Raw genomic sequence first — 212,928 nt, forward strand, 5'->3', positions numbered from 1 at the left:
CTCACTGAAACCATCCACCGGAACAAGAAACGGAATTCTCTTAGCAAGAAGGTGCACATATGAAGGTGGCCCAGATCAAGGTAGCCATCATCACTAGCCATCAAGGCTAGTGACCCTGGTGGACCTTGCGGATGGATCAAGTATGATCCAACTAGAGTCAGCCCTTGAGGCTAATTTCTAACGTCGCTGGTGGTAGCCATTTTTGATTTATGGCTCTCAAAAATGTTGTCCGCATTTTGTGAGAGGCATGGGGGCTAACTTTGTTTTTTAACCTTCATAGATTGCAAACAAACTGAGAAACGAACCTCCCCTCTCCGAGGTAACGGTATTTCTCGGAGTGACCCAACTATTTTAACGGTTGAAAAAAGTATAAAATTAAGATTGCGATTTCTCAAAAAGTACAAAAGATTTAAAAGAAAATCTGAATGACAGCAATAAAGGACTAAACGTGGTGACCTGTATAATATTTGAATGGAGTCTCTAGCTTAAAGTATGAAAGAGTAGTGAGTGAGAGGTCAAAGTGGCCATGGTTTGAACAGTCCTCCCATAGACTTACATTGTAAAAGGGCAAATTTTGGTAGGATCACATTTAGATGATTTTCAAAACTTTCACCTCGTAGGATTTCTTGGGACTTTTTTTCTGTCATCCAGAACATATTGAGGAGACAAAATCCACTGATTTTGCTTGTGTTGCAATTAGTGAGACGTTGACCCAAAATTTGGTGTAAAACGCCTGGACTAAAACAGTGAGGGAGTCATAAATCCTTCTTCTTCTAATGGCTTTCCAGCAGACTGGATGCCTTGCAGCACATTGCTGCCTCTCACAGAATATTATTTATCTAGGCCTATTTTACAATTAGGAAATAATTTAGGCTATTACAATAATTAGGTCTACTTTTGATTTTGATTATTAGGCCTACTTTGATCAATTTCAGGCAAATTATGGAAAATTCTGCAATATTCCATGTTTTACAGTTGATTCCATTTTTATTACCAAATAATTCCATGATTCCGTCCGGGTTTTTTTCTTTCTTTCCTGCATTTCGGATATCAAACGGCCCTAAACAAGCTGTGGCATGCATTTGTACAGCAAAGAACAGAAGATAAGGTCAGGGAAGAGGACACAGAGGAACCATGTTTTGCACATTGTAGCTCGGAAAACAAAAAAGATGTCATGCTCCCTCAAGCTAGTGCAGCTCAATGAGTCAGGCAAGGAGCTCCACTTCAATACTGCGTCCAAATGAATGGCAGTGATACTTAGCAACATGCTAAAGCATGGGTGATGCTAAGGCATGGCTCATGCTAAGGCATGGCTGATGCTAACGCATGGGTGGTCAGCTCTGTTATAATTCGGTCAGTGAGCCAAGCGATGTGTGAGTGCTCTGTGACCCACTGCACATAAAGAAGCTGCTGGCTATACAGGGTTCAGGAAGCTGATGAATATGAAATGGTGATCTAGGTCAATTCATATGCTACAATAGCCCAATATTCGGCCTGAGTAAAACCTTGGGGGCCTGGACTCTTTGTGAAGTGCCACTACTTACACAATTATAATTTCGCCAACACACTACTGATGTCTCTACGAACCAGTACTCCTTTAAGATAACCTTACAGTTTCATTTATTTACATGCAAGATCCCCTTAAAATGATTTCAACCAGCTTTGTATTATTACAAAATCAGTAGCATATCAGAAAACTGTAAGCAGTTTTGCAGGCATTCATTTAGTTTGACAGTTATTGAGAGTTGATTTGAATTAAGTAGTGGGCCAGTGATGTCATTTGTGCATGACATCACTGGTCCACTACTTGATTTTGTAATGATATAAAGCTGGTTGAAAATCACCAGAGTATGCCTTTAAAGACCCCTTAATGTTTGACTGCCTACTTTAACTTCAGGGACATGCTATATGTCCCTATATGTATATATATATATATATATACATACATACATACATACACACGCACACACACACACACACACACACACACACACACACACACACACACAGACACACACACACACACACACACACACACACACACAATATACACACACACACACACACACACACACACACACACACGAACACACACACACACAATATAAAAGCAAGCTGCATCTGAATATTTATGTAGCCTCTGATTATAGGCCTAATATTGCTATTCTGTAGCAACTTTTATTGACTGTGCCCACATGGTTGACTGCGCGCATGCGTCACCCCTGCCAAAGTAAGATAGATAACTCGTGCAACATCTGCACCGCTGTGCTCGTGCACAGTCAGAGAGGGGCTGTCTTATCTGATTGAAATGAATGAACCATGGGCTCCGACCGCTCGGACAGGACGCAGTTGCGCGTGTGTGGAGTTGAACCAGCAAATGCATTGCTGCCTGGCCTCTGCCCCAGTGTGAGGTATGGTGACGATGATGTCACCATGTATTTCAGGACGCGGTGAAGGCGTTAATGTGGCATCAGCTGGCAGGCAGGGACACCGCACAATGACAGCGCTCATGGTTTGTTCATTAGGCCCGGCCACACTCCACAGCATCTTATAATAGCATTATGCTATTGTATAGCATGCTATTATTAGCTATTAGCATATCAATTATTATTCTTTTATAACGTTATCTACACTTTGGTCACACAGTGTTGCAAGTGAGAGGCTGAATCAATGTCGTTTGACATGAATGTGAAAATGTAGGATCAAGGATGCACACTCTATAGGCCCTTTTCACACCAGCCGTTTTTGAGGCGGTAAAACAGCAAGTCAAGCATGCATGTGTAACCAATAACATTAAGGCCCTGGCACTGGAACGAACGCCTACATGGAATGGAACCATCATTAATTGCAGTGGTTAATACACCTGCTTTACATCCTGGTTTAGGCTACCACCTCAGAATGGCTGCTGTGAAATGGGTCTATAGGCTACCATGTCATCTGAGAGACTGAGCGGTAGTTCGCAGGCAGGCAGCCCAGGCAGGGAGGATGCTGTTCGGCTGCACCCTCCTCTCCTCCCCCCTGCACGGTGCGTGTGCTGAAGCGGACCCCCCGACACACACACCGGGCTAATGCAAGCTGAAACGCGGTTAGGATGTGGACGTCTTACCGCATCAGTCCGTGCTGCAGGCAGAGGGCTCTCCATGTTGGGCAGAGGCAGTGCTACAGCTCCAATGACGACATGTCCCACAGCCATCCTCCTCCTCCCTCACATCCTTGGTGGATTGCCGCAACCACAACCCTAACCCGATACCTATCTCTCTCTCTCTCTCTCTCTCTCGCTCTCTCTCTCTCTCTCTCTCTCTCTCTCTCCCTCTCTCTCCCTCTCTCTCTCTCTCTCCTAGGCTCTCCCCTCTCTCTCTCCCTCGACGAATAGCGAGCCAAAAGCACGCCCCCTTCCGGGCAAGGCATACCAAGGGATTTCATCCGCCATTCTTTTCCCCCAGCTAGACTAATTGTTAGGTTAGATATTTCGTTATAAATAAATGCTCATAAGATAATAAAATATAATAATAATAATAATAATAATAATAATAATAATAATAATAATAATAATAATACATTAATAATACATTATTTTACAATTCTGCAAAATATCTATGGAAAAAATAATGGCAGATGAAATCTCCGGCTGCCCAACCAAGCCAGAGGTAACATGGGGGCTCGAACCTGCGACCCCCATGCATGACGTGTTGGTCCTAGTTACTTCAGGAGATCAGTCTCTTGCCGGTGGGGGGGGGGGGGGTGTTTTGAAGAGCTTGTTGCCAGGGTGGGAGGGGTCGGGCATAATCTTATGAGACCGCTTCAGTGTTCTGGCTGCATGCAGGGCCTGAAGGGATGGCAGGTTGCATCCGATCACCTTCTCAACACAGCGGATGATGATATGTTCACATTATCTAATCTGGCTCCCCTTCAAAAAGTTTGGACACCCCTGCTCTAGAATCAGTTCTCAGTCTCTATCCGTTTTACTCAATTAGATTAGCTCTGCAATTGTCTGGGAGCCAAGACTAAACAAGGTGTGTGTGTGTGTGTGTGTGTGTGTGTGTGTGTGTGTGTGTGTGTGTGTGTGTGTGTGTGTGTGTGCGTGCGTGCGCGTGCGTGGGTGTGTGTGTGGACATAGAATGTAGGTCATGATGGGTGAAAGGATTTGAGGCAGAAAAGGCCAAGTAGACCAGGCCTCAGTATTTTGGCTGAGTGTCAGTCACACTGGGCCTTTCAACACATTCTAACAGTCTTGGCAGTCTGAAAAGTCCAAAAAGCTTCCCTTCCCCTGGGCCCATACATGCAACTTTCTATCACTTGAATGGAACGAATGGAACTTTGCTGTAAGCCAGGATCATTGTAAACGCTCCTCCAAGTTTCACACCCTCACAAAATGCTAATCTCTCAGCCCAGGCCCTAGACCAGTGATACACAACTTGCAGCCCGGGGGCCAGATGTGGCCCGCCATAGGGTGCAGAGTGGCCCCCCAAACATTTTCAAATTCACAATGAAAAATAACATTAAATAAAGTTTGACTGAGCTCCAGCTAAATTGTCAAATATCACCGCCTGCTTGCCGCCCGTCACTTAACCTAATAATGGTCCTGTGTGCACAAAAATCCATGCAGTCCAAAATTCACACTTTTTGCTGTTTTCAGCAAAAAATTGTGAATTTTGGACTTCCAGCCATTTTTGCAAAAAACAAACAAACATTGATTACCTGATGTTAAGCATTCATCCTGCAGCTAAGACTTCAAATTTGTAGTTGTTACTGTGTTTGACTATTTCCCACCATTTCCCCATGTTTGGCATAGGGATCAATTTCATGCAATTTGGGTCCCTATGCCAACATGGTGGAAAATATGAACACTGTAAAACAAACAAACAAAAAACCTCCAGGATGAATGCACTTTGTTTTGCTGTTGTATGGCTTTTTACAATCTGGGAACCCATTGGTAAAACATAAATAAATAACGAAATAAATAAATAATGTTTTTTCGATTGTAAATCGAAAGTCTGTTTTGAAAGATTTTGTTAAATCTGACACTGCACAAAAACTAAAAATGGATCAAAATCAATGTGCCTGCCAATCTTTGACATAGCCTATCCTAGGCTGTGTTTGTTTGATTGATTCATTGATTGATTGATTGATTGATTGATTGAGGGCTAGAGTTAATTGCTTGACATCATAAGAAGATACATTAGTCCTCTGACTGCATGTTGTTTTACATCAAGCGATGCCTTTGACAATCCCCTACCATGTGTTTGCTTTGAGTAACCACAAGATGGCAGCATTGCTTCTTGCGAAAAGCTGCAGGCATGCCTCGAAGAATATCCTACTATAGTATATATAATAAAATTGCCTGAAGGTGGACGGTCGGTCAGTCAGTCAGTCAGTCAGTCGGTCTGTTGGTCGGTCGTGTCACTATTTGCGTCACGTTTTGTGTCACGAAAGTGTGTCCCGATCGATGTCACTTTGACAGTTCCTGGGGTTAAGTGAGCGTAGTTAAATCCTTGTCCAGCGGAGGGCAGTAATACGCCTAGGGGTAGCGTCCACACCGCCGGGACTCTAACAAGAAGAAGAACAGGAACAGGAACTGGCTCGCTGGATAAGTCCTCTTTGTTATTGTGATTTGGATATTGGAGTCCTGCAGTATGTTCACTGGCCATTGTCACTGCTGGATGATTGCACAGATATGGAGTTGCGTGGATATTTATTTGGCTCGGCTGATGCATAAAGGTGGGTTACAGTCTTCTCAATACGTTAACGGAATGTTACCAACATCCAGCTGTGATAGCAGCTCCTAGCTACTGTAGCTAGCTAACACTACAATCTGAACCAACCGTCAACATCAAACGTTAGCCAAGGGCTCATATGACATTAGCCTCATCGCGAGACTCTTCAGTCATTCTTCCTTCGCGTTGAGGCTATCTGGGTGGAAGCAGCATGGTGGACTTTTAGCTCTCTCATTGGTGCCGACTGCCGACCACTGAGCTATATAGCTAAATACCAGAGCCGTGTAAGAAGAGTTGCGACATCTCCATTCACTCCAATGGACCTTTTTTTTTTTTACTCTCAAGAGTTCCAGGAAGTAAGGTGCTGGATTAAGCAGCACTGTCGAGTTGCGGCAAAATGAACAGTTTGTGTTGTCCTTTGAAAGGCCTTTTTTTTCTTGAATCAAATTATACATTATCAGCTTTATTTTACCATGCAAAAGTAGCCGAGACGAGACCCATTCCTGGCTGTTCATTGGCTAATGAGTCTTGCATTTTGGTCGTCTGCTGACGCCACTCTCTCTCTAGAGAGGACACTGGTGCCGACCATTTCAGTCGGTGCCGGATGGAAATCCCATTCCGCTCCCTGCAAGCTCTGCATTGGCTCCGACCCCCTCTGACTGCGGCTGCGACGATATTTGGATTTCCTTTCCACACCCCCGTGTTGAATCTGTATGCCTCTGTTGCTGTACGTGTCGAATCTGCTGAGCTCAAATGCCTGCGCTGCTGCCTTTGAAACAATAACAACAGCAGTTGTTACACGCTGAAAACGATTGATGTGGATTATGCAATGAAGCAGCCTGCATGGTACGTTCGTTCGGTGGATGGCTGTAAAGAGCCTTTTTCCCCTCTAGTCCACAATAGAAAGCGTCCCGGGCTGGGAGAGTCTGGCAAGCGAGACTAGCCCCGTTATGACTCTTTCCGTGTAGACTATGCTACCCTACAAGAGTCCCGTATGCATACATAGACTTGCCTGCGACTCTCGCTCTCAAACTGTCTAAATCAGTGATACGCACGTATTTACAAGGGTCACAGAAACATTTCAAAGCCACATACTTGAGCAGAAGGCTTCATTGCTTCTCGACGGAGGTGTGCTGGTGATATTATTTTTCCGGGTTAGAGCTCCCAGCTGTCACAGCGCTCAACAGCGCCACTCTGGTCAAAAGCTCAGTAAAAAATAATGTCACCACCAGCACCAAATTCCGATAAAAAGAGGCATTTATGAGCAGAACCCTTCTGCTCAAGTATGTGGCTTTGAAATGTTTCTGTAAATAGTAATACGTGCGTATCGCTGATTTAGACAGCTTGGGAGCGAGAGTCGCAGGCAAGTCTATGTATGTATACGCGACTCTTGTAGGGTAGCATAGTCTACACGGAAAGAGTCATAACGGGGCTATCTCAGGCTGAGATAGCCCCGTTATGACTCTCACCACACGCACCATGTCAGACACTTTATGATGGAATTGGCGACTAACGTTTCTTGGCGCAGGTGACAGAGCATGTAACGTAACGTTATTTGAAGACCTTCAAACAAGCAATAAGCTAGCTCAGTCTAGAAACGGGGACCAGCTGGTTTTATAGTTGCTTAGATGCAGTCCTGCAGTGGGTTGCATTGATTTGCCCTTGTAGCTCCAATCTTCATGTTGAAATTGTCAACACAGCTCTGTGTTCACAGTGTAAATACTCAAGGCAGTCAAACAGGTTTTGTTGTTGTTGTTTTTTACTATAATGTAGGCCTGCACGATATGAGGAAAATCTGCGATGTGCGATAACATTGTTCAATATAGCGATGACGATACGACTTGCGATAAATAAACAAATATTAAAGTATGCATATATTAGCTACACAGTTCCTATGTCTTTCTGCTTTAATAATCCTAACATGATAGGCCCCAAACATAGCCTATGCCCACTGAATAAAGACATGAAATACACACTGACTCTAGCTGAAACTACACACAGCATGTTTGGGCTTTGGCAGAGGGGCGGAGCGCACTGTTGCAAGGGAAAGGTGTATGCTGGATTTACAACACAAGACAAAATGATCAGATGCTGAGTGGGAATGCATGATGCATGTAAATAAAAACCACTTTTGTTATTCATTGCGTTTCAGGCAGTCTTTGCGATGTGTTTATTGCGCATGTTCATATGCAATGACGATGAAAATACGATTAATTGTGCAGCCCTACTATAATGCATGTGTTTATTGGTCAATATAGAAGTCTTCAAAGATGGATTTATGTGCAGAATCATTGATACATGTAGCTACAAATTAATCTATCAAAAGAGTGCCATAGAAAACACTCAAAACATCAGACCAAAACTGTCATAAATCTACAGCAGCAACCATGAGACAGGACTTTCACCATCTAACGTCATCTCTAGCCTCCAGGGTGAGCCACTTCACAGCCAGGGGTTTGAGGCCGGTCTAGGGGGGTTGAAACTGAATGAGTGACAGGTCGTAGCACCAATGAGAGAGCGATTCGAAAAATGGGCTGGGCCTCCCCTGTCGTCTGATCGCAAAGTCGTTACTGTTTGGGGAAGACTGAATCCACCACTGGCCAATCACTGGCCAAATGAACAGTTCACTTCCGACCCCAGCTGGCTGAGGGAAAGCAGCATGCAGTAACGTAGTGTATCCGCCATGGGTCTGGCGTTGAGACTAGGGTGAGGGTGATCACTGGCGTTGGCAACTGGGCATGCCACAAAAATATGAAGTCACAATGTGAAGTATAGGGCCTATATATCATTATCTATGTTTACTCAGGGGAAGAAGAAAAACAAGCCAAAAATCAAAAAATATATTCCCTCAGTGTGCTTTGAATAACTAATTTACTGTTTAAAGATAGGGGGAGGTAAATAGATAAATGGGAAGAATTTTTAGGTCCCCTTTTGGCATTTTTGGACTCGCCTGATTGTATCAATAATCAATATATAGATGGTTAGTCTCTTGTCTGTTAGTTTCTGTTTTGTCATTTTTTGTTTTGTTTTTCTCTTTGTTTTTCTCATGTCCTTTGTGGATGAATTTGTATTGTATTTGTATTTGCCTCTGTCGGGTGTGATGCAACCCCGCCCCCCCTTTCCCGCAGGTGTGTGTGAGTGATGTAGTCCCCTGGGGCCAGTTGCACCAAGTTGTCTTACGACTGGTCTTAAGCTACGCCAGTCGTAACTTTACGACCTAACAGCTACGCCGGTTGCACCAAGAGGGCTTAAGCCTTCTTTTCACTACGCCCAGGCGAAACTCTTACGCCTGGTCAGGAGGAGGCGTACAGACACTTGCCTGCCTGTAACAGAGATCTCCATGTCTATCAGCGGAGACCTGCTGTAATTGAGTCCTTACCGTCCTCATCGTCGTAACGTCGCCTTCGAAGCATGACGTTAGATTATAACGAACTAGTTGTGTGGCTTAGGCTTCCCAAATGTTGAGGGTCGTTTTTTAGAATTTAATACATAGAATTGGGAACGTTACATTAAATTTCATTCAGACTGCCTGGCACTAATCGCTGCCATTTTCCCCCTGGAGCTTCCACAGGAGGAGGGGGGTGGGAGGAGGGAGGGTGTAGTGACGCACATACAGTAGTGGGTGACGCACCGTGACGGCGCGAGGCACATTTTTGGGCCAATCGGGGCACATTCCCCGGCAATTCACATGGACGCGCATTGCTACGACCAGCGTAGTTAAGACCAGATGTAAGCCCTATTGGTGCAACAGGCGTAAATCCACTCTAAAGACTGGTCTTAACTAAGACCGACGTAGGAGTTACGGCCAGGCATAGTTAAGACCACTTGGTGCAACCGGCCCCTGGTGGTTACAGGATATTTGACTTAAGTACAGTATATGCTACAATGTGATATATACCGTAATTTCCGCACTATAAGCCGCGACTTTTTCCCCATTTTTCGGCCCTGCGGCTTATATAACGGTGCGGCTTATCTATGGATTTTTTCAGCAAACGGCCACTCGGGGACCTCCAAAATCTATGGATTTTACAGGTTACACAGCTTCATCTGCACATCATTTGGCGGAAATCAACCGGCATCACGTGATCGCACGGTGAACATGGCGCTCAGCTAGACAGCTGCTACACCAGACCAAACAATATGTTTTAGCGATCTGATCTAAAATGAATAAGGTGACCAGAACCAACTGAATAACTTTAAAGAGTGGGGCGAATGTCTGCTGGAAGAAGCACATGACTGAAAACCAGTAAGCAGAAAGAAAAAGACGAAGCAATCACCGCCATGAATGAGGAAATGACTCACCTGCTGGAGGCTGGACATACACCGGCTTGGGCTAAACTTTTACTCCGTGAAACACTATCGATTAAGTCTGACATCGCTCAGAGGTTTGAGCAGCTTGAAAACAAGTTTGAAAACGTGCAGAAGTCCATCCACTCACTCACTAAAGAAAATAAGGCAACCGTGAACAGAGTTTCTAATGCGGAAAAGCGCATCAGCACACTGGAGGACAAAAACAACACAGTGAGTCCGAAAATGGATAAAATGCAAAAACAAATCGAAACCCTGCACACGCAGGTTGATGACTTAATCAGCAGGAGTAAAAGAAATAACATTCGCCTGATCAATGTAAAAGAGGGAGCTGAGATTGGTGACATGGACGCTTTCCTTGGCAAAATCCTGTGTTACATCCTGGACCTGAAGGAAGGCGAGAAACCACCAGAGGTGGACAGGGCACACCGGGCGCCTCGGCCACGTCCAGACCCCGGCCTGCCACCGAGGGCCATCTTCATCCGCCTACTCCGCTGGCCCGACCGTCAACTCATCCTCCAGGCTGCGGGGAAGAAGCCCCTCACCTGGGAGGGTACGCGCTTTTTCGTCCGGCAGGACCTCTCCGCGTTGGTGCAACAGAAACGCGCAACATACAACAGCATCATCGAAAAGGTTAAAGTCAATGGATATCGCTTTGGCGTACTGTACCCAGCGAGACTCGTCATAACCATTGATGGACAGCGGCGGAACGAGAGCTCAAAGTGAAACTGCCGAATATCTTTTGAGTTGGACTGGTCAATAGTACTGTGAGTAACTAAAATAAAAAAATAAAAAACGGAATTCTCTCTTCTTTAGCACTCTTTCTAACTATAAATCCACTTCTGTTTTAATTTCCTCTCTTGCCCTCTTTTCACCACACCGCGGACACTGTGTGCACTGTAAAAAAAACACAGGTGGTGTTGTGTTATGTTGTTTTGTTGAAATGTTAATAAATGGGAGCTTCCTCAAACAGCCATCTCTTTCCCGACAATCCCCTCTGTGCACGAACCCTTACATATGGTAATTAAACATTAAAACACCTGCGGCTTATAGTCCGGTGCGGCTTATATATGTAACAAACAGTCAATTTTGCTGCTGCGGCTTATACTCAGGTGCGCCTTATAGTGCGGAAATTACGGTAATGTATTTTTATGTTGACTTAAACTTGTGATAGTACATGGTTTAAAGACTCCAAACTTTGATGTCATTGCAGTGCACTATTGCCAGCCTGCCGCAACCACGTAATGACTCTTAACTCTTCCCAAACAGGCAAGCACACATCTCCCATCATGGAGCAGAGAAAATAACCCACAGAACGAGAAGATAACCTGCTCTCCACTCGTCATCAACCCAAGGATTTAACCCTCTTACAGGGAGACTGGAAGGGGGGAGAAAGGGAGAGAGACAGAGGGGGAGACTGGAAGAAGAACCACCCAAAGCGCTACAAGCCAAACTCTTCTTAACAAGAAGAAATGGCTTTCTTAGACAACCCGGCCATTATTTTGGCCCACATCCGCCAGTCTCATGTGACCAGCGACGACACGGGCATGTGTGAGATGGTGCTAATCGACCAAGACGTGGACCTGGAGAGGTGCCAGCCGGCTGTGGTGCCTGGCAGCAGCTGCGGGTCGGTGGGTTCTGGCTCCCTGAGCGACGGGGGCAGCAGCCTGGGGGACAGTCACGGATGCACTGACCTCTCCCAGTCTATGGACATCACCTCAAGCTGGGACTTTGGCATCCGCCGGCGCTCCAACACAGGTAGGCTGGTCCTCAGGTGGGCCAGTCCTCAGGGTCTGGCTGGTCTGCAGGACAAACTTTCTACCAGGCAGACCGCACCCCTTCCCCTATAGAATACCGCAGGGATGACGTATTTTTGTCGGCCAACCCACAAGTCATGCACTTCCTGGTTCCCTCGTCTCAAAGTCAATATGGCTCTTGTATGGGGATTTTGGTTAAATGCCTGAAATAAGGCGTGTGGTTAACGTTTATGAAATGGCAAACAAATCAGGACCGCTTTTATGACTTTTGAAGCGTAAATGCAATTTAAAAAAAAATTGAAAGTTGTCCTCATTTGTGAAGATTTTCTTGCTGAGCACACAGTTTGCTGTTCCATAAACTTGTGTTAACCACAGCCCTTATTCCAGGCATTTAACCAAAATCCCCATACAAAAATCCCATTGACTTTGAGACGAGGGAACACCCAGGTCTTCCGGACTCATTCCTGTGGGACTCTATAGAGAGCCGCAGGAACGAGTCCAGAAATCATCGATGCTATTGCTAACAGTCCTGGTTCTTCACTGTTTTCGCCTATGGGAGTTTTGAATGGGTTTTTGGCGCGATGCTTCTAATAATCTCTCTGGGCAATGCTGGCTTAATCAAACGCGAACCAGTGTTTAGTAATGTCATCTTCACACATGAGGACCACTTTTATGAGTTTTGAAGCTTTTACATGCCGTTAAAAGGGCGGCTAGCTAGCAAACGGCTAAATGAGACTACACTGTTGAGTCGATGGGGATATATGTAAGGGATAATGTATATTGAGGCGGTGATTACGGGGGAAATAATGACCGACAGGTGATGATTGAGCCCGACGCGCAGCGGAGGGCTTAATGATTCACCTGAAGGTCATTATTTCCCAGTAATCACCGCCTCAATATACATTATCCCGCTTAGAACACGGCCTACAACTAAATCATTCAATAATCTGACAAAAATAATTATTCAAATAGATTTTTTAATAGCGTTTTCAACGGCAAAGCGGTTTCATTCGTAATTGGCACACAAGACACCACAGCTGCAACTGGTTGGCCTAATTAGTAGTGTCTGCTGACAAAAAGCTCTTATCAACTGATTAATCCAGGTGTGGCAGAGCAGCGGTCGGTTGTCGAGAAATAATGACCGGTGAATATTGTTGATTGACCAATCAGAATCGAGTATTCGAGAGAGCCGTGTTCTAAGCGTCAATAATGTCACCACTTCAAAGGACGAACACGGAAATTATCTTTCCCTCACCTGGTTCAGCCCGTTCAGTCCGGGGTAATCAGTGCACACATCAACAACAGTCCAGGTTGAGCGCTGACGTGACGTGGAAGCCTATGCGACAGTGTGTAGTTCTGGATTAGCTTAGCTCGAGCTTTTTACTTCTAGGGCATTTACGCTACAAAACTCATGAAAGTGGTCCTCATGTGTGAAGATTATCCGACTGAACTCTGGTTCGCGTTTGATTAAGCTTGCGTTGCCCAGAGACCTTATTTGAAGCATGGCGGCAAAAACCCATTCAAAAATTCCATAGACAGAAACAGTGAAGAACCAGGAAGTCCGGGACTTCCACGTTCTGACTTCAAGAATACGTCATCCTTGCAGCTCTCTATTGGAGGGGGCGGTTAGAAAGCATGTTCTGCTGTTTGTCTGTAGGGGATTGTCTGTTTGTCTGTGGGGGTTTGTCTGTTTGTCTGTGAGGGTTTGTCTGTTTGTCCGTGAGGGTTTGTGTGTCAAATCTGGGTCAGTGGGTTTACCGAGGCACGAGACAAATTGGGTGCTATTGGAGGATGCAGCAACAACGCAACAGGTTGTTGCTGCACAGGTGGAAAGCATGGGGTTAGATAACCCTCGGGCTCGTCTATGTTGTGTGTCAACACTACACTAATGAAGAGCCCTTCATTGGTCTAGCCACAATTACTTTGGAAATCTGTGTCGGGCATTACACTCACCTTATTTCTGCACTTTGAAGTCACAGGTAGGGTCGCATGGGGGAACCTTATTATATCGGAAGCCTAGTTGCTCCAAAAAGTGAGTGGTTATTCTTTTAAAAGACAAAGATTGACGAGAATTGGCTAGTTGTCTAGGAAAACTGAATGGCGGATGAAATCCCATGGAGAGGGAGAGGGGGTGACTTTGGCACTCAGGCAGCCAGACCTGAGCCAGACTACATTAGCCACGTTAGCATCGTTAGCGTAGCATCCCGAATGGAGCCGAGATGGCCCAGGGAACAGTAGACAGAATATCACCTTTTCTTCATGCAAGTCTTGAAACCTTTTCGTTGTGGCTGAGTGTTGCTTTAATATAGACAGTTTAAGACCATTTCTACTACGTTTCTACCAGGGAGCTTCTGGGTGGTACTGTCGACACGCTGAGCGGTTGTTCTCCATGCGTAAGTGCGCAACAGCTACGGCAACGTCACATGGACAAACGTGTTGCTCTTAAAGATGCAGGCGCTGGTAAAAACAATGGAAAACATAATTTTAAGACAAGATTGTAAATAAAGAATTTTCATCTTTCAATAATAAAAGTCGATCTTGGTAATAACAGGGCCTAAAATTCGGCGCGGGATTGCGAAAATTGCACGTAATTTCGGCAATTCCCGCAGATTTGTAATTTATAATGCGGGAGAAGTCCTGCAATTGTTTGCACGCCGATGTCTATATGTTAAGCCGACGGTGCGGAACGAACGTTGCTGAATACGAACGACTGATCGGACACATTAGACGGCGGACTGTTAGCTGAACATTACCTCAGGCAGCGGTGTAGCCTCCCGGCTCGGAATGCAGCGAACCGCTTGTTGTGACCAAACATCCCCGCATTCAAAGCGCTTCATACTCCCAGAGTTTTTATATGGATTGGATTACGCCATCGTAATCCATATAAAAACCTTCAAGTTTTACCTGAAATGAAACGTCCAGGTTTTGTGTCGGTCGGTGGCTCCAAAAACAGCGGCTAACGTTACGGCGGTTAACCTGGAGCTAACGTTAAATTGCGGGCAGGGTAAGTCCCTCTATAAACCATAATATCTGTGTCGTTTCACCTTTTGATTGAGAAACGCTTCCACCTGATTAAAGAAAACGTAATATTTTATGTAAATGAAATTGAAAGCTTTGCTTGTGATTTGTTTGAGGAAATTATCTCATACCCAATAATACCTGTATGTGCACATGTCTTAGCGTAGGATGGCAGTGTGTGGGCCCGGTGTTATTGTTATGTGTGCAAGCCTGATTCAGATTTTGTACGTTTTTCATAATAACATGCTTAGTAACCTGAAGGGTTTACACAAGCCCAGAGTTCAGTCTGAAGGTTAATCAACATAACAAAAATCATCAAATGAGTACCGTAAGCTATATTTCAATGGGAGCAGGGTCACGTGACCTTGAATGAAAATGAGTGTGAAAGTGTTCTAAGCCACATGTGTGGGTAGTTAATTCTGATGGTAAATTACTAAATTGGGTGTTTTGGTGAAGAAGGGGGAGTCCTAAGGTGGGTATGGAGGTAAGGTGGAGTGCTGCTGGTGGGTATGGAGGTAAGGTGGAGTGCTGCTGGTGGGTATGGAGGTAAGGTGGAGTGCTGCTGGTGGGTATGGAGGTAAGGTGGAGTGCTGCTGGTGGGTATGGAGGTAAGGTGGAGTGCTGCTGGTGGGTTTGGTTCTGGGTCAAAACGCTGCAAGTCTTTTTCTATGAGAAGTGACTGAATGTCTCATCAGGACTCCAACAGGACAGGCGTGAGAAAGCCGGGGTGGCCGGTAAGATCCCAACAGCAAGCAAGAAAACCATGTCCTCCAAGTTCACTTCATGTCTCATAATGACACTTTGTCACCTCTTACAATTCACATTTTTATGAAGTATGAATGGGCTCATTTGATGTGGGCCCTTATTGTTGCGTGCATGTTTTGAGTGACCTCTGCCAAGGAGGTGAGTGATGTTTTCCGGACTGTTTGTCTGTTGTTTGTTAGCAGGAAAAACGACCGGTCAGATGTTCATGAAACCTCGTGGAAGGGTGTAGCACGGGGCTACAGGAAGAACACGCTACATTTTGGCGCCGGTTCGGCGAAGGAGGCGGGGCTAGGGAAAAGGGGCCGTTGAGAGGGATAGGAAGGTCGTAGAGAGTCGGGTTTCGAGGCGTGGCTAGGGGCATGTGGTCGTAGAGAGTCGGGTTTGGAGGCGTGGCTAGGGGGAGTGGCTAGGGGCATGTGGGTTCTGTGGTGGGGGCGGGTCAAGGAAGGCTGGGGAAAAGGGGCCATCACAGCTAGGGATAGGATTATCCTAGAGCAGAGGTTCTCAAATGTTTTTCAGCCAAGGACCCCTTACAAGATAGAAAATATACCGGGGACCCCCTCATTCTGATTTGTGATTTTGGTCTAAGCTTAATTGTTTCCGAGGTAACGTGCTTCACTTTTAAATTGATAGGTTTGTTAGATTAGAATGTAATCCATGAACCATTTTAGATTTAAAGCATAAAATCTTTTCATTGAACTATGAAGCTTTTTCCCCCAAAAAATAAAGTTTTTATTTTTATTTTCCTGAAAACTTTTCGCGGACCCCCTTGCAAAGTGCCACGGACCCCTAGGGGTCCCCGGACCCCCATTTCAGAACCACCGTCCTAGAGAATCTGGATTCGAGGGGTGGGTTGGGGGACTGGCTAGCTAGGGGATGTTGGATGGTGGTGGGAGGGGGCGGGGCTAGGGAAAAGGTGCCATAGCTAGGGATAGGAAGGTCATAGAGAGTCAGGGTTTGAGGGGGGAGTGGCTCGGGGGATGTGGGTGTGTCAGGGTTCTGATCCGACTCACAAAATGTGCATATCATAGCAGACTTGAGTATTGCCTTGGCGGGGGTCTGAGCTCTCTGAGTGCATTTCTAGTTGTGTCTTTATTCGGTGGGTCACGTCAGTCTGCTGTGTGTGCATGGCAACAATCTTGACTTGATGGTCACCGGCATGGACATATTATAATATGTCCATGGTCACCGGTGTTTACTTGCCCATCCAGCCCTCTGCTCTTTGAAGTGTACTGCAAATACACTGAAAGTGAATGTGTTTGGACAGCAATGTACAACGGACGGCAATAAAATGGTATTTTGATGGTGTGATTTACTAGCAAATTTATTGTAACCTAATGTTAACCATTTATATTTTCATTAGTCACCATATACAAGTCACTATATCCTTTTGATTGTTAAGAAGCATTGCTATTTGTGGGCTTGATGGAGTGTTGCAGACTTTGTCTTCTTCTTTTCCAGCACAGAGACTTGAAAGGCTCAGGAAGGAACGGCAGAACCAAATCAAATGCAAAAACATTCAGTGGAAGGAGAGGTCATCCTCACAATCAGGTAATGACCAAATTCCAATCATGGAAGTTGGAAACTCTCGTTAGTGTTTTGCATGCACCTGTGTTTACCCTGTCTTTTAGACACAAAATGGCCCCCCTGAGAAGGGTCTATAACTGAGAGGACAGAGGACATAAGCTAGGTTCCAAACTTTTCCCTAGAAACACAATTCTGTGAAAACCGTCAGTTGTAGGGTAAAAGTTTGACCTACCTAGCAACAGTAACTATGTGAGGGCAGGACCTAGGATTGGTTGACACAACAAGCCTAATAGGCCCAAAAAAGGTTTTCGAAGGATTTATATGCAAATTGTTGCACTTATGTGAGTTTAATGGAAACCGTCAGTAGCTGGATACTTCAACAGTTAAGGAACTTGTTAATAAAGCAGTGTTTTGTGCATCATGTTTTGGTCCTCATGCTTCCTGTTCAGTGGACGACCTTGGCTCTCTGTTTGAAAAGCGGGACTTGAGAGAGCGTCCGCGCACAACAGGTACTAAATCCACCCTGTCCCTCCGGCTGGAGCAGTGTCCCCAGCAGCTCAACAACCCCTTCAATGAATACTCCAAATTTGACGGCAAGGTGCGTTATTCCAGACGTTGCTCTAATGGGCCTTTTTCACAGCAGCCATTTTGTGTCTAAAAAGCCGAGTAAACACAGCTGCAACCAAAACATTAATGACGTCCCCCACCACTGGAACACCTAATGGATTGGAAGTTGGAAACCCTCAATGTTTTGGTTGCACCTGTGTTTACTCTGCCTTTTAGACACACAATGGCCGCTGTGAAAAAGGTCCATTGTCGATTAAATTATGTCTGCCTTGGTTTTGACATTATTTGATTTGAAAGCATTTCTACAGTTTATTTTTTTGTGCACATTTTAACTCATTGAGTGCCAGCCACTTTTGGAGAACGGACGCTCCCAGTGCCAGAGTTTCAGAGCGTTTTCAGTGATTTCTCGAGGCCCACAGAATATTGTGTGATATTACTATGTAAACACCGAACACGCACAAAGAACGAGCTGACTCTATTGTATCATCAGCAAAAAAAAGTTTATTGATACCATTTTCCGTTCTTTAGTTATGAGCCGGAGAAGATAGGTTGTTTTGAGCAAAAACATGCGTTTCAAATTAGAAGCTGAGATATTCCGCCTTTTGTGAACTGAAGCATTTCAAGCACATTCACTGACTCTGAAGATAATATTTTCTGATGTAATGACGTGGTGTAGTTGTGTGGTGCCCTGCGTGCCCCACCCCCCTCTCCCCCCCTCAGCTGCAAACTCCTCCCCACACTAACACACAGCCTAACACGCACCCAGTCTATTTTCGGAGTGCTCCGTTTTTGTGCGCCGGCTCCCAGCGCGACACGGAAAAGCTAAACCGGACTGCTGAGAATGGTTTGGCCCTTCGGCATCGGGTGCTGCTTTTCTGGCGGCTAATCGTGTGGAGAAACTATGCAGACAGACAGTCAGAGGCAGAGGGGCTCAGTTGTGGGCGCGGATTGACTGCTGTTCGCAGCCAACGTCAGCTCCAGACAGAGCAATCTATATGGCTCTGGCTGCAGCATGAGCGGTTTCTCTTTCATCACGGGGCTTTTTCCTGCTGTTTTCCGCACCTTTCTCTAATCTGGAGTGCACTGTCGCCACCTAATGAGTCCGTAAAATAGGTTATACACCTTCAATAGCTACAATATTTGTACAGGAGATGCCTGAGGCTTTGATCCACGTCCCACCGTCAAAAAACGCAATTGACGAACATACTCGTCCTTGGCACTCTACGTTAGTATCTGAATTGACGAACATACTCGTCCTTGGCACTCAATGAGTTAATATTGTTTCATCTCTGCACAGGAATCAAAATATATCCTTGAGTCCAGTAACCCCTAGGCTATTGCTGACCATGTTAACATACTCACTGTCTCCCTCATCTCTTGCTTAGGGCCACATTGGTACAACCGCGACCAAAAAGATAGACGTCTACCTCTCCATGCAGATGGCCCAGGAGAAGCTGCATCCAATGACGGTGGTGACCATCGCCAACGCCCGTGTCCATGATCTCATTGGGCTCATTTGTTGGCAGTATACCAGTGAAGGACGAGAACCCAAACTCAAGTGAGTACACACACAATGCACACATTCACATGGATACATCAAGTGCATACACACACAATCAAATGAGTACACACTAGGGGTGTCACGGTACACAAAAGTCACGGTTCGGTACGTACCTCGGTTTTGGGGTCACGGTTCGGTACGAATACGGTACAACGGGGGGGAAAAGCAACAAATCCCAAATTCAGTTTTTTTCCCTTTGTATTTTTCTGAATTCTGCTTTTTATGCTAATTTTACCATCAGAAATAGTGTCTAATAAGTGGGAATGAATAAATGTCCACTATTTAATAAGATCTAGGCAATCCACACAAAATGGTTTTACTCTAGAGCAGTGATTTTCAAAGTGTGGGGTGCGCCTCCCTCTCAGATGTGTATTCCAGTTGTTTGACAGGGCAAAGGCATTTCCCCCCACTTTAAATCTTTATTGTACACAAGTTTGTAAACAGAGCGCATGTGTGGAGTAGCCTAATACTCCCACCAACCCCTCCCCCTGTTGTATTTGTTTTATGTAGCATTTGCTATTGATGTGTTTGATTTAAGCACTAATTTGGAATCCTATCTAAAAGCGGCCACTAGGCGGCAGTATTTCTTTAGTCAACGTCAAAATACCTACATGTTCAGTAGAAGAAGAATAAAACTGCAGAAGAAGAACAACGTTGAGATTGACAGCAAGCCTGTTACTACAGCAATGCTGTAATGACTGAGATCGTTCAGTAAACACCAATCATTTGTTTTATAATTGTTTCCGTTTGTTTATTTATGTTGTAAGAAGTTGTAGTTACTGTTGAAAGATATAATACCCCCACTGTCTTTCCCAGTAAGTATGGGAAAGAACCCTGTCAGCGCCCTTAATGGATGCGAGTTTTGTTTACCATAATGATTACGTTCGGTCATCTAAAGGATTATTGGAACATGACAAGCAGTCATCCCCTCTTCCTCACCGCATCTTGCTTGTCATCCCACGCGATGTAAGTTGCTTGTTTACAAGTTAACAGCTTTGTCAGTGTTATGTAACGTTTAGCCGCTTCTTCTGTGGCATTTAATTCAATTCAATTCAATGGCGTTCAAACAGCGTTAAGGTGCTTCTGGATTTGACGTATTTGTCGTGTCGTTTGACGTACCGTGAAACGACGTACCGTGAACTCACGGGACGAATGCATGTACCGCGACACCCCTAGTACACACACAATGCACACATTCACATGGATACATCATAATCAAATGAGTACACACACAATGCACACATTCCCATGCATACATCAAACTCAAGTAGGAGTAGTGGAGAAAAGTGTTGGGCAGAGATCTTGTGTTGTGGATGTAGTAAGTAAGTAATCTTTATTTGTATAGCACTTTTCAAAACGTTACAAAGTGCTTCACACAACAAGATAAGAGATTATACATACTGAGGAGTATAAAAATAGATACCCCATAATAAAACCAAAAAGGAACAATCAAATAATGCTGATAAAATAAACTCATTAAAACGACAATAAAAACGACAGTAAAACAATGAGAATATGCAGATAGAAAACAAATAAAAACAAAGAGATAGCATAATTAAGAGAAAGCATGCCTGTAAAAGTATGTTTTAAGAAGAGATTTAAAAGAAACTACAGAGTTTGCTAGCCTGATAGCCTCGGGAAGGGTGTATGGAGTGTATAGTGTATGGAGACCTGTGTGCATGTTTTGGGCATTGGGTGCCATTTCTGTTCCTATGCGCTCTCTCGTCCTGCAGCAGCACACATCCCCATCCTCCCCTCCCCCGCCTGCTCTAATCAGCCAAAAAACACTGACCTTCTCCTTATGTATGATACAACGATCACTCATGTCTAGAAGGGTAAAACCGGTGAATACCCTGCCCTGATATACCGGCCGTGGTCCAGACTTAATGTTTAGAAATGGCTTATGTGTCTGTGTTTTGACCCCTTCCCACAGTGAGAATGTGAACGTGTACTGCCTGCACATTGTGTCATCAATCTGTATGTGTTTGTGTTTTGACCCCTTCCCACAGTGAGAATGTGATCGTGTACTGCCTGCACATTGTGTCATCAATCTGTATGTGTTTGTGTATTGACCCCTTCCCACAGTGAGAATGTGATCGCGTACTGCCTGCACATTGTGTCATCAATCTGTATGTGTTTGTGTATTGACCCCTTCCCACAGTGAGAATGTGATCGCGTACTGCCTGCACATTGCGGAGGACGATGGCGAGGTGGACACGGACTTCCCACCGCTGGACTCCAACGAGCCCATCCACAAGTTTGGCTTCAGCACGCTGGCCCTGGTGGAGAAATACTCCTCCCCTGGCCTGGCCTCCAAACAGTCCCTTTTCGTCAGGATGTGAGTGATACCATCTACCCATCTTTGGAGAACATTGCGTTCGAAAACATTGTCTTGAGTTTTATTTGCGTGCTCGCCCAGCAAGAAATGCGAAATGAGCGCGCAAAGTGTGTATTATTTCTACAACAAATACAAATAGGCATTATACAATTTAGAAACATCATACTGCCTACCCGTGTGTGTGCCATCAGTGCAGAGCGGATTTTAAAATACTGTATACGTACCACTAAGGCGTAGTCTTTTACATGGCCGACCCGGGATCGAATCCGACCTGTGGTCCTTTGTCACATGTCATCCCCTCTCTCTCTCCCCACTTTTCCTGTCTATCTACTGTCCTGTCGAATAAAGGCAAAATGCACCAATAAATCATGAAAAGAAAAAGAAAATTGGGACCCATTGCAATCAGTGAAACCCCCCCCCCTCCCCCATTTTTCTTCCATTTTCTCCTGTCCCTGTCATTGCTCCACCAGCCGCTTCTTTTCACCTGACAGCGAGCAGTTTCACCGACATAGCTTGCATGGCCTGCAGCTATACTGTACATACTTGAAGGGAGAAGTAAAGAAAGGAAGTCAACAGCATATCAACCTCAGTCCTTTATTCATACTATTAATCACAATTATGTGATGCCACGTTTCTCAAATGGGTGTACGCTTACCCCTAGGGGCACGTGGGGGTACTACAGGGGGTGCTTGTGTCGAGGCAATCAATCAATAAACAATCAATCAATAATTTTCACTCACACTTGAGAGAAAGGGGAAAATGAAAAATGTTAAGAATAAGTCATGAAAATAAGTGAAACGTTAAAATAAATCTGCTGAGGAGGCACTAATTGCTACTCTTTCACTCCATTTCTGATTTTGTAATGTTATATTCTTCAAAAGGTGGGTTATCATTCATTTATTGCATTATGCTTAATATGCTATATAGTTTTCTCTTGCCGTTTTCTAAGCAAATGTTGTAGTTGGATAAAGGAGTACTTGGATTCAGAACTCGGGGAAAGGGGGTACTGAAGCCAACTAAGTTTGAGAGCCACTGGTGTAATGTATGTAACATTACCTGCAACATAAAATACAATTTCAACTTTCGCCAAAGCTTATTTCCAACATTGTCCTCCCTCCTTCTTTCTTTCTTTCTTTCTTTCTCACTTTTGTCTCTGACAGAAATGCTGCCCATGGCTTCTCTCTGATCCCAGTGGACAGCCTGAAGGTAACGATGAAGGAGATTCTCCAGAAAGCGCTGAAGAAGAGGAAAGGCTCGCAGAAAGGCTCAGGTAAGGCAATGTCTGTGACAACGTGAACTCAGAGGTCACAGGTAGGCTTGCCGCAGTAGTTGGTGTTACCGGTAGATAGACCTTTACATGACTTCAGACAGTCCCTCCAGGAAATTGTGGTTTTGCGATCGCAATAATTAAAGCAAATTCAATCAATCTCCAATAGACGATATCTCCGCAAAAATGGCTAAACAGGTTCCTCAACTTGCAATTTTTGCCAGCAGTTCTACTGCAAAAAACACACACAAAATGTTGCAAATTGCATTGAAATTTTTGAGAAAAGTTGCCATGAGGAGGTAGTTGGGGGAAGGGGGGGGTGTTGCATTTTTTCCCCTCAACTTGCTATTTTTGCCATCAGTGATGTCAGTCTGTCTATGTGAGTAATTGTGATGTCATCAGTGATGTCACTCGAGCAATTGTGATGTCATCAGAGATGTCACTCTGTCTGTGAGCAATTGTGATGTCCTAACCCCCCTGAAATTGCTCAAAGTTGGCCTAATAATCAAAATCCAAACCGTACAATTGATTGTATTCATTGAATAAATGATTTCTTGAATTGTACAATAGGCTCAGACAAATATGGGGCGGCTGTGGCACAGGAGGTGGAGCGCGTCAACCACGAATCGCTTTGGGATCAAAGAGGTTGATCCCCGCTTCCAACATCCCCTTACCCAAGTGTCCTTGGGCAAGATACTGAACCTCATTGTCAGCACCCTGCGTGGTAGCTTGCTGCCATCGATGTGTCAATGTTTGTGTGAATGGGTGAATGTACCTGCTCATTGAAAAGCACTATATAAATGCAAGCCATTTACCGTTTACAAATGTTGTTTTCGATTAGGGTGTTTTGAGAGCGGGACTTGTGTGGGACCCTTACGTCACCTCACAACTTGGTTTTCACTTCTGTCTGAGAGCCAAGTCATAAACAAAAAACAAAACGAAAAACGGATTTCATATGGCCCTATGAATCATTGTTATTCACAAACCTCATACATGAGCATAAACTAGGTTTGGTATATGGATATTGTGATATGAGAGTAGATATAGTCATAGATTTTAATCATTTTAATAGCCATAGTGAGTACCGTAAATTCCGCACTATAAGGCGCACCGGAGTATAAGCCGCACCCGCAAAATTGACTGTTTGTTACATATATAAGCTGCACCGGACTATAAGCTGCGGGTGTTTTAATATATATATTTTTTTTTTTTATTGTGTTTTAATGTTTAATTACCATATGTAAGGGTTCATGCACAGAGGGGATTGTCGGGAAAGAGATGGCTGTTTGAGGAAGCTCCCATTTATTAACATTTCAACAAAACAACATAACACAACACCACCTGTGTTTTTTTTTACAGTGCACACAGTGTCCGTGGTGTGGTGAAAAGAGGGCAAGAGAGGAAATTAAAACAGAAGTGGATTTATAGTTAGAAAGAGTGCTAAAAAAGAGAGATTTTTTTTTTTTTTTTTTTTTTTTGTGGAAAAAATCCATAGATAAGCCGCACCGTTATATAAGCCGCAGGGGCCAAAAAAGCCCAAAAAACGGGGAAAAAGCCGCGGCTTATAGTCCGGAATTTACGGTAATCATATAATTAGACTTTGTGCATTATGCAGTGCAGCGATCACATCAATAGCAGAAAATGAAGCAAAGAGAAAACAATCTCAAATGATAAAGCCTAAAGTGAAAGTCCTTTAAGTGGCATAATGGGGGGTAGGGGATAATGTTGGTGGGATAATGTCCATGTAAATGTCCAGTAAAAGTCGTTAGGTGATATATAATGTTGAGTTGAGTTGAGAATACTTTATTTATCCCCAAGGGGCAATTCAGTTTCTACAGTTCACACTGTTGCAGGTAAACATATTGTATCTCAGTCCTGTCACAGGATACAAAATACATACATACACAGGAAGGGAAATAAGAAAGGAGCTCAGTGTGATCAAACCGAGATAATGCATTTTGGTTCCTCGTGTCCTTCAGCATCCATGTGGGGATAGTATCCGTGGGTTAATGTCCATGGGGGGGGGGGGGGGGGGGTGGGTCCTGGTTTTAAAGGCTACATTACAGTAAAATGATGTCATTTTCTGATCTTACCAGCCTGTTCAAGCTGGTCTATGATTTGCCTCTACCCACTTAGTCATTATATCCATCATTATATATCATGATCCATGATTCCAGCTGTTATAATTCATCCTCTATGTGGTTTTCCAGTTGGGACGCCTCCATCAGTTCTGTTTCCTCTGTGGGTTGCGATTGCCTATCTGAGTCTGTTTCCTCTGCAGTCTTCTCCTCGGTGGGCGGTGCCCCACCCGGCTGCACTTCCTCGGTGGGCGGTGCCCCACCCGGCTGCACTTCCTCGGTGGGCGGTGCCCCACCCGGCTGCAGTGCCCCACCCGGCTGCACTTCCTCGTTGGGCGGTGCCCCACCCGGCTGCAGTGCCCCACCCGGCTGCACTTCCTCGGTGGGCGGTGCCCCACCCGGCTGCACTTCCTCGGTGGGCGGTGCCCCACCCGGCTGCACTTCCTTGGAGGGCGGTCCACCACCCGGCTGCAGTGCCCCACCCGGCTGCACTTCCTCGTTGGGCGGTGCCCCACCCGGCTGCAGTGCCCCACCCGGCTGCACTTCCTCGTTGGGCGGTCCACCACCCGGCTGCAGTGCCCCACCCGGCTGCAGTGCCCCACCCGGCTGCAGTGCCCCACCCGGCTGCACTTCCTCGTTGGGCGGTCCACCACCCGGCTGCAGTGCCCCACCCGGCTGCAGTGCCCCACCCGGCTGCACTTCCTCGTTGGGCGGTCCACCACCCGGCTGCAGTGCCCCACCCGGCTGCACTTCCTCGTTGGGCGGTGCCCCACCCGGCTGCACTTCCTCGGTGGGCGGTGCCCCACCCGGCTGCACTTCCTCGTTGGGCGGTGCCCCACCCAGCTGCACTTCCTCGGTGGGCGGTGCCCCACCCGGCTGCACTTCCTCGGTGGGCGGTGCCCCACCCGGCTGCACTTCCTCGTTGGGCGGTGCCCCACCCAGCTGCACTTCCTCGGTGGGCGGTGCCCCACCCGGCTGCACTTCCTCGGTGGGCGGTGCCCCACCCGGCTGCACTTCCTCGGTGGGCAGTGCCCCACCCGGCTGCACTTCCTCAGTGTTTTGGCTGTTTTTGTCTGTGCCTTTCTCCTGGAACATGGCCGTGTACAGGGTCTTGAGCTGAGACAGCTTGCCCCTCAGTTTCTTGGTGGTGGCCCAGTAGCCATCCTGGTCCATCCAGGCCGACGCTTGGCTCAGCTTGGCCGTGATCTGCTCCTTCTCCTCCGCCGACACCAGCAGCTGGTACTCCTCCTGGGACAGCTTGTCCTGTGTCTCAAAGAGAAGTGCCTCCAGACTGTTGAGAGTCTTCTCCCTCTCCTGTTTATCCAGGTCTCTGTCCGTCAGGGCCTGGAGCTTCTTTTTAGAGGAGGCGATATCTTCCGCGGTGAGGTCGAGGATGTCGTGGATGACGAGCTCCACGGCAACATCTTCAGAAATCTCAGAATCTGAGGAATCGCCTCCAAACATGGTGGAAATTGTGTTTCCCAATTTTGTTAATGTGGATTCCTCTTCCTTCTTCTCCACAGTGGTTTCAAAGACTGACTCAACCTGGCCCAGCAGGAGTATGCCGCTCTCGTCCATGTTGAAGTGGGCCTTGATGCCCTTCGCCTCAGCATCGGAGTGCCTCTGGAAGCTGCTGCCCACGCCAGACAGCTTGACTGTAGCCAGGTTCGGAGAGCCAAACACGCTGAGCTCCTCCTGTCCCAGGAAGCTGAGGTCACCATAGTTTATTTCGAAAGTGAAGTCGTCGACGTGGTGGTTGAAGGTGATGACTTTGCGCTGGGGGTAGGGCGCCATCCTGTGGAAGAGGATGTGCTTGTTGTGCTTCAGGCTTTTCCTCCCCTCCTCCTCTGTCTCGCGGGGGAACTCCACCTCAATGGGGAACACGGCAGCATCTCGCACCAGGAAGGGCTGGACCTTAAAGGCCTTGCTGAGGGCGGCGGCCTGGTACACGGCGCCCATGACTGCTGCCTCATCGGCATTGATGTTCTTCCTCAGCTCCTCTTTGCCCACAGCCTTGAGCAGCACTTCCTGAACCTTGGGGACACGAGTGGAGCCGCCGACTAAGATCACCTGTTCGATGTCACCCAGACTCATCCCTGAGGAGGCGAGGGCGTCGTGCACTGGGCGGGGCACCCGCTCCAACAGATCAGCGCACAGGGCTTCAAATTCGGCCCGGGTCACCTTGGATTTGAAGTCGATGTCATCCATCAGGCCTTCCACCTGGGCCACAAAGTCGACGTTGGCGCTCAGCACCGTCTTGAGCCTCTGAGCCTCTTTGAGCAGCTTGGCCATGGCCTGGTGGTTCAACCTCACGTCCTTCTCGCTCTTCTTCTGCTGGTTGAACAGCTTGGCCAGGTGGTCGCGGAGGCGCAGGTCCATCTGGAAGCCGCCCAGCCCGCGGTCAAAGCCCACACCTCGGATCTGCAGCTGCGGCTGGGTGCCCCGCTCCTTGGTCTTGACGGTCTGGTATGTCACGATGGTCGCCGTGGTGCTGACAGAGCCCATGTCATAAAACATCACGTTCTTGGGCGTGCCATCAATGTCTCTCCTCCTGAAGATGCCGTAGTTCAGAGCCACAGCCGTGTTGTCGTTGATGAGCTGCAGGACCTTCACGCCCCCCATTTGGGCCGCCTGCAGCACGGCCCTGCGCTCTGCCTGGTTGAAGAAGGCTGGGACGGTGATCACCGCGCCTTTCACCGTTTGTTCTGCAAAGTCGTCAGCCAGTCCGCGAGAATAGTTCAGCACCATCCCAAGCAGCTCCTCAGTTGTGTACTGGACCTCTTCAGAGATTTTAAAGTACGGCGTGCCTCTGACTGGGTCCTCCAGAAGCTGGTGCTCGGGGAAGTGCATCTGGTAGAGCGCCACTTGTGGGTTTCCATGCTTCTTGCCCAGGAGGCTTTGCAGGTGCCTGTACACAACCTTGGGGGTCTTCACTGACACTCCTAACGCACCTTCTCCAAAAAGCCGCTCGTTTTCCTTTAGGCATACGGCTATGGGCGTTTTCCTCCTCGACTCCTTATTGAGAGCGATCTCCATTGGCACACCAGGTTTCACTATTGCTACTTTCATCCACTCACTGCCCAAGTCAACTGACATGACGGCTACAGAAGCTGTGTGAGAAGGCAACATCGCCAGAACAAGGCAGAAGAGAGCACTCAAAGCCAGCTTCCTCCTCATGGTGACCTTTCCTTGGCCAGCATAAACAAAACTGTGAAGGGGACAAACTGATGATAACTGTCCGCCCTGATGATATCATTAGTGATGTCATTGGTGATGTCACTGGAACAATTGTGATGTCATCATGATGATGTCATCAGTGATGTCACTATAGCAAATATAGTGACTATAACAATTGTGATGTCATCGGTGATGTCATCAGTGAGTGATGTCATCAGTTATGATATAATAAGTGATGTCATCGGCCGATGACATTTATATCAAATTCGTCACATCACATTATATCCACATTACTGATGATTAGTTATCAAAAATCAAATTTTTTGGTCAAGATGTTGTGATGTTCGATTTTGTTCATATTGCCCAGCCCTAGCATAAACACTAGCCATTTTTAAATAGTTACATTAGTCCCACTTCTGCCACCATGTATAAATTATTTGTTAAACAAGTGCAGATTCGCAATAGCTACGACCAGAGACAGACCCTTTCCGGGTGAGCTGGGCATAGCTGTCAGTAGAGATGGGCCCTTTCCGGGTGAGCTGGGTGTAGCTGACAGTAGAGACAGACCCTTTCCGGGTGAGCTGGGTGTAGCTGACAGTAGAGACAGACTCTCTGTGCAAGCCGGGCATAGCTGTCAGTAGAGACAGCGGGTGTGTCTGTCTGCTGACTGTCTTGTTTGCCCTCAGGGCCCATGTATCGTCTGGAGAGGCAGACAGAGCCTAACGTGGCCGTGGACCTGGACTGTACTCTGGAGAGCCAGAACACCCTGGAGTTCTGCCTGGTCAGAGAGAACAGTAAGTATCATCTCAGCACCACTCCACCAGCACCGACACATATTCTCAATTTATCAGAGATGGGAAGTAACTTAAGTACAAATACTTTGTTACTGTACTTGAGTAGGATTTTCTGGTATCTGTACCTTACTAAGTATTTACTTTTCTGACTTTTTACTTTCACTCCCTACATTTTAACACAGATATTTGTGCTTTTTACTCCTTACATTTTCAAAACAGGCTTCTGGTAGGAAATGCATGTTGCATCATGATAATACTTTGAATTGAATTCAACTTAATTGTAACGTATCAGAGATTAATAGAATAATATCGAATACATGCTATATATTGTTCTGTATCAAATTTTAATTGTGCTCCTAAAATTCTTTATGTGCTCCTAACTTTTTCAACTCAGTAGCACATGTGTTCCTTGGGAAAATGGTAAGCGTCGAGCCCTGGTACCAATACGCACCTATGTGACCTACTACCAGCTTCACTTAATACCCCGAGAGGAGTTGTAGATTTAACAGTTTGAGACAATACTTCTCACCTACAGAGATGGGGACTCATGATTTGGACTCAAGTCACAGTTTGAACTGCTTGAGACTTGACTTGATGCATGAAGAGAAGACTTGAGAGTTGACTTGGGTTCTGGTGACTTGGGACGTGACTCTGACTTGTACTTTGATGACCTGAAAAGGTTTCTAAACTCAAGTCTTGACTTGAGATCTTGTGTTTGGGTGAATGATTATCTCCCCCCCCCCCCCCCCCATCTCTTTTTTCCTCTGTCTCTGTCTCCCTCTCCAGGCTCCAGGGGTGAGGAGAGCTCAGAAGAAGACCCTCCTATTGACATAACCACAGTCCAGGACATGCTGAGCAGCCACCACTACAAGTCCTTCAAGATCAGCATGATTCACAAGCTGCGTTTCACCACAGATGTCCAGCTAGGTCAGTGATCCACAAGCTGCGTTTCACCACAGACGTCCAGCTAGGTTAGTGATTCACAAGCTGTGTTTCACCACAGACGTCCAGCTTAGGTCAGTGATTCACAAGCTGTGTTTCACCACAGACGTCCAGCTTAGGTCAGTGATTCACAAGCTGTGTTTCACCACAGACGTCCAGCTAGGTCAGTGATTCACAAGCTGTGTTTCACCACAGACGTCCAGCTTAGGTTAGTGATTCACAAGCTGTGTTTCACCACAGACGTCCAGCTTAGGTTAGTGATTCACAAGCTGTGTTTCACCACACACGTCCAGCTTAGGTTAGTGATTCACAAGCTGTGTTTCACCACAGACGTCCAGCTTAGGTCAGTGATCCACAAGCAGCGTTTCTTTTCCAGTCATAAATTGATGCACATCCTTCTCTCAGGCATCTCAGGAGAGAAAGTGGAGATCGATCCAGTCACCAATCAGAAAGCCAGCACCAAGTTCTGGATCCGTCAGAAACCCATCTCCATCGACTCGGACCACCTGTGTGCCTGCGACCTCGTGGAGGAGAGGAGCCCCAGTAAGTGCATGCCCTGAGTAGAGCTGTCACTTTTTCCAAAAATAAAGTTCCTACAAACTTTTAATTGCCCCCCAATTTGTTCGAATATATCCGAAGTGAATTGGTTAATTCCTCTCTGGGTCTTTGATAAACAAAATCTATCCAACAGCCCTGACCGTCGTTGTGACTACTTTCTAGTTGAGTTGCTATTTAGACTGTAAACAGTGGAGCACGGACGCGGAAAAGAAAGTGACGGTGGCAGGAGAGGCGCGCTGTACAGGAAGCTGGGAAAAAAGTTAGGGCTGTCCCAGAGTCTATTTTTCCAATAAAAATAGACTCTGGGTTCCCAGATTGAGCCGGAGGTAACACGGGGGATCGAACCTGCGACCCTCGTCTTAATATAGTATGCAGAGAAGGGCTGCACTACCCAGACGCCCTGTAATGTCTATTCCTGTCTCATTACAAACGTCTCTTCCTTGTCTTGCAGGTCATGCAATATTTAAGTTCACCTATCTTAGCAACCATGACTACAAGCCTCTCTACTTTGAATCTGATGCTGCTACCGTCAATGAAATTGTGCTTAAGGTAAGTTCTTGCTGTGCCCTGTACCTCACACAGGCTAAGCACTTCACAAGTACTTCATACACGACCTACACTCCAAGTAAAGGCTACTGAGCAACACACTTTCCTATTGACTTGTGCTAAGAGTTGATGATAGAGACACTGCGTAATGCGTCATCATTCAGAAACCACGCCCAAAACGGGGGGAAACAGAAACCCCCCCTTCCAATCCTGGCGTTCTCCTATGTCGCGTGCATGGTTGCGTGTTGCACAAAAAGATCGTATATACGGAAGATGAAGACTCCAACTTACTTCCTTGACAGCTAGATCCACATTTTTCTTCTTGCCAATTCTCAATGGCTTCCTTGTTTTGCTCAGGAGTACAAAAAAACTTTAACTGGCGATTCTTTACATTTGTTGTCTGCGCAGCCCACCACACAACAGCTTTTAGCTATGTTTCATTCAAGGAAAATTACGCTGGTCAATGGGAGTGAACAGAGCGATTTCCCCCGTGATGTGATGGGCGTGGCCTATTTCATGCAGTATCTCTATATTAATATGGAGCCCAATTAATTGCGCTAAATAGATGGGTGAAGTATTCTATTAAAATGTAAATGAACCATTACCAGTATTATTTGTTATTGTGAGACCGATGATGGGGAGGAAGCTGCTATAGTGTTCTCTGAGAATCTGGTAAGCTTAAAGGAACACTCCGCCGATTTAAATAAAATCGGCTGAAACATGACAAAAAAAGGAGAGAAAATAAGCTGGGTTGTATGTGTGTTATGCCACTGCCAGCTGTGTGGTGGATAGTCAAACATAACTGCTCATTCAAACTGACAAATCACAAAACTCCAAACCATAGGATAACTGGGTCATGAAGAAATAGCAGTCCACTTCGTGTTATGCAAAACTTCCCTGGGCACGGACCATTCTCGAGACCACCTTTTCAACGACCCAGGGCCGGTTCACTGGTGTTCTCTCTGATCAGACAAACCGGACTTCAAGGCCAAGTGTGCTTGGAACCTGATATGAAAGTGACCTTCCTGACATTTTCTCCATTTCCAATTTTCAGGTCAACTATATTCTGGAGTCGCGGGCCAGCACCTCGCGGGCCGATTACTTCGCCCAGAAGCAACGCAAACTGAGCCGGCGGACCAGCTTCAGCTTCCAGAAGGAGAAGAAGAGCGGCCAGTAGAGAGACTCAAAGACCCCGTTTACACCTGGCATTAAAATGTGTTTTGGCTGATCCGATTGCAGTCAGATAGTGCTTGACAGGTACAGGTACACATTGAGGACGGATTGTGATCTGATCGGCCAAACCACCTCCGGACGGGGTCAGGGACGCATTGTAACCACATTGAACACAAGTGTAAATGCAAATGTGTTCTCAATCTACATACAACAGTCGCCGCTGTTTTTCTGCTGTTCTACGATGCCTGATCCCATCGCAATCGGATCTCAATGTGGACAGTGGATACACATTAATACCAGGTGTAAATGTAATCCGGTTAATGTGGTCAAGCGCTATCCCATTGCAATCTGATTACCCAAAACACATTTTAATGCCAGGTGTAAATGGCCTCTAAGCCGTTCAGCCACTGTTCATTTGCACAGAGGGACAGGCACACACAGACGAGGCCTGACGGTCTCTTCCAGAGACACTGGTCCCACCGGAGCGATCGCACCAAACTAAATGGGAAGGAGAGACAGAGACTGACACAGGAAGTCAGAGACAGAGCAATGGGAGAAAGTGGGAGAGGAAGACGCTTCCTGATGTCAGTTGAGCAAGGCAGTACTCGCCTCGCAAACTCCTACAAGCTAAGACATTCTCTCCAGTCTTCTCTTTTTCAGAATGTGAAGACGTGTCACAAGACAGACTCAATGTTCCTTTTTCTAAAAGAGACAACAGAAATGTGTGATTGACTGAGGGTTTGGGCTGTAATGTCACTCTTAAATGTCCACTGCCTCTGAATTGAAGTTCCTTTTTCTGTAGGATGGATATGTATAGCTCCAACAACTTGATCATATGTGACAACAAGAGACAAATAAATCAGATCTGCGTACTGAATCCTTGTTTCTTTTTGTCCTTGAAAGCCCCTTCAGTCAGTGTTTCTACCTGTTAAACCTTTATTTTTCAAATGTCCTATGAGCGCCTGCTATAGACGGTTTCAACTTGACAACATAAACATTCTAAATGTGTGTGTGTGTGTGTGTGTGTGTGAGAGAGAGAGAGACTCGGAGAGATTTTGAGTTTGGATTTGAAGGAGCTTTTTGATATGAGTGTTCCATAGTACAGCACCTCTGTAGCGTATTGAAAATTGCTGGGTTAGAGTCAGCACAGAATTCAGATAAAAAGAGGCATTTATGAGCAGCATTGAGCTTTCAAACCCCGCATCGAGCGGGGGTTGGGTGGATAAGGGACTCTGGAGGGGAGATGATAACGTCATATACCGGCAAGAGTGACGGAGGGGCTAGGGGGGAACGGGCACTGCACTAGTTTAACAAATTATTTAAACTTAATTTACAACTTTACAATGATTGATATGACTGTTGATTCTTCAAACTCTCACTGATCTCATCATCCCTACTGCTCTCATCTGAACAGTCATGAAGTGTGAGCTCCTGCACTTCCCACTCAGCCATGAGCGAGGGGTGCGCGGGCAGATTGTTCTTTACACATGAAGATCCAAAGAGTCGTCATCAGGGAGAGAGAAGGTCTGCCCGGGATGTGCATCGCTCAGCAGGTGAATGCTGCTTCATGACAGAAGTCTGTGAGATAGAGGACAGGACGGGAAAGAGAGTGCGTCCCTCCCTGTTTGTTAATGTGTGGAATTACGCATGGTTCTTTATCTTTATTCTATTTGAGCAGGGACAGTACACAATAAACATATTGCACCAGAGATAGCTAAGAGCTCATTTGCATCTGTAGTCCCTGCGGCCTATGGTCCTCTCAATCATCTATGCTGAGAGTGCACCTGGAGCCAGAGCTTCCATGTGGCACAAACTGAAGAGGTGCCACTTCATGACAACTCATTGGATCTTCATGTGGAAAGGACAAACTATAGCCTATTGCAGTGGTAGCCAACACGGTGCCCGCGGGCACCTGGTCGCCCACGGGGTGGCGCTGTGGCGCCCGCAGGCCACGTTGATTTTTTTTTTTTTTTTACACAAACAAGACAAAACAGACAAACAGGCTCAGACACAGGGGAAAGAAAGGAAAAAACAAAACAAAAAAATATAATCAGAAAAATGTATTTTTTATTTGCTTTTCTCCTACCTTCTCACAATAACACACGAATGTAGAAAATAATTGGTTGAACAATGCATACGTTTTAAAAACGTTTATTGTCTGTGTATAATTAATTATTGATTAACTACTTAGATCCACCTGGGCTAGAGTCAAAGTTTAGTTTTACGTTACGTCACTACGTCATTCACTCTGCGACAGTGCGACTGCCAGCTGCCAATGATTATATCAGTCGGCTAAGCTAAATGATGGAAAGCAAGAACAATGGAAGAAAAGCGAAAGAAAAAACATTACCAATTTCAAGAGGAGTGGGAGGAAGAGTTCTTCTTCACAACAGTGAAAGAAAAGAGTGTATGTCTCGATTAAATGCATAATACTCATTATTTAAAGGTAAATCGAGCAAATTTCAACAGGTAGCCCCCCACATGACTCTCTACCCTTCAGGTAGCCCTCAACCTCAAAAAGGTTGGTGACCCCTGATCTAATGGGTGTAATTGTTGTTTGGTTGGACTGGCCTCAGACGGTTATACACTATGATAAATGAGAAAATATCATGGCATGCATAAACTGCTGTGCTGCCATCAGAGGTAGGCTATATGTTCTCTTATTAAAATAGTATTATTATTATTATTATTAAAATTTGTTTTGACAGTTTTGCACAACTTCTTTACATGTCTGTCCAACTTAAGATGGGAATCTAAAATAACACCTAAAAATGTAAACTTGTCTACTTCATCTATCTCTTTCTCATCAGCATTATGGCTTCTCTCCAGTGTGAATGTGTTCATGTCTTGTTAGGTGTCAAAGAGAACGGACGTTGAGGCTTCCCCGAACACAACTCGTCTGTGAATGCGTTGATGTATGAATAGGTCACTTGAGAGACTGAAGCTGCCCTCACATTGGTCACAGGAATATGGCTTCACTCCACTGTGAAAGCATTGATGATGTCTTGTTAGGCTAGCTAACACACTGAAGCTGCTTCCACATTGGTCACAGAAGAATGGCTTCTCTCCAGTGTGAATGCGTTGATGTGTTGTTAGGACATCTAACCGACTGAAGCTGCTTCCACATTGGTCACAGGAGTATGGCTTCTCTCCAGTGTGAATGCGTTGATGTGTTGTTAGGTTAGCTAACACACTGAAGCTGCTTCCACATTGGTCACAGAAGAATGGCTTCTCTCCAGTGTGAATGCGTTGATGTGTTGTTAGGACATCTAACCGACTGAAGCTGCTTCCACATTGGTCACAGGAGTATGGCTTCTCTCCAGTGTGAATGCGTTGATGTGTTGTTAGGTTATCTAACACACTGAAGCTGCTTCCACATTGGTCACAGAAGAATGGCTTCTCTCCAGTGTGAATGCGTTGATGTGTTGTTAGGTTATCTAACCGACTGAAGCTGCTTCCACATTGGTCACAGGAGTATGGCTTCTCTCCAGTGTGAATGCGTTGATGTGTTGTTAGGTTACCTAACCGACTGAAGCTGCTTCCACATTGGTCACAGGAGAATGGCTTCTCTCCAGTGTGAATGCGTTGATGTCTTGTTAGAGTAGTTAACAGACTGAAGCTGCTTCCACATTGGTCACAGGAAAATGGCTTCTCTCCATTGTGAATGCGTTGATGTCTTTTTAGGTCACCTGACCCACTGAAAGATTTCCCACACTGCAGACAGCGGTGGCGTTTTGGTCTGTTGGTGTTTCTCTGTTTCATAGAGAAAGATATAAAGGATATGAAGTCATTATTATCTCTGACAAAGTATTTTATGATATGAAAGCATGCAAACAGACAAACATATATCTTGTTGTATGTACTGTGTAACATATCAGATTATCACATCATACAATAAATGACATCATATTTTCTTTCATCCAGATCTGGACAACAGCAGCAGCTTTGCATTGTAATATCTCATCATAAATGTATGAATAACCAAGCCAACAGGCTAATGTTACCACAATTAAGGAGGCAGAGAGAATAATTAGCGATCATGCCAACGTACAGTACAGCATCCTATAAATAAACGAGCTAACGGGTTAATTTATTTTCTTTTTATTAAGTTTCACAAAAAACATTCAAACATTTCATAGTCAGTTGTGCACATTTCGTTCAAACCCCCACCCTCCCACCCCTACACTTCTACACAACTACACCACAACAAAACACACTAAAGGAAAGAAGGAAGAAAGGAATACACACGCACACACACACACACACACACACACACACACACACACAAGCACAAGCACACACAAGCACACACACACAACACACACACACACACACACAAACACACACACACACACACACACACACACACACAAATAGAACAGGTTAATTTTACAGACAGATTCAAATTTTCTCACCTCTTCTAAAGAATTCATCTTTCTCTCTTGCTTTCCTTCTCCAGCAGATCTCTTCCTGCCAATCAGCTCTGACATAATCAAACAGAGACCGTTGGTAAAACAGGGAACACAATGGTAATAATACTGTTATAATAATATTAATAATAATACTGTAATAATATTTAATAATAATGATGATGATGATAAAACACTATTTGTAAAGCACGTTTCACACAAAGTAAAATAAATAAAAAAGCTGAGAATTCCAACAACAGTGCTGTGAAATCAATGTAGTGGAGTTGAAAGTACAATATTCCCCTCTGAAATGTAGTGGAGTGTTGGTAGAAATTAATTTGTGTCATTCATGTCCAGGTTAACGTTTGGCCCAGTTCAGCTGCAGATCACGAGTCAGGGAGTGTGTTGAAATCATTGACTGTGAAATAGACTATAGGCCCACAGCCTGTTCAACTATAGACATTGATCACAGAACACTGAGTGTGTTTTGAAGTGTGACTTCTACATTATAGATGATCTCAGACGGTGACTGGCATCGACTACACTACAGCATGTCCAGCAAGAACACGACGAGACAATGTACACTATGTTACTTTATTTACTGTCCTCTTCTCTTTCCGTTACAACTAGGCCTCTATTGTTATGTGTGGTTCTACAGAAAGAAACCCAGAAATAAAATACAAGATTTAAATTGGTGTTATCATACAGATGCAAATGACTTGGCATAGCAACATAAATTAACTCTTTATTACAAAGGTTATTGCAATTTATATGACTTACATTTACTGGAGCTGCCCGCACAGAGACTCTGAAAGTAGAAGTGACGAAGCAAATGGAACAAGTACACCGCTTCTTCTTTTTCTTCTTCTTCCTCTTTTAGGTTTTATGGCGGTTGGCAACTTGTGTTGCATTACACTCCCACCTAGTGTTTCACATTTCACATTTCAGCTTCACATTTCACTACTATAATATGTGTCCTATTCACCCAACTGTCCAGACTGTGACCCAAAGTGTCTACGCTGGTGAGAAAGCTTCAATATAATATAATATATCCAATGTTGCACCATGCCATATTGTTTATATAAAGTTTGTCACAAACAAACAAAAACACATGGTGACAGTGAAAAAATAGTGGAATATTAGTGCACATGTATTCGTACTCCTTGTTATTTTATACATACACAGTTACCAGGACACAGGAAATAATCTCTCTGGATGTTAACATTGTTGAGTTTAGTTGTGAAAATCTGTGGCCCTGTCCAATTCTCAAGGGAACGAGCTATATAGGTGGCATTTCTAGGTAGGAAGTTGTAATTAGGCTGTCTGAAACCAGTTTGATACATAAGTTCACTGAATTTGCAACCTTTCTAGGTACCTGGTTTTGCCCAATTTTCGAGGAACCATACAATGGTACCGTTGGTGGGTTAGGATATCCCATAATACAATTGCGACCCTTCCAATCGACGAAGAAGAACAAAGATCTCCCCCCAAACATTATTTATTATTGATTTATTATGTATTTGTTTATTTGACAGGGACAATACATAAGCCAGGGTTTCCCAACCTTTTTTGGCTTGTGACCCGATTTTGACGCCACAAAACGCTAGACATTCAAATTGCGGTACACCATCAATAATATCATCAGTGACATCTCACATGTAACAGTATGCTTCTTTTTCCCCTCACAAATCTGACTTTCATCTGAGAATTATGTCTCTCAGAATTCTGACTTTTTCAGAATTCTGACTTTATCCTAAGAATCTTGATTTAAAGTTATAATCTCAAACATTTTCATCTAAAACATTTTAAATAATTAAAGTCACTATCTGTCTGATAGTGAGCCCATTGACACTGTTTCACCTGCAATTACCACTCATGGCCATACTGTAGGTGTCACCCAAGAGAACAAAACTGAAGTCTTAGAGATGATCACTTTCACTTTAAACTCAGAACAAACAAAAAATCTAAAAAACACAAGTGACCCTAATCATCTTGGCTAGTTTTAAATTGTGTGTGGTGTATTTTTTCTTCTTCTTTTAGACATTTCAGGTGACCTTATTTGAATTCCAGGCGACACCACTTAGGGTCGCGACCCTAAGGTTGGGAACCACTGATCATAAGCATTGCTACATTTTAAAATGTGCAACCGATGCAACAGTGTATATAGGACTTCTACTGTATATAGATGCAGTGTATATAGGACTTCTACTGTATATAGATGCAGTGTATATAGGACTTCTACTGTATATAGATGCAGTGTATATAGGACTTCTACTGTATATAGATGCAGTGTATATAGGACTTCTACTGTATATAGATGCAGTGTATATAGGACTTATACTGTATATAGATGCAGTGTATATATAGGACTTCTAGCCATACTGTAGCTAATTTGCTGTCCTTGTCCCTGGTTAGGCTTTTGGAAGCTTGAATGCACATAGCTATATAAAAACACATAGGACTAAAACTAACTCAAACTAAACTCATATGCAGAGAAACAAAACAACCATTACAACAGTAACTGAGACAACAATGAGTGAAGATGACATTTGAGGGCAACACAAGGGAAATAAAGTATGTACAGTAGCTATACAAGCCTGTGAACAGTCAGTGTTTATTTATTTATTTATTTATTTCATTATTTTGTATTTTGTATTTTTTTTTGCACATATTAAAACATACAGAAATACTGAAAGTTACCAAGATAAAAAAAAAGGGGCAAAGTAGAGGCAAGAGACCCGCAAGGGCCTATACGAGGCCTCTACTTGTGAATAAGTATAACATCATAAGTAGAAACAAAATCAGCAAGTATGAAATCAAATTAAAATTTAACGAGAAAATAAACTAAAGTGACAGTATGTACAGTAGCTATACAAGCCTGTGAACAGTCAGTGTTCGCAGACAGTATGTACAGTAGAGCCCGATCGATATATCGGCCCACCGATATTATCGGCTGATATTGGCCGATAACCAATGTATCGGTATCGGCCGATATGTTTGCCGATATACCAATATTTTTTTTATTTTGTATTTTTTAAGTCATAGACAACATGTTGTGTATATTTGATCTTTTTTCTTAATTCAAGTTTTATTTTATATTTGTTATATTTGTGTTTTTGTATTTCTAATTATTTCTAATTATTAAATCCCCAGTTAAGTTTACTATTTCATTGCATTGATGTCAATTTGGACAATAAAGTTTATTGATAAGCTGTAAAATATCCTGCCTACATTATCTTAAGTCATGTCAAGTCATATCTTTGTCAAGTGTTTGATATTTGAGGGATCATTGCAAAAACATTGTGTAATATAATGTGTATATTTAATATAAGAATATCGGCCGATATATAGATATAGATATAGATTGGTGAAAGTTTGTCCAGAATGATATCATTTTGCTACCTTTTCTTCTCCCCTGCTGCACAGGTAGGATGATGCACATAAATATAGCCTACATTATGTAAAGTCATTGCATAAATGTGTTTTTATTGTAAAACTAAAATGTGAAGTAGAGCCAATTTATTGGAGCAGACATCACAGTAGGACATGACAGTAGAACCGCGTTACACTGTCACTCATCTAAATCACGTTAAATCTACAAGTAAATCTACAAGGGATATATATAGCCCCAATATGACATATATGTTTCACATAGGGTGGTGTTTTCATTTCGATGTTTTTTTTGGTCCGCTAAATTAACGCCAGGTAGGAAGATATCATTAGGCCGGTATTTAAGGCCGAAACGCCCATTCTCGCCCATTCTGGGACTGCGCCACGCCCAGTTCGCCTAAAGCGCATTTGGGGGCCTAAAGCCATGTTGATATCTTCCAGAGGCAGGCGCAAGGCACTTTTTTTGCGTGTAAGGCCAGTTTTTACGCCGAAGGCCTGTGGGAGAATAGGGCCCCTCGTCTGTGAACAGTCAGTGTTCACAGGCTTGTTTCAGTTTCAGCCATTGTTTTGCACGTGTGTTAAAAGCCTTCATCTCTGTCAGTTGTCTGATGTCAGATGGTAATGTATTCCACAGCTGTGTACCTCTTACTGAGAAAGATGACTGACCAAATGCTCTTCTGTGTTTTGCTGCTCTACAATTTTGTTGCACCTCTAGTTCTGATATCACTATCTTGTTTGTTTAGCAGTTGACAGAATATATCTGGGGGAAGGTTGTTTACACACTTAAAAATCAGTTTTATCAATGAAAAGTCTACAAAACTGTCAAAACTTAGTAGCTTATGTTTCTGTAGAATTATGCAATGGTGCCATCTGACTGATTTCTTATCAGTGCCTGTTTATACAGTATACAAATATCTAATATTGCCAGCTTCATTACCATCTGCATGGAAGTGCCGACCAGTGCATCACCCACTCCCCCTTTGCCTCAGCAAATCAATAATCACCATCACCTACCATCACCCTACTACAGTACAATAATTGCTGCTTCGGTCAAAAGCACAGGACACTGTTACTAATCGTACCGCACGGGAGCGCTGTTTTCAGCATTTCTCACCCGATCCAAAGAACTGACTACTCTGCCTCTGGTTGGCTGAGAAAAGGCTGGTGGTGACGCGAGGTTACTGCTTGGCTGTCATAGTTCTATGTGCTGTTGTCATTGGTGCAAGGAGGCGTTTTCAGGCCAAAATGGTGGCAGCGCTGTTGTCTAAAACATAGCAGTCTTTCTTGCCTTCTAGTCTTTGGTGGGAGTGGTGTGTGCGTGTGTGTGTGCGTGTGCGTGTGTGTGTGCGTGTGCTTGTGCTTGTGCGTGTGCTTGCGTGCCTGCGTGTACGTGCGTGTGCGCGTTTAGAGGCAGAGAACTCGGTGGCTCTGGGTGTTTTAAATAACATCTCGTTATTTGATCGTCATTGTTCGGCTGTATGCAGCAGACCAGCCGGTAAGGAGCCGGTGAGCGGTGTGTCTGGAGGGAGAGACGGCCTGGAGCAGAGACAGGTGAAGCCTGGAGCCGTTTTCCGCATTGTTGGAGAGAGACGGGCTGTGTGTGTCTGTCGCAGCCAGGTGAGACACTGTCAACCCGCTTCAATGAAAACATATGTAATGGCTGATCATGTATGTGCATGCTTGGGAAGTGTGTGTGTGTGTGTGTGTGTGTGTGTGTGTGTGTGTGTGTGTGTGTGTGTGTGTGTGTGTGTGTGTGTGTGTGTGTGTGTGTGTGTGTGTGTGTGTGTGTGTGTGTGTGTGTGTGTGTGTGTGTGTGTGTGTGTGTGTGTGTGTGTGTGTGTGTGTGTGTGTGTGTGTGTGTGTGTGTGTGTGTGTGTGTGTGTGACTGTCTGTGGTTTAGTGCTGGAGACAGACAGGACAGAAGAGACAGCAGCTCTGTCATGCATGCTGCCTGCTGCTGTGTTCGCTGACAGCCATTGATAGACTACAGATGAATGGGGGCTCCCATTCATTTCTAAGGATTCAACGTTACGTAACGTTAACGTTCCCTAAATTGTTGGTTTGGCCCACCAAATTTTATGAAATGTTGGCTCTCCGAAATCCGAGAATATGTTTTGTATTTGTCCAGAATTGACTAAACTGTTAACCATCATGATCAGGGTTCTCACAGTGGGGACCTTGAGGGGGTTTGAGGGGGGTCCCCAGAAAAAAGGGAATAATTCCATCCTTTCTGCTAACTATTGTAGCCTACCTGTAGGTAGATAGAGATAACATAGTCTACCTGTAGGTAGAGCTATCTCTAATAATTATTAGAATAATTAGTAATTCCATCATAACAGAGATTTAAAGAGACAGTACAACGTCTCATGGAAAGAATATATGAATGAACAGCTTTTCGTCAGGGCGGGCACAGCTGATTCAGTGGGCGGGCCCACTACTATATATATATATATATATATATATATATATATATATATATATGAACAGCAAGAGGTTTACAAGTGGATTCTAGTAAGACAACATATAGAGCAGAAGCCTCTCGTCCTAACACCTACATCCAGCAGCGAGTGGAGTTTATGGGTTGGGAGGGAAAATCTCCAGGCGACACCGTATGCCAGCATGGAGGGCACCCATATATTCTCATAGCATGATAACAAGAAGACAAGCTAGCTATCAGCCATGTTATTGATGCGCCACTTGTCCTCTTCTCCCTACTTATACTCCCACCACTTACTCTGGAGATGATGCGCCGCTTGTACTCTTCTTCCTACTTATACTCCAAGCACTTCCAGCCAGGAACACTTCTTCGTGGTATTTTATCGCAGTTGGCATCCTTTATGTTGGATTACCGCAAGCCAGGAACACTGATGATATCACAATTGCTCGAGTGACATCACTGATGACATCACAATTGCCCAAGTAGCATCACTGATGACAGAGCCGAATCAGTTTGCTCGATGGTTTTGGATGTGGGAAGAAGTTTGAGGTAAGGGATCGGCAAAAGATCCAACGTCAGAACTTGAAATATCAATGATGGTGAACGGGGGGTGCTGGTGATGAGGTGGCCTGTTCGACACCCACCTGTGCCTGGTTGGGGTCATTCTACAGAATTGATTTGCGGATTCCCCGGGGAGATGGGGAAGAAGAAGAGTTCAAAGAGCATAAAGATGCCGGAGACGTTGGCATGGAGCAACTACGTGCACCAGACGAAGGAGGTGGTTTCCCCACGAAGTAGAGAGCTGATGGATAAGAAGGCAGACAAGTCTGCAGGAGGAAGGGAGTGCATTTCAAATCTAGTTATTGATCGAGACAAAGATAATGGAATTAAGGTGGTTGAGCACGACTGCTCTGTGAGTGGATCAGACATACTGTAGGCCAGTTATACTCAACTGGCGGCCCGCGGGCCACATGCGGCCCGTGGGCGCCCCCTGTGTGGCCCGCGATGGAATTGCAAAAAAAAAAAAAAAATGTTTTACAGTGCACCTGAATGCAACATGCAAGATACCCGCTGAATAAGTGTCCAAATGTTCATGTCATTCTGGCCAATACTCCACTTCTGTTATAACATTTCAGTCTGGAATATGGAATATCTTTCAATAATCTATGATTTAGCTGCTAAATTGTCAAACACCGCCGTCTGCTCGCTACCCAGGCACTTATGTATGTACTTAACCTAACTAACTATCCGGTGTGCACAACATTTGCCCCGGGCAAAGCAAGTTGAGTATCCCTGCTGTAGGCAGTTGGGGAGGTATGGACGATGAAGAGAATAAGGAGGAAGAGAGGGGACAGAATGATGGCAACCGAGGCAATCAAGGGAGGAATAGTCTTAAAAGACTTACGGGTGAGATTGGTGATAGCTCTTTCTGAGAGTGAAGAAGATGGGCAAGGCCAGGAGGAGGGAACTGATATGTTTTTTGTAGTGATAAGGTTTATTGAAAAGGATCAAGAAAGCACGAAGATAATTAGCTCGTTTGTGCTAATGTAACTGAATGTGAGTCCCGAGTGGTAGCGAGTAGGTTGGTTAAACTCACTCCCCAGTATAAAGGCACGTTAATCAGCTCCGCTGGGGGGATTCTCTATCCTAGCTAATCGGATGCCCCCCTCCCACCTCAAGAGGAGCGTCATCTTACAATCAAGGGAGCTAGCTCTCTTGGTGCAGTGGTTGGCGTGTCCATCCCGAAAGCCGAAGGTTTGCCTTTCCATCAAGGCAAAGGGCGGCTACTTTAAAGAATCTAAAATTTTAATAATACACTTTTTTTGCTCACTGCATAATTCCATTTGTGTTTTGATGTCTTTACTGTTATTTTAAAATGTGTAAAATAGTAAAAAAATAAACATGCTTTGTCAGGCATTGTATATTTAGGAAATGTCTGTTGAACATTTGGATGAAAGAAAAGAAACAGTGATATCTGTCTCAAGAGGGCCAAAAATGAAACTATACTGTTTCTTTGCAGCCAGACACCCGAGAGCAGGTTGGTTGTGGGCCAAAGCTGGAAAAAGGGAAACAAGATTCTGCTTTTTAAAATCTGCACTTCTGTGCAACATCTGATATGGTCCAGTGTTACCCTGGATCAGCAGGACACTTCTGTGCAACATCTGATATGGTCCAGTGTTAGCCTGGATCAGCAGGAGGACAACATCTGATATGGTCCAGTGTTAGCCTGGATCAGCAGGACACCATCTGATATGGTCCAGTGTTAGCCTGGATCAGCAGGACAACATCTGATATGGTCCAGTGTTAGCCTGGATCAGCAGGACAACATCTGATATGGTCCAGTGTTAGCCTGGATCAGCAGGACAACATCTGATATGGTCCAGTGTTAGCCTGGATCAGCAGGACAAGTGGAGGCGCCCAGAGGACGAAGTTGTATGAGGGGATAATTTGATCGGCAAACAACTTCACAGGTCAGCCAGCATGTCGAGAATTGCTGCGCTATCAATTTCAAAATACTGGTGCCATGCCATGATTTGAAACCATATGAGGCAATAGTTTAATGTGAACTATTCCAAGGCCACTGGTTGGCTTTGGCCCACAGTCATGTGTGGAAATGCTGGAAAGAGACAAGATGGTTTGGTTCCTCTCCAACATTGTTCCTCCGCCCCCCCCCCTGGGCCTGACTGTGTCTGGGCTGGTTCTTGCTGACTGGCAGTCCACTGTGAAACTGAGAACTTTACTTTAGAGCCCGACCGATATATTGGTCAGCCGATATTGGCCGATCACCGATATACCAGTATCGGCCGATATGTTTGCAGATATTTTTTCATTTTATTTTTTAAAGTTATAGACAGCATGTTGTGAATATTTGACACAGCCGACACGCCCCTCCGCAAGGCTCCTGTGTGGACGGTTTTCGCCTGGCCGTGCACGCCCCGAATTTTATAACTACGCGGACCCGGCTGGGCGGACAAAGTGGAGTTTTTCAAGACTCGCGCTCACTTCCCACGAGCAGAAACCCGCACAGATTATAAAAGCTCCGCGCGTTTTCTCGTCAGGATTCCGTGTCTCTCATTTCCGTGCGGCCGAATCAAACCTCAAGCATATTCCAGCTTCAGGCGTGAATTATGCCAGACATATGGACTGTCAACACAGACATGAGAGACATGGAATCCTGATGAGAAAACGTGAGCTTTTATAACCTTGTCCGCGCGCATAGTTAGAATAACTCTCCTGCCACAGACGGGAGTCCCCTTTTATGTCAAGACGGAGGGCATCAGAACACAGCCAGAGAGTAACCAGTTTCATCGTTTACATCACAGTTTTCTTTTGATCGTTTATGAAAAGGTTTAAACTACCCCTCTGCAACCGATTGAAATTTCAATCACTTTGGGCCTGATTGAGGTGTTTATATGGAGCATTTTGGCAATTGGTTTGGGCTTTTAAACCAATTTCAATCTGTAATATGCTCCATGTTATTGTGCCTACTGTTTCTAACCCTGCCACTGTTAGGGTTCAGTTCCCACTGGGGTCACTCTTACTATAAATATAAGCCCTCAGGCTACTGGGCATATTATAAATATATATATATATATATATATATATATATATATATATATATATATATATATATATATATATATATATATATGCCCTCAGGCTACTGTAAGACACTCCAAAGTGTGCCACAAATGGCATTAAATGTACTCTTGCTTCTCTTCATACTGTGTCTATCTCCCTTCCTTTTCTCATACTGAGCGACTAGCCTAGGCTTGAAAGAATGCCAGGTATTCAGGGAATATGTTGGAATTCTCCCTCTGACTTCAACATCATCAGGGAGTGTAGCTACATTCCTACATGTTCCAGATCTGTTCCTCTGACTTCAACATCATCAGGGAGTGAAGCTACATTCCTACATGTTCCAGATCTGTTCCACTGACTTCAACATCATCAGGGAGTGAAGCTACATTCCTACATGTTCCAGATCTGTTCCTCTGACTTCAACATCATCAGGGAGTGAAGCTACATTCCTACATGCTCCAGATCTGTTCCACTGACTTCAACACAATCAGGGAGTGTAGCTACATTCCTACATGTTCCAGATCTGTTCCTCTGACTTCAACATCATCAGGGAGTGAAGCTACATTCCTACATGTTCCAGATCTGTTCCTCTGACTTCAACATCATCAGGGAGTGAAGCTACATGCTCCAGATCTGTTCCACTGACTTCAACACAATCAGGGAGTGTAGCTACATTCCTACATGTTCCAGATCTGTTCCTCTGACTTCAACATCATCAGGGAGTGAAGCTACATTCCTACATGTTCCAGATCTGTTCCACTGACTTCAACATCATCAGGGAGTGAAGCTACATTCCTACATGTTCCAGATCTGTTCCTCTGACTTCAACATCATCAGGGAGTGAAGCTACATTCCTACATGCTCCAGATCTGTTCCACTGACTTCAACACAATCAGGGAGTGTAGCTACATTCCTACATGTTCCAGATCTGTTCCTCTGACTTCAACATCATCAGGGAGTGAAGCTACATTCCTACATGTTCCAGATCTGTTCCTCTGACTTCAACATCATCAGGGAGTGAAGCTACATGCTCCAGATCTGTTCCACTGACTTCAACACAATCAGGGAGTGTAGCTACATTCCTACATGTTCCAGATCTGTTCCTCTGACTTCAACATCATCAGGGAGTGAAGCTACATTCCTACATGTTCCAGATCTGTTCCTCTGACTTCAACATCATTAGGGAGTGAAGCTACATTCCTACATGTTCCAGGTCTGTGTGGCAAGGCTTTTTTTGCCAAAAGGTTTGTCCACTGTATTTGATCATTCTGGCCTTTTGATTGCAGTATGTTTCGTTAGAGGCAGTAGTTTGCCCTAAAGCAAGACACATGAGCTTTACAAGCATGTTTTTGTCTTTCTGAAATCACCTGATATATTTAGGGGTTAGTTAAGCCTTGTTGAGACATAATGGTGATAAAAGAAACCACCGGAGGCCTGGATAATGCTGCATTAGTCATGTGGATTTCCCACTGTGTCTCCCTGAGTGAGGCTATGGCCTCAGCTCTCTGTCATAGAGAGAGAGAGAGAGAGAGAGAGAGACCTCGCACGCCCTTATGACATCACCGATGATGTCACAACTGATTTTATGACATCACTGATGACATCACAACCTCTTATGACATCACTGATGTTGTCACAATGCCTCTGACAACAATTTAGGCCATCACTGATGACATCATCATCACTGGGACTGTGTGTTGTGTGTGTGTGTGTGTGTGTGTGTGTGTGTGTGTGTGTGTGTGTGTGTGTGTGTGTGTGTGTGTGTGTGTGTGTGTTAGTTACACATGCAGTCATACACATGGCCGTAACTAGCTATGAGGACGGGGAGGTCCGGACCTCCCCTAATATTTCAGCCTGCAAAAAAAAAAAAATTTTTTTTTTTTTTTTTTTTTTTTTGCAGGCCAGGCCACTCACTGAACAGCAGGCCAGGCGCCGCCTACTGGTTTACTAGTGGTTTTATTACTTTATTCAGGTTTAAAGTGGGTGCATCTCATTGTAATCATGCATGATGCCAATTGCCAAGCTCCCGAAGTCAGGTATGCAGGTGGCTATATGCATGGTTTCAGTTTCATGACCCAATAAGTAACAAAAAGAGGTGGTGTAAAGTTAAAAACAACATAATATATTTTATTTTATTTTTCAATCGTTCCTATCAGGAATAAATAAATGTCCCTCTGTATGTTTTTTTTATTATCGATGATGACTTTGTGTGTTGTGTACGGCTTGGGTTGTGTACCTGTGTTTGTAGGTGTCATTTTGATATGAATTTGGCTAAAACAGTTTGTGTTTGTTAGTTACAATTATGTTGACAGGAGAGCTGAGCAGGTGGTGACATGAAAGAGAATATACTGAATAATGACATCACAACAGTATAATCCTAATGTTGATTTAAAATGATATATTACTCTAAATATGGCTAAAAAAAGGGGGGGGGGGGAACTCAAATTTTTTTCGGCGGCGCCCGTCAGGACCTCCCCTATTTCGGAACCCTGGTTACGGCCCTGGTCATACATAGTAGATTCCTCTCCTCTCTCAGTGCAGCGCTCAGTGTGTGTGTGTGTGTGTGTGTGAGAGAGTGAATTTATGACATCACTGATCTCCTTTCCTCCTCTCTCTCCCTCTCCTCAGTCTCTCTTCCTCTCCTCTCTCTCCCTCACCCTCAGTCTCTCTCGTGACTTTTGCGTGTGTGAGTGAATTTATGACATCACTGATGATGTCATCAGTGGGATTTATGACATCACTGATGAATTTATGACATCACTGATGATGTCATCAGTGGGACAGACAGAGCCCTAGCTCCCATTTATATACTGATGATATATATAGATAGATGAAATGATTTAGGTTACTACAATAATTAGGTCTACTTTTGATTTTGATAATTAGGCCTACTTTTATAAATTTCAGCCAGATTATGGAAAATTCTGCAATATTCCATGTTTTACAGTTGCTTCCATTTTTATGACCAAATTCCATGATTTTTTGAGTTTTGCGGGAATCATTGCCCCGCCCCCTACACTTTATAAGTCATGTGTCGTCCTATGGAAGTGTAAATGATATGACTGACAGCAAAAGCCACAGTGTAGATTTAGAACATGATGTTGCCTATTTAACTTAATGTCAGAGGAATGTCCACTTGTGGAAGCCAAGTTGAGGACAGAAAGCAGAGGTGTGTGTGTGTGTGTGTGTGTGTGTGTGTGTGTGTGTGTGTGTGTGTGTGTGTGTGTGCGTGCGTGCGTGCGCATGTGTGTCAGTGTGCGTGCATGCGTGCGTGTGTGTCGGCTGCAGTGACAGTGTGCTGTCTTGTGATTTTGTTCACATGAAAGATCTGCTTGTTCTTGAAACTGTCATGAGCAGCCCAGGGTCGACTGGAGATACAGTAGCCTGTTGAAAGTTAGTTTTGAAATTAGGTCGGGATTTCTGGCTGATTAATAGTGATTTTCTTTCAGTCCTTGGTGGTTTGAAGTGGGTCCTGTGTTGCAGTCCGTGTGTGTGTGTGTACTGTGTAGGTGCGCTCGTTATAGTTCACGCACGAAAAAGCCATGTGTAGTAGACGAGCATGTGGTAAAAATAAAAAAAAATGCAATTCTCTAGCGGACCACCAGGCGGAGCCCCCGCAGACCAGTTTGAGAACCAATCGTTTAGCAGAATTCGGAAACGTTTTGCTGAGAATACCTACTCCATACAGATACTGTAAGTGACGTGTTCTGACTTTCACTGTGTCCCTCTCCTCTGTCACAGGTGTAGTTAGTTGGAGCGACTGCCACTGCGGACCTCAGCTCCATCTCTCCCTTCACATGTGACCAGTGGACATCAGACCAGCCTCCTCTATCCAGCCCTGACCTACCCCCCCCCCCCCCAAACAGAGACCCTGCCCTGGGCCATCGCTTCTCCCCTGCCCACCTTCTGAAACAGGGACCCTGCCCTGGGCCATCGCTTCTCCCCTGCCCACCTTCTGAAACACGGACCCTGCCCTGGGCCATCGCTTCTTCCCTGCCCACCTTCTGAAACACGGACCCTGCCCTGGGCCATCGCTTCTCCCCTGCCCACCTTCTGAAACACGGACCCTGCCCTGGGCCATCGCTTCTCCCCTGCCCACCTTCTGAAACACGGACCCTGCCCTGGGCCATCGCTTCTCCCCTGCCCACCTTCTGAAACACGGACCCTGCCCTGGGCCATCGCTTCTCCCCTGCCCACCTTCTGAAACACGGACCCTGCCCTGGTCCATCGCTTCTCCCCTGCCCACGTTCTGAGGATTTTTATGCCCACCCATCTGACGGAGGACTCTCACTCAGGGACATACTGGGATTCTCCACTAAATAATGAGCGAGTTCTGGCTGTGCTTCAACTGCTGTATCGCAGAGCAGCCTCAGCCGGTAGGTGACCTCCCCTCTTCACCTTTCACATTTCAATGCATTCACATTTCTAGGGCCATATGAAATCCATTTGATTTATTTGTATATATATATATATATATATATATATATATATATATATATACTGTGTGTATATATATATATACTGTGTATATATATATATATATATATATATATATATATACTGTATATATATATATATATACTGTATATATATATATACTGTATGACGACTTTGCCATCTCATACAGCATCTTCGACATGTATAAACCAAGTTGTGAGGTGAGGTAAGGGTCCCAACACAAGACCGACCCCCCTCTCAAAACACCCCAATCTAAAACAGAATAATTTCTGTAGGCCTGTTTTACAATTATGAAATCATTTAGGTCACTACAATAATTAATTCTACTTTTGATTTTGATAATTAGGCCAACTTTTATCAATTTCAGGCAAATTATGTCAACTTGCATAGAGATTGTGACATCATCAGTGATGTCATGAATCACAGTCAAACACACACATCCAGAAGCACACACCATTTGTATAACAGATTACACAGCTGATGCAGCTCTCGGTGGCCTCGCATGTATGTATGTATGGCTTTTGAGTGTTGATGTGTGTGAAAAGTGTGCGCATAAAAGAGACAGATGCACACACACACACACACATCCCCATTGTGTGCTGTGATGTCACCTTGCAGAAAAAGGCGGCTCCACCTTGTCATGTTGTACTACAGAACAGTTCTATGCTATGCTAGAAATGACATCACTGATGATGTCACACTGTTTATGACATCATCAGTGTCACATATATATAAACATGTTATTGAGTTTGGCCATCCTGTATGTGCTCTGACGTGTCAGTCTATTTGAGTCCAGTACAGACCAGCAGACAGGCCACTTTGAAAACCATGCCACCCAAAAGCAGCGACAAGCAGCATTCTGAAGACCTACTCCAGGACTTCAGCAGAAACCATGGCACCCAAAGAAACCAGAAACCATGGCACCCAAAGAAACCAGAAACCATGGCACCCAAAGAAACCAGAAACCATGGCGTCCAAAGAAACCAGAAACCATGGCACGCAAAGACAGCAACAAGCAGCAGGCTGAGGACCTTCTACTCCAGGGCTTCAGTCGAAACCTCTCACCAAAGTCCAACGCTCTCTTCTACGCCAATGCCCTCTTCGTTTCTGTCATTCCCATCTGGCTGTTCTGGAGGATTTGGCGTATGGACCTGGCCCAGTCTGCGGTTCTGTATGCTGTGATGACTCTGGTCAGCACCTACCTCGTAGCCTTCGCCTACAAGAACGTCAAGTTCGTCCTGAAACACAAAGTGGCTCAGAAATGTGAGGGCGCCATTTCCAAGGAGGTATCCAGGAAGCTGTCTAAGAGTGATAACCGCAAGATGTCCTGCAAGACGGATGAGAGAATCCTGTGGAACACGAATGTCGTCGCTGATTATGAAGCCACCACCTTCTCCATCTTCTACAACAACACTCTCTTTCTGGTCCTGGTCATCGTCATCGCCTTCTTCCTGCTGAAGAACTTCAACCCCACTGTCAAATACATTTTGTCCATCAGCGCCTCCTCAGGACTCCTTGCTCTGCTGTCCACCAGCTCCAAGTAAACAATGACAGGAGGAAAAGGGGAGAAGCAGCAGAGATCAAGGGTTTTGTGTCAGCAAAGGGAGCTCTCTCTCTCTCTCCTTGATATGTAATGGATTCATGATCAGCCGGATTCAGTTGGACCCAGCACTTCATGGCTCTTTTTTGTAATGAGAATTCTCCTCAAAAGGCCCAGGTGCTGCAGTGCGAGTGAAATGTTTGTTACTGTTGGAGTCTGCACTTTTCATGCTGTTTAAAAAAATGTAACGTATAAATGTATGCAACGCCTGGATGAATGTAATAACAGCATCATAGTGGCCTTGTCTAACCCTATGAGGAGCTGTTGATACACATCCAGGCTGAGGGAGCACTGGCTGAAGAGCCTGTTTGTATCGGTCTAGTTGTACGTACATTTGTCTTGTGTCTCTTTTTATGTGTTTTTTCTATGGACCTGAGTCCATCAATAAAGTTGATTGAATTGAATTGATATCAATATATATATACGGTATATATACGTATAATTGATTGGATTTATATAGCGCCTTTCTAGACACTCAAAGCGAGGGGGAGGGAACTCATCCACCACCGATGTGTAGCACCCACCTGGGTGATGCACGGCAGCCAGTTTGCACCAGAACGCTCACCATCAGCAACATCAGCTCTCACGGTGGAGAGTTGAGGACTGAATGTGCCAATTAAGTAAGGAGGGATGATTGTGGCCATGATTGAAGGAATTTTTGCCAGGGCACCGGGGTCACACCCCTACTCTTATGAAGAGTGCCGATGGGATCTTTAATGACCACAAAGAGTCAGGACCTCGGTTTAACGTCTCATCCGAAGGACGGTGCTCACTCACAGGACAGAGTCCCTGTCTCTGCCCTGGGGGATTGGGGAGAGTATTCATCAGATCAGATTATTCATCAGACCATTAGAACCACCTCCTACTGGTCCTCCAACACCACTTCCAGCACCAGTCTCCCATCCAAGGAGTATCCTAGGCCAGTCCTGCTTAGCTTCCAAAGGAAGCCAGTAATGTAATGCAGGAGCCCCTGGTGCTGACATATATATATCTGGAGCTACGCGAAGGACAGAGAGAGAGACAGACGCTCCTGTCATTATAGTGTAGATACTATCATATGAGAATAAGGTTGCGAAATGAGATTGATGTACATAAATGTAGATCAAAGAATTAAAAATAATAATACAATTCCGTTCCTCTTTCCCTTTGCAGAAGCGACGGAGGCGCATTGACAGGAGTATGATTGGCGAACCGACCAACTTTGTCCACACAGCTCACGTGGGATCGGGGGACCTCTTCAGTGGCATGAATTCGGTAAGCAACAGAATATGGCTGTGTTACTTGCATTTGCGTGTATATCCCTCGTTTGTGTGTGTATCCCTTTAACACCGCGGTCTTAAAGGGATACACACACAAATGCTGCATCAGGTATCAATGGGTTAAAAAGTAGCAAAGTCTTAAAAGCCTTTTGATGAAGTATTACATTTTGTAGCTATTGTGCTGCTTGTGATAATGGGCATATGATATCATCTCATATCGATTGCAGACCCCTGAATTGAATCGAAATTGTGTGGTGGCAGACTTTGTGATATCAGCAAATATCGTATCGTTGTCCAAAGAATCGATACAGTAGTAGCATATCCTTGGCTGACAATGTTTAGAATGAAAATGTACCCAGCAGTACTTATAGCACTGGACTGGAGTCTCTTTTTTTCCAGTTGACTCAACTGTTCATTGATCCCCTCAATATGTGTATGTACCTATATTCCTTTTACTGTATGTTTCCATTATTCTTTCTCTTTAACTCATCAAAATTCTTTTATAGCTGATATTTCAGAGAAATCTCCAAACAGTGTAGCAGCTGTGGAGCTGGTAGGGGATTCAGTGTCTTGCTCAAGGACACGTTAGCTAGAGTTAGTTAAGCTGCTTTCACACATGTCTGGAATTCAGGAGTTATCTAGAGGCCAGCCGTATCGCTGTCTATGTGTGAACAGATTTTAGAGGCTCATGCGCGCTCCCGCGAGCCTCCTCCTAGACGGAGGGAAGTGTACCCCCAGCCGTACTCGCAGGGGCGGATTGTCCCCCCCCCCCCCCCCCCTCCCTCCAGAGCTGAAGTAGTCAGCTCAGTGAGTGCATGAGGACAGAGACATCGTGACAGATTATTATTATATAAATAGTCGATGTGAATGAGCGAGCAAAAAACACATCATGCCATTTGGTTTCCAAATGAAGCTCAAACCTGCTCCGTGTGCGACAGCCAACATGTTACTGGGGGTTGAAAGGCTCATGGCTCTGATCTGATTTCATGTCTGCTTCGCACAGCACACACATTTAATAAGCATTTTTGGACGCGAGGGTCGTCCCGCTTCCCAGTATTGGACATCGCTAGGTAGGGTATCTGGATCTGGTTGCGTCCATGTCTTTGATTTAACGTTTACACAGCGTTTGTGAAGATTCAATGGCAGAACCGCAAATTCCAAGTAGCGTCAAGTCAGGCAGTATAAAACGAAAACTTCCGGGTATAACCTTCGCAATAATGGCAATTACCGTAAATTCCGGACTATAAGCCGCGGCTTTTTTCCCGTTTTTTGGCCTTTTTTGGCCCCTGCGGCTTATATAACGTTGCGGCTTATCTATGGATTTTTTCAAAAAAAAAAAAAAAAATCTCTCTTTTTTAGCACTCTTTCTAACTATAAATCCACTTCTGTTTTAATTTCCTCTCTTGCCCTCTTTTAACAACATAACATAACATAACACAACACAGGTAAGCAGAAAGAAAAAGACGAAGCAATCACCGCCATGAATGAGGAAATGACTCACCTGCTGGAGGCTGGAGATACACGGCTTGGGCTAAACTTTTACTCCGTGAAACACTATCGATTAAGTCCGACATCGCTCAGAGGTTTGAGCAGCTTGAAAACAAGTTTGAAAACGTGCAGAAGTCCATCCACTCAATCACTAAAGCAAATAAGGCAACCGTGAACAGAGTTTCTAATGCGGAAAAGCGCATCAGCGCACTGGAGGACAAAAACAACACAGTGAGTCCGAAAGTGGATAAAATGCAAAAACAAATCGAAACCCTGCACACGCAGGTTGATGACTTAATCAGCAGGAGTAAAAGAAATAACATTCGCCTGATCAATGTAAAAGAGGGAGCTGAGATTGGTGACATGGACGCTTTCGTGGCAAAATCCTGTGTTACATCCTGGACCTGAAGGAAGGCGAGAAACCACCAGAGGTGGACAGGGCACACCGGGCGCCTCGGCCACGTCCAGACCCCGGCCTGCCACCGAGGGCCATCTTCATCTGCCTACTCCGCTGGCCCGACCGTCAACTCATCCTCCAGGCTGCGGGGAAGAAGCCCCTCACCTGGGAGGGTACGCGCTTTTTCGTCCGGCAGGACCTCTCCGCGTTGGTGCAACAGAAACACGCAACATACAACAGCATCATCGAAAAGGTTAAAGTCAATGGATATCGCTTTGGCGTACTGTACCCAGCGAGACTCGTCATAACCATTGATGGACAGCGGCGGAACAAGAGCTCAAAGTGAAACTGCCGAATATCTTTTGAGTTGGACTGGTCAATAGTACTGTGAGTAACTAAAATAAAAAACGGAATTCTCTCTTCTTTAGCACTCTTTCTAACTATAAATCCACTTCTGTTTTAATTTCCTCTCTTGCCCTCTTTTCACCACACCGCGGACACTGTGTGCACTGTAAAAAAAAACAAAAAATACCATTAAAACACCCGCGGCTTATAGTCCGGTGCGGCTTATATAAGAAAAAAATAGTCAACTTTGAAGGTGCGGCTTATACAGTCCGGAATTTACGGTAAATAAAGTAAATGCACGTGTAATGTTTTTTGTGTGTGTTTCGAAAGATACAGAACGGAGATAAACTGGAAGAATATCTGCTCCCTTCGAAAAGTCAATTTTAACCCGTAGTGAGTCGACATTCTGATTTTTTGTTACTAAGTAATACAACATTTATTTTATTTTGAAGGTAAAAACGTCTAGCTTCCTGTATTCTGTATAATTCTAGTAGGTTTGATGCATTTTAGGACTGAACATAGCAAAGACCTGTTTTGTTTGTAGTGCTTGCGACTCGAGGAAATCGATGCATCTGGGCATGAGTTGTAGGGTTGTTTAATTAATTACTAACGTTATGCGCAAACGATTATATGCCGTGAACGTTAGGCAGTTATCGCCCATTATGTATTTTTAGTTTTCACAACTCCCCATTGTGTGGTCATGCTCAAATTCCCCCACCCCGCCCCCTCCCCCGCCCCCTCTCTACTTTACAAACTCTGCGGAGGTGCTACTCATGTGAGAATGCAACATGCCTCATGTGTGAAAGGGTACACTTCACGTATCATCCGGGGCAGGCTCAGTGGGGAGCAACGCTCACCTGATCCGGAGTTCATGTGTGAAAATAGCTTTAGAGTGCAGGTTTGAACCCCAGGTCCACCGGTTGCAAGATGGTCCCCATACTACTTCACCCTGCTGTCTTTCCCCATCAGGTGAACTCCATTCAAAACCAAATGCAGTCGAAGGGAGGGTACCGGGGCGAGCCCATGCCAGTGAATGTCCAGCTGCAGTTGGTGGAAACGCAAGCAGGATAACTGACAGGCTGCATGGTAAGAAACTCACTGTTACCAAGCAGGATAACTGACACACTGCATGGTAAGAAACTAATTATGTTACCATGCAGGGTAACTGACACACAGCATGGCAAGAAACTCACTCTGTTACCAAGCAGGATAACTGACACAAAGCATGGTAAGAAACTCATTATGTTACCAAGCAGGATAACTGACACAAAGCATGGTAAGAAACTCATTATGTTACCAAGCAGGATAACTGACACAAAGCATGGTAAGAAACTCATTATGTTACCAAGCAGGATAACTGACACAAAGCATGGTAAGAAACTCATTATGTTACCAAGAAGGATAACTGACACACTGCATGGCAAGAAACTCACTCTGTTACCAAGCAGGATAACTGACACACAGCATGGTAAGAAACTCACTGTTACCAAGCAGGATAACTGACACACAGCATGGTAAGAAACTCATTATGTTACCAAGCAGGATAACTGACACACTGCATGGTAAGAAACGAATTATGTTACCAAGCAGGATAACTGACACACAGCATAGTAAGAAACTCACTGTTACCAAGCAGGATACCTGACACACAGCATGGTAAGAAACTCACTGTTACCAAGCAGGATATCTGACACACAGCATGGTAAGAAACTCATTATGTTACCAAGCAGGATAACTGACACACAGCATGGCAAGAAACTCACTCTGTTACCAAGCAGGATAACTGACACACAGCATGGCAAGAAACTCACTCTGTTACCAAGCAGGTAACTGACACACAGCATGGTAAGAAACTCATTATGTTACCAAGCAGGATAACTGACACACTGCATGGTAAGACACACTCAGTTCCCTTCCGCCCCAAAAAGGCACCCCAACCAACCAGAGGAGGTGCTAGTGCAGTGACCAGGACACATACCCTTAATCCGTTTTCACACCCGCAGACGCAGCCAATCGTGCCTGTATGGACGCCCGATCAGGCCGGAGGTAACACGGGGGCGCGAACCTGCGACCCTCATGTTGCTAGGCAGAGAATCTACCACTACACTACCCGGACGCCCAGTAATTGAAATGCTTTCTTGCAGAATGGTTTTGCATTAAGTGGAAGTGACTGTATTGTCTTCTCTTTAAGGTTCCTCTACCAATGTGAATGTTTCTCCATCCTGGTTGTCATGACACCTGCCTTCAGTGACCGCTCCCCATCCTCGCCCAAATATACTGGACTGAGGTCACAACTCTTTACAGCCCAACCCTCCTCTGATGGACTGAGGTCACAACTCTTTACAGCCCAACCCTCCTCTGATGGACTGCTCCCCCCCCAGCATGTCCTATCTGTACCACCATCACACAGAAGCTAACTGACCATGCACTGTAGCAGCTTTTAACAGTTTCAGTGTCCTCCACCTTCAAACCTCCAGCCAGATGCTAGCATGCTCCTCATACCTGCAAAGGTGACTCTGCTGTGATTGGTTCCGCTGATAATACTCCAAATGTAATTGTTTTGTGTTGTTTCCATTAAGAGCGTCGTTGTCATTGTTGTTGTTGTTGTTGTCTGGCTGGGTGGCCAAAATAACAGGTTACTGCATCTTTGTGAAAACTGGCTTGCTATCATCCTCTGTTGCCAAAATATCTCTAGCTAATGTGGAATAATGCTGTGAAGGACTTGTTGTTTTCTTATTGCAGTAAATGCTACTCCACAAGGAAATATGATTGCTACATTGTTGTTTACATTATTTCCGTACCCATTCCCTGTCCTTCATTATAGCTGTATTTGGACACAATGATGCCATTTGAGTCAACTATGTTGTTGATAAAAAAAAGAGTTGAAGATAGTAAAATTTAACATGACTACGTTTAATTTTACATCCTCATGTCTTCATCTTTATGTCACACAAAAACCATGATTACACATTATGCTTAAGTTATCACGTTTGCTGCACGTGTCATGTTGACACATTTGTATCTTACATTAGCAGTTTAAAGCCCAAGTAACATCACTGGAGAAATGCTATGCTATCTCATTCTCAACCAGTTCATTATCAGCTTTGCCAGCATTAAACCAGCTTAACCACCTGATCCAAACGGTATGGTATCTCAACCAGGTCATTATCAGCTTTGCCAGCATTAGACCAGCTTAACCACCTGATCCAAACGCTATGGTATCTCAACCAGGTCATTATCAGCTTTGCCAGCATTAGACCAGCTTAACCACCTGAACCAAACGGTATGGTATCTCAACCAGGTCATTATCAGCTTTGCCAGCATTAGGCCAGCTTAACCACCTGATCCAAACGGTATGGTATCTCAACCAGTTCATTATCAGCTTTGCCAGCATTAAACCAGCTTAACCACCTGATCCAAACGGTATGGTATCTCAACCAGGTCATTATCAGCTTTGCCAGCATTAGACCAGCTTAACCACCTGAACCAAAGCTGGGCCAGGTGGTTTCAGAGACCATTGGTGATACTGGAACTATTCTGTGTCAAGTTAGGCCCACAGAATTTGAATAGATAGAACGGTTCTTTCACTGTTTCTCATGGAAATTTGGCTAGTACAGCATAGAATGGTGATTTTTAAGTGTTGAGTTGTCTGGACTGTAAAGTCACACTGCTTGAAAGCTGCAGATCAAAACTCACCTGAAAGCTAACATAGCTTTATCAAAACTCACCTGAAAGCTAACATAGCTTTATCAAAACTCACCTGAAAGCTAACATAGCTTTATCAACAGGGTTTCCACAGGTCCTTGAAATCCTTAGTTTAAGGTTTGTGAATTTGAGGGGATAAATCAAGGCCTTGAACGTTTTTGAAAGTCGACATAGACATGGGTCATTGAAAGTGCTTGAATTGATATACTTTGTGCAAGAATAGAAATTGAAGTCCTTTTGATATTTTTGTTTTAGTTAACGTGCACAGCACAGTCAAGACGTGTTGAAACATTCAAGCCTCTCTGTCTTTTTAATACAGTAGTTGTCTGTGAGCTTCTGTAAAGCTGCAAGTTCTCATTACAAAAAAGTGGGTCCTTGAATTTGAGGGATTTGGGCCAGGAAAGTCATTGAATTGATGTTTTAGAAGGTGTGGGAACCCTGCGTCAAAGACTACTCTTCTAGTCAACAGCATGTTAGCAATCCATGGCAGCAAGGAGACAGAGAAGCTGATAGGCTCATGCTGTACACCTCTCCGCTTAGTGACTAGCTGTAAGTTGCTAGTCCAACATTTTACATCAAAATGTCTGCCGCTCCGACAGCCCAGGAATGTTGATTTGAATGGGAATGACCGTTGTATGCACTCAGGTTCTGTGGTTTGGCCATAGGTTGCATCCGAATTCCAAGTTAGTTGTATCAGTTTGTCATGGATTCTTAGTGATTACATTTGCATATTTCTGAAGGGGAGGGAAAAACTTTTTAGAGTAAATGTCATTTGTCTTTGAATAAGCGAAGGCTATCAGAATAAGCATATGGCAGCACAATTTCCCTTCAACATAACACAGTGACTTAAATGTTTTGCCCCCAAGACATTTTGCTCAGGTTCAAAGACATATTATCAATCATTTTATGTACATTGTATGGTGTTGCACTGTTTTCTGACATGTTACCCGGAATGAAAGAAGACTCTAAAGTTACAGTTCTCTCTATGGGTAAGCGAGAAAACATTTCAAGTTTGAAGAAGCTGTAAAGGTATTTTCTGGCTTACTGTATGTTGTTTTGGGGCGCCGATTGTAGTGGCACAATCGGCATTGAAATGTAAAAAATGTTTTGTTTGAATTTAAGTCACTTTTTACCAGATTTACAGCAATAGAGACAGTCCGCATGTCTGGGAACGCCCACAAAATGTTAAACGGCTGGCGCGCGAGTGGGGTAAAACCGCCGATATATCTCATGGGCTGACTCACCAAAAGACGGTGCTGCGGCTCTAAACTACATGTTTGGGGGTTCTAGAGCAGAACACAAGACGTCTGCTCAGATGTGTGTTTACTGCGGTGGTTAAATCCCCGATCGTGTCTGCCTGGGCTGGGCTATCATCAGCTAAATTCTAACTTTGCTGAATGGATAGAACAGGGGATTTACCCCACCCTGACCCCGCCCCCAGCCAGGCTGAACCAGCTAACCAACGTCTATTGTGGGCGTTCCTAGAGCCTGTATGGGCGTTCCCAGACATGCGGACTGTCTCTTTGTGAACTTTGTCATATTTACTTTTCTTTTAAAGAAATATATTCAATATAAATATACATCTTAAATGCAAATGTTAAATCTTACATCTAAATCTTGAATCTAAATGCTAAATGTGTGCTTGGTGAAACTAAATATTTAGCCTGCGACAAGCAGACGTGCTATATTAGCTAAATATTTAGTTTAACCATGCACACATTTATATATTTTTTTTCATATTTTGCAGCCCACTAGAAGGCGTTGCCTGATGCTGCGTCTCTAGCCCCACATAGAAAATCACATATAGTGGATTTAATATATTTTCTACAAGAAAAGTAAATATGACACAGTTCGCAAATATTGCTGTAAATCTGGTAAAAAGTGAGTTTAAAACTGAACACCACTTTTTTAAATGGTTGGAGCTAAATGTGGCGAAATGTTGCCGTTAATTTCAGTGTGCGCCGCATTACAACCCGCGCCCCCTGCTGTCCTGTATTATGTTTTACAACAGTACTGTGGGGAGAAGCGTTCGTGTTCAATATGACCATGTATTTTATAAACAAATGAGATTATCATTATCAGTGTTTGCAATTGATGTATCTTGATAACTCCTTGAATGACAAATTTGACGTGGTGTTTTCTGACATGGAATACTAAGAATTGTTGGTATTTATTTTAATTGAAATCACTGGTTACAAAAATGATAGTAGATGTACTGGTCTATTGTCTTTTCTCTCAAGTGCTTTATGTGTGTGTGTATATACTGTATTCTTTGTGTGCCACAAAATGAAGTTATTCTAATTTATTGTTTCCAATTTTTGTTACTTTCTGTACCATAGGATATGTGGATTAGAATTTTCCTCAAAAATGTCTCATCTTTATGATAAATAATGTTTATATGTCATGCAGAATTCCAAAAGCTGATAGTGATCTTTTTTTTTTTTTTCCCACTGGATGACAATGTCATAACAATGTTTTGGGACAGCTGAAAAGCACAAGACAGAGAGGTGGAAAAGGAGTTTTGGGGAATAGATTCTAAGAAATGGGTTTCAACATAAGGAAAGTCTAGATATTCATTTAGCCTACAGATATTTTACATATCTTTTTTATTTTATTTTATGCATCAGCATTCAGCTCAGCTCTTAGATTACCAAACATCTTCAGTTGGAAAAAAAAATCATGTTGAATAACCGTTTGGTTTTGCAGTGATTTCAATAACATATATTTTGGTCCCAGAATAAAGTGTTGGCATTTGTATGTTCCTGCAATCCACGGATATGTAGAATATCACATTTCTGAACCAAAAATATGTTGCATTTCACGTGGAGGATTACAAAATTAGAAAATACATTGCCTACATTGACAATATATAACATCACAGTGAATAGGCCTACATTGACAATATATAACATCATTGAATATGATAGTGTGAGAAAAGACTATGTGAAAGAATAGTGTATTCTCTGTGGAATGAGCATAGCCAAGCCATGCTGTACAAGCCAGCACTCCCTGAGAGGAGACATCATTTACATTTGTCATTAGGCTGTTGCTAGGCAACACCATCATCAATGACACAGGTTTGATGCCTTCCCTGAGTAATGGCTAATGTCCTCATGGACAGACACTTTCATTGTGTTTGTTTCATATTACAAGAAGAGAGATGTGAATACCATGGCACAAATCAATATGAAGAGGTGAAATCAGAGAGCCGTAGCTGAAAGAGCTCAGATGAACTCGACTCACAATGTGACTTCAATGAGAAACACCTTTTGTGATTCTCCATATAACCATGTTGGAATATAATGTAGCCTACACTTGCAGTTTCCCATATCAACGTTCTTCATTATTTTCAGAATGCGTACACCATGGACTGACCAAAGCCAGTCCGCATAAATGTCAATAAATCTGCCCTTATGGTCACGAAGCTGAAAGTTGAATGGAATATGGAATTTCTATTTATGTAGCAGCTTGCAGCTGTTGATTGGAGTTTTTATTCTGTCCATTGCCCCAACAGCTATTTTAAAGACTGGTGCCGCAGCAAGGTGGGCGAATCCTCCTAGTTTTCGACAGGAGAGACATGAATAATTCTGCTTTAAATGCTTTTTATTTTGTGTGCTACTCTCCGCTCCACCGTTGTTCACAATAGACCGTTTTCCCAGCAACCGTTTTGAGGTGGTAAAGCAGGAAGTAAAGTAGGTGTAAACAATACCATTAATGATGGTTCCATTCCATTAAGGTGTTCTAGTGCCAGGGCCCTCATTAATGTTATTGGTTACACCCGCTTTACCACCTCAAAACGGTTGCTCTGAAAGGGGCTATAGAGCAGGGCATGTCAAATCTCTGAAATGAAAAGTGTGCAAGTAGCCTATACAAAATTTGAATCACCTAATAATTATAAGGAAAGATTGTGGATATTCTATTACATTATTGGTCAAGTTATTAGGGTACATTATTGGGTTTATGGACGCCATTTTGTTTCGAGAAGGCAGGGTAAACACAGGTGCAAGCAAAACAGTAATGAGGGTTTCCAACTTCCAATCATAGAAGTTGGAAACCCTCATTAGTGTTTTGTTTGCACCTGTTTACCCTGCCTTTTTGACACAAAATGGCCCCCGTGAAAAGGGTCTATTACATTTCGATCAAGTAGGCTATATGCAAAACTAGCAGCGTACACGTTCATAGAGGAGTGTCCAGATTTGGCGATTTCAGCTTGCAGCTTTTTCACGAGCAATGTCATTTTCCTGACTCTGGTATAAGGAAAAGCCTATAGTGAATGATTAAAACAAGATGTCTCAAGATAAGAAGTTATACTTGTGGTTTCAGCCATTAAACCGGGTAGAAACAGCACATAATCATTTGTAGCAGCAGTTGAAACAGAATTTTGATAGAATATTGGCAAAAAAGTGTCCGTGTTTGGCGCTGGTGATGCTAGATTAAGAAATAGAATCTGAGGAAATTGATTATATTATTTACAGGGCACTCCTCTTATAGTGATCACCTTTGGACAAATTGATCACTATAAGCAGATGATCATTATAACCTATTTTTTTCTTTTTCTTGATTTCTCATGCAGATTACCATCTAATTGACATTTGTATATGCATGTATTACATGAATACACATACATATAAAGGAATGTTATTGACTTTAAAAATCCATACAGTAAATTAAGCCTTCAGCCGTTTCAAACATAGTGGTCTTGCATAGACCCAGACGCCGTCATCTCTCCACAGAGATGCAGTGATCTCCCCATATACAGACAGACATGCACAGAGTATCGCTGCTGTATCTCATTGGCTCATTTTTGGCAGTTTGTAAGTTAAAAAAAATCCAATTACTGTAGTAAAAAAAAAAATCCATTGTTCTCAGGTGGGACAAGGCCGAAAATGATCACTGTAAGCAGAGTATTGATCACTATTTAAGCAAATTATTTAAACAGCACGTGTATAGGAATGATTCAGGACCAAGATTTTTGATCAATATAAGCAGTTGACCACTATAACCGTGACCACTATAACTTTCACTATCACTTTTGATCATTGTATTTTATTTTAAAGTCTATTAATTTGACTAAAAAAATAAACAAGAAACAATCAAAAAATACATGTAAAAACCTGACAAGGCAAGCCAAATTCCAGCCAATAAACCTGTAATTTCTCTTTATTTTTTACATCCAGAAGTACAAATGGCAAATAGTTGCATGACCACATACAGGAAACAGCGGAAATTAGCAAAAATGACACAGGAATATCACAATAAAAGCCTCTGTCTGCTTTCAAAGTCAGGAAGTGTTTTTTTTCTTATGTTAATTCACTCGTTTCCTTTTGCCATGTCAGTAACCAATCAGGTTCAAGAACAGAGGTGGAGTCTGAATACTGATGTTTAGTTGAATGTTCCTACACACACACACACACACATTTAGCTTAAATAATACTAACTTATAATTAGAAATTTATAAATGTATTTTCTATTTTATAAACTATATACTGATGCGAAATGGGGGGCACTATATCATGTAAACACAAACATATAGCGAGCTAGTGGACACGTTAACACAAGGTTTACATTAGTTTGTTAATTTCTTTTTTAAGACAGAATTTTTTTCCATTGTTTAGTTCCTCTTTATGTGATTGGCAAAAACAAACATAAAAACAACACCACCACAATAATGTCTTCCTCTACGCTCCAAAAACAACACGACAGCTAACACGCTAACAGTTAACAGCTAACACCACTAATTTTTCTTTTTTCTCCATTTTCCTGCGTCATCTGTTTACTCACTCCCCCTCCCTCTCTTCTGATTGGCTCTCTGCCCTCTCTCCTGATTGGCCATTAGCCGGCAACACGGTAGTTGGCGTGCACCTCGGGTGTGATGTCACAGACGCGGCTCAGCAGCTGTGACATCACGGCCGTGCGGTTGCCGCGGTAACTGTCCTGCAGGCGGCCCAACCGCTCGACCGTGTCGCGGTCCACCTCCACCGCGCTGTTACCATGGGAACCCAGAGCCTGGGATGGGACAGGAAGTGAAGGACAAGAGAGAAACAGAAAGAGGGGAGAACACGTTAGCTCTAATGTGGGTAATAACAGTCAAGTCACTATATATATCTCCAGTACAAGTTGAGTCTCAAGCAGGGATTCCGCTAGACTTCCTGACGGCCAATGCGGCAGTAACATTCCAGAATTCCGGCCATATACAATATCTATTGGCCACACACGGAAAAAAAAAAAATCTCAAGTGTTATAAAATAATTGTTTCCTAAATAAACATTCTGAATCCATTTATTTCTCTATAGTCTATAGTTGATCTTGTGTTGTCATTAAGAGGCTAACTTTACTGCAAGAATATTTAATTGGTCAGCATTCAACAGGCCTACATGTCATTCTCGGTAAGGACGCTTTCGTTATTGAAACACAGACAACATGCACGCTCCTATCTATCTGAATTTGCAGACACTTATTATGAGCCACTATCTCCTAATAAAAAATGCTATTCTCTAGCGGACCACCAGGCGGAGCCCCGTGGACCAATGACCACAGTTTGGGAACCAATGGAGTAGAAGAAGACTGTGCTTTAGCGCTAATGTGGCTAATGAGTGCAGTGTTTAAGAAGCTCATGTGGCTAACGAGTGCAGTGTTAAAGGAGCTAATGTGGCTAATGCGTGCCGTCTTAAAAGAGTAGAAGAAGAGTGTGTTTACCGCAGCTTCTTTGGTCTTGAACTCCTTCTCTCTCTGCAGACGATACTGCTCTATCTCTGCCTGAGCCTCTTCTTTAGCCTGACGGAGACGACGGTTCTTACCTGAGAGACACAGAGAGAGAGGGAGAGAGAGAGAGAGGGGGAGAGAGACAGAGACACAGATGGAGAGGGAGAGAGACACAGAGGGAGAGAGAGAGAGAGAGACAGAGAGACACAGAGAGAGAGGGAGAGAGAGAGAGAGAGAGAGAGAGACAGAGAGACACAGAGGGAGAGGGAGAGAGACACAGAGGGAGAGAGACATTAGCCACTTTCACACAGAGATTGCGCAATATTGCCATTCAGACGGCCCGCAACGCCGGCAGCCTTGCCACAGAAATTGTTTTCACACAGAGACAAGCAGCCCCACCATATTTCCGCCCCGGGGTGTGTTTTCAGGTTACATCCCGGATTGAAATGAGGCGAGGGGAGGCATTTCCACCCAGGTCCTCCTAGTAGCCTAAATGAATATTTTCATAGGTTAGTGTAGCCTAGGCTACTGTATGATGAACGAATTCATTCAACAACCAAACATCGCCGATGTATGCCAGCAGCTCTCAACGTGCAGCTGGTCGTTAAGAACATCAAAGGATAAAAGACAAGTCTGATGAGAGCTCACCTTAATATGCCCACAATGCAGAAAGTGTTGGCCACATGCAGCGTGGTAACAAGGCTTTCAATATTCATACGATCGACTTTATGGATCACAGAGGCACCATCATGTATTAGGGACAAGGGGAAAAAAGTCTGTTCTCCAAAGCTGGACGTGACGGCCCGGGCCCGATGTCTCCCAAACACTTGAGCCCTGAATCATCACTAAACCATTTTAGTTTACTTCCTTTTCTTGTTTTAACAAGATCTAAACCACTAACATTATCTTTTTTATGGTTATGATCCCATTACTGCCATTCATTATTTACTGTTGTGGTTATTGTTGTTATAATTGTTATACTGTTTAGATATTATCATTCCTGATCATTATTACTATCAATTGCTCTTATTGTTCCTGTTTGATGGGTCATGTTGTTCTTGTATTTTTCTCCTTGCAATGTAAATGCTTTAGCAATACATACATATGTCATGCTAATAAAGCTCATGGAATTGAATTGACAGAGAGAGAGATATACAGAGAGAGAAATAGAGACAGACAGCCAGACAGAGACAGATTGAACCATTTACTATTTGGAGACAGCACGTTTGCAACACCTCCTGGTCAAATGCTGTAAATACAGGAACAAAACAATTAAAGATTTAACCATTGGAAGTTCCTGTCATGGATTTGCCACATTCTTGGGCCTGCTCTTGTGGTGGTGATGACCCACTGGCAGATGCAGACATAGATGCTGTGTTTTTTGGGATGTACAAAGCCACTGGGCTAGATAGGAGAGCTAACATTACTTCAACTTGGGATGAGTCGAACATTCTATTATTATTTGTGTGGCATCTTCTCTACCATATCCCATGATGCTTAGCGACTGACTCATTGGCAAAAAAACGAGCATATTCACATGCCGGAGCCGATGCTCAAAATCCTAAACTGCAGTACACCCTCCCAACCACTGAGCACCGAACCGATACATCCGGCGCTGTGGAGCACCTAAATATTTGTCACTGGCATGTGAATAAGGGCTCGGTATTGGAAATTACGCACTATTTTGGAATGCCATGGCACCCACATCTTGGATAACAACATTGTCTCGGGGGTGGGTACAGTTGTATTGTGATTGATAACGTGTATATCGCGTGCAGCCATTTAGCCGAGCCTGCAGTGGATATAGGGGCAGCGCATCCCAGACGAAAAAGGAAGAATGACTGATGAGTCTCGCGTTGAGGCTAGGCAAATGGTGTGGACGTTAACAAATCAGAAAAGAACGGGAGCTTCGGTTGGATTCTAGAAGAACTGTGCCTAAAAGCAAGGCATTAATCATTTAACTGATTTTTCAATGGACAGCCCAGTCTCATTCGGCTCTTTTAGGCATATTAGGCTTTTTCATTTGCTATTTAAGTCATATTTCCATCACTGATGGAAAATGACTTAAATCATCAGACACAGACCAACAGAAGGCTGTGTTTGGTCGTGCGGACCTAGCAGCAAGTCACCAAGTCTGCCCCATGAGCCAGGAGAGACCATTTACAGTAGCCTACAGTACGTTGCTCCCGCGAGGTGGGGATGCAGAATTCGGCTAACACTGGGCCTCCCTCTCTCCCCCTCCTCCCCGGCCTCCGGTACTCACGTTTGCGGGCCTCGGCCACCTTCTCCGCCGCTCTCTTCTCGGCCTGCAACAGCTGCTGGATGCCCTGAGACTGAGACGCCATGTTGGAGCCAAAGCTCTTCTCTGACGGTGGACACTTAACAGAGACAGAGCAGAGGGAAGTGAAGGTCAGCTGAGCTGAGCTGTGTCGTGTTTATCATCAGGCGCGTGACGGACGTGTCACGTGACGCTGCAGCCCGGTCACATGACTGCGTCGCGGAGGGGGCGGGGTCTATGGGAGGGGTTTCAAAAACTGCAAAAACTAAATAAAAAAAAATAATTACATTTAGATTTAGAGTATATATATATATAACCTACATTGTATTTGACATTTGACTTTTGTTTAATAAAGATGTCCACCCTTACTAGCCTATAAGAATGAGAAGTGTGTGTGTGTGTGTGTGTGTGTGTGTGTGTGTGTGTGTGTGTGTGTGTGTGTGTGTGTGTGTGTGTGTGTGTGTGTGAGAGAGAGAGAGAGAGAGAGAGAGAGAGAGAGAGAGAGAGAGAGAGAGAGAAAGAGAGAGAGAGAAAGACAAGAGAGAGAGAGAGAGAGAGAGAGAGCGAGCAGGTCAGGGTGGGGTAAATCCCCCCATTCTCCCCATTCAGCATAGTTTGTTTACAGGGTAAGGCCGTGTGACAGAGCTCCGCTCAGATGTTATTGCTGTGAATGATAAGATAAGCTATATGATATGATATTGTAGCAACCCGGTCTAATATAGCGTACTGTATTTACACAGAAGTATGGTGATATTGACCATTATGCAATATTTCTTTGGATATGTTATTTGGGAACATACCAAGCTGTTGTATTGCTAAAAGCTGGCTGTTCTTCTCCTCTCCTCTTCTCCCCCTTCACTTCCGCTCTCGACAGGAAGTACCCTCCCTATCTGTCCTCGCCATGGGTCCTCTCGGTTAGTGACATTTTTTTCCAGGATGGCGAAGGCATGAACCGCCCTTCTCTGCCTCTGATTGGCCTAGCGTCAAACGTTGTTCATCCAATCACATTCGCTTGGCTAACTCCACTACTGACAGTGCACATGTAGGGTGCGTTCGGAAACAAATACCACTCCGAGCGCCCAGAGCGCACTCTGGCACAAACTGGACCATTCGTAAATTGGGAGCGCTGTTGGAATACAGCGTTCGGTTATTCAGAGTGCTACACTCTTGGAGTGGCAGAGCGCACTCTCGGCACTCGGTCTGAGGAGATGAGATGGCGCGTCAGAGGCTCTGACTTGGCTCTGACTCAGAGCGCCAAGAGATGATGAACTGCTAGGTAAACTAGAACGACCGCACCGCGGATTTATGTTTATTCTTGAGTCCAAATCGCCATTTGAGGCAAATTGGAAGAAATTCTGTGAAGGCGCTTCTGAGATGTGTTACAGAGCTTGGAAATTGGATGTGTGAGGTCACAGTGACCTTGAACTTTGACCTTTAACCATCAAAATCTAATCAGTTCATCCTTGAGTCCAAGTCGATGTTTGAGGCAAATTTGATGAAACTCCGTCAAGGCGTTCCTGAGATATTGCGTTAACAGTCAAGCTTGAAAATGGCATTCGAGAGGTCACAGTGGCGTTGACCTTTGACCTTTGACCACCAAAATCTAATCAGTTTATGCTTGAGTCCAAGTCGATGTTTGATGAAGTTCCGACGGCATTTGTGAGATATTGCGTTAACAAGCTTGAAAATGTTGTTCGAGAGGTCACAGTGACCTTGGCCTTTGACCTTTGACCACCAAAATCTAATCAGTTCATCCTTGAGTCCAAGTCGATGTTTGAGGCAAATTTTATGAAATTCCGTCAAGGCATTCGTGAGATATTGCGTTAACAAGCTTGAAAATGGCGTTCGAGAGGTGACATTGACCTTGATTTTTGACCTTTGACCACCAAAATCTAATCAGATCATCCTTGAGTCTAAGTCGATGTTTGAGGCAAATTTGATGAAATTCCATCAAGGCGTTCCTCAGATATCTCGTTAACGAACATCGGACGGACGGAAGGACATACGGACGGACGGACGGACAACCCGGATCCATAATGCCTCCGGCCTGGCTATCGCCGGCGGAGGCATAAAAAACACGGACCTGGCTCAGATATGTATGCACTTCATAGAGAAAATATCTCAACTGTTATAGACTAATATGACCCCTGCCCTGCAAACAACTTGGGATGTGTGCCAAAATCTCTATCCGGGATGAAAAACCCGAAAATGGCCAAAATGCTCCCCCCCCCCCCCCCCTCCCTTGCTATACTAGGATGAACTGACGATGACTGACGTCATGACTGACGTCATACTGGACAGGATGAACTGAGGACAACAGACGCCATGACTGACGTCACGCTTGGGCTTGACTGACATTACATTACATTACATTACGTCATTTGGCAGACGCTTTTATCCAAAGCGACTTACAATAACACATTTTTGTCAGCACTAGAGCAATCAACTATGGAGCACAGTCTATGACAACAACAAATTCTGAAGGAACAGTGGTACGAGTTTAGTTTAGGATTTATTATTATTATTATTTTTTTTTAATAGAAAGAGAGAAAGAAGTTAGATCAAGAAGGGCCCAGATGGAGCCTGAAAAGGTGAGTCTTTAGTCTTTTTCGAAAGATCGGCAGTGATTCAGCAGTCCTGACCGAAGGTGGAAGCTCGTTCCACCATTGGGGTGCCAGGGACGAGAAGACCGGGATGAGTGACTTTTGAGCCCCCGTAGCGAAGGAGGGGCGAGGCGACGTGCACTGGTGGAGGAGCAAAGGGAGCGCTGAGAGGTTTGGAACCTGACCATAGATTGCAGGTACAGGGGTGCTGACTGGTGTACTGCCCTGTAGGCCAGTACCAGGGTCTTGAATTTGATGCAACCTGAGATGGGAAGCCAGTGGAGGTCCCGGAAGAGGGGAGTGACATGAGAGAATTTGGGTTGGTTGAATACCAGACGGGCTGCAACGTTCTGAATGAGCTGAATCGGTCGGATCTTGGTGGCAGGTAGGCCGGCCAGGAGCACGTTGCAGTAGTCCAGGCGAGAGATGATAAGTGACTGGACCAGGAGTTGAGTCGCTTGACTCACTGACTGACGTCACGAGCTGATCAGGTAATGCGGATATGGTGGCCTCTCTGTTTGAAATTTGATATGGAAACCTCACTTCAATCATGAGAGACCGGTCGGTAAGGTTTTTAACAAGAGACTTTATGCATGGCAAGTACTTTGGCATGATAAGGTGGCGCTCCTCTTTAGGTGAGAGGGCGGCATCTATATGGGCTAGGATAGAATGTCTGTGACATCATCAGTGATGCAATTACACGAGTGTAACCAAAAACCACAATTGCTCAAGTGACATCACTGATGATGTCAAAATGCCTATATGACATCATCAGTGCCTATGACATTGTTCTTATGACATCATTAGTGCCTATGACATCACCGGTGATTTCATAAGATGATGTTGCTCTTATGACATCACTATGACATCATCAGTGGGACAAAAATTTAAACAGAGACAGAGATTGACCACTTGCCCCATAGAGGATGTTCTGCACCACATGTTGCACATAATTAACCAAAATAAACAACTGCAACAATACTAACATTTTCGCTGCATCAAAGCAGCCGAGTGCATTCAGAGTGCAGTCAGCCAATCAGAGGCAGAGATGGGCGGATCATGCCTTCGCCATCCTGGGGAAAGAATATCGCTCCCCATTAGCGGCCGTTAGCTCGTTAGCTCGTGAGCCGGGACACGGGCAGAAGAGAAGCAGCAAAGCACGGGAAAACGACAAGAAGAGTGAGAGAGAGAGGGGGAGAGAAGAGAGAGACAACAGAGAGACTGTGACGTAAGCAAATAAACAAGTGTTTTGTGTGTCTGAACAGTGTAAAAACAACAAGACTCCCCTAACGCTAATGTAAAGGAAAAAACAAGCTAGCAAGCTAATGGCTTCCTCGCCTCTTTTCCTGAAGAAGAAAAGAGGAGAAAATGTGAGTAAAGAGAGAGACGCTGGGATTCCATCAGCTTGCTAGCTTGTTTTTGTTACACTAATTTGAATAGAAAGTGACGGCTAGCCTGTTAGCTTAATCTTTACATTTGTTTAAACGGAAACTCAAGCTAGCCTGCTAGCTAGCCTGCTAGCTTGAGTTTGACATTAGCGTCAGTTCTAATGGAAAAGAGGTGGCTGTACCATTGGGCTGGTTTGGAAGGTTTTGGATGAGATTGTGAAGGTTTTAAAGATGTCTTGTGTGATTTTTTTTAAAGTATTTCTGGGAGAGGTTCTTGAAAGTTTGGATGGCTCTTGGTATGTTATGGAGTTTTTTTGTGGTTTTGGTTTAACGGTTGGGTGGATTGGAGTGTTTTGGAGGTTGTTTTGATGAGTTTTGACAATGATTTGAGTACGTTTTGAGTGGTTTTGGTTACTTCAAAGGAGTTTTTGGAGGTTGTTTGGAGATGTTTTGGGGGCTTTTGAATAGGGCTAGGTATCGGTTCAAATTTCATGACTCGATTCGATTCCGAATCGATTAATCACGATTCGATTCAATATCAATTCGGTTAGTGATACTAAAACATGTTTTTTGAGCTGTAACCTGAATTACATGACTGTCAGTCCAGTTATGTAAGACATCAATACTGGTGTTAATATTGACATTTGACAGCAAATTAATATGAAATATCAGTACTTAATGGCTGAAATTGTTGAAAATGGCAAGGACCAACCCCCCTCCCAGAATGTTGACAGTATTGCATCTTTCAAAAATATGCTGTGGACAGAAATAGCTTCAAAATGAGTGTTTAGTTACTCTTTAAAGGATAATTAATTTTTTTTTACACCCCGGACCTTATTTCCAGCTTAAAATATGATGTTTTACTCACCAAGAGAACATTGGTTTCATTCTGATCGCCATAGAAGATATTCAGGTCCGAGTAGAGTCCGAACTGGTGAAAACGGGGCATGCGTAGTACACACTGTAAATAACATATTTTCTGCAACGTAGCGGTTCATATCCTCATATCTCACCCATAAATTAACGTGAATCCGTCTAGTCTCCTCCGGGCTGCCTCGGGCAGCCTCGGTTTCCTCATCCGGGGTCTGTGAATCCAACAGAGGCATTCCTCCTCTGTTCTTGGCCGTGCAGCGCTTGTTCGTCCCTGGCCTGTTGTTCCTCTCTCTCTCCTCGTCTGCTCTTCAATTTTGATGAGCTCTTCATCCGTTGTTGTAAACAAGTTTAAAGTAGCGGGAAAATGGCCCCGGTGCACGGTGATTCCTGGTAGACAATAGCCAGGTAGACAAAGGAGTCAGCAGGAAACTCACGAGACTTCAGTGGGACTTGGGGCGAGGGTTGGATTCACAGACCCGCCACATGGCTGGTCGCAAAATAGTCATCATGTAAAATTAAAATTTTATGTTTTGGTGCAGCCGGCTAACATGAGTGCTTCGTGAGGCTGTCTCTAGTTTTCCAGCTTTGCGGGGTCCTTCGGGCTAACACTGTTTAACAGGGATCACGCGCCGTGAGAACAAACAAACACAGCCAGGCATCATCCAGATCAGGAATACCACGGTCAAACAGACAGTGCGGTGGATGCCCCGCAGTTTGGTAATGCCCCTTCTAAAATTAACTCTCCACACTTTTTGAACTGGCCACAATGCCCCCTTAAAATAAAGTTGCGGGATCTCCTCGTTAATTACATGCGACGCAGTAAACAAACTCACGTTTCCCTCGTCACCAGTCATGCTGGACATCAGTACAAGTGTGAGATCCCTCTCATTCCCGCAAATATGTAACGTGGCCTACGCAAATACAGTGTTGTGTAGTGGAAGCGATCATCTTGCCCTATAATGATCAGAACGGGTGTTGTTCAAACTGAGCATTTATTTCTTCAACATGCTGCAGCAGAAAGGGAGCGGCTTTAGCTCAGGAGGTAGAGCGGGTCGGCCAATGACGCAAGGGTTGGCGGTTCGATCCCCGCTCCCTCCCAGCTGCTGTCGTTGTGTCCTTAGGCAAGACACCTAACCCTCCTTGCTCCCGATGGTGTGTAGGCACCCTGCGTGGCAGCCTGCCGCCATCGGTGTATGAATGGGTGAATGTAGACTACCTACTGATTGTAAAGCGCTTTGGATAAAAGTGCTATATAAATGCAGGCCATTTAGATAAACAGCTGACTTTTCAGTCCATCTTGCAAGACACTATTTTCATAGTTAAGCTACTGTACTTCCCTGCATACGGCAGATACTTCCTTCTTGGAGTTTCAAAATAAAGCACCTCTGCTTCTAACATTAAATAATTCAGGCATCTCAAGTAAAACATAACGAAATTACTATTACCACATTTCTCAACACACACACACACACACACACACACAGATTGCATTTGTGAATTTTTCTTGGTAGGGGGTGGGTGGGTGCACAATGAAAGAAATTATGCTTAGGGCACCCAAATGGCCAGCAGCGGCGCTGCTGACAACGTTGAAGAAGGCCGTTTGGCTGAAACATCCGTTGCTGCTGTCTGTCCCATATGACTCGTTAAACTTTTGAAAGGACATTTTGGTGTGCTGGCCTGTTCTCTCTTTTTTTTAGATCTCTTTTTGGAAACAATGATGCCTCTTGTCTGAAAGGGTCACTCCGGGGAATGTCCAGACCTGATTCAACAGGCATAGTCCAGGACCAGGATTCATGTCTGAAAGTGGCTTTTGTCTCTCTCTCTCCACAGCAGACCATGCAATCCTTCCCCGCTTGCCCTCGCCGTTAGTGTGTGTGTGTGTGTGTGTGTGTTCAGGATGGGATTCGGCCGGGATTTGCGGAATTCCCACGAGGGACTGTTGAAGCTGCAAGATTGGGAATTAAAGGTAAACATTACATCCCCGGGAAAATTTCTACAATCTATTTCTTTTTGAACAATTTAAAAATGTATATACAGTTGCAATCAAAATGATTCAACCCCCACTGGAAATTAGGCTTATTGGCAAAATTTACAAACTTTCAGCTGTTTGCAAAAATATAGGGCTGGTCATTCCACCTGCAGTACTATGTCACAATGTCAGATAGCTGGTTTAAATCAATTGACAACTCGATGATTGTGTGACGTGGGTACATTATTGCTAGACTTCAGTGCTGCATTTGATGTGATCTATTTAATTTCCAAACTCAGTTATGGTTTTAGCTCAGCTCTCCCTTGGTTCAGGAGCTATCTATCATCTGGGTCACAGTGGGTATATTTAAAAGGTTCTTTATTGAACAGTCGGGGGCTGGACTGTGGGGTCCCTCAGGGGAGTTGCCTGGGTCCACTACTATTTTCCATATTTACAAAAGATGAATGACAGGTCAGCTTGACCATGTACGCTGATGATTCTACACTTTACTACGCAGCTACCACATGCTCACAGCTTAATCGGGTCCTGTTCAGTGAACTTAACAACATATATGACTGGATCAAAATAAAGAAACTTTTACTAAACATATCAAATCAAATCCCCCCCCAAGTCTATAAATCCCCCCTATCTGAAGAACATAAGGGCCCCCCCTTATGTTCTTCAGATATTCCCCCCCAGTTTGCAAAGTGAATTTTAGGCCCTGGTTTAAGTCTTGAAACAAAATCAACAAAATTCACCTTTTAATATTCGTTTAGGATCTCTGGGTATGGTCAAGAATTTGAATGGGAGATTTTCCAGGAAACCAGGAACAAACCATAAATACTTAAGTGAATATTTTAAGGAGACCTTAAGGAAAAGACTTAAGGGTGTTTTATGCAACCAATTTTATTTTATGGAAACCTAATCTTAACTTAGGTGCTTTGTGCAACCGGCCCCAGGTGAAAACAACACAGCTGACCAGCGTGGGTGTCTTATTTGTTTGTATCTATATATGTCTATGAGGATTGGTGACCGGGTGTTAAATAACTTACTTGAAGTGTTTTCTGTGCTGGTGTCACCCCCTAGCTGCTGGAAACTGTGAAGCGCTTCATGACTCTGCGGGTGAAGAGTGATAAGGAGTACTCCGCTCTGCTCCTCAACCTGAGCCAGCAAAGTGAGAAGCAAGAGGCCGCCGACTACCTCAGCACTGTCAGCAAGGTACCTACCGCTAACTGCTAGCATGCGAACTACCTCAGGACTGTCCGCAAGCTACCTATCGCTAACGGTTAGCATGCTAACTACCTCAGCACTGTCAGCGAGGTACCTGCCGCTAACGGCTAGCATGCTAACTACCTCAGCACTGTCAGCAAGGTACCTGCCGCTAACGGCTAGCATGCTAACTACCTTAGCACTTTTAGCAAAGTACCTACCTATGTCTGCATAACTAATTTAGGAGAATCATCAACATAGACTGAGAATCACTGGGCTAGCCTGTTCTGCGAGCAGTATAAATAGGTAAAGTCTGAATTTTTTGTATTCTGTTCCCTTTTTATGCTGATGATCTGTGATTGATCTCTGTAGTCCTCCCTCCCCCCCCCCCTCTCTCTCTCTAGTCGTGGGCCCAGGTGGTGCGTCAGACAGAGGAACTGGGGCGCGTGATGCGCGGCCACGCCGATGACCTGAACTCCGGCCCACTGCACCGCCTCGCCACGCTCATCCGAGACAAGCAGCAAGTGAAGAAGACCTACCAGAGTCTGCACCAACAGCTGGAGAGAGACAACCACAAGGTGAGCTACCACAGTCTGCACCAACAGCTGGAGAGAGACAACGAGCGATGTTGTATTGTTGTACTTTGTGTGTGTCTTGTGTCTTGTAAACCCATGAGGGTTGGGCAGGACAATGGCATTTTGTTTATATATATATTTTTTTATCGTAAATTAAGGTGTTTTTTTATTCCCCTGCTGCCCCGGTCGCTTCTCTACTCTCTGCCGATCTGGGGAGAGCCGTAGACTAGCACCATGCTTCCTCCGACACATGCACAGTTGCCAGCCGCTTCTTTTCACCTGACAGCGGGGAGCTTCACCGGCAGGATGTAGCACATGGGAGGATCATGCTATTCCCAGCAGTTCCCTTCTGCCGCGACCAGGCGCCCCGACCGACCAGAGGAGGCGCTAGTGCAGCAACCAGGACACATACCGCCAATCCGGCTTTCTACCCGCAGACACATCCAATCGTGCTTGTATGGACGCCCGACCAAGCCCGAGGTAACACGGGGGCGCGAACCTGCGACCCTCATGTTGGTAGGCAGGGAATCTACCGCTACACTACCCGGACATTCAGGTGGTATTTTTGAGATTTTTTCCCAACTACAATAATTCATGTTGTCTTTTTCGTTAGTTGTATTTTCCGTTCTATGTTGCTAGGTAACCAGGAGCGACCTGGAGAAGCTTAAGACGACGTATCGCCAGCTGAGCCGAGACGCAATCAATGCCAAAGACAAATACAGGGAAGCTGTGTCCAAAGGTGAGCACAGTAACATTTCTATTCTGTTTTATCCATGTTTTTATGCCTCTGCCGGCGATAGCCAGGCCGGAGGCATTACGGATTTGGGTTGTCCATCCGTCCGTCCGTCCAGTGTTCGTTAACGTGATATCTGAGGAACCCTTTGACGGAATTTCATCAAATTTGCCTCAAACGTCGACTTGGACTCAAGGATGAACTGAGTACATTTTGGTGGTTAACACATTGAGTGCCACAGCGCTTCAGTAAAATTGTCTGGAGCCTGTGCCAGATTCACTTCCATTCAGTTGAAAACAGCTATAGAATTTTTTCTATTATGGCTATATCAACGGGGCTGGACTTTAATGAAACATTGAACACTCCTGCTTCTTCCAAAGAAGAAATTTTGTTTCTAGACAGTTCCATTATGAAATGACAGCCTCTCAAAAAAGTGCACTTTCAAGGGTTTTCTGTCGTTTTTTTTTACTTTCCAAGATATAGTCCCTTTTATGAATACCTTTTGCACTCTAATTTCGAGCACATTCACTGACTCTGGCTGGTGTTTTCTGATGTGGTGGCGTGTGGTGTGGTTTCTGTGCAGCCTGTGTGCCACACACCCCTCTCCCCCCCCCCCCCCCCCCTCTCCACCTCTGAGCTGCGGGCTCCTCCCCACACGCACAGAGTTTGTTTTATCGACTCCGTTTTTGCCCCGGACAGATCCCAGCGCCCATCAAGGAAATGATGCGCGCTGGCAAACGCGACTGAACGAAAAGGCTTGGCCGTTCGGCTTCGGATGCTGGCTTTCTAGGAAATCGTGTGGAGATAGATAGAAGCATAAGAGCTCAGTTGTGAGCGCGGATGCAGCCGAGCCCACTCTCCGCTGTAGAGACAGAGCAATATATACGGCTCTGGCAGAAAGCATGCATCGGTTTCCACTTTCATCACGGCTTTCTCCGCTGTCTCCTGTACAAAGTAAAGGATCTGAGGTGGGTGGAGCAGCTCCTGTGACGATGTTTAAGGTGGCGCCGTGTGATCCCTTGAAGGGATTCATGCTCACTGGCTAGGTACGACCTTAAACAGCAGAATTATGGAATAATATGAATTATGATTTTAGGACGTCCACAGACGTCCTTGGCACTCCTCGTTACTTTTTTTTAGGACGTCCACAGACGTCCTTGGCACTCAATGTGTTAAAGGTCAAAGTTCAAGGTCACTGTGACCTCTCACGAACCCCATTTCCAAGCTCTTTAACGCAATATCTCAGGAACGCCAGTGCGCATTTCTCTCACATTTGGTAGTAAAAATAGCACAGTGCAAATTTTAAATCACAATTAGGGGCACGTGTGCGAGTACTAGTGTTGTGCCGATTGGCAATTGGATTGTATATTGCCAATTGAATCGCTGAATGACGATTGATTTTCCCTAGCCGATGTCATAGGCATCCTTAATATGTCCGTCCTCTGTGTTCCTGTCAAATCTTCTCAAATATGTTGCCTCTTATTGGCATTTCATCACCATCAAACTGTATTATCTAGCTAACGATCTTGCGACCCCAGGCCGTGAGGCGGAGCGTGCCCGTGAGCGTTACGACAAAGCCACGGCCAAACTGCACAACCTGCACAACGCCTACGTGCTAGCGGTGCGCGGCGCGCAGCTGCAGCAGGAGGAGCACCGCAGACGTGCTGCGCCACAGCTGCTCGACGCCCTCCAGAGGATGCAGGAGGACATGACACACGCACTGTGAGTAATGCTGAAGTCAAATGTTGAAAAATGTCTTCATGATTATGTTTTTCTGTCATCTTTGGTACGTTTTCCTGGATTTTTTAGTAATGACGTAGACGCACGTTTTTTAGAGTAGGGTACCATTTTTGGGGAAAACACTTTATTTGGATAGTCTGCCTACAGAGAGTCTACAGAGTCTACATTCAACAATTCAACTGTTTAACAGATGTTCAACAGATTATCTAGAGTATATGTGACAATTCATGAACATATTACACTCAAACACAATCTGTTGAATGTCATCCAATAAGCTGTTAAAACAATATCTACAATAGGGATGTTCCTAGTGACTAATTTCCCTGTCAGTTAAACAGAATTTTTAATTTAGACTAGTTGACTAGTCTCTAAGTAAGAAAAAATTGAGGACGGGGGACACGGTGGCTCAGTGGTAGAGCTGTCGCCTCACAGCTAGAAGGTCCTGGGTTCGCTGTGAGCGCTGAAGGAGCGTTTGCCCGTCCGCATGTCCTCGAGTGCCCACCGCCCGGGTGGGGTCTAGAGGTGTCAAAAATAATCGATTATAAGATGCATCGCGATGCGGACCTGCACGATTCTGCATCGATTCACAAATGTCAAAAATCGATTATTTAAAAATAAATAAATAATAATAATAATTATATAATCAAATCAAATATAATGGAAGTACATGCAGTTTATTTTAATTATGGATCATAATACAATGCAATTCTAAATGCACTTTTATTTTAAAAGTAGCCACACAGTGAGAAAAAAGAAAGTGAGAAAAAAATTCATGTTCATGTCAAAAAAAAAAAAAAAAAATTGACGGTGGGACGTAGATCCAAGCCCCCTACGTCTCCTATAAAAATATGGGAGCCACCGAACGTGTACAACCCATTCCACCGACCCACTAAGTGGCCACAGTGCTCTCCAGACTAGAGAAACCCGAGCAAAAACAGCAGAAAAAAGCGTGAGGAAAACGCGGCGAAAACGCTTTCGCTTTCGCGCTGGAGCTGGCGCACAACGTGGGCGATTCCTAAAATACACTCTGGGTGCAACACACGCAGCAGAAAGCTCAAAAGCCCAGAATCGCAGGCAGCTTCATCCCAGCTCACATCCCAGCTCGCACCCGAAACCCCAGAAACGCCATCTAGGCGGCAGAGACTCGCCTGGCATACACTCTGCCTGCAGAGCCCCAGAGACACACCCACGGAGGGGAGGAGTTTGCAGGAGAGGGGGGGGGGGGGTGCTGTTATATTGGACTAAACTATTACGGTAGTTTAGTCTCTCTCTTTCTCTCTCTCTCTCTCTCTCTCTCTCTCTCTCTCTCTCTCTCTTTCTCTCTCTCTGTGTGTAGTCTGTTTTTGTTTGTGTGTTTTTCTCCGAAAAATACAAAAATATTTGCCTTGAATGAATTTGAAAAATATTGTTTTCTGCAATTTGTCTGCTTGTTTGTTGGATTTGCAGTCATTCGGCAAATTTCCCCCCCACATTTTTACTCAATTCTTCTCATGTATTCTTTTTTGTATTATCATGTACTTCCAAGAATTTTCTTATACTTTTGACACATTTTTCCAATTGTCGAAAAGTTAAACCTTTCCCCCATATTTTCCCTCCAGAAAAAGCATCCTGGAGGAATACAGTGAAATCACCAGTTTGCTGACCGAGGAAATCGTTAAAGTTCACCAGGAAATCGCCGTGGCAATCCAACAGATTGACCCCCTGGCCGAGTACCAGCACTTCATTGAGGTTTATCGGTGAGAAATAAATTAAATTAAATTAAAACAATATTTCTATCAATATTCCCCAAAACATCTGACAAAGTTATTAAACGTAAAACGTTGCTAGATTGTACATATACTATGCATTTGTTTTTTATGCCTCCGCCGGCGATAGCCAGGCCGGAGGCATTATGGATTCGAGTTGTCTGTACATCCGTCCGATGTTCGTTAACGCGATATCTGAGGAACGCCGGACGGAATTTCATCAAATTTGCCTCAAATGTCGACTTGGACTCAAGGATAAACGGATTAGATATAATAATGATAATACTGTAATAACAGTATAGGGGGTAGGGGGTACGGTGGTGCAGTGGTAAGCGCTGTCGCCTCACAGCTCGAAGGTCCTGGGTTCGATTCTCACCTGGGACGCTGTGAACACTGAAGGAATGTGTGCCCGTCCGCATGTCCTCGAGTGCCCACCGCCCGGGTGGGGTCGTCAAAAGGGCCTTTCTGTGTGGAGTTTGCATGTTCTCCCCGTGCCTCCCTTTCCTTCATATAGGAACCCCCTTCACCAAAACATGCAATATCCTGGTTGCTAATGTGGTTCCTCCTCTGGGGCCGGTTGCACCAACTGGTCTTACACTGGTCTTAAGCTAAGTTGGTCGTAACTTTACGACCTAACAGCTACGCCGGTTGCACCAAGACGACTTAAGCCTTATTTTCACTAAGACCAGGCGTAACTCCTACGCCTCGTCAGGAGGAGGCGTAGAGCCTGCCTGTAACAGAGATCTCCGCGGAGACCTTTTTGACCGTCATCGTCGTAACACCGCCAGTTCGCCGTCTTTGAAAGCACGACGTTAGATTATAACTAACTAGTTAACCTAACCCGCCTTCCAAAATGTTGCCGTTAGTTTTTTAGAAGTTAATACATAGAATTGGGAACGTTACATTCAATTTCATTCAGACTGACTCTGTCTGCTCAATAGCTGCCATTTTTCCCCCGGAGCGAGGGAGGATGGGAGGAGGGAGGGTGTTTTACAGTAGTGACTGAGAGAGCGTAGTGGCACAGTGCTCCAAGCAGGTCGCGAGGCACATTTTTTGCAACATCATCCAATCGGGGCATTCCCTGGCATTCACATGGACGCGCATTGCTACGACCAGCATAGTTAAGACCAGACATAAGCCGTGTTGGTGCAACAGGCGTAAGTCCATGGTCTTAACTAAGACCGACGTAGGAGTTACGACCAGGCATAGTTAAGACCAGTTGGTGCAACCGGCCCCTGGTCGTTAAGGGCGCCTGTTCAGAGGGAGGGGAACTAGGGATGCACCGATCGATCGGCACGTGACCGGAAATGGCCGATTTTCACGTGATCGGCCTCGATCGGTGATCTGTTCCGGTCACTCTAAATAGCCGATTCTGTGAGCCGATTTTCACATGACGTGCGCGCACCCCAAAGCACCGAGACAGGCACCCAGCCACCACACCATACACGCCAGCATACCTTCCTCGTTGTGGATTTTTTTCACCGTCAGTGAAGTAGACAAAGCTCGCAGTTTGTCACACATGCAAGTCGAAAATAAGCCGTGGAGACAGAGGTGCGGCCGTGTCCGCTCGGCTGGAGTCCAGTCAGAGCGGCTCGCTTCACCTCACTGGCCCCCCTCTCTCTGCTCTCTCTCCCCGGGAAGCGGGGCTCCAGCAACCCGCCACCGCGCACAGCCGGCTTGGCGAGTGTGTCCAGTATAACCATTCCCCGACCTGCTTTTCCATTCCACATCAGCGCTGCTGCCTGCAGCCTGTCAAGTCATGTTGTAACGTGACGTGGATACAGGAGAGACTATTTGTTTCGTATTGCAAATAGAACGACATGAGAACGACGGACATAATAATAAAAATGCATCGGACTCACAAGTGTGCAACGTTTTCTGTGCGTGACGATATTTTTTCGGATGGCAGATAAAAATACGCATACCAAACTTCGGACTGTGTGTAAACTCCGCCTGATATTCAGACTGAAGATCGTTACTGTAACTCATAAACTCATTTCCCCTCTACTCAAGAGGACTGGTCTGGAGCCAGTCTATAAACTCCTTGTCCATGGATCATTTTGATGTTCTGTTGCACCTGTTTTCTTTTGGAAAAGTAAATGCATGATAGCTGTGGGATATAGGCTATTGGATTTAATTTAATATTTGTATTCATTGTATTTGCACAAAAAAGCTCTGTCCAGTAGCCTAACCTGGAACACTTTTATTTTGAGATGTGTTTGAGTGAGAAGGTCCTACTTCATGCAAATGATAAGAATTGTTTATTTGTTTATTTGGATCCCCATTAGATGTAAGAATTGTTCTATGAATCTTAATTTTTAAACAAAGTTACAAAAACGTTTGTGTAAGCTGTCAATTGTTGTTTTTAGAAAAAAAAATCGGAATCGGCAAAAATCGGTATCGGCAAGTCAGACTATTCAAAAATCGGAAATCGGAATCGGCCAAGAAAATGGCAATCGGTGCATCCCTAAGGGGAACCGGTTGGAATAGCGTGAACCTCCCACGTGCTATGTCCTACCGGTGAAGCTTGCTCTGTCAGGTGAAAAGAAGCGGCTGGCTAACTGCCCATGTCTCGGAGGAAGCATGGAGCCAGTTTCGGCTCTCCCCAGATCGGCAGAGGGTGGAGTAGCAACCAGGATAAATAAAAGTAAATTAGCACTAAGGGGGATAAAAATGGGATAAAAAATCGGTGGGGGGAAAAAAAAAAAAAGATAATACTGTAATAACAATTATTATTATCATCATTATTATTATTATGTATTTCTCAGTTATGTATATTGTATTTCCTCTTTAATCTTCGTATCTCTGCGGCCATTATCTTTGGCTTGGTTACCATGGTGATGGTTCTGCGGCGGTCATCTTGTCTCCTCAGCTCCCCGGAGACTCCAGAGCCCAGCGTGGAGTTTGACGCCTCGCTATTGGACGAGACGGAGAACGTGCCGGCCAATGAGATTCTTTGGAACAATCTGACAGCTGACAGCCTGCAGGCCATGTGAGTAGAAACACAGTAGAAATACAATAGAAACTAGTTTACTTGGAGTAGAGTGCCATTAAAGCCAGTAGAAACCAAGCTGGGTGATAAAAGGATAAGGATATCTATTGCTTGCATGGTGTAGTTGCAGCTCCACACGGCGAGAGACAGCCTTAAGCCCCCCCACACACGAGCTGTACCATTCTTTCCTATGGGGAGAGCGGTGCTGCCCAACTATGCATCTCTGACAAATCTCTGACAAGATACCGTACTGGTCTGAATATTAGACATGGTGTTTCCTGGAATTACGGCTGAAACGGCCGCAGCTGCGAGGCATTTCTCTCTCTCTTTGCATCAGCGTTAAAACAGCGACGTGTGTGTGCGCACGCACTCGCAGCACTTTAGCGTTTAGCCGTTTACCGATAAAGATTTTTAGTTTGTTTGCTTTCTTCCTCTCTCTTTCTCTCTCTCTCTCCGCTTGCTCCTCTCTGATCACTCTAATCCGCTGACTTGCGGGGTGAAGAAAGGGCAGACGAGGGCGTGCTGAGTTCAGCTCCGGCAAAATGTAGCAAAATGTTTGTTTAAAACCAGAAACGGGGGTGCATTGAACACCCCGTTGTGCTATGCAAGCGTTGCACCTGTCTGTTGGATCCACTGAAGCACTTTGCAAGTAAACGCCAGATGTGAAAACCATGGGAACATACATAGATAGACGGACATGAGGAGGGCCAAGTCACCTGTGACCCCTGTTTCCATCAATGGGGTCGGTGTGGACATTGTGGAGGACTACAAGTACCTGGGAGTATACATCTTAATGTTAACAATAAACTGGACTGGACAAAGAACGCTGAAGGAAGGACAAAGCCGTCTCTACTTTCTGAGAAGACTGAGCCCCTTCAACATCTGCCGGACAATGCTGAGGATGTTGTATGAGTCTGTGGTGGCCAGTGCCTTCCTGTTTGCTGTCGTGTGCTGGGGCAGCAGGCCGAGGGCAGCGGACGCCAACCTGGGCTGGGCTCTCTGACAGCAGTGTCAGAAAGAACACCAGACACTCGGAGTCAGTCAGTTAGGTAGCCTTGGGCCCAATCCCAATTCCCCCCTTGGCCCTACCACTTATGTCCGTAACCCTCAGTTTTGCGCATTCACGTGGAGGGCTAGTGTGTCCCGATTCGTTTTTGCATCAGAGCTAGGTTGAAGTGGGAGGGGTTAGTAGCCCCAGACCCACACTCCAAACCAAGGGATGAGAAGGAAATCGCTATTAATCCGCCAGAAATTAGCCAAAAGTTACAAACAAATGTTTATATCCGAGTTTAATGTCGATACAAAGGACTCTGGATGCTCTGGATGCGTGGAATTTGTTTGTGGCAACATTTCAGATTTATTTATTTTCATCGCAGTTGGCGCTGCACTAGTTTCCTGGTTGTGGAAGAGGAGACAGCAATCTTTGCAAATATCGAGTTTTGAAATGGGTGTTTCAATATTCCGACCCAGTGATCTTTTGTATCGACATTAAAAGAAGACATTCATTTATTTTGGTAAGTTTTGGTTAGGTATTTTGCAGACAGACAATAGTACAACAATAGAAAAAATATATACATGTCTCAAGTAGTACAAAAAAATGGGAGAGCAAAGCATCATGTGAGAGCAATATGATTAACTAACTAATTCCTAGTCATGGATGCCAAACAGTACAACAGTCCACAGTAGGCTACAGTGCAGCAACATCATTAACAGCAACAGTCAGTCAATGCACAACAGGCTAGACAGACTGCAGTACTGCTGTATTGATATGTTTTAGTTAACTTATTTCTGATAGTAGAACTTAAATCTGGAGCTGGTTTTCCCTCACTCCTGTAATTTTTTTTATGAATGAGCTGAGATTCCTGTCTTCCAAGGTTAACCTTTTAAACAGATGTTGATTCGGGGCTGATACTACCTCCACTGACGGAACGAAAGGTGGAACAAAATGAGACACCATTCCGTCCTTGTGACTCTTAACACTTTGAGTGCCACGGCCCTTGGGCAAAAGGTGCTGTACTGTGCCACATAGGCCGCAATGCATTTTAAAACAGTCATATAATTTCTTTAATAATTACTATGTAAACACTGAACACGCACAAATAACGATGAGACTCTCTTCTATCACCTGCAAAAAAAAGTTTATTGATCCCATTTTCCGTTCTTTAGTTATGAGCCGGAGAAGATAGCTTGATTAGACCAAAAACAGCCCTTTTTTTCTACGAGCTGAGATAATGACCCTTTTGTGAAAGGAAGCATTTCAAGCACATCATTGACTCATTGCTAATAATATTTTCTGATGTAATGCTGCAGCCGCCTGGGTCTGTTGTATGCTGTAGTGTCCTGCGTGCCCCACCTCCCCCCCCTCCTCCTCCCCCCCCCGTTGTGGGAGGAGTATCTCTCTGCTCTGCTCGGCTCTGTGTGAGTGGGTTTGCTCTGCGTGTGCTCAGCAGTGAAAAGTCCGCTAGTCCAGCTTTTTTACACCCGCGTGTATGTCACCATGCTTCCAGTTGAGAACTCCACGGCTGATCATGCGAATGGACTGTTGCAGCGGACACGAGGTGCTCAATTGTGACAGCAGATTGGCTGCTGCAGGGGCACAGCTACGTTATGCTTCAATGAAGCAGCTGCATACGGACGGATGCGATGCGATTTCCTCTTCCCAAACGACTTCTTCTGTGTGTTTTACTCTATGGTTTTACTCCACTTTCTCTCATCTGGAGTGCGCTGTCGCCACCTAAGGGTTCTGTAAAATAGGTTAGACACATTCAATAGCTATCATATTGTAAGAGGCGATGTAAGAGGCATAGATCGACACCCCCCCGTCAAAAAAACAATTTCGAGTTACTGACGCCATTTGGCGTCGCTGGCAGCCTACGGTAAATTTCTAATGACGCCATATGGCGTCGCTGGCACTCAATGTGTTAAACAGGAGGCGAGGCATAATGATGCCGCAACGACCGCGGCTTTCACAGGCTGTGTAAAAGAGGCTTAAGCGAGGTTTATCCGTGATTCCGTGAGATACTCTATGTGGGTCTGGGTCTTGGTTGGGACTGAAGTTCTGCACAGAATATCTGCTAATGTCAATGCCCCCCTCCTGCAGGCTGTCGTCCACGACGGAGGAGCTGAGCCTGACACAGCAGAGCCTCCACACCAAAGAGACTCTGGTGGAGGAGCTAGAGGAGAAGATCCAGGAGACCGGAGGAGCCACAAAGAGCGAGTGAGAGACAGAGGGAGGGGTATGGGGAGAGAGAGAGAGAGGGAGGGGGTGGAGAGAGAGGGAGGGAGGGGCAAGAGAGGGGAGGAGGGAGGAGAGAGGGATGGGGAGAGAGACGGAGGTGGAAAGAGAGAGGGACAGAGGGAGTGGTGAAGAGAGAGAGGGAGGGGCAAGAGGAGGGAGGAGAGAGAGATGGAGGGGGGGGGAGTAAAGACTGAGTAAAGAGTACCATAATCAGTCCCTCCAGGAAATTGCAATTTTGCCTTCGCAATAATTTCTGCAAATTCACAGTGACAGCCGCACCAGATCGTCTGCATAGAGCAGGAATTTGACTTCCTTGTCTTGTAGACTGAGTCCGGGGGCTGCACCGCTAATTCATTAATGCTGCAACCCTGCCGGACTCCTCTTCTTTGGGTCAAGAACTCCTTTTTTCGCCCATTTTTATCAGGCATATCCTGTCTCTCTCTGTCTCTCTCTCAGCTGTGTTCTCCTCCTCAGTCAGAAGCTGTCTTTATTAGAGTTGCGTCACGTGGTCCAGTCGCTGCGCGGCTCTGAGTCACGCCTGGCCTCCCAGAAGGCTTTGCTGGATGCCAAGATGGCCGACATGCGGGAGCCTCCGCCGCCGGCACTGCAGTATGAGGACGACACCCGCTCTGTGGGCTCCACGGTAATTAAGGGAGTTTACACCACATGCCTACATTCACCCATTCACACCGGCTCGTTTATTGAATTTTAGCCAGGCACTTTTTGGGTTCTGCCTCACTGCCCCCCTCTAGTGAAGAAACTATGGGAGCAGGACAATGGGTGCTTCTTCCTTAAGTGGCCGATATGCTGACCTAAATAAGGAAGGTAGCTGCTTATATGCAAATGAGCCAGGCGTGGCAGTAGCCAGTGGCGGCAAATATAAAAGTCTTCTGTCTTACACTATGCGAGGATTACATCCAGTAGCGACAGCCCCAAAAAGGGCCTCGCTAAAATTCAATAAACTAGAGGTTACTTATAAATCGTTTCACATGAAATCTGTGGAGTGGTTGAAATGAAACGAGTTTTAATTACTTCAACCAATAGTCTATGTAAACATCCCTCTTCAACTGTATATGTTTATATATGTGTATAGATACACATATTTTTGTGTGTGTGTGTGTGTGTGTGTGTGTTTAGGACAAGGCGAAGGAGAGAAGCTCTCGGTTTGACACGCTGCGCCACTCGCTCGCCGGAATGATTCGATCGCCCAAAGCCATGCTGGGCTCCTCCACTTCGGTGAGACAAAGAGAGAGAGAGAAACTGTTCATTCATAAATCATAACTCATCAGCAAAGAGGGAGTAACTTCACTATATAACAACACTATATAATGTATATATATAGTACAGGAAACAAATATTTTATTTTCCTCCATATCAGGTTTTAATCCATAAAAACTAAAACAAATCCAATAAAAACAAACATTTGACACCATGCCACCAACAGTATAATTTCTTAAAAGCAATCACTGTTACCCTGTTTATTGTGTATCTTTGTAGCAGTTAGTTTATTTAATTTGTTAATAGTAAAATAATATTTTTTTACCTAAAAAAAGTCTTACACTGTTTCTCCTCTGTATCTGTAGCAGTTTTTTGACGTGATCCCGACGTCAGAGCGCCCCCTCTCGGAGCAGGAGTGGTACCACGGAGCCATTCCCCGCACCGAGGCACAGGAGTTGCTACGGCAACAGGGTGACTTCCTGGTGCGGGAAAGCCATGGCAAGCCGGGCGAGTACGTGCTGTCCGTGTTCTCTGATGCCCAGCGGAGGCATTTTATCATTCAATACGCTGATGTAAGTTTTATTTTTATTTTATTTTTTTGGATTTATACTATTTAAAAAGTAATTACTGGTAAAGTAAGTTACTGGTATACTTTCATTTATTACTTAACAATATTTTCATGTTAATTGTTTTACTGTTTTATTTAAAAATCTTAAAGGCCCTATGTGTAAGAATCGGGAAGAAATTAATGTGCATACTGTAGTTTTTTTTATTACAATGAGTGAATGCTCCGTAACGCAACTTAAAGAATTTGACCAGCCGCGTCTCTCTGCATCGCTCCTATGCTATTTACCAGGCACAGTGTACATTAATCAACATGTCAGTTTGCACATCCATGTAAATGCACCAGAGTTAGTTACCCTAATTTTCATCTGTAGTCCCTGGGCATGATGGTAAAATAACTAGTGGTCAAGTGTCATCCACACTAAAAGCCAAAAACAGCAAGCATAGCAGTAGGACATACATACATTAGCTAATACAATACAACAGTGCAAGACAACACAAAACAATAGAGACAGGCACACAGGAAAGCCCAACAGTACCACAGTACAGTGCAGTACAATACAAAATAAGACCTTACAGGACAGTACATAAATACAATGCAAGTCACATTTAAAGCAGCTCCGAGCAAGTTTGACTGTTTTCAGTTGGGTTGATTTGGGCGCCCCTCTGGACAAAAGCGGTTATGTTCACTGTCGTAAAGCTCTCGAGTGTTATTAGTCATCGGACTGATAGTCTATTGTTGTTCTCTCTCTCTGTCTCTCTCTACTTCCTGTAGCCACAGACGACCACTTCCTCTTGCCTATTCTGCCCCCCCCCCCCCACCCTTTCTTGTTATTTTCTCCTTGTGAATTATCTCTATTTTCCTGATTTTACTCTATTGTCATTCTCTCTCTCTGTCTCTCTCTCTCTCTCTCCATCTGGTAGAGTCAGTACCGGTTTGAGGGGACAGGTTTCTCCACCATCCCTCAGCTCATCGAGCATCACTTCTCCTCCAAGCAGGTCATCACCAAGAAGTCTGGAGTTGTGCTACTCATCCCCGTCGTCAAGGTATCTTTGTTTTTTACTTTTTTTGTTATTCCTTTTCATTTGGCACTATTAATGACGTGTGTGTATATATATATATATCTATATACGGTATATATATATATATATATATACAGTATATATATATACAGTGTATATATATATATATACAGTGTGTATATATATATATATATATATATATATATATATATATATATATATATATATATACTATATAATTATGCGAACAGAATCTGGAAAAAATAGTCTCTCCTACTTTGGTCCCTGGTCGTGGAACGACCTGCAGTCCCGTTTAAAACTGGTCTCTTCTATTCCTCTGTCCAGTTTTAAACATGCTCTATCTGAAGTTCTTACTGCAAGCTGCTCCTGCAGTAATGTCTAGTTTTACTTTGCCCTTTTTGACCTGTAAATTTAGTTTTTAGGCCATATGTTTTTACGTTCTTGATCCTGTGTTATTTATTACCCTTGGATGTGGTATTTTATGATGTACTTGGTTGTCCTTGCTTTTTTGAAATGTTTCAGCTCTATAGCCCTGTTTTTATGTTTCCTTTATATGTACTGTAATTTATGTTGATTGTAACCTGGCTTGTAATTGCTGCCTTCTTGGCCAGATCACATTCGCAAAAGAGATCTTGTATCTTAAATGTCTTATCTGGTTAAATAAAATAAAATAAATATATATATACAGTATATATATATACAGTATATATATATATATATATATATATATACACAGAACTTTGGAAGTCGGTTATATCGCGTTGCGGCCTTTTCAAAAACCGCGAAATGGCTTTTGTGCATGTGTGCTTTGGTTTGGTGAAGTTTGGACAACATTTGAAGGGGGAATCGCAAAAAAACTATTTTGGACAAAATTCTAAATGGCGGGAAATCTAGTCAGACGGAAATGGCCGTGGCCTATATCAGTAGATATTTTGTCCAAAACCGTTTTTTTTGCGATCTCTCCTTCAAATTTTGCACAAAAGTCATTTTGCGGTTTTTGAAAAGACCACACCGTTGCGATATAATCGACTTCCAAAGTTCTGTGGGTGGGACCTATTTCACAAAAATCGCCATAACTCCAGAATGCATCATCCGATGCTAAGCATCCTTGGTACAGGTGTGCAAGGATGTAGTCTGAGCTGATTAAAAAACAATTGTCATTTCGCCTATAGGGAGCGCTATAGCAACATTAAGTACCTGTAGCTCACAAACCATAAGAGTGACTGTTCCCTAATTGGGTCCATAGGTTCATAGAGTACTCTTCTACTCTGGCCTAAAAAAATACACCGATTGACATGACGGTGGCGCTATAACAGCCATCTTTACGTTACAATCCCCCCAAAAATCCCCCAGGTTTCCTTGGCTCACCCCACTTTTATTCATTGCTGTGATCTAAAAAATTACACCTATTGACCTGATGCTGGCACTATAACAGCCCTCTTTACATTTTGGTCCATAACTTTTGAACTGTAGCATCTACAATCAGAATTCTTGAGGCACTTGTGCCAAGGTAAGGTCTGTTCTTCAGAAAAGCTGCAGTCAGTTCAAATGACATGTTTTGTCAACCTCCATCTGGGAGACTATAAGGTAAAGATGTAAGCAAACTCACAATAAAGCTCAAAATTCTGAAAATCCGGACCGCTTGCTTTTTTTAAAAACAGGATGTACTTCTTACTTACTTTTACTTTCAATACTTTTAAGTACATTTAATACAAGAAAATTACTTTTGATACTTAAGTACAGAAAATATCAGCTACCGTACTTTAAGATTTTTAATCAAGTAATATTTTATATATATATATATTATATGATATACATGACTAATAACATTTGATGTATTTGATATATCTTTTAAAAATCATAATAAAAATAATAATGGCAGTGTTATCTCCCATTTTCAGGATAAGAAATGGATTTTGAACCATGAAGATGTTGTGTTGGGAGAACTACTGGGCAAGGTGAACTCACTTCCTGTTTCCAGTTACTCTCAAACAGCAAACTGCAGGACATACTCTTTTTCGTTATTTCATTTTTCTGTCTCTTTTTCGCTACGTTCTGTCTGGATTTTTTGTCTTCTTCCTTGATTCAGACTTGTTTATAGCAAATTATGTGTTGGGAGAATGTAAAGCGTTAAAGTGTTAAATTGTTTTTCACCATTGCACCCTCCCTCTCATTTTTTGTCATTTTGTCAATTGTCATTTTTCAAATTCTGCTTTTTGTAGCTTTTCTGGTGTTTGTTTTTAATCTAGTCGCTCAATTTTCATCCCCCCCCCCCCCCCCTCTCTCTCTCCAGCATTTACTCTATTGTTGTTTTTCTCAGTTTTTGTCGTCCCCCCACCTTGTTTGAGCCTGATATCAGACTGAGGGGCACTTTACACGAGGACGGTTTCCTATGGAAACGGGGAATTATTGTATCGTTAGTGCCTCCCGTTAAGACGGCGACGGCAAATTCGCGCTTAGGAAACGACACATTTTAAAACCACCCTCCAGAGTGAAATTCTTGGTGACACACCCCGCTGAGCGCTCCATGTAATCACTTTGGAACGGCACATTTCAGAAACTCTGACGTGCCTGCACAGGCGACACACGCGATGCTGTGCACGAGTTGGCAACCAAATACAACGTCAGTATGAATGAAGTTTGGCAACACTCAGAATTAAGCTACACTGCGGCCAACTTCAGTTACATGTTCATAGCGTTACTGCTGCGAGGAGCCGATGGCTGTACCCGGTCGGCATTTAACGTTAGTTACAAAAGCAGTCGACAGTGTTTTCTCACTGCCAGTAGCAGTAGGGTGACAGATCACAGTCAGCGCTCCCGGTCCTCGCTGCTCGTTAAAGATTTCCAATAGGCGTTATTCTGATAAACTGGTCACATATATGTTACATTCTCACCCGACAAATATTAAAACTAACAGTTTGGGGGTTTTTTTTAGCTTGAAAAAAGCTTTTTGGCAAGTCTAAATGACTGCGGAAAGTGTACTCTACTTCCGCGTTTAAAGCGAAATTACGTCATGCAGTAAGCGTCCTTGTATGGGCAAAGAATAAGGTGATCACACTGCCACCTAGCGACCTGGCATGTACATTACGGCGTTTTAAAAATTCAACAGCGCTCATGTAAACAGGGAGAAGGTGTGAAGGAAAAGGTGTGAAGGAAACGCTATTGTGTCGTTTCTTTCAGAAACTGTCCTCGTGTAAAGGGCCCCTGAATTGTCAACTCGTTACACTCATTTCCATCTTCTAGGCTGAGATTGCCAGAGAAAAAACTAACTAAACTAAACTTTACCACTATTCCTTCAGAAGTTGATAGCTGTCATAGACTGTGTTGCATAGTTGATTGCTCTATTGCTGACAAAAATGTGTTATTGTAAGTCGCTGTGGATAAAAGCATCTCCCAAATGACGTAATGTAATATGATATGATAGAGAGAGACAGAGAGAAAGGGAGAAAGGGGGAGGGAATGTGGGGTAGGAGAGAGCAGGGAAAGGGAGGAGGTGGAGAGGGAACAGGGCAATGTGGGGGAGGAGAGCAGGGAAAGGGAGGAGTTGGGGAGAGCAGGGGGATGTGGGAGAGGAGAGAGCAGGGAAAGGGAGGAGGTGGGGAGGGAACAGGGAATGTGGGGGAGGAGAGAGCAGGGAAAGAGTGGAGGTGGAGAGGGAGCAGGGGGAGAGGAGAGAGAGCAGAACAGGTAGAATATACTGTGACTGGGTGATATACTCATGAATAGTCACACGGGACAGTAAAAACAGGGAACAGGGGAATGTATGTGGGGGAGGAGAGAGCAGGGAAAGGGAGGAGGTGGGAAGGGTGACGGGGGATGTGGGGGAGGAGGTGGGGAACAGGGAATGTGAGGGAGCAGAGCAGGGAAAGGGAGGAAATGTGTTTTTCCCCCATTTCCAACCATGCGTCTCGGTCTGGTTGTTTTATCATTTCCCCCCTGATTCTCTCTTTTATTAAAAAAATAAAACAAATTCCAACCGTCTTTTATCAAATGTTTTTTTGTTTTTTAAATTTCCAACCATGTTTCTGTCTGGTTGCCAGGGAAACTTCGGCGAGGTTTTTAAAGGAACGCTGCAGCGAGACAAAGCGCCGGTCGCTGTCAAAACCTGTAAGGAGGATTTACCTCCCGAACTCAAGATCCGCTTCCTGTCTGAGGCCAGGTAGGAGCGTCCAAATCCCACAAGATTTGGAGGTAGAGGGCTTTGTGTGCAGAAGCGTCAGGCCCATTGTAACTGAGGGGGCAATTGCCCCCTCAGATTTTTGAGAGGTAAAAAAAAAAATGGTAGTTGAAACATAGTTTCAAGTTGACGTTTATTTATGTTTGTAGAAGGTTTAGCATAATAAATCTAGGAAATGATGAAGAATAAAGATTTTTTTTAAATCAAATAATAAAATAAATGTTGAATTGGTCTGACAGGAAAGGAATAAATGCAGAAAGGATGATTAAAAATCGGGGGGGGGGCATTTCAAAATGTAAAGAAATATGTATTAAAAGAGTTGAAAGTCAAATGCTGCTCTCTGATTGGTTGCTGGTGTCTTCCTCTCTGATTGGCTGCAGGATCCTTAAGCAGTATGACCATCCCAACATCGTGAAGCTGATTGGTGTTTGTACGCAGCGCCAGCCAATATACATCGTAATGGAGCTGGTGCCAGGTGGGCATTCACTTACTGTACTTACTTAAAGTGTAACTTACCCCCAAAAACACTTTTTTTCAGCTTTTAACCAATATATATGACTTTGGGGGTGGTGTGTGTCTGTGTGAAGAATTCTGGTCAAAATTGTAAAATTGTACCATTTGTATCATTTTCAGCAGCATAAGTTCCCTCTATGGGTTGAACACTGCTTTTTTTTGTGCCCTCAAATGAATGGGATATTTGGTACATCCTGACGTCACGGTGGGTTTAGCACGCGCCCCACTCATGTGAAAAATTGTTTTTTTCCCCATTGATTATTACTGTAGTTCACGCGGCGCGAGCCCTTTAAGAGCAATGCATCTATGGGTAATAAATACTGTGGCTAATGTTAGCCGCTAGTTAGTTATGTTACATGGCAGTAAAACGCCACTAAATTACCAAATTGATAGAACTTTTAACCATTTCGAGTAACACTGTTTCCATACGGATCACCAGCGTTAGTTTGTTGTTTATAACGTGGCTATATTCATAACGTTTTATATCTCGGATGCGTTATTTTGAATCCCACATAGGTTACGCCAAACCCCACATAGGTTACGCCTCGAATCCCACATAGGTTACGCCTCAAATCCCACATAGGTTACGCTAAAACCACCACCGCAAAGCGTGTGGGTTTCAGGACGAAACAGTCTCGAGCCACTATCGTCATCTTTAGAGCACAATATTCCTGGAATGCAAGTTTAACTAAACAGTTACATGTCCTCTGCATTCTACATAAAATTAAGATATTACGGGTTGTTTTATTTTGTATGTTACAAACTTATTGGCCAAGATATGTTACTTTATGGGGGAGGAATTCTGCCAGGTAAGGAGGGGAGTGTGGGCGGCCATATTGCCTGCGGGGTTTTCGGATCGAGTGGAGAGCCGTTTTTCAGGAAATCTGGGGGGGTAAGTCCCGCTTTAAGTCCTTTTCATTATATATATATATATATCTATATATATATAGATATATCTATATATCTAGACTTTTTTGTCCATTTATTTTTCTCCCATTTTGTTTTGTTTAATGCTAAGTGTTTTGTAAACTTTATATTTGACACACACGTACTGATGAGCAATGTTTTCATGTTATGTTCATGCGAGGCAAATACACCGTGTGTATTTCATACTGTATCCAAACATATGCGTTTAATATCTATTAAATCCTATCCTTAACACCCCCCCCCCCCCCCCAGGTTGGAAACCCCCGATCTATGCTATCATCTATGCCCTAGTTCCTCATTGCGCGGCTCACGAGACACTGGCGGCTCTCGAAGCTTTAGTTGGCGGCTCTAAGAAATTGCAAAAAAAAAAAAAATTAGATTTCACCCCCGCTGCTCTCCCCAAAATTTCAATAAACCTTTATGGCATATTATTACAATACAACAATACTGGTGTTGACAGTAATAGAAGGTGCCAAATCATTCAAAACAATAAACATTTTGCTGTTAGGAGTATTGTGCCAGCGTGCAGCGCTGTTCCAAAACGTGTCAACGTGTGTCGTTGCCTGGGAAACGCACATCCCATAATACAACTGTTCGCATCGCATCCCATAATAGTATGATGATACTTGGGATGCCATTGCGAACATAGATGTGAACAGGTTAGCTAAAACTTCAGCGTCGCCAGTGACGGCCCCCACCGTTGCGGTCGGGGTACGTTTCGAAATCCCTCCAGACCTGAAAGATTTTCTAGGGGAAACTGGTGTGTGTGTGTGTGTGTGTGTGTGTGTGTGTGTGTGTGTGTGTGTGTGTGTGTGTGTGTGTGTGTGTGTGTGTGTGTGTGTGTGTGTGTGTGTGGGAGAACATGCAAACTCCACACAGACAGAAAGGCCCTTACGACGAGATACCCCACCTGGGCAGTAGGCACTGAAGATATGGGGGGGAACACAACCACAGCGCCCACAGTGTCCCAGGCGAGAATCGAACTCAGGACCTTCTGACTGCGAGGCGACAGCTCTACCACTGAGCCACCGTGCTCCCTAAAAGTGGCTCTCTTATTGACTTTGTCCTGCCAGTGCGGCTCTCATCGAAGAAATAGTGAGGATCACTGATCTATGCCAATGCTGACCAATTTGGGGCCCGCGGGCCAAACTTGGCCCACGGCCAAGTTGCTCTGTTTGTTTTGGCCCACCACGGATTTGGGGAAAAAAAAAAAAAAAAAATCCTCCCCGATTTTTTATCCAGAATGCAACTCGGGCAAGTTATCAGATATCTGCACTGATTGCAAAGGGTGGACGAGCTTTTTCATGTGGTGACTTTGTGAAACAGTGTCTGAATGTGGCTGCGGTGGCCGTGTTCACTCCTGAGATTGCATCCCTGCAAATTGTCATGGCAAATTGTTTCCAAAAGATGGACAATAAAGCTGATTTTCAAAGTACCTTGAGGATTTTTCAAGTTGTGAATTAAGTCAAATTTCTCTCTTGATTACAAAGGTGGAACATACTGTTTTTAACTGGGTGTTTACTGATTAAATGTTTAAGCTCCCCACAAATGCAGATGTTTTTTTAAATATATATAACCAATTGCAAATTATTACAATTTCCAAACAGATAAAAAGTAGATTATTATATTGAAATGTTATTTTAGATTTAGAATGTTAATTTTCTATAAAACGCTGCATTTTAATGTAATTCCGCAACGTTTATTTTTGGCCCTCGGCCCTCCACCCAGATTGAGTTTTGGCCCTTCATGTGAAAGAATTTGGGCACCCCTGATCTATGCTGATGATGTAATTGTCTCTCTGCCTCCAGGTGGAGACTTCCTGTCTTTCCTGAGGAAAAGGAAGGACGAGTTGAAGATTAAGCAGCTCGTCCGATTCGCTGTTGATGCTGCCGCAGGCATGACGTATCTGGAGAGCAGGAACTGCATCCATAGGTAACTAAAATCACTTTAGTAACTTTATAGTTTAATTGCTTAAAGTTAGTTTTAACTTAGCTTTACATGTTAAATCGGAATACATTATATTTTGTTACTTTTTAGTTACTCTCTCTCCCCCTCTCTCTCTCCCCACCCCCTTTCTCAATCTCCCCGTCACTCCCCTTCCCCTCTCTCGCCATCCCCCTCTCTCTCTCCCTCCCCTTTCTCCCTCCCCTCTCTCTCCCTCCCCTTTCTCCCTCCCCTCTCTCTCCCTCCCCTTTCTCCCTCCCCTCTCTCTCCCTCCCCTTTCTCTCACCCTCTCTGCCTCCCCTCCATCTCTCCCTCCCCCTCGCCTTCTCCCACCCCCTCTGTCTTCTCCCTCCCCTCCCCCACTCTCTCACAGGGACCTAGCAGCCAGGAACTGTCTGGTGGGAGAGGGGAGTGTGTTGAAGATCAGTGACTTTGGGATGAGTAGACAGGAGGACGACGGAGTTTACTCCTCTTCTGGTCTGAAACAGATTCCCATCAAGTGGACGGCTCCCGAGGCGCTCAACTACGGTGAGAAAAACAACACCAAACACTGTTCTGACTGCCTGGAGAGCTCAACCACGGTGAGAAAACCCCCAAACACTGTTCTGACAAACACTATGACAAAAGCCATAGTAATTTAGACTCAGGTGTGCAACCACAGGTTAAGAACTTCCTTTTTTTTTAATTGAAAAATTTGAAATTGAAATTATTATGGCTTATCAGATAGGAAAAGCAAATATGTTGTTTATCGTATCGGCTGACCCTTTAATTTCTTCCTCCATAAAATGAACTGTGTTGCCGGTGGGCATGTTATGTAATCGCAATCGGTGTACTGTATGCCCCACCACCATATAACACAGACTACCGCGACAAGCCTAGTGTGTTACTTATCTTGGTAAAAACACTGGACCAATCTTTTTAGGGGGATCTCATTGCAAAAACTCAAAGAGTGCAAACAAACTAAAGTCTCTGTACTGTAAAACTAGGAAGTTCGACACCAAAATTAAAAAGTTGCTTGTGTCTGCGTTCATAGTGTCATTTCGATTATGCCTATTCAGGCTGGTTTAGTGGTCTGTCAGCCAAGCTAAAGCACAAGTAAGGCCGTGTGTCCATCTAGCGTCTTTTTCCGACCGTTAAACGATGGAAGTACGCTGGGAAGCGCTGATCCCAGCGCACAATATACAAGGAAGCAGTCTGAAACTAACGTTAGTTCAGTGCGGTAGTAGCTTGATAGCTGACAGCTAGCAAGCTAACAACACAGGTAGGCTACGTTATTAAAAGCAGTAAGCACAACACTCACCAGAAATATTAAGTGTTTAGCCAATCTGCTCCCACAATTGAGCCTTTCTGTCTCTGTTGCGATAGTTTCTCCATATGATTAGTTGCCAGAAAAGGAGCACCCGACACCAGCGTCTTTCTTTCAGCTGGAAGCGCTGGAAGTCGAGCGCACAAAACGCTGGAGCGCTCTGACAATAGACGCTGTGCGCAGCGCACTTTCTCTAGACGTCCGTGTGCGCCCGCATACGCTCTCCCCCCATTGGAAACAGCCCATTGGAAACACAGGCCCTAAGGCCGTGTGTCCATCTAGCGTCTTTTTCCGACCGTTAAACGCTGGAGGTACGCTGGGAAGCGCTGATCTCAGCGCAAAATATTACAAAGAAGCAGTCTGAAACTAACGTTACTTCAGTGCGGTTGCTAGCTTGATAGCTGACAGCTAACATTAGCTAACAACACACATACAGTGATTTAGCTCAACAGTCACCAGAAATATTAAGTGTCTAGCCAATCTGCTCCCACAATTGAACCTTTCTGTCTCTGTTGCGATAGTTTTTCCATATGATTAGTTGCCAGAAAAGGAGCACCCGACACATTACATTACATTACATTACATTACGTCATTTAGCAGACGCTTTTATCCAAAGCGACTTACAATAACACACTTTTTGTCAGCAATAGAGCAATCAACTATGGAGCACAGTCTATGACAACTACAAATCCTGAAGGAACAGTGGTACGAGTTTAGTTTAGTTTAGTTTTTTTTTTTTAGTTTTTTTTGTCTTTCTGAAAAGCGCTGTGAAAATAGACGCTGGATGCAGCGCACTTTCTCTAGACGTCTGTGTGCGGCCGCATACGCTCGCTCCTCATTGGAAACAACTGAAAAAAGACGCTGGAGCTGATGAAAAGATGCTAGATGGACACAGGCCCTTACAGGTAATGCAAAATAACATCATCCATTACATGCTGAATGCTCCCTCCACAACTTATGTCGGGGAACTTGAATTCAGAGCAGTCAACATGTTTCCTGTAGAGCAACGCGTTAAACAGCTCAAGTTAAGTCATATGTTCAGGATCATAAACGGGACCGCCCCAGCTTACCTGAGCAGCCAACTTAGGATGGTGCACTCCCAGAGTCCCAGCATGAGCATAATACGAGAGCCAGTGCACACTCTTATACAGTGGCTAGAGTGAGTAGCACTGCCGCTCTGAGCTCTTTTTATTATACAAATAGTCTTCCTCTGACTATCAAGGTAGCACCATCCCTAAATGTTTTTACTCATCAGTCTTTTTTGGAATGTTTGGAATGTTTATATGTATTGTTTTCCTTGTTTCCTTTGTTGTTTTGTCCACCAACGAGGACCACGTTGGAAACAAGTGTTTAAGTACGCTTTTACATGTTATCCTCTGGGATGTACTTTTGTCTGTACTTTTACGCAATAAAATCAATCGATCAATCAATCACAGTGTGTTGTAATTGGTCTGGGGTGTCATTGCCACCTGCAGGTCGTTATGTAATTGGTCTGGGGTGTGATTGGCCCCTGCAGGGCGTTATGTAATTCTCTGGCATGTGATTGGCTCCTGCAGGTTGTTATGTGATTGGCACCTGCAGGTCATTATGTAATTGGTCTGGCATATGATCGGCTCCTGCAGGTCGTTATGTAATTGTTCTGGCATGTGATTGGCTCCTGCAGGTCATTATGTAATTGGTCTGGCGTGTGATTGGCCCCTGCAGGTTGGTATGTAATTGGTCTGGCATGTGATTGGCTTGTGGAGCTCGTTATGTAATTGGTCCTGCATGTGCTTGGCTCCTGCAGGTCGTTACAGCTCGGAGAGTGACGTGTGGAGCTACGGCATTCTGCTGTGGGAAACCTTCAGCCTGGGGGTGTGTCCTTACCCCGGCATGACCAATCAGCAGGCCCGAGAGCAAGTCGAGAAAGGTAAACAACCAATCAGCAGACCCGAGAGCATGTCGAAAGGTAAACAACCAATCAGCAGACCCGAGAGCAAGTCGAAAATGGCAAAGAAACAATCAGAAGCCCCAAAAGCAAGTGGACAAAGGTCAATAAAACAGAGGAGGGGGCAGGACTTCAGTTGAGGTTAGGGCTGTTTTGACAATATTGCTGCGGACCGGGTGGAGAGGGGGAATATTGGATATTAAACGCATAGCACATAGTTCACGTTTGGATACAGTGCACAGGGCGTACATAAAAAAAGAAATATATATATATATATATAGCCGAGGAAAGCCCTGTGCACAGCAGTGCCGGTCTCCTGGGAGCCGGCCGGTGCAGAACCACTAGAACAAAAATAAGTACCGTAAATTCCGGACTATAAGCCGCACCTTTTTTCCCGTTTTTTGGCCTTTTTTGGCCCCTGCGGCTTATATAACGGTGCGGCTTATCTATGGATTTAAAAAAAAAAAAAAAAAAAATCTCTCTTTTTTAGCACTCTTTCTAACTATAAATCCACTTCTGTTTTAATTTCCTCTCTTGCCCTCTTTTCACCACACTGTATGACACTGTGTGCACTGTAAAAAAGAAACACAGGTGGTGTTGTGTTATGTTGTTTTGTTGAAATGTTAATAAATGGGAGCTTCCTCAAACAGCCATCTCTTTCCCGACAATCCCCTCTGTGCATGAACCCTTACATATGGTAATTAAACATTAAAACACAATAAATAAATAAAAATGCCATTAAAACACCCGCGGCTTATAGTCCGGTGCGGCTTATATATGTAAAAAAACAGTCAACTTTGCAGGTGCGGCTTATACACCGGTGCGGCTTATAGTCCGGAATTTACGGTAGTTCTCCAGCGCACACCAGGATAGTAAATACATAGACACTTTATTTAGTTACATTAAAAACAAGAAACAAAGCGAACGTGTTTCACATTGTGCTTCATCAGGTTCGCTATGGGAAACTGATGAGGCACAATGTGAAATGCGTTGTCCCTCATTTTGTCCCTCTCTAACTCCATTCTTTTCTCTGTGACACCCACCCCCTCCACACACACACACACAGGTTACAGGATGACGTGTCCACAGCGCTGTCCAGATGAGGTGCACCGGGTGATGCAGCGCTGCTGGCATTACAACCCCGAAGAGAGGCCCAAGTTCGCTGACCTGCAGCGTGACCTCGCCGCCATCAAGAAGAAATAACAGCTGATCAAAGGAAAAGACGCAAAAATAAAAGCGGTGCGACAATGGTGAATAAGTGACGGTCAAAAAGGATTTGGTTTTCTTTGATATTTGGTATTTTTTTGGCATGAGGTGGCCATGGCTAGTGGGTGGTTAAGATGGTAAGAGGATAGCATGGACTTACCGTGCATATTTAGCATCTGTAAACATGTTACAATATGCGTAAAACTAGTTAAAAACATCCAGCAACTTGCTAAACAAACTAAAAAAAAAATACTAAAGATGCAGTTTTTCGAAGGTCAAGGCAGTTTTTCCTTATTTTTAAGAGCCGCTAGTTGCTAATAGTGCAATTTTATAAGGTCATAGCGACTATCTCCTTGTTTTGACATTTTTGCCGTGGCGTGGCTAAATGGGTGGTAATGATGCACAAAGGTTAGCGTTTTTATTTTCTTCTTTTTTTGCATCTTAAAACATGTTAATGTATGTGAAAAGCTTGTGAAATTGTGTTAAAAATGTCCCAAAAATATGCTCAAGCTGCAGATTCTGAAGGCCAAGAAGAGTTTTTCTTAATTTTCCTGTATTGTTTTTCGCAGGTAGTCAGCATGGCTAGTGGGTGGTTATGACACGAAAAGGTTAGTATGGACTTATCGTGCGTTGTTGCCAACTGAAAACATCGAAACGTCCATTAAACTAGTCACATGCGAAACTTGCTAAAATATGCTAAAAAGATTAATGCAATTTTTGAAGGGCAAGTTGTCTTTTCCATCTAATCCCTGCTTATTTTCAACAGGAAATGGGCATGGCAATGATACTAACAGGTTATAGCATGGATTTTCAATATTAAGATGCTAAAATCATACTAAAAAGAAAACATTTAGTGAACAGATGAATATTTTTTCAGGCCTTTCAGTCCTATTTTCCTTGGTTTTGACAGGAAGTGAGCGTGGTTAGCGATGGATTTAGCATTCCTCATCTGAAATCATGCTATAATAACATGATAGAAAGTGTGACACAGGAAGTTGGTAATTTTTTTAAATTTATTTTCAACATTAGGTAGGTGTGGTTTGTGGGTAGTAACAATGCTGAGAGTTTAACATTATTCTTTATTCATGATTTTCTACAGGAATCCGGCGTGGCTAGCAATTGCTAACAGCTATTGCTGTAGTGTACTTCTAGTTTACTACATGCTAAATTACTGTTAAAACATGCTTAAAAATGCAGAAACATGCTAAGTAGAAACAAAGGCATGCTAAAAACAAACACTAAAGGATTTGTCCTTTATTCTCATTGTTCTTAAACAGGAAATAGGCATTGCTAACGTGCTGTAGTGATGTTGAATGGTTACCATTGTAGCATCTTTAATGGGATGCTAAAAGAATCGAGCGCGACTAGCAAATGCTAACAACTATTGTGTAGTAGTGTATTTAAGTACATGCTAAATTCCTGCTAAAACATACTTAAAATATAGAAACATGCTAAAACAAGAAGCAAAAACATGCTAAAAACACAAAAAAGGATTTGGACTTTGTTTTAATTGTTTTTAAACAGGAAGTGGGCATGGCTAACATGCTGTAGTGATGTTGAATGGTTAGCATCAATGAGATATAAAAAACATGCTTAAAATACCAAGAACTGTGATAAAAACAAGGTAATGCAGCTACCAGGCAAAACCACCTTGACCACAATGCACCTGGGTTATTTAATGCCGCCAGATTTATTTTCCTCATTATTTTGTCACTTTATTTTATTAAACATTTTAACAAAAAATAACTGACAAATGTTTCCACTGTCGAGGACCAGTCAGTTGTGGCAGATTAAAACATTACACTAATAAATAAATATTTTGTTTGTTTGTTTTGTTGTATTTTAAAAAATTTGTTTTGTTTATTTTATTTTTTGTTTTAGCTATTTAGGTAGCATGTTTTTCAGGTGAAGTTATTTTAATTTTTGCGCCGACAAATTTGCGATCTTTGTGCCTTTATTGGAAAAAAGATTTAAATTGATTTTTTTCTTAACTTTTATTTTTATTTATTTTTTAAGCACCTGTCAATCATTACAGACCAAGTAGTTTATTTTTTTATGTTTTCTTTCCAGGATGTGTGTGTGTGTTTGTGTGTGTTTTTGTTTGTGTGTGTTTGTGTGTATGTGTCAAACTTTTTTAATATTATGTGTAATTCTTTCTGATGGATCCTCTTTTAAAAAATATGTATTACATATGTAATACATAAATATCTCGAAAGAATTTTAAAAAAGTGGCTAAATTATTTTAGAATCTCCTGTGAATGTATGGTCTAAGTAAAAACAACCGTTAAACTTTAAACTCAGTTACGTGATTTCACAGCAACAAATAAAAAAATGTCAGCACCAGATAGATCGATAATTATGGACGAAATACATATTTACAATAAAAAATACACCCTTTTATTTAGAAAAAATAAAATGAAAACACTAAATGATAATAGTCAAAATGATTGACACCACTTCCTGAATTCCAAGAGGAGGGCGGAGGTTACATTGTCTTCTCAGAATTCCTCCGCGCCGCCTCCTGCCTGTAACTGTAAATAATTGTAAGATGTTATAATTGTGTGTTATTATAATTGTTCGTACTGTTATTTTGTTTATTTTGCCCCTGAACAATAATCGTTTGTTTATGCTTATATATATATATATATATATATATATATATATATATATATATATATATACATACACTGTACACACACACAAACACACTATATACAGTATATATATATATATAGAGAGAGAGAGCCTATTTCATAAAAATAAAACCATGTGTATGAATGTTTTTGGTGTGTGCATTTTTAATACATTTTTAATAAAAATGTTTGAAATTTTGATGTTTTTTGTTATATAGAATAGATTTTGTTCTAAACACACACACACACACACATATGTACACATACATACATTCCTACTCAAGTATGGAAAAAGGAAGAGTATTGAAAAATATTTGTTTCCAGAATGTCTATTGTGACTTTTTCGAAATTTTAAATTCAGAATTTAGAAAAAGATTAATTGATAGCCTAGTAGTACAAGCGAGTGTTTTATCATGGCATCAGAATGTAACATACATGTTAAGAGTTGGATTTTAAAACCATTTAGTTAATCGGTCTCACTCCCGGGGCGTCAAAATAGCTGATTTTCCATGCCCCCTCTGCGTGATTATTGCCACGCGAAAGGTATGCAGCAGAAGGACTGTCTGTGGTCTTGAATGTAATAACATTCTGAGGTGAGAGTGGCGGACTGAGGTTTGAATCCCGACCAAAACCATTACCCTAAACCCAACCAAGTTGCTTTTGTTGCCTAAACCTAACCGTGTCACACCTAACATTACCATTCTGTTCAATGAGATGAACATTAATTTGATTATTTAATGTGATACATTAACCTGATACATATCGATATTGAGAAAAAATAGTTATAACTAGTATACTAAATTTCCTAACGAAAATTGTATTGTGCTTGCTTGCGACGCCCCGCCCAGCCCCCTTGCAATGCCCCTGCCCATGCAGCCCCAATGTGTAGCTAGGATGTCTCTAGGGTGTTTTTGCAGGGGATTATATTTTATGGACACCTTAACTCTGACTAAGGGAAATCTTAACCTAAGGTGCTTTGTGGAACTGGAACTGGGCCCAGGTCTTTTGATCACACGGTTGTGAGTTTGACTCCCTGATGACCTGTGAGCATTTTGAAATTTGATGAAAAGTAAACCAACACGACATCACAGACAGGGTGTGTGACATCATCTGTCAGTGGCTAAACAGCTGATTGATTGGTTGACCACTGATTGGGGCCATGGCCAGAACATTCTCTCCATAGAGGGCAGTGCAGCAGCGGGTCTCTAGCCCATGTGACTTAGTGTTGGCAATGACAAAAACTTTCACATGCAAAGGTTTAGGCATGGAGTGATTGGTTAGTTTTAGGAATGCAGAGTGATGATTGGTTGGGTTTAGGCATGATGAGAGATGATTGGTTAGGTTTAGGCATGAGGAGTGATGATTGGTTAGGTTAATATCAGGGTAAGAAAAAGTCCACAATGGAAATAAGCCATTGATTGATTGATTGACTTTATTCATGGATATAGAGACAATAAAAGATAAAAAGGGATAGCATGTAAAAGTGTAAACACTTATTTCCAACATGGTCCCTGATGTTTTATTGTGTTCTCAACATGGCAGAAAACTAATTTTCACTCACCCCACCATGCCAGTGCAAGGATCAGGACTCACCCCACTGGCTTCCCACCTGCAGACACGGCCAATTATGTTCATCCATAGGAACGTCTGACCAAGCCGGAGGTAACACGAGGGCTCAAACCTGTGACCCTTTGTAGGCAAGGAATCAACCAAATATTTTGATGCTTCATTAACATAATGAAAACTGTACTGAAACCAGAACAAAGACACAAAACGCCACGTGTACACTTTATTCCACAACATTTTAATCTTTCACCGTCACATCAGAGATGAACAAACTTCCCTCCCACATTACTAAGCAACCAATCAGGAAGAACAGGAAATGGCTCAAAAACCTCAACAAACTAATAAAAAGCTTGAAGTCAACTTTTAATAGAGTGCCAAAGTCGCACCCTCTTCCGATTTAGGCATACAAACCAAGGGATTTCAGCCGCCATTCTTTTTTTCCATAGACGTTTCGTAACAAGGGCAACTTCGGCCCAGGACCACATGCCTCATTTAGCAACCAGGCGGCCTCATGCAACTCAAGACCATTCGAGGAAACTACATCTTTCAACAGGCCAAGTTTGGCAGGTTTAAAGATGTTTTCGATATCTTCAATCTCTGGCAGATGTTCAGCTGTGTAACACTGCGGATGACATAATCACTGATGACATCATTACTGATGACATCCATTATACATTCCTGACTGAATGAATGAATGAATGACTCACCCCAAAAAGCCTTCTCTTGACTTGACCACTCACTGTGCACGTGATAAAAATAGTTTTACTTCGTCAAACCAAGTGATTCAGCTATATTTAGAATCAGGAGAGACCATAGAACAATTAACTCTGACCAAAACTTAAAGAAAAACATTTATTAAGTTAGTTAATAACAGAGTTAAATGTTTGATGGTCTCTCCTGATTCTAAATATAGCTGAATCACTTGGTTTGACCAGTAAAACTATTTTTATAAAGCATTTTATGAAACATCTATGGAAAACTAAATGGCGGATGACTTCCCTTGGTTTGTATGCCGAACACTAAAGAGGGCGTGCCTTTGGCTCTCTTATTTCCTTCATTTTCTCCACCAAACCTGATTGGCACCTCCCTCCTTCGTCTTATTTAGCCCCGCCCCTGGCAGCACAACCAGCAGCACAGCCAATATGAGGGTGGGGGGCAGCAGTTGCTATAGCGATGGAAGCGTGGCTCGGCCAGGCCGCCATGCGACCAGCTGTCTCCGTCCGGAGGGAGAGCGGCGATGCTGGAGTCTTTCCCCAGGCGCAGCTTGTCGTCCTGGGCTCGGCCGCCGACCGGCTCTCCCCTCTCTCTGCAGCTCTCTCTGGCTCTGGCTCTGGAGCTCCAGGAGGAGGAGGGGGGCTCCAGCTGGGACTTCACCCCCAAGAAGAGAGCCAGGTCCAGGTCCAGGCAGGAGGCACCGCCGCGAGGCCGCGGCGTGTTCTGGCGGCACTGGGGGCATGGGATCCACACCTGGGTCATATAGAAACATTATGAGGAAACGGGGAAACAATCGTGAATTCGCAATAGCTGCGACCACACGTGGATTTCATGAAATGCAGGATGGTAGCGGCAGCTGACTCTGCCTTCCTGCATTTCAAAATGTGTCCCCCTTTTAACCAATTGGTCTGAACACAAAAACACACCTTCGCACACACACACACTTGACCTCCATGCCAAATTTCAGCCTCCTAGGGCGAAAACATGGCCGCTAAAGGGTGGTGATCTTTTTGTGGACCATTGATTAGACAACACCAGAGTGACCTATGCGGTAACAACACTTTACAATACTGTAACACAAAAACTGGGTAGTTACTGAGGAACGAGTCGGGAACGAACCATTACAATAACTAATGCTAAATCAATACTCAGCTATATCTAATCAATAGGGTCACCTGCTCATTGATGACGGTGTCCAGTCTGTTGAGACATGCCTGACAGAAGGCGTGTCCACAGTTCAGTCGCCGTGGTAACCGTTCACCCAGATTGTACCAACCAAAACACACGATGCACGACAAGTCCCGCCTCCTGCTGGTGATGTCACCGGGCAGCTGAGGAAGAGGGAGCTGCTGATTGGTTGCCTCCTCTTTTTCTCCGTCTTCTCCTGCATCTTTTTCTTTCCTGTCGTCTGGCATCTTGCTTGGCAGGGAAATGGGGTGACGGGGGTGGGGGGGGGGGGGGGGGGGGTGGGGTTGGATTCCGCCAATAGGAGAAGAGAATGGGAAAATAGGATTCGAAATCAAGAAATTTTCCAGTTTATTATTTTAGTACAATTTAATTTCTTTTACTTATTAATTAGGGGTTCAAGCCAAACCCCTAATTGGGGGCTTGATCTTCCCTATTATACTTATTCCTTTTCTTCTTCCGTAAAACTGTATACACATCAGAAACCCTAAGGCCCACAGTAACCAAACTTGCACATAGGTTGGAAATGTCACCCACTACTCAGAAACAAAAAATTACACAAATCTACCAATCTTTGGCGATATAACAGCCCATTTCACGTTTTGAAAAAATGTAGTCCCACGGAGGAGAGAGAGCAGAGATCCAGGCTAACCCCTAGGGAGATCTGGGGGTTAGCCTGGATCTCTGCTCTTGCCCAGCCCTACAGAGAACCCTTCAAGCAGAATGTGAATGGACGTGGTGCTCGCAATGGTGCTCACATGCACCTGGCACTTGGCCCAATGACAAATATGACAGATATTCAAGCCCCTTCGGGGGCAATACCAGGCTCGAACCCCTGGTATTGCCGTTTGCGGCTATATTTAGGGGTTCAAGGGTTCAATAGGGTTCTGTAAACCCTATTGTATTTGCTTTGTTTATTATGTCTTACAATTCTTCCGTAAAAGCGTGTATACATCAGAAACCCTAAGGCCCACAGAAACCAAACTTTGCACATAGGCTAGAAAACTCGCCCACTACTCAGAAACAAAAGATTATACCAATCTACCAAATTCCTGCGATACAACCAACAACCCATTTCCTGTTTTTCAAACCATCCATACCACTGGGCATCTGTTGCTGACTTTGCTCATATGCACCTGGAGGTCAGTAGTCGACCTGGGCGAATCCATCTCATGTAAAAGAGTGTAATCACCTGTAGGTCAGCAGTTGACCTGGACGAATCCATCTGGTGTAAATAGGTGTAGTCACCTGTAGGTCAGCAGTTGACCTGGGTGAATCGATCTCTTCTAAACAAGTGTAGTCACCTGTAGGTCAGCAGTTGACCTGGGCAAATGTCATGCATGTCATCAGTGATGTGAAAAGAAAAAAAATTGCAAGGGGAACGAAAGATTGAAAAGTAATAGCGAGGCCCTCTCTTAGGCTTCGCTTATTGCATATGTATCCTTCCCGCGCGAGCGTACTGAAGACTCTCATTGGTGCCTACTATGGCCACACCCCCTCCCGCAGCCCCGCACTCTCAATATAAGGCGCCGGCTGCCAGCATTCGTCTCTTAACAGTTTACTTTACGTGCTGTGGAGCAGTGAGCCTCAAGCTAAGAGAGGGCCTCGCTGATTTAATAAAACCAGAGATTACTTTTAAATCTTTGGTTTTATTTCAATTCAGCTTCAGCCCTCTCTTAAACTTCGCTTATTGGATAAAGGCGAAGCCTGATTGGTCTGCGCTCGCTGTGACACATTATCACATGGCCCACACCAGCACAATTAACCAGGGGTATTACGCATAAGAGGCTATGTATAGGGCCACATTCCCTTAGATGGGCAGTGGTCGCCCAAAGGTTAGAGAAGCGAGCTTGTGACCGGAAGGTCGTTGGTTCAATCCCCAGGACCGGCAGGATAAACCTTGGGGGAGGTGAAAAGGCAGCGCTTGCCCCTCCCCCCTCCCTCATTACCACCACTGAGGTGCCCTTGAGCAAGGCCTCCAACCCCAACTGCTCCAGTGGAGCTGGTCAGCGGCCAGCAGATCAGACTGTGGTTGTACTGGTCAGCTTCCAGGTATAAATGTGTGTGTGAATGCGAACAGGGCACGCAAACATTTTCTCCTCTGGCAAAACGTTCAGCTGTATGACGTGTTTTACATCACAACGCGTCACAACGGAACTGTGGAAGCTCTGCTCGAGACGCGTAATCTGCTCCGAAGGCTGTCGATTCGGCTTCCAGGGTGGCTGTTATTGTTTCTCTTTTTTTTTTAAGTATGCGCAAATCCACATGGAGAATGAATGGAGAGCCTTAATGAGCCTTATTGACCTGCAGCTGGTGGGGCGCAGTTTCTGCAAATGGAGGATATTCCTCCATGGAAAACATATAGCGAAGGTAAACACTCCCCATCTGCTTATTATATTAACGACATTATAATGATACAAACAAAGTGGGTTGATAATCGGTAAAGCCATCCTTTAACAAATGTTTCTTCTTTTCTTTCATTTGTTTCAATTTTTCTCATGTAATTTAATTATGAATGCTTCACTGTAAGCAACTGCAATTTTGTATACACATTTTATTTTATTATATATTTAATGAATAAGTAGCCTGTTAAGTGTTTTTTTAATTAACTAAATCGTTCCGCTCTGATTGGTTGAAATTGAATAGGAAATTAAACTCCCTCATTTTAAGAATATCAATAATAACACATGATGCATATTGTATAGGAATTCACATGAAACTCGACACTCGACTCACTTGTTTTTTGCTGTCGTTTTCACATCTTCTCGTCCATCTGTCTCCTTTATCCTCTTTCTCTCTTCTACTTCTCTTTTCTCGTCTCCCTTTCCTTTTCTTGTTGTTTATTCTCTCCTTTTGTTTTCCTTGTTGTCTTCTTCTCTTCTTGTTTCCTCTCCTCTTTTGTCTTCATAGCATACTTTATTCAAGTGTTTTTGCCATCTTTTCTGGATCGCTCTTCTTTCTTGTCTTTTCTTGTCATTTATCTAATTTCAGGCACAGAGAAGACAGAGAAATTCAGAAAGAGAGAGAAACATAAACATGCTTTCGTTTGTTCAATTGCTCTCTCTCTCTCTCTCTCTCTCTCTCTCTCTCTCTCTCTCTCTCTCACTTGCTCTCTCTCTCCTAACCTCATCAATAATTCAACCTTGCTTGACCAAGAAAGAAAAGAAAGAGACACAGACAAAGAGACATGTATATAGCCTATGTATAGGCCTATGTATGTATATATAATATATGTGGATCAATTATATATTCTATTCATTATTATATTAATAATAGCATAATATTGATCACAAACCTGTCAAAATATATCAAAATCATGATATACGTGAACAAATAAAATAAAAAAATAAAATAAAAAGAAAGAAAGAAAATCTTGCTAAATAAAGTAAGAACATGTAACAAAAACAATCTGTAACAATAACTAAATCTAGTACATAGATCTAGTATATTTAAAATAATACATACTTTTATTATGAAATATTACATTCTATAATTAAATTAAATATTAATGTGAATGAATGTGCCATACATTTAAAAACAATTACAATAATAGAATATTAGCTAATTAAAATAATACAACACCCAAAATAAAAATAAAATACCCCACATAAATACAAAATAATAAGAATAAAATATAGAAAAATAAAAATACATATGAATGCAATGTGATCTGATTGGCCAATAGGAAGCCTCAGAGTGAAACTGGAACCCTGCTCAGGTTTCTATTGGCCACCGGCCGACAGCCTATCCGATTACAGCTGAGTTGAGAGAACAGTATGTTGCCTAGCAACAAGAGAGAGAGACACACTGAGAGAGAGACACAGAGAGAGAGAGATGCAGAGAGACAGAGAGACACACTGACAGAGGGAGAGAGAGAGATAGGAAGACAATGAGAAGAAAAAGTCAAATTGGACCATAAGGAAAGCAAAGAACCTTCATGAAAAAGTACTGAATCACTACTGAATCACTACTCATCACTACGATACAAACTCTACAGAAAACCTACTGTTCCACTACTTGATTGCTATATTGAGATGGGTAGTGATTTATGTAGTGATTTATGTATTAATGAGTAGAGAATTGGGACCTTTCACTACTGATCACTATACTGATAATTACTACAATGACTATTTAAATCACTGCATGATTACTACTGAATTACTTCTGTCACATTTGGCTTTTGGGAAATTACTATATAAACACTACTCATCCCTTCACATGTATTATTTAATTACTACACAATGCGTACACATTTGCTACTGTATGCCTTTACAATCCCTATTACATCCTTCTGTATGTGTAGTGTTTTATTACTACTGATCACTATAGAATTTTTTCTTTAAATTTCTACACAAACCATTTTGAATCATATTGAAAACTAACACATTTGCTACTGTGCCTATTCAGTATCGTGCTATATTATTGTGCATATAAATGACTAGGCATCGATGCCTATAGGCTCGGCTGCTGCGTGGCCTCGCCTGCCCTATTGGCAGGCAGGTGTGTGTGTGTGTGTGTGTGTGTGTTGCTCACTAAATGTTATTGCATCAGCAATGCCTCCTTGTGTGTGTGTGTGTGTGTGTGTGTGTGTGTGTGTGCCCCATTATATCACTGATGACATCATCAGTGTGTGTGTGTGTGTGTGTGTGTGTGTGTGTGTGTGTGACCCCCTATGACATCACTGATCAGTCTTCTCGTTGTGTGTGTGACATCACTGAATTCAGTCTTGTCACAATGCCTCCACACAAGCTTGAGTTAAAATGCATTTATTACATTGAATATTGTCCTTTTATACTTACTGTTTGTTTCAAGAATTTTGTCCGGGCCACAGCTATGCCGTTTTACGTGCGATCGGGCTGAAACTATCTGGAAGCGTGACAGAGCCAGACTTTTTAATTAGGGCAGATGAATTGCCATAAGGCTATAGTTCAGTGATGATGTCACTGATGACATCACTGATGATGTTATCAGTGATGATGTCATCAGGCTGAGGCTCACGAACAACAAAAAAGAGCTATAGGCTACTATAGGAATATTATTTAATATCTAAACATGAGACTGGTAGGCCTATGTGTGAGTATATGCAGGAAACAGTAAAACAAGTAATGATTGATTGTCATTGCATTTCTGAGCTCTTTTCCAGTCTTATCTGTCCCCGCCACTCGAGCTAAAGGGCCAGCCCGATAGCCCGAGTGGGAGTGAAGCCGTGCATTTCTGAGCTCTTCGCAAGACCTTAACCACTCGAGCTAAATAAAAGGGCCAGCCCGATAGCCCGAGTGGGAGTGAAGCCGTGCATTTCTGAGCTCTTACATTATTACCAACAGGAAAGACAGATCCTCAAGAACAGCAATGATCACATCTTTGGAGTTAAAATAATTGTTGCAATTGAACTCGGGGAATGTGGAGTATTAGGGCTATCATTTTGAGAGGAAACTGGAAGAATATTGCTTAGTGTCTTTACTGTCTTTAAAGCAGCCTTTAAGCAGCCTTTAGAAGTCGGTTCCGATCCACACTCCATTTCAGAAGGTGGCAGTAATGCACCAAGAGCTGTTTGCCAACCGCCATAAAACACTAAAAGAAGAAGAAGAAGCTGTTTCTGTTTGGATTTCCGGGTCGTGCCGCTGTGGGACGTTTCTGGTTCGTTTGTAAGTTTAAATCAAACATACCCTAATATAATTATATTTTCCTGTAAATAAACATCATGTTTCTCCATACGACTGTAAACATGTTTCTGTTGATTCCGGTGAGGTCCGCGTGGCGCGTGGCGCAGTTTGACGCAGTTGTTGGTGCTCTTTGAGGAGGAAAACACGTGAAAAACTGTTCAGCTAAAGCTAAGCTAACGTTAGCTAAACAGCTAGCTTCTCTCCCTTCTCTTTTCCAGTCTTCTCTACCTTTAATCCACTCCCTCCGTCCCTCCCTGTGGCTGCTCTCTCTCGTTCTCATCATCATTCTTTGCTCATTGGCAGTGTTCATAACACGATAACGTTACTGTATACAGAAATGATAGTTTCTCAACGTGAGGTCCGGGGACCACCAGGGGTCCTTGAAGGGGTTCCAGGTGGTCTCCAGCAAACTGACTGCTGAACTTCACCATTATTTAATTTACAAGAAGTTAACTGGATGGAAGGCAGCCAGAGTGCAGAGTGGGGGAAAACAAGCCTCTCGCTGTTGACTTCAATGTAAAATGGCATTACCAAAAGAATAGGCTATAGAAAAATAACAGAATCAATCTTGTTTATTAATGACACAGACACCATGACATGACAATATTACAACTCGGCCGGCAACAGAATGCGCAAGATACATCGGAAATAATTATTTTAGTTTGACCAATCTAAAATCAAGTGGTTCGCTCTGCTGCTGAACTTGCTGCCAACCACTGTGTGAATCACCGGCAAAATATTTAAATATACTTGGAATGTGTGCTTCTTATTGAAGTATGTGTATGCCGAATTAGAGACAGGCTTACAAGTATCCATAAAACGTCTGCATGTTTCTATAAAAAGTCTCAACTTGTATGTTTAAACCGTAAGTTGCAGACTTCAAACGTGGCCCTGGCCGACAGACAGGTCGATCTAAGCAAAAACTGAAGCTTTGTGGACGGCAGGACTAAAAATATGACAAAACTAGATGGTAATCACCCTATGAGCTTCAAAACTATATTTAGTAGAGTGCTAGACAAGAATAAATGTTCGAAAGTGTGAGAATATCACCACAACATAGTATACGTTTTGGTATAGTTTGTTTCCGCTGAGCTCCATTGGAAAAAGGGCGAGTTTTAACAAACTGCTGTATTTAGTGTTTTTACCAGTTTTAATTACCGAGAGCGAGTGTTAGCCGAGAAGGAAGCCCCGACTATAATTCCGCTCTGTCTGTAGAAGCCTTGTGAACTATGAAAACTGATGGAATCCAAACTTAGAACCAGCTGCTCACCTGTAAACAGTCTTTGGCAGTGGTTTTTAGCGTGTTCTCCTCTCAGGCTTCTCATGGCTAGGGAACTCGAAAAAACAACTATTTTTTATATTTTTCATAAGATGGTGGTTGTTGTAGAATAGAATAATTACTGTTTAGGTGATAGTTTCTCTCTACCTACAATAGGGACAGTCATGGATTTCTGGACTCAATCAAATCTGTCAATAACATATTCTCAGATTTGGGTCTGAGAAATCACATCAAATGGTCTGTGGCTCTAATGTGGAGAATCACTGCTATTATTGAATTAGAATTATTGGAGCATTAATGTGTAAGCATCACTTTAATGTTGCAGCTGGAAAAGCTGGGGTTGAGTTCCACTTTCTATCCTGCTGGGTAGGGTCAGTGAGTACTTGTACTTGTTTTACATGCACACAATAATCAGATAACTGTGAATAATAAGGTAACTGGAAATAACCTGATTTCCGCGTTTACATGCACTTTAGTAAATAGCAGGAACTCACCTCAAAGTGTATTATGAGTGGACATTGACTGCAATGAATAAACCTGCGGATTCAGCAGAAAGCTAGGTGTGTTTATATATATGAATATAATTAATGAATAGTATGAATATATTCCTGCTATTCATTCCAAGTGTAATCTTTGGCAAGTAGTATCATGGTGTCTAACACATTGTGGTTGTGTTTTGTATTTACTATAGAGTAAAATATAGCCACTGGGACGCAGCTGCATCACCACAGCACTCACCGAGAAAAGACAGAAGAAGAAGAAAACCAGAGGAAACAAGATGTCTGACGACGACGACGACATGCGGGCGCCGGCAGTGAAGAAGAGCCGTGTGTACTATGGAAGCCTGGAAGAGAAGGAGCGCGAGCGGCTCGCCAGACGGGATACCGGAAGTGATGCGGTGAAGGCCGGGATCAAAGCGGGCAACATCAACATCTCTGCTGGTCCGTCATGTATTGTTTTTCTCTTTCTCTGTTTCGCTGGTAAAGCTACACAGGCTTTTATTTTGAAGGTTATTACCAGAAGTACTCAGGGATGTGATTTTTCTGGATTAATCAGGAAATCCTGCTCTTATTATTATTATTATCATTATTGTTGTTGTTATTATTGTTATTATTATTATTATATTTACATTTTGCACACACGCCACATCGTGTCGTGCTGTGTCGTGCTTTCCTGCCTTTTTGGCCCATGCCAGTCACATGCCTCAGTACTACTGGCTATTCTAGGGCTTGCACGATGCTTATCTCCCGATTCCATACTATCACGATTGGGTGCCGATTCTTAAAGGGATAGTTGTGATATTTTGTTGTGGGGTTGTATCAGGTACTTGCCGACAGTCCACTGACTACATGTAGTAGAATGCAGCCAGCGCTGTCCCAGTTTGGCGAAATGGAGACTGGCCGCATCAGGCAAGTAATGCTGTCGGCTGAGTGCTGAGTGTCAACAGGGTCAGGAGCAAAAACGTAAAGAACCACAGAAAAAAATTATTTCATCAGTGATACGGGTGTTTCGCTGATGTGACGAAAGTGACGTTGAGGTCTTAAAATACAGTAGATTAGTAGTGAAAAAGTCTTAAAAGGTATTGAATTTAACTTGAGGATTCTTACATACACCTGCTCCCTCTGTCTCTCTCTCTGTCTCTCTCTGTCTCTCTCTCTGTCTCTCAGGTGAGTATATGGAGATGGAAGAGCGAGTGAGTGAGCGACAGCACGATGCTCTACAGGAGTTTGAGCGTCGACGCAAAGCCAGACAGATCACTGTCTCTACTGACGACTCAGAGGTCAAGGCGGGGCTCCGCGCCCTGGGAGAGCCAATCATAGTGTTCGGAGAGGGGCCTGCTGACAGACGAGAGAGGTGATTGGACAAGAGGTTTCCTTACTTTTGTCTGTTTCTTTTTATTATCATTTGTCTGTCTTCAATCATTTTTGTCTTTTTTCATGTATTTTTGTCTTCTCTTTGCCTATTTCATTTTTTGACCACCAAGAGATTTTTTCCCGAGATTTTTTGTGTTTTACAGGTCATTTTATTTGATCTAGTATCTTTTGTTTAGTGTATATGGTGTATATATATTGTTTAAATAAATATTAAATATTCGTTCGGTGGTCACTCTTGAGGGAAGTGAAATAGAAGTTGTAAACTCTTCTCTTTTAAAATTGTCCTAAGGTTGAGGAGTATTCTCTCTGTCGTCGGTCCAGACGCACTGAAGAAGTCGCGGAAAGATGACGAAAAGGCGAAGCGATCTCAAGAAGAGGTGAAGATGAAAAACGAACACGAAAAATAATATAAAAATAGGTTTCAGCCCCTTTGGGGCTTGAACCCCTAAATAACAAATTTAAAACATTTGCCTTATGCTCCTTTTTTCTGTGGTCTCTCTTCTCTTTTCCTATTCGTTGTTATTTTATTTAAAAAAAATCGGACCAATCCAGTGCCAGCAGACGTGGTACCATGAAGGCCCGGTCTCTCTGAAGGAAGCTCGCCTCTGGTTGGCCAAATACTCCTTGCCCAGGTGAGAAACCTTTTTTTCGTCTTTCCTTTTCAAGTCAAAAAGACACGGCCAAAAATGTACATTTAAATCTTTTGGCTGAGCAAATTTGACTTTGAATGGATATAGAAATTTCATATTTTTAACTATTTAAATCCATTAAAATAAGTGCTGAAATCATATTCAAGCAATCAATCAATCAACTTTTATTAGCGGACACATAGTCCATAGAAAGAAAAGACAAACACTTATAACAATTCAAAAGATAGCACTCAGGAGCACAGTAAGAAAAAAACTATAAAAGGCCCTTATACCAACATTTCCACATATTTGACTGGTATCTCTCAGTACTAAAACCCAGGTTGGTCAGCAGCACGATAATGGCATTTTGAGAAACATTCAAACGAAAAATAAACTTGTACATCAAATGTCTCAAGAGCACCTGAAAAGTGTGGACTCCTGCCTTACACTAGCACACTCGTCCACCTGAGTTTTTCCAGCAATATCCTCATACAGTCATAAGCAACCTGAAGTTTGTGAAAGGTTGCTTTTTTATTCACCCACAAGGGGGCAGTATAAATAGGGGTGCAGTATGCCCTAAAAAGAGTCATCTTTACATCATCAGAACACAAGTGGAATTTCCTTACCAACATGTTCGCCTTTGCCTGTACATATAACATACGCTCTCTATACATGGCATCATCATCATCAGACATTTGATCTCTAATGAAATGATCCAGATATTTTGTTTTGTCACAAACAGATAGAGCATGCTCTGACAAATAAAAAGCAGGAAAAGTGAGATCCCTATCCCCCTTTGTTCTATAAATCATAACACTCTTTTTAGCATTGTATTTGACATAAAATGTAACCCCATAGACAGAACAAATTTTCAGTAGCTGTTGAAACCCAGCAGTACTGGGGGGGATTTACATAAGATGGCATACATAAGATGGTTTACCAAGGTATTACCAATTATACCACATGTCCTACAGCATCTTAGATCATCTATATACAGATTGAAGAGAGCTGGAGAGAGTAACCCCTCCTGCTGAACCCCATTGCCAACATCAAAGGGGGTGGAGACTCTATTGCCCCATTTCACCTGCATACTCTGGTTGGCATACCAGTATGCCAGGATACAAATTATGCTGCCAGGCACACCCCTTTGAGTCAATTTCAAGAACAGCTTTTGATGATTGACTATCAAAAGCCGTGGAGGCATCAATAAAAAACAATTAAAACAGAAGAGTTCTGCCTTCTATATGTTTCAACAACTTATTTCAAGGCATAGATACATAAATCAGTACGGTGCTTAGCCTTGAAGCCTTGATATTCACTGCCACTTCTGGACTAACTCCTGCTGTGATTGGTCGGTCAGGGCGATGAGGCGTCTAGAGGCTGCACGCGCTCAACGCGATGTTGCCGATTCAACCAGGACAGTCCGGACACAGGAGCTGCACAAGAACCTGAGGGTGAGGACCAACATTATACATACATTACAACATTCTAAGTTATTAATAATATAATAACTTATAATAATAATAATAATAATAATCGGGATGTATACCAAAGCTGGAGTGCTACTGTATCCCTTGATTTTTTCAGAAAAAAAAAGATTTTCCAGTAATAGCCAATTCCATTAAAACTGGGAAACGGGAATGTGACGGTTGAATGACGTCACACCTGACCCGAGTTGTCGACGTTCCATTTAAACAGTCTGGAAACCAGCCAAAGTTAGCTCTAGCCAGGCTAGCCATTGTTAGCAATAGAGAGCCAAAGTGGAACGTCACTTCCTGCTTCAGCACTGTACCAGAGATGTTCATCCGCCATTTATTTTCCCATACACATTTCGTAAAATGCTTATAAAAATAGTTTTACTTGTTCAAAGCAAATGGTTCATATATAGTTAGAAACGGGATAGATCGCATAACATTTTAACTCAGACCAAAATGTAAAAAAATATTATATATACATTTTATATTAACACATTGACTGCCAGCCGTTTTTTTTTGCTGTAGGTAGCTTCTGCCAAGCCGTTTTTTGAGGATTCTGGCTCATTTTACAAGAGCCGAGGATTCGTTTCAGCTTGGACTTTGTGAACATACAATATCTCAAAAGTACTAATAGAATGTGTACTTTCTCTGTCTAAAAGAGTTAGTTTGTAGAGTTAGTAGTTATGTAAGCATTAGCAGTTGAATACAGCATGGTTTTAGCGTCAGAAAAAATATTCAGAGATAAACGGCTTTTTGTGAAATTGGATAGAACAGTCACTTTAACCATTCATTTTTGGCTCTCTCTCTCTCTCTCTCCCTCCCCCTCTCGCTCTCTCTCTCTCTCTCCCTCCCTCTCGCTCTCCCTCCCTCTCGCTCTCCCTCCCTCTCTCTCTCTCTCTCTCTCTCTCTCTCTCTCCCTCCCTCTCGCTCTCCCTCCCTCTCTCTCTCTCTCCCTCCCTCTCGGGAGGGAGACGCACTAGGTTTAATCCTAGTGAGAGGGGGAGAGGGAGAGAGAGAGAGAGAGAGAGAGAGGGAGGGAGGGAGAGAGAGAGAGCGAGAGAGAGAGAGAGGGAGAGAGCGAGAGGGAGGGTTGCTTCAACTCCTCCCTCCGTGGGCGTTTTTCTTGGCTGCAGCGCCGTGTAACAAGCACTTTCCTACCTGTGCAAATTCACTTTCTCATACTCTCGACCTCTCAAATAAATTTCTGAATAGAAATTAAATTACCGGTACTCTAAATTAGAGCGAAAAAGAAACAAAAAAGAATGGGTTGAAAATCCCATTCTAAAAGCCTTTTATGGCTGTTTCCAATTTGGTGCTATTTTGCAAGGCAAAATGCCCTGCTGCTTGTCACCAGCCTCACTGCCCCGCTGCCGCTGTGCCTGGCTGTGCCTGTCTGCGTGGCCGCTCCCCGAGGAAGCCCGGCTGGACTCGCCCGCCTCCCGGAGCCCTGGCCGAGAGCTCCGATGAAGCCCCTGCGACTCTGGTCATATTTACGCTGCGTGCCTCAAAGTGTGCTCCATCCGCAATCCACGATGCAAGTTTGCAATCCGCACCGCCAGCAATCAACGCGAAAACGAAAGCGCCTCCGCCAATCCATTTTCATGAGAATGGAAATGGATCACACTGCTTTTTGCTTGCCTTCCTACTTCCTTGTCGCCACTTAGTGGGTCGGTGGAATGGGTTGTACACGTTGTACACGTCCAATACTTATATAAGATATGTAAAAGGGTTAGATGCACAACCCCCCGTTAAAAAAAAAAAATCGATGCCAAAAACGTGTTTACACGTTGTTGGCAGTCAACAGCTGGATTCTGAAAACGTGTTTACACGTTGTTGGCAGTGAATGTGTTAATCAAAATTTGATCTGAATTGTTCTTCATTGGTAGAACCTCAACAACTTTTGCAGCCAGATCGGCGACGACCGGCCAATCAGCTACTGCCATTTCAGCCCCGACTCCAAGATGCTGGCTACCGCTTCCTGGTGAGCTGGCTCGGCCCCCTTTTGCATCAGCATAAACAATTAGAAACCAGTGTCTTAGCATTAGCTTTGTAATGTACTAAAAGCAATGCAGAGTAAAGGTTCTTGCACACAGAGTCCGAATTGTTCGCTGCGTTTTTTTAATCCGTCATCCGAAAAAAACACGTCACGCACAGATACCTTGCACACTGAGTCCGATGCGTTAATTATCCAATATTCGTTGCGAAGATTCGCAACGAAAAGAAAACTACCGCGATCCTATTGATCCACAACTGGCAGTGTGTCTGTGTGGCTCTCTGTCTCTCTCCTCCCCCCCCCCTTCCCCATACACACACACACACACACACACACACACACACACACACACACACACACACACACCGCGTCCCGCATTCCAAGCTGGTCTGCAATCACCCGGCACATTCTGTCTTTTAATTCCGAATCTCTGTATTCCTGCTTTGCCATAAAATGCTTTGTGCTGGGAGACGAACTGAATTAACTTCTCAGATGCCATTTTTCATTGTGAATAGCAACACTACGGCAGCTCTGGGTGGTCAAACACCTGTCAAAACGATTTCATGGATGCGGAAAAACGCAGAAAATCGAACCTCGTCCGAAAACTTAAATGACGGACGTAATTGTCGGACTCGGTGTGTCAATGATGATTGACACAAATGAGGTCGTATTTTTATTTTTTTCGTGCGTCAATTTCGGACGAAAAAACGGACTCTATGTGCAAGGACCTTTAGCGTTAGGATAAAATGGATAGGAAGTACTTTTTTTACAGTGTTGTGGGCGAGAGACATTGTCTTGTCATAGAGAGAGACAAATACTTTTTATAGTGTAAACATTGTAGGGTGAGACATTGACTTAGAATGCAGAGAGAGAGAGAAAAAGTATTGTGTTGAAATTACTTTAAAAAGTTTGCATCAAGAGACTAATATAGTTCGTATTAGCATTGCAGCATAATGCTAGTTAGCATTGGAATACAAACATGGGAAACACTATTGATATTGATGATGATCTTTTTTTATGCTAAGTTTAGAATGGGGGGGATTCGGAGTGCTCTGAAATAAAAATCTGTAACCCTCCTGTGACCATAATATATTCTTCCAAAGAAAAATATATTTTGGTCACTAGATGGAACGTGTGGTCTACTACGTTGTCTATGTTGGCCCCCCCCGAAGTCATTGGAAAAAATTGATTGGCCCTCGCCAACAAATGTTATAGCCTACTATTTTCACTGGCAAAACAGTGTCGATAACAATGTTGTCATTGTCAATAAAATCATAGGCAGCGCGTCACGCATTTGACAAAATTAAATTAGGCAAAGCACACAAACGGCTCAACTTGGACTATGAGATGAAATATAAAATTAGGATCAATGCATTATTAATGCTAACATGCAAACTGTTGCAGGAGCGGTCTGTGCAAGCTGTGGTCTGTCCCAGACTGCAGCCTGATTCGCACGTTAAGAGGTGAGTGGAGCCTCTTCATTCTTTACCTTCAAGCTGATTGTTTATTTTAAATTGTCTTTTGTCAGCTTCCTTTTGTGCTTAAATGTATTAATATTGTTTTTTTTCCCCCTGTTAGCTGCAAAAGATATATATTTGTATTGGAGACATTTATATGTGAGGGGCTGATACCCTAGGCTTGCCCGCTGCGCAGACTTGCTGCACACAGCTCGGCTGCTACATGGACTCGCCTCATCTGCTCTATCGGCATGAGCAGCGCACAATCACCTGCCCCATTGGCATGCCACAATTGCCAACTTCGCACTATATATGCCCCAACTTCGCACTATACTGTATATGCCCACAAGCAGAACCAAAAGACATGAACTCTCTTTTCTTCCTCGCGCCCTTAAACTGTTTTATAAATTATTTTATCTTATTTCGCTTATTTAAATTGCCCTTCAGGCTTTATGTTGCTAAATTCATAGATATTATCTATGATGATTAATCACTGTAAAGTTTTGACACATTTCAGGATCACTGTTTAAAAACTGTTTTTATACTGTTGTACCCTGCCTAGTCAAATTTTAATAAATTAAACTATAAAACTATCATCCGATGACATCACTGTCACTGATGATGTCACAATGCTTATGACCACACTGATGATGTCACAATGCTTACATTGGTATTTCGACCCACATGTAGGCGGAGGTCATTTTTCAGTTTTTTACAGATTATGAAAGTGCAGATTGTAAACTTTCAAATGATGGTGTGTGCGCTTATTTGAATGGTCACACTCCTAAAAGCCACATTCAGAGATAACGGCCCTCAAAGTTGGAGAAGCTTTTCACACCTAGGCAGCCAGGTAAGGGGGGGCTGGACAACAACAGCTACATTTTATGTGGAATGGATAGTTCAGAACCTAAACTTGTGTATTAATGGAAAAAACAAAAAACATGTTTTCAAAAAGGAAGCTATTTTATCATTTTCTGGGAATTACAATTTGCCTACCCTTCCTCTGGGGTGTGTCACAATAAAGTGCCTATGACATCATCAGTGATGTCATAAGATGAATTTGATCAATAATGATGTCACTGATGATGTCATAGACATTGTGACATCATTAGTGGGACAAAAATGGAAACTGAGTCTACTTGCTCCCTTTTATGTAAAAGGAAGGATATTTTTTTAAATCATCCTTTTAATGTAACTAGGCATCTCGCCCGCCCTGCAGCTCGCCGAGCTGGCCCTGCAGCTCGCATACGCAGCTTGGCCGCTGCGCGCCCTTGCCCACAGCTCGGCTGCTACGTGGCCTCTTTATTAAGTCCCCCCCTCTCCCCTGCTCTCTGATTGCCTGACAGGTCACAGCACGCACGTTGGATCGGTGGTTTTTCGGCCAGCGGCCGGCGTTTCTCTCGACCAATCAGACGTCAGTCTAGCTTCCTGCGCTGCAGACGGGTCTGTCAAGCTGTGGAACCTGGTGAGGTGAGTAGAGACGCAAAAGGAAGGAAAGAAACAGGAAGGAATTAAGATGAGGAGAAATGGAGGGATGGAAAGAAAAGAAATGAGGAGAGAAGATGAGGACAGGCAGAGGAGGAGGGAAGATGAGGAGGGAAGAGGAGGAGGGAAGATGAGGAGGGAAGGGAATAAGCAGACAAGGAAGAAAGGAGGGAAGGAAAAAAGAAAGGGAAGGAAGATGTACCACATTCAAAACAACTCAGAAGTTTCAATTCGGAGACTTCCAAAATTGGATGGTCAGCTAACTTTCGTCATCTCTGAGCTACTGGTGCTTGACAGCTAGCGAACACAGTCTATCTAGCTCAGTGGTAGCCGAGCCGGAGCCGATGCTCAAAATTGTAAACTGCAGTACATCCTCGCAACCACTGAGCACCGACCCAATACATCCGGCGCTGTTGAGCAGTTGAACCCGAAATGAAACAGCCAAAGAAGTCTGTGTTTAAGCTTAAACTTTGGCACTGGCATGTGAATAAGGGCTTGGTATTGGAAACTACGTACTATTTGGGAATACCATGGCACCCAAATCTTGGATAACAATAATTGTCTCGGAGGTGGGTACAGTTTTATTGTGATTGATAACATGTATGTCGCGTGCAGCCATTTAGCCGATCTTGCAGTGGATCTTGCAGTGGATCTTGCAGTGGATATAGGGGCTAACGTTACGTAGCTCTCCTAGCTAACGTCGTTAGCTGCCTGCTATAGTCAATACACTGCTGATACGTAACGTTGCATACCCAAATGCCAGCTGATCTGAAGGCAGAAATCTCTCTGATTGGGTTCTTAGCAGTGAAAAATCATCTTTATGTCTGTCTCAGTGGCCTCCGTGTCCGCTCAAAACAGCAGTGAGTTAGCTCACCTCTTCTCTCCTTCTCTACGTCACGCGAGTGCTCTGGTCGCTCCACCCAGTTTCACAACAGCTCCAGACAGGAGCGCTTGTTTTATGTTCAGGTGGGAGGAGCACAATTGAAGACACATTTATTAATAATAATAATTAATATTGTCCAAACTGCACAAAAACAGTGCTCTGCACTCAGTCCACCCAAGCTAAACGCACTCCGCAAGTTTGAAGTCCATCAGACCAATGGTTCTCGAGATACCCGAAGGACAGACGGACAGAGAGAGAGACACTGCTGTCATTATAGTGTACATACAGTATATGCAAGATGAAATGAAGAAAAACAAGTTGATTTCTTCCTCTGGTCTTTCTGCTATGTGACTGGTGTGTGACTTCCTTTTTGGTTTCCATAGCGACGAGCCTGTAGCGGACATAGAGGGACACAGTCAGCGTGTGTCTCGCGTTGCCTGGCATCCTTCTGGAAGGTTCCTGGGCACCAGCTGGTAACACATCATTTCTATTTTCTTTATAATTAATATTCATGTTGTGACTAGGGATGCAGCGGTTTCCTTTTCGAAGGTATACCACGGTTTTAAAAACTCCCAGTATCAAAACCCCTAAGCCTTGCTGTCATACCTTCCCCACGGTATCAGCTGTTTCCCGAGAGAAAGTGGCCAGGTTGCTTACAGAGTGCAGCTTACACAAGGCACACCAAAGGGCAAGCCAAAATCTCAAGGCACACCTGTATTCATATCCATGTAAAATAGTCTGTAAATGCTTTTTATCTACTTAACAAATGTATTTACTTAACAAAATAATTAAATAATTGATTTGAAACTTTGTAAAATTACACCAAAGCAGCAACAATTAATTTGTTTAATCAATTGATTGATTTAATCAATCCAAAATTGTTTACGCGGAATATCAGAGCAATTTACATTGTTATTCCTGTCCGTCTCTGACCTATTCTCCCTACCTTTCCATCCACTTATTACTCTGCCATCTCTGTTGTCTGACCAACTGACAATAGGCTGCTAGTTGACACTCTTCATTGAATGCAGTTCTTATCATCATGCTTCATTATTTGTTTTCATGGGGGTGGTTTGGGGTAGGGATGTTAACGATCAACTGTTAGTCGATTAACCGCCGTTAAGAATGTAACCGATTAAAATTAATTCACTGTTTTGACCGACAACATTGTTACTTTGTCTCACTTCAATCTCCAGAGCTCACACTGTGTTAACTTTTATACCAGTCCAGCAGAGGGCGTACCTCACCCAGCTGGCGCATGCAACATAAGGAGTGGTCATGTGAGAAGGGTGTCATGTGAGGATTGGAAGTAGGAAATAGGCTAGATTGAGGAAACAAACAGATGGAAAAATTAACATGCTCGCGCTAGCAAGAGCAAAACGCAGTCCAGTGTGGCAGCATTACACACTAAAAGACGAAAATGCTGAATGTAAAAATATTGTGACGCCGTTCTCAAATACAACTCCACAGTACCTCCTCAATGATGGTTGCTGTGCAAGGCGAAAGTGGAACATCGTCCTCCCAGCAAACTATTGCATCTGTTTTAGCCAAGTGATGTGTGTGCGTATTAAATAACACAGAAGCTTTGCTTTATGGTGGAAAAGGAGATGCTGCCATTAAGCGTGGTGAGCGGCTGAAGTTCATTGAACCAGGTTATCACGTCCCCTCGAAACGCACAATAACTACCCGTGTCGAGAAGCGGTACAAGAAACACAAGGACGGGCTTAAGGAGCAGCTACTTTCAGCTGACAAGGTGGCTATAACAGCTGACTGTTGCGGTGCCATTTGGACTGTATGAAGGTATTATTAACCTCTAGATTGTTATTTATTTTGGGGGGATTTGTTTTCTTTTCAGCTATGATAACTCGTGGCGTCTTTGGGACCTTGAGGCTCAGGAGGAGATCCTGCACCAGGAAGGTCACAGCAAGGGCGTGCACGACCTGCACTTCCACCCTGACGGCTCATTGGCTGCCACCGGGTATGTCACACTGCAGCACTTTAGCTAGTAGTACACACTTTGTAGTAGTAGTAGTAGTACGAACATAAAATCTGACAGTTTTATTGGGGGAAAAACGTAAAAGTGGGAGAAATGTTATTTTTTACTATCCTAAGTTGCAGGATACGCTCTTTGTAGTTTCTAAATTAGTACGCCGTACTGTTTTTAGTAGTTTAAATTAGGGATGGTCCGATTCGATACTCGGTATCGGTATCTGAGCCGATCCAGTCAAAATCACTGGATCGATATCTGAGGGGGGGGAAGAGGTAGAATCTGATCTGATCCATTAGCCTAAACTATCATGTAAAATGCACGCCGCCTTCTCGCGGGGAACAGAGATACGAACGCATCAACGCGAGCAGCACAGCAGCAGCAACTTTTTCTGGATCATTTCTGGACTTCCCTGATCTAAAGTTATTGATCATTTGGATACATGAAACTGTTTTGAAATGATAAATCTCTAAACTCTTAATGAAACACACCGACACTAAATGAACTGGTCAATTACTACTACTACTACTACCACTACGTACCACTACTACTACTACTGCTACTACTACTAGCTTTAACCCCGTCAGATCACCAGCTCTCACCCAAACTTGGCGCACTTGTGCACATATCAACTAAATGTGCTCTATTTGGTTTCTATATCTCACATTTAACCCCCAGGTCACTTGATCTCAAACAAACTTTGTGCACATATCAACTCTGACTAAATGTGCACTATTTTGTGTCTATATCTCAAATTTAACCCCGAGGTCACCGGATCCCAACCAAACCCGATGCACTTTTACACATACCAACTCTGATTAAATGTGCACTATTTGGTGTCTATATCTCACATTTAACCCCCAAGTCACCGGATCTCAAACCAAACTTGGTGCACATATCAACTCTGACTAAATGTGCACTATTCTGTGTCAATATCTCACATGTAATCGCCATGTCACCAGATCTCAACCAAACTTGGTGCACATATCAACTCTGACTAAATGTGCACTATTTGGTGTCTATATCTCACATATCCCTCAGGTCACCAGATGCTTGGACGCCGTTTGCGGCTATATTTATTATTGTTGTTGTTGTTGTTTTTGTTGTTATTATTGTTATTATTATTATTGTTATTATTATCCAATTAACTCATCCACTCCTGTGTTTGCTCCCTCCATTTCTCCTGTCTGGACCAATCAGAGGGCTGGACTCGTTTGGCAGGGTGTGGGACCTGCGGACCGGCCGCTGTGTCATGTTCCTGGAGGGACACCTGAAGGAGATCTACAGCCTGGATTTCTCTCCTAACGGGTACCCTAACGAGCACCCGGCCTTACGAGCAATGCTTTTTGCCAGCTCATTGGTTAGCCAGTAAAATGAGTTTGAGCTAACTAGATGTTTCGTTTTCTCTCATTACTCTCATGTCTTTCTGCCTCGTCGTTGTTTCCTCTTCCTGTGGAATGACATCGCTTCCTGTCTGTGTGTCTCCTCAGCTTCCTGCTGGCGACAGGAAGTGGTGATCACACCTGTAAGGTGTGGGACCTGCGGTACAGGAAGTGCCTGTACACAGTCCCCGCCCACCAGAACCTGCTGTCCGCTGTGAGGTTCCAACGTAAGATAAGCCCCACCCACTCTTTCTCTTGTCTGTTGTTTCCTTTCCTAAGCTCCACCCACCTTACTTACACCTTACTCTGCCTCCCTCTCTCTCCCCTGTCTCCCTCCCTCTCTCTGTCTCTCTCCCTCTCTCTGTCTCTCTCCCTGCATTCTTCTCTCTGTCTCTCTCCCTCTCTCTGTCTCTCTCCCTCTGTCTGTCTCTCTCCCTGCATTCTTCTCTGTCTCTCTCCCTCTCTCTCTCTCCCTGCCCCTCTCTCTGTAGCGACAGATGGTCACTTCCTGTTGACGGGGGCGTACGACAGCACAGCGAAGGTGTGGAGTCAGCCCGGCTTTACGCCGCTCAAGACGCTTGCTGGACATGAGGGGAAGGTAAACGCGCTCTGATTGGTCTGTTTGATAAGGACACCTTATTTGGGGATGAAGAATGCTGTCACACTGTCGATGTCATGACAACTGACGTGGACATGAAGTAAACTGTAGGAATTTTTACGACGGTTATCATTAAGTGTCAGTTGGTTGTTAATGACACTTTCAGAGTTGTGTTCTCTATAATAGGGCCATATGAATTCCACAATGAAGAAAAAAACTGAATCATGGAATTTGGTTGTAAAAATTGAATCAACTGTAAAACATGGAATATTGCAGTTTTTCCATAATTTGGCTGAAATTGATCAAATTAATTATCAAAATCAGAAGTAGATTAATTATTTTAGTACCCTAAATGGTTTTAGAATTGTAAAATAGGCTCCCAATCTCCCAACCTTCCCAACCTTTTCCAACTCATGAACCACTTGAAAATCTCAAAAATGTTGGCGGCCCACATCCAACCGTAAACTGTACGGAGGCCAAATAATGCATTCTCACATAACTTTTATTTTTATTTAACTGTTTTCTTTTTCAATTCTTCTTGAAACAAAACAAGAACAAGACAAACGAACAAGCTCAGACACAGGAAAGGAAAGAAAACCATACATGTAACATCAACACTCAATATTACAACTTTGTAATGTGGTGCTACCAGCTGCATAGGGTGCTTACGGTATATGCTTCTAAGAGATGTTGTGTATGGGGTCCCATGCAAGAGGTGAATGAGGAACCAGCCGGGCAAGTCACCCGCTGACCCTAACCTCATCGAGATAGGCTAGAAACGGGTCCCAAATAGTTAGAAATGTTTTAAGTGAGTTCCTTAGGGACCTGAGTCTCTCCATCCTTATAACTAGCCTGGGTAAACCCAGCCCCCAGTGACCTGCTCTCAGGCTTACCCTGCTTACAGTCACAAGAGAGCAGGTCACGTGGCGGCTGGGTTCACCCAGGCTACCTTATAACAGAGATCATATCTGTCAACCACAATTGGAAAGAGGATGAAGAGGGGGATTTCCATTCCTTCAGAATGAGTTTTTGGCAACAGTTGTCCCCAGTGTCAGAGACTGCTGTACAGCTGTAGGGAAGTCCAGAGAGATCTCCAAGCAGCCGAAGATGGCGAGTTTTGCCTTTGGCTGAAGGGTTATTTTGTAGGCCTTAGAGTACACAACCTCCCTCTTCTCGTAGCTGTTGTAACCATATACAGAAGATGAAAACTAACCTGCACCCCAGTCCCATCCACCAGTTTGTGCAGACTCTGGTCTGAAAAATGGCACCAAATCTGGGGTGCTTTGGCCTCACTATAACCGGTAGGAGGTGGAGACATCTTCACTATATCTAGTGTCTTCACTCTTTGAAAATGAGCCTGCTACAGCCTCTGAAAGAGTTCAACTGGGGGGGACATACAACTGAGGGGGCAAAGCCCCCACTAGCCCCCCGTGGCGCCGGGTCTGTCTGTTACTTGTTGGCTCTCTAAATGGATAATCTGTATACTCATCGACATATGTATATGCATCAGTATAAATCATATGTATAGGTTACAATATTCAGATATTTACTTTCAATATGTATTGGCATAGTTATATCAACTCATCATTTATTCAATTTTGTTATATTTATTTAAAAATTAAATCCTTCACCTATTTTACTTGATTTAAGTAGATGATATTTGTATATTCCTTTCTTTCATCCCTTTTTGTTCATTATTTATTTATTTTTTACTAGTCTTGTATTTGACGTAAAACCCTGTTAAATGTTGCTTCCTATCTTTCACGTCAAGACAATAAATAATTGTTCACTATTTTTTAAAGGGTTCTCAACATATTTTTAAATTGTTTTAAAATATAAAATATTGTTATTTTATAGAAGTAGATAATTTAATATATATTTAAATTGGTATATTATTTTTAATTGGTTTTCGTTTAATTAAAATAAATTTTATCCAAATTTTTAAATACATATTTTTTGTGTCTTTTCTCTCAGGTGATGGGTGTTGATGTTTCACCCGACGGAAAGCTGATCGCCACGTGTTCCTATGACCGAACCTTCAAACTCTGGCTGTCCGAATGACCAAGAAAAATAAACGGAAGAAAATTCCACTTTTTTCAACTGGAACTAAAATGGGGGGGAAACAACAACCTAGACTTTCATTTACAGTCAAAAACAAAGTTTCATAATGTTCTAAAATGTATAGGTGTTCAATTTGATTCAATTATGTTTTTGTAATCCCGTTTTTTGTAATAAAATGTATCTTCTTGTTGAAACCTGACTTTGGCGTGTGTGTGTGTGTGTGTGTGTGTGTGTGTGTGTGTCGGCCTTTGGGGGATCAAAGAACGTATAATTTATCAAGTGTCATTGCCCAAGGTGGGCTCTGTTCGTGACACTTCTCAGGAACAAACATCTAGGATAAACACAAGGCATAGACTTACTTCCATTGTGGTCCTTGGTCTCAGACATCTCTGATCATGTGAAGGCAGCTTCATAGTTTTTTCTTTGTATTAGTCTATTTGTATTTAATTATATTAAAATGTGTTCACCGTTTTAACAATGACATTTTTATTTAAAAACATTTATTTACAGGGGTGCCTTGAGAGCAAGCTCTCATTTGCAAGGACGCCCTGTTAAAGTGCATAGATATTTACAAAAAAAGCTACAAAATGATAGTATAAGTAACAAGATAAGATGATAAAAAAAGGCATTAAGAAAAACAAGAGCAATGTAATGTAACTTCAAGAAGTACTCTGAACGACTCTATAGAGACCAGCCACTCCACCTTTACCGAGTCCTGGAGCCTGTTGATATCAATTGCTATAGAGAAAATTTAAGTAAAAGTTCTTAAATTCCATTCTACAACATAAATATTCAATTTCTTCCATAATCCATAAATATTTATTTTAATATACAGTAGGCTATTATTGATGGAAGCCCGTTCCTGGCCATGACTTACGTCATCATTATGACTGACCTAGTGTCTCACACAGGGTGTGTGTGTGGAAACAGGCTCCATAAAGAGCTCATTATGACTAAACAACACGAGCTGAGCAGGCCAGGCCAGGCCCCCACCCCTAGAGACGCATCGGTTTCTGTCAAACCGGTTCAGACAGAAGGGAGAGGGATTGGTTGAGCAGGTTCACTTTTTATTTCGAGAGAATAAAGAGAGGGAGATAAGAGAGGTTGAGCAAGGTTCACTTTTTATTTAGAGAGAGAAGTTTGGATGAGCTTTACTGTAATTGAGAGAAAGTGCAGTAGAGTATGAAGCTGGAGTTAAAGGAGGGCGATGAGGAAAAAATGGGATGGAAAGAGGAAAAATGCATTGATATAAGAAAATGTCTAAAAGATTAGGATAATAATAAAATAAATAATAATGATTGGATTTATATAGCGCCTTTCCAAGTGCTCAAAGCGCTTCACAGAATCATTATTCGTTCACACCATTCGTACCGGTGGTTCGAAAGCGTGGCAGCCACACATCGGCGCTCAACGGCCCCTCCGACCACCATCATTCATGTCTTCATACGAGGCAAGGCGGGTTAAGTGTCTTGCCCAAGGACACAATGACAGCAGCTGGGAGGGAGCGGGGATCGAACCGCCAACCCTTGCGTCATTGGCCGACCCGCTCTACCTCCTGAGCTAAAGCCATCCCAGGATGAAAAAAATAATGTGCTAAATGCACAAAATAGATTAGACAAAAAGAATAGAAAAATTATCAAATAAAACAAGAAACAAAACAGAAAAAATATTAAATAAAATAATGAGTTACAAAATGGAAATTTAAGAGAGCACTGATCAATCTCAGGTCTGCAACCACACGTCTCCTCCAGGACAGTTTTACATCCACAATACCACCTCGAGGGCAAGGCAAGGACTACAAATCATGACGGATTACAAACCCAAAAGGGCTGTTGACTGTTGATGATTTTGTCTTTGCCAATGAGTTGAACTGTTTTTACTGTAGCTTTGATTCTGTTGACTACTCAACACAGCAGGCTCACATAGCCTATTAACACCAATAAATCTCAGGGTCCAGATGGAATTGGCCACAAGGTCCTACGATCATGTGCTGTCTGCCTTGCTTTTCCTTCAAAAGGTGTTTCAGCGCCCCCTGGAGACAGGGGTTATCCCAGGCCAGTGGGAATGCTCTTTAATAGTACCTGTGCCTAAGAAGAGCAGGCCCAAAGAGAGGAATGACTTGCAGCCAGTTGCCTAAATTCTGTACCTATGAAATGTCTTGGAAAAATGGTCTTAAAACATTTCCTCAATGAAGTCTCAACATCTATAGACCCCTATCCGTTCGCATACCAGCCAGAGCGGGGGGTTGATGACGCACTGCTGACAATGACCGACAGCATATGAACACCTAGAACAACCTCACAGTTTTGTGAAAATGGTGTTCATTGATTTTAGCAGTGCGTTTAATACCATCCAACCCCCCACCTGCTGGTAAGCAAACTGTTGGATTATGGTAAAGTTAATCAACACAGGGCCCCCCAGGGCTGTGTTCTGTCTTCCATACTGTACATATTATACACCGAGTGTCGAGCTTCAGGCTCCACTCATACATTTCTTAAGTATGCAGATGACGCAGCCCTGGTGGGGTTCCTTAAATCTGATGATGCATCCCTGAGCATTATTTATTATTATTATTATTATACCACACACAAACAATGCAAACAGTACTACAATACAATACAATAAAGCACAAAAGAACAAACACCATAAGAAAAGGGAAAAAATGGGGGGGGGGGGGGCAGAGACTGCAGAGCAAACCACATCCCTGAGCAGTTTTGAGGATGAGGTAGAGAACTTCATTAAATGGTGCTCTGACAACTTCCTTCAGGTCAATGTGACCACACACAAAAAAGAAAAAAGTCCCCAACTCAGTCGCCAAGGCAAAGGAAGGATGCTGCAAAGGAAAACCAGAACCACCCAGTTTAGCAAGTCCTTTGTTCCATCTGCAATTAGACTGCTAAATGAGCGAAACAGAAACTAAACGTAAGTTCTGACAGCTCTTTGTTCTTTTCTGTTCTTTTTTACATGCAATAGTTGGGGCTATGGCACCCTGAGTGTGATGTGTGACAGAGGCATACGACCACATAGGCTATAGCCCATATGTACTTGAGACTTATGTGAAATTATACTGCTATTAGCAGGCCCGCCGCACCCCATTACGCAGACTGCGTAGGGCATCATGTGACTGAGTGCACCAAAAAAAAAAAAAAAATTTTTTTTGGTGCCCTCAGTCAGGCCACTCACTGAACAGCAGGCCAGGCGCCGCCTACTGGTTTACTAGTGGTTTTATTACTTTATTCAGGGTTAAAGTGGGTGCATCTCATTGTAAAATTGGACTCGGCCCAAATTGGGCTTCAAACGGCCCAAATTGGGCTTCAAGCGGCCCAAATCTGGCTTCAACAGGCCCAAATCTGGCTTCAACTGGCCCAAATCTGGCTTCAACTGGCCCAAATCGGGCTTCAGACGGTCCAAATCTGGCTTCAAACAGCCAAAATCTGGCTTCAAACGGCCCAAATTGGGCTTCAAACAGCCCAAATTTTTCGCCGCCGCCCTTCGGACGCCAGCACGCACGTCGGCCTGTATCGGCCTGGCCTGCTTGGTATCTAATGCCCGGCCTGAATTATGATCCCAGTCCGCCCCTGCTTGCATCTACAGTTTAACAATCACTTGTTTGCTGACATGTACAGTAATTCTAACAATTGTTTGTTGTTTCCCACATGTAATGAAATGTGAGATACACTAGTATCGTTCATAATTAATGATTTTGCAGTCTTTCGTTTGACAGTTATTGAAAGTTTTAACGGGGGGGGGGGGCGGGGGGGGGGGGGGCACCACAAAACAATTACGCTTAGGGCACCCAAATGGCCAGCAGCAGCCCTGGCTATTAGACTGCTAAAGGACAGCACAAAAAACGTAAGTTCTGTGATGTGTGACAAGAGGCATACCACCATGTAGCATAGGCCTATTGTAGGCTACTTGAGACTCTTATGTGTCTTTATATGTTTTATGTGTTTGAATGTTTTTGCACCTTGATCACCTGAATGTCCCTATATGGGACAATAAAGTTGAACTTGAACTTTAGAGAGGATGAATGGGGAGAGAGAATGGTCGAGCGACTGTCCAGAGAGAGAGAGAATGGTCGAGCGAGAGAGAATGAATGGGGGGAGAGAGAGAAACCGGTCAGACAGGTTTATTGGGGCGAGGCGGTCGAGCGAGCTTCAGAACCAAAAGAGAGAGAGAGTGCGCAGGGAAGGAAGACATTTCTGCTCAAAAGGAGAAAAGTAAAGAAGTTTGCTTGAGTTTCCTATCTGTCCATCAGAGAGAGAGAGAGACACAGAGAGAGAGAGAGATAGAGAGAGAGAGAGAGTGGGAAAGTGATCAAAGAGGAGAAGCTTGTGGAAAACGTAAAAGGACATTTGTGACACAAACAGGCTCGTTTGTTTCTTCCATTAATTATTTCATCAGAAGAGCCCAGAAAACGTTACGTGGACGGATGCACTTTACGTGGACGGAAGAGAACGACACAAAGAAGTAAAAAAGGTAAAATAATTAAATATATATTTATAGCCTATGTATAAATACATGTATAATGGACGCGAGGAGGTGTCTGGCTTCATCGCAGAAGGGGCCAGCCACTCGTTGACGCTCCAACCTGATACCTCGGTTCTTGGCCGCTGGATGGATATAGGCTAGAATAGGCCTACATGTTGGCTATAGGCATACAATGCATAATATCATGTAGGCTATGTATATATCATGTCCTCCTTCATTTATATTCAGTTTTATATTCATTTAATGTATATTCCTTAGTAGTTTATCTAATTGCCTTATATGTGCTCCTGTCATTTGCTAAGTCCCGCCTACTGTTCAATCTGTTTAGCAGTTTCTAGCACTTTCTGGATAAAGTGTTGCCTGTGTTACTAGTGCAATACCCGTGTCCGTTCCCTCCCTCCCTTTCTCCACATTCCCCTCTCCCCAATGGGTAGCCTACATCTACCCAGATGAAGATTCTGCCCCCCCCCCCCCTCCCCCCCATGGGTACCATTGAGATATATGTATAGCCTATATGAGATATATATATGTCGATGATGGGTAGGCTACATCTACCGGTTCCCTTTCCCTCCATTTATACATCATGCTCTCCCACTCTTCATCGCCCCCCCCCCCCATTGGTGCAGTTACGCAGTGCCCGTTCCCCTCCCCCTTGACATCACTGATGATGTCACAATGAAAATGTCAAATATTGCTCTAGCTCCCAACCCCCTGGCACCTTTATGCCAGTATGTCATATAATAAGCATATGAGCCGCTGCGTGGCAGAAAATAAGCTATTTACAGGACGTGAATGCGCCAATACACATGCCTCTATTGATCTGTTCCATGCCGTTGCTCAGTGCATTTATAGCTTTATAGCCTACTGGATCGTTTAAAAAATAATTCTATACTGGGTGAGTTGTAAATGATAAATAAAACTGGAAATAAGGTCCAGGTTGTAAAAACGGAATTCTCCTTTAATTTCCTACCCTGCACTACGTCAGCTGTGAGATCTGAGTTGCACATGTGTGTTGTCGTTTGCCCGAGCTGCAGATGTGAGTCATGGTTTACAGCACAGACCTCCATTTAGCTATTAGCTCACTACCACAGATGAATGTGTATCTTCAATTGGAAAGACACGTGTCGTTTTACACTTGAATAGCATTGCAGTTGGTGCGGACACATTAGCCGGCTACAGCTTTTATGTTGCCATGGCCATTTTACATGAATCACTAATGTTAGCGTGTTGGCTTGCTAAGTGATTGCAAACAAACCCATTAGAAAACAAGTTGATAAAGTAATTATAACAAAATGGATAAAGCGATGATAGATGCTAGCTAGCTAGCAGCTAGCATGACAGACTCGGATAGACCTGGCAGCGACAGACTCAGATCGCCCAGTGACTCCAATCAAGTAGTGAGTGTTCACAAAATGTACAGCTACTTGATTGCCATCCAGAGGGGTCTGTCTGATTATCACAGCACAGCACAGCCACCCTCCTAGTATCCTACTTTGTATCCTTGCATGAAATTACATTCCAAAATATACTCCAAAAATAATAATATTCTGTCTCTGTCGCTCTCTCAGCAGAAGTCCCACCTCGTCAGCACATGATTGATTGACGGCTGCCATCGAGCCCCCTCCCCCTTTCATTTCTCCTGTCTCTACACGCACGGCAGAACATCGACCAACCACAGCCCAGCAGCCATGTCTTCCACTAACGGCATCAGCGTCTCATTGGACAACCCCTACAGTCATGTGACCATCCCCCGTGCTAAACTCCGCCCCTCTGACGATGCCACTGTGATAGCCAATCCGTTGGCGTTTAACAACAACAGCCCATATGATGTCACGGGAGGGGGCGGGGCTAACAGTGAGCAGCCAGGCTCCGCCCCACCACCGTATATGGTCAAGGAGGATGGGCGGGAGGAGGGGGGCGGGCGGTGCCCTGCTTGGTGCTACCGCTGCCGCAGGAAGTGATGATGCCATCAGGAGGAAGTGATGATGTCATCGCTGCTGAAGGAAGTGATGTCATCAGGAGGAAGTGATGATGTCATCACTACCGCTGCCGAAGGAAGAGATGATGTCATCAGGAGGAAGTGATGATGTCATTGCTACCGCTGCCACAGGAAGTGATGATGTCATCACTACTGTGGATTCTCCAGTCTTTTTGTATTTTTGCTTTTGTTTTTTCTTTGCTTGAGGAGCGAAGGCCCATTTTCCTTAAGGAGGATAGGAAACAAGGAGACAAAGAAGGCAGACATGAAAGGATGTAAGGAAACAAGGCAGGGAACAAAGCAAGAAAACTGCCTCGGGGGTTGATCAGGTTCTTTCACTTTTTCTCTCCTTTACTTCTTTCCTTGGAAGGACAGAGAAAACTTTTCCATAGACGTAGGAAAGGAAACAAGAAGACAAGGAAGTTAAGGAAGGAAACAAGGGATAAAGCCAGGAAAATAAGTGCAGATCTCTTTCCTTGGAAGTCCTGAGCTTGACACATTGTAACCATTATGCTACATACATTTGTTGATATGCGGTTGCTATGGCAACGGCATGGAATGATGGGAATTTCATTTTTAAACATAAGACTTTTGTTTTTGTTCTCTAATTCATATTTTAACACTTAATAATTAGGTGAGGTTTTATAATTTTATTATATATATTTTTTCATCTTAACATGCCAATTTTCCCAGGTAAAGTGTTGGGGAAACTTTTTCCATGACGTTGCCTGCCTGATCGTAAAAATTTCAATATGGAGTTTATGTACAAAATATATATATATATATATATATATATATATATATATATATATAAAATGGAAAAAGTCCAGTTTGTTAGAACAAAAAACAACAACCTGTAGAACAATTTATGGAAATGTATAAACAAAAATATGTTTTAATATATATATATATATACGTTTTAATATATATGAAGGCTGTTTTTACATTTTGATATGATTTGTCCATGACCATTTGATTTCCTCATGACCAAATGAAGTGAGTTGGGAATGACAATAAAGATGGCTCATTATCATAATCTGGCTGGAATGGTAAATATTAATTTGTTGTCCTTTTTAGGTCTTCCTTTCTTTCTTTATTTTCCTTATTCATGCAGTGTTGGTTGCCTGGGAACTTTGACTCCACCCACTCGAAAAAAGCGTTTTCTTCAGCGATTCACCATTCAGCGCCATGGGGGACTAACTAATCAGCATCAATAAACAGCTCAACAGCCAATTGTCAAGCGGTTGTCAAGACTGCGCAGAGGAGTAACGTTAAAGGAGATTTCTGTTTTTTTACAACCTGGACCTTATTTCCTAACCTTGCAAGGCAGCTGGAACATAAAAAGACAGTTAGTTACAACACAGGGTATTTATGGGAGAAATAGACTGCGCACACTGTAATATTGTTGAAAACACTGAACACGTATTAATGCACTGTGATAAATATAATGAAGAAAGGGTAAGTTTGCAACAAAGGGTGAGAGAGGCTGGGCGAGGATGGGATTTGAAAGGGATATTGGGAACAAAAGCAGATAAGGTGTGGATTGTACAGAGAGGGGTGATTGAATTCTTAACAGGTACAGGGTTGTTTAATAGAATTTCGTTTATTGTTTGTTTGTTTGTTTGTTTTTTCCTTTCTTTTATTTAATTTATTTCATAGACTGATGTAGGGAAAATTTGATCCTGTATTGCATACTCCGGTACAGTAGGTGGCGGTATGCTCCTTATAATTAGATTGCAATCTGCCAAAAAACGCAAAGAAGAAGAAGACAACCCGGAAGTGTTCCCTCCTGTTTACAGTCTATGGTCAGGAGCAGCAGCAAAGGGCAGCAGGCGTGGAGAAAAACCAACAGGAAAAACCGGGGAAACAGCGGGAAATCACGCGGTAAGAAAAACTTCACGAGTTCTGAATGACAGGCCGAAGTCTGACGAAGAGTTTCACGTCGGAAAATCCCGTCTTTGCCCATTAAATTGAACTGTTTTTATGGTTAGCGGGTTAGCTTAGCTTCCTGTTCCTGCTCTCTCTCGCACTTTCTCTCTCTCCATTCATTGTCGCTCTGCATAGAACGACACGGGAGGGATAGCCTCGACGCGAGACTGCCTCAGCGTTGCCAGGTGTACGATCATTATCACCTTTGTTAGTAGCCATGTCTGTCTGTTTATACATGTCTTCTCACAACGTCTTTGCAGCCAATCAGGCATTTATGTCCTCTTAGCTAATGTCCTCTAGGACAAAGTAATTTTAGTTCCGTGGTAGGAGTGCTGGAATTTCCTACTCAAGTATTATTATTATTATTTTTGCTGTTCCTTTACCTCATTGGAAGTACTTACTCGTGTAAAATGTACTTTAAAAGTAAAAAGCACCCAATTTATAATGGAAAGTTGAATGTTGTTGTGATTTTAAAAACAATCATCTCAATCAAAATGGCCTAAGTGGCAGGCGGTGGTTAGTCACGATTTTCGGGCTGTCTGTGACCTTATCAGTGATGTCATAAATCAGGAATTGTGATGTCATCAGTGATGTTACTTGAGCAATTGTGATGTCATCAGTGATCTCACTCCCGCTGCTCGCGTACGATGATGATTCCCTCCAAAAACGATAATTTTGACCCTCAGATACAATAATTCAACATTTCTCACCTGGCAACACTGCTCGGCCTTCATTCTGAGTCTTGACGTTGCTGCCCCTGAGGCAACTACAACAGGCTCGGCTACCTCAACATTTCCTCCAACCCATACGTCCAATGATGTCGTTTTTGTCCGACCGTCCAATACGACCATAATACATTTGCTAGACTTTAGCGCGACTCAGTGACAGAGAAACGGTACCACAGTGACTTTCCTCCCAAAAGGGAGCTGACAAAGAGAATCAAAGCAGCCACTGAAGTGACTATTGTATTGCGAGGCTATTAGATAGCCTATTATGTTTCCTTTCTGGTTTGGGAGGAATGAGTTGTAAGTGTGGGGAGCTATTATGTTTTGTTTCTTTTGGTTTACAGCTGTGAGCCACTGCCTTGGTTATCTTTACTTGTCACCCCATCTTGCTGTCGGCCGGTAGTCTATTTCGGCCAGCATATAGATTGTGTGGATCACACAATCTATATGCTGGCCGAAATAGACTACCGGCACTTCTGCACTGAGTCATTCTGGTTGTGCGCTACCATGAGCTGGCATGATGGCAGCTGTCTGCATAGTACACATCTAAGTGTCAACCAACCTGCGCTGCTGTGCTTAGAGCTGTTTGAATGACACAATTAAATAAATACATAAAGAGTTCTATTTCAATAAGTTGCTTCATGGAATCATGGTATGTGTGCCTTAACAGCACACATAGCACACACTCCTGGTGAGGGCAATTTTCAGACATTCAAAACTTTATTGCCAAAACCCACCTCAGACAGAGGTTCAGTTTGGTTGCACAGCACACATCATGGCTGATCAATATATTTAATTAGCCATTCACAGCCACACACATAGAAGAAGACTGACAGCCCTACACCACAGTAAGTTGGTGGTTATGGTTGTGGTGTTTTGAAATTTCTGGGCTTATCCTGCTTTAATTGTATTAGTTTGTTAGCAGAAGTCTGATGAATGAAATAAGAAAATACTGTTTAGAATTATTCCTGTTTCACATTCAATCAGCATCTCTGCACAGATGACATGATCAGTTAATGTTTATTAATTCATACAGCAAGGTCTGAATATCACTGACAGGCTTTTATGTGTCTGTTGAATATACTCTATTCCCATTTTGAAAACCTCTGTAATACCTAATCAAATAAACAATTTTTAATACTTTTTAAGAGGCTTAATTTTCCCTAAATTGATTTATCAACTTGCAATACGTTTCAGATACCGATCAGCCCAGCCGGCTGTGACTGACTCCAGTCCTGGCTTTCTATTCTTTCTTTTGATGTTTGTCTCCAACTTCTCCATACGTCTTCGTTTGTCTCTATCTTTAATATGAACACATGTTTGCTTGTGTTGCTCCTGTTAACTTCCTGCAGACCAGACGAGAGGAACCAAAGAGTGTATAGAGCAGAAGATGCTGCGCAGGAAGCCAACTCGTCTGGAGTTAAAGATGGATGACACAGAGGAGTTCGACAGTGTCAAGAAAGAGCTGGAGGCCAGTAATTAGTCATTATTAGTTAACTTAATAATTTAACTTAGTTATTAGTTATAGGCAGAGTTGGGTCAGATTATGTTACATATTAAATGTTTTGTAATGTGTAATCTAATCTGATTACTTTTGGATTATTTCAAAATCAAACATTGAAAAGATTGCACCTTATACAGAAAAAAGACGTAGTCAGGAAAATTAGTTCCACAAATAAATAAAAAATTATCTGTAAAGAAAGATGGGGGGGGGGGGGGGGGGGAAGAGTGGGAGAGCATGATGTGGGAAGGGGAGGGACATAGAGAAAAGTTAAAAACACGCACATCCAGGTCGAGGAAGGGGAGGGACATAGAGAAAAGTTAAAAACAGCACATCCAGGTCGAGGAAGGGGAGGGACATGACATGCACTGAGATGTTTAATAGTTTTGTGTGTCTCTCTTCAGACCAGGAAGCGGCAGCGGGAGGAGGCAGAGTCTACCGTTGCGGTGGTGGGCGCGGCTTCCTCCATCAGCATCATCGGGGGCGGACCCTCGGCTTCTTCCACCACGGCGTTGAGGGCGGAGCTTATCAACGAACGAGTTGGATACAAGCCGCATCCCAAACCAGCCACACTGCCCACCTCATTTGGGAATCTGCAGTTCTGATCTGAAAAGATTAAAAATGTAAATATTTTTTCTTTTATATATATATGTGTGTATATATATATATATATATATATATATATATATATATGTGTGTGTGTGTGTTTATCTTTCAAATGTTTTGCTGATTTGAGTTTATTATTTGTACTTTTGTAAAAAAAAAAAAAAATGTATTTGCTATCTGCAGTTAAAATATAAAACATGTTCAGATATAAATGTTAAGATGTTTCACTTGTAATGAAAGTAAACAAGCAAAAAACAGTAGAAAACAAGTTGTGGCTATTGTTTTGGTAACAAACTCAACAAACAATTGAGTTATGTATTAAGAATGTAAATATGGACTTATCTTGGACTGTTTGTATGAATGTGCATTGTTTTCATGTAAAATTACTTTATTTTATGTTGGTTTATAATAAAAAAAATGTTTTAACATATTTTGCTTAACTTTTTGGCCAGCGCAAGCGGGCCCTTTATCTGGCTTTGTCGTGCCGAACCTGTCACGGATTTACAAGCCAATTTACTAGGACACGGGGGGGCCCTGCTGTCACAGGAGACCACCAGGCAGCAGAGCAGAGCCGTGAAAGTGAAAGCAAGGAGGTGCGCTGCTGCCCAGAGATGATGCTTAATGTTTACAGAGTGTAATTTGAGTAGTATTTGTTAAGCTAGTTGCTGGGGTTTTGGCTTTCAGAGCTGTTTGTGTCCAAGCAACCAGTAAGTTGTTCAATATTTGTTATTCTTTGCCTTGGAGTGATGTTTCAATTGTGTTCTGCCATGCGGTGGACTCGTCCACCATGTGCCTCCTCGTCGATGCTAAATTGCAGTGCCCGTTCGCGTTTACTAGGGTTTAATATTTCCCCCGAAAATGAGGCATGACGGGAAACGGGAAATGAAGTCCTCTTTCCCGGGAAATGTATTGGTTTTTTTTTTGCATCAAGGAGAAATATACCTAGGCTATTAGTTCCCAACCTGACCGAATGTATTATTTGGTGGCATTCATATTTATTAATTAAGGCAAAACAGCGCAATTTAACGAACATAATATGCCGTTAGGGTTTATATTTTCACCAATCACCTGGATTGGCAAAACTGACCCGTGATATACGTGATATTGATTTCAACCGTATCGCCCAGCCCCAGACAGTATACCTTGTTTGTTCTGCTCTCTCCTGTCCCCCACCTTCCTCTCCCTTCTCTCGCTCCCCCTCTTTCTCCCCCATTCTCTGCCCCCTACCTCTGTCTCTCTCTATAAGATTGTTAAATCATGTTTATTATTAGGGGTCCAAGCACAAAGTGCGTGGAATCCTATTGTAATTGTTCCGTTTATTAGGGGTCCACGCACAATGTGTGTATTGTAATTTTTCAGATTATTTTTATTCTTCGTCTTCGATAAAACAGTATGCACGTCAGAAACCATACGGCAAAGAGTAACCAGACAGGTTGGAAATGTGACCCACTACTAGAGGAGAGAGAGGGGAGGCAGGGGGGAGGAGAGGAACTGCGGTCCTCCTTGTGGGCTGCCTCTCCCATCACCGCTGCCACTTCCTCCGGCACTGGTCCGTTGCATTATTCTGTTCTTCGTAGGGACTCACTATACTCGCACGCTGACGATTACGGAAGAGCAGAATGGCCGCTCTACCCGGCCTTATATTGAGGCTGCGGTGGGTGTGGCCATATAGGCGCCATTGAAAAAGTGTCAAGGACGCGTGCGCTGGGATTGACATCCAATAGCCCAAGAGAGGGCGGAGCTGATTTTGAAATAAACCTGCCTCTTTTTGTGCATAAGTGGGGTAAAAACCTAAGAGACCTGTTGGTTAATGCTGACTTTGCACGCCAAAAGCCCACGCAACCTCAACAGAGGCTACGTAGTCCGCTGCCCACTGGCAACTACCGCCGTGGCAGCTGCGCACAGTGTAACAATACTTCCTTGCCTTCCTCACTCGAACAAAAAGTTTCCCATCAAACGTGTCATTACTTGTGCCTCCACGTTGTCCCTGTGGTCTGGTATGTCGGTAAAACCACCAGAAAATTAAAACCGCGTATATGTGAACATAAGAGTTCCATACGCAGGAATGACCGGGACTATCTTGTAGCTGTGCATTTCAACGATGCCAAACAGGACATTTCAGCTTTACATTTCTGTGGCATTGAACAAGCCAGCCTACCACCTAGAGGGGTAGGCTCTTTTTCACTTTTAAAAGACGAGAAGCTTTTTGGATTTACACCTTACAGGTTGTTTTCAATTATGACGCCAGGGTGCAGTGCGACCCGATTGGTCCACGTATGTAGGTCTACCAGCCTATTTAACTGGGTCCCTCCTCTTATCCTGTAAGAAGGATCTGATGGTCGTTGGACCAAAACATTTTGTTTAATAAACTTTTAATTGTAAGTGGAGGCAGCTCACTGTTGACATTTTGAAATACTTAAATTTCAACGACTTCAGAATTTCTGTGGTCAGCGACAGTGAGAGAATGGAGAGAGAGCGATTTGGCATAATATTTTTCCCCCTTCATGAGAACAATGGCATCTGCTTTCATAGAAAATCCATAAATTCTCTTTCTTTAATATCTCAACAACAAAAATCACATTGCTATTGAGGTTAACATTCATGGACAAGCGACATAATGAATGGAGAGAGATAGCCCACATTTATAGGTGAGTGACATTGGAAAAGAATGGAGAGAATAAATCCAAAGGCGAGTGAGTGACCTTGAACCTTGACCTTAAACAAGAACAGGAGTATGTACCAGCGGAGTTTCTCTGGAAAAGATCTTCTCGCCGTTGTGGTGGATTTGGATTTGACTGGATCCGACGCCGATTGGCTGAAGGAGATGTCTGTCAAGGCAAGTAGTCCCGCCCACTGAAATCACTGGACGGCAGAAAGTCAAGATTGATACGTACTACAGAGTCAAACAGGACCCTAACCCTAAGGAGGGAGGGGGTTCCCTGAAATTATTAATTAATTAAAATAAAATGTATTTTCAAATTCCACCATATGTTTCATAATTATCAAGAGTTTTAATTGTCCATGATATAACATTGAATGGGCGAGTGTGGGATGAAAAAAAGTTGGGTGTGAGACATTGGGATAAAATGGAGAGAGAAGAGGGGCCGAGAGACATACGTTTTTTGTCTTTTTCGCTTCTCCTTTTTCCTCGCCCTCAGCCAATCAGAGACTGCCTCACTGGATTTCTCTGACAGAACATTTCTAATTCTTGGACTTTCACTTTGCAGAAAAACTCCCCCAAAAAACTTGCCTTATACCTCCTTTCTCCATTTTGTCTCCTCCCTCCATCTCTCCAAATCTCTTTTCATCTTTTATTTGGCCTAAAGTTTCACCCCAAACATTTTTTCTGCTTCTTTCCCATCCAGAAAAACATTCAAAATAACTCCCCATCGTCTGTCTGTCGCCTCCTTTCATCTCATAAGTTTATCCTTGATCCTCCTCGCCTCCACCCCTCCGATTCGCTGGACTTTGTCTTTCTCCTTTTATAGAGCGCCAAAGTAACACCCTCTTCCAAGTTAGGCATACGAACCAAGAGACTACCGGTACATCCGCCATTTCTTTTCCCAGGCATTTTGTAAAGTAGTTTTACTTGGTCAAACCAAATGATTCAGCTACATAGAACATTTCACTCGGACCAAAATGGAAAAGAAATTGCAGATTAAAAAAAAAAGATCTTTAAAAATTTTGAGTGAAATGTTATATGGTGTCTCCTGATTCTAAATATAGCTAAATCGATGGTTTGACAACGTAAAACACTTTTTATATGCATTTTACGAAACGTCTATGGAAAAATAAATGGTGGATGAAATCCCTTGGTTCGTATGCCTAAACTGCAAGAGGGTGTGAGTTTGGCTCTCCATTCTCCTTTTCCATTCTGCTTTTTTGGCGAAGGTATGTGTCAAAAATAAGTTTAATCTCCTCTCAGCCAATCAGAGGCGTCCGAGCGCCTCGCCCACTCTGATTGGCTGGCCCGGTCGCAGGTCGAAGGTGAAGTTGCTTGGCGCCTCAAACAGCAGCACGATGGTCGAGCCCAGGTTAAACTCTCCAAGCTCCTCCCCTTTCTGCAAAGACACACCTCCTTCCGCTCCTTTGGCCCCACCCACTTCCTGGACCATAACCCCGCCTCCTGCTTGGTTGCCGTCTGTAACGTAGCTGCGGTCATTATAGGAGCCTTTGTTGTAGTGAGGAGCGTTGGTGTGGAGATCCTGACGAGACGAGAGAACAGATGAAAATGGGGAAATTATATTACAAAATAAAAACTCTAATTTAAGAGTCAACTACAGTAAGTAAGCTGAAAAGCAACAACCACCATTGTGCAAACATAACAGCTAACACTAGGTAAGGTACATTAATTAAGGTTACGAACCCTTAATTAACGGTTAACTAATGAGTCGTGAATCATGTACTAAGGGTGTTCATGTTAACTAAGGTGCCGTGGGTGGGTTGAGGCATGAAGGATACAACAAGCTTACAAGCTGTTAATTAAGGGTTTTCTACAAAATTTTCTACAACATTCTATTCTTTACAAAATAAGATTACAAAAAACTACCAAATAAAACTACAAATTAATATTAGATTACCTGGTCAAAGTAAAGGCGGATGGAGCCGACGTTGGTGGCACCCACGGCCGTCAAGGAGAAGAAGCCGTGCTGCCATTGGCCGGTGAGAGCCACGCGCTCATTAAGACAGAAGAGCTCCTTCACCCAGCGAGCCACGCCCGGGCTAACAGACATTAACGACCCTGAAGGGGAGGCGGCGGGGGGGCAAACATTTAAAAAATGGTGTTTGCTTATTTTGATGGGAACACAAACAAAATAGTAATCCTATCCTATCCTAATGTTTACGTTGTCAAGTTAAAACAGTCTATAAAGTGGAACCCAAACAAGAAGTGAGGTGACTGACCGGGGAAGTGGCGTCTGTGCTCCACCCTCCAGTCTGTAGGCGAGTGGAAGCGGTGATAATCTCCAGGAGCCAAATACACCACACAGTGGAATAGGTCATGTGATGACGAGGAGAGGAGGTGCTCTCTGAATGAAGACCGTGATGAGGCTGAGAGAGAGTCAGAGAGAGAAAGACAGAGAGGGAGGGGGGAGAGACAGAGAAATTGAGAGAGACCGAGAGAGAGAACAATAATTGTACAATAATTAGAAATAGAGGGAGAAGAAAAAAGCAAGCAATGATCAAAATCACTGCTTTCAACGGTCCTGGGCGAGTAGAATTGCAGTGTGAGGGAGAAGCTCCGTGGTTTGGGGGCAGTGCAGTCACGCATGAAAAGTAGCCTACAGAATAGGCTTGTCAATGTCTGAACTGACACATTAATACTGGTAATGGTGTTGATATGATAGGGTACTCGAAATTGATCAAACACATTAGGTTTAGGCTATTACAAAAAAAAGAATTGGGCTTCATGACGGGCTCGGCCTCAGAATTCTCATACCCCTTATATTTTAGGCCCGTGCTGTACTCGGGCTGTACTCTGCGATTGGCTCCGACCATTTCAGTCAGAGCGAAGGGAAATCCCTTTCCGCTCCCTGCGTGTCGCTCTCAAATGCCTCCGCCGCTGGGAAACAACAACGACGCTAGCTAGCAAGCTAGCAACCTACACGCTGAACATGGCAAGTTTTGACGAATATTTGTATTGTGCATTGTGTGCAATGAAGCAGGCCTGCTTGGTACTTTCGGTGGATGGTTGTAAAGAGAACAGAGCCTTTTTTCCCTGCGAGACCACAGTGAGACTAAAGCTGTGTTCACACCGAGATATTTATTTTTCTCTCCGTCGCTCGATTCAACCCTTTGGAATCGCTCTGTCGCCGTGTTTAAATCGCTCATCAACAGGCACAATAATTGACGGACATCTGGGGGCTATAACGTTACATAATGTTGTGATGTTTGTCCACTACGAGCCACCGTAGTTGTTTACAAGCTAAGCCTATCAGCGCGCTCCTAACGCGAGCTCTATACCGGTAGTACAGACTTCACTTCATGTCAGCTGTCAGCCTGTCAATCAGCTGTCAATGCGGTTTGTTGCCACACAATAAACCAGCGGTTTGTTCCAAGCCAGTGTGATCCTTGACTCACTCTCACACGGCAGCCAATCAGCGTTGAACAGCGAGCGACTGATGCCAGCGAAATTTCGCTCGAGTTGGGATATTTCATCTCGGGCGACGAGCGAATTTTCGCCCTATCGCTCTGTCTCTGTCGCTCGGACGCCCAGCGATTTTTCTCCCGGGCGAATATACGCTCAATCGCTCGTTTGCATTGACTTTGTATGTAAACTCGATGCCAGCGAAAAACTTTAATAGGTCGGTGTGAACGCACCTTAAGAGGAGCCAGAGAGTCTGGCAAGCGAGACTACTCACTAATTGATTCACTGACTCACAGTTGGCTTGTGGACCCAGGAAGTTCTCCAGGCTGTAGGTGACTCCCTTCACCTGCTCCACCTCACTGTTCAGCACTTTGCCACAGTGAAGGATCCTCCCATCAGCTGGGCTGATCTACACACAAAGACAGAACAAATACTGATTGCACGGGGAAAGAGAAACCTTTAAGACCACCGCGCCCCCTATGGCCCCTTTCCCCCTAATAATAATAATAATAATAATAATAATAATAATAATAATAATAATAATGGCAATAACGAAGCAAAAAGAACAATTGCAAAAATCACAAAAAAACAGCAAAAAAGAAAGAAGTGCAAAAAATTAGCAAAAGAACAAAACCGGGGAAAAGATGTCCAAAGATGTCCAGCCTCCCCTCCCTTCCGTGAGAGGAGTCTGGCTGCACGGAACTGCCGCTAAGCGCCGCCCATCGCAACTCCTGAATGGTGACCAGCACCGCCAGACTCCTCTCACGGAAGGGAGGGGGAGGCTGGCCAGCGAGCGTAAGCTGCTTCAGACCAAACGTGATTTCACAGACAATACATACAAAGCCAAAACACACGACCGGACGCAATTTCTCCCCGGGTGGTGTGAAGGATGCGATATTTGAAAATGTTCAACTTGAGAGCATGTGTGCATGTGTGTCTGTGCGTGCGTGTGTGTGTGTGTAGAAGGCAGGAGGAGATGCAGAGTGTGTGTGTGCACGTGCGTGCGTGTGTGTGTGTGTGTGTGTACGTACCAGGCAGGACTCGGTGCAGACTGGTCTGGCTGCAGGCTTCAGTTTCCTCCTGAAAAACTCTCCCAGGTTCCTGTAGTGATGCAGATCCTCCACCGCTGCTTCCTATTGGACCAGAGAGAGAAAGAAAGAAATAATAATAATAATACATACAACACAATAAAAAACCAGAAAGGTGCAATCAGTAGAGTGCAGATCAAATATCTGCCAGACTCTGTGACTCCTAATCAAAAGCTAACCTAAAGCTAAAGCCAACTGTGAAGGGCAGCGCTATCTGAACCACTATCTGATGGGGCTTACAATATCACATTTTGTCAACAGTAGAGAAATCACTATGCAACACAATCTATGACAGCTAAGACTTCATGAAGGAATAGAGTAGCACTTGTACAAAGTAGTTTGAGAAGGAATACGTAACATTCGTTGGATTTCTCTTCTCCCTAAAGGCAAATTTATACTGACTGCGGAGTGTCACGCGTGTCCGCGGTGTTCACGGCAAGACCGTTCTCTCCGCAGAGGCACATCTTTTTATGGTAAATACGGTAGCAGTGCAGTGTCTGCAGAGAGCGGAGAATCCCCCTCCAGGCTCCCGTTGTGTTTTTAGCAGGAATGCAAATGTCACATCAGTTCTTGTTCTTGTGTGATCCTGACTTATATCGGCGAATAATCAATCCTAGTGCAATTGCAGGCTATTTTCAGTTTGTTTTCAGCAAGTTTGTTGTCTTCTTGTTTTTGTACTTTGCATTAAATTTTTTCCATCTAAAATCAAGTTTTTATTGACGTAGTAAATTGTAGGCTATTCAGACTTTCTTCCCAAAAACACTGAGCCAAGGCAGCTTGTTTAAGATGGGAGGAATTATTTTCCCACCGCCATCCCCACTCTTTCCTTTCACCTTCTTTTTTGGCTGCCACAAATTTGTCCCGACGTTTCTTCCACTTTTGTTTACAGATGTCAGGATCTGTTGACAAAACTCTACCAATTTCCCTCCACGAATTATTAGTCATCTGTAGGTCTTTGTAGTCTCGGGTGGATGAATCATACACATTTCTGTATTTCTGTACTTCTTCTGCCAGGCGATGCTCAAACCCGTTCATTTTGCACTGATTTCGCCGGTCACTTGGTCAGTTTGTGGAGGCTTCTTCCCTATACAAACCATAGCAAACATTAGCCGATCATAGCCTCGGAATTGACTGCACGAGCTCGCAGCGGGCTCCGCGGAGTTACATTTTTTGAGAGGAGCGCGGAGCTCCGTGCAGTCCCTCCACAGAGCCTGTGCGGAGCGCCGCACAGAGCCTCCGCTCCGCGAACACCGGACACTCCGCAGTTAGTATAAATTAGCTTTAAGATGAGGGAGAAAGATGCTAGTTCAAGACGGGCCCAGGTGGAGCCTGGACTCTCATCAATTACGATGCATCTCTCTCTATTTTATAGGGTTAATGTTCTTGTACACTGTCCCTGTATTAAAAATAAAGAAAATTCAAATTCAAAATTGGCCTACAAATCAAACAGATCCACAGAGCGAGCCGTCTCTCTCGAACCACCCCCCACCCCTTCCCCACGCACACACACACACCTGCATGTTGACGTTGAAGGTCCAGATGTAGAGCGAGTAGACAGGCTTCCTGAGCCAAGAGGGCAGGTCCACTCTGTTCAATCGACCCCACACTCTAGACACCAGACGAGTTGGGAAGGAACGATAGAGAGACACCTGAGGGACAGAGAGACAATACATCTATTCTGTACCAAACTCATAATATGAATACAAATAAGGTTAATGTTCTGCCTTTCCTATAATAAATACATGCATAAATAAATGAGTAGAGCCATTAGGCATTACTAGTTTAATAATTTCATTTATTTGTTCCGACCAATACACAAGAGCAACAACTTGGCCGGAAAGGAGCAGCAACAAGATAACTTATTATACCTACCCCAACTTGAACAAATGATAGATGGTCTGCCCATTTCCATAAACAATAATTTCAATAACAAGCTACAACATGGAACATGACAACAATGAATTGAAATGAAATGAATACCATTATTATGCTTGTCAGGCTTCCTCGAATTGGCGTGCAGATGACCAGATCGGCTCGCAGATCGGCATGCAAATACAACTGGACATGTAGGCTCTACGGGGCGGCGCTAGCGCTGGCCCAAAAATGTTTGTGTAAGCTGTCAATTATTGTTCTTAGAAACAAAATCGGCCAAAATCGGTATCGGCAAGTCAGACTATTCAAAAATCGGAAATCGGGACCAGCCACGAAAATCAGTGCATCCCTACTCACACCCACTAGGTGGATCCCATTTTTTTTTACATTTTAAGGTAAAATGCAACAATCTGGTGCACCTTGAGAGCAAAATGAAGAGGCTAGATCTATGAAGAACTACACACCCCATGAATATCCTCTTTTACTATGCTGTGGCTTTACAATGATGACAAAATTATTGTCAATGTATCCCTATGCAGTGCACGCACGCACGCACGCACACGCAGTGACTGAGGTGAAGAGGAGGGGGGAGGGAAAGAAAAAGTAATAGGAAGGAGAAAAGAGAAGGATCTGCTCACTTGTTGGCGGAGGCATATTATGCCTCCGCCAACAAGTGAGCAGTCGACATCCATGTCTGCTCAGACTTTGATGTTTGAGCAAAATGTGAAGAAATTATGTCAAGGCGTTACTGAGATATTGCGTTAACGGACTTGAAAATGGCGTTCGTGAGGTCACAGTGACCTTGACCTTTGGCCACCAAAATGTAAGCAGTTCATCCTTGAGTCAAAGTGGAGGTTTGAGCCAAGTGTGTCGAAAATCCGCCAAGGCGTTCCTGACATATCGCGTTAACGAACACGGGACGGACGGACAACCCAAAACCATAATACCTCCGGCTCGGCTATCGCCGGCGGAGGTATAAAAAACAAAAGGAGGGAGGCGAAAAGAGCTCACTTTCAAAAAGGAGAAAAAGAAAAGATTAAAAAGGGGCGTGGCTCCTCCTACCTGGGTTGGGCCGGCCAGACGTGGCTCCACCTCCTCGTGCTCCTCGGCCAATCGGCGGCTCCGCCTGTAGCCCAGGTAGCCTGTGGCTCCGCCCCCTGTCAGCAAGAGGAGGAGGGGCTTCCTCTGCCACAGGAGCAGGAAGAGGCGTGGCCCTGAGGAGAGACAGAGAGGTCATTGGTTAAAAAGAAGAATGGGGCGGGGTTTCACCTGAGGAGGAGAGAGATCACTGGTTAGACAGAGGGATGCACCATATGGATTTTTTTCAGCCGATACGGATAATGACTTGCTTTTCATGCCTGACACCGATAAGATAACCGATAATTAAAAATAATAATAATTGAGCTAGAGTTTATGCACACGTAGGGTGATATGAAATCAGTTTTATTTCCCCCCAAATTTTGTTTCATTTATCTTTTCAAACCCCCCCCCCCCTAGCCTGGGTAAACCCATCCCCCACGTGACCTGCTCTCAGACCTGTTCTCAGTCACTATGGTCTGGATTCCCACCATTGTTAAACGATTTCCTGCGGTTGTTGCCCCCCCCCCGATAGACCGCTCCATTACGCAACCATCATCCAACCAGTTTAGTGCACAGAGCACATGCGCAGTGCAGCAGATGGCGTCATCGCTCTGCGACCTTTGTTGTTAGCAAGCGAGCTAACACTTTTCATTTCAGTACTGCTAGCACGCAAATGGTTACAACCAGCTACAAGAAGAGAGAACATCGCGTGACGGTGGTCAGGGAATGAAAGAGGAACAGGATGGCCTGCCATATACACGGACCCAAACCTCGATCCCTGCTGCAGATGGCCGCAGATCTGGAGAGATATTTGTGGCTGTGAAGAACAGTCATCATCTATACAGCTGCTGCCAACCTGATGAGGAAACAGGCGTGCTTGTTATGCTGGACACTGAATGCCAGACTGCAGACTTCATCCTCCAGTGCTGTTCGCCTCAGGACTTGAAGGGCTAACGTTGTACCATGGACTGTATACATTCTGTGCTAATAATGCTAGCATGCTAACATCCTTTTCACACACACACACTGAATATACCGAAATGCTAGATTTGATCATGGACTTAACGCTAATGTTAATCAAAAACGGCCGCAGTCATAACGGTAAGGTGTGTTTGACCTAATTGAAATATTAACGTTAATGCCCTCACATTTCAGCGTGGTTACAGATAAACCTATTTAACGCTAGCTAGCTACAGTAGATTTTTGGAGGCGTTAATGTGAATGTCATGACGTAGTGAGCGTAGTATTATACTGTATATTATACATAATCCAGATGTAACCTAGCTATAGCTAGACGTTAAGAGGTTAGCGTGAATGCGACTGAGACCTGACATTACTGGCTTGATATCATATTCCAGATGCAACCTAGCTAGATAAGCTCCACACTGCTGTATGAGTAGCTACAATCAAATGTATCAAGCCTTGATATCATATTCCAGATCCAACCTAGCTAGCTAGATGTTAAGAGGTAGGAATATACCGAAATGCTAGACTTGATCGTGGACTTAATGTTAATCAAAAACGGCCACACTCATAACGTTAAGGTGTGTTTGACCTAGCTAGAAATATTAACGTTAATGCCCTCACATTTCAGCGTGGTTACAGATAAACCTATTTAACGCTAGCTAGCTACATTACTGGCTTGATATCATATTCCAGATGCAACCTAGCTAGATAAGCTCCACACGGCTGTATGAGTAGCTACAATCAAATGAATCAAGCCGATATCATATTCCAGATCCAACCTAGCTAGCTAGATGTTAAGAGGTAGGAATATACCGAAATGCTAGACTTGATCGTGGACTTAATGTTAATCAAATGTGTGTTCACAATTACAACAAATCTGTATGGTTTATCTGTTGGCATTAAACCGTGGTATTTCCTTGGGTGATATTCCATATTTGTCATTAAACCTAGCTGTTCACATAAATTTGCAATGATGATCGACCACGTGAGATATCACAAGTAGCCTACTTTTATTAAAAAATAAAATGCAAAGAGAGGTTTCCTTCTCTAACTATTGGTGCGTTCACAAAATATTTACACGAGATTTTTTTTATAAATAATAATCAATAACGTGGATAATGATGACATCTGCAGCTGCTGGACGAGAGACAGAAGAAACTACGAACGAAGATTGGAGCAGAGGACATGACTACAGAGAAACTTAACCGACCAGCACTCTGCTTCAATCAATGAATGCTTATAAATAAACCATACACATGAGAATTACCGTTAACGTTACAGCATTTAATAACATAAATATGGTGATATCTGGTGGTCTGAAATTACTCTCTATCTACAGTAGGGTAACTGGCTCCTATTGTGTCTTATTATTGTAACGTTTGAATCAGCGTTTCATAACTATAATAGCCTAATTTTACTGTAGCCTGGATGACGTCAGCTAATGCTACCCAGCCTTCCAGCGTTTATCTTCCATAATGCATTAAATCATAATCACAATGCGAAGACATTAGCTGATCACCACAGAGCTGCACAGACAAGTTTATCAGATAATTTCGCCGTAAAATGTGTCCAGGTGATCAGCTCTGAAGCCCCGGCTTGTATGGTCCGCTAAAATCCGATTTCGATATAGGTGTTATTTTGATCAATATTGTATAGCTGGCTAGACAGAGGAGTTTATCTGGAATCAGTGTGACAAGATCCCTGCTGCTAGCTTGTCTGCCTTTCTGTGTCAGAGTATCTAGCTACATTATCTGCATTACATGCTACACCATGCAAATATATTTCGATATAATTCAAACAATTAGCCCACTGTACTACTGGACTGTGTATTGCTGTGAATAAGTTAGATTTGATTGTGTAAAGTGTTACATGTTATATTTTTAACTGAGCTTTGCAGAATTACCTCAACACAATTGTGTTGTGTATCAGCTTTAAATATCCAATATATACAGCATTAAACAAACGACCAGCAGCATTCAAATGTGCAAAAACGTTATATTTATTGAAATGTGGTGATCTCATGTCACATTACATAATGTTATGCCCAAATGGTCTACTGCCCAGAAGCGTCACTTTACATGTTTGGTAGGGAATTATTTTAATTATGTTAAACCAGCGTTTATCTTCCATAATGCATTAAATCATAATCACAATGCTATGAAGACATTAGCTGATCACCACAGAGCAGCACAGACAAGTTTATCAGATAATTTCGCCATAAAATGTGTCCAGGTGATCAGCTCTGAAGCCCTGGCTTGTATGGTCCGCTAAAATCCGATTTCGATAACGCTAGGTGTTATTTTGATCAACAGACCTCAACCTCAACAGCTGTTTTCACTTGAATTTCCTCACGTAGTTGCATAGCCATATAGCTAGCCAGCTAGTAGCTAGCTCGGGAGCTATGCTTTAGAGAGGCCAAATGCTAACGGCTAGGTAGTGCTAAGCCGCTGCAGCTGTTACACGTCATTGACAAAGACGCACTCTCTGATTGGCCGATCACGGCAGGACTGATGTTGGCAGTCACGCCGTCACTCATTGGCTGCGGGGTGGCTGCGGGTCTGCGCGAGTCTTTCAATCGCCGCAGAAATCGATTTGAATGGCCCGTTCGCTAGACGATAGTGACTGGGAACTGAGAGAGCAGGTCACGTGGTGGCTGGGTTTACCTAGGCTACCCCCCCCCCCCCCGAATTTTAATTGTCATTTAGGGGTTAGGATCGAACCTGCCCATGACCTTCCCCAGATCATAAGCCTCCTGTCGCTGTCTGTTGCTCGTTTTACTAACAAGACGCTGTCATCTTGAAAAATTGTAGTTGCAGTTGTAGTTTTATGTCACCTGAGCTCCGCCCTTTCTCAAGCTTTGCTAATTGGATAAGATATCCCCACATGAGCAATGCTGAAGACTTTTCTTGGGAGATGAGTCAACTTGAGTCAAGTGTTGAGTATCTCTTTAAAGCTTTTCATTGTCAAAAACACACCTACATGTATGTATGTAAATGTATGCAATTTACACCATATATTTCAATAGCCTATTTATTGTGCATGCAAATAATAAACATAAATGATATGAACTGTAAATCTGGCACTTAATGTTGATGAAGCTCGGGCGTAGTTGCCTTGACAGACAACTCCTTCAGCCAATCAGCGTCGGATCCAATCAAACCCAAATCCACTCGGGAGAATGGCAAAAACATGTTTTCCGCCGAGAAACTCTGCGGTTGCGGCGATACTCCTGTACTTGTTTAATTGTTGTTATTGAGTCTATTTCTGCAATAACTGCACTTTATGGCTGTTTAAACTATACAAACGCTGACATTGCTCCTCGAGACGATCAGGCAAGGAGGCGGCCATTACTGTTTTGTTAGTGCAGTGCTAGTGGCGTTCCTGATTGGCCAACTTGCGCTGTCAATCACAGCGGAGTCGCTGATTGGCTCTTCCGCTCTGCAGCTTCTGCTAAACCCCCCCACTGGCGTTGGGGCCAGACCGTCACGGAGAACCAAATGAAATGTGAGTTCACGTGACGGGCTGGTTTACCAGGCTACTATTTTTCCTGATGTTTTAGGTTTTTTCCGTGATATCGGTATCGAACTCATAATTTATTTTGGTATCGTGACAACACTAATTGTGGCCAGTTTCATCTCTCTCTGTTTCTAACAAGTGAGAAAACAGATGGAAGAGGAAAAACTCACCACTGGAGAAGCAGCGCCATTGGACACCACACAGAGGAACACTGTGGAAAACATATGACATTGAAATGAACAATTATATGTTCAAATATAAAGAAATACAAATAATGTATACAAACATATCTCCACAAATCTCTATCTCTATTCAACAATTCTCCACACTCCATAGGCCCAGCGTGGTGTGCAGGCACTTTTGTAAACTTTGGCAGGGAGAGGCCTAGGCACGAGAGATGGGCGGGCTGGGTTTGGTGATGTCACTGACCAAGAGTTTTGCCATAGAAAAGAGGGAAATTTGAGTCTACGCCTGGCCTTTTTGGATTGTATGGAACTACATAGGTAGCCTATGTGAGAGATGAGGAATTACTCAGATTATTAGAGTAAATGTCAGGCCTTTGACCTGGATTCATCAAGAACACTGCTAATTTCCAACATATTATTGATTTTCAGCAGAAAAAGGTGGAAAAAGTGTTGGGTTACCTCTAAAGAAAAGGGAGATGTTATGGGTGGTAGTATAGCACCACCCAGCGGATGTTAGGTGTAAACAACATTACGTGAGTCACGTCGCTCCCAGCATGCTTTGCACTGTTGTAATCTTCCGGGCTGTCTTGCAGTTGCAACTGACAACTAAAGCTACACGTTCATGGTTCAACTAGATGTCTGGTCTCATCTCTTTATATCACTACACCACGAACCCAAACAAGCTCCGTCTCGCGCTGCCTTCCTGGAGTACGTCCTAAGTTATAATGACGCCCTGCTCCAGTCCACCGCGCTGTTTCTTTGTCAGAAAGACCTTCTGAACACAACGTGTGAACGGATTTATACGCTGAAACTACACATGTGAAGGGCAGCGACGTAAACACGTGCAGAAACGTCAAGTATTTCACGTTGTCATTACTCACACCTGCGTCGAAAACATCCCTGTAGCATTTCAGGGAGTTAGATTTCACATAATGCGTCAAAAAAAGACTATACCTGCGTTTAGTCCGTGCCGTAATACCGCTACACACCGTCCGCAAGGCCGCCGCCATCTTGTTTGCGTCAGTGACGTCGAACGGGTGCGGCGGGTGCAGTGCCCCGCTTGATGACGGTGGGTCTGTCTGACTACGCGAGACTACAGCGAAATGGACCGTTTGTTGAAAGGGTCAGACGTTTAAAGAATCAAATTGTATATTATCAGCTTTATTTTATGCATTCAAACGTTACGTAGCGCGCACCAAAAACAAAATCCAATATTGTGCATCCCTATTCTAGGATAATGACGATGGAGAATGGCTGATGAGAGAAGGAAAGAGGATTTTTTTCACGTTGCACTGTAAATCCCAGGATGCTGAAAAACTAAAAGTGAAATATAGCCTAAATTAACTGTTTGTAGCTAATCTTGCATTACGTTTTAGAAATATTAACGTAACGACTGACTGACACGTCAGACAAAAGATCAGCCATCCAAGTCTGTTGTTGCTGCTACGTTGTTTTGATATGTATAATGAGCCCTTAATAATCAGCCCCATCACGCTCTCGCCCCCATTCTTTAGCCTACATGAGCTTATTTATTCAAACGAGTTCAGTGTAGGCTATTCACAACAGTTGGGAGGATTAGCCTACTTTTAAAATGTATTCAGGATACCATACACCAACTTAAACTGTAAATTATACAGTTACCCCGTTATAATTAAGATTTAGATCATATCTCTCCAGTTTATTGGCATGACGTAGCCTACGTGCACGTTACCATGATACAAACATTATGCTAAATGATCTCTCCGCAATTTGTCGACAAACTATGAAATAATTTATGCATCGTACACTCTGAGAAATTGTATGTGGTTGTCACTCACCAGAAATTGTCACCCATAAAACACACAGGACATCAGCACAAGTCAGCGACTACCTGCATCTAATCTGTCATCTTCAGACTGGAGCAAAGGGGCTGTGTGAGCTGCCAATCAGCGACAGCCCCATCACAGCACTTCTCAATCGATGTTCTCAATCACCAATCTTCTCCCCATGCTGACCAATCCAGACAGGACTCTGTAGGATGTCTATGGCGGTCGATGTTAGGAACAGTCAAAGAGCAACTACCAGGACAACATAGTTCACACACTGAACTGCAATTTCCCAAATGGCGACGATTAATTTAGAGTTAGCCAAATTTAAACTACAATTACAATAAGACAATAAAATAAACGGTGCCAGGCCAGCCGTAACACTTTTGTAGATTTTGCTCCAAAGAGGAGGGTGTTATGCATTTATTTGGCTCTTGCCCACTTGCATCTATTTGGAAACAGGGGCGCCATTCTCTTTGTCCCCTCTCACAATGGAGTTCATGATGACCAGAAGACATTGAATGATTTTGGGAGCATATTTTGCCGCTTTATTTCTAAAGACTTTAAATGGAGGGTGTAATACTTTATTAGGTTCTGTTCTTTTATGTAGCCTGACTTTATACGTTTTATCTTGTAGGCTATACGCCTTATGATACCTGCAATTGTTACCTTTTTGCTTGACAACTGGACTGTTCTCTCCATTTACATTTTTACATCTTCATAAAATAACACCTGAAAACCTCCATAATAATTACATAAACAAATCTACTACTATTAATATTAAGAATGCTAATAATCTGAGTAATAGTGACAAGGTTAATGCTGATGGTGATTATTATTAAGAGAATAAAAAAAAATCCAGACATGTTTTATTGATAAAAAAAAAAATAGATTTATCTCAATACAGAAATATAAATATCAAAATTAATATAGACTATTCAAATACTTTAACTAAATACAAAGTTCTACAAATGCTACAGAGTGCTATAACACAGACTGCGGGGGTGGGTAGTAATATCACCTATGTCTATAATTTCCTTAGATAGGCCTACTTTAACTAAAAAGAAAAAAATCTAATTTAAACAGTGAATGAAACTTATTTTTTAAATATTTTAGTTTAAATCTTTTAGAACACACAAACATGACAAATGAACAGGCTCAGACACAGGGAAAAAAAAAGAAATCATACATACATACATCATTGACATTCAACATTACAACGTGGTGCTACCAGTCGCATAATGTGCTTGTCACACAGTGACAGAAGGGAAGATCTTGTGTAATGTATGCTTAGAGTAGCCTGTGAAGACGGTGAGCAACTTTAAATGGGATCAGCTGGTGTCTGCTTATCTAAGCAGCAGAGTTGTACCACAGACAGACTCCTTCCCCATATAATGTCAGGCAAATCAATACCAAGTTCCCCCTGCCACACTTCTCTAATCCTCTCAGTAGAGGCTGTGTTGCAGTTGTCAAACAGACATACAAATCTAGAGATAAGATGCTTGGAGTGAGTAGGGCTCAGCAAAACATCGAAAAAAGCATGTTCATCTGGGGGCGCTTCAAAGGTACGAATCTTAGATCGAACATAATCTCTGACTTGGAGGTATCTGAACCAGTGTGTGCCGGGCAACTCAAACTTCCTCTTCAGTAGATCAAAGGATGCAAAATTACCATTTATCTATAGGTCTCTGATGGAAGTCAGCCCCTTCTCACTCCAGGCATGGTAGCTTTTGTCTGACCGTGGAGATAAAAAAAGAGTGATTGAAACAATTTGGTGTGTGGACAGAAACATCTGGTAGACTCAAAACGCTCATAACTTGGTTTAGAATTATTTTTCATGATACAACTTAAATTTTCTAAGGTCCCAGGTTTCTCTAACTTCGAAAATAGCATGGCTGGCAGGGAAGAGTTGGCAATAGAGCCAGCCTAAATTTTCAGCCACAGGGGGTTAAGTTATCTGGAGTCCCCTGCCACCAGTACATCAGAGCCCTAACATTGGCAGCCCAGTAGTAGTGCCTAAAAACTGGTAAGGCCAGCCCTCCCTCAGACTTGGGTGTTTGCAAGTGAAAGTATTACAGCTGCTTCTTCTACCAGAACTTTACACCATTAGATTACTCTTGCTAACATCGCACACCGCTTCGACTGTAACTCATATTTAATTTATGCCTATTTAACTCGGACTGTAAATTCATTGCCTATTTAATGCCTATTTAACTCGGACTGTAAATTCATATTTTATGCCTACTGAACACTCCTCCGCTCATGTATATATTGTATGTAGGCCTATTGGACTGCACTTGCAATATTGTGATTGTTTTTATTTCTTTATCTCTGAATATTGACATGGACTGCATTTAGACCATGACATGACTGCTACGTGACATGCGGTCATCATGACATGACCGCTACGCTGCATGACACAAAGGCAAATTCCTCGTATGTAATTTTGCATATTCTGCTTCCGACTCTGAATTGCCAAACCCAAATCTGTGCAGTGACTCAAACATATAAGGCCACTCTGCGCCACTGGTCTTAGTGTGATCTGTGTAAGTGTATATGGTGTTGAGGAGACGCCTGACATTGGAGAAAGATAATCTATTTGGGATGAACCCTGTCTGGTCAGGATGAATGATGAGCATTTTCAATCTCCAATAGCTGCATCCCCCTTTATTTCTTGGCAGCCGATTCATATGAGATTATATCCCTCTCTCAAGAGGGATATCATCTCTCAAACCAGACCGTCTCTTCTACATAAGGTGACTATTTGGACCGTAAATGTTAAGTAGGGTTAGCGGGAACAAATTAATGATGCCAGAGAATAAAATATATCTGTCAAAAGGGTCTGCATTCATGGAGGTGAGTAGTAATAGCCACGCCTCTGGCATGGGAGCAGCGCTTGAAAAACGGAGAAATCCAGCTGCAGTGCTGCACCTCAGTTTGTCGTGTTGGGTTGCTTTTATGTGGGTTTCTTGCAGGAGAATCACACCTGAGGATAGAGATGTAAGGTGTCTAAAGACCTTCTCCCTCTTCACAACCTGGCCAAGCCCTTTGACATTCCATGATACTATAGTGACATCTCTCCCCCCAGCTGAATTTTACCCCGAGACCCAGGCATACATAAACAAGAAGAAGGTTGTCATAAGTAAGCACAGATACAAACAGCAAGGTGAAGCAACTGGTAGCATTGTAACAATAAATGAAAAAACAAAAAAACAAAAACAAGGCTAGGTCAGGACCTAGCATATGGCCAGCGCGATAAAGTGTTCACGAGCATCGGCACTCAAATTGAACTGGACAAAGCCAGATATAGGGCCCGCTTGCACTGGCCAAAAACAGATCTGACTGAGCTAAACACAAAAACAACATAGTCCCCCCCACCCCCCTCCGTGTCCAGTGGAACCAATACAACTTATTTTTAATCTAGAGAAAAACTATTTTGAACAAATTAAATATATTTATAAAAATCCTGTAATTCTTAAAAGTTTTTTTAAAGTGACGGTGGAAAACAAAACTTCTTTTTGTATTATAAAAACAAAAACAAAGTCCTTCTTCCCCAGTTGGTTATTGTTTTTAATATCAGTGGGGGGAACTTACAAAATATTTGTTCATAAAACAAATAATGTTTAAGAAACACTAAGGGTGCGTTCGTAAATCTACTCTGACACCACACTGAAATGAGAGCGCGGATCTATGGTACATTACAACGGCGCTCCCAATTTACATGTCCAAGGTGCGCTCTGGTGCTCAGAGTGGCTATTTCCAATACCCTAAATCCGCACCCTAAATTCCACATAAAAAAGGAGGGGGCACTCGGCGGTCAAAGGTCACATGGTTACATGATCTTATTCCCCCAAATTTTGTAAAATATACTTTTTCTGATTAAAACAAACTATAAATCAGAGGTCAGAGGTCAAAAGGTCACATTGCTTTCAGAGCACTTTAATTACAAAACAAACGGAACTGCACTTCCCCAACGCATTTATTATACACGCCCCATCTCTTTGATAAACAAAAATCAACCCGGAAAAAAAAAGAAGTAAAAACTAAATCCCAGCCCTGCACTCGTTAACGGCAGTACCGCGGCACAGCAATGCTAGTTTGCGCACTAGCATCATAGCAGGTATTTATAAGACTTTAAATAGCTACGTAGGTGGCTAAGCTAACATCTTTTCACAGCTTAACAGGAATGAACAGAAATACAACTATAGACACCACAGGATGTGAGCTAGCAGCGACACATGAAGTGACATCATCGCTGACGTCATCCATCATGCTCAGAGTCAGAGTGTGTGTGGGTGGGGGCGACAGGAAGTGATGATTAGTGACATCGCCGTATTGAAAAGGTCCAGTGAGACTCTACGGCCCGATCAGACCTGATGAGCTGTAAGCTGTTCTCTTTGTGGCTGGGAAATTTGAAAGAAAAAAAACTATGTGAGGTGAGCAGGGCGTCCAAGAGATGGCGTCCCATTAGAAGTGTGAGGCCGGGGCCGATTTCAGCCCCCGAAAAAACATAGCATAACGTTTACTTAAACGGAAACGCTGTTGCGGTGAACACCCTGGGGTGCGTTAGTATGGATCCCACTGGCCTTGGGGGCAGAACACGCCCTTCGCCCGCCTACGCAGCATTCAAGCGCCGGGATTGGCCTGGAGCGAGACAATATGCCCCAGTCACATTTTTGACAGCTCAGGTTCACATAGTTGCAAATCTCCCACACACTCTGCACCCATGCGTCATAGTGATTTCATTAACCAACTGAATTAATCTTGATAGCTGACATTGAAATAAATTATCGTCACGTATGGATATAAAAGAGGATGCTGTAACTTTGCTCAATACCATTGCAAAGTATCTACAAGTCTAATTGTAATTGTTATCGAGTTCTTTTTATTGATTTCATATCTGCCTTTAACACTATGCAAATGCATACCCTTCTGCAGCGACTACTCGACCTAGGGGTTAACAGTGGCATTATTCACTGGATCAGAGACTTCCTCTCTGACCGCCCCAAAGAGTCTTTGTTAATGGTATTGTGTCAGATGAGATTGTGTTGAACACAGGAGCACCACAGGGTAAACTTTTTCCACCTCCTCTTTTCTCTGTGTACACAAATGAGTTTAATATTGCTCATGTACATCTTCATTTTCATTTATTTAAGTACGCAGTGTAACAGACTACCGATGGCAAAGAGACGCATCTATAAGAAGTCCTTTGTCCCAGATGCTGTCAAGGCAATAAATAATTGCACAGGTTGTAGTCCTATGTATGATTTGTAAATTTGACCTATATTGTAAGGTGTATTTTTATGCATGGGCATGTTTTTTTTTTAAACGTGGATGAATGTGTGTTGATTGTATTGTAAATGTGTAGTGTGTCATATTTTTATCACATTGTATTGTTTCATGTTTTTATTGTTTTTTATGCTTTTAAGACATGTCTTATGGTGGAACCAAAGAAAAATGTCCACTTGTGGATAATAAAGTTTTCGTATCCGTACATTCCTTAATGTAACATGCTAACGTAGCTTCATTGGATGAATATCGCTCGACTTTAGCCAAACTGAAGCCAATGTCCATAAGGCAAACCTTGTGAGTTCCTAAACCATGCAACCAATATTACCACACTAACGTTGACGCAAGTTATAAATACATTGTAGTAGAAACTTAATTGTTTCTCTGTCTCCTTGATGGGATTTGTGCAATGATCCCCACACACCCCTGTAATCAAACATGAGTGGAATTAATGCCTGGGCATTTACACTGGCATCTGATATTACTCTTCTTGGGGTTGCAGGTAAACCTCATTTATTTTTTCTCATGGGGCTTTTGTTTGAGTCTTTCAATCAAGACAGATTTATTGAAGAGAAAGATCATATATTTTAGACCATATTAGGCTATTTAAAAAAATATATATTTAGGAATTTAATGTTAAAACCTCAATAATGCTGGTTACCTGTTTCCATTTTTCTCACGGAGCTTGAGCCTTGCACTCAAGTCAAATTGTCTGAGGATAAACATAATGTTTTTAGACAATAACGCGGAACAGGCTAGCGCTGGAGCTTGAATGCTGTATAGCGCATGTTCTGCCCCGTAGGGCGTGTACTGCCCCCACGGCCAATGGGATCAATAATAATGCCCCTGGGGTGTGTTCAATCCAGTGGGCAAGGCACGAGGTTTTCCCATGAGGACCAGGAAGTAACCCTGAAAGCTGTAATTCCTCAAATGGCAACTTGAGGCAGGGCTCAGAAGTCCCATCATTCACACCCAATGTTAAAATGCCCCACTTTGTAACAGTGATTAAGCATCTTTACAGCCTGGGCCTTAACACGGTTTTGGTCTATATAGCTAATTTCACCTTTTCATAACAACTGTATGGGGGTATTTCTTTTATATAACTCACCTGTTTGGAGTAAAATAGACGATAGAAAAGGGGGTGATTGACAGGTCGCCTGTCCAGTGATCGTGCAGCTTGCCGATCACAGACAATAGCCTGAACGTCATGTTTCCTTCAAACGGCGTGAAACAGGCTGTGAGGTAAGTTGTCTCTCGTTTGGTGGGCATAAACCCCGCCATTTAAAGAGGCAGTGAGCACAGTGGATCCAACAGATAGGTGCAACACTTGTGTCACACAACAGTGTGTTCAAAGCATCGCCGTTTTCATTTTAAACAAATGGTTTGATACATTTTGTTGGGGCTGAACTCGGCCTGCGTTGTCTGACACACCCACCAAACGTACCTCAACACCCGTTCCACACCATTTGGACGAAACATGATGCTCAGCCCGGAAACATAGCAAAATGGTGCACACAGTTTCAGATTGATTGGTGGGAGGGACTGTTTGGGATTGGGCCTAAGCGTTTGAATGGAGGAAGAAGGAAACAGGATGTGACATCACTAGCAATATGATGACCTCATTCTTTCTCTTTTCTTCTTTTTGCATCTTTCAAACCTTATTTTTCTTTAAAGACCCTCCAAAGTCAAGTTTTAAGATGTATATAAAATATACTCTACTTTGAATAATAATTTGTGCCTGATGGTTTTTCCACAAAAAAGTTAAATTATCTAATGACTTGCCCTCCTTCTGCATCGTTAATAATCCCAAAGCAACCAATCAGCGTCATCTAAACATAACTAGCCAATCACAGCAAAGAAACAAGGGCTTTAACTGCTGAATGCTGGACAGGGATTGGCTCCAGTATTTGTGATGTCATGAATCACGCTGGTTGAGAATGGCCTTTTAAGTCAGCTCAGAGGAACTTTACTTTCAGCAGCCTTCTAGTGTCGAACTCTGCACAGACATCGTTCTGCACAGAGAAGCTAAAAATTTTTACTTTAGGAGGTCTTTAAAGAAGAAGAAAAAAGTTCCAATTTAAAATCAGAATTCTTGTTAAAAAAATAGTTGAACTGGAGGAGGGGGGGCAGGAAGTGGAGAGAGACAGGAAGTGATGTCACAGCTGGTCGAGGCCATGGCGTGACAGGAAGTCTTCGAGCGCGCTCAGTCGCTCCACCAGCATCACATCCAGGTCGTTGTCGTCGTCGCGGCAACGCCTCCGAGCAGCCACACGCTTACGAGGTGCCACGGAGACAGGAAGTCCTGTCCCTTTTTTTAAACAAAGAAAATAGGATCAATTGATTAATTTTTATTTATTCATCTAGTTTTGTTTCTTCAATGTCCTTTCTCTATTTTTTTTATTTCCTTTCTTTTTCTGTTTTCCTCTCTCCACATTTGACATTATTATTCTAACTTATCCAATTATTCTCTTTAATTTCCCCCCAAAAGATTCTTCTAGTTTTCCACCTTTTGCTTCCGTGTGCTCCCTCCCTCCCTATGTTCTGTCATCAGCAACACACCTTTAACTTAATTGATTTTGATTGGTCTCAGTTTGCCATAAGCTCTATGGAGCGCTGTATCAATATAACAGAATGCAGAGAGCCGGGAAGGAACAAAGCTCAAGAGAATCAATTGAGTAGTGCCTAACCCAAAGGCAGAGATGGGAAGTAACTAAGTACAAATACTTACTTAATTTACTGTAGGATTTTCAGGTATCTGTATTTATTTTTTTATTTTTTACTTTTACTCCCTAAATTCTAACACAAATATCTGTACTTTCTACTCCTTACATTTTCAAAACAGGCAAATTACTTCAGTTTTAATGCATGACAGACAAAAACCTTGTAACGTTTGTCTCTCTCGTACGCTACTACTGCTCCCTATTCTCGCAATAGCCAGATATGTACGTCTGGAACACAACTCGTAATCTTCAATGTAAGTCAGTTTTTATATGGGGTCCGCACCTCCAACCAAACTTATTTTTTCAGCACTTCTCTTTGACGAAGCCATAACTGTTGCTATATGCTCGGCCAGACTACGTTACGGTTGTGGTTTGTCAACAATATGGCGCCGTCCGGGGTTATCGAATGAGGTCTATACTGATGGTTGTAAACCCAAAACAAAGGCACAAGGAGACACAGCATGGCCTATTGTAGGCATCAAATGTGATCAGAAACACAATCGAGGAACCCCCTTCACAAAAACATGCAATATCCTGGTTGCTAATGTGGTTCCTCCTCTGGTCGTTAAGGGCGCCTGGTCAGAGGGAGGGGAACTGGTTGGAATAGCGTGATCCTCCCACGTGCTATGTCCTACCGGTGAAGCTTCCTCTGTCAGGTGAAAAGAAGTGGCTGGGTGACTGCCCATGTCTCGGAGGAAGCATGGAGCCAGTCTCGGCTCTCCCCAGATCGGCAGAGGATGGAGTAGCAACCAGGATTGAGAAATCAAGTGAGCACTAATGGGGGATAAAATGGGATAAAAAAATCGGGAAAAAAAATCGAAAAAAAAAAGAAAAGAAACACAATCGAGGGACAGCCCACAATGGGGAACGCGTTGTTCATCCAATCAGGTGCAGCAAGGCACAAACATTGAGCCCTCCCCACAAGCGTACGATTTTGTGGAAGTGGGGCAGTCGGGCGTGAAACCACGTCCTGGTGAAGCCGTACCATAACAGAAACCAAACCTGTGTTTCCCAGCATGCCTTGCTGTGTGTTGCTGGTGGGTGTGGCCTGTGCTTGGCTCCGCCTCCTCTTCCTGGGCAGAGTGAAATCCTGAAAGAGCAGCAGACGTCTCCTCCTCTGCTGACCGAGCAGCAGCTCCCCGCGTTCAAAGATCGTCTCTAAACTCCTGACACCACACAACAACAACAACACAACAACCGCACAACAACAACCACACAGCGGAGGAGAGAGAGAAAATGTTGGAACGTTTGAAGAAAAGGAGACAGAGGAAAAACAAGAGACAGTAAAAGAAAACCGAGTAAGTTGTTTTTAAGGTGGAATTTGTAGTTTGAAAAGTGGGATTTGTAGTTGAAAAGTGAGATTGTGTCATTTTTCAGGAGAATTTGTAGTTTTTCTAACTGGAATTTGTAATTTTTGTAACTACCTGATTGAAGTTGGAGAATTGTGGATTTTAAAATTGATACATACATTTGATTTATTTGGAGTTTGTGGTTTTTTTTTGTGTTGTTTTCTTGTGGTGTTCTACCTGTTTGCAGTAGGAGATTTGTAGTTCTTGTTTGTGTAAATTTCCTCCAGACTGAACTCTTTCTTCTTCAACCTGACGAGAGAGAGAGAGATTATTTTTACCCCCTGTAAAAAAAATATATATATTTTTTTTTATCTGTGTTTGAAACAGGGATTTCGCCTCATAATATATGTAAAATATGATAGAAAGTCATCTTTGCAAAATATATGCTTTTCCTGCATGTCTCCTCTCAGGAGAGATGTCACAGGCAGAGGAGACCTCTGTCTCCTCCTCTCACTGGCCGATCAAAGGAGTGTATGTCGGTGGTTTGATCCCCGCCTCCTCCAGTCTGCATGTTGAAGTGTCCTTGGGCAAGATACTGTGGTAGCTTGCCGCCATTGTTGTATGAATGTCTGGGTGAATGGGTGAATGTACCGTAAATTCCGGACTATAAGACGCACCGGTCTATAAGCCGCGGGACCAAAATTGACTATTTTTTTCTTCTATAAGCCGCACCGGTCTATAAGCCGCGGGTGTTTTGATGTTTAATTACCATATGAAAGGGTTCGTGCACAGAGAGGAATGTCGGGAAAGAGTTGGCTGTTTGGGGAAGCTCCCATTTATTAACATTTCAACAAAACAAAACAAAAGTCAGGTCACTAATCCCCAGACAAAATCACACAACAATAGGCTATATGTGCAGCAAACGGCTGTAACCAGAGAAGTCAAGTCACTAACCCTCGTCTTCCTCTTCTTCCTGCGTACTGAAACCACCAAAGTCCTCATCTTCAGTGTCGGAAACGAACAGGTTCAGGGTGGCTTCGCCACCACTCTCCTCTCTCCTTCATTGTCACTCAAAACCAACGAACTCCTCTTCGTCACTGTCGGCATCGAACAGCCTCTGAAGCCTCTGACGGCCCTCAGCGCCAGCTGTGGCGGCGTCATCCTCTTCATCCCGCAGCAGTCCAGCGTTTTGGAACCCGTTGGTGATTGTGGATGTTTTCACACTCCTATAATATTCCGCTTCTACTGCTCGTCTTGTTGTGAATATTCCTTGATCTTCCTTTGTGTGAATTCGCCGAAGTTTGTGATTTTCTCCTGGTAGTCGGGGGAGGGAGTTGGCCGAGTGGCCGTTTGCTTACCGTAATTACCATATGTAAGTGGTCACGCACAGAGGGGATTGTCGGGAAAGAGATGGCTGTTTGAGGAAGCTCCCATTTACCGTATTACCGTAACATTTCAACAAAACAACATAACACAACACCACCGTTGTTTATTTTTACAGTGCACACAGTGTCCGCGGTGTGGTGAAAAGAGGGCAAGAGAGGAAATTAAAACAGAAGTGGATTTATAGTTAGAAAGAGTGCTAAAGAAGAGAGAATTCCGTTTTTTATTTTTTTATTTTAGTTACTCACAGTACTATTGACCAGTCCAACTCAAAAGATATTCGGCAGTTTCACTTTGAGCTCTTGTTCCGCCGCTGTCCATCAATGGTTATGACGAGTCTCGCTGGGTACAGTACGCCAAAGCGATATCCATTGACTCGATGATGCTGTTGTATGTTGCGCGTTTCTGTTGCACCAACGCGGAGAGGTCCTGCCGGACGAAAAAGCGCGTACCCTCCCAGGTGAGGGGCTTCTTCCCCGCAGCCTGGAGGATGAGTTGACGGTCGGGCCAGCGGAGTAGGCAGATGAAGATGGCCCTCGGTGGCAGGCCGGGGTCTGGACGTGGCCGAGGCGCCCGGTGTGCCCTGTCCACCTCTGGTGGTTTCTCGCCTTCCTTCAGGTCCAGGATGTAACACAGGATTTTGCCACGAAAGCGTCCATGTCACCCATCTCAGCTCCCTCTTTTACATTGATCAGGCGAATGTTATTTCTTTTACTCCTGCTGATTAAGTCATCAACCTGCGTGTGCAGGGTTTCGATTTTGCATTTTATCCATTTTCGGACTCACTGTGTTGTTTTTGTCCTCCAGTGCGCGGATGCGCTTTTCCGCATTATAAACTCTGTTCACGGTTGCCTTAGTTTCTTTAGTGAGTGAGTGGATGGACTTCTGCACGTTTTCAAACTTGTTTTCAAGCTGCTCAAAACCTCTGAGCGATGTCGGACTTAATCGATAGTGTTTCACGGAGTAAAAGTTTAGCCCATGCCGTGTATCTCCAGCCTCCAGCAGGTGAGTCATTTCCTCATTCATGGCGTGATTGCTTCGTCTTTTTCTTTCTGCTTACCTGTGTTGTGTTATGTTATGTTATGTTATGTTGTTAAAAGAGGGCAAGAGAGGAAATTAAAACAGAAGTGGATTTATAGTTAGAAAGAGTGCTAAAAAAGAGAGATTTTTTTTTTTTTTTTGGAAAAAATCCATAGATAAGCCGCACCGTTTTATAAGCCGCAGGGGCCAAAAAACGGGAAAAAAGCCGCGGCTTATAGTCCGGAATTTACGGTACCTACTGATTGTAAAGCGCTTTGGATAAAAGCATTTTGCCATATAGTTACAGGGAAAAGAGCTTAGAACGTCACAGTGCATTATGTTCACTGCTGTACAGAAATAAAGTGGCAGTTCTCCACTGCAGTTGGTCCAGACTCTTAGTAAAAAGCTTGTCAGCAGCAATGAGCCAGGCTAAGCTAAAATAGACTAGCACAACAGCAGAGGCTTCTCAACTACCGTTCGGAGCTGTGAAAGCTGGAAAGGTAACATTATGCAACTCTTAAATTTTAAGAGTCGCGTTTAAGACTTAAACCCTCAAATGGGTGTAAATTATATTATATCAGACAGACTTCTCTTTACATTAGTCATGGAAAATAAGAACTGAGTGAGTTTTCCATTTGTATCAAGCAGCAAAAAAGTACTGGCCAGGAGCACTACTTTTATCCAAAGCAAATGACCTGCTCTACCTCCTGAGCTACAGCCGCCCCATAACTTATCTATAGTAACTTTACTTACTTCGCATCCTGCAACTCACCCTGGCTGTCGCTAAAACACACTTTCTACTATGTCACCTGCGCAGGTTAACCTTCTTAAAGGTGCAAGGTTTGATAGAGCTATTCAAGTCATTTGGTGATAATTCCTGTATTTTGTTGTTGTTTGCAATTTGTGTTGTTTGTTACAATACAATTTTGGAACTGGCTGTACTGATGTCCCTACATTACTTTTATAGTAGTTGAGTTTTCCCCTATATCCTCATGCTAAAATTGACTGTAAATTCACATTTAAATCTTCTACGGGGGGCATGCCCCCGGACCCCCCTAGGGGCTCTGCGGTCCCCGTCACCTGCGTCACCCCCCAATAAAATATCACCAGCCACCACTGTTCCTGACCTTTTGACCTTTGGCAGTCCCATGGGAGTGAGCAGCGTTTCTCGTGGTGACGCCCGACGAATCCTGATCTGAGAAACTCGCTTCACCCTCTGACATCACAGAGAGAGAGACGGAGAGAGAGAAAAAACACTAATTAGAGGTAAACCACAAATTGTCAGCATAGAGCAGGGGTGTCAAACATACGGCCCGGGGGCCAGAACCGGCCCGCCAAAGGGTTCAATCCGGCCCACAGGATGATTTTGTGGTGCGAATATACAGGACTCGGACCTGGTCTTGCATTTATCAAAATGAGATTTTATTTCCTATTAAAATTACATTTCTAAAATGAAAGGAAAGGGGAGTTGGAACAATTGAGGCACAGGTTCAGCTTGCTCTGTCGATCCGAATGTCTCTGGCTGAATCTGTGGGCTCACAGGTGAGCTGGATTAAGTAGAATCAGTGACAGTTGGGTCATCCATGATGATTCCGTGACCATGATAGCCAAACCAAACCAAACTGCAACAAATTCCGGGCTGAACAATAGCATGATGTTCATCACTCCGATTCAATATTCTATAGGAGTTGGATAGGTCTTCTGAGCTGAGTGTTAGAAGGTAGACTAACAGAACATGATCTTACTTTCCCAGCTCTCCCGTGGAACACCTCCCCCCACTCGTCCCATCCTCCACATATGACGTTTCTCGTGAACGAGAACCAAATCTCCAACCTTGAATGAGACTGATTTTACTGGACTGGTATAGTGAGCAGAACACAGCTCCATCAGATACACTTTCCTCCGTCTGTTCCAAAACTCAATCACCAGTTTGCGGCGATAATTCCACCATTTCGTCAATTGCTCTACTTCCACCTTTCTCATGAGCAAAGCGTGAGCAGGCTCAGAGGGCAGTGTTGTTATTCTTTGTTCAATCAAAAAGTGAGCTGGGGTGTGCGTCCTATAGGTGCACTCTATGAACAGGGATGTGATCTAAAATAGTTAAAACGTCATTTTTCATTTCAGCTCGACTTTAAAAATGATCCAAAACCCACACCCAGAAATATTACCTCTCCTTTTCTGCCCGGATACTCAGCGGTGGCGGCTGATTGGCTGCTGTCAAGAGGAGGAGGAGGAGGTACACCATTGGTGGAACAGGCGGTGAGTTGGAGGGGGATTCGGCGCCGGAGGGTCCGGACGCTGTGATTGGCTGATCGCTGTTTGTGCTGTCGATGGGACAAACGAGGCGGACTGGAAGAGAAGAGAATTATTAGTATTTTTATTTATTTATTTTTCTGAATGTTTCGCCATTTTCTCCCCAATTGTACTTGGCCATGTTTCCCTGCCTGTATGGATGCCAGACCAAGCCGGAGGTAACACGGGGTGTGAACCTGGAGAATTATTTTAATAGGATTTTAAAATGAGAAAATAGTAAACATGTTGTTCCCCACCAGTGATAGTTCCACCCTTGGGTCAGTCCCATTCTTTGTCAATGCCGCCCCCTAGCGGCACAAAGTCAACGTTACAGTGTGACTAACAAATTAACTAACTAACGGACAGAGGCCGATCCATAGTCCCCACTTGGTGGGGAACAATGACAGGAAAATAGAAATATGATCTCACCTTGATGGAGGAATTCGGACATAGCTGCAAAAGAAATTAAAATAAATCAATGGATCATATTCAATTAAGAATGTTTTTTTTTTCTTTTATCAAATATTAAAATATATAATTTATAATCTCAATTAAAAGGGGGGAAAATAATTAAATATCAAAGCCAGCAATTGTTACATGTAATATAATAATATATCCTATTGCTCTTGTGAGTTTTCTCTTCTTTATGCTATGTTTCATATGTATTACATGTTGTGTTAGTCTGGAGGTCTGTAGTCAAGTCAACCAAAGAAAATTTCAACCAAATTTGAAGAAATTCCGTCAAGGCGTTCCTGAGATATCGCGTTAACGAGCTTGAGTCCAAGTGGACATTTGAGCCAAATTTGAAGCAATTCCATCAAGGTGTTTGCGTTAACGAGAAAAGGTCTGTGTTGCTTCCGTGTACGTTAATTCATTCAGGAGCAATTTTCGTTTTATGAAATTGATTTTCTCTCATGAAATTAACACCAGAGAGTGTCACAAGGCAACTTTTTTCTTTTCTTCTTTTGCTGTGGCAGCTGAGATTTTGGCGTGGCCAGCCGCCAGCAGAACACTGAAAATCTAATGCTTTTAACTTGACAACATAAACATTCTAAATTGCCCCTAGCTTACTTCCTGTTGCAGTGTTTGCTAATACAAACTATTATCCAAAAAAAAATATCCAACCTGTGGTCGTTGTCCAGACCGGGTGGAGCCGTCATGTCTCTCAGAGGGCGGAAGGGGCTCCCACAAGCCCCGCCCCCCTGCAGCAGCATCTGTATGGCGACCGGTGACAACCTCAGCAGGCGGACGAAGGAGGAGTAGCGGTAAGACGGAGCCACGTGATTGGACGAGGGGAGGGAGTGCGAGGGGGAGAAATCGGAGAAACGCCATTGGCCGAGGGAGGAGAGGGGGAGGGGCTGGGATGGCCCGGTGGACTGGAGGAAGTGCAAGGCAAGCTGGGAGGAGGGGGAGGAGCTAGCAGGAGGATAAAAGGAGAAGTGATCTGTTGACACTGGAAAAACACTGGAAGCAATTTTAAGAAGTGATTAGTACAAAATAACTATACAGTACTATAAAATAAAGCAAATTAGAAAACTAAGAAAAACAATGGAAAAAGACAAAATGGTAGAGAAAGAAAATTGGAAACAATTGGAAAAATTCCAAATAATAAGAAAATAAAAATAATAAATAATAGAAGAAAATTGAGAAAAATCAAGCAGAAAATTTGAAGTATTTTTTTTATATCCTAAAATGAAAAATAAATTAAAAGTATTGAAGTACCTGTGGATCAGCAGCAGATTATTGGCTGTCCCGTTCCGCCCGGCTACTGCCGCCGATTGGCCGAAAACTGCTGGAAGGAGCGAGCCTCTTGATTGGTCGAAAGAAGACAAACCGCCTACTCCTTCTTCTTCTCTTTTCTGCTTCCTTTTGCCGCGGAAGTTGCGCAACACCAGACGCTTTGGCTCTGCCCTCTCTTCTTCTTTAGCCCCGCTCCCTTTGATTAAAACCTCCATGCGGCCGACAAATCTCCCACAATCCTCCTCTTCTTCCTCCTCAACTCCTTTTCTCTCGGTTGTCACTTCCTCTTCTTCCTCTCTCCTCCTCTTCCTCCTCCTCCTAAGCTCCGCCTCCTGTCCCCGCCTCCTGTGTCCTGATTGGTTGGCTTTAGAGGAAGGAGCGGGGCTTAATGGCTCATCGCAGTCTGATGATGATGAAGATGAGGTAGAGGCTGGCAGGAAGGGGGCGGAGCCAGATGAGGGTGGTGGGGTGGGGCTTGGAGATAAAGGGGTAGGGGCTAAAGAGGAGAAAGTTGACAGAAACAAGTGAATTTATTTGTCATTTTTGAAAGGTCGGGGTTTCAAAAGTGTTCAAAAACCCAAAAAAGCAGAAAGACTTGCCTGCTCTCTTCCTCTTCCTCCTCTTCCTCCTCCTCTCCCTCCTCTCCAGAGCGTCGAGGCGGTGGGCGAGCGATGCCACCGAGGCCAGGAGGCGGGGCACCAGGGAAGCACAGGAGCAGCCAGAGGTGCAGGGAGGAGACAGTGAGGGAAGGAGAGAAGGAGGCAGAGAAGGAGACACTGAGGGAAGGAGAGAAGGATGCATAGGAGGAAGCAGGGAGGAAGAGGAGCAGGAAAAACCTCCTGGAAAAGGAGAAAACAATGGGAGTCAACGGCAGTTAGTTTTCTCTCTCTATGTATTGGCACTTTTCGGCTGCATAGTACGAGTGTTATGCCGAATTCTGCATCCCCATTCCCCACCGATAATTGCACCGTACCCTATTCTGGGCTGTTTTGACTTATGCTAGTTGCTAACCAACTACTGTATTAGTAGGCTGAGTGCTCTGAAAGCTTACTATTGTTGAAAAGAAAAGAAAAAATGTGCCAAAATGTGTTTTAAATTCACACAATCATGGGTGGCCATGTTGGAATTACATCAAATGCTGCGCTGGGAGCAACTAGGGGTTGAAAAATCATACCTGCGTTTGCGAGTAGGAAGTCAGAGTTAACATGGCTTTTATTAGATTTTTGCTAGTAGCAAGTGGCAATTTGCAACTAGAGATATAACGGTATGAAACTTTCACATCACGATTATCGTAAACCAAAATTATCATGGTTATCGTATTATCATGGTATTCGTAAAAAATTGCTGAAAATGTTCAAAAAGTACTGAGAGACTGAAATAATTTTCACTTCAATATATTTCTCTCTCTCTATCTGTGTGTTCTCATTGTCTATCGCCCCTTTACCTCGTCCTCGCTCTGATTGGTCGATCTCTTGTGCTGCCTCGATCCGGTGGTTGTCACGACGACTGGGTGCCCACTTCCTGTCGTTGCCACAGTGATTAGAAACGCCGGACGCTGATTGCTCAACAGGAAGCTTGTCGGATGCTGATTGGTCAATAGGAGGCTTGAAGCAGCTTGGGTGTGGCCAGACAGAAGGGGCTGAGTCCTCACCAAAGCCTGGCCCCCCGCCGCCCCTCTCGTCCAATCCGGACAGGGGCGAAAGCATCACGAACACTGAGAGAGAGAAAAATAAATTAATACTTATAGCTGCTGCGCAGCAATGGGTCGTGGCCGGGCAAGTCTCAAGTCTTTGAGCTAGAGTCCAAGTCAACTCTCAAGTCTTTTAGCTATAGTCCAAGTCAAGTCTCAAGTCTTTGGTCACAAGTCCAAGTCAAGTCTTGTGCGATCGGGCTGAAACCTTCAGGGTGTGTTAAGGGCACCCGTGCGGGTGACCTGACCGAGCCGGATCTTTTAACTCATTGAGTGCCAGCCACTTTTGGAAAACGGATGCTCCCAGTGCCAGCCCTTTCAGAGCGTTTTCAGTGATTTCTCGAGGCCCACAGAATATTGTGTGATATTACTATGTAAACACCGAACACGCCCAAAGAACGATGAGACTCTATTGTATCATCAGCAAAAAAAAAGTTTATTGATATCATTTTCCGTTCTTTAGTTATCAGCCGGAGAAGATAGGTTGTTTTCAGCAAAAACAGACGTTTCAAACTAGAAGCTGAGATAATCAGCCTTTTGTGAAATGAAGCATTTCAAGCACATCACTGACTCTGAAGCTAATATTTTCTGATGTAGTGACACCTCAAAAATAATTTCCTTCAATAAAACAGCGAAAACAAAGGAATTTTGTTTGGCAAAATAATATTTTTTAGCTGCAACCAGCAGCGCTGGCCCCTGCGTGCGCAGACCCTACACTTTCTTGCTGGTCTTGATTTACTGCTGGTGGGCATCAGATATTCTAGCTTGTGTTTGTAAATCTGTCCATCGAGCCTCCTGCTGTCTGGGTCGGTGTTGTATGCTGCCCTGCGTGCCCCACCCCCCTCAACTGCACACTCCTCCGTGGGAGTGTCTCTGGTGGCTCTCTGCTGCGTTTGCTCTGCACTGAAAAGTGCGCTACGCCCAGCTTTTTCACAGCGTTCCGCCGTTTTGCTCCCATCGCTTCCAGCTGAGAATAATGTAACTTTTCAGAAAGACGCTGGTGTCAGCAACTAATCATGTGGAGGGGCTATCGCAGCGGAGACGGAGGGGCTCAATTGTGGCAGCAGATTGGCTGCTGTTCACAGGCACAGCTAACGTTATGCTTCATGCATATCGATGCATACCGATGCGGTTTCCGTTTCCCCATGACTTCTTCTCTGTTTTTTCCTCACCTTTCTCTAATCTGGAGAGCACTGTCGCCACCTAATGGGTCCGTAAAATAGGTTATACACATTCAACATCCACAATAATTTTACAGGAGATGCATCAGGCTTTGATCCACGTCCCACCGTCAAAAAACGCAATTGACGACTTTAGTCGTCATTGGCACTCTACGTTACTATTTGAATTGACGACGATAGTCGTCATTGGCACTCAATGAGTTAATTAGGCTAATTAGCTAATGATGTGATGTCATCAGTGATGATATCATCAGTGATGTCAAAAGTGATGTCATAAGGACACGCACAAGGAGGCATTGTGACAAGACAGATCAGTGATGTCACACACACACACACACACACACACACACACAAGGAGGCATTGTGACAAGACTGATCAGTGATGTCATAGGGGGGTCGAGCTCAAGACTTGTGATGTGCCTGTGGCGTTTCACAAAATGGCAGACGCATTGGACAATTAAATATATTGACATTTTAGCTGTATTCATAGTATTCCCATAATGTCACAAGCATTTTCCTACCAATATGGCGCTATAATACACACCATGCTCATTGGCTGTTTGTCTCACTGATTGTAATCACCTGTTAATTGATTACAATCACCTGCTATTTTCCTACCAAGATGGCCGTGTGGTGGTGTAACAGAATACTATCAATAGAGCTTTTCCTAGTCCTTTTATAATATTGTAACGGTACTGTGGGAAGCGCAGCCCCTGCCGCTTCAACGTCTCCGTGCTCCCTCACGCTCCAGGGACGACGCCTCCGATGACCGCGGCCATCCCAACATCCCACTTCTGACACCAATGTAACGGCACAGGCGAGGCTGGTTTTCGAACCCGAGGTCTCCAACTTACAAGCCCAACACGTTAACCATCCGACCAAAGGGACAATCCTTTTGGCCAAGGAACAACGTGCTCACTTTATCCACCCAGACCTCAGATCGCTACACTACCTCCACCTGTGGGAAGCGCAGCCCCTGCCTCTTCAACGTCTCCGCGCTCCCTCACGCTCCAGGGACGACGCCTCCGATGACCGCGGTCATCCCAACATCCCACTTCTGACACCAAGGTTAACGTGTTGGGCTTGTAAGTTGGAGACCTCGGGTTCGAAACCAGCCTCGCCTGTCCCGTTACAATATGTCTGAGGACATGATATTCTCAACAGTCTCATCTTGTTTTCCTCTGTCATTATGCCTTTCCTGCATTAACCTCACTAGCTAGTGGTAACTACATTGTTAGCCTCGGTGGCTTCTAGTCAACTGCGCATGTTCACGACGTTACCACTTGAATGCCAAGCACATCGTGTAAACAACTTCCGGTCTCGTATTCACGGTAACGTCAGAATTTATGTTTGCAACCAAAATTCTTCTGGCTGGCTTCCATGTGGGCGTGACGGCATGTGTGACGTATGTGTGTCTATGAATAACCAGCCAGCTCCTTTGGGAAACTAATTGCTTTCGTGTAAATTTCGCACTTATCGCGAGAAAACAGGACTTTGCATGTTTACACATATTAACAGAAACTTTGAGAAAAGATAAATATTACGTTTGAAGCTGAATTTAGCATAAACACAGGACAGTAGCTGCGCTAGGGTTAGCCGCTTCACTGTGTGTGTGTGTGTGTGTGTGTGTGTGTGTGTGTGTGTGTGTGTGTGAGTGTGAGTGTGAGTGTGTGTGTGTGTGGTGGGGGTCGCTGCTAAATCAGGCATAAACCGAGGTTGTTTACCGTGAATCGTACGTTTTCCTGCTGTTGTAAAGTTCGTCGTCTCCGTTAAATCCCGTCAGTCCTCATTTTACGACGCTTCCCGGCGGGGATCAATGCAATTTCACCGTTTTTCCCGAAGAAATCCGTAACGTGACGTTAGCTTCAGGTTAGCTTCTGTCCAGGAGGATTTAAACCGGTGTCAAGTTGACCGCAATAGAGCAGGAGCACTTCCGGGACAACTGCTTTCAGAATAAAAGATATTCAGCTTTGCACAAGCCAGAGGAGTCCAAACTCCATTCATCTTTCAGAGTAAAATCAAGTAAAATGCGATCCGCAACGCCCCATAGAGATAGTCGGTCTGTGTGGGAACGCCCACAAAATGGTATATGGCTGGCGCGTAGGTGGGGTAAAACCCCCCCATATATCACCAAAGGATGGTGCTGCGGCTCTACACTACAGGATTGGGGATTCTAGAGCAGTTAGCCCTTATCAAGAGCGCTTTTAATTCAGCTCATACAACCCGAATACAGTGAGCTTTAACAGACCAGCACTCTGGGTTCACAATTATACCCTCAGGCTCAAGCCACAAAAAGGTTGTCCAAGAAGCACTTTACAATTGTTGCACCGAAATGTCAAACTCACCCACCGTCACCGGACAGTCTTGCAATCAATCACGCTAGGGTTTTGAAAGTCAGTGAGGCTGATAAACATTTTTAATTATTTTCTAAAAACGTGTCGACTGGGGTCGGCGCAGTGGACACCGAAGTGTTGTTTAAAAAGGATCAACCCCGGTCGACCAGTTTATGAAAAATAATTAAAGTCACGAAACTTACGCTACAGGCATAGCCTGTGACGTCACGTTGAAGGCTGGGTTTACCCAGGCTAGTCTATTTGACCAAGCTACTTCAGATGTCAAATTATTTTAATGATTACTTTGTCATCAAGGTCTCCAAACTTAGAGAGAACATGGATAGTACTGTTAGTTTTAACTCTGACTTGCTTATAAAAAAAAAACATCATGAAGGATAAGATGTGTAGGCCTACCTTTGAATTTCACCAAGTACATGTTGGGATGGTGGAAAGGTTGTTGAGTTCTCTGCCTGTAGGTGGGTCTGCTGATACTGACCACCTTGATAGCAAGTTGTTGAGAATATCTGCTGAACATGTTTCCAAACCAATCTGCCATATTTTTAATAGATGTCTAATTACAGTAGTGGTGTATGCCTGAAACTGTGGAAAGAAGGGAAGATCATTCCTCTACCTAAAGACACAAAATCAACTTTCTGTGGTCCCAACAGCAGGCCCATCAGCATTTTGCCAGTAGGCCTACTTAGCAAATTGTTGGATTTTTTATTTATTTGAGCAGATACAAGTTTATTTTTCTGATAATGATTTAACAACTATGTTCCAACATGCATATAAGTCTGGTCATTCCACCTGCACCACAATTACACAAATTCACCTTTATTGATAGCTCAAAGCTTGTGGGTGCTGTTTTGCTTGATTTTAGCGCTGCTTTTGATGTGATCGACCACGGTATTTTAATTTCTACACTTATTTGTTATGGTTTTAAAACCTCTGCGATTCAGTGGCTTAGGAGTTATTTGTCTTACAGGTCACAGAGAGTATTTCTTAATGGTGCTTTATCGAACAGTAGGGTCCTTGAATGCGGCCTCCCTCAAGGGAGCTGCCTTGGACCTCTGCTATTTTTAATTTTCACAAACAACATGCACTTAGTAAGGCTAATCTGACAATGTACGCCACTGATTCAACTCTTTATTTTGCGGCCCCTACATGCGCAGAGCTCAACCAGGTTCTGTCTGAAGAGCTTGGCCTTATATACAACTGGATCAAGGCAAATAAACTCATATCTAACATATCTAAAACTATGTGTATTAGGCTTTGGCGGTATTAAGGTATTACCATATACCGGGCTATTTAGAAATACCGGCGGTATGATTTTTAATACCGTCAAAACCGTTTTCTATATTTTTTGTTCAGCCAAAATAGGCGCAAGTGACGTACAGATGGACGTACGTACATCGGACGGATGGACAACCAAAATCCATAATGCCTCCGGCCTGGTTATCACCGGCGGAGGCATAAAAACAAAATTGGACTTGTTATTTGATATTCGAAATGCGTGCTTATTTGATTTTCGTTTCTAGTAACAAAAAATAAAAACAGAACCGTTTGTTCGTGTTTCTGTGTCTCATTTGATAGCAGCCTGCTTGTTACATGTTACGGAGTCACTGGTGCTAGTCACCCCCTAGACATGATGAGCCTTGTTATAACATGTGTTTATTAATGTGTCAAATGTGAAAGATACATAGAAGACAGAGAGAACATGTCATAATTAAGTGCAAATTACACAAACCAGTCAAACTGTAAATTGTACAAAACATTATTGCGTGCGTGTGTGTGTGTAACCCATCTATTCAAACCAAGGGGCAGCCGCTGTGGATGAAAAATGAAGCCAGTGCCTAAGTGCATTAAACCTGCATTCTTTCTCATAGACTGGCTGCAAAACGAAGTCAGATTGTATAGAAGTCAATAGGGAAATGAGCCTACTTCTGTTCTCATTTGATTTATGACCTCAGTAAACACTTTCCTAATGAGTTTATGCTCTCAATCGCTAGTTTCAAGTCTTCTTCAATACAGCATGAAGTTAATTTGGTAAATTATGCTCCCATTTAGAGTAAAATAAGACGGTAAATCAGACTATGTTTTGGGGCGTGATTGACAGGTTGCCTGTCCAGTGATCGCACAGCTTGTCAATCACGGACCAATAGCAGGTGGCGCTGCGGCTCTGTGGGAAACCCCTGGTCTCACGCTGCTTCTGGCTGAAACCAACAAACAAACCAAGATGGCGACAGTCAAAATGCCAAACTGGAAGCTTCAAAACAGGAGTCCACAATCCACTTTGTGACATCACCCATATATTAAAAAAACAGTCTATGATTCAAACTCGGCCTCATAGAGAAGCCTCTCTATCTTCATCCTGACCTGGGCCTTCTTCTGTAGCGACAGCCTCTTAAACGAGCCCACCAGGCTCCTGAAGTACAGCTCATCGTAGTCTTCTGGACTCTCCAGAGACCTCAGGATGGTCTTCTGGACCTCCGACAGATCCAGCTGTGGTCCTCTCCTGCTCGCCCGCTCAGAGAGGGGTGTGGCTGGGGTAATCGACCGGTCAGAGAGGGGGGTGACTGGGGCAACAGACCGCTCAGAGAGGGGGTTGACTGGGATGACAGACCGGCTGCAGCCTGCTCCGTGGTTGTCTTGGTCGACTGGAACCTCACCTTCGATCTCTTCTGAGGATTGGATCTCCTGTGAGGATCACACAAAGTGTTTTAAGCTCAAACTAAATCTCTAACTGGGCTATGGACCAGTGGTGGCCCATCTATATGGACAGGTAGGGCAGGCACCACTCAGGGCTCAGGGCCTGTCTCTAATATTATCTACCTGGCTGGACTCAGGGCCTGTCTCTAATGTTATCTACCTGGCTGGACTCAGGGCCTGTCTTAATGTTATCTACCTGGCTGGACTCAGGGCCTGTCGGCTAACGTTATCTACCTGGCTGGACTCAGGGCCTGTCTCTAATGTTATCTACCTGGCTGGACTCAGGGCCTGTCGGCTAATGTTATCTAGCTGGCTGGACTCAGGGCCTGTCTCTAATGTTATCTACCTGGCTGGACTCAGGGCCTGTCGGCTAATGTTATCTGCCTGGCTGGACTCAGGGCCTGTCTCTAATGTTATCTGCCTGGCTGGACTCAGGGCCTGTCTCTAATGTTATCTACCTGGCTGGACTCAGGGCCTGTCTCTAATGTTATCTACCTGGCTGGACTCAGGGCCTGTCTCTAATGTTATCTACCTGGCTGGACTCAGGGCCTGTCTCTAATGTTATCTACCTGGCTGGACTCAGGGCCTGTCTCTAATGTTATCTACCTGGCTGGACTCAGGGTCTGTCTCTAATGTTATCTACCTGGCTGGACTCAGGGCCTGTCTCTAATGTTATCTACCTGGCTGGACTCAGGGTCTGTCTCTAATGTTATCTACCTGGCTGGACTCAGGGCCTGTCTCTAAAGTTATCTACCTGGCTGGACTCAGGGCCTGTCTCTAACGTTATCTACCTGGCTGGACTCAGGGCCTGTCTCTAACGTTATCTACCTGGCTGGACTCAGGGCCTGTCTCTAATGTTATCTACCTGGCTGGACTCAGGGCCTGTCTCTAATGTTATCTACCTGGCTGAACTCAGGGCCTGTCTCTAATGTTATCTACCTGGCTGGATTCAGGGCCTGTCTCTAATGTTATCTACCTGGCTGGACTCAGGGCCTGTCTCTAATGTTATCTACCTGGCTGGACTCAGGGCCTGTCTCTAATGTTATCTACCTGGCTGGACTCAGGGCCTGTCGGCTAATGTTATCTACCTGGCTGGACTCAGGGCCTGTCTCTAATGTTATCTACCTGGCTGGACTCAGGGCCTGTCTCTAATGTTATCTACCTGGCTGGACTCGTTATCTACCTGGCTGGATTCTGGGCCCGGTTTGTCTATACCTGTTGGAGCTCTTCCATAGCTCTCTTGACTCTCTCGCACTCATCTTCCACATGGTGGGATATGGCACAAGCACTGGGCAGGACGTCTCCCACCTCCACGCTGCCGCCATATTTGGCGCCGATGTGAAGCAGCTCCTGAGAATGACATATGACAATCCGTTTAACATTTACCAGCAGATAACAACCTAATTCTCTGACTGGTCACCGTGTAATTACGCCTAGTGGAAACGAGGTTGTTGATATATGTAAGTCAAATGTACTGTAGCTCTCGTCTTACCTGAGCGACATTGATGAAGCCCTGTCCCTCCACCACAGCAGAGGGTGCTACATCCTGGTTGCACATGCGAGCGATCATGTCGGCGAGACGAGACTTGACCGCGGCCGGGACCTTGCGTTTCCCAAAGGAGGAGATTCTCACCTGCGCGCCTGCTTTACAGCTGTGTCTCTGCAGACCGCTCGTGCCTGACTCTGTGGTGTATTTGATCACTACTTTACAGGTCTTACACACGGCGTAGGCAGTCTTAATGCCGTCACTCTCCACTCTCAGGAACTTCTCCAACACCTCAGACTTGCCTGAGAGCTCTGTGAGGGAGATGGAGGGGGCGTCGCACTTCACTCTGCGCTGCAGTGCTTTCTTCACAGAGTCGCAGTCTACAGGCTGAGTCCACGACTCCTTCACTCTGCGCTGCAGTGCTTTCTTCTCAGAGTCGCAGTCTACAGGCTCAGTCCACGACTCCGGATCCATGGTCGTCTGGGAGAGACGAGCAGCATTGAGGTCTTGAACTGAGGGTAAGATAGACCAAGAGACAATATTCTGTGACTTAGATTTGGTTAAATCTGAACCAGATTTCTATCACATCTGCCATTTATGAACTCTAATGTGTGGGTACTGACTTTTTCCTAGTGTATTGCTCACACACAGGGTTAGGGTTAGCCTAACCCTAACCCTTTTTCCTAGTGTATTGCTCACACACAGGGTTAGGGTTAGCCTAACCCTAACCCTAACCCTTTTTCCTAGTGTATTGCTCACACACAGGGTTAGGGTTAGCCTAACCCTAACCCTAACCCTTTTTCCTAGTGTATTGCTCACACACAGGGTTAGGGTTAGCCTAACCCTAACCCTAACCCTTTTTCCTAGTGTATTGCTCACACACAGCAATGAGGTTCTGAAAGATTAACCTAGAGCCTGGTAGAGACTTTGAACCACATTTCTAACAATCACTTCTGCAATTTAGCAGTGATCTGACTGCAGCAGTGAAGTTTGGACTGAGGTAAGTTAACCAAGATAAAGTATTATGTGACTTAGATTGGATCAACGTACATTTAGGAAAAAGAGAGGATTTAATATAAACGTGGAAAAACACTTACCGAATTCATTCACAATGGTACATGATTTAAGTATGCATATGAATTCACTCACAAAGTAAAGTATGCTAATAATTTTGCACTGTGACCTTTTGGATCTTATATTTGACCTTGTAACTCTGCGCTTTTCTTTTTATCCATTTTATGTAAAGCACTTTGAATCTGTGTATGAAATGTGCTCTACAAATGAACGTGCCTTGCCTGAGTGTTGGTGCCTGTGTCACGGCTGTGCCTGGCCTCTGGAGGCACCTCAGTTAGCTCCTGAGTTGTCTTCTCTGGCTGAGCTGACTGAAGGAAGGACCCACTGGCTGCTCTCTGGAACACTGGATGGTGGATGTCTCTGCTCTCTGGGACACTGGATGGTGGATGTCTCTGCTCTCTGGAACACTGGATGGTGGATGTCTCTGCTCTCTGGAACACTGGATGGTGGCTGTCTCTGCTCTCTGGAACACTGGATGGTGGATGTCTCTGCTCTCTGGAACACTGGATGGTGGCTGTCTCTGCTCTCTGGAACACTGGATGGTGGATGTCTCTGCTCTCTGGAACACTGGATGGTGGATGTCTCTGCTCTCTGGAACACTGGATGGTGGATGTCTCTGCTCTCTGGAACACTGGATGGTGGATGTCTCTGCTCTCTGGGACACTGGATGGTGGATGTCTCTGCTCTCTGGAACACTGGATGGTGGATGTCTCTGCTCTCTGGGACACTGGATGGTGGATGTCTCTGCTCTCTGGAACACTGGATGGTGGATGTCTCTGCTCTCTGGAACACTGGATGGTGGCTGTCTCTGCTCTCTGGAACACTGGATGGTGGATGTCTCTGCTCTCTGGAACACTGGATGGTGGCTGTCTCTGCTCTCTGGAACACTGGATGGTGGATGTCTCTGCTCTCTGGAACACTGGATGGTGGATGTCTCTGCTCTCTGGAACACTGGATGGTGGATGTCTCTGCTCTCTGGAACACTGGATGGTGGATGTCTCTGCTCTCTGGAACACTGGATGGTGGATGTCTCTGCTCTCTGGAACACTGGATGGTGGCTGTCTCTGGTCAAGTCAATAAAACAAGAGAAAAGCTCAGTGACGTGCAATCTTCTCCACACACACATGCCATCAAGCCCTTGCTCCATAGTACCTGCCAATGTTAGGCTGTGAAACACGTTAGCTTATCTGTAAAGGCGGAGAGACACCGGGAAAACCAGAAAGGACTACTAGAGGCAACTAGAGGCCGACCGATGCGTCACCTCACGTCTGCTGTGTTGGGCCAAAAAGTTGCACGTGAACACACCGCAAACACGACAGCCGACGGGCAGTATGTTCTGCACCTGGGCAGTATGTTCTGCACCTGGGCAGTATGTTCTGCACCTGGGCAGTATGTTCTGCACCTGGGCAGTATGTTCTGCACCTGGGCAGTATGTTCTGCACCTGGGCAGTATGTTCTGCACCTGGGCAGTATGTTCTGCACCTGCGTGAGACTTGATGCAAAGCAGCGTTCGCCTATCATTTCACTCACTTAAACAGTTTCGTAATATAGCTACTTCAAATTGAGAATATGTCTGATAAAAAGTTGCAAATGGCACTGGTGTTGTCAGCCCTTGTCTGGTCTTTTGCTTGTGGAAGAAGAAAGGAAGAGGCGGAGCTGGAAACATAAGGAGAAACCACACTAGATGGGTGATGTGTTATCCAGCGACAGGCTCGATGGGCTTTCCCAAAGGCATGTCGTTGTGAAAATATGTGTTTCAGTTCATAATGAGCTTAAGTTGGAAAATGAGCAGACTGTTTAGTGTGTGCCTCCTCCTGCGCTGTTTCGCTACCCCTGACCAGCCAATCAGAATGATTTCTCTCACCAACAACGACCCGACGCCGGCTGGAAAAGCTGCTGGCAAGAACCAACAGTGTGGGACACACTGCAAATACTAGAACGACAGACGCCCAGACATGGCCGACTGTCGGCTTAGTGTGTCTGGGGTGTTAAAGGGGAGACGCCTGGGTACCCATAGAACCCATTCTCATTCAGATACCTTGAGGTAAAAGGTCAAGGGACCCCTTTGAAATACTGTAGTTTTTCCTTTGTCTAAATTTTGCCTAAATTTGAAGCATTATTTAGCCTCCTTCCCGATAAGCTAGCATGACACATTTTCGTTGTCAATTTGTTGTGATGTCAGCTGGCTGATTACATTAACGTGATCCAGCTCTAGGACGATCTAAGCAAAAACTGAAGCTTTGTGGATTGCAGGACTCAAAATATAACAAAAGTAAGCTGCTTGTCACCCTATACCTATGAGCTTCAAAACTAGATTTAGCGTTCAATTTTAGGGCTGCAACAACTAATCGATAAAATTGATTATTCAATTTGTTTGCAATAAATTGCATTATTGATTTGTTACTGAACGCTGCAAACTAAAATCGGCCTTGCACCAAAACTTCACTATTGTACACACACACACACACACACACACACACACACACACACACACACACACACACACACACACACACACACACACACACACACACACACACACACACACACACACACACACACACGCACACATCATCAAGCCCGTTGCTACGTCAGAGCCTGGCTGGCTGTAGCGCTTGAAAACGTACTTGATATTTGACTGACACAAAACTCCGTCACAGTCTGCAGACTAACATTTATATGTATACAGCTAACACCTGCATTTCTAACGTTACAAACCGAAATACATGTTTAACTATGACAGAAAACAACACATACCTCTTCTCGGTTAGCATCATAAGTAGCATAGGGCGACGCTTGTGACAGTGGCGCAGATGTGACGTCATCTTCTCCTTCTTCTACTAGTGTTTTATGGCGGTTGGCAAACAACTGATGGTGCATTACCGCCACCTTCTGAAATGGAGTGTGGATCTTCTTCTTCTGTTTGGTTTTACGGCGGTTGGCATCCAAAATGTTGCATTACCGCCTCCTTCTGGACTAATCCATCCAATGTTCTCCTAATCCATTAGTCTTGTTATTAGACCAGTTTCTATAAAAACAACTGACAACTAGTTTCTTCCCTTCCACTGCTCCCACACATCCCATTATACCCTTCACACTGACCTCTATTTGTCCCAGTCTCTGCAGTCCAGTCATCATTGTCACCCTCTCCGCTTCATATCTCCTGCATGAGATCAGTACATGCTCCACCGTCTCCCTTACTTGACACTGACTACAATGCCCAGTTGGATGCTTCCCTATTATACACGTGTTCCATTTACATTGCTGTGACCAATTCTCATTCTACTTATGACTCTTTGTTCTCTCCTATTAGCCCCACTATTCCCCACCACTCCCACTTTATTTTGTATTTCATGCAAATGTCTCCCTTTTGGACTATCCCACTGCTGTTGCCACTGTTTGACTATTTCCCTCCACACTATGCTTTTCCCCTCTGATTTTGAAAGTTTGATATCAATGTCCACCTGTTCTCTCCTGATCGCCTCCCTTGCTGCCTTGTCTGCTTTCTCATTACCCGAGGTGTGTGCTGGTACCCACATGAACTTTATACTTTCACCCTGCCTATCTAACATTGAATTAGCACACTAAATATTGATTTTTCCCTGCTCCAGTTAATGCTTGATAATGCTGCCACCGAGTCACTACAAATGATTATTTTATTTGCCACTCCTTCCTCCACCCACTCTAATGCTAACAGAATTGTCACTAACTCAAATGCATAAATACTTAAATTATCTGCTGTTCTCTTACTGATCTCTATCCTCTTACTGGGAATCACCACCGCAGCCCCTGTTACCTACCTGTGTCTATGGATCCTTAGACCCATCTGTAAAAATCTGTAGGCTATGTAGTAAGTTCCCATACTGACTGTCCATATAACTGTAAAATTCCTGAACTAAATCTGCCTGTCTACTCCTGCTCTTTACTTCCAAAATTTCCATGTCCACACTCGCCTCCTTCAAGGTCCATACTGGTCTCACCGGCCACAACACCGGCCACAAACTCTACTTCATGAATACGCATTTGTTCTGCCACCTTCTTACCTACCCACCAAAAACATGCTTTCTGTAATTTACCCCTCTCCCAGCAATCCCCCAAAACCCCTTTAGTCAGATGACTAACTCCATGTCCCTTTAAATTGATCCAGTAGTTAGCCATCAGGTGTTTCCTCCTTAACCCCAGCGGCATTTCTCCTGCCTCAACTTGGAGTGAGCAGTGCACACTGGTGCTGTTTTCACTGCCCCTAAACAAATCCTCAGAGCACGAGCCTGAATAACATCTAATTGTGCCAACAGTCTTGGGGTCAAAATGTATTCCCAAAAACCTAAAGCATTCTACTCTTTCTAAATTAACTCCATATAACTTCAAATTTCTAGCTTCCCTACTTTTCTTATTTGTGAAGAACATAATTTTAGTTTCAAAATCTCAGAATTGTATCTCAAAAACTGATTTTTTTTTTACAATATTTTGAATTCTGCCCTCATGTATAGCCTAAAGAGCATCGATGCGTTCGCAATCCCGGGGAACGGTGGGACATGCCCTCGCCATCCTGGGAAAACACACACTTGATTTCTGAACAGAATGATTAAACTCGGCTACAATAAACACTGCTGATGCTAGGAATTTATTTGAAAATAAATGCACAGGGATGTTTCAACATGACATTCAAATAGTAAAATAATATCAGCAAAGCAGCAGCAACACTTTTTCCAAAAATAAAATAAATAAATAATTTAGTGCTAGGTCTGTAAATGTGTTAAATATTGAAAAAAAAAAGTTGTATGTTTCAATAAGTATTTCATTTTCACACTAAAGTGTGAAAGTATGTCTAATTGAGTGGGTCCACAATTCAAATTATTAGGAAACTAATGGTTGTATTCATATTGACCCGCAAAAGCAGGCGAAGTTGATGGTGTTCCCCCTTGATGAAGACAGTCGAAGGTACAACATTTTGGTTTGATCTGATGGCAAACACTGAGATGTTTGATCATTGCTTAACGCACGGGATTCAATCCTTAATCAAATTAAAACTTTTATTAGACAATCGATGTGTACACTCATGTCTGGAATGTGCGCCACACCAGAGTGAAAGAGGGAGCGCTTGAGAGCGGAGAGGGAGAGAGAGAAAGAGCGGGGGGGAAAGGCCAGCTAGTATCGATAACTGTATCGATAAGCTCGGACCTTATTGATTTTCGGGTTTTGGGAGATTTGGAACCGGGTCCTTAACCGGGTATCAAGCCCCATCCCTATCAAACACACTCACTTTTTTAATTTTGTTTTTTTTTATCAGTTTGACTTGTTTTTTTTCTTCACTTTTAAAACTGTTGTCACTTCCAGACCCCTAGTTTTTTCTCCAGTGTTGAATTCAATTTCTCTCTATCTCTCTCTGTCTGTGTCTCTCTCTCAGTAGACCTGAATAAGCTCCGCCCACTCTCTGACAGGCCACACCCCGTTCTCCTGGACATTGCTTGGAGAACTCTTCCAGTCCCAGGTCCTGACTGGGATGTTCCAGTTGGAGCCGTAGTTCGCCGTGACGTAATCCAGCGTCTCGCACGGAACTCGAACTTTCAGCTCCAACAGCTCCGTCCAACAGAGAGAGAAGCCAGGGAAGACATACCTGAGAGAGTGAGGGAGAGAGAGACAGAGAGAGAGAGACAAATGATATCAATGATGATGATGATATCAGTATAATTAATATACTTTGCATATGGTCATGCACATCATGTGTGCAATTCTCCGTTCTATGTTGTGCAGTCCAGTTTTCTGTGCAAATTTGTAGTTACATACATTTATATATTTGTATATTCGTATCGTGCATATCATGCACACCATGTGTACTGTAATTACTCTACTGTATGTGTACAGTTGTCATGTGTGGTTGTCCATTATATTCATAGTATATAGTATATATATTAGGCGGCAGGTGTATTTTAGTGTGTAAATAGTGTATTTACAGTATTTTGTTTATTTGTTAAGTTTGTTTGTTGCTCTACCACTCCTTTCCTCTATTTTGACTCTTGAGCTGCTGTAGCAAGTGAATTTCTCATGTGTGGGATAAATATAGTTGATCTTATCTTGTCTCCATACACAATACACCGTACGGAAATAACAAGTAAAAAAGTACTTCACTGACTTGAACTTTTTGCCGCTCTTGGCCTGCGTCCCTCCATTCCACAGGAAGTCTCCCTCAGGATAGAAGAAGAAGATGTCCAGCTTAACGTCATCGCCCTGGAAGGACAGCTCCAGACTGTCCTCTAGCTGCAAGACAATTACAGGTCTCACATGCCTTAATTAGAAGTTCTGTTGTCATCAGCAATTCCAATGCTGGATGATTTTTGATTTAGATATTTTAATGTGATCTTAATTTCATGTCATGACTTTAATCCATTTATTATTTTCACCAAATGTAGGTAAATCCCTCTATAGGTCAGTTTCCATCCACCTGCTTTTATGTGCATTTTCAATTTGCCCATTTCTGTGGAAAAGCAGAACATTTGTGAAAATAAATAAATAAAATATATTTTTTTAAATATCTCAAAAAAGTTTTTACGCTTGGGGAAGGTGGAAAAGTTGGCGTATCGATAAAATGTAAATGCGACTAAGTGCAGTGGAAACTGTTGTCTCGTTGAACCAAACCTCTCGTTTAAGCAAACTCCATAAAAAAAACATGGAGTTTCATCTTGCCTTGCTCACTGGCTAAAGTGAACACCTTGACCGTCAGTAGGATGCATGCTACATGTCAGCATACACTACCATTTTCTGTGTTCAGGGTAAGGCATGATGAACTGAGCCATTCCGCAACTTTATCTAAAGCTGCAGATAGTTTCGCAGCGACTATCTCAGAGGTTTTTCCGTGTGCAAACAGGACCGTGTCATCAGCGTACATCAGGGTTTCAACTCCCTTGCATGCAAAGGGGAGGTCATTGATATAAAGACTGAACAATATGGAAGCCAAGATGGAGCCTTGTGGCACTCCTATGTTAAAGGTTCTCAGAGGTGATGTCTTATCCATGATCTTCACACACTGTGAAGACACACTGTGAAGACACACTGTGAAGCCTGTTAGATATGACTTATGCCTTACGGAGATCTAGGAAAACAGCCCCTACCACCCCTCCCTTGTCAAGGGCAGGCTCACCTTGATGACCTCTGACCTCTAGGAAGTAGCAACAAGCAGATGCCGTGGAGTGGTTTGGTCTGAAACCATAGTGCATAGGGTGTAGCAGGTTTTCTTTGGTTAGGTGGGCTGTAAGCTGTTCGCCTACAATTTCAAACCAATGGCTCTCGCTTACCAGATATGATGGTGATAAAGAGTTAATTGCTGTTTTATTTCAAACAAACTAAGCTGTGTATACAATTATAAAAGGCTGAACTTGTAGGTGGGGGAGGGCAGATCTTTTTTTACAGGTGCAGGGGGAAGGCAGAGAGAAAATAATATAAATGCCAGGGAAGGCAGTTGATTTTTTAAATGATATATCATATTTTACCCCATCCCACCCCACATACATATCAGACAGTCCCTTAGCTTCCCTCATTCAAACCTATGGAATCATTAGTTCTCCTTTCTTGCAAAATTGTAACAGATTTTTTTGCCTCCCTTCCACTTTCCCTCACTGTTAGCATTCCTCATTCAAACCAATGGCGATGTTAGCATGATTAGCCCCACCCCCTCACCTTGCCAAACTTGTGTTTGAGCGGCAGGCCAGCATTGTGGAAAGCCATCATGATGTCCGGCCGGAAGTCTGCAGCCAAAATCCCGATGTCAACATCCCGACTGTACGGAATGATGCTGCATTGCCTGAACCAGCCTGTGAGACAGAGAGAGAGATAGAGAGAGAGACAGACAGAGAGAGAGAGAGGGAGAGAGAGACAGAGAGAGGGAGAGAGAGAGATAGAGAGACTTAAGTGTGACTCGAGTCCAAGTCGCAAGTCCAAAGTCTCCATCTCTGCTAGGAGCCTCACCTAAAATGTGGCAAACACTAATGCACTCCCCTAGAATGAAGTTAAAGAAACATTGCTTTGATTTCCAATTTTCAAAAAAGCTGCTCACTGGAGTCACGAGAGATCGCAGTAGACAGAGAAGGCCGTACAGCTCATCTCTGGTGGTTGGGACGGCTGATCCTCCACTCGCAAAAAGATTTGGGTGTTTGTACCCAGGGAAGTGCTTTTTGAATGGAGTTTGGTGGTGTTTGTACCTAGGCAGGTGCCGCTGCTCAGCCAGAAGGGCACGGCCAGGCGGTCGAGCGTCTGAGCCGCCAGGCGGAGGAGAGACTTCGCTCTGCGCCGGAAATCCACTGCTTCAGGAGACGAGTCGTCTGGGTAGAGCTGCATAGACACAGCCAGTGAGAGAGAGAGAGAGAGAGAGAGAGAGGGAGAGAAAACAGATTTATTGAAAACTGGAGAAAATCTTTTATCGTCCGTTTTTTTTAGATGCTATCGCCTTGAGATATAATTTTTCTCAGATGATGGAGGGATGAAGAGGAAGAAAGTTAAATTTATATTTTTTCCACCTTCAAACCTTTTTTCAAAAAATGTTCTACTCACAACCTTTATATTATTCAACTATTTTCACATTCAATTTATTTTTCCACTTAGATTCACCCCCCAAAACTTTTCTCCCTCCCCTTTCTGTTGCTTTCAATCTTCTCCAAAATACTGTCACTAACTTGTTACTTGCATCCATACAGGTAGTGTGACCTCACAGCACTTCCTGTTTGCCATACCTGCAGGAAGTTGCGAGCGTCTCGGTAGTGACACTCCAGGAAGCGGGCGTGGCTTCGCTCTGACAGGAAGCGGGAAATATTCCGCGGGATTCGAATGTCCAAACCATCGAGCGTCGTCAACACCAGCTCCGGTCTAAAAACATATAAACAATTTGTTTTTGTTCTTACTAGTGCAGTGCCCGTTTCCCCATGCACCACCCCGTGGGCGCTTCCCCCCCGCACACACACTGCACTCTGCCAGGTCCCCCTAAGCGCAAGTTTGAAGCCGATCCGACAAACGCTTCTCGAGATACGGGAAGGACAGACATACAGACAGTCCTGGAATAAGTTCAAATTGCATGAAATGCGGCACCGCACTCCATCGGGGTCCGAGCAGCGCACTCCCAAAGTTTGAAGTCAATTGGACAAATGTTTCTTGAGAAAAACTGCTTTTTGTGTTGCCAGTAGGCGGCGCTATGTCAAATCGCAAGAAATTCAGCGCTGCACTACTTTGAGTTCCCAGGAGCACACTCTCCAAGTTTGAAGTCAATCGGATGAACGGTTCTCAAGCTAAACCACTTTTTGTGTTGCCAGTAGGTGGCGCTGTGCCGAATTTCACAAAAATTCCCCAGCAGCGCCCAAGTTTTAAGTCGATCTGATGAATGGCTATCGAGATAAAGCGTTTTTTTGTGTTGCCAGTAGGTGGCGCTATGCCAAATTGCATGGAATTCAGCTCCCTGCACTCCCTTGAGTCCCCCCTAAGCGCACTCCCCGAGTTTGAAGTCGAGACCTTGAGGAGTAGACTTAAGGCTGTTTTGTGCAACAGACTTTAACTCCAACTTTAAGGAAAATCTTGTGCAACCGGCCCCTGGACTATTCTAACCCAGTCGATCCATTATAAACCAGTAGATCCATTATAAACCAGTAGAAACCAATACAAACCTGTCGTAGGCCCCAGCATGGTGACCGTAGTCAAGCTTTTTGAAGTCGGTAAAGCTGCGGTCGACGTCGGGCTTCAGACGCAGAGCTCCGTGCCACAAATAGTTTCCACTGCGCTCGTACAGGAACACCACCTGGACAAAAAGGCAAGTTTAAAAAAAAAAAAAATTACCGTACATGAGAGGGCGTATGCGAATATAAGAATGCGAAGTACTGTAGTGTGTGAGCAAATTGTGTTTTGACCACAGTGTAGCAGATTACCTATAAGATTGCGGGGTGCCAGCTGGGCTTAATTCCGACACATAGTTTATTTAAGGTTTTTTAAGGTCAATCTCCTATGGATACATGAATCAAAGTTCCTTTCACTCTGTCATGAACCCACATTGAATAAATCCAAACACCAAGTAATAGCAATCAAAAAACCAACACTGCACACAATAAACAGCAAGGCACAGAGAGGCAAATTCGGAAAAAGTCAGTGCATAGAAGCTCAAACAAAAGAAAAATGTTCTTTACATGCAGTCCAATAATCGACAAAAATAATAAACATTCAGTTCAATAATCCACTCAGAAACAAAGAGTTCACAGTTCAGGTTCATCAGAAAAACACCACTCCTTGGGCTTCAATAAACCAACCAAAATAAGTTCAAAGTAACCTCTCTTCCCAACAAAATATTTGGCAAAATAACTCCATCCCATTCTGTCCCCCCCCCCCCCTAGAGTGATACCTCTTCCTCAGGAAAGATAATAAAATATCTTCTAGGTCCGGGATGTTTGGAGGCCTTTCTGCAATTCATTCTCAATGGTAAAGACGCTCTAGGAATGCTCGTCTTCCCAGCACCACACCTGGTGTTTAGCGCTCTTGACGGCTAGTGTTTTTTTTTGTACGTTCGAGTCCCTCCCCTTGAGAACGATTGGTCTTGTGCTGGGCAATGAATGACACAGCAGGAATGGGAGTCTTCCCAGGGCCGGTTGATTCAGTGCCACAGGAATCAAACGTGCAGCCGCAGCCTGTGGAAGGGAGCGTAGAGCTCGTCCCTGTGTGTGTAGTTTTACTTTGTTTCGAACTTCGGAATCTCACACTATGCCAAGTTGCTCCCTGCAACTCCCAACTGGACAATGTCTATTTTCTCAAAATTGACCCCTATAAAACCATCCATTACGCCTGAAGGCGTCATTGGCAATGGCATGGGCGCGGCCACCCGCTCCGCCCCGCCACGAACACGTCACGCCCGCGCCATCTTGCCATACCGTTACTTTGCTTTAGTCCAGCAGCCCATGCAGACGTGTTCTGTTTTTCTCTTGACCAGTGCTGACCAATTTGGGGCCCGCGGGCCAAACTTTTTTTTTTGGCCCGCCACGGATTTGGGATTTTTTTTTCTTTTTTCCCCTAAATAGGAGGAGGAACCACATTAGCAACCAGGATATTGCATGTTTTGGTGAAGGGGGTTCCTATATGAAAACAAATGTTATTAACGTTAATTTTGTGCAGCTGGTATTCTCTCTCCCCGACTCTATCACACGGGTGTGAGGCATTGCTGTCTGAGGATTGATCGCTCCTGATTGGTTGGCTGAATCACCTGGTTGGGGGGTGAGCTCTGATATTTGATCCCTCCCCAGTCACTGGCTTTACACCAGCTCAGCAAGATGGACAGATCATCATCATGGCAGTGGCACACTGACAAAATAAAGTTTAGGACGGAGTGGCAAGACGAGTATTTTTTTACCGAAGTAAATTCAACAGCGGTTTGTCTCATTTGCAGACAGAGAGTGGCTGTTTTGAAAGAGTACAATATACGTTGCCACTATGAAACGAAACATGCCCTCGCTTTTTCAAACAGATAAAAAGTAGATTATTATATTGAAATGTTATTTGAGATTTAGAATGTTAATTTTCTATAAAACACAATACATTTTAATGTAATTCCACAACGTTTATTTTTGGCCCTCGGCCCTCCACCCAGATTGAGTTTTGGCCCTTCATGGGAAAGAATTTGGGCACCCCTGCTCTTGACTAGCCCTTGACTAGCTTACGGTTAACTCTTAGCCAGCAGTGACACCTGTCTCCTCGTGTTCCATCAACCCCAACGGGAGCGGCGATCTCTGTGTGAGTGAGTGAGTGAGTGAGTGAGTGAGTGAGTGAACTAACAATGGCTTTGCCGCCCGATACACTGCACGGGTGTTCCATTAGTTAGAGGAAAACCACCAAAGAGAAAATAAAAAAATATATATAAAAAATAGTTATGATGATTATAAACAGAAAGAAAGAAAAATATATAATAATAAAAAAGTTAACATAAAACTGACAGGAACACTACCTGGACAAAAAGTTAAAAATAACTAAATTAAAAAAAAAACATAAATAAACAAACACATAAATAAATAAATCTTTAATTTTACGGCTTTGAGCGCGGCTCAGCCAATCACAATCAAGAACCGGAACTATCCGTTCTATAAGTAGATGTCTGTCTGTAGATGTTGAACAGATTGTTTGGTTCCCATTAGGGCTGTCCCAGCGAGTCGACGTAATCGATGACGTCGACTACGTAATTACGTCGACGCACGCTACGTGCTTCGACGCGTCACGTGTGGCTAATTTTAGCGGCTAACTGTTACTTTTCGTTACTTTACATGGCAGTAAAATGCCACTGAATGACCAAATTGATTTAACTTTTACCATTTCGATTTCCACTTTCAATACGGACCCCCAGCATTGGTTAGTTGTTAACGTCGTGACTATATTTATAACGTTAATAACGTACTCCGGTTTGCGGGCTGAATCTGTGTGTTGCGCAATAGCTACAACCGCACTCTGGCTGTAGACCCGAGTTATAAACTGGAAACCGGAGTAGCCTACGTTATAAACGTTATAAATATGGTCACGTTATAAACAACTAACCCATACTGGGGTCCGTATGGAAAGTGGAAATCGAAATGGTTAAAAGTTCAATCAATTTGGTCATTCAGTGACGTTTTACTGCCATTTAAAGTAACGACAAGTAACAGTTGTAAACAGCCTTGTGTCTGGATGATGTGTGACCATCTTACATGGAGCATTTGTCTTTCTCCAAAATTAAGAGCACTGTTACTGAAAATTGCACACCATTGTACTGTAAGATGATGATTTTATGTTGGACTGCTGCTAAACTCAGTTGACATTGCACAAGGTTTTTGGTATTCCTCCTGAAAGTGACTTGAATTTAATTTATTCTACTATTTTATTTTGAATTGCACTTAGGCCTTGTAACTTATTTAAAACAGAAATAATGTTTCATGTTTGTTAATTTGAGTATATATTTTAACTAAAACTGTCGGCTGTGTTTTTTATGTGTGTTTTTTTATATGTGCATTGCTTTGCTGCTTGTTTTTTCGATTATTTTTTTGTAAAGCACCTTGAATTGCCTTGTGTATGAAAGGTGGTATATAAATAAAATTTGACTTGACTTGACTTAGGGATGTCAATTTTCGGTTAATTTCACTTTCGATTAACCGACGCTAATAATCGATTAACCTATCGGTTAATTCATAATTTTTTAATATATATATTTTTTTGTCTATTTACTCAATGAGCTCATGCCCAAACAAGGCGTGTCTATTTATCTGTAATCTGTAACAGATTGTTGTTGTTGTAATGTTTACATAAACAGGAAATAAAGCTCTCAAAAATATATTTCCTTGTCATCCATATAAGAGCCAGAATGATTTTGGAATGATTACCTGATCAAAATGTGGCAATAAACTTATAAATTTCAGCAAAGCCAACAAAAAATAAAGGCATAATTCTAACACAAAAAGCATTAACATTTCAGCATCTAAATAGACATGCCTTGTTTGGGCATGAGCTCATTGAGTAAATAGACAAAAAAATAATAATAATAATAATATTAACTGATAGACCGACAGCAATAACCGAACAACGACGTTAGCGACGGTTAATCGATTAACGGTTAACCGTTGACATCCCTAATTGCACTATATTCATTTTATTTGAGGACAGGCTCTTGCTTTAATTTTATTTGAGAGATTTTATGTTGGACTGTTAAAGAGAATGAGATGGTTAAATAAAATACAGAAATTGAGAAGTTTTTGGTTATTTATTTGTTTTGGGTAAATTTATTGTTATATAATAAAAAAATTAAATAAAAAATAATCGTTAGATTAATCGACTAATCGAAAAAATAATCGTTAAGGTCCTTACACACCGAGCACGTTTCGCTGAGCGTTATTGCGGTGTTTATTTTTTTGAACCACGGTCGATTTTTCAGAAATTCGCTTCCGACGTGTACACATCTGTGGCTGTGATTGACAGGTGGGTCAAAACTCGCATCGCAATTTTGTGCCGTATATTCGCATCGCTCTTGATGTGTAAGGACCTTTAGTCGAATCGATAAGAAAATAATCGTTTGGGACAGCCCTAGTTCCCATTCCACACAGCGGATTCTCATCATCTGGAGCTACTCAATTATTCTGACAATATGTAATGTTAGGTGTGTTAATGGAGCTACTATTTCATTCTGACAATATGTAACATTAGGTGTGTTCATGAATTGTCACATAAACTCTGTAGATACTCTGTTAAACATCTGAAGTAACCCTCAACTAATAATATAAGCTGTTAAAACAACATCTACAGACAAAGACAAACAGTTGAATTGTTGAATGCCAACTAATAAGCTGTTGTGTTACAGATACTTGTGTTACAAATACTCTCTAGACTCTCTGTATGCGGACTATCAAAATAGAGTGTTACCGTATGTTAGCTTTGCTTTATCTTTCCCCTAGTTTGTCACTTGTTGCTAGGCAGACTTCGTGCTCACCTGGATGACTTGGCCCTGCAGGCGGAACAGGAAGTGCAGGGGAATCTCTTCTCCTGATAGGTCGTCCAGACTGGCCAATCGAGGGTCCTTTCCTCTCAGCTGCAGCAACTGGAATCCTTTCTGCTCCGCTGCAGACAGCAAGTTAGCCTGAGGAGGAACAACGCAGCATTTTATTGATTTATTATTGATTTATTCAACACTAGTACCAATCTGTAGAAGGGACAAACCCCTTTGTTTTTGTAGCCATTTTTCTCCTGTTTTCTTGTAGGAGTTTAGGTTAGGTCTCAGCAACTTAGGGCACGGGTGCCACCTCTGGCATGCCAAGGGTTAACCAGTGGTACACGGCTGCACAAAGTAGAAATAAGTGCGCAATTGAGATTTTTTTGTAGAAATGTAGAAATGTCCTAGCCTGGTAAACCAGCCCATCACGTGAACTCACATTTCATTTGGTTCTGCGAGATGGTCTGGCTCCAAGCTTTCTCCCAGTGTATCGCAGTGGGCGGGTGTACTTCCCTTGACAGACAACTCCTTCAGCCAATCAGCATTGGATCCAGTCAAACCCAAATCCACTCGGGAGAATGGCAAAAACATATTCTAAGTACACCTTCAATATCCCTAGTATTTCTCACAGTACTGCAGTATTTCGTAGTACACTACTTGCCACTCACATCGTACTTCCACAGGTTGGCCAGCAGAGCGAACGACATGATTGGCCGGCCGGTGCACAGGAAGCTGCAGTGTGGCTCGCGTAACTGTCCATCCCGCCGCAGCAAAGCATCCTGGGAGAGCCGGCCCAAGGAGGCGGAGTCAGCCAGGAAGAGCGGCCAATCGAAACGCCGTGCCAGACCCAGGAACTTTTTCAACGTTTGCTGTGAAAAAAAGCACATAAATAAATACTTTGGGGGGGGGATCACATATCTTTTGTTTATAATGAGTAAATGATGACATCATCACTGATGACATCATCACTGATGACGATGTCACTGATGACATCATCGGGGGCGCGCGCGCACACGAATGTGTGTGTGTGTGTGGTGTCTCTTGTGTGGGTGTATGTGTGCAGCACTGATGATGTCACAATGCCTCTGACATCACTGATGATGTCACAATTTATGACATCACTGATGACATCATCACTGGGACTTTGTGTGTGTGTGTGTGTGTGTGTGTGTGTGTGTGTGTGTGTGTGTGTGTGTGTGTGAATTTAGGACATCACAGATGTCATCAGTGGGACAGACACACAGAGTCCTAGCTCCCTTTTACTGTGACATCATCACTGATGTCATCAGCTGTGTGTGTGTGTGTGTGTGTGTGTGTGTGTGTGTGTGTGTGTGTGTGTGTGTGTGTGTGTGTGAATTTAGGACATCACAGATGTCATCAGTGGGACAGACACACAGAGTCCTAGCTCCCTTTTACTGTGACATCATCACTGATGTCATCAGCTTGTGTGTGTGTGTGTGTGTGTGTGTGTGTGTGTGTGTGTGTGTGCAAAAAAAAATCACGTACAACATCGCAAATTGCATCGCGATTTTTGATAAAAGCTGCTGCAAAATCTGCATTTTTGATTGCAAAAATCACAAACAAACTGAAATCCTGGAGGGACTGATATACAATAGTAATGAGGTAGACATGAAACAGTGTAATACAGTGACTCACCCACTGGAGGTCGCTGGCGGTCAGCTGTCCAGTCCGACTCAGGATGTGAGGGCCAGGCTAAAGAAAAGAGGCATCATAGGTAATCACATTTCATTATCATTACATGTTGTTTCTATAAATATGCACAAAAATAAATATTGAGTGTCTGACTCTAGCCGGCTGACTCTGTTTACATTTTAAAAACTGCGACAGTTCACACAACTTTAACACAACATAGGCTACATAATAGTATACATCAAACTCTTGAGCTACTTCTGCTCTCACTCAGAATGTCTAAATATTGTCCCATTTGTAGTACTGCTTTGGCAACACTGTAAGTCACTATGATCATGCTTATTTGAATTGAATTGAGAGAGAGGGAGATAGAGAGAGAGGGAGAGATGGAGAGAGAGAGGGAGAGGGAGAGGGAGATAGAGAGAGAGAGAGAGAGAGAGAGAGAGAGAGAGAGAGAGAGAGAGAGAGAGAGAGAGAGAGAGAGAGAGAGAGAGAGAGAGAGAGAGAGATTACTTTGGTTACCTTGGCGACAGACTGCCTGTAGTAGTACAGCTGGAACAGCAGGAACAGCGAGCTGGCAGTCACAAGCAGCGCGCACACCGCCGCCCTGTTCAGGCGAGGCATCCGGTTGACCAGTGGGGCTCGTGCGCGGCTGGCAGGTGTTAAACGCGACAGAGCGGCGCAGAGGCGGGGAAAAGAGCCCAAAACCACATTCTGTTTAACATTACTGAGAGAGGATAACCAAACAGTGATTTCGATCCGTGTGACAGATGGTCACTTCCGGGTCACGGTCCTTTCACAATAAAAGCGTTGATTGCACACCACAGCAAACAAAGAAGCTGTGTCAAGTTAGAAGGAGAAAGTAGGCTCACTTCTGGGCTTACCCTCGTTCCTTCAGAGTAAAAGTCTTATTGTACTAGCCTACATTTAAAAACACTGGCAATCTCACGCGCATCCTAGGCTCGCCCACTATGCGGCCTCGCGGCCTCGCCTGCCCTGCAGCTCGTTCACTGCACATCACATACATACGCAGCTCGGCCCCCGTTCATGCATGAGCTCGGCTGCTACGCGGCCTTGCCTGCTTAACATTGCCTGCTAGCTCTCTCGCCTGCGACATCACTGCAAGACCAGCCCAGCAGAGTGGGAAGTTCGTCACACCAGGTTCAAAAGTTGAAGTTTTTTCACCCACTATTTGCAGCGTTGACTGAACGTTCACATTTAGCGTTAGACCATATTTCACCAGGAATTTAATTAAAAAACACAACCCCCGCACATTCAAACCGCAAATCCCCTACATTCAGGCCATGCCGCTCTACTAAGTAAGCTATCCAAGTTTTACTGAGAAGGTAGGCACTAGGCACATCTATCTCTTACATAGTTTATTGAGCGCTTTTCAGGCCCTTGGAGGCGTGCTTTTTTTGTTTCGTTTTGCATATTTGATATGCAAATTAGCGTCTGACGTCATCGAGCGACTTTCTGAAAGGAACGTGATCTGCATGGACAAGAAGCGATGACTTTCATTGCCATGGTTATAAACTGTGGTGCTACTTTGAGTGGGAAGACGGAGAGGATTGAGATGGTAGAGGTTCCTTGATGTGGTGGACGTATCTGGAACAGAGATGGATAAAATACTGAGGGATGCTTTTGCGCAAACTCAGACTGAGTAACAGTATGGACAAAACATTATTATGAACTGGGCTGGAGCATGTTGGGTGGACTGGACACTATTTTATTATCATTATTTTCATTGTATATACCGTAATTAAAATATTTCACCTGTGGAGGGCAGTAATACGCCAAGTTGCGTCTACACTGCGGGAATGTTAAAGAAGAAGAAGAAGACCCTCTCCTCTCACGCCTACCGATCCAAGATGGCAGTGCGGCGGCCATACACAGCAGTACAATAAGAAAACTTCGGTGACTCTGTGAACACCGTGACCGTCTCGCCCTCGGGCCGGTTCCGAGCCCGTGACATCACGCCGAACGCTTGGCACCGTGCCCGGTGATGTCCTGGTGACCGGCCACACGCGCCGCGGGTTTCACCGTTTCTCCGACGGTAAGTCTGCCTCTCCTCTGCTCTGACTGCTCACAGGCTAGCTTAGCATAGCCTAGCCGTTTGTTTGGAAGCAGGTTGTGCTCCCAGGCTAGCTTCAGCCTAGCCGTTTGTTTTGGTGCGGATAGTGCTCACAAGCTAGCTTAGCCTAGCCGTGTGTTTTCGTGCGGGTTGTGTGCTGTTTCGCGGTTCGGTGTCGGTTCGGACGTGAAGCTGAACGCGCACGGGCCGCAGTGAGCCGGTTTGACGGTTCTGACATTAAAACATGAAAGTAGAGTGGAATGTAGTGTGTTTCTGGCGTAGAGGGCTAGCTCGGCTGCGGATTTGTCAATGGGGATTTCCATGTATTTTGATGCTGTTAGCATTGATGCTAATACTGCTAGCACAACAACAACAACCTACTATTACAACAACTACTACTACTACTCTTAAAATGTATTCCTATACAGATTACTGAATACATGCCCTAACATGTAATTTGTAACGTATTCCATTAACTAGATTACTTAAGTTAAGTAACATTCCAAATACTTTGGATTACATTTGGAATAGTTCAAAATGGTCTTCTTGTTGAGCCCACATCCCAGATAGCACACACGTCTGCGCGACCTGTCCCGCTGTATACAAGCTGTGTCGCTACTACATATGGATAGCGGTAGCTAATTGGGCAGATATCGATCCGACAGCGGTACTTTGTCGGGAAGGACGTGCAATCGATGTTTGGCCGATAGAGGGAAAGCTGCACTGCCCAGCTGCTCTACAAATATTTTAAGACCTTTATTTTAGGTCAGATCTTTTAGACAGCAAATATTTTACTATCTGACACTTCACTTACCTAATGACCGTTTCCCCATCAATGCTTGACAGCCAGCTTTCTCCTAGTCCGATGTAAACAAATGCATGTCCGAAAGCACATGGCACACACAAGATCAGCTGCCCCACTGACATCAACACTTTGCTACACTGTCCCACTAGCATAACAGCATAATGGCTAACAGCAACAGCACTCAATGCGACAGTCATCATAGCCAGGGCTGGACGATAACACGATAGCAATATATATCGCGATAGAGATGTCATCAATAGAATAAAGAAATGGTTCGATAGCACGGCCGCATGAAAAAATGTCCCTTGTTAATGGAGTGTGCTACGAGTGACACGGACACAGCCAATCATTTAATTCATTTAATCATTTAAGTGTGCAAATCTTTCATAACGGTAGCTGTTAGGTACCTAGGTTCATAATATTCCACAATAACAATTGGGTCATTAGACATTTCCAAAACAATTTGAATTGATTTGTGAAAAGTAATAAACATAGATTTATTTGCCAAGCTATGTCTTGTGTGTCATTATTTTTACTGAAATGTTTTGTGCAAATGAGTACAACCACGACTGTGTCGCTATGTATGTGAGGCTCAGGCTACCATTAATGTTACTGCTATCATCTGATGCTGACATCAGAGAGGGACAGAGAGAGAGACAACTTCACAGTAATCCCTTTAGCCTTCGTGTTGTCTGCTGGAAGACGTGGGAGTTGACTCTACTTCTGGAATGTACTCTCGAGTCTCCAAACACCAAAAAGCAAGACAGCAACGTATAATGTTTGCAAAGCTGTCGTTCCGAGGGGTGGAAGCTCCATTGTGTTGTACAATACTACCAATGTAATCAAGCATCTGAAAGCCAGCAGCCAGAGAGACAACACAAGCCGACAGGAGACACTCAAGGAGTAATTCCAGATGCAGAGTAAACTTCCAGCAGACAACACGAAGGCTAAATGGATTAGTGAGAAGTTGTCCGTGTATCTACTATTTCATATCTCCACGCCACGGGCATATTGTTACCAACGTCACGTTAGCCGAGTCGGATCAGCTGAGCTCTGTGTCCAGCCACAGTGCTGTCTGGCTGCTACTAGCTACAGGGTAGCGATCTGCAAACTGTGGAATGGAATTTCTGGAGACTGGAACGGAGGTGTGCCTCATGTTACTTGGGGTTATTCAGCGCGAGCCATGTAAAAACTGCATCAGCAGCACATGGCACATGGATAGGCAAAATCCGATCCATGAATTACGTCAGTATCGGCACCCGGCCGATACCGATATTGGATCAGATCGGTCTCATCCCTAGGAGTGACGCTCTTTCCAGTAACATCGGCTTTGAAATCTGTTGAGCTGCTTGTGGTCCATGCACTTGTCACTGGTCCAGGCACTTGTCATCTCTCGCCTGAACTACTGCAATGTTCTTCTGGCCGGGCTACCTGCTGTAGCCATCCGACCGCTTCAGCTCATTCAGAACGCTGCAGCCCGTCTGGTATTCAACCAACCCAAATTCTCTCATGTCACTCCCCTCTTCCGGGACCTTCACTGGCTTCCCATCTCGGCACGCATTCAATTCAAAACACTGGTTCTGGCCTACAGGGCAGTATACCAGACAGCCCCTCGGTACTTACAATCTATGGTCAGGCTCCAAATCTCTCACCGTTCCCTCCGCTCCTCCACCAGCACAGGACGCCTCGCCCCTCCTTCACTACAGGGGCTCCAAAGTCGCTCATCCTGTTCGCGACTCTTCTCGTCCCTGGCACCACAATGGTGGAACGAGCTTCCACCTTCGGTCAGGACGGCCGAATCACTGCCGATCTTTCGGAAAAGACTAAAGACACACCTTTTCAGGCTCCATCTGGGCCCTTCTTGATCTAACTTCTTTCTCTCTCTTAAAAAAAAAAAAAAACTAAACTAACCTTAACTTGTACCACTGTTCCTTCAGAAGTTGTAGTTATCATAGACTGTGTTACATAGTTGATTGCTCTATTGCTGACAAAAATGTGTTATTGTAAGTCACTTTGGATAAAAGCGTCTGCCAAATGACGTAATGTAATGTAATTGCAGCTAAATTTAATGGTAAACGCATTGCCGGTGTAGGTACCTGGATGTTGCAGACAAAGAGTATTGAAGGCAAGAGACAAAGCCTGTTTTCTTTTTTACAACAACGCTCCCGCCTTGATGTTGCAGTGGAACCACTGAGGGGAACAACCCCAGTCATCAGTTCTGATCAATTTAAGTTCTTTGGCGCAGAATCGTCGAAGTTGTCCTGCTTTGCTACTGCGATTGGTCATCGATGATGGACACAGACAGCAACCAATCATTTGGGGCTGAAAAATACGTCACCGAATCAATGGGGATAGCAGAGCTTCCAGACTCCAGACCCTAATGAGGATTCATTTTGAATGAAGGATTCATTGGGGCTAGGGATGTCGACGGTTAACCGTTTAACCGCCGAGAACGTCTTTGGTCGGTTAAGCATGTCGGTCAAACGGTTAATTTGCATATTAAATTAGCATACAATGTGTTGCTAATGTGGTGATTTTTTTCGTCATTCGTGGGAAGCAATACTGATGGTACCGAACTTTGGGAACTTCCAATACCGAACCGTTTTTAACAAAAAGTATCGAAATAGTATTGAAATTTCGGTATACTGTGCAGCACTACCTCTTGGGCATGTTCACTGATCCACGTTTTTCACAGTTTTCTGACAATTTATAAACCAAACAACTAATCGATTAATCAATATGGCCTGGAATCTAAAGTGTAAGTAAGCCTGTCTAATCCTCTGCTCCCTGCAGCAGAGCAAAGCATTATGGGAACGGGGGGGGGGGGGGGGGGTTGGCTTGGTCGAGCCTCTGCTTCATCCTGATTGGCCGCTTGCTCGTCCACCTGACTGTTTGTGTGTGTGTGTGTGACAGCTGGAGAGAGAGAGGCTATAGAAGTGACTGGTGAGGGGAAAGGGGCGAGAGACATTGGATTAGCACAGAGAGAGAGAGACAGAGGGGCGAGAGACAGAGAGAGCGTGCGAGTGATGGAGGCTACAGCGATGGGGTGAGCTGCCATTTTCTTCTTTACCTCTTTTCATCTCTCTGTCTCTGTCTGTTGGTCTGTCTGTGTCTGTCTGTCTCTATCTAAAGAGCGGGGGATGCGAGAGACAAAGAGAGGGGGGAGGGTGGTGTTTCTTTTGTCATTTGTTTCGTTTTTTGAGCAGGGGGTTTGTGATGGAGAGGGGGATGGACAGAGGAGAAAACAGAGAGAGTCAGACAGAGAGGGAGACAGAGAAGGAGAGGCCAAGGGGGAAGAGAGTGGAAGAGGGAGGAGATGAAAATGGCTGCCGTGTGATGGAGAAGATGCGGATCAAGTGATGAGGAGAGGAGAGAGCAGGATAGAGGATGGAAGAGGAGAAGAGATACAATGAGGGAATAAAAAGAAGGACAGAGGAGAGGGAGGGAGGAGATTGTATAGAGGAGAGGAAACAAGGAAGGAACGATAGGAGATGAGAGAGGAGAGGAAATTTGAGAAAGGGGGCATAGGAGGGTCCTCTCCTTCCTCACTACACAACCTGCCATAGACCTCTCTGTGTGTGTGTGTGTGTGTGTGTGTGTGTGTGTGTGTGTGTGTGTGTGTGTGTGTGTGTGTGTGTGTGTGTGTGTGTGTGTGTGTGTGTGTGTGTGTGTGTGTGTGAATGTGTGTGTTTGTGTACCCGAGTGTAAGCAACTGTAGCATGACTCAATTTCCCCTCAGGCAATTTCCCCTCAGGGATCAATACGTTATTCTGATTGTTAATGTTCAGGCTAATAGCCAAGTTTCTTTGACAGATATCTCTGCAACGGAGCTGTAGATATATGCAATGAGAAACCCAAAACACACGAATGGCAAAAGTGACATCATTTGTCCTAGGAAGAATGTCATGGATGGAACAGTGGTTTTCAAAGTGTGGGGTGCGCCTCCACTGGGGGGCGCGAGACAACTTCAGGGGAGGTGCGACGTGACTGGGAATAATTGGAGAGAAGAAAATGTGCAGGCAACTTGGCCATGCTGCACAATAGACCCTTTTCACGGGTGCCATTTTGTGTCTAAAAGGCAGAATAAACACAGGTGCAAGCCAGCGTTTCCGTTGTCCCGTAATTGCAGGACATTGGCCTTTAAAATTCATCAAAAACCTGTAAATTAAAATCTGCAGGACACCGTGTCCTGTAAATTATCTCCCGACGCAATTATTTGTAACCCCGTGTTAAATCCCCCGAGTTATAATGGCCATACGTTAAGAATATTGACCTGTCACTTTATAGTTTGGCAACACTGTCAAACAACTTCACACGAGGTGTGACAAACTAACTTGCTAGTACTGCTCGTCTTTAGCTGCTTCTGATTGGTCAGTTTAGAGAGGTACAGTACATTACGTTTCTCTAAAATGCTATTGGCTAATGGGGCGGCTGGGCGGGACTGAGTGTTGGGATTTTGACAGTGCGGTGTGTCAGTGTGTGCGCTGCTGTGCACTGATATAGCGCGTGCGTTTTCCTCTTAGTGCGTAGCTACCAAAAGCAAGCCAAGTCTACTATTTTCTAGTACTTAGCCTGACTCATTTGTAATAAGTGTGTTTGTACGGCTAAAGTTTTGCATGCTATCCTATCAGAACTGTAGCCTGATGCTAATGTAGAGGCTAGTGTTTTCCGCCTGCTTGTTAACGTAGCTAGAGGCTAGTGTTTTCTGCCTGCTTGCTAACATGGATGCTACATGGATCTATTATATTATCGGGATGCTAGTGTTTTCCGCCTGGACAAGACGACCAGCTGGACCATCGCCACACCAGATAGCGCACCGTGTGACTGGAAAAGCACGGTTGCACCTCTAGAAATGATAGGTTTATTGAGTCTTATTGGTTGTTTATACTTTCAAATAAAAAAATATAAATCTACATGCCTAATTATGTAATGTCACATACATAGTTATGTATGTATTTATATAGCCTAAGCCTATATCAATTGCTTTTAAGCTCAATAAACACAGATTTAATATGTCCTGAATTTATACCACTTGTCCTGTATTTGAAATCTTAAAGGACACGATGTCCTGCAGCTGTGAGTGCTAGCGGAAACGCTGGCGCAAGCAAAACACTAATGAGGGTTTCCAAATTCCAATCATGGAAGTTGGAAACCCTCATTAGTGTTTTGCTTGCACCTGTGTTTACCCTGCCATTTCGACACAAAATGGCGCCTGTGAGAAGGGTCCATGGCTGCGCAGCTTCCACCACACGAATCAGCCGGGGGCAGAGCACCCGCATTCTGGCTTGCTCTTTTGAGGTGAGCTCACACTGTCAGCGGAGAAACCAAGGAGAGCCATATTTAGAGGAATATTTAATTTTAAATTAACATTAGGATTATACTGTTGTGATGTCATTATTCAGTGTCTTCTCTTCTCTGCAGCATTACTCAATTTACCCTCAGGAATCAGGGACAGTGATAGCCTACCTGCTATTCCTCCCATATATCCAGGGCCGGATTAATAGTACCATGGGCCCCGGGGCTATTCATTTTCTAAGCTATTCATTTAGCCTTTTAGTCATAAAGATTATATCTTCCAGACTGAAATGAATTGGACAGAATTACATGAACATTTGGACACTTATTCAGCAGGTATTTTGCATGTTGCGTTCAGGTGCACTGTAAAAATAAAAAATAAAATATTCCATCTCTTGCACCAGGGGGTGCTGCCGCACCCCACTTCCCGCGCCCTTGCCCCATGGGTGCTTTACACCCCCCCACACCCCCCCACACACACTGCACTCTGTCAGGTCCCCCTAAGCGCACTCCCCAAGTTTGAAGTCTAGTCGATCCGAGAAACGGTTCTCGAGATCCGTGAAGGACAGACATACAGACAGTCCTGAAATTATTTGAATAATAATTTAATAAATAATATAATAATAATTAAGATAAGATTAATAATAAGAAATCTATCCCCCCCTCCCCCCCCATTTACATTTTTTGTTCTCGCTTAAACCAAATGTTTTATGGTCACTCAAGATTCTTTGGATCACGTGTTGAGCTCTATGGTGTAACCATGTAATAGCGGTAAATCAAGTCCATTCACATAATCGGTTGCAAACTTGTCAGCCTCAAATGGAATGGCATTTCTGACGTGCTATTTTGCGATTTGAGCAAAAGGGGCCGCCAAGGGGACGCAGCAGATGCCAAAAGTGGGTGTGGCCTCACACAAAAAAGGCAGTGACTTCACACCTGTTTGTCCAATGATCGTGGAATTTGGCAGATATATCAAGGAGGCAGTACCATGGATGTATTAAAAGAACTGGATAGGGGACGAGCCACGCCCACTCATGCATTCGGACGGACGCTGCTCACTGCCGCATGAAGCCATCATGGGGTTTTTTCTTCCAGGTTTTACTTCCTGACCATGCGGCCCAAGGCGAAGTGCGCATGTGTGCCATGACGTATTCGATGATGTGTCCCACCCCTCCCACCCATGGATTGTATTATAAGAAGGAAATTGGGGATGGGCATCGAATTTCGAATTTTCGAATAATCGTTGTTATTATCAAGGTCGACTTTTATTATTGATCGATTTTTTTTTTTTTTTTTTCAGTGAAATGTTGCATTGCCTCCCCTGATTCTAAGTATAGTCGAATCGCTTGGTTTGAGCAAGTAAAACAATTTTTATAAGCATTTTAAGCAAGGTTTATGGAAAAATGAATGGCGGATTAAATCCCATGAAGAGGGAGAGGGGGTGACTTTGGCACCCCTTTGGCACTCAGACCTGAGCCTCAGGGGAGACAATGCAACATTTCACTCACAAAAAAAAAAAAATTACATTTTTAATTTTTTTTACATTTTTATTTTTATTTTCGAATTTCGATTAAAAATGGACTTTGGCCAGCGAATTCTGAAGTGTTTTTCCTAGAAATGCCCATCCCTAAAGGAAATACACCTGTATACAGCTCTTAGTGGCTTCTGAAGAAAAAATGACTCCATAAAAAAATATTTGATAATTAAAAGAGTCATTTTATACTTTGAGTGACACCTGGAAAAAATTCCACTGGGTTTAACAGCTGCCGGGGTCCCCATGCAAGTGGATGGGAATTTTCCTTTCTGGGCTGCATGGCGTCACGTGACTTGCAATATAGAGCTTCGCCACCATGTTCAAATGGCTTCACAGCTTAGCGCTATTCCTGGGGGCTTGGTCAGTACTCGTCAAAATAGGAAGTTTTGTCATAATTGGTGAAAATGGGGGGGGGGCTTATGTAGTAATAGCTGGTAAATAAAAATGACTTGATACATTGTATAGACATGACATTTCATGCGTTTCCGCAATCGCGGATTTCATATGGCTCTACTCTAGCCGTCCTTTGGCCGATTCTACATGTTAAATCGGCCTTTCTTTCTTTCTTTCTTTCTTTCTTTCCTACCATACTCCCTCCTTTCCTTGCCTCATTCACTTAACAAAAAACACCCAAAAACAGTGAGAATCTCTTAATAACTGTTTCTTCTGTCTTGTGACAGTCTTCATAACATCTCTAGTCTCTCTAGTCTTCCAAGATGACTGGTGGCTTCATAACGTGTTGTCTCTCTCTCTCCAGTCTTCTAAGATCTCTGGTGGCTTCATAACGTGTTGTCTCTTTCCAGTCATCCAAGATGTCTGGTGGCTTCATAACGTGTTGTCTCTTTCCAGTCATCCAAGATGTCTGGTGGCTTCATAACGTGTTGTCTCTTTCCAGTCATCCAAGATGTCTGGTGGCTTCATAACGTGTTGTCTCTCTCCAGTCATCCAAGATGTCTGGTGGCTTCATAACATGTTGTCTCTCTCCAGTCATCCAAGATGTCTGGTGGCTTCATAACATGTTGTCTCTTTCCAGTCATCCAAGATGTCTGGTGGCTTCATAACATGTTGTCTCTTTCCAGTCATCCAAGATGTCTGGTGGCTTCATAACATGTTGTCTCTCTCCAGTCATCCAAGATGCCTGGTGGCTTCATAACGTGTTGTCTCTTTCCAGTCATCCAAGATGTCTGGTGGCTTCATAACGTGTTGTCTCTTTCCAGTCATCCAAGATGTCTGGTGGCTTCATAACGTGTTGTCTCTCTCCAGTCTTCCAAGATGTCTGGTGGCTTCATAACATGTTGTCTCTCTCCAGTCATCCAAGATGTCTGGTGGCTTCATAACGTGTTGTCTCTCTCCAGTCATCCAAGATGTTTGGTGGCTTCATAACATGTTGTCTCTCTCCAGTCATCCAAGATGTCTGGTGGCTTCATAACATGTTGTCTCTTTCCAGTCATCTAAGATGTCTGGTGGCTTCATAACATGTTGTCTCTCTCCAGTCATCCAAGATGTCTGGTGGCTTCATAACATGTTGTCTCTTTCCAGTCATCCAAGATGTCTGGTGGCTTCATAACATGTTGTCTCTCTCCAGTCATCCAAGATGTCTGGTGGCTTCATAACATGTTGTCTCTCTCCAGTCATCCAAGATGTCTGGTGGCTTCATAACATGTTGTCTCTCTCCAGTCATCCAAGATGTCTGGTGGCTTCATAACATGTTGTCTCTTTCCAGTCATCCAAGATGTCTGGTGGCTTCATAACATGTTGTCTCTTTCCAGTCATCCAAGATGTCTGGTGGCTTCATAACATGTTGTCTCTCTCCAGTCATCCAAGATGTCTGGTGGCTTCATAACATGTTGTCTCTCCAGTCATCCAAGATGTCTGGTGGCTTCATAACATGTTGTCTCTCTCCAGTCATCCAAGATGTCTGGTGGCTTCATAACATGTTGTCTCTCTCCAGTCATCCAAGATGTCTGGTGGCTTCATAACATGTTGTCTCTCTCCAGTCATCCAAGATGTCTGGTGGCTTCATAACATGTTGTCTCTCTCCAGTCATCCAAGATGTCTGGTGGCTTCATAACGTGTTGTCTCTTTCCAGTCATCCAAGATGTCTGGTGGCTTCATAACGTGTTGTCTCTCTCCAGTCATCCAAGATGTCTGGTGGCTTCATAACATGTTGTCTCTCTCCAGTCA

General features: G+C 43.7%; 11 protein-coding genes and 2 pseudogenes across 17 annotated transcripts; 6 read left to right on the forward strand and 7 right to left on the reverse strand.

The window, feature by feature from the left end:
• The first annotated feature begins 5,575 nt into the window (after positions 1 to 5,575).
• mapkap1 (MAPK associated protein 1) lies at positions 5,576 to 32,954 on the forward strand. Of its 2 annotated transcripts, XM_083642154.1 has the most exons (13): positions 5,576 to 5,718; positions 11,292 to 11,780; positions 15,493 to 15,531; positions 17,024 to 17,113; positions 17,539 to 17,687; positions 19,042 to 19,214; positions 21,379 to 21,555; positions 22,716 to 22,825; positions 28,764 to 28,871; positions 29,658 to 29,798; positions 30,219 to 30,356; positions 30,823 to 30,920; positions 31,972 to 32,954. In XM_083642154.1, the coding sequence occupies exons 2-13, from the start codon at positions 11,495 to 11,497 to the stop codon at positions 32,092 to 32,094; spliced, it is 1,632 nt and encodes a 543-aa protein (XP_083498280.1). In that variant the 5' UTR covers positions 5,576 to 5,718; positions 11,292 to 11,494; the 3' UTR covers positions 32,095 to 32,954. The 2 variants fall into 2 exon arrangements, with proteins under 2 accessions (XP_083498280.1, XP_083498281.1); XM_083642155.1 differs by lacking the exon at positions 15,493 to 15,531.
• On the reverse strand, positions 25,003 to 28,077 carry LOC310781543 (hypoxia up-regulated protein 1 pseudogene; annotated as a pseudogene). The gene has a single exon. The product of its transcript is annotated as a hypoxia up-regulated protein 1 pseudogene (transcript).
• A 17,153-nt stretch (positions 32,955 to 50,107) lies between the features above and the next one.
• cdc42se2 (CDC42 small effector 2) lies at positions 50,108 to 58,161 on the forward strand. Its single transcript, XM_083641434.1, has 4 exons — positions 50,108 to 50,284; positions 53,119 to 53,220; positions 56,425 to 56,541; positions 57,647 to 58,161. The coding sequence occupies exons 1-3, from the start codon at positions 50,231 to 50,233 to the stop codon at positions 56,524 to 56,526; spliced, it is 258 nt and encodes an 85-aa protein (XP_083497560.1). The 5' UTR covers positions 50,108 to 50,230; the 3' UTR covers positions 56,527 to 56,541; positions 57,647 to 58,161.
• On the forward strand, positions 51,359 to 51,910 carry LOC310780353 (translocon-associated protein subunit gamma pseudogene; annotated as a pseudogene). The gene has a single exon. The product of its transcript is annotated as a translocon-associated protein subunit gamma pseudogene (transcript).
• A 6,143-nt stretch (positions 58,162 to 64,304) lies between the features above and the next one.
• Positions 64,305 to 68,965, reverse strand: atp6v1g1 (ATPase H+ transporting V1 subunit G1). 2 transcript variants are annotated; one of them, XM_083641679.1, is made up of 4 exons: positions 68,941 to 68,965; positions 68,126 to 68,240; positions 65,857 to 65,957; positions 64,305 to 65,166 (listed from the first exon to the last, which is right to left on the reverse strand). In XM_083641679.1, exons 2-4 carry the CDS (start codon positions 68,205 to 68,207, stop codon positions 64,993 to 64,995), a joined length of 357 nt encoding a protein of 118 aa, XP_083497805.1. In that variant the 5' UTR covers positions 68,208 to 68,240; positions 68,941 to 68,965; the 3' UTR covers positions 64,305 to 64,992. The 2 variants fall into 2 exon arrangements, with proteins under 2 accessions (XP_083497805.1, XP_083497804.1); XM_083641678.1 differs by lacking the exon at positions 68,941 to 68,965 and having other exon boundaries at positions 68,126 to 68,306.
• Positions 68,966 to 71,855: 2,890 nt separating this feature from the next.
• fer (fer (fps/fes related) tyrosine kinase) lies at positions 71,856 to 102,338 on the forward strand. 2 transcript variants are annotated; one of them, XM_083641392.1, is made up of 20 exons: positions 71,856 to 71,971; positions 74,835 to 74,970; positions 76,060 to 76,191; positions 76,587 to 76,760; positions 77,397 to 77,496; positions 79,029 to 79,212; positions 80,829 to 80,966; positions 83,848 to 83,967; positions 87,068 to 87,184; positions 87,662 to 87,848; positions 88,343 to 88,441; positions 88,789 to 88,995; positions 89,912 to 90,034; positions 91,933 to 91,989; positions 94,072 to 94,190; positions 94,589 to 94,683; positions 97,457 to 97,580; positions 97,966 to 98,120; positions 100,685 to 100,807; positions 101,892 to 102,338. In XM_083641392.1, exons 2-20 carry the CDS (start codon positions 74,902 to 74,904, stop codon positions 102,026 to 102,028), a joined length of 2,460 nt encoding a protein of 819 aa, XP_083497518.1. In that variant the 5' UTR covers positions 71,856 to 71,971; positions 74,835 to 74,901; the 3' UTR covers positions 102,029 to 102,338. The 2 variants fall into 2 exon arrangements, with proteins under 2 accessions (XP_083497518.1, XP_083497519.1); XM_083641393.1 differs by having other exon boundaries at positions 88,792 to 88,995.
• Positions 102,339 to 107,331: 4,993 nt separating this feature from the next.
• Positions 107,332 to 108,359, reverse strand: rnf224 (ring finger protein 224; the record flags this gene model as incomplete). Its single annotated transcript, XM_083641071.1, has 2 exons — positions 107,332 to 107,697; positions 108,120 to 108,359. 2 exons carry the CDS (start codon positions 108,357 to 108,359, stop codon positions 107,332 to 107,334), a joined length of 606 nt encoding a protein of 201 aa, XP_083497197.1.
• A 5,374-nt stretch (positions 108,360 to 113,733) lies between these two features.
• On the forward strand, positions 113,734 to 131,082 carry prpf4 (pre-mRNA splicing tri-snRNP complex factor PRPF4). Its single transcript, XM_083641913.1, has 15 exons — positions 113,734 to 113,774; positions 115,763 to 116,012; positions 116,739 to 116,925; positions 117,235 to 117,322; positions 117,498 to 117,577; positions 118,935 to 119,028; positions 120,936 to 121,030; positions 122,447 to 122,505; positions 123,846 to 123,969; positions 125,251 to 125,340; positions 126,723 to 126,845; positions 128,055 to 128,162; positions 128,345 to 128,463; positions 128,728 to 128,834; positions 130,809 to 131,082. The coding sequence occupies exons 2-15, from the start codon at positions 115,850 to 115,852 to the stop codon at positions 130,893 to 130,895; spliced, it is 1,524 nt and encodes a 507-aa protein (XP_083498039.1). The 5' UTR covers positions 113,734 to 113,774; positions 115,763 to 115,849; the 3' UTR covers positions 130,896 to 131,082.
• An 8,085-nt stretch (positions 131,083 to 139,167) lies between these two features.
• On the forward strand, positions 139,168 to 142,522 carry cdc26 (cell division cycle 26 homolog). The gene is made up of 3 exons (XM_083641738.1): positions 139,168 to 139,248; positions 141,371 to 141,489; positions 141,924 to 142,522. The coding sequence occupies exons 2-3, from the start codon at positions 141,409 to 141,411 to the stop codon at positions 142,122 to 142,124; spliced, it is 282 nt and encodes a 93-aa protein (XP_083497864.1). The 5' UTR covers positions 139,168 to 139,248; positions 141,371 to 141,408; the 3' UTR covers positions 142,125 to 142,522.
• Positions 142,523 to 144,662: 2,140 nt separating this feature from the next.
• On the reverse strand, positions 144,663 to 157,927 carry pisd (phosphatidylserine decarboxylase; the record flags this gene model as incomplete). Its single annotated transcript, XM_083641072.1, has 9 exons — positions 144,663 to 146,330; positions 146,706 to 146,866; positions 147,028 to 147,174; positions 148,505 to 148,619; positions 149,242 to 149,343; positions 150,813 to 150,947; positions 152,233 to 152,384; positions 156,903 to 156,943; positions 157,872 to 157,927. The coding sequence occupies 9 exons, from the start codon at positions 157,925 to 157,927 to the stop codon at positions 146,055 to 146,057; spliced, it is 1,185 nt and encodes a 394-aa protein (XP_083497198.1). The 3' UTR covers positions 144,663 to 146,054.
• Positions 157,928 to 165,817: 7,890 nt separating this feature from the next.
• Positions 165,818 to 173,940, reverse strand: LOC310780458 (protein PRR14L). The gene is made up of 7 exons (XM_083641039.1): positions 173,841 to 173,940; positions 173,145 to 173,168; positions 172,592 to 172,772; positions 171,551 to 171,639; positions 168,258 to 168,329; positions 167,734 to 167,897; positions 165,818 to 166,319 (listed from the first exon to the last, which is right to left on the reverse strand). Exons 1-7 carry the CDS (start codon positions 173,927 to 173,929, stop codon positions 166,168 to 166,170), a joined length of 771 nt encoding a protein of 256 aa, XP_083497165.1. The 5' UTR covers positions 173,930 to 173,940; the 3' UTR covers positions 165,818 to 166,167.
• A 7,406-nt stretch (positions 173,941 to 181,346) lies between these two features.
• On the reverse strand, positions 181,347 to 185,643 carry LOC310781240 (uncharacterized protein). 2 transcript variants are annotated; one of them, XM_083641805.1, is made up of 4 exons: positions 185,150 to 185,643; positions 183,861 to 184,366; positions 183,584 to 183,718; positions 181,347 to 182,356 (listed from the first exon to the last, which is right to left on the reverse strand). In XM_083641805.1, the coding sequence occupies exons 2-4, from the start codon at positions 184,326 to 184,328 to the stop codon at positions 181,985 to 181,987; spliced, it is 975 nt and encodes a 324-aa protein (XP_083497931.1). In that variant the 5' UTR covers positions 184,329 to 184,366; positions 185,150 to 185,643; the 3' UTR covers positions 181,347 to 181,984. The 2 variants fall into 2 exon arrangements, with proteins under 2 accessions (XP_083497931.1, XP_083497930.1); XM_083641804.1 differs by having other exon boundaries at positions 185,145 to 185,643.
• A 3,933-nt stretch (positions 185,644 to 189,576) lies between these two features.
• On the reverse strand, positions 189,577 to 201,787 carry fktn (fukutin). Its single transcript, XM_083641569.1, has 10 exons — positions 201,559 to 201,787; positions 201,043 to 201,099; positions 200,055 to 200,255; positions 199,387 to 199,533; positions 194,573 to 194,703; positions 193,652 to 193,784; positions 193,124 to 193,253; positions 192,603 to 192,736; positions 191,062 to 191,186; positions 189,577 to 190,545 (listed from the first exon to the last, which is right to left on the reverse strand). Exons 1-10 carry the CDS (start codon positions 201,658 to 201,660, stop codon positions 190,332 to 190,334), a joined length of 1,374 nt encoding a protein of 457 aa, XP_083497695.1. The 5' UTR covers positions 201,661 to 201,787; the 3' UTR covers positions 189,577 to 190,331.
• Positions 201,788 to 212,928: the final 11,141 nt, after the last annotated feature.

Source organism: Poromitra crassiceps, assembly GCF_964638095.1.
Source record: "Poromitra crassiceps genome assembly, chromosome: 8".
NCBI classification, from domain to species: domain Eukaryota; kingdom Metazoa; phylum Chordata; class Actinopteri; order Beryciformes; family Melamphaidae; genus Poromitra; species Poromitra crassiceps.

Coding starts and splice junctions, on each gene's coding strand:
- atp6v1g1 (XM_083641679.1), bottom strand. CDS start 68,207: ATGGCGTCTCAGTCTCAGGGCATCCAGCAGCTGTTGCAGGCCGAGAAG. Junction 65,958..68,125: donor GGTGGCCGAGGCCCGCAAAC/GTGAGTACCGGA, acceptor TGTGTCTCTCAG/GTAAGAACCGTCGTCTCCGT. Junction 65,167..65,856: donor TCAAGACCAAAGAAGCTGCG/GTAAACACACTC, acceptor GTCCCATCCCAG/GCTCTGGGTTCCCATGGTAA.
- cdc42se2 (XM_083641434.1), top strand. CDS start 50,231: ATGAGCGAGTTCTGGCTGTGCTTCAACTGCTGTATCGCAGAGCAGCCT. Junction 50,285..53,118: donor TCGCAGAGCAGCCTCAGCCG/GTAGGTGACCTC, acceptor TTCCCTTTGCAG/AAGCGACGGAGGCGCATTGA. Junction 53,221..56,424: donor TCTTCAGTGGCATGAATTCG/GTAAGCAACAGA, acceptor TTTCCCCATCAG/GTGAACTCCATTCAAAACCA.
- LOC310781240 (XM_083641805.1), bottom strand. CDS start 184,328: ATGGATCCGGAGTCGTGGACTGAGCCTGTAGACTGCGACTCTGAGAAG. Junction 183,719..183,860: donor GCTTCATCAATGTCGCTCAG/GTAAGACGAGAG, acceptor TGTCATTCTCAG/GAGCTGCTTCACATCGGCGC. Junction 182,357..183,583: donor CTATGGAAGAGCTCCAACAG/GTATAGACAAAC, acceptor TGATCCTCACAG/GAGATCCAATCCTCAGAAGA.
- fer (XM_083641392.1), top strand. CDS start 74,902: ATGGGATTCGGCCGGGATTTGCGGAATTCCCACGAGGGACTGTTGAAG. Junction 87,185..87,661: donor GGAGGAGCCACAAAGAGCGA/GTGAGAGACAGA, acceptor TCTCTCTCTCAG/CTGTGTTCTCCTCCTCAGTC. Junction 91,990..94,071: donor TGGGAGAACTACTGGGCAAG/GTGAACTCACTT, acceptor TCTGGTTGCCAG/GGAAACTTCGGCGAGGTTTT.
- fktn (XM_083641569.1), bottom strand. CDS start 201,660: ATGCCTCGCCTGAACAGGGCGGCGGTGTGCGCGCTGCTTGTGACTGCC. Junction 199,534..200,054: donor CCAACCTGTGGAAGTACGAT/GTGAGTGGCAAG, acceptor GTTCCTCCTCAG/GCTAACTTGCTGTCTGCAGC. Junction 191,187..192,602: donor TCAAACACAAGTTTGGCAAG/GTGAGGGGGTGG, acceptor ATTGTCTTGCAG/CTAGAGGACAGTCTGGAGCT.
- cdc26 (XM_083641738.1), top strand. CDS start 141,409: ATGCTGCGCAGGAAGCCAACTCGTCTGGAGTTAAAGATGGATGACACA. Junction 141,490..141,923: donor GTGTCAAGAAAGAGCTGGAG/GCCAGTAATTAG, acceptor GTCTCTCTTCAG/ACCAGGAAGCGGCAGCGGGA.
- LOC310780458 (XM_083641039.1), bottom strand. CDS start 173,929: ATGCTGCTGCAGGGGGGCGGGGCTTGTGGGAGCCCCTTCCGCCCTCTG. Junction 168,330..171,550: donor GGACTGCCAAAGGTCAAAAG/GTCAGGAACAGT, acceptor CTCTCTCGTCAG/GTTGAAGAAGAAAGAGTTCA. Junction 166,320..167,733: donor AGGCATGCTGGGAAACACAG/GTTTGGTTTCTG, acceptor GTTTAAAAAAAG/GGACAGGACTTCCTGTCTCC.
- mapkap1 (XM_083642154.1), top strand. CDS start 11,495: ATGGCTTTCTTAGACAACCCGGCCATTATTTTGGCCCACATCCGCCAG. Junction 19,215..21,378: donor GGACGAGAACCCAAACTCAA/GTGAGTACACAC, acceptor CCCTTCCCACAG/TGAGAATGTGATCGCGTACT. Junction 21,556..22,715: donor CAGTCCCTTTTCGTCAGGAT/GTGAGTGATACC, acceptor TGTCTCTGACAG/AAATGCTGCCCATGGCTTCT.
- prpf4 (XM_083641913.1), top strand. CDS start 115,850: ATGTCTGACGACGACGACGACATGCGGGCGCCGGCAGTGAAGAAGAGC. Junction 117,578..118,934: donor GCCAAATACTCCTTGCCCAG/GTGAGAAACCTT, acceptor TTGGTCGGTCAG/GGCGATGAGGCGTCTAGAGG. Junction 125,341..126,722: donor AGGTTCCTGGGCACCAGCTG/GTAACACATCAT, acceptor TTTTCTTTTCAG/CTATGATAACTCGTGGCGTC.